At 40.9% G+C, this 275,189-nt stretch overlaps 32 protein-coding genes and 1 long non-coding RNA gene across 56 annotated transcripts in view; 20 read left to right on the top strand and 13 right to left on the bottom strand.

Moving 5' to 3' along the window:
* Positions 1–603: 603 nt before the first annotated feature.
* LOC136945293 (immunoglobulin-like and fibronectin type III domain-containing protein 1) lies at positions 604–20,152 on the top strand. The gene is made up of 28 exons (XM_067239051.1): positions 604–665; positions 6,229–6,313; positions 7,910–8,032; positions 8,149–8,288; positions 8,405–8,504; positions 8,625–8,666; positions 8,842–8,884; positions 9,021–9,207; positions 9,366–9,479; positions 9,755–9,917; positions 10,057–10,329; positions 10,430–10,846; positions 11,001–11,105; positions 12,328–12,435; positions 13,399–13,506; positions 14,800–14,919; positions 15,905–16,029; positions 16,151–16,292; positions 16,415–16,708; positions 16,931–17,227; positions 17,338–17,517; positions 17,610–17,738; positions 17,848–18,156; positions 18,264–18,349; positions 18,433–18,625; positions 18,769–19,065; positions 19,221–19,547; positions 19,639–20,152. The coding sequence occupies exons 2-28, from the start codon at positions 6,268–6,270 to the stop codon at positions 19,641–19,643; spliced, it is 4,473 nt and encodes a 1,490-aa protein (XP_067095152.1). The 5' UTR covers positions 604–665; positions 6,229–6,267; the 3' UTR covers positions 19,644–20,152.
* A 203-nt stretch (positions 20,153–20,355) lies between these two features.
* LOC136946561 (uncharacterized abhydrolase domain-containing protein DDB_G0269086-like) lies at positions 20,356–25,025 on the top strand. Of its 2 annotated transcripts, none has more exons than XM_067240936.1 (5): positions 20,356–20,858; positions 21,811–22,295; positions 22,480–22,579; positions 23,224–23,896; positions 24,055–25,025. In XM_067240936.1, the coding sequence occupies exons 1-5, from the start codon at positions 20,577–20,579 to the stop codon at positions 24,057–24,059; spliced, it is 1,545 nt and encodes a 514-aa protein (XP_067097037.1). In that variant the 5' UTR covers positions 20,356–20,576; the 3' UTR covers positions 24,060–25,025. The 2 variants fall into 2 exon arrangements, with proteins under 2 accessions (XP_067097037.1, XP_067097038.1); XM_067240937.1 differs by having other exon boundaries at positions 20,357–20,858; positions 22,480–22,546.
* A 7,674-nt stretch (positions 25,026–32,699) lies between these two features.
* Positions 32,700–42,381, top strand: LOC136945587 (protein phosphatase 1 regulatory subunit 12B-like). 3 transcript variants are annotated; one of them, XM_067239500.1, is made up of 8 exons: positions 32,700–33,423; positions 36,700–36,716; positions 36,845–36,977; positions 37,129–37,233; positions 37,368–37,418; positions 37,647–37,697; positions 38,374–38,463; positions 41,128–42,381. In XM_067239500.1, exons 1-7 carry the CDS (start codon positions 33,322–33,324, stop codon positions 38,413–38,415), a joined length of 501 nt encoding a protein of 166 aa, XP_067095601.1. In that variant the 5' UTR covers positions 32,700–33,321; the 3' UTR covers positions 38,416–38,463; positions 41,128–42,381. The 3 variants fall into 3 exon arrangements, with proteins under 3 accessions (XP_067095601.1, XP_067095602.1, XP_067095600.1); XM_067239501.1 differs by having other exon boundaries at positions 38,377–38,463; XM_067239499.1 differs by lacking the exon at positions 38,374–38,463.
* Positions 42,382–42,465: 84 nt separating this feature from the next.
* LOC136945586 (synaptotagmin-2-like) lies at positions 42,466–62,362 on the bottom strand. 2 transcript variants are annotated; one of them, XM_067239498.1, is made up of 9 exons: positions 62,219–62,362; positions 55,361–55,574; positions 54,753–54,913; positions 51,017–51,145; positions 50,520–50,687; positions 49,422–49,589; positions 49,075–49,192; positions 48,212–48,345; positions 42,466–48,071 (listed from the first exon to the last, which is right to left on the bottom strand). In XM_067239498.1, the coding sequence occupies exons 2-9, from the start codon at positions 55,554–55,556 to the stop codon at positions 47,856–47,858; spliced, it is 1,290 nt and encodes a 429-aa protein (XP_067095599.1). In that variant the 5' UTR covers positions 55,557–55,574; positions 62,219–62,362; the 3' UTR covers positions 42,466–47,855. The 2 variants fall into 2 exon arrangements, with proteins under 2 accessions (XP_067095599.1, XP_067095598.1); XM_067239497.1 differs by having other exon boundaries at positions 51,017–51,151.
* A 22,962-nt stretch (positions 62,363–85,324) lies between these two features.
* Positions 85,325–87,037, bottom strand: oard1 (O-acyl-ADP-ribose deacylase 1). Of its 2 annotated transcripts, XM_067240127.1 has the most exons (6): positions 86,898–87,037; positions 86,594–86,803; positions 86,240–86,405; positions 86,097–86,155; positions 85,910–86,022; positions 85,325–85,783 (listed from the first exon to the last, which is right to left on the bottom strand). In XM_067240127.1, exons 2-6 carry the CDS (start codon positions 86,633–86,635, stop codon positions 85,642–85,644), a joined length of 522 nt encoding a protein of 173 aa, XP_067096228.1. In that variant the 5' UTR covers positions 86,636–86,803; positions 86,898–87,037; the 3' UTR covers positions 85,325–85,641. The 2 variants fall into 2 exon arrangements, with proteins under 2 accessions (XP_067096228.1, XP_067096227.1); XM_067240126.1 differs by lacking the exon at positions 86,898–87,037 and having other exon boundaries at positions 86,097–86,405; positions 86,594–86,780.
* Positions 87,038–87,777: 740 nt separating this feature from the next.
* On the bottom strand, positions 87,778–88,798 carry guca1b (guanylate cyclase activator 1B). The gene is made up of 4 exons (XM_067239999.1): positions 88,595–88,798; positions 88,336–88,485; positions 87,980–88,094; positions 87,778–87,896 (listed from the first exon to the last, which is right to left on the bottom strand). The coding sequence occupies exons 1-4, from the start codon at positions 88,796–88,798 to the stop codon at positions 87,778–87,780; spliced, it is 588 nt and encodes a 195-aa protein (XP_067096100.1).
* A 1,526-nt stretch (positions 88,799–90,324) lies between these two features.
* LOC136945336 (serine/threonine-protein phosphatase 4 regulatory subunit 2-A-like) lies at positions 90,325–95,024 on the bottom strand. Its single transcript, XM_067239103.1, has 9 exons — positions 94,896–95,024; positions 94,576–94,657; positions 93,926–94,096; positions 93,592–93,685; positions 92,750–92,787; positions 92,539–92,613; positions 92,167–92,304; positions 91,797–92,059; positions 90,325–91,689 (listed from the first exon to the last, which is right to left on the bottom strand). The coding sequence occupies exons 1-9, from the start codon at positions 94,927–94,929 to the stop codon at positions 91,382–91,384; spliced, it is 1,203 nt and encodes a 400-aa protein (XP_067095204.1). The 5' UTR covers positions 94,930–95,024; the 3' UTR covers positions 90,325–91,381.
* A 607-nt stretch (positions 95,025–95,631) lies between these two features.
* Positions 95,632–99,429, top strand: LOC136945337 (eukaryotic translation initiation factor 4E type 3-like). The gene is made up of 7 exons (XM_067239104.1): positions 95,632–95,918; positions 96,548–96,620; positions 96,719–96,813; positions 96,905–96,965; positions 97,826–97,892; positions 98,081–98,236; positions 98,355–99,429. The coding sequence occupies exons 1-7, from the start codon at positions 95,743–95,745 to the stop codon at positions 98,399–98,401; spliced, it is 675 nt and encodes a 224-aa protein (XP_067095205.1). The 5' UTR covers positions 95,632–95,742; the 3' UTR covers positions 98,402–99,429.
* Positions 99,430–101,689: 2,260 nt separating this feature from the next.
* On the top strand, positions 101,690–106,921 carry LOC136945335 (forkhead box protein P1-B-like). Of its 4 annotated transcripts, none has more exons than XM_067239100.1 (15): positions 101,692–101,781; positions 103,079–103,204; positions 103,334–103,423; positions 103,558–103,681; positions 103,804–103,933; positions 104,065–104,169; positions 104,363–104,450; positions 104,533–104,610; positions 104,807–105,011; positions 105,118–105,194; positions 105,303–105,404; positions 105,521–105,648; positions 105,781–105,826; positions 105,973–106,124; positions 106,235–106,921. In XM_067239100.1, exons 2-15 carry the CDS (start codon positions 103,091–103,093, stop codon positions 106,395–106,397), a joined length of 1,602 nt encoding a protein of 533 aa, XP_067095201.1. In that variant the 5' UTR covers positions 101,692–101,781; positions 103,079–103,090; the 3' UTR covers positions 106,398–106,921. The 4 variants fall into 4 exon arrangements, with proteins under 4 accessions (XP_067095202.1, XP_067095200.1, XP_067095201.1 ...); XM_067239102.1 differs by having other exon boundaries at positions 101,735–101,781; positions 103,337–103,423; XM_067239101.1 differs by having other exon boundaries at positions 101,690–103,204; positions 103,561–103,681.
* Positions 106,922–107,836: 915 nt separating this feature from the next.
* On the top strand, positions 107,837–109,525 carry LOC136946430 (myoD family inhibitor domain-containing protein 2-like). The gene is made up of 3 exons (XM_067240761.1): positions 107,837–107,957; positions 108,710–108,943; positions 109,135–109,525. Exons 1-3 carry the CDS (start codon positions 107,879–107,881, stop codon positions 109,392–109,394), a joined length of 573 nt encoding a protein of 190 aa, XP_067096862.1. The 5' UTR covers positions 107,837–107,878; the 3' UTR covers positions 109,395–109,525.
* A 110-nt stretch (positions 109,526–109,635) lies between these two features.
* On the top strand, positions 109,636–112,364 carry LOC136945472 (2-epi-5-epi-valiolone synthase-like). Of its 2 annotated transcripts, none has more exons than XM_067239307.1 (5): positions 109,636–109,900; positions 110,441–111,074; positions 111,378–111,617; positions 111,762–112,014; positions 112,139–112,364. In XM_067239307.1, the coding sequence occupies exons 1-5, from the start codon at positions 109,794–109,796 to the stop codon at positions 112,276–112,278; spliced, it is 1,374 nt and encodes a 457-aa protein (XP_067095408.1). In that variant the 5' UTR covers positions 109,636–109,793; the 3' UTR covers positions 112,279–112,364. The 2 variants fall into 2 exon arrangements, with proteins under 2 accessions (XP_067095408.1, XP_067095409.1); XM_067239308.1 differs by having other exon boundaries at positions 111,765–112,014.
* Positions 112,365–112,447: 83 nt separating this feature from the next.
* LOC136945473 (microphthalmia-associated transcription factor-like) lies at positions 112,448–130,921 on the bottom strand. Of its 2 annotated transcripts, none has more exons than XM_067239310.1 (10): positions 130,818–130,921; positions 124,302–124,542; positions 118,153–118,368; positions 117,931–118,026; positions 117,673–117,790; positions 117,203–117,295; positions 117,035–117,091; positions 116,774–116,849; positions 115,563–115,710; positions 112,448–115,400 (listed from the first exon to the last, which is right to left on the bottom strand). In XM_067239310.1, the coding sequence occupies exons 1-10, from the start codon at positions 130,919–130,921 to the stop codon at positions 114,984–114,986; spliced, it is 1,566 nt and encodes a 521-aa protein (XP_067095411.1). In that variant the 3' UTR covers positions 112,448–114,983. The 2 variants fall into 2 exon arrangements, with proteins under 2 accessions (XP_067095411.1, XP_067095410.1); XM_067239309.1 differs by lacking the exon at positions 130,818–130,921 and adding an exon at positions 127,354–127,399.
* Positions 130,922–137,686: 6,765 nt separating this feature from the next.
* Positions 137,687–149,009, top strand: frmd4bb (FERM domain containing 4Bb). 2 transcript variants are annotated; one of them, XM_067239576.1, is made up of 23 exons: positions 137,687–137,695; positions 138,382–138,447; positions 138,597–138,691; positions 138,817–138,909; positions 139,069–139,153; positions 139,500–139,556; positions 139,646–139,668; positions 140,324–140,407; positions 140,601–140,666; positions 141,103–141,160; positions 141,317–141,403; positions 143,109–143,185; positions 143,362–143,500; positions 143,628–143,772; positions 143,876–144,009; positions 144,223–144,339; positions 144,569–144,797; positions 145,120–145,173; positions 145,299–145,440; positions 145,616–145,783; positions 146,037–146,815; positions 146,936–147,068; positions 148,186–149,009. In XM_067239576.1, the coding sequence occupies exons 2-23, from the start codon at positions 138,382–138,384 to the stop codon at positions 148,220–148,222; spliced, it is 2,868 nt and encodes a 955-aa protein (XP_067095677.1). In that variant the 5' UTR covers positions 137,687–137,695; the 3' UTR covers positions 148,223–149,009. The 2 variants fall into 2 exon arrangements, with proteins under 2 accessions (XP_067095677.1, XP_067095678.1); XM_067239577.1 differs by lacking the exons at positions 137,687–137,695; positions 148,186–149,009 and adding an exon at positions 147,630–148,159.
* Positions 149,010–149,506: 497 nt separating this feature from the next.
* lmod3 (leiomodin 3 (fetal)) lies at positions 149,507–152,453 on the top strand. Of its 2 annotated transcripts, XM_067239277.1 has the most exons (4): positions 149,507–149,875; positions 150,087–150,206; positions 150,325–151,950; positions 152,110–152,453. In XM_067239277.1, exons 1-4 carry the CDS (start codon positions 149,579–149,581, stop codon positions 152,155–152,157), a joined length of 2,091 nt encoding a protein of 696 aa, XP_067095378.1. In that variant the 5' UTR covers positions 149,507–149,578; the 3' UTR covers positions 152,158–152,453. The 2 variants fall into 2 exon arrangements, with proteins under 2 accessions (XP_067095378.1, XP_067095379.1); XM_067239278.1 differs by lacking the exon at positions 150,087–150,206.
* A 140-nt stretch (positions 152,454–152,593) lies between these two features.
* LOC136945458 (PRA1 family protein 3-like) lies at positions 152,594–155,927 on the bottom strand. Its single transcript, XM_067239283.1, has 3 exons — positions 155,720–155,927; positions 154,735–154,952; positions 152,594–154,218 (listed from the first exon to the last, which is right to left on the bottom strand). Exons 1-3 carry the CDS (start codon positions 155,896–155,898, stop codon positions 154,043–154,045), a joined length of 573 nt encoding a protein of 190 aa, XP_067095384.1. The 5' UTR covers positions 155,899–155,927; the 3' UTR covers positions 152,594–154,042.
* Positions 155,928–156,075: 148 nt separating this feature from the next.
* LOC136945457 (NEDD8-activating enzyme E1 catalytic subunit-like) lies at positions 156,076–160,735 on the top strand. Of its 4 annotated transcripts, none has more exons than XR_010876833.1 (19): positions 156,076–156,181; positions 156,280–156,318; positions 156,802–156,913; positions 157,047–157,127; positions 157,251–157,333; positions 157,537–157,617; positions 157,748–157,791; positions 157,910–157,974; positions 158,369–158,524; positions 158,603–158,705; positions 158,859–158,972; positions 159,064–159,117; positions 159,223–159,259; positions 159,363–159,444; positions 159,565–159,665; positions 159,768–159,831; positions 159,932–159,986; positions 160,112–160,174; positions 160,293–160,735. XR_010876833.1 is itself a non-coding variant. In XM_067239282.1 (19 exons), exons 1-18 carry the CDS (start codon positions 156,162–156,164, stop codon positions 160,157–160,159), a joined length of 1,296 nt encoding a protein of 431 aa, XP_067095383.1. In that variant the 5' UTR covers positions 156,076–156,161; the 3' UTR covers positions 160,160–160,174; positions 160,293–160,735. The 4 variants fall into 4 exon arrangements, 3 of the variants coding, with proteins under 3 accessions (XP_067095383.1, XP_067095381.1, XP_067095382.1); XM_067239282.1 differs by having other exon boundaries at positions 160,155–160,174; XM_067239280.1 differs by lacking the exon at positions 160,112–160,174.
* Positions 160,736–162,299: 1,564 nt separating this feature from the next.
* On the top strand, positions 162,300–168,651 carry LOC136945295 (chemokine-like protein TAFA-2). The gene is made up of 4 exons (XM_067239052.1): positions 162,300–162,417; positions 163,351–163,506; positions 163,740–163,864; positions 168,574–168,651. The coding sequence occupies exons 1-4, from the start codon at positions 162,300–162,302 to the stop codon at positions 168,649–168,651; spliced, it is 477 nt and encodes a 158-aa protein (XP_067095153.1).
* Positions 168,652–170,490: 1,839 nt separating this feature from the next.
* On the bottom strand, positions 170,491–185,570 carry LOC136946064 (chemokine-like protein TAFA-1). The gene is made up of 5 exons (XM_067240252.1): positions 185,439–185,570; positions 184,245–184,389; positions 171,974–172,114; positions 170,674–170,798; positions 170,491–170,520 (listed from the first exon to the last, which is right to left on the bottom strand). The coding sequence occupies exons 2-5, from the start codon at positions 184,384–184,386 to the stop codon at positions 170,491–170,493; spliced, it is 438 nt and encodes a 145-aa protein (XP_067096353.1). The 5' UTR covers positions 184,387–184,389; positions 185,439–185,570.
* Positions 185,571–200,705: 15,135 nt separating this feature from the next.
* On the bottom strand, positions 200,706–203,073 carry LOC136945861 (monocarboxylate transporter 2-like). The gene is made up of 4 exons (XM_067239950.1): positions 202,857–203,073; positions 202,574–202,717; positions 201,039–201,902; positions 200,706–200,929 (listed from the first exon to the last, which is right to left on the bottom strand). The coding sequence occupies exons 1-4, from the start codon at positions 203,071–203,073 to the stop codon at positions 200,706–200,708; spliced, it is 1,449 nt and encodes a 482-aa protein (XP_067096051.1).
* Positions 203,074–203,821: 748 nt separating this feature from the next.
* Positions 203,822–205,922, top strand: LOC136946228 (uncharacterized). The gene is made up of 3 exons (XM_067240506.1): positions 203,822–204,168; positions 204,506–204,694; positions 204,938–205,922. The coding sequence occupies exons 1-3, from the start codon at positions 204,028–204,030 to the stop codon at positions 205,127–205,129; spliced, it is 522 nt and encodes a 173-aa protein (XP_067096607.1). The 5' UTR covers positions 203,822–204,027; the 3' UTR covers positions 205,130–205,922.
* A 732-nt stretch (positions 205,923–206,654) lies between these two features.
* LOC136945835 (calcium-independent phospholipase A2-gamma-like) lies at positions 206,655–211,604 on the top strand. The gene is made up of 9 exons (XM_067239912.1): positions 206,655–206,731; positions 207,480–209,071; positions 209,234–209,386; positions 209,485–209,642; positions 209,758–209,852; positions 209,956–210,127; positions 210,257–210,314; positions 210,432–210,626; positions 210,742–211,604. Exons 2-9 carry the CDS (start codon positions 207,581–207,583, stop codon positions 211,198–211,200), a joined length of 2,781 nt encoding a protein of 926 aa, XP_067096013.1. The 5' UTR covers positions 206,655–206,731; positions 207,480–207,580; the 3' UTR covers positions 211,201–211,604.
* A 3,725-nt stretch (positions 211,605–215,329) lies between these two features.
* Positions 215,330–225,386, top strand: nfascb (neurofascin homolog (chicken) b). The gene is made up of 26 exons (XM_067240587.1): positions 215,330–215,434; positions 215,540–215,645; positions 215,919–216,109; positions 216,207–216,329; positions 216,541–216,759; positions 217,248–217,359; positions 217,455–217,639; positions 217,730–217,861; positions 218,013–218,156; positions 218,266–218,377; positions 218,484–218,647; positions 218,739–218,886; positions 218,981–219,105; positions 219,194–219,295; positions 219,399–219,596; positions 219,697–219,767; positions 219,891–220,113; positions 220,771–220,886; positions 221,026–221,236; positions 221,398–221,520; positions 221,743–221,916; positions 222,081–222,212; positions 222,308–222,377; positions 222,816–222,827; positions 223,085–223,120; positions 223,699–225,386. The coding sequence occupies exons 1-26, from the start codon at positions 215,359–215,361 to the stop codon at positions 223,925–223,927; spliced, it is 3,534 nt and encodes a 1,177-aa protein (XP_067096688.1). The 5' UTR covers positions 215,330–215,358; the 3' UTR covers positions 223,928–225,386.
* A 901-nt stretch (positions 225,387–226,287) lies between these two features.
* LOC136946296 (acidic mammalian chitinase-like) lies at positions 226,288–229,742 on the top strand. Its single transcript, XM_067240588.1, has 11 exons — positions 226,288–226,349; positions 226,466–226,495; positions 226,602–226,806; positions 226,955–227,011; positions 227,112–227,277; positions 227,354–227,478; positions 227,589–227,712; positions 227,825–228,007; positions 228,290–228,406; positions 228,511–228,643; positions 228,775–229,742. The coding sequence occupies exons 1-11, from the start codon at positions 226,325–226,327 to the stop codon at positions 229,047–229,049; spliced, it is 1,440 nt and encodes a 479-aa protein (XP_067096689.1). The 5' UTR covers positions 226,288–226,324; the 3' UTR covers positions 229,050–229,742.
* An 828-nt stretch (positions 229,743–230,570) lies between these two features.
* On the top strand, positions 230,571–233,880 carry LOC136945435 (acidic mammalian chitinase-like). 2 transcript variants are annotated; one of them, XM_067239246.1, is made up of 12 exons: positions 230,571–230,631; positions 230,726–230,752; positions 231,090–231,294; positions 231,454–231,510; positions 231,627–231,792; positions 231,883–232,007; positions 232,084–232,207; positions 232,315–232,497; positions 232,645–232,761; positions 232,878–233,010; positions 233,152–233,210; positions 233,463–233,782. In XM_067239246.1, exons 1-12 carry the CDS (start codon positions 230,610–230,612, stop codon positions 233,664–233,666), a joined length of 1,422 nt encoding a protein of 473 aa, XP_067095347.1. In that variant the 5' UTR covers positions 230,571–230,609; the 3' UTR covers positions 233,667–233,782. The 2 variants fall into 2 exon arrangements, with proteins under 2 accessions (XP_067095347.1, XP_067095346.1); XM_067239245.1 differs by having other exon boundaries at positions 233,152–233,880.
* Positions 233,881–233,931: 51 nt separating this feature from the next.
* LOC136945436 (N-fatty-acyl-amino acid synthase/hydrolase PM20D1.2-like) lies at positions 233,932–238,031 on the bottom strand. Its single transcript, XM_067239247.1, has 13 exons — positions 237,799–238,031; positions 237,561–237,647; positions 237,144–237,379; positions 236,969–237,055; positions 236,727–236,860; positions 236,511–236,630; positions 236,198–236,273; positions 236,037–236,098; positions 235,885–235,963; positions 235,727–235,798; positions 235,278–235,443; positions 235,078–235,177; positions 233,932–234,597 (listed from the first exon to the last, which is right to left on the bottom strand). Exons 1-13 carry the CDS (start codon positions 238,016–238,018, stop codon positions 234,468–234,470), a joined length of 1,569 nt encoding a protein of 522 aa, XP_067095348.1. The 5' UTR covers positions 238,019–238,031; the 3' UTR covers positions 233,932–234,467.
* Positions 238,032–238,253: 222 nt separating this feature from the next.
* On the bottom strand, positions 238,254–243,431 carry lemd1 (LEM domain containing 1). The gene is made up of 10 exons (XM_067240217.1): positions 243,107–243,431; positions 241,384–241,492; positions 241,130–241,255; positions 240,977–241,041; positions 240,582–240,647; positions 240,312–240,467; positions 239,931–240,029; positions 239,706–239,798; positions 239,156–239,220; positions 238,254–239,030 (listed from the first exon to the last, which is right to left on the bottom strand). Exons 1-10 carry the CDS (start codon positions 243,302–243,304, stop codon positions 238,682–238,684), a joined length of 1,326 nt encoding a protein of 441 aa, XP_067096318.1. The 5' UTR covers positions 243,305–243,431; the 3' UTR covers positions 238,254–238,681.
* Positions 243,432–252,629: 9,198 nt separating this feature from the next.
* On the top strand, positions 252,630–255,877 carry mfsd4ab (major facilitator superfamily domain containing 4Ab). The gene is made up of 11 exons (XM_067239535.1): positions 252,630–252,859; positions 253,192–253,390; positions 253,479–253,724; positions 253,843–253,967; positions 254,166–254,179; positions 254,226–254,335; positions 254,444–254,617; positions 254,763–254,910; positions 255,015–255,085; positions 255,182–255,302; positions 255,397–255,877. Exons 1-11 carry the CDS (start codon positions 252,630–252,632, stop codon positions 255,477–255,479), a joined length of 1,521 nt encoding a protein of 506 aa, XP_067095636.1. The 3' UTR covers positions 255,480–255,877.
* A 15-nt stretch (positions 255,878–255,892) lies between these two features.
* Positions 255,893–259,091, bottom strand: LOC136945609 (acidic mammalian chitinase-like). Of its 2 annotated transcripts, XM_067239534.1 has the most exons (11): positions 259,067–259,091; positions 258,930–258,959; positions 258,487–258,688; positions 258,320–258,376; positions 258,058–258,223; positions 257,848–257,972; positions 257,522–257,645; positions 257,193–257,378; positions 256,926–257,042; positions 256,561–256,702; positions 255,893–256,457 (listed from the first exon to the last, which is right to left on the bottom strand). In XM_067239534.1, exons 1-11 carry the CDS (start codon positions 259,089–259,091, stop codon positions 256,174–256,176), a joined length of 1,458 nt encoding a protein of 485 aa, XP_067095635.1. In that variant the 3' UTR covers positions 255,893–256,173. The 2 variants fall into 2 exon arrangements, with proteins under 2 accessions (XP_067095635.1, XP_067095634.1); XM_067239533.1 differs by lacking the exons at positions 258,930–258,959; positions 259,067–259,091 and having other exon boundaries at positions 255,893–256,383; positions 256,417–256,457; positions 258,487–258,725.
* A 1,401-nt stretch (positions 259,092–260,492) lies between these two features.
* On the top strand, positions 260,493–261,985 carry LOC136945611 (uncharacterized). Of its 2 annotated transcripts, none has more exons than XR_010876848.1 (4): positions 260,493–260,532; positions 261,166–261,269; positions 261,420–261,466; positions 261,605–261,985. It is a non-coding gene; the product is annotated as an uncharacterized lncRNA (long non-coding RNA). The 2 variants fall into 2 exon arrangements; XR_010876847.1 differs by lacking the exon at positions 260,493–260,532 and adding an exon at positions 260,766–260,898.
* A 1,802-nt stretch (positions 261,986–263,787) lies between these two features.
* On the top strand, positions 263,788–266,304 carry LOC136946248 (cell division control protein 42 homolog). Of its 3 annotated transcripts, XM_067240531.1 has the most exons (7): positions 263,789–263,878; positions 264,230–264,292; positions 264,451–264,595; positions 264,711–264,783; positions 264,865–264,974; positions 265,070–265,267; positions 265,476–266,304. In XM_067240531.1, the coding sequence occupies exons 3-7, from the start codon at positions 264,491–264,493 to the stop codon at positions 265,563–265,565; spliced, it is 576 nt and encodes a 191-aa protein (XP_067096632.1). In that variant the 5' UTR covers positions 263,789–263,878; positions 264,230–264,292; positions 264,451–264,490; the 3' UTR covers positions 265,566–266,304. The 3 variants fall into 3 exon arrangements, with proteins under 3 accessions (XP_067096634.1, XP_067096632.1, XP_067096633.1); XM_067240533.1 differs by lacking the exon at positions 264,230–264,292 and having other exon boundaries at positions 263,788–263,878; positions 265,476–266,280; XM_067240532.1 differs by lacking the exon at positions 263,789–263,878 and having other exon boundaries at positions 264,170–264,286; positions 265,476–266,280.
* A 1,023-nt stretch (positions 266,305–267,327) lies between these two features.
* Positions 267,328–270,041, top strand: LOC136946246 (cell division control protein 42 homolog). Of its 4 annotated transcripts, none has more exons than XM_067240526.1 (9): positions 267,328–267,359; positions 267,626–268,144; positions 268,291–268,489; positions 268,602–268,729; positions 268,851–268,923; positions 269,008–269,117; positions 269,406–269,492; positions 269,611–269,808; positions 269,904–270,041. In XM_067240526.1, exons 2-9 carry the CDS (start codon positions 268,013–268,015, stop codon positions 269,988–269,990), a joined length of 1,014 nt encoding a protein of 337 aa, XP_067096627.1. In that variant the 5' UTR covers positions 267,328–267,359; positions 267,626–268,012; the 3' UTR covers positions 269,991–270,041. The 4 variants fall into 4 exon arrangements, with proteins under 4 accessions (XP_067096627.1, XP_067096629.1, XP_067096630.1 ...); XM_067240528.1 differs by having other exon boundaries at positions 269,080–269,117; XM_067240529.1 differs by lacking the exon at positions 269,406–269,492.
* Positions 270,042–270,654: 613 nt separating this feature from the next.
* Positions 270,655–273,642, bottom strand: LOC136946247 (F-box only protein 44-like). The gene is made up of 6 exons (XM_067240530.1): positions 273,280–273,642; positions 271,869–272,130; positions 271,671–271,788; positions 271,410–271,505; positions 271,187–271,322; positions 270,655–271,080 (listed from the first exon to the last, which is right to left on the bottom strand). Exons 1-6 carry the CDS (start codon positions 273,337–273,339, stop codon positions 270,892–270,894), a joined length of 861 nt encoding a protein of 286 aa, XP_067096631.1. The 5' UTR covers positions 273,340–273,642; the 3' UTR covers positions 270,655–270,891.
* A 738-nt stretch (positions 273,643–274,380) lies between these two features.
* dnajc11a (DnaJ (Hsp40) homolog, subfamily C, member 11a) overlaps positions 274,381–275,189 on the bottom strand; it is a 5,208-nt gene continuing 4,399 nt past the window's right edge. Inside the window, exon 16 of the mRNA XM_067239876.1 lies at positions 274,381–274,819. Coding sequence (XP_067095977.1) covers positions 274,794–274,819 — 26 coding nt within the window. The 3' untranslated portion in view covers positions 274,381–274,793. The remainder of the gene's footprint in view (positions 274,820–275,189) is intronic.

Consider the following 275,189-nt stretch of genomic DNA (forward strand, 5'->3'; position numbering starts at 1 on the left):
CACATGGTAAGTACAAATTGTTGTCTTGCTTATTATTCTAGCATGATCTTACTTACAAGGCTTAAATTTTTTGAAATCTTTCAAGTTATTAAATAGAAGAAGACAGTAAGTGGAAACCAAATTGTCTTAATGTAAGTCTTAAATATCCAAGAACCCTCTATTGTTTTTGAGTTTGCATATTGAGTTAGGTTTAAGGGATTTAATATTTTTTTATCCATAGATTTTTAGGACATACTGTAAGTTGTGTGTGAAGATATAATACCTGTTGTTACTGTATGCCTGACAATTTTAAATTGAGAACACACCATTCATTTTCTTGTCAGCAAATGTTTTGGGAAAGATAGTTAGACTGTCATCAGTAATTACTACTGTGAGGAAAACTCACCGCCAACTGGCTGTTGGTGCCCCTCTCTTTCTCATGTCACCAACCCCTCCCCACCCCTCCTCTTCCTCTGCCTGTACAACCCTCCCCTTGTGTGGATCCATCTGCCTAAATAAAGGAGAGCCTCACCTCAATGTCACTGTGTCTCGTTACCAGCAGATTGGCAGCAAAATAAAACTAATTTCTCCAAAGGATTTACTATCCAACAAAACCTTGAGGACAGCAAATATCCAGAAAGCAGTCAGAAAAGGTTTGAGGGGTCCTAGCTCTACACAGGCAACAGGTAAGTCTATGGTACCTTGGGTACCGCCATGAAGATAAATAATGATCTTCTAAGTGAAAGAATAGGGTGGTATAAGGGCACTCCAACATTGTCTTTTTTCTGTGAGACCACTGCATGTTTATTCATAGTTATATTTTATTGTAGTTGTTGCTAGTTGTTGTTTACGCTTTAACCCACAGTTTTATTAACGACAAAAAATATTGCTGACTAGTCAACTTCTAACAATCCACAGCTTTGGTGCATCTATGGAAACTCATATTTAAATGAATGATTACACTTGCTTACAAGTCAACAATTAAAATAATACTTTTCACAAGTTTATTTTCTATTGACTAATGATGTGTACACCTGTTTCAACAAGGACATATGATTTCTTAGTTTCAGTTTAAGACTAATCCATGGTGCTGAACCACTTGTAGTCTGGCAATGGCATGCCTTATGAAGTCCTTGCAGTTGGGTAACAGCTAAGTATAGATGGAAAAGCGTGCCAGTGTCTTGATGTCCTGCTCTTATCATGACTATCATGAGGTAGAGAGGAGCATGACGAGAAGAGAATGCTTGGCCTCTCAATGGCTATGCCAGTCATACACAGTTCTTTGCTCTCTGGTTCAAAATGTCAAGGCGGCCCAATTTATACTGGACCCTGCTTTACAGGGAGACCGGGGAAAGGTGTCAAATGGTTTAGTACATTTTATTCTAAAACTATAAGGTTCAAAATAATAATACATTTATAATTAATTGTCTACGTAATTAGAAAGGCTGCGCCCAGATTTGTACTCGGAGAAGGACATTTCTTTAAGTCTGTTTGTGTACAGTTGTCAAACTGATTTCAATGTAAGATAATATACATTACATTGGTAATACAATACAGTATTGTAGTAGTAGCCTAGTACTATGTACTTTGTAAATTCCCAAAGGGAAATGGTGATGTTGCAGCAGGCAAGAGGAAAAAATAAGACTAGGAAAACATACCCAATATATACAGGGCTGTACAGAGGGTAAATCACAGGGTGAAACATATTTGTACAAAACAGTTTAACTCAGGTGCCACACAGGAAGACAGACGGGGAGACAGACGGGGAGACAGACAGGGAGACAGACAGGGAGACAGACAGGGAGACAGACAGGGAGACAGACAGGGAGACACACAGGGAGACACACAGGGAGACAGACAGGGAGACAGACAGGGAGACACACGGGGAGATACACGGGGAGATACACGGGGAGACAGACAGGGAGACACACGGGGAGACAGACAGGGAGACACACGGGGAGACACACGGGGAGACAGACAGGGAGACACACGGGGAGACAGACAGGGAGACACACGGGGAGACAGACAGGGAGACACAAGGGGAGACAGACAGGGAGACACACGGGGAGACAGACAGGGAGACACATGGGGAGACACACGGGGAGACAGACAGGGAGACACAAGGGGAGACAGACAGGGAGACACACGGGGAGACAGACAGGTGACGCAGGGAATACTGCTAACAGCGAATAGAAGTGAATAGCATGTGATGTGAATAGCATGAACCAGTAAATAGCATGAACCAGTGAAAAGCATGCACCAGCAAACAGATGAGATGAGTGTTGGTATATAAATAAACACAGAAGCCCTAATAAAGGGAGCAGTGTACCAAGCACTGTGAAATGTAACTAGCATTAAACAAATAAACAGTGCAAACAGAGCAGTGTAAACAATACAGTAGAATCACAGATAATAGAGAATAAGATTTGAATGAATCTAGATTTTTTGGACAAAGGTGCCAATGGACCAAAAATGACGTTAGACTATGTTATTTATATCAGGTTAATGTTTGAAGTTCAGCTCATGAGGTATTTGCAAGTCTGAGGTATGGTGTCCACAGTTTTATGACCCATGTGAAATGTCACACAGGGTTAGCTCTGGCTGTGAAAGGAATTGCAATAAATCCTTTAGATCCAGGGTATTTAAATGTTTATTGGCAGTTTGACAACATCGCAGAAAATTGAAACACATTGCATGATATTCTATTTTGATTACTCTTATAACATTGACAATTGGGAGGCTCATGGTCACATGAACACAAACATGTTCACCCCCCAAGTATAGAAAGAGGAGAGATACAGAGAAAGAGATGAAGAGGTCATTTGATCATATGCAAAACACATGCATATATGGTCAATATTTCAAACATACAAGCATGTCACTACAAAAAAAGAAACAGATGGATGTTTTTGCTCAACTTGAGTGAACGATGCATTTGATTTAACATTGAGTTACTGTTGCTCTTTCATTTTGAAAATAACATTTTGGACATACTGTTATGTAATTGGGTGTGCTCAAGCCTTCGGCGAGAGCACAACCTTTGTTCTCTCACGTATATATTTATTTATTGGGTGTGCTTTGCCTTCGGCAAGGGCACAACCTTTGTTCTCTCACATATATATTATTATTATTTTTATTATTCTTTTTGCCCCCCTAAAACTCAGTCAATATTTGGCCTACATAGACAACGTAGGTGTCAAAAGTTTCGTCTTGGTAGCGATTGAGTTGCTTCTATTGGAATTTACGTTCCGTTGCATGGTTTAAGTGGAAATTAAGTGTTTGTGGCGAAAAGTGAAGCTAACGGTGGCTAATTTGCTAGCCACAGTCAATGACGCTACTTACGTCACTAACGTCACGAAAACACGCGTGACTACCTTTGCCAGAACATTCGTTTCACATCTGTTAACTTGGGGGATAGCTAGGCTAACTATAGCTTTACTGCAAGGCAGCTGCAGAAACGCCACAAGAAAAGAGGCCAGGGTGATAACTATTTACTCATTTTACTTTGTGATATGACACACAATTGTGATGTGTAATGTACAATATAAGCTGCTATTATTAAGGAAGTACATCTACTTTCGGAAACAGTAGTCTACTATTTCACTGAAGTATTAGCATCATGACATTAGCCTGTGTTTCCCGGGCAACACATACTACAGTGGTCTATGATGTAGCGTTATCTGTTTTCAATCGTTAAAATAAACATTCCTCACATATACATTTTCGTTGTAGGATTTATTCTGACATTAGAAAACGATTTGTTGGTGAAATTACCATTACCTGTGGTTTCAAACCAGTGTAGCTCACTGCAACGCTGTAGCTTACGCGAGACACACTACAAAAACATCTAGCTACAGTACACAGCTGTTTAGGAAGTCAAACGGCGACAGAAAATGTTCGGTACTCCCCTTACTTAAATCAAAAGTCTATCTAACTACTAACCTGAACTTCATTGCCACAGCCTAAACGTTGTCAATCTGTTCATGAAAATAATTAATTTCAGCCCAAACCGTACAACGGAACGTTAAATCCAATTCAACCAACGCAATCGCTACTACTAGTACCAAGACGAACACAGCAGTAGTCTAGTACTGTACCGTAGTAGTACAATTTACCGGGGCAGCTTCTCCACACAGGGCTATATCGCATTTTGCGTTTTTACTGACAATGATCGCTACCAGTGAGCTTTTTATGAATGAGCGATTTTCCACTAAATAAATGTCAAGCTTATTTACGTTTTGGGGGGCATATTTTCAGTTAGCAGATGGTACTGTGAATCGCGATTCCATCTTCTACTGCCGGGTAACGTCGTAGAATAATCTTCAAAGGGGTTGTTTATTCATGAATGAATGCAATATGAGTAGGCTAAATGCCTGAAAATATCATGAGAAGGGAAAAACTTAAAATGACGTTTAAATCATAGAGATTAGGTCAATTTTTACACCGGTCTGCACTAATGTCACGAAAACACGCGTGACTACCTTTGGCAGAACATTCGTTTCGCATCTGTTAACTTGGGGGATAGCTAGGCTAACTATAGCTTTACTGCAAGGCAGCTGCAGAAACGCCACAAGAAAAGAGGCCAGGGTGATAACTATTTACTCATTTTACTTTGTGATATGACACACAATTGTGATGTGTAATGTACAATATAAGCTGATATTATTAAGGAAGTACATCTACTTTCGGAAACAGTAGTCTACTATTTCACTGAAGTATTAGCATCATGACATTAGCCTGTGTTGCCCGGGCAACACATACTACAGTGGTCTATGATGTATCTGTTTTCAATCGTTAAAATAAACATTCCTCACATATACATTTTCGTTATATGATTTATTCTGACATTAGTAAACGATTTGTTGGTGAAATTACCATTACCTGTGGTTTCAAACCAGTGTAGCTCACGGCAACGCTGTAGCCTACCCGAGACACTAGTGTGAGTAGCTAACAAAAACTCCTTAGCTGTTCAAGTCAAACGGTGACAGAACATGTTCGGCACTCCCCTTACTCAAAAGTCTTTCAATAGTTGAAACAATCTGACTACTAACCTGAACTTCATTGCCACAGCCTAAATTTTGTCAATCTGTTCATGAAAATAATTAATTTCTGCCTTAACCGTACAACGGAACGTTAAATCGAATTCAACCAACGCAATCGCTACCAAGACCAACACAGCAGTAGTCTAGTACTGTACTGTAGTAGTATAATTTACCGGGGCAGCTTCTCCACACAGGGCTATATCGCATTTTGCGTTGTTACTGACAATGATCGCTACCAGTGAGCTTTTTATGAATGAGCGATTTTCTACTAAATAAATGTCAAGCTTATTTACGTTTTTGGGGGCATATTTTCAGTTAGCAGATGGTACTGTTTGAATCGCGATTCTATCTTCTGCCGGTAAAGTCGTAGAATAATCTTCAAAGGGGGTTCTTTATTAATGAATGAATGCAATATGAGTAGGCTAAATGCCTGAAAATATCACGAGAAGGGACAACTTAAAAGGACGTTTAAATCATAGAGATTAGGTCAATTTTTACACCGGTCTGCCAAATGTATTCGTTTTGATTCAGCCTGTCAGCTGCCTCTTGCAGGGGAAATGAGAAGACATCATATTTCATTCGACACTTCACTCGTATTTTGAGTTGTAAATGAGCAGCAAAAAAAAGATGCTTTTAAATCTATGTAATCTTTATAAATAATAAGTAGGCCCGATGCATTTTTATATAAAATATACAGACCCCTGTGCAACCGACGCAAGCAAGCACACCCTACAATTTCCCCAGAAATTGTACCCTCTCTAGTTAGAAGTTGTTGTGTTTTTTGAGCGTTTAGTGAAATTACACAGAATGCTGTAAACCATGATAAGAGGTCTACTCAAAACTTTGGTGGAAACTAAATACAACTTATTTAAGTTATCTCATATCTGAAATAAATTACAAAAGAAACAAAAAATGTGATATATTAATTTATTGAATAAATGACTTTTCACTTGGTTCATATTACTTAAATAAATTGAAGTAATCAGTTTCCTTAACAGTTATGAGTATTCTGAATTTATGGGGTTTACAGTGGAGGGATCCTGTAATACATAGACATTTATATTCCAGCCGAGGGTAAACTTGAAAGTCAAATTTGGTTCTTGTTTGTCTCAGCATGATGTGATGCCTTGCAAATTAGCAAAATTATATTATTGGTAAATTATGTAAATTAATAGCTTGTTATACAATGGGTATATTTCCCTTGCAGCAGCCCCTCTGGACCTCTGGATTTTAGATACAGTCCAAGATGTGGAAGAAGTCGAAGATCACAGACCAGACGGCAAACGGCCAAGGTAGAGATGAGAGGAAACATCTGTCAATTCTGACCCCTGGCATACTTTATTCCCCCAACAGGTTTAGCATACTGTAAAAGTCAGAAGACTGGGCACATTGTGGATGGAACACTTGCATCTATCTACATTCAGCTGATTGCATATTCATGTAAATGAAAATTATGTAATAAGAGCCCACAAGATTTGGCTTGCATATACTGAAGCAGATAATACTACAATCTTCTTGAGGAAAGATCTGAAGAAAAATATGCTCATGACATAATAAATAACTGTACAGTACCATTAAGGATTCCACTCTTAAACTATGGAACAATTCTCATAAAAAACAGTTGTCAATTCAATTGAACTATGATCATCCAGCTTGTTTGTCATCATCATCAAGTCATCATCAATTTTAGAATCAAAGAAGTCCATGACAGAAAGCAAAGAAGAACACAGGATGAAGAGCAGGACACTGGAAAAAGTGGAAGAGAATTTTGAAATGCAATTCTAAATTTGTAAAATATGATATATATATATATATATATATATATATAATATACTGTTTTACAAATCTAATTCAATATCAGAACATGAATAACAACCTTGAGTAATTACAGTACATGAGCACAAGAAGCTACAAGTCTATCAAGGTCCACTGTGCACATTCTGTGTAACACATTCTGTGTAACAAATGTCTGTACATGTAAACAAAGATCTTCTAAAAACAGTTTAGTATGACATAAATGTGTGTACTGTCTTTTAATACTATATAATAATCCACATGTCTCTTACCATCCTGCCAAAGCAGTAGGCCTCCGCCATGCCTTTGCCAGGAAGGTGTTGTCCTCGTCATATCCACTTTCCTTTCCCTGTCATTTACCCGTCCATCCTGGGATTAACGTTGTTGCATCTCCTTCCATGTGACCCCCCTGTTTATGCACAACCAGGTCCTGAGCAGGACATGACCCACAAGAAAAGAGGTAGGCAGGGAATCAGAAATCAAGCCTTGCTTTTCATAAACATATGTTTTTTCCCTTTTTAATGAAAGAAAGTGTAATTTTATTAGTTTTTCCTCAACTATAACATTTTGTAGAGGTCAAATTATTATATACACTTTAGGAGGAAAAATACAATTCACCTTTACATTCATACAAATTACAGTGCTGCACTTTTTGGCCAAAGTTCAACATTTTAATCTCAAACTTCATTCTCTATGAAAAAAAGGCCTGTACTGTTCACCTGGAAGAATAATGAAGAAGAATTACTACAACTACTGCACATCCGATAAAAAAATTAACTTCTTCACATTTTTGAGACAGGCTGGAGTCAACAAAATGACCCCCTTAAAATATATCTTCAATGTGTAAGACAGGCTAAAATCTCTCAATCTAATGTTAAATGAAACTGAGATGAAGAACAATCTTACATTATGTGAGCTACTACAGTGAAATCATCATCTCTGTTAAAGAACATGACTGACATCTGCTGGTAAAGATGAAGAATGTATCCATGCATGTCACAAACCATACTGTCCATGTCCATAAAGAGAGCATATATACAGTATGATATGTTTTCTTGATTTGGTTTTTGATATTTCGTCTGTCTGTTGTACAGCTGGCATCAAAAGGAAATCCAAAGTTCCAGGAGTGATGATCACACAGTATGTAGAGGAACTACCAGAAGGGAAGAGCACCCCAGACTTCCTACGCAAACCCATAGCTTTAACCATCCAAGAGGGTAGGTATTCCTGTCAGGGTTCTGCCCCTAGCTTGCATTTCTTTATTGAAAAGGACTGAGTTTCCTACTACAGAACATTACATAAATATCTGGTAATGTTTGTTCATCGCATCTAGGGAAGTTAGCTGTTTTTAAAGCAAGGGTGAGTGGGGATCCCAAACCAGAGGTGACATGGAGACGAGCTCAGGGAGATATGTCAAACATGGAGAAATTTCAAAATAAATTTGATGAAGCTACTGGTGAATACCATTTAGAGGTAAGCATCACAGTGTGTGTGTGAGAGTGTTTTTTTGGTGAATATTTGCATGTGTGCCAACCTTTCCTGTTGTCCTTATATGTATATTTCCTGTTGCACTTCATTTATAATGCAAGATGCCGAAAGTAACCAGTGAGGAAACAGACACCTACAAATGCTATGCATCCAATGAATATGGGAAGGCTGTCTGCACTGTAATATTGAATGTCATAGAGGGTAAGATCAAGAAGGATGTTTGAATGTGGACTGGATGCCTGTTTCTTAACATTAGTACACATCACTTACTCGAATGGAGATTTTGTGCTAATCTTCATCGTCATCATCGTTTTTTGTTAGTCGGATTCAAGAAAAAGAAGGCTATGGAAGAGATGGATGCCTGTGAGTATTTAGGTTCTCTAATGACATGAGTTTCCCACCGTAGGATCTAAAAATACAGTTTGGATGTGAAAACACTCACAATAATCATCTGCATGTACAGTAATTATACAGTAATGAACAGTATATTACAGTCTTTCATTTATCCATTGACACACAGAATATGTTATATCTTTAGCATCAACAAACCCAACAGAGTTTAGAAAATTGCTGAGAAAAAGGTAAGATAAACTACAATATTTTTTACATTTATGAAAAAATGATGTAAGGAATGGTACAGTTGGTGGTGACTGTTTAGCATTCGTCATAACTTTAGTTTTTTCTGCATTTCTCATCTCTCTCATAATGTTCAAACAGGGCTAAGGGAGAGAAGAAAGAAGAAAAGCACGATGGAGAAATCGATGAGAGATTCTGGGAGGTCATCATGAGCGCAGATAGGAAGGATTATGAGCGCATTTGCGCCGAGTATGGCGTCAAAGACTTCCGTGTAATGCTCAAGAAACTCAACGAGAAGAAAGAAGAAAGAGAGGTGGAGCAGGCCAAGGTTTGAGAAGAGGGCCCTGTCAGTATATAGTTTGTCTAGTCCCCATCATGTCATCATCTTATTTCTAACTTTCATTTCTTTCCATTCCTCTCATGCTCTTATCCATTCCCCCCCATCCATCCCTTTGTTTCTGGCTCTGGGCATTGTTCTCCACTCAGTATGTTGAGTACCTCAGTAACTTGAAACATATTGACCTGAAAGGAGATGGCTCTGCCAGCTTTGAGTTTGAGATGGAGCTCAAAGATCCAACCAGTAGAGTTTTCCTCTACAAGGTGAGACGGCTTGAGGTTGACCTTAGATTTCCACATCATGCAAGTCTTACTTTCCAACAATGAAAACATTGTGAGACGTAATTCAATGTTTTACGGCAAGGAATTCTTAACATAGAATTCAGTTTACAATGTGAAACTATATTTCCATAATCATTCATTACCACACAAATCACATTATGAGTTTGATCAGGAGTTTGAGACCTAAAAATAAGGACAATGTGGTATTGAATCTTGCCGTTCTATTTGTTTTTATACACAAATGTGTACACCTCTAGGACGGTGTGATGTTACCTTTCAGCGATGAAATGGCAATGAAACACAACCTGAAGACTGTAGGAAAAAAGTTAATCTTCACTGTCAAAGACCTCTTGCCAGAAGATGCTGGACTGTATCAAGTGGATGTTGAGGAGGTCAATGTTTTCTCCACTGACTTCAAGAGTAAGATCACAAAAGAGCAGCTGATATGCTGGGTGATGTGTCAGATTGCCAATGCTACTCACAGTATGCTCAAAATTGTATGTCCTCTTGTGTCCTGATTACTTTGTCCTGTGGGCTTTTCTCTGCTTTTCTTTTCCAGTTCCCTGCGTTGACTTCATCGTCAAGATCCAAGAGGTGAAAGCCAAAGAGAGAGAGGATGCCCTCTTTGAGTGTGTCTTGTCCCATCCAATAGCCAGGATCAAGTGGACAGGCAAGAACAGCCCCCTGGAGCATGGTGACAAGTACAGCATCAGTGCATCAGAGGACAAACTGATTCACAGACTGCTGATCAAGGACTGCATGCAGTTGGATAAAGGCATCTACTCTGCTTCAGCTGGCATAAAGTCCTGCAGTGCTTGGCTGATGGTGGAAGGTAATGAACAGAATCCTTCGTACCAGTACACATTTTGCACCTTCAGTACCCATACTAACTAAGCTTACTGTTTTATGTGCTCCCACTGTAATTTCCCCAGCTGACACTGAACCTGCACCCACTGGTAAAAAGAAGGCCCGCAAAACAACCCAAGCAGGAGGGGCAGGGGTTGATTTGGAGAAGCTAGCTGAGGAGCAGCAGGGTAAACTGCAGAAGGAGAAGGAGGAGAGAATTGAAGCCATCATCAAGGCCAAAGAAGAACAGCAGGCAACAATTGCTGAAAATGTGGTTGAAGAGAAGGCTGCCGATGATAGTGCATTAGTTGAAGACCCCCCAGTGGGAAGGGACACATCTAAAGATAAACAAACAGAGATACCGCCCAAAAAACAAGAACCTCCCGTGGTGAAAAGTTCAATTAGTGATGGGGGCCAATTGAAACCTGTAAAGGAGGAGCCAAAAGTAGATGCAAGTCCTAAACCTGTTAAAACAAGTCCAGTTGTTCCTAACAAAGTCATAGGTAAGATGTTATCTTGTAATTTTGTTATTTCAGTTAACATATCATACAAATATACATATTTTGTGGTCAATGCCAGGAATATCGCATGGTTGATCACAATGTACAATGTACATATTGCTATTGTATTGATACTGTATTATATGATCACTGATAGCACCACCAAAAAGTGATGTACCTGAACCAGACACACAAGCAAGCGAGGGTGACAACTCTGGACGTAAGAGAAATACTGGTCCACCAGTTTCAGACAAGGTCATTGGTAAGATATACTGTACACTAAATTGGTCCCTTTGGCTACTGCATGGACGCACAGGTCTAAACTATAAGAAGGCAGTATAAGGAAGTTATTATAGGACTGAATATTATATTAACTGTATAAATTATAAACAAATGAATGTTGAATACTTTGAATTATTAACTAATTCTAGAATACTCACTAATCAATTTCCATCTCAATCATTTCACATATTCACTACATACTCACTACAGTACAGAACAATCAGCATTTCCATTAGATTCAATAATACTGTATGATCACGGCTTCCAGAGCACAAACAGAACAGACAAGTGTGTTACAGAGTATTACTTTATACCAACATACATAGTAATACTGTACTGTAAAAGTATATGGTTTGGTTTTGGGTGCCTTTTTTTTCTTTTTTTTTTGACTTTTTGACTTTTTTGACTAGTTAAATAGTAAAAACATATGCAAACAAAAAAAAAAAAATCTTGTTTGTAAAGTACTTTTACATATATAAAATCTAAGCAATACTCGCTGAGAGGATGTAACACATTTAGTCAATTTATATTTTTGCATTGCTTATATCAATGTTAGAGAAATCTAACAGGAGGCACAATAGAGTTGTTGCAGAGGTTAAAGCCAGGCACACTGTACTTTACACATGTTCAGCCTGGTTACATGGCCTACTCAACAGTTAGTCTATATGGTCATTCATATGTACTGGCGCTAAGATTTAAAAAAAGAAATGGTAAACAAGTTTCTATGTATTTACCTAGAATCTTTATCTATTTAGCAGCCTGTCAGAAGTTACTCCTCATATTTTGAGTTGTTTAGAAATTTGCAGCTAACTGAAAATTTTGTAAACATAACAATTAATTTACCAACAACATGTGTGTTAAAATAACTAGTCGCATGCAGGTGAATTTGAATGTTTCTCTTTTGAGAATTTTGTCAGCTTTCTTTGTGTCAAAGTTTGGTAGGTGGGTCATGATGACCTATATGTGATAAATGTTGTATTCATTTGTTTTTGTGGTGTTCTACACTGCAAGACTCACCGTGTCTCTTTTTTGTTCATCTTTATATATTGTATGTTCCAGTGTCAACATGTATGTCCTTTGTAACTTGTCTTTGTTTCTGTTTTCTTGGCGTTACTATGACCACAAAGCCTGACGTTTATTTTTCAAATTGAGCAAAAATGAAAAAACACCAAGCTTATTCTTATTCCACGGCCAAATCACAGATCCAAAAGAGGGTCAAAGTGGGCCAGAAGAGCCTGAGGAGTCACCTGAGTCTAACAAGAGCTCAGGACGTACAAGGCAGGGCCCACTACTGAAAGATACAGTGATTGGTAAGACAGCACACGTTCCGCATTGCATGGGAGAAGTTCGGATGCTTGGAAAATGACTGTCATTGGACGCTGACAGTTGAAACATTCCTCTAGAGGGAATGTTTGAGATTTTTTGAATAATCTACAAATGTGCGAAAACTTATGTTTTATAAGCAGTTAATTAGTAATAACTAAGTGAATACATAAGAACAATTATTTGCATGTATATATGTTTCCCTATAATGTCACAGTAATTGGGCTTTGCAAAAGTTTTGTGAAACGTATTGGATCTTGTTCGTTTATATTACGTTTCATTACACTTGAGAGCTTGCAAGGCCAAGAGACTTAAACAAGGCTGGTTTTGTACAGCCCAATACAGTGTACTATAATCTGCAACACCTAAAGCAAGGCAGAATAACAAAAACTTTGGTTTTTACTTTACAAGTATACTTTGTTACTATGTATTTACCTAGTGTTACTGTATAATTAACGGGCAGTAGACATTTTTTTAACCCTATGAGTTTTGTGCAATTACTGTTCCTAATTTGTATGAGCCTAACTCAGTTACCAAACTTCAAAAATTATTGTAAAAAAAACAACAACTCTAATAAACTCAGACTATAAACTATGATTAGAAAACCACCATGAACACTGAGACTACTTACTGAGGTGCATGTTATAAGGCTATTTGATCAATCTTTCTTTACTTTGTGTCTTTGACCTTGTCCCTGTTATGTGTTGTATGTGTTTGTGTTCTTCATGTTGGGTTGATGTTGTATTGTACAGTGTCTTTGTTACATCAATGTGCTATATTGTACATTACAGCCTATGCCGTCTTTGTTACAGTTTATGTCCTTTGGGACTTGTCTTTGTTTTGGTTTCCTTGGTGTTACCATCACGGTCATGAAGCCTGATTTTTCATTTTAAATCTAACCAAATGAAAGATTCCACCAAGCCTATTCTTATTCCACGGCCAAATCACAGATCCAAAAGAGGGTCAAAGTGGGCCAGAAGAGCCTGAGGAGTCACCTGAGTCTAACAAGAGCTCAGGACGTACAAGGCAGGGCCCACTACTGAAAGATACAGTGATTGGTAAGCACACACATTCTGCTATGACTGCATGGAGCAGATGAAGTTCTGAAGTTTGGAAATAACTGTCATTTCACACAGATAGTTCATTTGAAACAGACAACATTCCTGCAAGGAAAATTTTGAAGTTAATCCGATCAAGGACATCCATTAAGAATTTATGTCGGTAATGATTTTCTTTTAATTACAATTAATTACTGGATTAATTCATTGTATTCATCTGTAGTAACAATGTATTGGTTTCTACAATATATTGTCACTGTTATTAACTATTGTTAGACACAATTCTTGAGGACACAACTGAGAGTTGTTGGAACAGTAAACACAAATGAGCAATGAAAGATCACACAAATGGTAGGTGTTTAAAGGGATGTCTAAAGGATGTCCATATGGGGCCCATTCCATTTGCCCCAAAATAGACAAACTAAAAGACATTCTATCAGCAATTAAAGACGGAGAAACATTTGACAGAAAGTGGAAAAAACTAAATCACTTTCAGTGAGAGATAAGACAAGAGGTGTAGCCTTCATAGTGTAACATATCTTCTGTCTCCGAATGCACTGTCCTGGCAGGGCTTGAATACCAGCAGGTCATGCACAAGTGAACCACATCCTGACTAACAATCCAACCAGAGAGCAACACGCCTGGACAAAATCTAACCATAAATCCAATCTCAGCCGAAAAAGGCACAACAACAACAAAATATTGAACCCCCCGACCCGCCTCATCTATGTAGAGTACACTTTATTTACCTAGTATTACTATGTAATTAACAGACTAAAAAGAATTACCCTCATGTTCGATGCTGTGTAGAAAGGAAGTTGTGCCTAAACCAACATGAAGTACAACAACAACAAATCTGAAATGAGAAAACTGCCATGGATAATGTCTTATGCATGCAAATGTATCTTTGTATGTTATGGGCACTATTTGACTAGCAAGCATCTGCAGATGTTACGCTAAGGTTTTGGTATAGGAAAACAGAAATACCTTTATTCATTTTATTAAAAAGGTATTTCTTTTTAATTCTATGTTTATTGCCTTTTCTATTAGATTTCCCTACACCACAACCAAGAAAGAAGCAATGGTGTGCTTGTTATTCCTTTCTTTCTATTAACTGAGTCTGTTCGGTTCATCTCTATACACTGAACAGTACAGTGTTATTTTGTCACAGTGTGAGTTTTTTTTGTCACAACATATGTACTGGTTTGTCTTTGTTGTGTCTTGTTAATGTCATTTAGTCTGATATTTTACATCAAATCTAACTGCATCCACAAAAATACATGTTATCCCAAGGCCAAATCACAGATCCAAAAGAGGGTCAAAGTGGGCCAGAAGAGCCTGAGGAGTCACCTGAGTCTAACAAGCGCTCAGGACGTACAAGGCAGGGCCCACTACTGAAAGATACAGTGATTGGTAAGACAGCACACATTCTTTACTGACTGCATGGAAGAGAAGTTGTCATTTGACAATGTCAGTTGAAACATTCCTACATGGGGAATGTTGAGTTGAACCTCAATAAAGGACACCTTTATTACAAAATGAAGTACATAGTCTCACTAACCTAAGTAAAATCACCAGTATTTGTCTTGCAATATGTTTGTCCATGGGGTGATACAGAAGGAATGTGCAAACAGCAGGGCCATTCACATCCTCTACCTTTACTAAGCTGCATTTAAAGGTACAATAAGTGAGATTCTTTTAGTTTTGTCCCCTATAAACATGTTGTGTAAGCTAATCTAAAGCACTCTGAACATTATTTAGCAACACAGACAGCTCCGTACCAGTGGAGCAGCCAGATACTCTACAGCCAATTGTTTTCCAGAAATCCTGTTCCACCAGTCGCCTTTGGAAAGTGTCTTATTTTGTGAAACCCCTGTCAATCAACTCGAGCTTGAGGAAAGCAGAGAAGTTCAGACAAGAATTTGGGGCACTGTTTCTCACATTTAAATATATTTTTTATTGTTACTTATTGCAGCTTTAAGTACAAAGAATTATGAAAAATTATGACAATAAATTATGAAACTTTTCATAATTATGAAGAAACGAAATTGTACATATGATATAATATAATATCCATGTCCAAGAAAAGAAGAGCAAAAAGTTAACAGAAGAAGAGATGCAAAAACCTGAAGACTTGTGTGAAGAGCATGAAGACAAGAAGACAAGAAACAGAAACTAAACAGAAAACTAGGCATCCGAACAAGACAAACAATATTCTTATGGATTCATTTCTTTTTTTCTTTCTTTTTCTTCACTAAAAAGTATCGAAAAATTGATTACTTGATCATTTTAACTATCAGACCAAAGAGAAAAAATCTCCCACGTTTCTGGTAAGTATGCACTAGACCACTTGTGGATCCGTTAAGAGTCTCTGAGTTGTTGTTGTTGTGTATGTCAGATCCAGGAGTTCAGTTTGTCAGTGGGCTTTCTGACGTTACTGCCTTGATGGGCCAGCCTGCTGAGCTCCTCTGCAAGGTGAACAGTGAACAATGTGAGGGTGCCTGGTTCCGAGATGGCAAAAAGGTTAGTCCTCAGGGAATACAGTATGTATGTACAGTACATGTGCATGCGCATAATTATTTTTTACATGTCTTATGGTCCCATTACATTAATATGTATTGTACTCCCATGCCTCTCATTTCAGATATCTACAGAGGATGGCCTTACAATATCTAAGGATGGATCAACCCACAAGCTGCTCATCAACAGCTGCCAGGAGGAACACTCAGGGAAATACCGTTTTGAGGCAGATGGACGTAAAACTGAAGCAATGCTCAATGTTAAAGGTTTGAAAACTGTTTTGTAGACATTGTATTATTACTTCCCACTGCAAAAAAATGAAATCTTAGCAGTAAAATCCCATTAAAAAAATATTTTCTCATTAGAATGTAACTGTGTACTATTGAAGATCCCCCTAGGTTTGACCAAAATGACCTGGATGCATTCTCCAAGCCTGTGACAGTCAAAGTTGGTCAAAATGCAATTTTCAAGCTGCCTTTTGTTGGCTGTGAGCCCATGAAGATCCAGTGGTACAGAGATGGAGAGGAGCTTCTGGACGAGAGCAATGTTAAGATAGAGAAGGCAACAAGCCACAGCCGCCTGCTCCTTAGCAAATGCCAACGCAAAGAAACAGGAGAGATCAAGATAAGACTCAAGAATGAGCATGGAATCCTTGAAGCTGTGTCTAAACTCATTGTGCTTGGTGAGTTCAAAAGCAGACAAGGTTAAAAGGCTAAACAAAAAAGTTCAACTATTATCAGTCATTGTACAGATCACATACTTCATTGTCTAGGTTAGACAAACTGTTACTCTTTCATAGTCATACAATTACGTAATCTAGCTTCTATTGTTGATCAGTTTTCTAATCAGGCAAAGAGCCATGGATGTTGCATTTTGTGTGGTAATCATTCTCTCTGATTGTCAGACAAGCCTACCCCGCCCCAGGGCCCTGTGGAGGTGGTGGAGAGCTCTGCTGTCTGCATAGACATCAAATGGAGGTCACCAAAGGATAATGGTGGGCGCCCAGTGAAGAACTACCTGCTAGAACGCCAACAGGTGGGGCGTAACACCTGGAAAAAGATTGGGGAGATCCCTGGTGTACCCACCTACAAGGATACAGATGTGGACCATGGAAGGAAGTACTGTTATCGTATACGAGCTGTAACCGAGGAAGGCATCAGTGAGATGATGGAAACAGATGACATCCAAGCTGGAACTTTGGGTGAGGTTTTGTTTTGCGATGTGGCACACAATACAACACAGGGATTTTGAAATACCAGTCACCACACTATGCCCTAAAAATGTGTGTATGTCATGTCTCCAATATTTCAGCCTTCCCTGGAGTCCCTGCTCCACCAAAAGTGGTCAGTGCTTCAAACACCTGTATAAACCTAACATGGACTGCACCCTCCAACACTGGTGGCTCACGCATCGTAGGCTATACCCTTGAGAAGCGCAAGAAGGGGAGTAATCTTTGGAGTTACGTCAACCCAACTGAGGAGCCAATACAAGGTTTCTAGATATTTATTTCAGCTTAAAATGTAGAAAATATGGCGACATTTAGCATTTCAAAATGCCTAAATTTACTCTTATCTCAACTTCAGAAAAGAAGTATGTCGTAAAAGACATTGCAGTAGGGATGGAGTATGAGTTCAGAGTGACTGCAATCAATGTTTCTGGACCTGGCGAACCTAGCAACCCTTCAGAGTTTGTGTTTGCAAGAGATCCTAAAAGTGCGTATACTGTGTACAACATATGAGATTACAAATTGACAAATGTAACAAAATAATTAAACATGTTTGCTAATACAGAGCTTGTAATAACTCAAATGTAATGTTTTAGAGCCCCCAGGAAAGGTTGAAGATCTAAAGGTGACAGACACAAGCTACACCACCGTGTCTCTATCATGGACTAAACCAAGAGAGGAGAAGGGGGTCCAAGATGATCCCAAAGGCTATTATGTAGAAGTCCGTCAGGCTGAGAGCCTTGAATGGGCCCGATGTAATGTCACCCCCATCCTCCTGACCTCCTTCACTGTCAAAGGCTTGAAAGCATTGTCTATGTACTGGGTCAGGGTTATTGCCACCAATGAGGGAGGGGATGGTGTGCCCCAAGACTTGGACAACTACATTCTGGCTATGCCCCCACCTGGTAGTGGATGTTCCCATTGATGATTTTAAAGTAAAATCAATCCGTATAGTAAGCTATTTTGCATTATACACCATTAATTCCAAATATTATCTACCATTTCCTTTCAGTGAGACCACGCTTCACAAACAACAAGGTGAAGAGTTTTATGGTCGTGAGAGCAGGAAACACAGTCAGGATCACAATAAACTTTGAGGTAAGAAGTAAAATTGGTCAAACGTTAAGAGCTGAAATGTGTTGTGTCACAGAATCTTGTTAACTTTCTGAGCACCTTACTAGGCCTCTCCGTGGCCAGAAGTGGACTGGCTGAAGGACAATGTTCCTGTGACCAAGCGGGTAACCATCAGCAACTCTGATGGGTCATCACAGATGCTTATTCCTTCTTCTGAGCGCTCAGATTCTGGGGTCTACACTATTATGGTCAAAAACCTGGTGGGCCAGGAGACCTTCAGTGTGGAAGTCAGGGTTACAGGTACACAAACTAATGGAGGGACATCAATCTTTAGATATAGTAGCTTTACTTCTTGGTGTTGCATGGATCTAGGCATCTTCAGGTAAAGGATGTCTTCCTATAGAGTCATAGTCTATTGACAATGTCTCTGACCCTGGCCACAGATGATCCAAAGCCTCCTGGACCAGTGGAGCTGGAGGAGAACGTCCCTGGCACAGTGACAGTGATCTGGGAGTCGTCCCCTGATGAGAAGCGGGACGACCACCTCCACTACACAGTCTCTAAACTTGAATCAACCAAAAACACCTGGAGCTCGGTGGCCGATAGGGTTTTCAACAACAAGTACACCGTTTGCAACATCATGCCCGGAAGGGAGTACCACTTCCGTGTCTATGCCAAAAATGACATGGGCATGTCAGCACCGTCTGAGTCACCTACCTGGGGCATAGAAAGAAGGAAAGGTACCGTGAACCAGAAAAGAGATTCAGTTGCTTTGACTGTCCCCAACCCAAAATAAGTTTATTATTGTTCACTTTATACGAATATTATACTGTATACGGTAGGTTGAATAACCCCACGCATATAATCCTGACAGCTCTTTTCTATTCCTTTTCAGAAAAGTTTGTGGTGAACATGCCAATCTACAAGACCTGTGATTTGAGGAGCCCTCCAGCCTTCCTCGTTCCGCTAAAGCAGCACAATGCTCCAAAGGGCTATGAGTGTTATATCAGCTGTGCCGTGAAGGGTGATCCCAAGCCACGCATCACCTGGTACCGCAATAACGTCAGCCTCAACACAAACACCAACTACTACATCTCCAACATATGTGGTGTATGCTCCTTGTTGATCCTCCATGTGGGGCCCAAGGATGTGGGCGAGTACACCATCATAGCAGAGAATGCCATGGGCAGGGCTGAGTGTTCCACCAAGTTCTCTGTCAGAGGTGAGAGGCTAACTAATGTTATAGCATTAACCACGACTGATTAAATGAATTGTGAAAATATTCAAATTTTCTTTTTTCTTTTTATTCACAGAATGAAGAAAATGCCATTCTCATAGTTTTATATATTACATGTTTTGATGTTTCATCATGTTGGGTGTGATATTGAAATGAATGTCTTGGTTGAAAGAATTATCTTAATGCATGGCTATGCTGTGCAACATTGGAAACTGAAAGCGTGTCTTTAATACCCTATCTGACAATTACACAAACTAAATCCACATCCATGGAGGCATAATACCATTATAACGTATTGATTACATTTTAAAAACATGAGTTTCAACATTTATAAATTTGATTCAACATTCCTCTGGAAGCCCATTTGTGACTGAATAATAATAAGCATTGATGAAAACTGCTTCTCGTGAAGGTGAGAAACCCAATGCAAGTTAGGGTGAAAAGTAACCTGACAACAATGTAACAAGTAACAATGTAACAATGTTCAAGTAAACAAGTACACAAGTAGCAATGTTCATAGCTAAACTTTTGAGCTATGAACATTGCTCTATGCCTAAAAAACAAATAATAAACCATTGTCAAAAATATGATTTTGGATGTGAAATGTGTTCGTTATTATTTTCATATTTAGATGTATTTATCGTTTACGCATAAAACACCCATACATTTGCACGTGTGGGCTTTAAACTGCACACATGGTACAAAGAAACCAGCCACTCACGGTCCTGGAACGCCCCCTTACCCTGTGCTTCTCTTCCTGGAAAAGGGTACCACATCCACGCCTTTATCCTTTCTCCTCTGCACAGTCTGCAGCCCAACCCCCTTCCACATGAACTTGCTTTTTAGGCTACTTTTACAGTCGATTGAATGAGGACCCCTTAGCGCGGCGTATCAATTATTAGTGAGAAATTGAATAGGACTTCGTCATAGTAATTCACTGTATGCGTTCTTGCAAATATTTTTAACAATCGGTTTGCTAAATACCCCTCTGGCCTGTTGGAACATTGTGTGAAAATGACAGCAAAGCATCGGGGAAAAGGAAAAAACAACCATAAAAATGAAGAGAACTCTTTCAGACACGAAGTCCTGGAGTCGGAGTCGCGTGGTGGAGGCCATCACTACACACTTTTGTTCATTTTATTTCTAATGATTGTAATCGGGGGTGCTACCGCAACATGGTTCTGTGTCCAGCAGCACCAAACTATAACCTATTTAGCAGATAACCTCATGGGCATGCAGATGAAGATTGTGAAGTTACAGTCCTTCCAGGAAGAAATCCGACAGTCAAGTAACAAGGTATACATTTAGTCAGTTTAGCTTGATAATGTCCAATTCCTGAACAGAAACGATGCATGTTATAGTGCTATTATGAAGCAGTATGTTTCCATGCGTCAGCAAATATCTCCAAATTCCGTTGACTTATTTCTCTTCATCAAGGACACCCTGCCTTGTTTCGTATAATCAGCCATGGTCCTCTAATAATTGTATAGTATCGTGCAAATTATTACCCTGTATTTAAGCCTTTGGATTATAGAAATGTTACACAGTTGTGGTCCTATGTTGGACTGTTTTATTCAAGCTAAGACGGTCAGTTAAAGTGAATTTAAAATGATGCTATTTTAAACCACTTGACAAGGTAAAGCAGCTGTTGGCATTTGTAATGAGGATTATGCAGTACTTGTCCTTTAACACTGCGTCAAGAATTGTAGAACTGGATCCACTAAATGAAGAGTAGCCACATGAACACATGTATGAGAAAGATCTTTAAATGTTTTTTAAGTAAGGTTGTATTTCAGTTTATACTCTGGCAGTTTAGTGGCACGCCTGTTGGTGTTGCTAAATTTAAAAAGCCAGTTGTGTGCTGCAGTTTTAAATAGACTAACCATTTGATATTGTTGACCTCAGTTGTGAAGCCTTCCTATTCCCATAGTTTGGAATTCAGGTGAACGTTTATAGCTTAAACTTGTGTAACTCATTTTGAAAGTTGGAAAATGGATGCACTACCGCTACATTAGGTCACTGTTGGCAACTGTTCTTTGACTCATTCAGATTTTGGACAGGTCATTCTATATTTTACTGGCCCAAATAGGATTGGGGTTTTCTGTAATACAATCATACTTCAGACCCAGTCAGGACTGTACTTGACTGTAAATGTCACATCAAATGGGTGATGTTCGAGTCAAAGTTGTGATAGGCTTGATATTGTGGGATTACCACTCATTGTGAAACACTATTTTTCTTTCTTCAGCAAAGCTCTGAGGGCATTGAGCTCCGCCTAAATGTCCTGGAGGAGTCCTATGCATTGGCCCAGAAGCAAGTGGGCATGGCCATGGCCACGGCCGAGCAACTGAAGACCTCTGACCTCCCTGCCCAGGTTCTCTCCCTCCACACTGAGATGAAGGCACGTCTGTCTGAGATGCAGCAGGCCACAGTGTCTATGGAGCAGCTGACCCAGCTCCAGGACCTGCTCAAGGGGAAGAGTGAAGAGTTCCAGGCTGTCAGGCTGGATGTGGAGAGTCTGTCGGGGATGAGCGATGAGCTGGCCCAGAGTGTGGAGGCCCTGACAGGCAACCTGGCCTCTGCCGAGTCCAAGCTGGATGAGAGAGTTGAGCTGGTGGACACTCTGAGCTCCAGCCTGGACGGCCAGGCTTCTGAGCTCTTCCTACTGAAGGAGCAGCTGGCGAATCACCAGGCTCAGCTGGAGGCCAGTACACTGGAGATTGCAAACTTCAGGTTTGTGTTTTGAGATTTTCCCTTATGCATCACTTGTCTTGATGATGACGTTGTCCTGGCTTTAAACGTGTGTCCTTATAAAGATAAGAGACAGGTCGCATGCCACCTTGGTGTCTTTGTCTCTGCTGTCCTCTGTCCGTGACAGTATTTGTGTCATTGCTCCCGGCTGCTGCGTGTGTTTCAGAGAGCTTCTGGAGGTGCAGCACTCCCAGTGGGCCCAGCTGGCTGGTGTGCAGGAACAGCTCAGTACGGTACGTCCCAGTGTGCAGGAACAGCTCAGTACGGTACGTCCCAGTGTGCAGGAACAGCTCAGTACGGTACGTCCCAGTGTGCAGGAACAGAGCTTAGCTGCCTAAAGACTCCAGTCTGAACTCGGCTCAGCTGGAGAACATCCAGAAATGGGTTGCTCAGGTAACATCTCTTGAACTTGCTCACTCTGTTGTAATGTTTCAGTGGGAGCGACTGGGAAAAGAGCAAGCATAGAACTAATGTGGGTTAAAAAAAGATATATCAGAAACGGCCTACTGCAGGTCAGTTACCAAACTATTCCCTTCTGACATCATAAGTATTCCTGCTTTGTTTCGTAGTACATTAACTGTCAGTGTGAAGAGCCTACTTTTTATCCAGAACTATAATAGTGCAGCATGTGTCCATTGGGACCCTTCAATATATTTCTATCCCCTTAGTTTAAAAAAGGGCTAATTGGCTGGTGTGAATCCACAGATGTGTTCAAAGTAAATGATGTCGTTTTACAGTGCTGCATTTTTAGACCAAATGAAAACGTAATCATGAAAATGAAATTAACACATAGTTCCATAATCCCAATGGTGTTTCCCTCATGGTATAGTTATCAAGCTCCAGTCTTGAGGGCCCATAGCTCTGATATTATTATAGACCAGAAAGTCACATTGTGGTATTTCTTTTGCAGCCAAACCCTGAAGAGCAGGTAGAAGAAGAGACTGTTCCTGCAGCTGACACAGAGGAGTCCCAGCCAGAAGAAGCTGCTGGAGGACAGGAGGCGCCTCATTTGGATGGGTTGCCTGTAGAACTGGAGGCCCTGGTAGCCGAGGAACAGAGTGCTCCTGCTGAGAAAGAAGTGATGGAGGTAAGAGAACTGGAGGAGGATATTGCAGACGAGCAACCAGCTCCTGCAGAGGAAGAGGAGGTGGTGCAGGCAGAAGGAGAACTGGAGGAGGACGTTGAAAAGGAGGAGACTGCTCCTGCAGAGGAAGAGGAGGTGGTGCAGGCAGAAGGAGAACTGGAGGAGGACGTTGAAAAGGAGGAGACGGCTCCTGCAGAGGAAGAGGAGGAGGTGGAGGTGCAGGAAGAAGGAGAACTGAAGGAGGATGTGGAAGAAGAGCAGTTAGCCCCTGTGGAGGATGAGGAAAAGGTGGTAGAGGAACACATTGCTCCAATAAAAGAGGGGGACATGGCTGATCCGGCACCAGAGGAGGTATTTGAAGAGGAACCAATAGGAGAGGAGAGCCTGGATCTGGAGGAACAGGTGGTGTCTGAAGGGGAGGAAGAGCTAGAAGAGATCATTGAAGAAGAAGAGGAATTAGAGCAAACTGTTGAGGACGATGATCCTCTGGAAGAAGAATGTAAGTATTGAACATCACACACTATAGTAATGCCTTTCTGTGTACTATGGTCACTGTACAGACAGGTTACTAATACAGTAGTACCCAAATACTGAGCATGAATAAATGATCCCTCTACAGTAGTGTCCTGCCTAATGCCATGTTATTATATTTTGCAGATTGAATGTAATAGGAAAGGACATTCTTCCACAGTCACCAAACTCGGAAGAGAATGGACACGTTCAGTCTCCTACATGACAAATGTGAAGGCATTTTTCATGTTAAATGTGCAATACCATGTTTATCTCAGAGGGAAATCTGGTCACAAGAATTTAATCAATGTTTTAGAGTCAGAACTGTATTTTACCTCAATGTAGTGTCTGTATGAGAGGGCTATCAGGTTAGGCAATGACTACTGTATTCAGGGGTTAACTACCAATACTAACCTCTTAAGCCTTAATCTATTTTAAAAACATGACTTTCTAAACAACTTGTTCCATAAATTAAATTAGATCACTATTTTTCTGTAATTAGTCCCAGGAACAAAACTGACATGTTTTCAGACTAGATAACAGCCATAAATTGTGCCTGTCTTGATAACATGTGAATTGCTTTCCCTTTGTCATTGTCTGAAATGTGTCTGGGGTTTTTATTGGATTAAGGGACACAGCTATCTAAACTCTGTATCCTTTTTGTTTACACAGGCAAACAAGCCTAGAAAAAGTAGTGAAAGTGATACCTGTGAAAAAACTATTTCAAGTTTGACTTTAGTAGGCTGTATGAATAGTAGGGTCTAGTTGTTTCGTTTTCTTTTTTTACTGACTTTTTTCAAATTTTCTGTCTGCCAGACATGGGCATACATACTTCAAAGACTGAAGGTGTTACTGATTTGGCTTGCTAGGCTCATTGGATGGGCAGAGTTTGCACTTTTGATATGATTCCATTGACTCCACTGAGCACTGGCAAACTATGAATCAATCTCAATGCAAGCATTTAATTTAAGTATTTTACAGTATTTTAGGTCTGGTCTGTATTCTTACAACACGCACTGTTACTGCCAAGGATTGGGTATACTCCCAAAGTTCATCTCACTGAATTCTCTGATGTACGTTTTAGATAATAAACCGTTTCTTCTTTTTTTATCACTCAATTTAAAGTGTTGATTTCTGTCTCTGAGGGTTATGGTATTTTATTGGATTCGCTTCAATCTTTTGCATAATAGGTTTTATATTTATTGCCCTAGATTAAGAATAATTGTAGCCGTGCAGCTCTGAGAGATAGTGTAACTGTGTTGTGAAATGCTACTTATCCATACAGACAGCATTTCAGTCTGGGAATCATCTTCGCCAAGGTCAAAACGAGCCTGCCACTTAAGAAAAGATCTGACTTGATTGTTAAATTATTCATAACGATTCTTTGCTTCAAATTGTGGTCCCACAAGTCACACAGCAGCAAGGTAGCATACATTTACTGTGGGAGAGTGAAAACAGGTCATGTTCACAGTCACATCAGTGCACAACAATGTCAAGCATGCCTTTCATGTAAGTGTGAATTTGCATACATGTGTCTGCAGCCATTGTTGCATGAGGGAGGACTTTGTCCTCTGGTTTTGGAGAATGACAACTCAGGTTTTCCATTATTCTGATGAGCTGTTTTCTGATGAGCTACAGTATGGAATAGTAATACAATATTTGTACTGATGCAAGGACTGTCGAGTATAACAGCAACATTTACTTTATTGTAGGCTAATTATTTGTAAAAAAAAAAAAAAAAAAAGAATTGCCAGAAATATTGAAATTTAGGAATGACTGCTATTCAATACTGATTTCCATTTTGCACGCAAGCCTTATGCCTGGTATATTCACTTCCTCAAAGTTTGTGAGGAAAGCTTTCGATATGTCCAAGTGTCATGTTCTGTGTAAACTGCAGCGCTTGCATTAGTCTGCAAGACACAGGCAGTTAGGAGTGTCCTGCCCGAGAGTGCTGTGAACTGGCTGACTGCACAGTGCCTCGCCCTGCGCTGATGAGAAGGAAGCATTCTCTCTCTTTATCTCTCTTACAGAGTCATCCTACCCAGCGCCTCGTTACTGCTATCTCTGTGCTGGCTCAGTCTCCTACCTCCTACTGGGACCATGCAAGCTTGTCTGCCCAGGTATAGTACTGAACCTGACCCATTTATCCCCTGCATGTAAACCCTCCTAGTTACTGATGCTTCCTCATATTCTGGACTTGTTTTCTATACTGGGTTCTGACTGGGTGCTGAGAAGAAGTGGACTTCTGCTTATTTTGACCCGATGAGCATTTATTTTATAATGTTTGTATTGTATTTCCAGAAGTTTAATTTGTATTTGTGCTCCTGTGCCTCATAAGGGTCTATAATAACATTTTCTATAGAGGAAATATGGAAATCTAGACAAATGACACTTTTCCCACCAAACTGCGTGTGAGGAAGTGAAGATATGTTTTAACCGATTCCCAGTCTCTCAGGATCTACAGTATATTTAGGATATACCATAGTGGTTTAGGTATTGCAGTAGAAGTGATGTCTTGCCAATCTTGTCGACTTAAGCTTTCTTTCCGGATGTAGAGGCTAATCAATACACACTAAGAGCATGGCGGTGGAGGGTGGTCTCCCCGGGTATAACATGAAACTCTAGCTTGACTGCTTCCTCTGCATTTCTTCTGTGTCTATGGAGACAGCAGGGACTATGTCTGCTACTGAAATGTCATTAATTGCATACTGTCCACGCCCCAAGACATGGCTTTAGAAAGGAATATCACACTATTCAGGCCTGCAACGATGTTTTTGAACCTCAAAGTAGTTCAGTCAAGAGGGAGCAATAGAGATATAATCCCCCTGATGGATAGAACATACAGACAGCATGGGGGAGAAAGGGATGGTGGAGGGCGGCAGCAACATGATCATACAACAAATGGGCTGAGTGTGTGCGTGTGTGTGCGTATCCGTGCTGCCTTTTAATGCCGTCTTATCGGACGTGGCCCAATGGGCTTGTGCTGGCTAACACAGGTGTGGTAATAAGCGGATGACACGCGCTGCCCGATTGCCCTTCCTGAACTAGTTGCACTTATTTGTGGCAAACGTACTTGTTACTTGTATTATTTCCATTGCTTTATTATTATTAAGGCATCATTATTGTTTCAGTATGGACATGTCATCAGATACGGTGCAGTAAGTAGCTCTATAAATAGTTTTACCGTCATCTTGATTATGAGGACATACAGTCGTACAGTAGTCATATGTAATCTGTAGTCAGAGCATCACCTCCCTCAGGATTACATACTGTGTTGACACACATCAGATGGGGGTCCAGGTCTGTAATCATGCTATGGTAATCTGAGGCTAAGCCACCCTTCACTCTTCTCTCATGTCCTCTGTGGGAGCCCTCTCTAGTACTGAGTGTGTCAGGTGACTAGAAGTCTGCAGTCATGTCACTGGAACCTATTTATAGGGCACATCACTTATGCCATTCATATCTCTGTACTATAGCCTGTGGTGCACACTCTCTGCTCCAGGTCATATCGCACACCAGTCAGAGATGAAGAAGCAGAATCTCAAAGGAAGGCCAGGTCTCGCCAGGCCAGGCAGACACGCAGATCAACACAGGTAAACCTGTACAGTACTTGTGCCCTCATAAAACCTATAAAGTCCTCGTTGGTAAGTATATTCTGCTTCTTGAATCTTGATGTTATTGTGTTGTGCTTATGAATGTCTTAATCTGAGGGGATTTCTGTTATTCAGGGGGTTACTCTGGCCGAATTGAAGGAGGCTCAGATGACCTCTAGCCTGTCACCTCTGGATAGACAGACAGAAAATGGTGGCAGACTGTCTGAGAAGCTGTATTTGAGGAGAGGGGCTCCAGAAAACAGAGGAAGCCTGCCTACCCTGGCTCAGCCAAGGCAGTCAGAGGAGCAACATCCAACATGGAGCTGGGGCATCAGTGAGGTAAAGCAAATTCAGCCACTCATCCGCTCACCATGGATTAGATGTTAATATTGTCGCTGGTTGTTGTCAAGGAGGTTGTCAAACGGTAACTGTTCTTTCCCTGTGTCAAGCTGAGGAGCCATGGAGCCGGACTGGAGGCCCAGACAGAGTCTCCTACAGAAGACCTCATGTCTCCTTCTGCCAGTGCTTCCACTACGTCTCCACATCCCTCCAACCTCACTAACCACTTCTCCCCCAGAGGTCAGAAGCCTTGCTATATTTTTCATTGTGCATACAGTTGTCTTTATCCCAGTCCCTTTTTCGCTAATGCTAATCCAGTCCACTGCATGAGAACAAAGCACGTAGTGAATTTATCAACCATGTATGTGTTCTGTAGATAATGAACGAAGAGATGAAAACTTTAATCCCATTGAAGACTCCTGCAAACCTCTCCTCGCAACACAAGCTCCACACTGCCTTCACGTGGTTGGTTCTGTTTACAACACTGCAGAGGTATGTAGTACCCATGTCTGCAGAAATAAAGCGGACAAACAAATATATATGACTTATCTTAGATGTACCACTAGGTGGTGCCAACAGATATTCCTAGTATTATTTTCCTGAAACAAATCCCAAAACAGTTGAGCACATGCATGTCCCGTTGTGTATGCACTGTGTATTTTTATATTTACTTTATAAATCCACAATTATATAAAAGTGTCATGCAATACTGCCCGTTTTAGGTCTTAGTGTAAATGACTTGTACACTAGTGTAATGTCCACATCTTAGATAAGGGATCACAGATTCATGAATATTTTCACTGTGGACAAACCCATGATGCAATGTTGACAAATGCACTGCAACCTGTTTCATTGCGGATGGACTGTATATTAATGTAGTCTGTTTAGACAGTATTTGTAGATTGAATGTTGGTGCTCTCATACCGGGAGAGAATCCAGGACAGACAGGACCCAAACATCCCCTGTCTCCTCTCTCCCTCCACTACCACACATGGTTGTGGGATCTCAACATTCCATACCATATTGGGCAAAATGGGGAGCATGTCTCCTGCATCTTAGACTTGGATTTAAAAAGAGTCTTGCGCCGAATTGTACTGTGCCCTCGCTCCTTCTCTCTCTCCCTTTAGTGTTGTGCTCTCACCACCTATGGGTTACATATCTTTACCTCTTATAGACATCCCATAATATAAATATGGGCCTCAGAATCAGAGTGTCTATTCCCAAACAAATAATTTCTGCTTCAGGAAAAAAAAGGCATAACATGCATGTTTGTATGCCTGTGTGTTTGTGTGGAGTGGGGGGGGGGGACCATATAATTCCACTGAGATTGTGAACTGATACTGCAGGCAGTAGTAGTTGAAGTGAGTCTGAGGTCAGTGCCTCCATGCTCAGATGTCATATGGTGGGATCTGACACACGGGATGGTCGGTAACATGACTCCCTCACAGCATTACAAGGGACTAAATGTGTCTGCCATAATCATTCCAGAAAGCTTAGTTCCATCTGGTGGAGTCCACCCCTAAACAGTTGTGACCTGGGCTTGACTTGGTAATAGTCTAAGCAGATCCTTCTCCTCATAGCTTTTCAATAACAGTCAGGTGTGGTGATATTCTGCTAAAAACTTCTTACTGCTCATAAAACTGATTAGTGGTTGTGCTTCAGAGATGGACGTAGCTGACAGTCTTATTTCTTCTTGGGGATTGTAGAATAAAGTTCAGAAGATCAGAAAAAGCCTCCTGTTCAACTTATTTGTTTAAGATGAAGTGAAGTAGGAGCCATAGAGCTCAGCTATGTTGTATGGAGAGGTGATGGAGCAGCTGGATTGGACTGGTCCTAGTGTAGAAACTTTGAGCACACTGTGACATCACACAGACCACATCTCCCATCTGTGAGCCTCAGCTTGTCCCCCACAAAAAAGGTTATTGACAGCCCAGCGACTGAGACAACAGATGTTTTCTGTATCTCTATTATGTGTCCTGTATTTGTTTACAGCAGTGTATGTGCATATGTGTGTGTGTCTATTAATAACAAAAAACTATATTTGGGTGTGCTTTGCCTTCGGCCACGGCACAACCTTTGTTCTCTCACATATATTTATTTATTATTGTTTATTTTTGCCCCCCTAAGGATCAGTCAATATTTGGACTACATACACAACGGCGGTGTCAAAAGGTTCGTCTTGTTAGCGATTGCGTTGGTTGTATTTTTATTTACGTTCCGTTGCATGGTTTAAGTAGAAATTGCGTTTTTGTGGTGAAAAGTGAAGCTAACAGTGGCTAATTTGCTAGCCACAGTCACTGACGTTACTAACGTCACTACGTCACTAACTTCACGAAAACACGCGTGACTACCTGTAGCAGAACATTCGTTTCGCATCTGTTAACTTGGGGGATAGCTAGGCTAACTATAGCTTTACTGCAAGGCAGCTGCAGAAACGCCACAAGCAAAGAGGCCAGGGTGATAACTATTTACTCATTTTACTTTGTGATGTGAAACACAATTATGAAATGTAATGTACAATATTAGCTGATATTATTAAGGAAGTAGGCCCACATCTACTTTCGGAAACGGTAGTCTACTATTTCACTGAAGCGGTGACCTCTGCCCCAGTAGATGGGAAATAAGAACTCAGGAAAGCTGCAGGGCTGCAAACCTCTCTATACCCTCTCTAGTGTGAGTTATGATTTCTGAAAAGCCTTGAAAGCATGTTTTGCAAATTAATTCACCGCTCTGTCGATGGAGGAAAATGTAGAAATATGTAAAAGACAATAAAAAGTAACAAGTGGACAATGACAGACTTCTCCTTGCCAGTAACAATTTGGGAATAAGTCTAGGCTACTGATGTAGGCCTACTTTAAACCCCACCACCCCTGCTGCCCAGCCGTAGTACATTGTGTCACAGACAGACAGAGGTCTTGCACCTCCTGAACTTTGTAAGGTAACTAATGTCGTGCTTTTAGACATTATCTCGAGTTATGATTGGTTTTACTGTATGCAAGGTTGTGAAAAATCTGTTTGAATGTTAACACACTGGGGTTCCATACAGTTATGCAGAGATGTGTATGGGAAAGTTTGCAGCCTTTAGCCCATCACATCTGCCAGGAGAACACATGGCAGGACACCGATGACACCAACCAAAATACGTCATAAGAGTTCATTTCAAAGAGTGTGAAAGATGAGGGGAATTCAATGGAAGGGGAGTTAGAGCGGGAGAGGAGAGCCTGTCAGGAGATGTAGGAGAATGTTCCATATGGAAACTCATAAAATAGAGAGAGCAAGAGAAAGAGAGTCCAGTCATATAAGTTCGGCAAAAACTGCAGCTGAAATCCAGTCTTTATAGGCCTCCTAAGGCCAGTCTCCACAGCCAGGGCCAGTGCAGTTCACTGCCACAGGGAAGCCATTGGACTTCCCGATGAGCTCTCTGAAACTCAAACTCTCTACAGATGTTCTGTGAAGCTGGGTGAATTTGCACAAGAACAATACACACTGGCGCAGTGGAATCTCCTGTTTCAGGGCATGATGTATGTGAAACTTCTTCAGTGCTTATCTTAAACTATGGGTCATAAAGAACACATAATGTATCACTGATATCGATATGACATGGCACAAGGCAGAGCTCCTCAGCACACCATGACTTTAAATAAAAGAGGCTCAATGTGCAGGATGAAAAGACCACCATCGGCAGAATTAGGCTTTTGTTCTATGGCTTATGCCCAATGTGCCATTAGGAGAAATAATATTAATGGTTAAAAACAAAGTTGAACATAGTTAACATCATTATTCATAGTTCTCACGTTTAAGTTTTGTGTGTTTGTGTTATCCTACGTCTTCTGTACACAACAATATTTCCAATGCAGGTGAGTGCCTGCACTAGCCCAAAAAGAAGCAGTTACTGAGTTTACTCCACGACTACTAATGAGGAAGGAGAACAAGAGCCAGACCTCTATCCTCTGAGTGAGTCAGAGCTTGAGACTGGAGCATGAGAGCTCAGATCTGAAGTGCCAGCAGCACTCATCCTCTCTCTCTCTTTCTCTTTCTCTCTCTCTCTCTCTCTCTCTCTCTCTCTCTCTCTCTCTCTCTCTCTCTCTCTCTCTCTCTCTCTCTCTCTCTCTCTCACTCAAAGACACAGACACACTTTCTCTTTTTGTCACTTCTCTCACTCCTACTTCTCCCTCTCTTCCTCTCTGTCCCAGTAGATGGGAAATAAGAACTCAGGAAAGCTGCAGGGCTGCAAACCTCTCTATAAAAGGAAGGTACCAGCAAGCCTCTGGCCTGTGCTGACTCTGAGAAGCAGGGAGGGAGAATGGTAGGGGTTATGGTTGTGTAAGATGGAGAAGAATGCACACAGCAACTTCATATTTCACTGTTCCAAAACTCCACTGGTCTCTGATTCAGGGATTGTCGACGAGATTATGTGTTAGGTAACCTTTTCAGAGTGATAAAAAAGTTTCGCTTCTGATGTGTTGTCCTAAACTAGACAGTGATGTCAATGTCAAGGCTGCCCAGTGCAGCAATGCAAGTATAGATTAAATAGATCAGTCTGTGTTTACTGTAGATATCAATACTCACACTCTGCCAAACCTTCCTCTCCCTGAGCATGCTATGGAGGGCAGGGTTACTTGACCACTCAGTGGTTGGTCACGACTCTTCTGGTGGCAAATACGACCCTCTCTGGGACCTCTAATTCAGCTTCCAGTTCTGACTGCCTGCTCACAACCCCCCCCCCCCCCCCACTACCCATTCTTATCCTCGTCCACATCAGTGGACAGCTTTAGCCCTGAGCCCCAGAGCCCAGAGTGGAGGCCGTACACAGCAGAGCCTCTGGCACTGTGCCAGACAGCACTGCCAGAGCTAGAGTGAACAGGGAGAGAGAGGGGGTGAGAGGAGTGGACTGAGAGAGTTTGAGCAGGGGAGGAGAAAGAGTGAGAGGGGTAAGGGGAGAGAAGGAGATGGAGAGTGAGTTTGTATATTTAGAGGAAACATGGGAAGAGAGAGCATCGGGAACCAACCTTGCTCTGTGGAGATTTGAAAATTGCTCTTATCTTTAGGTGTGAGAATTCCTTTTTTTCTTTTACATAAGACAGAGAGTTTTGAGAGGGCGTGGCAAATTTTCAGTTTTATACATCTGTATCGGAGAACGATTGCTATTTTGTTTTCATAGTGATCTCATGATTGATTCGCAATTGGTGCTTTGGAGAAGGACAGAGCTCAAATCTGTGATCTTTCCAAACATAGCTGCTGTTTGCTTTCTGGACTGTGCGGCTTGACTCTCACTCACACACACACACACACACACACACACCTGTTGGTGAGGATCCCCTGTGAGTGCAGCCATGGGTGTCTGCACAGTTGTTGCCTGAGTGGATCAGAGGATCTGTGTGTCTGAACAGCAGCTTTCTGGACACCTCAGTGGATGGTACTGTAAAGGCACGACCTGCCCATCCTGTCCTGTCCCATCCTCATTCGGGTAGAGTCTGAAGAAATGTCATCCTTCTACCCACGCACCAAGGAACTGTCTCGCACTAGGAAGTCACTGTCCGAATCTCCACCCTCCTCTCCGTCACCCACCGCCAAGAACTTCAGAGTAAGATTTGGTCTTTTTCTTAACGTCCCAGAATTTTTAGCTCTTTGGGAAAGTTGTTTTGTTTGCTGCTGTGCACGTTTGTGTAAGTTGTAACCTGAACTTGAAGTTGATGTGGATAGCAGCAGCGTTTTAAATGACTTCTATTTGATTCAGAGCTCATTGAGCTAAATGCTAAGTTTTGCCTGTTGCTTTGAAAAAGTGGTTCAGATTGGAGCTCGAGAGGCTCCTAAACACATGACCGGACATGTAACCGTGCCAACCACCTGAGTGTTTGACGACCCTTGAAGGAGAGGAGATGAGGAGAGGAGGGGAGAACAGGGGAGGGGAGGTTCTGCCCCAGAGCATTGAGCTCTGGTGTGGCTGCGTAGTCTGGAAAAGACTTTTAGATTGAAACATTCCATCTGTGATTTCCTTTTGTTGTTTTTTTAGAGTGGCATTTTCACAGGGGTTGTGTTGAATAATTCTATAATATGTGTAAACTATTTTACACTTTTGTCACTGTGTAATGTGCACGGTTGAAACAGATACAGTGAAAGACTGATGACTATAATGATACTATTTTCAGACAGAAGTTTTAATCTGTCTGGAGACATACTAGAAGCAGGTGCATAGCTCATGCAATATCGTTGTTACCTAGAGTAGAGTTGTTGAGAAACTCTCCATATTACTGCCACACTTATGTTCATTTTATTTTCATTAACTGTCATTTATGTTTTTTTCTGCCTGCGGGGCTGAGGCATGAAGTTTCCATGATGTCAGCCTCCCCTCTCTGGCAGTATTCGCCTGGGACAAAAAGAAAGCTGTAGAAGGGCACATTGTTGGTGTGATATTTTTAGAAAGTTCCTCAATGTTTCTGATGAGTTCCTGGTATATTTCAGCACACAGCTGTGGACAAGCAACAGGCCGCACTATAAACAGACAAACACATCTGCCTCAGACACAATGCTAACAACATACAGTAGACAACCGGCCACATCTGGCCTGTCCTGCTAACCCTAACTCTGGAAAGTAAAATTGAATCAGATTAGATCATGTACTTGTTTACATTTAGCCTCTACACAGTATTACTCTGAGTAATGGAAAGATATGAAGAGAAAGAAAGGAAGAAGTTTGCATGATTGCAGGGAGGTTATCCCATTGGATGGAGAAGCCCTCACATTTTCCAGTGGGGTGATTCAAGAGGAAGTCCATTTAGCTCTGAGGGCATCAGGGTCTGAGAGGCTGTGAAGGAGAGTGAGGAGGAGGAGGCAGAGGAATACAGTGGGGTCCTAGCTCCCTCAGATTAAGTACAGAGACCGATAACAACTGAAGACACGAGGTGTTTAGGAGGGATGGAAGGTTTGTACTGGATACTCGGGAGTTTAAGGTGTTTCTCTGCACAGCAGCATAGTGAGGCCCCTTCACCCCCACATGCAGACCCCTGGAGTGAGCGTTGTTGATCCTGACGAGCCTCAAACCCATGGGCCTTGTTTACAGAGAGCCCACGGTCCAGGCACGCACACGTTAAGGGGCCGCTTCCATCAATCTGGGGCTCTGTTATTTTTACCCTGGTGGAATGTCTATGCAGGCATTTTCTATGCCTTCGATGGTTTAGTGAGCCTGAAATACAAATCCTGGTTCTCTCTCAATATATATAATCTCACAGCAACATTGGACCGAACTTGTGAAAGATGCCTTGATTTCCTCAGAAAGTATATACAGCTTACTGTTGTATTCGACAAATGTTGCATTGCATGTAGTTTTTTTTCTCAATAATTTCTGCAAGACTTACATTATCGAGCACTCGTTGTCCACAGTTAATGAAGCCAGATGCTTCTGTAGAAGGTGAGATCAAAGCAGAGCAGTCTCTGCCTATAACATTTCAGCATCCATAAACACTGTGAGACACTTGGCACTGGTTCAGGATTTCTCTTCTCAAGAAACACTGAGAAAATAAATGCCTTAATCTCACATGCTTTGTGACATAAATTCTTCATATTTGCTCACAGGGAGCTAGCGCCTCAGATCGAGTTCCAGGGTTTGACGCAGTATTAGTGTTCAGATCAGACCACCCAGTGTTGTTTTATGAGAAGCTCCTCCTGGCTCCATCCCTGGCCCAGCTCCCTTCAAGGTCGCTGGGGTCTTTATGTCTCTCCTGGATGGAGGCTGGCGTCTAAGACATGACCACATAAGGACAGGCAGCTCTGGCTGTGCTGCATAAACAATCACGAACGGGGAAGGGAAACAACACGTGCTATGCACCTAAATGTAGGTTTTTTAATGGAACTTTCAAAAGGTTTGTTGTCAGTTGATCCTCAGGAAACAGAAAATTGAGTTTCAGTGTTCTTTTTTGGTTTAATGTTTAGATTTAGACACAAGGTATACACACAGGCTTATTCATTTGTATAATGTAGTGTTATTGCAACCAGGATACGATCTCAGTGTCCATTTAACAATGCAATTCACAGCCCACCAGACCAAAAAACAGCTCATAATCTCCAAGAATGTAAAATGACATAAGATCTGAACAAAGATTAGAATCCATATTCTCCATGGTGTTTATTGGCCCTTAGCAGTCAGAGCTCTGTGTGCGCAGCAAAGACAGAAGGTCAGATAAGATGTGGGACTGCACAAAGCAAACACCTGGCTTCATCTAGTCTGGTGAGAAGTGTTGTGTGTGGGGTACAGAGAATACAAATCAGGATTTGTCCAGTAGTGTTTGGAACACTTATGTTCAACCAAATGAATGTCAGTAAAACACCTCCGGCATTGGCAGCCATGTAGACCCAATCAAAGCAAGAGCATGGCTCATGCCAGTTCACTATTATATCAGCAGCATGATCCCTGAGGTCATCTATTGGACTCTTTCACCCAGTAAATAGGATCTTATTGAGACTCAGCCTCTCAGCGACATTACGTCATCTCTGCGCTCCAGGCATTTGTGTGGCAAACACCCTCTAAAAGATTAACAGGGATATCCGGAGAAGGTTGGCCGATGTGAACCATGTCACAGCAGGGTCTGGTGAGGTATAATGCAGCTTACTTGTGTGTGCAATCCCTTTCTTTGGAACCTGGATACCTTAACACATATAGGTTTTAATTTTTTCTCCTTATGGAAAACTATACCCCTCTGTAGTCTCTGGTTGATACTCGTACGTATAATGCAATTTTATTCCAACCTCCTTGCTGGTTCCAAACTGTATTTCCTCTTTAATGTCATTCAAAAAGTTGTTTAAAACAATTCCTAAAATCCTTGTTTTTGTACCTTACTGATATGGCATGTATTTTATTTTTCAGCATGACAGGATATCAAGGTAAGCTCTCATTCATTATTTTTTGTCTTGCATTATTTTGAAGCTACAAACAAAAGAGTTCCTGTAATGAGATGTTGAGTCTAATACTGTATGGAATAGACATCGGTGGCCTGTGTTCCTTATCCAAGGTTGGACTCCAGTGGGGCAGACAGCAGCTCAGACCGACCGCTGGGCCGCACCAGCTCCTACACACGCAGGGAGACCAGGCTGGCAGCTCTCAACAAGCAGGAGGATGACACCAGTCCCAGAGACTACAAGAAGGTAGTGGACTTTCAATGTCTTATGTACTTAAGAATATATAGATGACCTAGAAGGGGGTGAATGGCAGAACCATTCACCACCCCATACATCTGGTCTGGAGAGAGTTTGTTGTCTCATGTAGAGCCATGGTGGATGATGGACTCATTTGCAGATGTACGAGGAGGCTTTGACAGAGAATGAGAAGCTCAAGTCCAGGCTGGACGACAGTAAACAGGAGCTGGCCAAGATCAGAACACAGCTGGAGAAAGTCACCCAGGTAGAAGAGAACTGTAGGGTGTCCCATTAACTGACAATACAGTAGTTCTACTGTAGACCCTCTCAGTACTGAACCTCTAATGTCCTGAATAATAGGTGTAACAAATGACTTCCTCTTAATGCCCTTTCTTGCAGAAACAGGACAGGATATCTGAAAGATCCAGTGTACTAGAATCAGAAAAAAGGGTATTTATGACTTTTTGCTTTTATCATCATGGTTGTGTTCTGGTCGATTTGATCTTTCATGGTCTCTATTAGTTTTGACACTTGACATCTACATTTTTCTAACTCTTCTCCCACATCTCCCTGTCCGTCTCCACATCCCCCGACTGTAACGTCTCGAGTCTGGAAATCTTGACATCATCGTCCTAATTCACTCTATGAACTGTTGTTAAAATTCTCTCATTTCCTCAGGAAAAACAGGTTCTTGAGAAGAGAGTGACAGACATGGAGGACGAGTTGAAGGTAAGGGCAGTTCATCTGCAGGAAGTGAGTGACAGATCTGATCTCAGCATCATTTTTGTCGTGCTTGACTTAGCTTGCCTGACAAACTGCTTAGATAAGAGCGGCTCCAAGAGTGCATACCAGTGCTTATCCAGTGTGTCTAGCAAGGTAAATCAAGTAAACCTAAAACCGTAGTTTTTTTTTAAAAACGGGGCTGTATTCTGGGCAGCAATGCAGGTGAGGGTGTAGGAGGGAGGGAGAGAGAGAGTAGGTATGTGCTTTGGGCTCATTACCCTTGTGTCCTACTGGGTCCACCACCGCCTGGCTCAAAGAGGGAGGCTGTTCCGAGTCTGCTGCTCCACTCAGCACGTTGTTCTGGTGATGGTGAACACAGTGACCTAGTTCCTGCTGAATACCCAGCTCCGGCCAAAAGCAGAGGACCTGCTTTTGTTAGACATTCTTGCACTAATTGTGTGTGTATTCTGCATCTCAAAGAGAGAGAAAACACAACTAGCAGAATATCTGGTTTAAATTGAGAGGAACTATGTTGCAAGGTTTAGATTATCGAGCACTGATGATCATTTTATCCAAAGCACCTTTAGCAAAACAAAAACGTTATGACTGCTCTGGTCAGCAGGCTTCCCTTACTAACAATGTGGGAGAGTTTTTTGACCCCATGTTGTCATGGTTACCTCAGCAGGAAGCCCCAATGAGGTTTCGCTGTGGCTACCAGCCTTGAAAGCAGCTCCTCCCCCAGGGCGGGGGCTCAGGGGAGGGGAGGGGGATGGTGAGTGGTCGTTATGGACAAGCGATTGACACCTGCCTGTCACCTCACGTAACTCTAAAGACTTGGGCATGCACACACGTGTGAGCATGCACAAAAAAACACACACACACACACACAGATTAACACAGGCAAACACACACACATGCAAAGTTAAGTACAGCATTCACGTGTCTCAAGACCATGGCCACAAAACAACATGCACTTTTTCCTTCTTTTTCCCTCTTCAGACATGTTTGACCATACATACTTTCTAGGTGCTCCTTCTGATAAGAATGAAGTCTGATATGGTTAAATATCCAAGAACATCATTAGAACATAATGAGAGCTTATTACTGTATGCCTCTCTCTGAGTTTCTCACTCTCCTGCCCTCCCTCCATTTTTTAGAACACATCTTTACATATGATTATGGTTCTTCTGAGGTTTACGTCGACAACACAGCCAACAGCTAAACCCATGCATTTTCCCAGAAAAAGACGACCACTAATGGTGTACAAAAAAATGCCTCAGGGTTGTAAGCAGCAGCTGGATCTCTTGATATCCTCCCTGAGTTCTTCATCTGGGTCCTCTTCTCCTCCTTCTTCTTGTTCTTCTTTTTCCTTTCTATCCATTCCATCAGAGCTGTGCTTCTGTATGAAGCCTCTGAGGCCTCCCTTCCAACCACGAGGGCTTTTGTGTGTTGTGGTTTTCTCCAAGGAATAGTGTCAAACCACAGACCTCTCCACAGATCCACAGAGGTCTACCACAAACCCTGCTAGGGAGAGAGGGAAACGAATCATTTCCATTCCTCTAACCTATAACTTATTGGGTGGTTTTACAGAATCAGAGGCAGGTTCTTGTGAACTTTCTTCTTCTTATTCTCTTTAGCTTGACGCAAACTATGTACTGTGTATGTTCTCAACCTACATTTGGACTGGCCTAGCCTTTTCTTCTGCTGTTTTCTATGTGTTTTTTTTCTATGATGTTTCTGTATGTGTTAATGTGTGTGTGTGTGTGTGTGTGTGTGTGTGTGTGTGTGTGTGTGTGTGTGTGTGTGTGTGTGTGTGTGTGTGTGTGTGTGTGTGTGTGTGTGTGTGTGTGTGTGTGTGTGTGTGTGTGTGTGTGTGTGATAGAGAGAAAGAGAATGTGAGTATGTTTGATTGAGTGTCTGTATGTGTGTTTGTAGGTGCTGTCATTAGATCATTGTGGACGTATGTTGTCTGTAACTGGTTCCGACTTTGCACTGGGCTCTACCCCTGCACTCTGCTTCTATCTGTGTGTGTATTCCTGTGTGCAGGCCTTTCCTGCTCTGGCTCAGCTTCAGACCCTGCGGAGGGGCAACGAGCGTCTCCTGGCTGAGAACAGGGCCATGCTGCGCGTCCTCGCCCGCCTCTCTGAGCTGGCTTCCCTGCCTGAGACAGAGGACCTGTAGTCCCCCAACCCCCCAGCTCCACCTTCCTCTGTTCTGCACCCAACTCTACCTTTTCTCCACCACACCGCCTCTGCTCTACTCTTCTCTTCCACTCGGTTCTCCTGCTGCTTTCTCCTTCCCCTGCTGTCCTCCTCTCAGGCAGGTCCCCTCCTCCCTCCCTCTCTCCTTCCATGTCCCACCATCGTGCCTCTCCCACTACCTCACCCTGACTCACTCTCATAAGGCCATAAGAGGGAACCCCCCTGCGCCCTCCCTCTCTCCCAACATCATCTCGTGACCATGTTCAGTCTATTTATAGAGACATCCATGCTGCATGGCTGAAACCACTAACATGACTGTGGCAAGGCCTGTGCAACTGTGACGCTTCACTGGTGGTGTCAATGCAGTGTAGGTTGTTGAAAAGTCATAAAGGTGTCCAATCTCAACACTTGTATACTATCCCCCTGGGAAGTTTGTATCATGCTGTAGCACTGAATGCAGCATTAGGGATCCTTAAGAAATGGGACATTCTGGACTCTTCTGTTTGTCAGAGTTCAGTGGGAGTGGAATGTCTGAGCTCATTGGCTCTCATTCAGCATTCAGTTAGTAAAAAAACACTTTCCTCTGTTCCAAACATGTGCATAATAGGGTGTGTGTGTGTCTATGTTTCTCTGTCGAAGCAGGGACAAACACTGCTTGTTTCTGAGAAGCATCACCACTATGCACTAAACATCATGCAGAATACAGTATTGCTAGTGAAACGCCAAACAAGTTTTAGAGAACAGTATTACATTCACTTTCTTCCAGGCATTTCAACGTCTATGGAGGATTGGGGACATTTTGAAAAATATTGTGGTTATTTTTAGTCATTACTCATGCTGTGGAAGAACTGACCTAGATTGAGGACATTTTCTTTCTCATCTTCCTTCCGTCATCATTCTCTTTCCCACTCTTCCCCATCCTCTCACTCTCTCTTTCTTTATCCTGCTGCCTCTGTTTGTCTTCCTTACATTCACTCACTCAGATCCACTCATCTCACTGTATGCTCACATCCAGCACTGTCCAGCTTCAATCATTTACTTCATTCTGGTGTCTGGTGTTCAATTAGTGGTCACATTCCAAAAGGAAAAAAGTGTTTGAAATTGGTTGTATAAATTATTATTGACAGTTAATATAATATTCATTATTGTTGAATATGTTTAACCATCAGTAAATGTTTTCAGTAGGCAACTACTGCTTTAACCTAATGGTATTCTGTCTGCTTCTGCACCCAAAGGTCCTGACAGAGCTGAAATCTGACAACCAGAGACTGAAGGATGAGAACGGGGCTCTGATCCGAGTCATCAGCAAACTGTCCAAGTGAAGAAGAGAAGAGATCACATCCAGAAGCTCACTCATCGCCTTGACATGTCACATTCATGTTCACAGTGTTACCCAGTGCTGCTCAGGTGTGTCGTGAGGAACCTTGCCCAGGTACAAACCCCAGTTCCTAGCCCCTCTCTTCTTATGGCAAAGTCATTCATTCACCCACCATGAACTTCAAAGGGTAATATGGAACTGGGGATTATTCCAGGCAGGGTTTTCAGGCCTCACTCCTAGAGAAGGTAATGAGTGAAGGGTTCTGTTATTTTATCATGGGGTACATAGATCAGTACTTAGATCAGTGTTTATCATGCCAACATCCCCTGGCTTCACATGTATTAGTTTCTCTATTGTGCACTGCAAATGCTTCTTCCTGTGGTATTTTTGTCAACAATGGAGTAGGGACATATAACTACTGATCAGTATTATGTTTATAAATATATAATCGTAAAAATATTTGCTGAAAGTCCATGACAGTATCATTACAGTTTGATCTAACTAGTATTATACCTCCCTACATTGTCAAAAAGGCACATGAATTGGAATGACACAAACATAAAATACCTGATCATTGGCATGTTAGTGATCACAGGTGTTGTTGAATGATTAGAATGTAACTAAGTTCAGACCAATGCTACAATGTCCTTTTATAGACACTGCTTGTCTAAGCTGCTCACCAGCTTTTTCCAGATTTAAGTGTGGTCGCCAGCGTAAGAATATAAAATCTCACACTTGTTGGATATGTTTTGGAATATTTTTGTATTTATTTGTGCATTTTGCTTATAATCTTTCTACATCCTTAGTCAGGTAAAATGTATTTTTACTTGTAATACTCTTATGTGTTTTTTTTCAATAGTGGCTTTGGAAACCAAATAGAGCTGCATGTGATTATACGAATGCTGTCTTTTATCATTGCCAGTAAAACAGGTCTGATGGCCCGGTGACCAACTCTCTAGGCCCATCTGTATGTACAATATATTACACGTGCCTTCCTCAAGGACCAATACAGCTATCTCTTTACATGATGTTGTAAATAATAAGGAAAGATGCAGCTTTGTGTCTATATCAAAGCAACTACAGTGGACAATGTATTTTAAGAGAGCGAAAAGCTGAGATGGTATTGCTGTTGTTTGATCACATGCTTGATAAACTATATTGGTGGAAAATGGTTGGATATGAGTACTGCCATATTTCTTAATTGTTTACTTGAATACATATGCTTGACAAGGCACAGACAACACACAAGTCATGGTAATTAAAAGGCCTTTATTTCCTATTTGTTTCGTACAGAACTGGTAACACATATGATAAATCTGTATTGAGTTGTTTGGTTCCCTTGATAACTTTACAAGGATCCCCGATGCTCATCCACATAAGGGCTGTGGGGCATTTGTGAGCAATGTTTTTGTGTCCAGTCAAGGGCTAAAGCATGCGATCCACAGTAGGCACAAGTACTGACATGAACACGCGCACCACGACACTAGACACGAAGAAACACAGCCAGAGGACACAACCTTAAGGTCCCCTGATGCTTAAAAAGATGAAGAGAAAGAGAAGAAAATGAAATGAAAAGAGTTTTTAGAATATTATTCTATCATGGGATATGAAATGCGGTGGACTAAAGTTGAAGAGGGAAGGGTGAAACAGTTCTGCTTGTTTGGCAGTATACATATCCATGTTGTAAACATGAAGGCCGGCATTCCACACACTTAAATTCAGTGTCATCATGGAGCTATGCGAGAATCCAGTCAGCTGGGTCCACATTAGCACAATAATGGTACAAAGACAAATAAGAGAATGGAAGAACAGTTGAATTTGTGTCTTCCATTGTTCCTAATGCAATCCTGTATTCTACAGTTACAGGATAGAGACAGAACACTAACAGTGATCACATAGAATACAGAGAAGAAACAAAGAGCCACACCAGAGACAGAAGAACAGCTGGCTAGGTGAAGACCTGGGCAAGGTCAGTTAGTACCAGATGTAGTTATGGAGTTTAGAAGATGGATGTACATATCGTTCCAAGGAACCTTTCATTAAACTATGTACCTTATTACAAAAAGCCTGCAAAAACAAAGAGCCAGTGCACCATAACCCTAATATGTGAGAATCGTGCTCTAAAACCTTTGTTGAAAATGAAAAATTCAGTTGAACATAAGGTATGTGTATCATACCTTATGTCAAAAAATAAGTAACAATTGTATAGAAAGAATTACTTTTCCTATTTATTATGATTAAAACGTATTTAGATTGTTCTCACACCCACATACATGTACAACCCGGAATATGTGTCCCACGCATGCAGACACTGTGTGGTATACAGTAGTAACAGAAAGTTATGGTGCTGCATTATTGCACTTTAACTGCTAACTTTATAAAGGGCCTATGCTTCATCTATTTAACACACAAACACACACAGTTCTCAGTCTCTGTCCCTCATGGAACCTATTGTCAAGTGGTCATGTGTGATTGTGGTGACCTGGGCAGTGTAAAAAGCATTGAAACAATCATTCTATGTGCTATACTTTGTTGGAATGCACCTTTATTCACAGTTGTCTCATCATCTAGCCTATTTTGCCACTGCATAAACTGGGTTAGCCTGGCTCTGAAATATATTCAGATTGCTGATGATTACCAGCAACTGTAATTAGAGATGACTATTGGCAGTATGTTTTTGAGATACTGAAATCTGTTGTGGATTACCACATTAGTCAGTGCATCCCTTGGTCACAGTTCAATGGGATTAATTGGGATATTGAATAAATAACATCAGTGGCTTGATTATAAAATGGCAGCTATTAGGGATGTTGTGGCAACATACATCACTGTATCTCTGGGTAATGTTTTTCATTTTATCCTTGATGCTTCCTATATAACTTAAATGCTTATCATGTAAGCAACAAAATGATCTAACAGTTGCTGAATCATGAGTTAAACATCAATTTCTCCCCCAAGTATTTTAAAAGATCAAGTCAGGAGTAGCTACTGTAAACAGCATGTAAACCCAGCTGCTTAGTGAAAGCATAGTTATATAGGAACTAGGAGGGATGTAGGTTTCAGCCATGGACACCACTTCACATCAAGGTGCTTTATACCTCTATAATGCTGCAATTACTCAGTCAACATTACATTGACATGGTTACAGAGTGCTTCACAAAGGAACTCTTTCACTCAATCTGTGTGTAACAAAATGGTAAAAATATAGTGTTGCTCTGGTAATTTCTGTGCCATTAAAGAGGTATAAGAGACACGCAAAGTGTGACATAATTTGGTCTTTGAGAACTTCCTGTTAGATAACATCCATTATCCATGATTCATACTATCAAAACAAGCGTACACATTACTAATCACCAAAAAATCAGCTTTCTCTATAAACGACATAAACAAGTAGAAAAAAGACACATTCGCTCTACTAAAATCACAACTGTTCTCATTGTTCACATGTAGAATGCATTCTGCCCTCACGATGGGTAAAAGACCACTGAACGGAATGTGTAAGAGTAACACTGGCCAAGGAAAATGAACAAGTGTTTTTGACAAAATCAACTCTAGCTACTCAATTGAGCTCTAAAGAGATAGTGCTTGAGTCTTATGGCTTAAGTTTTATCTTATTCATCTATTTGTATACACATATACATTTAGTGTTAATAAACATAGTAAAATATACATAATTGGAAAGGGTGTCAAGTGAAGAAACAAAAGGTTAAGTCAAATTTAGGACTGAAAAGTATGAGATTCCAAGCCTTTTGTACACAATGAGGAAGTGCTGAATTATTTCTTGTCGTAAATACTGCACTTTGATTGTTTTCAGTTTCAAATTCAGTAATTTCTTTCTTTAAATTGCTTGGATTCATTACTGAATGTCTGTATGTCTATGATTTAACTGACATATATTTATTATTTAACTTGGAGCCCCCCTTTGAAGTTTAATAGTTGGTAAGATGACAAGTATTGACCCAAAGATAAACAATTACAAAACAAGTTCCTAAATGTACATTTTCAAATTATAAAAGGATCACAAGGAGTTAGATAGCAAGCATGCTACTAAATGTTCATCCTACATGAACTCACGCACAGTACTTGACAACACACTTGCTTATGAATTTCAGACATGGAAAGGTTCTTAGTAGTAATAGGACTCTAATATACTGTAGTATGACATTCTCTCTAATGACCCATTCATGGAAAATAAATACACATTTGTTGCATTTAGAAAATATACAGTGCATCTTTTTTTCCTCCATTGTGTTATTAAAATGACAAATGACACCCACTTATACGTACACAAGATATTTTTGCGTTGTCTCTAAAACATGCCTTTTATGTACAATATTTTGTATAAACATGCAGTATCAACATGTATGAACTCTGTATATAGGCAAAACTACACATTAATGAGCTGTTTGATTGCTTGCATGTTGTCTTTTCTTTAGTGTTGCTTGATTAACATAGAAGAAAGCAAATTACAGTAAGTTCAATGAAAAACATAATTTGGAAAGAATATGACCTCTACTGGACAAATGGATAAAGAAATGGGAGTCTGGTAGATAAAATGATTCAACAGTCAACATTCATTGAATTCCAAAGTCTTTTAAAAGTTGTAAAACTGATCAAATATAACCTGCACGAATGTGCATTGACCTTGCATGTTCTTGAACACAATCATGTCTGGTGGTTTCCTTCTTTGATCACCTTATATGAGACCATAGAGAAAAGATTGTGCTCAGGTACAGTTAATGTATTTTTAGATAACCAATTAGCAATGTTGACAAAGCCACAACAATGTCCAGAATGTTATGGCTCAAATAGCTCATGCATTATGTAGGTTAGGTCTTCAATAGAATAACCACATTTAGTCTCAAGGAATTTGAGTCTCTGTCTGAGAACTCAAATCTACAACCCCATTCCTTTAATTATTTGAGTAGCAGCATTTGTTTGAAATGTGTATCCTTTCCAATTAGAGGACGTTCCACTATGAGGTGACTTGTCTGGCATGCATGTGCCACAAACAACTCAAGCTCACATTGACATCTCTTTACAAAAACTACATAGATCAAGGAACAACGCCAATTACTGTACCACATAACAGATGTATATCCAGTAGTGCAATTAGATTCAGTTTGGTCATCTGTGTATAAAACACACATTTAACAGTGCCACCTTTCAGACCATACCTTTGCAGTCAAGAATGTAAAAACTAAAAAGACCAATTAGTGTTTCCACAAAACAACAGGACAAAAAGGTGAGGTAACAAACCAAACATAAAGTGTGTTTCAGCTCTCATGCTCTTTCTGACCAGGAAATCTTCACAAAATAAATAGTTAAAGCTCTGGTTTCTGAGAGTAAAACAACATAACATTTTGATTTAAAGTGCTTGAGGAATCAAAAGTGTTTGAAGTTAAATTAAAGATGGAATAAAACAACACCGCTAATTGGAAGGCGTCCCTGGTAGTTGAGAATTGCTTATTTTTGTTACTTGGAAGGCTTGTCTCCTTTATGACTGTAAGACGGTTACAGGGATTTCTTTGAAGTGAAATCCTTGTTTTGAGTCCATGACTAATGGCAGTAGCACTGAACAAGTGAAATAGAATTGTAGGCATTGGAGGGATGATGGTAGACTGCAGGCAGTAAAAGAGACACTTTAAGAGCATCATGTTATGCAAGGTCTGATCCAGTCATTAAGTTCCCATCCAGGTTCTCAATTTGTATCAGTTGTCATGATGACAGACATAGCAGTCACAGCTCATTTCTCCTTGTCATTACAAGTTGACATAATTACTGTTGACATCCAGTCATGATCACTGACAGACACCTGCTTAGTCACATCACTCACTCATCCACTAAGACTAGCCAGGAATCTCTGATCATGGAAAACACCTGATCAACATTTTGAATCAAACTAATTCTCTGATCATGTGGAGCAATTGGAACAAGATTTCTTGGAAAACATAGGCATGAAGTTTTGTTTTCTCTCAGTTTACCTGAGAATATGGGTGAGAAGATGAGCTGATCAAAAAGGCAGTGTGTTTGTTGGTAACTAGGATATGTGTCTACCCCTAAGTGTTACCCATCTCTAGGAATGTACTTCAAACTAACGGAATCATATATAGACATGTTTACTGGCAGGTGTTGTACATGGTGCACAACACACCTAAGGAATGGACCTGCTTGTGTTATTCCTCTATTGTATGGCAGTATAAAGCATTTTAAGTATTAAGCAGTATTCTAAGCAAACTGTGTCTCTGAAGGGAGGGTGTGAAAGGTACATTATGAGGAATACTTCTCCTTGTCCCACATAGTACTCCCCTCTCCATACTGTACTCTGCCTTCATGACAATGAAACCACTACCCCGATACAAAAATATATCTAAATGAAATCAACTATAGTATCTGTCCATCCTGTAACATGTCTCCATATGGAAATGGCACTGCTGAGGGTCACATGATGTCATATCCCCTTTTATTCTTTATTTTCATCATGTTAGTTATGATCTATGTTTTGTTTTGTATGGGGGGGGGGGCAGATCTCTGGGTGTGTTGTTTTAGATATGTGGTGATATGCGGAACCTGGGGTTTAGGTAGGACGTGTGGTGTGGGGGACTGTAGGTAGGTGTAGTTGGGGTTGACATGGGTGGAGGAGGTTTACTTCTTGGCATTCAGGGCGGCGAGGGAAGCGTCTACCTCCTCCTCAGGCTGCAGTGGATGCCACTGGGCGATGGGTCGACGTGGGTTAGCCAGCATGTCAGACCAGTGCTTCAGCCCCAATCCTGTAGACTTGCTGCCCACCCAGATCTTCCCAATGGCATCGTTCTTGCCGATCTTATCATAATCCAGCACTGTGATCACAGCTTGGATTTTCTGAAGAAAAGTTGAAGAAAGGCATGTAGTACAGTACAAACCACATCTCATTTAAAGAGTCAACTGGTACTTTCATATCAAACATTAAATAGGTTCTAAGTGTAGTTATCCTTCTCTGCCCACACTTTCACCCAGTCTACCTGCATCTGCTCCAGAGGGATCTCAAAGCTGAAGGACTCGTTGTAGTAAGGGTTCAGAGTGTTTTTCTTCACTGTGGTCTTCTTCTTCTTCAGCCTCTTACCGTTTTGCAGCAAGTGAATCTTTACATAAGGATCTGCAAACAGATTGAGTGGCAAACCAACACTTCATCAACCATTCAGCTCCAACCAGGGGCGTAGCCAGAATAAACATTTTGAGTAGGCCTAGAAAAATATGGATAGGCATCTTTAAAAAAAATTGTTGTTATTTACTTTGCGATGTGCACCCGGTGCATAATTCTTCAGAGATATTTTTGTTTTTGGGTAGGCCTTAGAACAAATTGGGTAGGCCTGTGCCTACCCAGGCCTACCCGTGGCTATGCCTCTGGCTCCAACCATAGCCGTGGTGATCTTCCCTTCACAACTGAAGTAAAGGGGTCGCAATGCTGCAAATGGCCAACAGATGGGGCCAGTGCAATTTAGCTGAAGGCAGTTGAACCACTGCATGGAGAGTACTGCAGCGTCAGCACGTGAGCAAACACCAAAAAAAGATTGGCGTGCAACGTGCAGCAGTGTACCATGCAGATCCCACTGGCAGGTTTGTACTGGATCACACTTCACATTGCTTCCAAAGCATATTTTTGATAGCACGTTCCTTGCATACATTTGATTTAAAAAATTGATTGAACAGAGCTGCATGTGCTAAATTCGCAGTGTTCTCATAGAGAGACTGCATAAGGGCGTCAATGGAGTATTACATGAATACATGCAGCATTCGATGTGCTGCAGTATGGATGTACTGTATCTCTGTGTTTGTCTGAGAATAGATAGATATGTTGTGGGAAGCTGACTATCTGTCTATTTACCTGAGAGTCCACCCACGTCCATTTTCTTCAGGTTCTTAGCCTCCAGAATACAGATGGTGAGTTTGCCAGCAGTGGGCACATAACGCAGAGAGATGCAAATATCTCCCAGCTTTTCTGGCTGCATGAAGAAGAGAATATGCGAATAGGTTAAAGATAGGAACATAATCTACAGTCTACATTCGGACAGTATCCAAATATGTCATGTGTTATGACTAGTTGTGAAACACCAGTTTAGCAAAAACGCCTTTTTCACATCAAAAAGCATCTGTCTTTTAAATCAGCTGTCAATATCTGTCTTTGGCATCTTGACAAGATTAGAATAACAATTGAAGGTCCGTCACTCTCACCTCTTCCTGGTCAGCACTGTCCAATTCCCGCCACTCCTCAATAGGCTGAGCCAGGTCGAGGGCTTTCATTTGAAGTTTGATCTCCCCAATGACATCATGCTTAGAGAAGCGGTCAAAGTCATAAACTGACATCACCAAAGTCTTCCCACCCATCTCTTGGAATGGAAGCTGAAAGACATTAGAGAGAAAGAAGGTTCAGTGTCTCAGTTTGGATTTGAGGGTATTATTTCCATCTCTATTTTAAATAGCTTTATTTCATATGAAGATGATCAGAATTCTGGATAATTTTCATTGGACCTTTTTGGTCACACCAGTATTAGAATCCGTTCTCTTTTTCATCCTAACCAGATGTTGTATGTTCCCGAGGCATCACTTGCACGTGTGTGGGTGTGTGTGTGCATGGTTAGTGGTGGAGAACGAGGGGTTGGCGGTGCGAGTCCAGATCTAGCCATAATGGCGTGCCCACTCAGCAGAACAGCCTGTCCTTGAAGATGGAAAGCTGAGTGGTTTGATCCCTTCTCATTGAGAACTGTGTCAGCAGACAGGGAGTGGTGGAGGACAAAGGATGTATTGTCCCTTAACTAAATCCCTATCATCTACCCTTCAGCAGAAGGCTTCACAAGTTTGCTTTATCATTGTCCAAGGTCTAGTGATTCCCAATTGCATACCACCACCAGGTATTTTACTGGAGCTCAGTAATGACGGGTAATGAGTCAGGCACACATGCTACAGTAGCCCTCCCTCTATGGTTCTCTCTTGCACACTCTTGCAGTCTCTCTCTCTCATGCAAACATTCACACATACAAACACTCATATAGCCTTCACACACAAGGAAAGCATACGGCAGCTTTAATTAGGCTCAGACTTTATGGTACTTGAGACTATGCTGACACTAGTCTTCAAGTAAGCACCGTACCACATCTATAATGCACAATGGTGTTTGTGTAAAACGTATTATTCCTAAAGATTCTACGCAAACATAAAAATATACTGTATGATATACAGTATGTAGTGTAAAGAGCAGAGACTACCTTGGTCTCTCTGTCTATGGATGTTACTTTTCACTTCGACACAAGATCAATGCACTCCTCAATTTACCTTGAAGACAAAAGTCTCGTTGAAGACAGGGTTCAGGGTTTTCTTGTGCACCTTGGTGTCAAACTTCTTCTTCTTGTCTGGGAGGACAAAGACCTTGACGTAAGGGTCGGAGGTGCCACCGCTGTCCATTGAGAGAAGATCTGCTGCTTGGAGGATGCCCACGGTCAGCTGGGGTCAGGAGATACAACTCAGTCAATGTCTATCTCAGCTCATCCTGTTCGCACAGATGCAGCCCTTTTTAATGTTTGTACTGTTAGGATCTAACAGCAATAAAGGCTTGTATATGTGATGGTAGGCCCAGTAAACAACGACCCTCAACAATAAATTAAAAGACCAGAATATAATGCAACAACTTACTGTACAGCCTTCCAGCAGCATAGCTTACATAACTGGGAAACATTTATATTCTTGGCAGAAACGTTTGTTTGGTTCTAAAAAAAAATACATGATGATGTGTCTGGCTTGAATAAGTATAATAAGTGTCCCAGATAACCTACCTTGTTGTCTTGGAAGTCATAATCTATGGAGTACTGAAGCTTCCCAAGCTTCTCCTTCTCCTTCACCTCTTCCTCCTTCTCATCTCCAGTGAGCCCAGTCTCAGCATCATCCTCATCGTCGTCATCATCCTGTTTCTGTAAAGACAAGGAAGGGTGGGGGCAGAAGGGATGCATCAGACACCATGACAGGGGCTCTACATTGCACACCTAACTCAAGCTCTGTAAGCCGCCGACAGTCAGATTAGTCACAAAACCTACCTACCACTTACCCCTGTTAACCCTGCTGTTACTAGTGCAATCTTTACATCGATGGCCACAGTTGCAACATGACTTGATTTCACTATTCCTTGCATGACACCATTTGCTGTCTTTTTTGACCCATGTTCCTGTTGATAATCAGTGATAAGGAAGTTGGGCTTCCTTTTTGTTATAAAAACTAGAGTGCTCTACAAAATGAATAAACACAAGTTCTTTGTCAATATCCTCGGTGAAGATAGAAATTGAAAAAAGGGAAGAGAAAATAGCTGTAAATACTGTATGTAGACAGATATTTGAGACAAAAATGTCCCCAACCAGAATGAATACAGGGTAAGCATATGGCTCAGTGCATGTTGAAAAGACTAGGGGGCTCAGTCACAAACAGTTTCCATCACACGTGGATGAGGTCAGACCTCAGAACTAGCTCTACTGTGCTGAACCTGCTGGCCGACTGGTGAAGGCATGCTGATTCTGACGCAGTTAAGTACAAACCTAAGAAATAGCTGGAGAACTAAAACTACAATTTCTCATTCTCCTCCTCTACATTTCCTTAAAGGGGAATACTAATACTAACTCCACCTCAGTTATGTAACTGTTAGCAAAATGATACATTTCTTATTTTGATAATTAGCTCCATATTTCTACTCACCCTTTCTAAAATAATTTGAGAGTCCCTGTGAGACACATGAAGACCTGTAAAATGCACTACTGTAAGCAGAAAGATGCCTCAGAGAGAATGAAGCTGGTCCAGGCCTGGCAACCCACTATAACCCTCACCATTTACATCTTTTCAGAACCACCAGAATTGTCATTCTAGTGCTGGTGCACTGGCCAGATCAAAGAAAAATCATAAGAGAAGATTAATGGTGCTGGATGGTATGTCAGTGTGGCCTACTATGGCTGTCTTCTGTCCTAACACTGGTGGCTTCTCAAGACAGGAGGGGCCAGCTACAGTATTCATGGCTGGAAGAGGAACAGTATACTCATAATAAGGACACCAGTTCGACTCTCTCTCTCTCTCAAACACACACACACACACACACACAAGCAAATAATCCACTCACTGATACCCATTTACTGTAACATACAAATCACATTATGTAATACAGCATACTATACTTTATATACTCACCCTAACGACTCACACACTATATGGTACCTGATGCACAATCCTCGTCCCTAGCACACAATTGAAACACACCCACACAGGAACAAACTCTCTCTCTCTCTCTTTCACAAACACACACACATACAAACTAAGCATGCAGGTTGCCTTGCATGCAGACACACTCACTCCTAAACATCCTCAAACACTCCTCCCAGGTCATCTCCTTATACTTGCATTATATATGGTATTGATTGTGGTAAATTCTTTACTGTACATTCAAGCATGCCAGGCCACACAATGCAGGATTGTAGAAGAACACTCCTTATTGATTGCAAAATGTGACTGAAATTGCCTTAATTCTAAAGGACAAGACATCATGTGTCAATATCAGTGATAATCTTGGTGGTCAAGATTGGTTGTTTGGCAATGCTTATAAAAACTCTGTTTACTAAATGATGAACTCGCATAGGACCACCACTATCGGAGGTCATGCTTTGCAGAAGTTCTTCACCAAACTTGCAGTGGGGTTACAAGACAACAAGGTACATCTGAACGTGTGACATTATATATGTGAGCTTGAAAAAATATTTTTCAATACGATATCTGTGATGGTCACCAATTGAACCACATAGGTGGTTACTTGAATTGGGCATCAAAAGACAATTTAGCTATAGCTCATATGTACTCATGCACACTGTCAGGCCCACCAACTGTCTTCAGTAACAACCCACCGCTTTAGGAATAAAGGGCTTCATTGACTACCACCTCGTATGTCAGCAGCATGGGTCATCCAGGATAGTTACTCTCAAGTCAAGTTGTGGCCATTCAATGGTACCTACTGAAAGGGCAGGTGTTGGTCTTTGTCAAGAGATACACACCGCTTTATCTTACCTTGATCTCTGAGCATGTTTGCACTGGTCAATTGGGACGCAGTAATACCACTGCGGATTTTCGAAATGTCGAAATATGACTTATTTCAGTGACTTACTGTACTTTCATCTTTGTGATGCACATATGTTTATAACATATTGCATTATATATGGTACATATATTATGATAGAAACATGTACCAAGATCTCAATAAGGTAAAGTTGAACCCGTTATTTGACAAATAGCCAACCTCACCCTTTGCACATGCATGTTAGTGATCTCTAGTGAGTTGCTTCAGTGCACTCGTCATTCAAAGGCTCAACCATAGGATGAGATTCAAGTTCATTTACACCGACATGTAAAGGTTTACATTTGTTTTTCCATCTTTGGCCCCAATTGCGACCTCTGGATACTCAAGACATGGCAGTCAGTGCGGCATATCATTTCAGTGGATTTGCGAAGCAGCTTAATTGCTCCCATAGATCCTCAAGCACCCGCAGCACCTAAGCTTGCAAGACTAAGGAAGCCATAGCACTCATTGTCATCATTGCCATCCATCCAAACCCCTCCAAGCCCAGCCCACCCCACCTCTCCCCCCACCCTGGTCTGCGCTTACACAAAGCGGCCAGAGAGGGGCGCCGCGTGCCGTCAGACCTACCGTAGGCAAAGAAGTCCACCACAGTCAAGATACACGGAGCACACATAAGACACAAAGCAGGAAGAAGGAGAGCAGAGAGAAAGGAAGAGATTGAACTCACAGCAGACACCAGAGTAGGGAAATCAGATCATAATCAACAACACTAGGACACAAAGGAAAAATGACACACTGGAAGTCTACAGAATTGTTCTTTGATACAACTTTGTATTTGTATTCCGGCCCTTGAATTATAATTAACAATGAATTCATGTTTTTTTATTGAAACTTACATTTCCAAAACAAACTGTATTTCTAAAATTGCTACATGATTCCAAAGGCTACTATGAATCTGAATTGTGCCAAGGCCATTGTACCATTGGGTCATTTGAATTGCCATTAGAGGCTGCATGAACATCAGTTTCATTCAGTTGTGTCATTCTTCACCCAGATCCTGTAACTCAACAAACAACTTTTTGACAAAATACAATGCACAATGTATAACAACAAAGAAGGGAGGGAAAAAAATCTTGTTTTATCAAGATTTATGAGTTCAACAGTCAACCCTAGTGATATGGTCAGTTTATTGGTCATAAGCTTATTGACCAATATTCTACTAAGGCCATTTTACAGCTTCAACCAATATGCTATAACATGTCATTTCAAAGTAAGTTTCAGGCAATTAAGCACAGTGTTGGGATACCAGACGTTTTCTTTTCTTTTTAGTTTTCTTCTTGTCCTGAACACGGTCCTTTAAATCGTTATTGCTGTATTTAGAGCACTGAAATGAGCTTTGAGATAACCAAAGCAATCAGGAAGTGGTTTCCAGCAGCCTGACATGATGACCCCCCCAGGGTTGGACATACCTCTCCTCCCTTCATGTTGGTCATGCCCATCTCCCCCTTCCCTTTCTTCCCCTTCTTGTTCTTCTTCTTCTTGCAGCAGCATTTCTTGATGATGCAGAAGCAGCAGGTGAGGATCAGGAGGGCCGCTACCACGGCAATGGCAATGATGGCCCATGACGGCACTGAAGTGGACACGCACACAAACACAAACGCACACACAAACACAGACACACACGTCAACCAATACAGACACACACACACACACACGGTTGCACGCAAACACATGGACATAACAAAGGCAAGCAGATTGACATTTGACCATCCAGTGACTAAGCCTGCTCATTGATGTGAGGCCAAATACATTGGATAAGATGTGCTAAGATAACAATTAGATTGTGCGAAAATTTGATTTGAGTGCTATTAGCAGAGGCTTTGGTTGATCGATTCAGACTAAGCGGTATTGTGTGTCTGTCAATGCCTGCAGGGAGAGACAAGATCTAATTCCAAAGCCATTGTTCCAAAGCATATCAATAAATGTCCGGCAATCTAGACAGGTGTTTGTCCAGCTTTTCTCCCTCACCAAGCCTCACCCATACCTAACCCATGATCAGCTATGATCAGCCACTCACGTGGGATCTTGTCGATCTCATTGAGAAACTTGTTCTTGATCTCATCAAAGGGGTCGTTCTTGTTGACCTCCGTGGAGTTATCTGCTGAGGTTGAGGCCACAGGGGCCGGGGCAACAGTTAAGGCACTGGCCCCGGTGGGCTCGGGTGCTACCATGGCCTCTGGTTTCTTCTTCAAAATGTTCCACTTTCCCGACATCTAGGCCGCACACAGTCCCTGCAAACACGAAACAATGTAGTTTAGATCAAACAGTGAAGAGCAATCATTGTGCCCAAAACGGTGATGCACAATTTCATGTATTGTTCATAGTGTGGCATATCTCTGATCTGTGACAAAACAAAACGTTGCTGTAAACCCAGTAGAGTGTGTCTGGAATGGGAGTTACTGGGCTAAAGCAAAAAGAAACACAGCTATCACTCTCTAGTGATGTTTCCCCCGTCCAAACAATTGTTCAATCAGGGCTCTTATCAGCAGGAGTCAAACTGTGATGAGTGCAGCTGAGAGCAGTCTAGTGTCGAGGTGTGAGTGATTGAGCCAGAGCTGGATTCAGAGGGTTGCAGAGGACACCGGCAGAATAAAAGAAGTCAAATGTAATTAAAGCGAACAGATTTCTCATTTGTCAATGACAGAGATCCTGTCTCCAACAGTTGGTGAGCATCAATAATTCAAATTTAAGATGACTACAGACAGGATATACTTTGTATTATTCAGGCAAGAGGACTGTTTAAATGTATGGTGGTGGAATAACTTATGTGTCTGTTATGCAAGAAGAAGATGACTGGTTCATAGATACTGCTGCAAAACAACTGCTACCAAGAGGTAGTACAATAGTTACAATAGTACTTTGTGTTCTTTTGTGCAGTTCTGGTTATGTTTACATTAGAGGTTGACAAAATTGCATTGAATCACTGAGAAAGCACCCTAAGATTTATATAAAGTGAATTTGCAAAAAGTATAATTTGCTCACCTAAACACTTCACCCTACTTGCCTCGGGGGAATGTCCCTGTACTTACTGTAAGTCGCTCTGGATAAGAGCGTCTGCTAAATGGCTAAATGTAAATGTAAATGTAAATGACTAAATGTAAATGTAAATCTAGGTTCCACTCCTGAGCAAGATTGCTTGATTCTAGATCCAGTAATTCCATCCTATTTCCTTTCAGTTCACCCATGAAGCATCAAGGGCACTTTTAAATATATACTAACCTGAGATAAGTACACTTTACATAAATAACATGCAATTTCATCTTAACGCCTCCTTTAGGGTTGCACTGCAGTTACAGTGTATAAAGGGTGTGGACGACATTACATAGGGATGATCAGCATTCTCTTTGGCTGCAAGATTAATCTCCTGTTTGACCCTCACGACAAGCTAGGCCAGGCAGAATTGAATTAACATTCAGGGATATGGTGTGGTGAACCCTTTTATCTCCTCCTCTCTCCTGCGACCGTCCGGGACTCAGAGGACAGGGGCTGCATTGCTGTTTTATGACGGCCATTATCCCTGTTTCATCATCAGCTTTCACCACTCACTCCGGGCAAATTAACTCTCTACAATGTTTGTCCTTTAAGGGCTTCCATTCACAGAAATATACTGTAATCAGTGTCAGTTTTGGGTGCCTGTCCCCCAGTGTGCTTTTCATTTCAATAGTGATAGATTCTTTGGCTCATCACTATGAGTTTAAACAAAATGGCTGTGCTCCAGCACCCAGAGTTACACAGCTCTGGGCATGATCTGGCCCTTATCACTAAATACACTGGTTCAGAGTTGGAAGGGGATTGGCAGCTGTTAGTCTGTGTTCCTCTTCTGAACACGGGTGTTCTGACTCTAACACTGTTGTTGCTGCCATGCTATCAACAGGAGGAAAGAGTAAACTGAACCTCTCCGTTCTAAAATACTTCCTCAAGCTAGGGAGAGAAGTGCTCCCGACACACACAAAAACACACACACACTTGAATGCATGCACACATACACACACTTAACCTAGTTATTCTTAACTTACAGAGTTTGTTGTGTTTCAAATCAGTGTTTCTGATTGGTCATGGAAATCAATCTATATGACTAGCAAAATCAAGACCAGCCCCCCATCCTGCATACAGAAGGTGTTTCAGTGCAGGAGAGTCTCTCTAGGAGGGCTTATTAGCACTCTGGTCAGACCGGACACAAAACAACCTTAGGAGAGTGCGCAGTAGTACTGCAGCTGTTTCATTACACAACAACAAGTACCCTGACAAGAATTAATTAACACACTACAGCCAGACGGACAAGTTCTTTGTTTTCCCTTGGCCCTGACAACCTGCCTCCATTCCACTTTGAACAGCTGTCTGCCAGTGTGCAAACTTGTGTGTGTGAGTGTGTGTGTGTATGCGAGTGTGTATGTTTGTGTTACTACCTTGATGTGAGGTAACCTTCTGATCACTCCCACATATTCTATTCTTTGAAAGAAATACTTCAGTCTAAAGCATGGAAAATACATTTGACTCTTCAAAATGGCCACTTCATGTAGCCAAAGAGAAAATTGGTTACAGGAGCATGAGGCTGCGGCTTGAGGCAATGTTGCTGAGAGCATTCGGGCGGTAAATTAAGTATTGGACGTTAGGCATTGTGGAAAGGTTGTTGTATTCACAGGAATGTCACAGTTATCTATATAGTTGTGGTTGGTCACAGGGCCTTTGACAAACAAGACTTCACTTGGCCACAGTGAGCTTGTGTGTGTGTGTGTGCATGTTTGTATGTGTGTATGACCCCAATAAAAGTATTAGATCGCCACCAACGTTCCCTGACATCTGCAAATGTATGGGGTGTGTGTGGGTGGTGTGCATTCCCCCGAGCTGAACTGGCCTTTGGTCTCTGCAGCTTCACCACCCCTGCATCTCAATGTCGCCAGTAGTCGTCATTTTTTTAGCTCTTTCAGTTAAGGAACAGTCGAGAGTCTTCTTCAATCTTATGTTTTGACAAATAATCATGATTTTACTGTCTGTTGAATTCACCGACGGAGCTAAATACTAGATGGCAGTGGTGCATCCACTTAGTAAAGCTTTTGTCTATTGAATGTACCTCAAGGGAAACATTGTTGCTCTCTCAATTTCAACAAAGGGAGAAGGCGTATTCAGCCATATTGCACAGAGCTATTCTGGGTTAATTGGAAAAGGTTGTCAAAGAAAGGAATTAAAAAGTCATTGCTCCAAGACATGACACTGCACTGGAACTTCTCATAAATTTAAATTAGTGAATTGGTCCCTAATGAAAATAAAACAAATATTGTCTGAACTAGCAGTGAGTCACCACTGACCACTGGCCCTCCACAGAATCTATTTGAACTGATCATTTAGAAAAAATAACATCCCAAAAGCCACATTACTGTCCATCCAGCACCAGATAGGTTTAACAGAGCTTTTTTGGTAATTATGGTTTTACCTGTGCCTTTAGCTGTAGCCTGGCGACCAGGTTTTCTCCCTGCCTTTTCTCTATAATACAACGTGACATGATTTGTGACCATGTATTATTGAATCATAATGATAGCCAATGGGTATCTTGAGTCTCCATGCATCTCAGTTCTGCTGAAACGAGGCTTGTGGTGCATTTCAATTAGAGATAATGTGCAGATTTGTTCCAAAACTCTTAACTTCCCTTGGCATGGCAATTTACCCCTGCTGAAACGGACTGGGGGCTCCCTGAACCTTAATGGGCTCGTTTGTGCAAAGTTTTAATAGGATTACTGAGAAAACACTCAAAGGATTGCTGCATTCATGCTTATTTACCATCTGAGGGTGAGATGGAGAGGCTGATCGGAACAGACTAGCCCTGAAAGTCTGTTTAAATATACTTAAATATTTACGGTTTGTCTACAGTTCAAACCGCCACTGTGGTCTTCACGACTGCCACCATCTCTGGCATTTAACGAGAGCGCAGCTTTTGGGGTACTGAAGTTGAGCAAGATTCTCATTCTGTTTCAAGGTCACTATCTAGATGACCTCAACCTCTACAGTATCTCCACACTGTGTTCTGTCAGAAAGGGGCACCCTTTCTGACTGATTCACACAGCAATTGATTGACACTACCGTGTCATCAGCACTGCTTGAGTGGTACCCAAGGAGAGGACTTTAACACTGACTGACACACACACGCGCACGCACGTGCACACGCACACACGCATGCACACACGCACACACACACACAAACACACACACACACACACACAGAAGACACATGTAACTCCATTCACCTATCTGTATTTGTATTGTATTGAGGACCCATTTCCTTTCCACACTTACTTTTAAGTCTCACAATCTTAGAGGCCCCTGAAACTACAGACCCTATTAGAAGACACAGAGAGAACAGACTGGGACTGCAACAGCCGGATAAGGATGTCAAAGAAAAGCCTTATGGATAATGTCATCAACCTTAACAAATCAAGAGCTTTTCCAAATCGTGTCACATTGTGTCCAGACAGTCCCTGAGGCCTGATTTACACTCAGGCCTTGTGTCGATAAAACAATGGGGCCTCCTACCTGCAGCTGCTTGTGACTCAGCTATTATCAGAGGGGAACCTTCAAAAGGCTGGGGTGGCTGCTTGAATGTTGAATGAAGAGCTGGAAACATTTACAGCTATTCCCCATGTCACCTTCTGCCCCTCCTAGCTCAGCCCCTCTCCCCAGCCTTGCCCCTGATAGACTGATTAATCATCCTGCCATGGAGATAGTGACCTAATCTGCATGTGAGGCTGTGTGAGACCAGAGACAGAGCAGGGCGCTCCTGCAGCAACGCAGATAGGCCACATCTACTGGGAGCCAACAGCCTTAGGTTTTAAAATGGATGGCAGACCTATTGGTACAGTTCCGGCTCACGAATATACAGTATTTACATGTTGGAGACAAAACACGGTCATCCCACACGCAAATGATGCATCCATTTAAATGTGATTGTTACAGTGACACTGACCCCCTGCATTAAATTAACACCTCTTTAGTACATCAACACTAGGTTATTAAATCGGGACTTTTGGCACGACATCCGAAACTACACTCCAGGCATAGGATGGAAAAGGAGTTTAGGAGAGGCCCTGTGAAAGCAACAGACTTATCTCTCAGCTGGCCAGATTAAAGGGTGGTGAAAATGCACTGTCAGCACTCCGGGTCTGGGTGATCCACCCGGCAGCTCTGCCACCGTCTGCCAGCCAACACAACATCAAATGGACAAGGCCCCTCACCTGGAGCGAGAAGCTGACAGCTGAGTAGTCATACAATGAAAGTGCTGCGTTAAATGTTATGATGATGTATCAGCAAGATTGAATCCTTGCTCATTGTACGTATGTTGAGTAGTGGTGGTTTGTGTGAAAAATAATTTGAGCTGTGAGTTGAAAGTAGTGAGTAGATAGAATATGAATGGCTATCTTATTTTCTTGCTCAGTCTCTGTGGGCTAAAATATTCAAAGTTCAAAGACAAAACAAAAAATTAAGCTAGTCTTGGGGAAGGGCTTTGATTTGCTTTACCATGATCTTCCTGATAATGCTGTCATACATGTTCCATATGTGGTGGAGGAAAACACAATAACAGCCCTTATTATAGCAAAGGAATTCAGGAGTTGATCAACCAAATGTTGTTTTCTTTAGATGAATTAAGTGTATGTAGAAATGCAAAATCCTTCTCAGATACACCTTGTCCTCCTTATGAAGACTGAAACCATTATTGTAATGCAGTTCACGCCTGAAAGTAATTGTCTGAGGCTGAGTGATACAATAGCAGAAAGTGAGACAGGATCAATTGATTCTCATCTCAAGAAGCCCCTTAAGTGGCAAGGAGAAAATCTATAAAGGAATGAAGATTTACCTCAGATATTATTCAAGACTATACTATACTTTCATATTCAATTGAATAGGAAATTAGATCGGCAACAACTTTTACTCCTTCTTCGGAATGTGAATGTCACATTGTTCTGATGCAGAGCTCCATCAATACGATGTCCTGGGAACAAACTGAACAGCTCTGATGAGTCCAGCAAAGCAGAACCAAATAGTGAGGGCCATGAAGGGTCCAAGCACACCCAGATGTGTCCTTGAAACTGTCCTGCCTGCCTGAGCTAGGTCCCATGGGGAGAACCATAAGAGGGAGCATTTTGCACAAAAAACACATACAGTGTCTACACTATCCCACACATCTGTCAGCTCCTTTCATGTCACACACATACACCAAACCCATCTGAGAGCACGGGGAAAAAGCAGGGTGAAACCCAAGTCTCTATAGTAGAGAACCGTCTGCGATTTGGTAGGCAGGGTGCCGTGTTATTGAGCTCCACATCACTGTTTCTCAGGGGGAGGTGGTGAAAGGGGCTGGTGGGGTAAACACAGCAGCTATCAATGGGCCAGCCTCCTGGATGCTCTCCAGGAATAGGTGCTACACCCACCAGGGATAAATGAGCCATGATTACTGAGACCAACCTGAATTTACCATCAGCATGATCCTGCACAGACTCCTGGTGCTACACATGACCGGTTAACAAGTCTAACCTTACAAATTGAAATGTCGTTAAATCAAAACACATACACACCCATCCTAGAAAATACACACACAATTTAACTCGCCATTAAAGTTTGCTCTGCAGTCAGAAGGAAATAGCACGCTAAATAGACCAGGACATGTCCCACTTAAAACTGTCCAACGGTGCAACAAACGAGGAGACAAATCTGGTTACAGCACAACCTCTATCCTGCTCAAACTTAGTCTCCATAGACTGGTCTCCACTTCATCACTGGACAGCAACATTCAGTTACACCCCTCTAATCTCTTCAACCACAAAGCCCCCAATGTCCCTCGTGCAAAAAGTTCAAACCAGGCAGAGAAGACAGTGGTAAACACCCTTACCAGTTCAATCTCCTTAATCCTATTCTTTACGATGGGTTAACCCATTCACCGGAGAGGCACTTAGGGTTAATGTTACAGTGTCTTAGTATCGTCTCTCCACCGCTCTGCCATCAGCCCCAGAAACTGCAGTCCTCCTCTCACTGTTTCCACTGCAGCAGTACTCGCTCTGTCGTATACACACACATACATGCACACACACGCTCGCAGACACACACATTCTCTCTCACTACCCTCACCCCTCCCCCTCTCAGTCCCCTCCTCCTTCTATCCTCGTCTATCCACTCTCTCTCTTTCCCTCCCACTCTCTCTCTCTCTCTCTCTCTTCACTCCCCCACTGAGTGGATCCCCCCTCCTTTTTTCCTTTCCCTGCTCTTTCTCTGTCTTCCTCCCCCACCAAGCCTCCTCCACTCCATCGCTCCCCCCTCACTCACTCAGCCTGCTGCTGATTTGTGATTCTGCTCACATGGTGCTGTATGCAGCACTCCGCTCCCCGCTCCAACACACTGAAGGGTAATCTGGGAGAATCAATATGCAATACTATCAAAGCCACAGCCAGACCCTACTTCAAATAACCCCACCCAAGTCCAACTCCTCTGGGACTTCCTCTGAGCTGATACCTCAATATGTGTCAGGGCAAAGAGGAGGTAACAGACTAGAGGCACAGCACAGGAAGGAGGGGACAGTAAAGAGAACCAATACGGAGAGGAAGAGACAGTAGTGATGGAGAAAAGAAAGCGGAAGGGGTAAGGGAGGGGAGAGAGCTAATTCTGTCATTTTTACTGCAGTATGATGGACTGTCAGACAGTGAAGGGGAAACTGTTGAACGATTCTCTTTCTCTCAGACTCTTACCCTCTTTCTCTCTCCTTCTCTCACTCTCTATTACAAACTCTCTCAGTCTCACTCTGCTCTTTGAAGATGAAGATGTTAGGACATTTATGCCGCAGCACATGAGTTATATCCTGGTCCACTGTCCTAAACCACTCCCTCAGTAATGGCTCTGCAAATTCAATATCATAATCACGGATACTGTACATGGAGGACAAATGAGAAATTATTGTATAAAGAGTTCCATTTCTACTAGGGGCAGCTTCAGAGCTCAACACATTTTCCATTCAAAATATGACGGTTACTGCGGATGCAATGGATTTTTTCCTTTATTCTTTTATTCTTCTGTGCTTGATGTATTTGGTGCACGTGTTGGCTTCTTTGCTGTGGCAGATCATTTGGAGCTCTCTGGACGTTTATTGTGTGTCACAGAAAATTACCATCTTCCCTTAAGTGGAGCAGCCTCCTAAGCGACCAGCGATGAGCACTTGGAAATGAAATCAATAAGGCCTCAATCACTGAGAACGAAAAGGAGAGGTGAGGGATGGCCTTTGCAATTTCACAGCCAATGCCCGGAGAAACAAGAACAAGTATAATTTGTTCCTTGCTCCTGCCAATACAAATAGTTTGAATTGGTTTTGTGATAAATTATTACTGGCATGACTTTGGAAATGATCCAATACTTATACATGTCAATCCATTGAAGCAGTCCAAAGGATTTCCAAGTATTTAAAATATTGAAATTAAACAGATGCACAGAGACTTTGGTATGTTGCCCTCATTTATACACACGTAACTCAGAAGCAGCATTACAACATTTGCTGTAAAGCAGTACATTTAAGTCATTCTAGGTTTAAGATAGGGACAAAACAGCAGGTCTGATCCGACATCTCAAGAGGCAGCTGTAGGCTATTGATCTAACCTGATCCATGGCAAATGTGGTTAACCTCTGGTCACAGTAAACGACATCTGTCCTGCAAGACTGGAAACTGGAGAGGAGGAGCGTAAGGACTGGGAGAGATAGCAGCAGCAGTAAACCCTTTGTATCAGAACCATCGGCCACAAAACAGGCTACTTCTACTACGAAACGTATTCAGTCACAAACTGTACTTTAATTCTAAACACCACTATCAATGTTTTCATCAGTTCTTTTCTGTTTTAAAAACGTAATTTTCATTGTCTTGATAACCATCCTCATCATCAGCACTATCAATAGTAAGTAATTTAGCAGGAAAGGATCTTTACCAGATTGAACCTCTCTTTCAACTAAGCAGGCCGAGCCTCTGGAGAGATTCAACTGTAACTGAATATTTAATAGCGCTCAAGCAGACTGAGGACACCAGTCTAAAAAGGTTGGATATTATCTTGTACTCCTGTAGTACATGATGTCCAGCTCCCTCTAAATCAATCTAAGTCTTGTTTACATTGCCATTTGTATTACAGTGCTACAGGATCTGAAAGAAGGATGACATTTTGAGTTGATTGCTACACAAGAGGACAGACGGTGACTGCCTTCTTATTTAGGAAAACTGGTAAGCATCATAGTAAGTGTACACACTATCCAAATACACACACACATTCCCTTTACACAGTGTGCAACCGGCGCTGAATGTGTCTGCCAAGCAGTGTTTCAATTCTCCAGTCAGACAATCTCTGCCCAATCTCTCTAGGGAATACCCTACAAATGCACATCAAGCTAATAGCTTTCAGGGAGGGAGCTAGCTGCAGACAGACAGTAGACGGCTGGACGTGGGTCTAAGTGAGGACAGGGAAGTGGTAGGTCTGGAAGGGTAGGAGGATGGAAGCCTTTTAGCTAGAGCAGTGTTCCCCTAATGACAGTGGTGTTTAGGACAGTTCTAAACAAGAGGTTCTAGTGTGGTTCAGAGTGAATGGATATTATATTATCTGGTTGGAGATTGCTACATCACTGGACATAACAACAGAACAGAAGGTGTTTCTACAAACTTACTATGCTCATTTAATGACATCATCGACATCCAGTTGTGGAAACAGTAGAACCTAGAATTACGTGACTATGTTGTTTATTGTACTATTTTCAAAGAAAATTCATCAACAGTCGCTGGCTGCAGTATCATTATCCACTCAATAGATGTTAGGCTGATCAATGCTAATATTGATTAGGCGGCACACATTTACATTTAGTCATTTTAGCAGACGCTCTTATCCAGAGCGACTTACAGTGAGTACAGGGACATTCCCCCGAGGCAAGTAGGGTGAAGTGCCTTGCCCAAGGACACAACGTGATTTTGCACGGCCGGGAATCGAACTGGCAACCTTCTGATTACTAGCCCGACTCCCTCACCGCTCAGCCATCTGACTCCCCACACACACACAGGGCAGAGATTTTTTTGATGACAGATGCTCTGCGATTGGTCTGTTGTAAAAGCAGTGGACATTATTGCTTTGTTGTAAAGGCAGTGCCAGCCAGGCCTCTTTCCAAAGGGGTGTATTAGTCAGCTCTGGCCCCTCAGGCTGCAGGCTACAATCACTCAAGGGAATGACTCTGATTAATCAGGTGAGTGCTGGAGACAGTGGGACCTGCTGGAGACTTGCACATTAAGGGCCTGTCCTCTAGTTGACCAGGCTAGCTCACAGTGGGCCTCCTGACTCCACTGCAGAGACGTGTGGCCAATAGGGATGTTCTCTCTGATCATTATGGCTGATGACAGTGTCCAATTCATAGTGGGGCCACCATCTGAGCTATGGCAGAAATGTAGACTAGAAGGACTGAGGCAAGGGAGGCCGCTGTGGAGTGACCACAAATTACATTTATTTTCTCATTTAGAGGAAGGGTGGAGAACATGGCCATGTGACAGCGTGCAGTCAACTGTCTCTATGTGTCTCGAAGAGGCCAGGGATGAATCTGAGTGCTGTGTTGACATATGTGGGCAGCTGTTTTACTTTTGCTGCATGTAGCAGCCATGTCTCGTTCACATACAGACACATCAGTTTGGACTGGTTTTACATGGATCTTGTTCCACAGAGAAATATAGGTAAGAGAGTCGGTATTTCACAGCCATCATCCAAAGCAACACAGTCCTTAAGAAGTAAGTCACATAATTGATTTGCATGGGACTAAAATGACAGCCATGGTCTGATAGCCATTACATGGCCCTGACTGCCCCTGTCAAATGAATCCAGTTTGAAAAAGTGAAAGTATGTTATAAGCATAGTGTTGGCAAGTTGGTCATTGGTTTACAGATGTATTCATTAATACAAAGTAAGCAAGTTTACTATAATACTACTTTCTCTCTGAAAATAAGTAGATTGATTGGTGAGAAACAGTCCTTTAGTTTCCATGCAATCTGTAAATTTCAGTCCGGACAGCACCCATTTAGGAGTTGGAAAATGGTCCAGCTCTATTCAAATGTGTTGCTTTTATTACCACAATAATAAATTATAACAGAAATGGACTTGTAGGCACTAAGAGGTTTTGACAGTTGTCTTCCTCCCACACACAACATGCTGATGTTGGCTCAGAGGCCACTGTTGGGTTCACAAACTCTAGCTGTAATGAATCATTGCTGGGGGCTATTCCTTTCTCTGATTACAGCAACCCACATTTACTGAATTAATTCATAATTATTTCCTACCGGCATCTCAATTGAACATGTGATTTGCAGGAAGGTAAAGCCCAGTGTGACCAGTCCTGGTTGATCTCTCCTGTCCTCTCCCTAGAAACAATACATGCACCACCCAGCAGCCTTTCTGGTTTCCTGAGATATGACAAATTCCCCTTTCCCCTTTTATGCCTTCTTATGCCAAAACACCTAACCATTTCATTATTTTGGTCATTGTACAATTAAATACATTAGTCATGCTCCATATTTCGGCTGATTTAGTCAGCTTCAGAAACACACGAATAGAAGCAAGAATTCACATAAGACAGCATGCACTCTCATTCACATGGATATACATTGTATTGGCAGCATGTCTCCCCATGTCTTTGGTGTTTGGACAGAGGTAAGTGATTGTTTCATTAATCCACATCTATTTAAGACAACAAGCCTCTGGAAAGACTCTGGTAAACCCTATCCAGCTCTCAGGCTTGGATGAAGCCACTGACATTTAACTAATGACTTTTGGAGAAGCCCTCCAGAGCTGAAGAATGGGATAGATATTTGGCATTGAGTGCATATTTGAATGAACATGTTTGCAGGCTCTGACTTTAATTACCAAAACAAAATGATCCAATACCCCTGAGCCCCTCATAGGGACATTATCTATTATAGCTGTGAGGGACTCTGGAAGGGAAATTCCAGGAGCACTTGGAATGATTGATTAGTTTCTAAAGAGAAAACTCAACCTTGTCATACAGAAGTTGTAGTTTCATTTACTCATACGAGAGCAACAACATTCTGAAATTCCATGTCACTAATTTCGTTGAATCACCACCTCTTTCAAACTGCTTACAGAGGCCTTCACTATGTACACTCTTTGCCATAAGAGGCAAGCTAGTATTTCTTAAACCTTAGAGAGAATAACATATTCTCCAATTGATATTATTACAGTAATTAGCAAATCAATCTATTTCAGGAGTCATAGGACCAAAAATTCACTGTGTATCCCACAGAGATCCTATGGGTAATTTCATCTGAGACAGATTCAGTACACTTGTTTGGAAAATACTGTTTAAATATTTGCATAGTGATTAATCTGCTGTTTATCTTATTGTCTTGATAAAAAAAAACTATCTTCCAATTAAAAATAACAAAGGAAGCATCCAGAACAATGAGGGAACAGTCACTAAAGCCTATCACTTCCAGGACAAAACATCTACAAATAAAGGTGGATGCCAAAGGAGTGTAAGTAAAATCAATGTTTTTTTACGAGGAGTAATTTCACGGTGACAGGAGCGGCAGGGAGAGCAGTCTGCCCTGCGCCAACAGACAGGCTTTATGGGCCAGAGACTGCTCGGGTTCCAGCACATCGAGTTATGATTCAGAGAGTCCCCTTCCTGCCCCCTCACTGCAGCACCTGTGAAACTGTCAGAGCTGTTTGTGGCAGGCTAGAGGGCTAGGGTGACAAGGAGGTGAAAAACAATGCCTAGCATTAGCTCACTGCTCAGACCTCCTGAGGTAGAAAGGGCACATTCATTATTTCAGATCAAAGTTTTGCTGCAGAAATGCTGGTTAAGGGAATAGAAGTGCTGATCGTGCACAGTGACTTGCATTTAAACACAGGTATATACCTTTTGTCCACAGATGAACGGTAGCACATTTAAATATATTACCGTTAGCATTCTAGTGGAGAGATCATCCAAACAGATGTAGGAAAAACCAGTGCTGAGATTCTGATAGACAATCACTTTAAAAGCGAATTGCTTTCTTATTTTCTGCTGGAGGAGATAATTGGATGTTTCTGCAGCCTGTCTGGGCCCTCTGGGATCCAAATCAACAGAAAAACATGTCAGGGCTGTGGGAAAGTACTTTCAATTAGTGACCAGAACACTGACCAGACCGCTCTGGTCCAAGCTGCTAATGCACTTTCAACTTTTCAGAAAAGAAAAACTTGATGGACAGCTGTAATTGTTTTGTGAAAAGTATCAATCTTGTAACCTTCTGTCTGGTTGACCCTCCTCAGTACTGTATTATTCCAAAAGAAATGTAAGTGTTAGTTCTCACATGGATTCTATATGAATCTATATGAACCTCCTCCAATTCAACACTGAGTTAGAGAAGAGGGGATCCACACATTCACAAAAACTGGCTATGCCAATCAGCGCCAAACTACAGTTTATTCTTTAACAAGATTACTGTGCAGCTGCTGAGACAGCCCTGCTGAGCCCCTCAGGATCCTCCTTGCTCCTAACTATTCCCTCTCTCTCTCTCTCTCTCTCTCTCTCTCTCTCTCTCTCTCTCTCTCTCTCTCTCTCTCTCTCTCTCTCTCTCTCTCTCTCTCTCTCTCTCTCTCTCTCTCTCTCTCTCTCTCTCTCTCTCTCTCTCTGTCTCTCTCTCTCTCTCTCTGTCTCTGTCTCTCTCTCTCTCTCTCTCTCTGTGTGACACGTGTCTCTCCGCAATTGCACTGCTCACACGTAGACCGGAAAGGGAAATTCAAGTGGGACAGAGGGAGCTTAGGGGAGACTTTTAGGCCTGTCGGTTGCCCCAAGCTCTCTGGAGCGAAGCCTATGAACATTGGAAGATGTGTATGTTAGAGTGTGGAGCTCTGCACACTGGAGAGATCCGAACCAAATTTAATCCCTCTATTGTGAGGTTGTAAGGTTGGAGAAGAAAAGAATGTGCCGACTGAAATCCCAGTGGCAGTGCTGCAATGCAGGGGTTTAACATAGAGATAGGAGGCAAATGAACACATTGAAGAAACATGTTTTGCTACTACACGCACACACAAACACTTATTATTACACAGTATACTACAGTATTGTCAAACATTGCCCTGTGTATTACTGTAAAATCAATTTGGGGCAGGGCTAGTTGCTAGAGTGTTTGCCCAGTATTTCCACAGTGCCATCCCAACAACACCTCCTCATGATTGGGGCCATAGAGTTTCATTGAGCAGTATCTTTCCAAGGAGAAGAGTTTGTAAGAAGCCAGATAGAGAAGGGTAGGGCAATTAGCTGAGAAAGGAGCAGTAAACTAAAATATGAAATGTAGGGGTGACAATAAACATGCACAGGAGAAAATAGTAATTCTATCTGCCAGGGCCTTTGCTGGGATATCTTTTCTGTTATTTTATAACTGTGTCAAAATGTGATACTGTGTCAAATTGTAGTGGCAGTGATGAGAATTGTTGATCTACAGTCCAGGATGTGAGACAAAAAGATAGAATACAAAGAGAGAAAGAAAGGGGAGGGGGAGAAAGAGAGAGAGAGGGAGGGAGAGAGAGAGAGAGAGAGAGAGAGAGAGAGAGAGAGAGAGAGAGAGAGAGAGAGAGAGAGAGAGAGAGAGAGAGAGAGAGAGAAAGAGAGAAAGAGAGAAAGAGACAGAGAGATAGAGAGAGAGAGAGAGAGAGAGAGAGAGAGAGAGAGAGAGAGAGAGAGAGAGAGAGAGAGAGAGAGAGAGAGAGAGAGAGAGAGAGAGAGAGAGAGAGAGAGAGAGAGAGAGAGAGAGAGAGAGAGAGAGAGAGAGAGAGAGAGAGAGAGAGAGAGAGAGAGAGAGAAGAGAGTGAGAGAGAGAGAGAGAGAGAGAGAGAGAGGAGAGAGAGAGAGAGAGAGAGAGAGAGAGAGAGAGAGAGAGAGAGAGAGAGAGAGAGAGAGAGAGACAGCAAGGGGCATGGTTGTTTGTGTTCTGTACATGGCAGATTGCTGACAGTGGGTGTCTTTCACAGTCAGCAGAAACAACCCTTCATAATGACACTTCTGGCCTCTTTACTCAGCACATACAGGCAGCACAGATACAGGAAGCTAAACACCACACAGTTAATCATGTCAATCCACTGCTTAGATCAACCTTATTCTGAAATAAATATGATCTCAGATTGATCTCAGGCAATGATATCAGATAAAAAGGACATGATGTAATATAATGAAATAAATAGCAAGAACTGATTATAGTTTAAAAGGGGGTAACTGCTGTAAGTTGATTACTTCACTGAAAGGGACTGAGCTGTTTATGAATGTAGCCTCACATACTGTGCTCCCTCCTGTCTATTCAGCAGGAACTACTCCCCTGAGGAGAATCCCCTGGCCTTTAGCTAAGCCACTCTCCCTGCCCTGCTAAACTGTGCATGCTTCTAGTTTATCAGTAAGACCACAGAGACTCCACTGCCATCACAGGGATTGTGTGCATTAAAGTCTCAGAATTTAAAATGGCTTCTTTACAACGTTCAGCATGACTATTTGTGTATATCAAGTCCCCCACATTTCTCATATGCTTTTGGGCTGTTGCATTGAAATAAATCATCATTCTTGTTTATATCTTCAACAATAGCCATTTCTCACCAAGTACCAGGTCATAAATTCTTGAGGTTCGCTCTAGCCCTCCAGCTAGTTACCAGTTTCACTGTGTACAGCAGGGCTTTGTTTATCTAGATAAATAAGCCCATACATCACCCAGTGTCTGGGAACGATACAGATACATAAGAACACATTTTTTGATTAATTAATCTGCTTAATGGTTGCTAGCTAATGTTGCATAACAGAGAAAATCTGCACGTAAAAACAAAGGAACAATGGGAAGAAGAAAAAACATGTTGAGAATAACTTGATGACTGGATTACTGCTGCTCTTATTCTTTTAGAACCAGCACAATACTCACTAAACATGATGCACTTGTGATACATCAGTGTGTAATTGGCATAGGGAGCATTTACACTTTCCCTTTCCTTCTCCAATCACTTATTCTGAAATGTCTGAATGTGTGTTCTGTGGGAGCTTTTCAATAAGCCAGTGTCTCTTATCTGTGTGATGCAATGTAGTGACCTTGTGCATTGTATTAATTAACTGTGAGATCAATTGTAAAGTAGAAGGGAGTACATTTAAATTAATCTTTCATTAAAAACCAAATTAAGCACTGACCTTCCAAACATACCAGCACAGGGAAGACTAAAGAAAGGCAAGGACATGTACTTTAACGCACTTCTAATTAAAATGAGAAGTGTCTTTGGAGGGCCCCACCCTCTGCTACAAAGTGTTTCCTACTTGTTACCTCCACTGTGAATAAACGTCATCAGGTCATTATCATGAGTAACTTGTCATATCCATATCTGGTAGTCAAAACATGCATAGTTAGGCAATGTTGCATCATCTTACAGTGTAAGATACAGTGTGACATCCAAGTTTAATTTTATTTTAGGCATAATAAAAAAAAAATATGAGATGTGGGAGGCAGAGGTCTATGTATGCAAGCTGCCTAGTGATAGACATTCTATGGTGCCATTACAGTTCAGCTTAGTGGCATGGCATGGATGAATACCCCTGTGAGATTGGCTCAGGCCTGTGGCTCCACTGTGTCGGGATTCAATAATATCTTATAGCACAACATTCCCCAGGTGAAGAATAGAACTGGAATAGTGTTTCTGCTCGATTACTCATAAATACGATGGCTAGGATACGTCATTGTCATTGACAACACCACACGTCTTGCTAATGTTGTGAAAATTAGTAACAGGAAACACTGTATGGTTTGAATTTATCTCACCACATGTAAACAGGAGGATGTCTTTTGTTGTTTGCACCCTGTCAGGCGGTAGACTAGACATAGTAAGTTAGTGATTTTGCAGCAAGGCGGAGGAATATTATTGCCAGCCCTCACAAGGTATAGCTCACAATCTTAGAGCTACATCAACAATCAAGAAGACAAGACGAATCGATGACCAGTTAGGAGCTATGTGGTAATTGCACACTTATCTTTTTTGCCAGTAGCAAACCTCTATGAACTTTCAGATACACAAACTGCCTGACCCTTCAAAAGACATAACTGATATCTGTAAATGTCCAGATATCTAATTATTAGCTCCATGACATGGCTCATTGTCTAAATTGGCTGGCCACAGAGGTGTCACATTTGGTACTGGGCTCATCCATACCATGTGATAAGAACAATTAAATCCAAATAACCCTTTTTTTCTCAGATCAATACAGATGTTTGATGTTATTGTATTGGGATGTAATCTTACTACATTGAGCCTATATGCATTACATAGTAACATGTGTATAGGCACTACACTACTGTGATACTGCTACTGTGAGAAAGAGAGAGAGAAAAAAAGACTCAATGAAATAAATGAATTTAAGGGAAGAAGAGTGGTCCATGAAGGTTCAACTGATAAACAGCACTGCATTAATCCTTCAACCATGCTGGAATAGGCTATTTCTGATGGTTAATGTTTTACCATGAAACAAATAGACATCCAATAATTATCTGAGTTTTATTTTCATTCAAATTATTTGAGTCACTCATTCTGTTCTTTATGATAATTTATACCTTGTCAAAGTAATATCATAGTGTCAGAGGGAACAAGAGGGACAATTCTATATATACTACTAAAATCTCATTATGATGCCAACATTTGTCTTCAATTCAATTATTCAGGAGTAAAAGGGCTTACAAAAATACTGCATACAATACAATTCCAGAGCTATGCAGCTGTAAATCTGAGTATAGCACACCATCTGCTGCTTGTCAAACTTAACGGTTGCTGTGTGCACCATAACACAGGGGAAACATTGATCACAGAACTGGTGTTGATTTCCATTTTGGAACACAGCCAAGAAGCAAGTACGGTGAGAAAAGTTGAATTCTCACAACAAAGAAGAATCCCTTCAGAAACAGTGCTTTGCCAGACAGACCCACTGTCTTCCATTTGGAAGATGGAAGGAACAAAATGTCCTGCTATCAGACTTCAAGAATGCGTCCCCTTCGCTCCTTAGCCCTTTAGTTCTGCTTGTATTCAGCTCCAACTACACGTTGACAAACGCTTTGTTTAATATTAAGTTTGCAAATTGGTGTTATCTGTTTAGGCAACACATGCAACACTAGGTTTACCTAGAACTGGTGAATTGTGCATTTCATGCTGACCTGAGCAGTAAAGGTTTTTGCTTTGCTTTAATCTCTTCCAGCAAATTGAAAAAACATAGTCTCAGTCAAAGGCCAGTCATTCCTAAACCTCCTGAGGTGCAAAAATTATGATCTTTTTTAAACAGTAGATAAGAATACTCAAACTGTGTTTCAATTGATCCTCTAACATAATGGAATTGGGTGTCTCTAGGGTCTTCCACTTCTGATAGCTTTGATGAATTTGTTATCTTCTTTGAGCATTTGCATTTGGTAGCCTATATCTAATAGTAAAAAATAAAAATAAAGATGTTTTACGTGGTTATTGTTTGTCAAAATCCTCAATACTAAAGAAATTCAAATGACCACTACAACCCTAACTCAAACCAGGCTCAACTACTGGACTCATTTAACATATTCCAACATTACAGAAGCCCCTCCATCTGTATGGCTGAAGGCCAATAGTAGCTGTAGTGTTTGGGTCTGAGGATGATGTCACTAATGAGGAAGTCACTGAGGGTACTCATTATGTTGTTGATGATCTGCCATTCAGTCTGTCAAACTCAATCATGTGTGTTTTCATTAACTTGATAGGATAATGACTGGTCTAGTAATGTGAATAAAACAGTTGGCTTGACAATGTTACAGGACCATTGCGTGTATACAGTTTTTCTATTTTGCATTGGTTAATTGACACAGAATAGTGAACTGATTCAGATAGACCAGTAGGCTTCATCCACTATCATATTTATTTCATCCATATTTTGATGAAGGACAAGATGAAGAAGAGAGGGGATAGAATAGTCTTTAACCTTTGTGGAAATAGATAGAAAATGTTGATTCCCATGAGAATGCACTGAGACACAACTTTACAGTACATAGTCCTTTCTTCTCAAGGATTTTACATCCAGGGGGCGATATGGTCGATAAGTGGAGGAGGAAAGCACAAAGCATGTAAAATAACATGAATATGGTAAATGTAATAAAATATGGACTTGTTCTAGATGTGAAAACTTAAATACATAGAGACCTCTTGGAGAGGTTTTAGAGCATTGGCCAGTGTTAAGATGCCTAGTTTCAAAGCAGCAAGCATGGCTGTTCAGTGAATCTGGGTTACAGTAGCTTGACTAATCTTGACTGAATAAACACTCAGAAAGGAAAGGGGTGGGCGAATCAGAACTCATCGCCTAATCAAATTATATTCACACTCAGTAAGCTTACTTATTTCAGTAACCTTGATAAGAAATTAAAAATATATATTACATTGAGACAGCATGAAAGCTTGATATACAGTATATATAAGTTGTTCATAGCTTTGAACTAGCATTTCATCATGGGATAAAAAAAGGTGTTGTTTCAGAGGAAAGATATAAAAGGTTAGGATGCTTCACATACACATGAGCAGATAACACATCAAACGGAGAAAGGAATAAGAAAGAGTGGAAGGAGTGGCATGAATTACCAGGGAGGTATGAGTTGTTGCTCACTACCTTGTGAACACCAGAGGCATAGCCTCATTAGGACCACAAGGGTGCCTCTCTGTCCTGGCAGATACATTAATCTACAGAGTAAAAGTTTGTCTGGAATGAGTGTGGGCCATCCAATGAATTATTCACATTGCCATCGAAGCTAATGTCCACCACATCAATGAAGACTCTTTTCTTCAAAATCGCAGAGGCAGAAAGATCAAACAGTACTTCAAAGGCCTTTTGAAGAGTGTTTAAGATGGGGACATGCAGCTAGACACTGTACCTCTACAGATTCCAGTCCTGCAGCCAGAGCTGGGTGTGGCATTAATGCAATGAATCAAGTAATTTCACTGAGTACAAACATTAGCTGCTTATCCCAAACAAGAATCTTTCACCTTGGAGTGACAGGCGCATGATGGATCAAGTTAATTTGAGAGGAAACAATACTGCCATTCAGATGCCTGTTTTTCCAAGACACCAAACTTAAACCCTACAATAAGTACAATTTATGTTGTATACATATAAACAAAAGTTAATAAATCCAGCTCTAGTTTGTCTCCTTTTGTCTCTGTCCTAATAGCAGGAGTTTGACCTTGCTGATGGTCGAACAGGATCTTTTCTGTAAGCTGTGTCCTCCACATGCACAGTGGCCTCCAAAACTCATTGAATTCAACCAACCTTGTAGGCGAGCACAGACTCATAGTCATTAAGGAGCAATTTCTCTTCTTTCTCTCTTTCTTTCTCTCTTTCTCTGTCAGAACCTTTTCCACACAAACATGTTTCAGAGGCCTTGGCGTATTTCAGTCTTGGCCTTGGCGTATTTCAAATCAAGCAGATGTCCCAGAGGGCATTGACTCTATTCAACAGCCAACAGAATAGAAAGAACAGAGAGAGTGAGCGAATACAATCAAACCAGCAACCAATCATATGTCCCAGCTGCCAGCAAATACATATTTGCAGCAATAGAACAAAGACAAAGCATTTTCGAATTGAATATGTAACAGCGGGAAATATATACAGAATAAGTATGTAGCATTTCCTTTTGAACCGGGATACCTGGACCATAATAACACCTTTATATCTATGTGCATCTACAGTATATACATTTTTCTAGCTTCTGTAGGGAGACATTAGTGGTGGCTTGTCATACACATCTCCAAAAAGGAGTAGGGAACATATTGATCACTGAAACCTTGTAAGCTTGAGAGATACAAGGTCTGGTTTTCTTTCTAACATACAAAGCTACCTTTCTGGGGATTAATACTGCAGTGGTATTGTGTATATCATCTTTTCAACTTGTAGTTGGTAATACCGGAGTTGTAATTTAAACCTGCACACACTCTCAGGAGAGTAGAATAAGATTGCAAACACTACAAGCTTCCCAGCTGTGCTTGGGGATGCTCGGAGCAGATGCTGGGTGCATTTCAAATGCTTCTGTTCTCCCTCAGACCTCGTGGAGAACAGATACCCCAGCCGTTCAAGCTGCAGCTGGCAGACATCTTAAAGGAGGCTTAATCAGTGTTCATGTGTTTTCCTTTACAGTGGAGACCTTAGACTGTCACATATAGCAACAAAATGGTGGTGCGTCACTAAACTAAAGCCTCCATATCCCCTTTTAGTTTGATCTTATCTCCCCACACAGCGAGCAGTGCTCACTGAGGACTGGGAGGGCTGAGTTCGAATGGATGAGATGTGATGAGCCACAGTGATGGCTAGGTGAGGTGACAGAGGTGCAACAGAGCAGTATAATATGGAGGAGGATCCCGGCCAGCTTTCATAACCCTGGAGACAGGCAGGGCACACAGGCTCCTTCACAGGGCCGACCGAGGCGGGGGAATGACATGCTCCGAGTCACTCCACACGCCTCTACCACTTTCTGAGAAAGAATCTCACGCATCCACATACACTCACACACACCCACACACCAACAGACTTTTGTATGCATGTTCTGGTGTCAGACAGCATGCATGGCAGATGTGACAGAAGGTCTCTCCTGCAGGGAAACGGTGTGGTAAAAATAAAAATGAGGAGCACTTTGATTCTCCTGCGCTCACAGAGAGCTGGGTTTTAATAGAACAAAAAACGAACTCTGGTTCTCATGTGTAAACACATGACCACATTCCACTTACATAACATCGGATCCCATCACCACTTTAAGAGGCAGGAATGTGCAATGTCTTAAAATCTGCAAGGAGGAAGACAGAACATAACGTACCTAGCCTCTTTATCACTGCACCGTTCAGACAATTGGTTTGTGTTAAACCAGATGTGAAATATCCAAACGCATTTTCGAGTAAATTGGATGATTAACAGTGAGTCAGAGATGGCCAGCACTGGGGGCAGAGCGCTCAGGCAGGCATCTCAGTGGAGTGTGATTGGCTATGAGGGCCAAGGGAGCAGATGGGACAGGGAACACAGAGATGGACCAAACAGCTGAGTGGGCTTCTACTGAATATTCATCTTCCCTTGCTCCATGCTCTTCCAAGCCTTTCCCCATCCCTCTGATTGAACATGTCAGACGGAAACACACTGGCTCAGAGCCGTGCTTTCTGCAGCACACATGCCCTTGTATTCTGCTCAGCATGCTTCTTAACAGAGATTTCACACAAGAATGGACTGGCTCTGTTCCAGTTGAATCACTGTCCCTCGCTCTGCTGGCTCCCTCCCGTCCCGCTGGCCCCACCTCTAGTCACTCCCCTTCCTCCTCCCCCACTACATTAATTATGCAGCTCAATGCAGCAGTCTGGGTCCCTGCTGCAGCTTACTACCAAACCACACAGCGCTACGATGTTCACCGGATACGACACACACTCTCTGTCTCACACATCCGTTCGATCCTCCCAGTTTGCTATCCCTCCACGAGCTCACTTATTCTGCTGTGCACTCCCAGCGTCGCTCACACATTTTGTATTATGATGCCCTCTGTCTGTCTCCCTTTCTCTCTCTTTCTTTGTTTTTCTCTTTCTCCAATGTCCTTCGACATACAGAATCTCTTTCCGATCTCTGCCTTTTTTGTCTCACATTGAATTATTTGCAAAGTAAGCAACAAGACCCTTCCTCCCTCCCATAGCATGAATACAGAGTCACTGACTTCACATAAAATACACTCAAACTTCAGACATTGCTCATCATCACCATGTGGTCAGCGTGACACGCCACATTAAACAGATTATGCTAATTCTAGTATATTTCAGTTTTTTTTTACTCTTAAAAGTCTTCAAGAGTTCCACCACTGATGCTACTACATTGCTTTATAATAGAAAAAGTATTCAATAGTTGTTTAGAAGCACACAGAACTTAGATATATAACAATTATACACATGACCAACCAAACATAATAGGGTTAAGTCATATAATTATTTCTGTCCTCCAATTAATTTATACGATTCATTTATGTCTTTCTGGCTTTGTCAGGCAGAAAGCATATGGTATGTCACACCAAATGAATTGTTTGCCAAGATTAGATACAAATATGCAAAGCCCTTCTTATTTACTCTTAACAATGTAAATTTGAGACAAAAATTCAACTGAAATGAGAAGCTTAATCCAAAACAGACTTACACCTCTAAATGCTGGTCTAACTAGGCATACTAGCTGCCTCTTCAAACAATGGGTGTCTGAATATAGTGCCTGGGTCTGGGAAATCCAAACAACAGCTACTCAAGTGCAACCTAATCAGCAGTGAAGAGAAGAAGGAAACAGGAGATGCAGCCCTACCTCCCTCCCTCCCACGCCTCAGCCTCAGCCTCAGCCTCAGCCCCAGCCCCAGCCCACAGGGCAGCCAGTCGGACGTTAATGTAACAACTGTTTAAAGAGGCAGAAATGGCCTGATCCTTAGTTTCCTAGAATGGAGGTGTCACGTGACAAATACAATTAAATTCAATTCCCTGCGTGGGCAAATGGTTGGCCAGGGCAGCAGAACTACATGATGTGTCATCATCACAGACAAGCTGAGCACTTTCAAACAACTACACCAACACAAATCTGAGAGAAAAATGCACATAGGCCTTTTCAAAACCCATGTTTACACATCCATTGTGGTCATTTCACCATGTTCAGTGTGGAAAACAGTCTATGTTTGCTGAGACATGATACCACACTGGCATAGAAGCATGGCGTTGCATGGGGCAGGTGGTCCTAATTGGGCAGTGATGGACCAAGACAATGGGTCTATGGGATCCAGGAGGCAAGTTTGGAGTGAATGTGTGGTTTAGAGCATTTGACATCATTCAGAAAGGCTACACCACCTGCCCCAGGAAAAATAGACTCACTATTATGCATGATCATTAAACTCTACTCCTAGATCTTCCCTTTTTAAGCTCATCCAGCCAGTTCAATGCACCCAACCTAACTGATCAGAGGATGGCTAAAGAGTGGGAAAGGAGATGTGGGTTCTGTAATAATTCATTAACAGGCAGCTGTGTGTGTCTCTGCTGCTGCAGGGGTCTTCTCAGTGCATGGAAGGGGATGGTGTGCAGAGCGGAGAGGAGCAGAGCACAGCACACAGCGAGGGCTGGGCACTGCAATGTGCTGCAGTGCTCCCAGCTCTGCTCTGCACACCCACTCCCTCATACCCTCTCTATCTCTGCTCTCTCTAGCTCTTGTTCTTCTCTCTCTCTCTCTCTCTCTCTCTCTCTCTCTCTCTCTCTCTCTCTCTCTCTCTCTCTCTCTCTCTCTCTCTCTCTCTCTCTCTCTCTCTCTCTCTCTCTCTCTTGCCATCTCTGTTGCATCATCTCCATTTTTCTCATCCTCAGTATTCTCTTTCATTTTGCCCTACATCTCTACACATATGAATTCCCATCACTTTCCTTCTCTTCAACCCACCACCCCCCCAATTCATATTGTTTTCCTGTAAAATGTTAAATTCTGTTTTTATCTCGTATTTTTTATATATATTTTTTATATCTCTCTCTTTCTTTCTAACATTCTATTTAAACACGTGCAAAGACACACACATACGCCATGCACACAGACATAGACACACACACTGGACACCTTTCCTCCTATGTTGTGATGAAGTGCCCTGGTTCTGGTTGCAAGGCACATCTGCTCTGTTCCCCTTCTGCACACCAGGGTATTTATCAGGGTGTCACCTCATCCAGGAGGATATGTACTACCTTCACAACGTCCTCTATACTATTCCCCTCTGTACGATACACTCTCATGGTTGAATGACAGGACAGATATTGGCAACTGGATACTCTCCATGTCCACCAGCATGAATATTGATTTTCCAAAACTCGCTATTCGCCAGCCTGGTTGCTGTGACCCAGTACTGCTAAAACCTTTGAGTGTGTTTGGTGGGTTGCTCACACATTGTCTCTGTCCCTGACATGTGTAATTTGAGCACACTGCTAACTGCAGTGTGCCAGGGACAGACGCTGTGGCTCCGCTATGGCGCCTACGCCATCAGTTACAGGAGCGCTCTAAACGCCCTGTGTCACACAATCTGGGACAAGGGGTGTCACACAGAGAGGATGAGCGATGACAAGGCTCACATCTGCCCCTCCTTGGGCCAGCACATGATCACAGTCGAGTACCTGCAAGGAGCAAACCATGTACACCATGCATAAGAATCTCATTTGTTTCTAACAATAAGATTCAAATGTAATCGTTTTGGAATGAAAACAACTCCATAATCTAATATTCTTGACATGTATCATTCATTATCTGTCTCTTTCAAGATAACGATTACCCATGATGTTTTATTCTCTATTGTACAGTATCTTGTAGTTAAAACAACACAGGTATATAACCAGCTGTTAACCTAATTGCATTCTCTGATGACTAGACCAAGAGCAAGCTATCGTATACATTTACATTTACATTTACATTTATTCATTTAGCAGACGCTTTTATCCAAAGCGACTTCCAAGAGAGAGCTTTACAAAGTGCATAGGTCACTGATCATAACAACAAGATAGCCAAAAAACATCGCGAGTAGCCAAAACATGAAGCACACATTGTGAACAACCAAAGTAAGTGCCAAAGGGAAGAACCATAAGAGCATGTAGTTAAACAAGTCACAACCAAACAACATGAACAGCTATAAGTGCAAGTGTACCTGTGGGAAAAAGCAAGCAACAGTAATAAAACAATATATCACAGCGAGAACCAAAAATTTAAATCAGTTACCACTAACCACAAGAGCAACAAGTCTCTAAGCAAGAGTCATTGTGATCCTTGAGGAAACTAACATCGGGTCAAGCGAACCGTTCCTAAGTACCGTTGTACTCCCGGAACAAGTGCGTCTTGAGCCTTTTCTTGAAGGTGGAGAGACAGTCAGTGTCTCTGATGGAGGTGGGGAGTTGATTCCACCACTGGGGGGCCAGACAGGAGAAGAGCTTGTGTTGGGACCGGGCGGTCTTGAGCGGTGGGACCACCAGGCGGTTGTCTGAAGAAGACCGTAGGTGGCGGGTGGGGGTATAAATTAATTTGTCTCTCACGTACTCTAATTATCCGTTTCTCTTCCAATTTCTTTCTATCTCTCAGTCTCAGACCCCACCAGCACACTCCTGGGCACAGTGAGGGTTCTCACTGCAAGTATGACTAGATGAAGGAGATCTCATGTGTCCTATGAGTCCAACATGCTCACTGACCCTCACCATAGATGTTAAGATGTTAAGCTAAGTCCTGTTGTCAGGACTGTATTCGTGACTGGAAGTGTTTGTGGTTACAATTTAAAACAATTATTGATGAAAGAGAGCAGGCGGTGTTAGCTAAAATGTTAATTGTAAAGATTTGTCAGAAGAGGTGTGGCACAAATAAACACAGTTGAGAGTCCCCATATTCTAGAAAGGGAGTAGCACATAAATAATGAAAGGTGTTTTCTCTTCAGTCTTTAATGGTCCGAGAAGAGCAGAAGAGACTGCCAATCTGCTGCAGTTCTCTGTGAGGGACTACAGACACCCAGACTGCTATAGAAACAGGCTTTAGGATGGTTGCTAAGACGGTAGCGAGTGCGCTCTCTCCAAAAACCTTCCTATACTGTTATTTCCATGTGCGATTTGGGTCAGAGGCCTTTTCTAGGAGCTACACCACCTATCACACAGAAATGCTCAATACCATCTACTACTGTAATATACTGTACATAGTGTCAACATATTTGTACCTATGGTATGATGTCAACTTCACATTTCTTGAAAATGTGCCTTACATGATTTACAGTATAGATGTAGGACAGGACACGGTATCTTCTGCTCACCAGTGCCACTTGCCACAATAACTCCTTTACCATAATTATTTATAACTTGGAAACCTAAGCTATAACTTCAAAGGTTTAAAGTGTGTTGAAAATTGTCAGTCAACCCTTTCCATTTAATACAGTACTTTCCTTTTACCCATTTGACCTCATTCAATGATCTGTGGTTTACAGATGAAAACAGACACTGCCCACTGCTGGCCATAGTAAATTCTTGGATATGGGGGATGTGAAGGTCAGAGTACCACAAAAGGACATTGCTACCTTCCCCCACAAAGTATGAACACACTTGGTGTAAACCAAAATATCCAACAGAAAACAATATTGAGGAAATATACAACTAATGTCACAACATACTACAGTAAACCACAAGCCCTTTCCCACATAAAAAATATACTCAGCTTTAACTTAGTATACCCCTGCGATAATGAAGGATGTATGAATATCCCTCTTTTTACAACCCAGAGTAACTCCCCTGACCAGCAGAGGGTAACTGGTGCTACAGGCAAAGACTTGGGGAAGTCCTTCAACAGCAGATGACCCAATCCAGACTCAGCCCGCTCTACCTCATTCAGGCCTACTTTAAGTGTTATCTAAGCAACCCAAAATCACGCACCACTGAAGATCCCTTCACACGTTAGGATGATTATAACAAACCCCTGACACTGTACCACACTGAACCATGCGGATTGTGGTATGTTTCTTCAATCTGATCTACATCATATACACAACAACAACAAATATTATTTTGTAGGATGTGGCTCAGTCCACATCATTTGTTAAACTTGAAGTTTGTTCTGTCCCCAGTGTAAGAGGCTGAGATGCATGACTGTGCTCAGTGCATTGTGTGGGGTGGATGCTGAGGCAGCTCAGCGACAGGGCTGCGATGTAATGGGATACTGCAGCACTAGAGAACCGTGTGCAGAGAAACTTGCCTGGAAGCATCAGGGAGTCCCGCTCTAACCCCTTTCTCCCTCCCTCCCTCCCTTCCTTCCTCTTGCTATCACTGTCACTGACTATCACCAGCTATGCCTTCTCCCTGTCCTTATTCCATTCCTTTCCTGTCAACCATTAACAATACAAAAAGTGCAAAAATATTTTTTTTTAAGATAAAGAATGTAACATACATATACTGTACATTCACGATTCACAATTATAAAGAAAAAGGAAAACATATGTAATATAAGAAAAACTTCCAAACCTACTAGCCCAAAAGTAGATAAGACATCAGCTGCTTACCTTGTGTGCAGAGTGTTCCTCTCAGTTGTAGCTTCTCCAGTGGTTTCAGGACACTTTGAGATAAAGAGAAAAATAATGAATCCCTCAGAATTAATGCCTCTTATTTCCAGTCTTAGAATAAATTAGCCTGGACTACTGCATAGTCCACAAGACACACCTTTACACCTCAGTCCTTCTGTTCACTTTTCCACACAGAGATTCTCACACACACACATTCACATGCACCCCAAGACTGGAGTAGCAAATTGATAAGGATCTGCTCTGGGGAGGGATGAAAACTACACACACAGGCACGGTAGTTTTTTTCATGCCCACTCGTTGTGCTGCTTTTTCCCTGATAGCTTTTCCTGCACTGCATCCTCATTGGCTGAGATGCTTTTCAATAACATAAGCCCTCTTGTTTAATTGGAAGGGGGCAGTTATATGGTGCATGAGAACCCCTCCCGTTCAGCTTCGCTCTCCTCTTTTTTTCCCCACGTAGAGAAGTATGCTGAGCTCTGCAATTTCATACGCAGCGCGTAAAAAAAAGGGAGGGGGGATTGGGGTTGGAAGGGGAAGGAGGGAACATGTGAGAGAAAAAGGCAGTGTGAAGAATCGTCAGGGAGAGCTTAAGGGCAGAAATACAATGAGGTGCAGTAGATAGGACAAGCGGGACGACCGCATGGGACACAGACAGATGAAGCGGTGCTGTGGATGGAGAGATTTGAGGCACAGAATGGGGAATATAGTTTGTACAGTACCACGCCATAACAAGGTGTCATAGCAGGTCAGATTAAAGTAAGAGATCCTTGGGTTAGCTCTGCTGCAGTGTGCAGTTCTAATTTCTAGGCAAGGGGGGATGGGAAGAGGGGGTTGCATGAAGTGCTGCCGAAGCACAGTCTCAATACAGAGGGAGAAAAGCAGCCGCAGTGTGCGCAGCAGCTAATGCCTTTTCCTCATGAATTATTGAAGGTGCCCCAAGGGAGAGTGGGAGGGGGAAAGACTTCTCTCCTCCATACCAGTAGAACACTTCCATCACTGGACTGTCTAGATGTGTGTCCAATATTAATATAATTACTTGTGTGGTATATGATTGAACATTTTTCATTCTTTCTTCTTCTTCATGCAACCTAAAGTCAACCAGGGGCTTTAGAATCACAAGCTTCACAGGTATATAATGCCACAAAAGGGCTTTACCATCCCGCAGCAAATGGATGTGTGAGCTTGACTTTGTGGTGTCTGATTCCCTACCCCCATGCCCATCCCTCACAACTGCCGCTGCCTCTATTGTCTCAGCAGCTATGGAGTATAAAGCACAGATCAATATCACATAATATAATACCTTGAACAAATATGTATGCTTGAATTAGCAGGTTGTGGTAATAGAAACCATGACGGATGGCCTACTATGAACTTTTAATTGTCTAACAAAGAGCATAAAACCTGACCTGTCCCACTTAAGGCATCATGCATTCACACACCAGGCCAGATGGATTATATCTATACTATAATGCAAGGAATCTCGGTGTGTCTGTCTGTGTGGTTTTATAGTGGTATTTTAGAGCAAAAGAGAAGACAATTTAACAGAACATACAGTATGACATTTTATCAACATGTGCAATTGATAATGTAGGAAACAGCAGAAAATTGTTGGCCACATCATTTTCATGATTGTACCAGATCACTGACAATTTGTTTAAAAGAATGAGAAATAGCTTTTTGATGTGTCTAAGTGACTAGATTATGTGGAAGTTGAACATGTACTTTTGAGAATTTCAATTGTGATTAATATAGGTACCAAAACAAAGAAAAACTGTCATCACCTGCTGCATCACAGGCACTACACTATCATTCCAGAAATGTGTCAATATGTGTATAAAATATATATATTTATATCCTTGAAACAAAATAATTCTGTTTAAATAGAAGTATATTTATTTATTTAGTGGAAAACAAATGACAAAATATAGGACACATTAATTGAAAAAGAGTTTGCTAGTGTACATTGTGCAACTATTCTTAAGCAAAACCGTCAAAAGATATACCCCATTTTCAAATGTGGTCCTGAGATGCAATGCGTAGTGAGTTTGACACATCCTTGATTCAATGCCCATAACACAATTGCCTTTATTATAAAAAATAAAATTTGACTTTAAGACATAGACAAAATTAATATGGAAAACTAATCCAAAAGCCCCTGCAGATAGAAAGTTAATTCTTTTTGTTGACAAAGGTATCTATTGTAGAAGTGGTTTCTCCTTGGCTTCTGATTTCTCAGGAAGGGTGTACACAGTGATGCAGATGTCTGTGTGTTGGAAGACCTGATGCAGAATCTCAGACACTTTCTCCCATTTTAGTCGATCAAGGCCACAGCCAATTCTTTCCAGATAAAGATAAAAACCAAAACAGTTATTTAACCAAAAACGACTTAGTGGTTTTGTTATCCATGTTGTTACTTAACAGATATGTTAGCATGAAACCTTGTCTTTAAATGAGATTACTCACCGCGGCATAGATATCTTGGTTACCCCATGTTGAATACACTGAGACCTCATGTCCTTCAGGCTCATATTGAGGCTTTTGTATGAGGGCTTTTGGCTGGCCTTAGCCTTTGTAATCTGCAATAGCATACAACATTAAATTGCTTTTTGTCGGATCTACCATCAAGTTAATCTAACTATCAAGTCCTTACCAGGTAGTATACAAAACGTGTGTCTGTTTTTAATACAGCACAATGTCCAGGCTCCTTTTCTGTAAAAGATTGTTGTGACATTGTATGTATTTTAGACATCTCACACATGGTCTTTACAAGTCTCCATTCAGCCCCAAACTCACTTTGTTTCTTCAGTTCCTCTACTCCTCCAAATTTATCTTTGAACATGACAGCAATGCCAGCCCCCATGCGGCAATCCTTGCTGATACAGTGGGCCAGTGCCTCATCTTCCGGGGAGGAAAACAAGTCGCCCTCGACATGTAGTAGTTTCCAGCTGCTTTTTGCGACCTTACCAGGAGAGGGCAGCATTACACCATAACAGAATGAGTCAAACACTTTCTTCAGCATTAGACATGAATAAGCCTACTTCAGTAGAACTGTGTCAAGCACTTTCTGCCGTCAATTCTGCCACATGTTAAAACACTTATTTGGTATCAGCCTAGTAGAGGAACTCTATGCACACTTGGCGACCTTACCTCGTTTCCGGAGCTGGGTGGTTGCTCAGTTTCAGTTGACATTTAGCTAGCTAGAAGTCCTAACTCAACGGATAGGTGGCTCCAGGCAAGTGAAGTGTCATGTGCACCAGATGAAACAAATTAATCTGTATTTGCACGAGGTTTATCTAGCTTTGCTAACATTTCAAGATAGTTACCTCTAGCAAACAACCGGTGAAGTGTAGAAGTAACCTGCCAGTCACACAATTCATAAACACGTCATTAACGTTTACACGATAAAATAGCAGATATAATGATGATTAGATGAATTCCACAATACACTTACAGAATGGTAAGCGTAGCTGCAACGAGATTCATTTAATTTAAATAACTATTTGGGAGATTTTTTTTACAGTCACATAACGTTACATTCTATAACAACAGTCTTTCTTCACTGATATTTCTTTGCAATGTACAGTACAGTATAACTATTACTGCAGTATCGCCCCCTACTGGAAGGTGATTTGGTTTCGATTAAAATTCCCTTCTCATGTGTACCTTTACCGAGCTACACATTCACACATAGCCGAAAGTTATTACCACTCCCAAGTCATCCGTGTTTATTAAACTTCAAAAGTACACTTTACATTTAAAAAATGCACATTAAAGATACATTTTAGGATCAAAGCAAAAGTTTAGCAAGGGGTCAAAAATAGCCCACAGCATATGATTAGCTAGAGGCCTAGTATAACTTGTAAAACAACAGTAAAACATTTCAACATTTGCAACCATCAAATTACAGGGATACACAATTCCCTTGAGCTCATTAAACACAAGCTAAATGTCATTGCAAAAGGGACTTCACAATGTTTAGTTTGTCTCTGGTTATGGAGTAACAGCATACAGTACCATACAATATCACACTAAATAATATATACATTTTACAGTTTATACACTGAAAATACAGTAAATAAATGTAATGAAGAACACTAAAACACACCCAAACTCAATGCAAACAAAGTAGATATCAAATACTAATTCCAATAAGAAAAGTTGAATAGAAATAAGTTATAAAACACCTGCCTGGGTAACTATTACACAGATATGTTATGTGAATACAGATTAAAGGATGAAAAGAGGAGAGGTCCAGGGCTGATTAGGACAGACCTAGGTCGGCCAAGCAGTCGATTCGCCCTTGACATAACAGTCTATATTCCAGTAATTTCTTAGTCGCTCTTGCGTCTCTCACTGATCCAGTCACCAGGGTTCACATCCATTTGCAGCATCTTCATCACCCACTTGTCCCTCCGTGCCCCATCAATGAACTCATCCAGAGAGAGCTCCCCTGGGTGAGGAGACAGGGTTAGAATCATGATTTTTGCCCCGGAAGAGAAAAAAACTGCAATATGTGTCAAAGACAACTCTTACCATCACCGTTTTCATCCACAAGCTCAAATATCCGGTCAACCACCTGGTCTGGAGTTAGAAGATGGCATTCTTCATCTAGTTCTCCATGACAGGCTTTTTTCAGCCGGTAAATAGACTGAGAGGGGGTGGAGGTGAGAAGGTAGAACAAGAAATACAGACAAATCAGATTATTGACTGGCAAGAAACAGTCTGTAATTACTATGATTAATGTTTAAAAGTGTTCTCCGTACACAACAAGGATTAAGGGGGAGAAACTACATGTCAAATGGCAGTCAAGACACACCCATATCGTTGACAATTAATGAAAATTACAAATTGTTGCTAATTACACAAAACTGCAAAACTGCTGTCAGTACCTCTACAATCTCAAGAAGTTCAGTCTTGTCGATACAGCCACTTCCATCCTTGTCATACATTTTGAATGTCCATTTTAGCTTGTGTTCCAGTTTACCTCTCAAGACAAGGTTCAAGGCTGCAACATATTCAAGAAAATCTATTGTGTTGTCCTGTGCAAAAGAAAGGACACAGGAACAATTAAAAAAAGCTAAATTCTAAACAACGTATAATTCATTTTAAACCTTGATAAGTTGGCCCTCTCACAGCAATTACACTTACCCCATTCTTGTCAAAGGCGCGAAACATGTTCTCAATATAGTCTGCTGCTTCCTTGTTGTCAGTTACACCAAAGAAGCTCTTGAACTCATGCATGAAGAGAGTGCCACTTGGACATTCCACCACAAACTTCTTATACCATTCCTGCAACTCAGCAACTTTAATTTCTTGGTCCGAGTCACTTTCTTCACTCAGACGTTGACCCATCTTGGATATAGTTCCGGAACACTGCAATAATACTCGTCAGATATTGTCTCTCATCTTCAGTTACACACTTGAGGTGAAGAATTTGTCTCTCATGTTACAATGTTACACCAATTGCAATCATTAAGATAAAGAAACTCTATTCTTCAGGTGATCCACACATTTCTTTGCTCCAGTTATATCCCTATAAGTATCACAGCTTGATTTTGGTCCCCTGCTCAGTAAAATCACTGAATGTGATTGAATATTTTTCAGTACAGACAGGAACAAAAAACAAAGGCGTGTGTTCAGTTGATATTACCCTACTCTGTACACACTGTGGGTGTTAGATGAGACAAGGTTGTTATAAGTCACATGGTCTATGGATTATCAATAAACACCAATGTCTGATTCAATTAGTCTGACTGGGATCATATAGAGATTAGCCTCTGTGCAAGTCCTCAGTCTGTACTGTTTATTTCTTCAGTGCGAATGGAAGCAGCAGAACCTTACAAATTAGAATATTTGATGCCAGAACTTGCCAGACGGAGGATAAATAAAGTTAATTCAAACATTTCATGCAAAATGGTTGATAAACAGGTAGATAAATCACACATTGTGTTCAAGCATGAATATGTGTTGGAAGGAAGACAAGGACATGAGATCCGGTCCATGCAAACTGTTCCTTTGGTTTCAATTTGGTCATCATTGCTTTAATGAGTTGGCAAACCCACCTGTTGTATAGCTCTGTTTCAAAGACAATACCCAATGCACACAACACTGCAGTGTTAATCATCTGCATTCAGCTAAACATTTCACAACAATAGAACTTTCCTATCTTTTTACACATCTATGCCAGAATGTAGATATGCAATTATCAATGATCCTGGTCCTTGTGAGACTTAACCTCCTTTGTATGTCCGAAGCCCAGTCCCAGGTTACTTACAGCCATGACTAGATTAGTTATACAATGTCCCCATTATGGGATGCACCATGTTATTTGCAAAGCCGATGAATCATTCAAGCCAAGCATTTGGTAATCCCTCAAACCTTCTGTGCCCAAGGTGTCAAAGCTATTTATATTGACTCTCATGCCAACCGTTGATTTGCTTTCTTCAGTCACATCCCAAAATGTGACTAAAGTGTTCCACACAAAATGTATAACAAACTTGAAGATGTCTTTTTCACCACCAAATGCGTTTTACCTGCCACCTACTGCTGTCATAATTGTAATCAAAATATAATAATCCTCTCCCAACTCTTAAAATTAAATACTGGGATTCTTAATACTATATATCAGTGGGAAGTCAAACATCGGCCACTTTGTCCTTTAATAAATAAGTTTACAAGTGAATATGTGCCCTGGCCCAGTACCTTCTCAGCTCAGATAACCCGCTGACATCACGTTTTATAAGGATAAGTACCTTTGACCTCAGTCTTGTGAAGAGAAATTAAATAACATTTATTTGCTTTTCGTCCTTTCTTTTCTGCTTAAAGCTGAAATATTGTAAGGAGAACCTTTTCAATGTAAACTGAAGGGTCGCTTTAAAGTGATAAACCAGTATTACAAAACTTTATTCATAGTTGCCAAAAGATACATCTTTCTAGATACATAGTAAGCATGTACCACACTTAAAATGTTAGCATTTATTGCTGCATATGAAATTGTGTTGCAAGCCCAAGCATCCAAGAGATGTTTTACAAAGGCAGTGAACATATCAATCTACAAAATTGACTTTACAGAAATTGAAAAAATCCTACATATCAAAAAGGGGTTGCAGAAACATGGTAAATATATGATAGCCAACAAAGAACATCTTGGGTGAAAGAAATAGACCTACACCTCAATCACTTCAGCATTTTGTGCTGGGTTTTTGATGGTCAATAATGTTTTGAAAATTGCATGTTTTTTAATCATATTTATATATTTACTTTTAGAAGATATTTATAAACTTGCACTGAAAGCTGATGCTAATGCCTATCCAATTTACAAAGTAACAAAGAGAAACCATAAAGATGCCATGTCTTGGCTTGTCTTTCATATTTTAGTTTCAAAATACAGAAACAAAACTATAGCAAAATAGTCTATTACTGATAATCTTTGCATCATAATCTGATGGTAATAGACCCATGTCATACTACAGGCCCACAGGCCTAGTTTAGACTAAAGTGGGCCAAGATGACATTCACATCAGTGATAGCCAAAACAATAAATGTCTTAATGACACCATGCAAAACTGTCAACCAAGCATACATCTAAAAAAAATCTGCTAAAATGTCTGAAAAGGTTAAAGAGACAGTGACGAAAATAGTAAACTATTGGGAATCAAAAGGCCTTAAAACATAACTGTGTGAATTAATTCAAAGAGCATTCGAAGTCTTAGTATAAATGATAAACTTCCAGTTTTATAAAACAAAGTGATGGGTGGCTGCAAGAACGTTGGGTCATAGAACGCAAGAGGAGAGAGGTTGGAGCCAAAATCCTGTGAGGCCCTTGGTGAAACCCCCTCTACCCTTCACCTGTCCTGGGAGATGACGGGTCCACAGTGTTACAGGGATCTCCTGGTGGTATATAATACAGTGTCTAATCAGTCAGGTGGCCCAGGTTCAGTCCTGTTCCATGGCCTCCTCTCCTGCAGTCTCTGGGCTCTCTGAGCTGGCCTCTGTAGCGCCCTCTGCTGAGGACTCAGCAGTACTACTGGGAGAGGCGGGGAGAAGCTGGTCACTGGTCGTACTGTCCCCACAGCTGCTGCTTACTGGGTCTCCGCTTGGCCCATCTTCCTGCTCATTCAGGCTCAAATTCTTCCCCGACTGCTCTGAGGTGCAGTCACTCTTTTGGCTATGAGCTGCAACAGCCTCTCCATCTCCAGTCTCTTCCTCCTCATCTTGGGACTCAGTCTGCGTGCTGGTGGGCACTGAGAGAGGAAGAACAACATTCGGTTCTACTGAATAACACCCAAAATTGTTTACCCAATTATCATTGGGTAAGACACAGAATCACAATTACTGCAAAACCACTTACTATGATCCTCTCCAGTTACCACATTAGCAGGGTTACCCTGTTCCACTTCAGCATCTGTCGATGACTCTGGTGTGTCGGACGAGCTTTCTGGACGTGCAGGACAGGATGACTCCCTCTCTTCTTCCTCATTTTCCTCTTCATCATTGTCAAATTTCAGCCTCTTGACCTCGTGTCCATCTGCCTCCATGGCATCCTCGTCATCTGCATGCTTGTTCTTTACCAAACTGCTTTGGGGGCTTTCCCCTTCTGATAATGACGATACACTACAGAGACAATCAAAGCAACACATTCAATGCATAATCTCAATTGAATCATCTCTTTGCACCAACTAGTTTTTGTAACTATGAACACAAATGCTAGTTCCAGTTACCCAATGTGCTTCTCTCCCTGTCCTGAGCTTTTCCCTTTGTTATCCGAGCAGTCAGGGAGTCCATTAGTAGAGAGAGAGGAGGATATGGAAATCTTTGGTCGACTGAATGGCCTTGGGGTGCCTGGTCCATTTACATTTCTACATTATGGAGAGTACAATTGTTAAAAATGAGGTGAAATCCCATCCATTTCTTCTGATAGATCAGCATAGTGGCATGTGTCACTGAACCCACTCTGCCCTCCCTCTTTCTTTATCTCTTAGCTCCATGAAATAACACATGCACCAAGCCTTCATTGGAGTGTCCCATCCTCATTTAAAACAGCAACATTACATTTTTGAAATAAAATTATTTTATAGGTATGCGGCTCTCACCTGTCTGAATAAAGAGATGAGTTGCCAGGGAACATCACTCCATTCATTCTGTTTATACTGGTTGCCCCATTCTTTCTTTTAAAGGGTAGATATAAACAACATAAAGACTACTTTTGAAAGGTATCTGTTGATCAACAGTTAAAAAACGTACATCGCAACTAATGTACATTTCAAATGACTATGTATTTACCACGTGACAGTTGATACTTACTCAGAGGTAGGATACACACAGCTGACCACCAGAACATTCTGCAACACACAAAGTCAGATGGGTAAAAAAAAATATATATATACATATATTTTGACAATACCGTGAACATGTTACAGTGTGACATTCGGCATGTCATTTGTCTTTGTATTGCTTGTCAATGTTGCTTCCTTACACACCCTCTGCGGGATATGATCTTGTGTCCATTGAACCACACAACTGATCATAAACACCGCTTTATCCAGCTACACTGGCAAAAAGCGATGGCATGGTTGGGTGGCATTTATATTGAGGAGTGAGTTTAACCAATTCCCCTCGGTTACACACAAAAGGTAATATATTTGTCATATTTCATCACTAGTCTTGATTACTTTTAAAACTATGCTCCTTCAATACAAACTTGTCCATGTTTTTCAAGGGCGCTAAGGGAAAATGTTTGGGACTTCATGTAGGAATGCTTGGCTGGACCTGATGTTCCCTCCAGGATCACAATGACTCGTATTGAGAGACTTGTTGCTCTTGTTGGTTAGTTGTAACGGTTTCAAATTCTTGTACTCGCTGTGAAATATTTTACTGTTGATTGTTTTTTCTACAGGTGCACTCTTGTGGGGAGTTTCATGTTGTTCAATTGTAACTTGTTTAACTCCATGCACTTATGGTTCTTCCCTTTGGCACTTATTTGGTTTTCCACAATGTATGCTTCATGTTTTGGCTGCTCGTAATGTTTGGGGCCATCTCGTTGTTATGATCAGTGACCTATGCTCTTTTGTAAAGCTCTCTCTTGGAAGTCGCTTTGGAAAAAAGTGTCTGCTAAATGCATAAATGTAAATGTAAGAAGTATTCACCTTCTCAACCCCTCTGAGGAACTTGTCTGTTCCTGTGTAGTTCTTTTTGGGCTCAGTGAGAAGTTCACACAGACGTTGGATAGTAAATGGAATCCTGAAAAAGATTATAAAATAAATCAAGCCATTATGGGGGATAGACCGTGTTGATAGCTTGAGGAGTGGTGTGGATACTCTTTGGATTAACAGCTCACCCTATACATTTCCCAATGCATATATGATTAGTTTGCATTTGTATCTGTTGTGACACCTGTCTTGGTCACCTGAAACTAGATTTGCAGTTAAATGAACAATATTTCCATTGTAATGTGTCTACCATATTGCATGCCGTACTCACCCATTGTATCCATCCACAATTTTTAAAATCCTCTCCTTCATGTCTTTGAAGGGAATGTACTCTACATTGGGATTAGCAGGGCTTCGTTGATCTGGCGTTGATGCTTGAAAATCATCCATAACTCTTTCAAGTTTAAACAAGAAGTAACTTTTAAACTGTGTCCATGGAATCCTGCCAGAACACAAAAACGCGATCAATGTAAATTGACCGAAAAGATTGTGTTCCTCCAACCAATAATCAGCCTTTTGTATTCAATGGTGGTCTGTCATCAGTGCTGTCAAAACAACAAGTACCCCTGTAACTCTTAAGCCCAGTTTCCCAGACATGGATGGAGTCTAGTCCTAAAGTAAGAGAAATTTCTATGAAGATCTCTATTTAAAAAGTTTTTAGTCTAGCACTAGGCTTAATCCATTGTCTGGTAAACTAGGCCTTGGTGTGCAACAGGCATTTGTTTCAAGAGCACAGGGGACACAGTAATGGTTAGATATAGACAGCGACCTAGGCGTCTGCATACATCGCATGGGATCTAACTAACTAGTTGGCTTGGCTAACGTAAGACAGCTTGATAGCACGATATTGATAGGTATCATAGCTACTACTAGCTCAATTAACATACAGTAGCTTTTCTGTTGGTGTCTCGTGAGACTCACATAGTTTCTCCGGTTTTGGCGACATGGCACAATAATTGATCCAAGACAGGACATGTCTCTCTCTCCCCTTTCTTCTCGAAGTCTGTGCACAATCACATAAAATAATGTACAGTACATAACAAGTTAAGCAGGAAATGGCTAGCTACCGAGCCAGCTAGCTAACACAGTTGGAGCTAGCTAGCATTTCTAGCCGGGTTGCGTAGTCGATGATAGCAAGCTTGTGTTTATGAGACTAAAATGGGATGGAACGCTTCTGTACAATTTAACATTAAAGCAAAACAACATTATAATAATTATAACACATAATAACATCAACTGACCTTTAAAAGCCTCCAAAACTGTGTCGATCTCCATGGTGGTGGCTAGCTAACTGCAAATGTCCCCTGCTCCACCGTCAGCGACAGGAAGCGCACAAGACAACAGTAGCGTCAATGCGCTCTCGGTTTATGTCACGGGTGCGAGGAATTTCTAGAACGAACTCGTTCCATGCCACCGGACTTTCATAGCCAGGCAGCCACAATTAAAGTATAAAGTATCCGTTTTACGACAAAAATTGCGTATTTGATTTTCCTGTAATGTTGATACTGATGTTCTGGTATAAAAGCTGGTGCGACTCATCATGCCTTATGGCAGCTTTATTGATTCCAGAAATGTGTGTCCAGGCATTTTACAGACTTGAACTTGTTACACACAACGTATTTAGGTTAGTATATATTACAAATATACATATTTAAATGTATGATACATATGCATATGCTGCATCCGTCTGTAAAAGTTTCAAATAAATGAGACGTTCTGCTAGCCTCCACAGACAAAATAGACATCCACATAGACCTATGTGATGTGTTGCTGTTCGTCTTTTTCGCTGGTAGCTGTGGTACTTTCAGCCCTCTATTTACACGTATTTTGTTTTCTTACATACGAAACTGTTTGAATTGTTTTTGTATATTAAAGGAACATGCAGTCCACCAGCGACTGATTCAACGAGAGCGCTGAGGAGCCGTAGAACGTAAACGCAATTCATATGCTACGTCATCTGTTGTTGTGGCGGCGGCAGGCCGGTGAAGCGGCGAATGAGTCAGCAGCAGCAGAAGAACTAGACTTTCACAAAGGTGGAAGAGGTCTCTCCGGTAAAGAAACCAAATTGTGTGTTTTTTAATTACTGTTATGGCAGTCCCTGCTGCTGCTAACATGCATTTGAGAACATCAAGTCCAAACAGTTTGGTAAAGTCTAAGGACCTCAACATCCATATTGAAGAAAGAGAATTGGAAAACATAAACAGCGATGAAAACCACGGCACAACGCTTCCCTTGCATTCTCCATGGACTTTCTGGCTCGACAGGTAAGGTCCTAGCTCCGTCTGACATACGTTTGGGACTCAATTAGTGGGTTAATTGGTTCCTTAGTAAACAAAGGAGAGTCTGCCTAGTTCCTGTAAATCAGCGCGAGCGCATCATGTCTGCAGATAAGGAGTTGTTGATCCATTGTTTTGATTTTAAACTGGAGATACACTGTGTCATCCTTAATCGACAAAAACCTTCGTGACATTTTGAAGCCTGTTGCTAAGTTTATGTAACTGTCGCTAAAATGGAGGTCTTTAGTGTGTTTATAATAATCTGCTTTTGTGTACTGAGAGTTCACTTTACAGTCACGGACTTGACCTATTTGCAGCAGTGAGTAACAAAAACATGTCCTCTGTACCCTACATCTGTTTATAAGTTCAGAGGGGGTCAGTGTTGTTTACTAATAGATTGTCACCTGATCTCACTCCAAGCACTACTGTATGATGAGCACAACTTACAGTCAAACGTTAACCATCTCTGTCCAGGGGCCGCTGTATTACAGTCACACGTTTATGATCTATTATTTATTAGCTTTTAGTTCAAAACTCCAGTGCAAAAACGGATCCTGTAGAAACAGTTAACACTTGTATTTAAATGATTGATTCTTTCTGTTTGTATTGGCGTCCAGATCCCTACCAGGAACCACAGCAGCAGAATGTGAATCAAATTTAAAAAAAATCTACACAGTGCAAACTGTCCAGGTGAACATGGCAGGTTGCATCGCAGTAATAATTTTGTAACTGCAAATGCAATGTACCCATAAATGACACAATTGTTCTGCCACTTTCTATTTGTATAGTGCTTTTGGAGAGTGTACAACAACATACCTGGAGTGGCCAGCCTACCACTGAGATGCAGCTATCATTTAATGAGGGGAGAGAGAAGACCACTTTGGTGACAGAGCATAGATAATTAAACTGTTTCAATGCCCCCCCCCCTCTCCAAACTCTCTTACACTCTGCATATTTCCTTTCTCCCCATACAGGGAAGAAGAAAGCAATGCTAAAGGAGGAGTTTGGAAGATGAAAGTACCCAAAGACAGCACAGTCAGTGTGATAAAAAGATAACCCACAAAATATAAATCGACTCTGATTATGATATAAATAATATTTATATTTATAAATGTCTGTGTAAGAATGAAAGCAGCATTGTATTTTCCCCCCTCTTCTTTTCTTGTGTTGGTGAAGTGGCATTCATCTTATCTTATTGTAATGCTCATAGTCCAGATGTAAACTTTGGGTTTCACTTCAGTTTTTATCAGACTTGCTTGCACAATGGGCTTTAAATGTAAAAACGCATACACTACCGTTCAAAAGTTTGGGGTCACCCAGACAATTTTGTGTTTTCCATGAAAACTCACACTTTTATTATCAAATAACTTTCAAAATGAATAGAAAATATAGTCAAGACATTTACAAGGTTAATTATTATTATTAGAAATAATTATTTTTATTTTAAATATAAATTTTGTTCTTCAAACTTTTCTTTCGTCAAATAATGCTCCATTTGCAGCAATTACAACATTGCAGACCTTTGGCATTCTAATCCTTCTAATCATCCATTAGTCTTCTAAGGCAATTAACAAACACAATGTACCATTTGAACACATACAGTAATAGTTGCTGGAAATGGGCCTCTATACACCTATGTAGATATTTCATTAAAAACCAGACGTTTCCACCTAGAATAGTCATTTACCACATTAACAATGTATAGTGTTCTGATTAATTTAACGTTATCTTAATTGAAAAAAACTACTGTGCTTTTCTTTCAAAAATAAGGAAATTTTTTAGTGACCCCAAACTTTTGAACGGTAGTGTGTATGTATATATTTATATGTATTTTTTTTAAATGGTTGGTATGCGGTGTAAGTCACATTCAGTTATATCCCCCTCTTTGTATCCAGCCAGCTGTATGGAAAGAGTTACTATTGGCCACCATTGGGGAGCAATTTACAGATTACTGTGCTTCAGGTAAGTGTGGAGAAGCATAGTTTTCTTGTCAGTCTTCAGTCTGTTTTGGTTTGTTGCACCATAAGAAGACTGTACTTTGGAGCCTAAAGTACTGTATGGCAAAACACAAAATATACTAATGTAAATATGTCACTGTATGTTTCATTTTGGTCTATTTTCTGAAATGTGTCCCCTTGTTTATTTTGCAGAAGATGAAGTCGTTGGGGTTAGTGTCAGTGTACGTGACAGAGAGGATGTAGTTCAGGTCTGGAATGGAAATGCTTCTTTTGCCAATGAAGCAAATGTCTTAGGAAGGATTTATGAACTTCTTCCTCAAATTTCTTTTAAAGCAGTATTTTATAAGCGTGAGTAATTTCTTTGCAACTTTACATTGTAATGATTGTGAGTTTCTGTAATTGAATACCATTGTCATCAAGTGTAATCTGATCATTATCTGATCAGATCAATGTTTTTCTGTTCCAGCACACGAGGAGCATCATGCTTTTGAAGGAGGTCGCTCAAGACATTAGTATAATTTGCACGTTTGACACTTTATATTGATGTGGTGTTTTAAAAAGAAAGGGGAATACCTGTTTTCCTAGCCTGAGCACAGATTTCTTTTAAAAAAAAGAACTAAACTTATGTTATACAATAACTTAGTTTGGTTAGTACATGGTTGTATTTGTTTTATAAAGAGACATTTTGTGAAACATCATGTACAGCAAGATTTTTACACATTTTAGGGCAGTATCTAGTTCTAGATAAAGCAGTCTGAACTCAACTAATTATATAGTTTGACCATAAAATATTGCACATTATATATTTTTTTGTTTTTTTGATGCTGTTTGTTTGGGTTGGTGGACAGGCTGTAAATATGTCAGCTGTTACAAGTCGTCTTTTTAGTGAAGGGATTTCAGTTATCCTGAACATCTTTCTGTTTGTCTTGAGAAATTAATAGTATCACCTTGAATTTCTTGTGTAATATGACTAGCTATTGCACAAACACTGAGTTTTTGTTAATTAAATCTTAAGGTCCCTCTTTTTTATGACATATTTGAAGTTGAATGATATGCCAATTTATAAATGAAAGGTACAAAAGTTTTTTGTTTTGTTTTTTGTAAAAAGAGAAACGTTTGTCAGCTATAAATTATGTATGTGTGTTATGTAATCTTATGAAGTCCTCTGAGTAGTATAGCAAGCAACACAGCTCAGTGCCAGTGAATTTTTTTTTGGAGCTGTCGATTGTCCTGTCCCAGTCAATCACCTTCTGCGAGGTGGGCCTTTCGCCTTGTCTTATTTTGTGAAACCACTGTCAATCAAACTCTAGCTGAAGAAAAGTGTGGAAGTTAAGACAAGAATTACGAGTGCTGTTACTCATTTGAATAGCCTACATTTTTATAAAGTTACCATTGCAGCTTTAAGCTGTTGGTTATTTTACATGTTTTATTTTTTTTGCAGATTCGACCGTTTGGATTCGAATGGTTGTACAATGGTATTTTTGCCGACACAGTAGTTTTTGAAAAGCTTATAATACAAAATTAAAACATAATTTAACCGACTCAAGTTCATTATGGAGATGTTGCGATGAAGGTCTAACATTCACCCCGCCTAGTACAACGGGTTGCAAACTGGGTTACATTCAGGCTCAGTCAGACGCTAGCTGATCGTACAGCATCTTGTTGTTGGCTAGCTTGCTAGCTAGCAATTAGTCGGAAACTATTGTAGGTAGAGCTTGAGCTAGCCTAGCTAAGTCAGACAGCTAGCCACCACAGCCAAAGTAGAAGAACAATTTGCTTGTATTTACAACTAGCACAACTGTTTATCCGGTGAGCTAATGTAATATTCACGTGCGACCCGGGGCTTTTAAACGCAGTGATACAGTATTGTAGCGAAAGTTAACTACAGTAGTCTAGTACTGGACTAGTCTAGCTTAGGTAGGCTGTGTACTGTGCTAAGCTAAGTTAAGTAGGGATCTCTCACTCTTGTTTGTTGCACGGGCGGGGACAAGTCAGGTCTGTTGCGACTTCCAAAACTAAACGGTATGTTGGTAGGTAGGTAACGTTAGTTGAGTAGATTAATATGTGTGGAATGGAAAGTCATCATCCCGAAATATGAATATGATGTAAGCTTCGTCACCGTGGCTAGCATAAAAACAAAGCGTTGCTGCTGGGAATGAGAAACAGCCAGATAACTACTAAAGATAGCCTTGCAAATACTGTACTGTACCATTAGTTCCTACAGTAGCCTACTAGTAGACAGCTAGAGCTAGCGACAAGTACTAGTTACTGTACTCTACAAGTCGTTAGCTAAATCATGTAGTTACAGTTAGCCAGCTACAAACAATGCTTTCGTTCTCGGTATTACAAACACAGGTAGGCTACAGGTACAGGTCTACTTCAGGTACAGTACGGTAGCAGACAATTATAGCTAGAGCTAATATTTAAACACTTTTTTTTTTATTGTTGGGCCCTTTTTGAAATGTCATTAAAATATGATTGACAATCCCTGATCAAATACAGTACTCGCTTGGACGTGCGTTAGTCAGAAACAGACCTGTGTGTGTACTGGATTAGGTTCCAGTTGTCAGATGTTCAAATTTTACAGTGTTAGGAATGATGAAAACCCCAAGGCCTGTTACCAACAAATAGTGTAAGTGGCATTGGCGTTGTCTTTAAGGGCATCCAAAAATAATTATTTTGATTAAAGCTTAATTTGGATCAGGTCAGATGAACACAAACTATGTTGATGCATAAGTTAACTTGTATAATACAATTAAATTATTGTAGTGTTTGATCAAATTTCGTCCAGTTTCGCAATTATTTCGCAAATATCTAAATTCTCTTTACATTGTGCTAGCACTAGCAGAGACTGGGTGTGCCTATGTCTATTGGGTGTGCTACCTGCCAGAGCTGTTTATCACACCACCTGGTTATTAGTAAATGGCTCAAGGAGGAATATGTGTTTGCTCATAAACACCAGCGCAGAGCCTCTTTGTTTACTGTAGCCATGGCAGCAATCAGTTAGCCCAGAGGGACTGTTTACTCTGTAAACAAACCTTCAATAATTCAGTTAAAATTGTGAAAGCACTGCGACTGCACGAAGCTCTGTCGAAAATATTGTGTCATTTGATCTGCAACACATGGCTATCGAGATCAATGTAAGACCATTTTGCATCGCTGTATTGATTAAAAAAAGTTTTTGGATTGATTTCTTAACACTAGGAAAATGTAGGCCTCAGTCAAAATACTCCGCAATCCTAGTTTGTTTTATCTTGTCCAGCTGCTGAAGGATGTTGTTGGTCTGTTCCTCAGGTCAGCAAGTCCAGATGCATGAGTCTGGGTCAGATCAGACCACTAACAGAAGTCCAGTCAATCAGACGGAGAATGGGACCAGTGAGAATGATAATTGGATGAGCAGGCAAACTCTATCTCAACAGGAATCTGGGGCTGATTGCCCTCAGCAACACCAGGTTATCACTCTTATACTGTCACAATGCTTCAACTAGTTTGCAGAATATTTAATTTTAATAGAAACAATTGCTTGGGCTGTGCTAATGGATGAGAGTCTGATTTTATGTCACTGTTTTTCTAACACAGCAAACAGGTTAATTTACAACAAAAAATATAGTAGGCTGTTACTTTAACTTGTGTGTCTGTGTTTTTCTGGTGATGGAGAGAACACAGAGCTGGGGAAGGGGGGGGATGTAGCTAGCTAGCTGGCTCAGTGGGGGAGGGGTCCAGCTAGAGGAGGAATGTGTCTGATTGGTTGGATTTGTTTATGCATACAGCACAACAACACAAGTAGGCTACACGGTCAGATTGCTAGGCAGTGCGACGCTGTTCACAGATCTCTCGACTAGCCAGACCTCGCCTTTATTTTGCAGACAACCTCTATAAATGGACATTATCAGGTTTGTCACAATAATGGTTATGAAGCCTAATGTTTTAATGGAAATTATAGTATTAATTTGTTGATTTATACAACAGTGTTAATTTTGTTATTTTTATGTTTGTGACAGTAGTAGTGGGTTTGAATATAATAACCATCTTAATTAAATAGCTTTAGATGACACTGCATGCTTTTTTGAATTATGTTTTTGTTTCTCTTAGCCATAAGATATAAGGAGGCAGAAATGGCGGTTGTTGATCATTTAGATTTATTTAAAAAAACATAATTTCTTTGACTACGGTAGTAGGCTAGTTGTAGTCTTTTTTTATATCATCTTGGCATACACATCCTCCTTTGCCTAAAACATATCAGTGTTTAGGCTACTTCATGTATGTGGGTTCTTGTCGACAATAACAACAACAAGTGATGTTTAGACTTGTCTGCTGTCATGGTAACAGGGATTAGCTTTTTGTTGTGTTGGTGTTCATAACAAAAATACAGAAACCAACAGATAGAGCTGAAGGATAATTTCATTTCATTTGTGTAGTCCACTGTGTTTCTTCAAAATCTGTGTTTCAGTTGATCTTATACAGCATTTATGGTGGTGTGTAAAATAGGCCAAGAGCACAGTGATAAGCTTTATCTAAAATGCTTAGGAGGTAGTAAATGATTGTCCCTCATAAAATGCATTGTGGGGTGGCTCTGTTGTAAACAGAATCAATTATGGTTGTATTTCTTCTTAGAATTTTCAGATTCAATGACACACAATTTTTCTTGATATGAGTTATAACACCGGAGGCTTTATTCGAGCAGCCCCTCCTGTACTAGTGCATAGAAAGGACAAACTAACAAGGCAATACACTATTTTTGTTAGCTTTAAGCCTCTGTAACTTCTGCCAGCAGTTTGTTTGCCCCATCCAAAACAGACCCAGCCTTGAGAGGGAACTGTTTGTGTCTGGTTAAAGCTTAATTAAAATGCAATCCGGAGTTCTATTTTTGCCAACATGCCCAGTATCCCAGCTTATACATTATTTATATATCTATGTGACTTTGATTATTCTGTTTAAGTTCACTGTAAACATCCCCAGAGCTGGAAGTGTTTGACAGACAGGGAGATGGAGGGGCTAGTGCTTGGTGCCCAGTGGTGAATGTTTGTGCATTTCCGTGCAATTCCTTGTAAGGCATAATGTTTCCACTTTAGTTGTTTGACTGCAAGATATTTCAACAAGAACCCCAGTTCTGTCATCAGAAGTTGGACTCTCTACACTGCAGCTGTGTAGTACTATGCTTCTTGGGACTAATGTCCACCTGTGTTCTAGTTCCCAGTGTCGATGATGACCCCTCCAGTCGAGTCTCTCCAGCAGCAGATCCTCCAGCAGCAGCTCCTCAGCCCTCAGCAGCTCCAGATCCTGCTTCAGCAGCAGAAAGCACTCATGTTACACCAGGTAGGAATGATACCAGCAAAAAAGAACAGCAGTCTGACTATATTAAAAAGGCATCATTAGAATTGTCTTTGGTCAGATTTTCTATGTTGATACCTTTTATATGGAATGAAGATCATTCTTTTTTTGCAGCAGCAAATCCAAGAGCTCTTTAAGAAACAGCAGGATCAAGTCAGTGTCCAGCTTCTAGAACAGAAGCACTCTGGGATCTCCAGTCAAGAGGTAAACTGCTCTGGCATCCAGGGAAGCCAAGGCTTTTCTCTTGCTGGCACACTGGCTTTTAGGCGAACTGAGCATCTGTAGGTCTTTGTACATGACCAGAAATGTCTGTGTTTTTGTGCTCTGGTCCCCCACAGCAGCTGGCAGCCCAGCAGGTTGTTCTCCAGCAGCAGCTCCTCCAAGTCCAGCAGCAGCACCTGCTCAGTCTGCAGAGGCAGGGCCTGCTGTCCGTCCTGCCCATCAGCCCCTCCACAACCCAGGGTACATCACTCCTACTATCTGTCTCCTTTTGTCCAGGTTTGCTTTCTGCCTCACCTTTTACTGGCATTTTATCAGCAATTGGACTGAATGGTAAAACCTACTGCCTGCATCTGTGATTGCAGGGTGTGAAAATGGCACCAAGTTGTCTTCTGATGGAGAGATATCCTCCCTTCTTCAGAAGAGTCAGCCTCACAGCCAGCAGTCCACCACTAATGGACATCATGGGTTGAACACGCTAAAAAAGATTGACAGGTGTGTTCTGTTTTCATAGCTGATCTTGGTGGCTTGAACATTCGGTGTCAAATTATGGAATATCATCCACATTCTCTTGTTGAACTGACTCGCTGTGTGTGGGCATTGTTCTTGGTTGTGTGCGTCTACAGCTCTCTGGAAGAATTTGCCCAGAACACACATCCTCTCTATGGCCATGGCATGTGTAAATGGCCAGGCTGTGAAACTGTCTCTGGAGACTTTCAGGCATTTCTTAAGTAAGTTGCAATTCTTGTATTTTTTTTCCATGCATGATGATCCTTTTTAAAAGTTGGACCCTGTCCCCTAATTGTAACGACACCCTGTAACTATACTGCCCTCTTGTGTTCTTATCCATTAGCAAGTGTTCTGACAGCGGAATACATTTTTAAACCATCACCTTGTTCCATTCTCTGTAACGTCTGTTCCCAGACACCTGAACAGTGAGCATACACTGGATGACAAGAGCACCGCACAGTGTCGTGTGCAGATGCAGGTTGTCCAACAGCTGGAATTGCAGGTAAACCTGGGTATGTTGTTAGCCAATTTACATGTGTAGGCAAAGTTTCCTTTCACAATTGATGATGTTCTCCCTTTTGCAGTTAAAAAAAGACAAAGAGCGACTACAGGCAATGATGGCTCACCTGAAGTCCACTGAACCAAAACCAGCTGTGCAACCAGTAAGTCTGTGGACATGTTATGGCCTCCATAGCTTGGCTTTTAGTAAATAACCGCTTAATGCATTCCTCTGGGTTGAGGATTCCCTGAAGGAAGTACAACTTAATAAGTGCAACTGATATGAATCTATGAATCTGTGCACAGTAAAGTGATCGACAAACTACAAACATTATCCTGTTCCTGTTTTCACTGTTCCAGGTAAATATTGTGCCCAGTGTGTCCTTCCCCCAAGCCACATTTCCTACAGTCCCTCCTCTCATGAGCTTGTCTCAGAGTGCCACCACACCCTCCACACCCCTCACACCGCTGTCAGAGTCGTCTGTGGTCACCCCCAACAGCCCTTTTGGCGGTAGCCCGGGATGCAGACGATACTCAGACAAGCACAGCAAGCCTATAAGTCAAGGTGAGTTAGAAACCAACAAATTTGTTTGTTGTTTGCTACAGAGGAAAAGCAACAACATTGCTCATCAATCTTCATGGGTAAAACAATGAGGTTTGATCTCTTACAGATATTGTTCCAAATAAAGAGTTCTACCTTCGCACTGAGGTTAGACCTCCATATACATACGCTTCGCTCATAAGACAGGTAAAGGAACCATTCATTTCCTTGTCACTTAATTAAACTTTTGACTTGTTGTAAGTATCAGAGATACTTCAGTATTATTTACTGTTTTTTTTCCCTCTCATTTCCCAGGCAATATTTGAGTCACCGCACAAACAGCTAACACTAAATGAAATCTATAATTGGTTCACACGGACCTTTGCATACTTCAGACGCAATGCAGCTACTTGGAAGGTTAGCTTCTTATTATTGTAATTTTTTTATAATAATGAATTAACTATTGAATGTTCTTAACATGAACCCCTGTAGTTGACATGCCCTATTCCGTTTTTACCGCCCCGATCCTGCAGAATGCTGTGAGACACAATCTCAGCCTCCACAAGTGTTTTGTGCGTCTAGAGAACGTGAAGGGAGCTGTTTGGACCGTGGATGAAATTGAGTTTCATAGGAGACGGCCTCAGAAATCAACTGGCAGTGGGTAGGCAGAATATACCAGAGCCCTCCAGCCTAGCCTATTGATGTTCAGACTTCTTTTCGACACCTCAGACAGTGCTGATTGGTATCAGTGTGTTTGCGGCAGACATTAATGTGTATGTATTTGTTACTGTAGGTCTTCCTCCCTGAAGAACATTCACAACTCTGCGTCTACTGCTCAGGTAAGTGAAAATGATCAGTGCTTTCTCTGCTCCTTCATCTCCAGCCAAACAGTTACCTTTGGTGAACTTGATTTAACCTACCTCATGGGAAAAAGGGATTTCAATTGAGTGTGTATTATAAAACTAACGAACTGTGTACTGTTAAGGCTCCAGCTCATCTGTACGACCCAGCCTCTATGGGATGCATCCCTCTCAGTGCCTTGTCCCTGGTGCTGAAGGAGGAGATGAAAGAGGCTCTCTGCTACGGAGCTGGATCCCAGGGTGACAGCAGTGCAGAACACTCTCCTCTGCAAGCCACGTGAGGCTCCCATCTTATGTCGTCGTGGCCTATGAGAGATACTCTTTCATTTGACTGCCTGCAGTTGTTTCTTTTTTGTCTGATTTTGTCGTCCGTCTGTGTCTAACCAGTGTCAAAGCCGAGCAGGAAGAGGAAGAAATCTGTGAGAGCTTTCCGCCTGAATCTCCTGAGAGTATAGATGAGCACAGTCCCAGCCCTGGAGTGGACCACGGTGAAGAAGCTGGCAGTCCAGGGAAGCAAAGACTACAGCTGGACCACGTGCCTTCTCTCTGACCAACATCTCCACAGCTAAACTTCCACTCTGACAGCTAGAATATATTAAGCCTAATGGCCCACTAAACGACAACACAACACATTTCCTCTTGAGAAAAGACTTCATCACAGTTTAAGGATTTTTGTTTGTTTCAGTGTAGTATGTAATATCAGAAGACAGTAGCGCATGAAACAATAAAGAAACAATTTTCTCCTACGCAGAGATGGTAAGCTTAATGTTACAGCCTCAAGTAATATATATATATATATTTGTGTTATTTTGAAGCTTTACGATGTAGAAATTTTTTCGTAGAATAACCAAAGTAAAGGGAATATTCATGGTCGGCACTTTGTGTTGTCTGATATCCCTTTAAACTATTCACACTATGCTGCATCTCCAGTAGCAGGTAGGATTTTTTCCATGTGTGATGAAACTAATGACTGAATAAATGTACATGGTTAATTTACAAACAAAAATATATACACTGCCAGCAAATAAGATTGATGTGTATTTATTAAAGCTGAATCACAAAAAGACAACTTAACCTATCTGGTGAGATGGAATTATTTATGTACTATTTGTTTCCTTTCACTACCCCAAACATTGTTTAATGTGGGATTTTTGAATTTGTAACCTTCTTTGACATTTTATAAGACACATTATCATGATTGTACGCCTGTCTCAATGAATAAAACCCTATGATAAATTTGTAGGCATTTTGTGATGACTAAGAGGGACAAATACCCTCCATTATCCACCCAGTGTATAGGAGCAGGTATGAGGACTGACATGACTGTTATCAGTGGGATAACAGTCATGGATGGAGTGTAGAATCAAACGACCAGATCTGGCAGAACAAATATCTACGCTGTAATCTACAGTATCCCCAACTGTAGACCATACCTATAAAATAAACCAGGCAGAATAGTATGTGTTGACATTTTCCAGATGTCAGTGTATTGTGACGTGTGGATAAAATGTATTGACGAGTAGTTATTGAAGTAGTTAGCGGTCAAAGATAAGTCAAGATAAGATACTGCCTTATTAATCCCCAGGCCGGAAAATGGGTGTGCGACAGCAGCAGAGAGATAAGTGAAAAATAGAGATGTAAACATAAATAATAAAAATAAATGTTCTTCAAGAAGTGTCAGGGTGAAGTATAGAATCCAGTCCACAATAAAATGTGTAGTTCAGTATAGACCCTGTGTGGAAGGAAACGTGTATCACTGTCTAAAATGGTTACAATGGATGCAACTCAACTGATACATCTAATGTGCATATTGTTGATTCTCTAAATACATTCTTTGTGGATTGTATCATTACCATAATAATGTAGTTTTCATAAAACATTGTTATCTGTTACCCTATTGGTCAGGATCCATGTGGGGTGTGTTCATGTTAGCAGCAGTGGTCTATGAACATCTGGGCTTCAAACAGGATATCGTTTTCTAGTGTTGGATGCTTGTGCCTCTATGGACAGATACATCTTTACAGTTATCAGATGTCAACACAATCAAAAACCTCTCCAGAGGAATCGGATTATTTCAATGCCAGGAATGATAAGAGCCCTTTGATTGAAGGTAAGTTATTTCAATAGTCACGCTATTGTGTGCTGGAAAGCTTGTTGTTTTATTGAGGCAAGTCAATGAGTGATGCATGAAGGGCAACGAGGAGTCTATTTTATTTATATTGTCTGATAAGTGATCACAGATACCCATACGGATGCATAAATATACCAACAGATACAAAATACATACAATATTGACACATTTCACTGATGTACCTCTGTGCTTTTAAGAGCGTGTACTTTATCATGTTGATGTGCAACGGAGGAAACAGGATCTCAGTAAAAGGAGACAATCGATAAACACTTCTCATTAAACCTACAGGGGTCATTGTGCCTCCATTAAAGCCCTTTACTTTAGTCCATGCCTCTCTGACATTGTGTTTTACATTAACATTTAGTCATTTAGCAGACGCTCTTATCCAGAGCGACTTACAGTAAGTACAGGGACATTCTCCCCGAGGCAAGTGGGGTGAAGTGCCTTGCCCAAGGACACAACGTCATTTGGCAGGCCAGGAATCGAACTGGCAACCTTCAGATTACTAGCCCGATTTCCTCACCGCTCAGCCACCTGATTCCCCCCTGATTCCTGTTTTAAAAATCATTATGTTAGGAGATGACATGACATGATTACTTTGACATAATGATGATGGTGGCTAAGGATGGATAGTGTTTTAGTCACCATGAATTAGATGAATTGCTTGGGTACACTTAAACTTTAGCTAGTATGCTTTGGAAGTCAGAAGTTGTCTGTGTTTGTTTCTGAAGGAGACATATCTCCTCCGGTCCAACCCAGAGTGAAGAGCAAGGTCGTTGTCAGTGGAGTGCGCCGCCTGAGCACCATATCAGAACAGGATGCAGACAAGGTGGACACAGATCTCCATTACCAGGTTCCCCTGGGAGGCAATGGATGGGATGAATCCAGTTTTTCCCTGTGTTCTGACAAGTACAACATCAGCAGTGGCCTCTTCTCCTTGGATTCCCACCAGCCTGACTCAGGAGGTACCGTGTTTCCTCTGAGATAAACTAGTGAACACCATTTTAATTGCAATATTGTGTCTCTTATATGTCTGTTAACTATGCATTACATGTATTGAAGTTTCATGTAAACTCATATTGTTTTGGTTCCCGTATCCAACACTAGAATCTCCTAAGATACACGCATCATACATTTTCTTTGTTCATTTTCCCAGATGACTGTGCGGCCATCTTGCTGGAGTGCCTCTACTGTCGCTTCTGTGACTTGTTGGCCATGCTGCCAGACACCTGTGAGAGGGCCGTGGGCCGCTGTTTCCCCTCCCTCAAGTACAGGAATGCTGCCAGTGAGCAGGAGAAAGGAGGAGACTGCTGCAGCTGCAGCCTGAAGCTGGACTGTGGCTGCTGCAGTGCTTGTCAGGAGACCGCTGAGCTCCTGGAGCTGGCCATGGAGATCTCTGAAGTCTGCTTTCGCTGAGTTTGCTGTGTGTTATTCTTGTATTTTCTTGTATCATTACGTTTTAACGGTAGTTATGGGATGGTATGTAGTATCCAGAGCACTTAAAATTCCCAATTGCATTTCTTACTGACGTGATTAAATGATCATAAAAGAACTTTTACTGAATGTGAATTGTCATCTTTATTACACTATGGATAAAACCATGCTCAGATTTGAAGAGCCCAAGCATCTGAAAACTATATTTGGCTCCTCTCTCAACTAGTGTTGCCATCAGTCAGGCATCAAGACTCTCTCAAACCTTTCCATGATCCTTCTCTATATTCTTGTGGTGAAGTTCTTTGAAGGTCCAGGCCTGTTAAACTAATTTCTCAAGAAAGTACGGACAGCATACAGTCATCTATCAACGAAAGTCGTGATATGGCTGTGTATCCAGGAACAGAGTTCAGTTTACAACAAGTGAATGGGACATGGACTCGACAAGTGGGACAGTGTGAGAAGGCGGGCCGGGTTTCAGCTTCAAAAATGTAAGTAGCCAGTTACATTATATTATGTATATTAGTTGAAAAGTTGGAGATATTATACACTGTGTAACATCCCATTGGTAATATGACCAATGGGATGTTTTTTCAATATGTTTTTTTAATTTGGAACCTGTTTACACCAAAAACTATTGGTTTACTGAACATATTATTTTAAATTATCAATTTATTAGTTAAGATTTTGTACAAAAGCATTGAAGACTAAAATAAAAAAATATTTGTAATGAAATTATGTACAATAGTAAACATGAGTGACAGGCAGTTGCATGGGTTATATTTGTGTCTTGAAAAGGACAGGGTGGAATATCTTTCTATTTTTGGCCCAGCTGTCATTTGAGTTGTGCAGTGGTCATAGTAGAGCAATAAAAAAACTGTAAACCCATTCTGCAGGCCTTCTTTAAGTAATAATTCAAGTTGATCAAAATATATCCATTACTGCATCCTTGCCTATACATATATATACCATTTTTATTTAACAAAAATTCTATTATTCTCTGTTGTTTTATCTTTACAATGGATCCTCAGCTTGGAGAGCAAGTCAGAACACGGACACACCTGGACAGTGGTCAGCCCTATTGTGTTCACCTACAGGGTTATCCAGTGTCACAACCTTCTGGATGTGGGGAATGACACCCTGTTATGGGGTCATATAGGGGACCAAGAGGAGCTCAAGGCAATCAGGAGAAAATCCCAGCCTATAAGGCGCTTTGTTGCCATTGATGAGACTGTCAATCACCTTTATGGCTTGCAGATCACCCAATACTTTGAGGCCAGAAATGTTGTTTGCAGAATACTCTCTCTGCCAACCACGGAGGAGAATAAATCTATGGAACTGGTGACCAAGGTCCTGGAGGAGGTCCACAGGTTTGGGATTGACAGACGCTCTGAGCCTATCATAGCCATTGGTGGAGGGGTGTGCTTGGACGTGGTTGGTTTAGCAGCGTCTCTGTACCGCAGACGGACGCCCTACATTCGCATACCGACCACTCTGCTTGCTTACATTGACGCCAGCGTAGGGGCAAAAACCGGAGTGAACTTTGCCAATGGAAAGAACAAGATTGGGAGTTACATCCCTCCTATTGCCACATTTTTAGATCGTTCCTTTATCCAAACAATTCCACGCCGCCAGATCTCTAATGGGATGGCAGAAATGTTGAAGGTACACATCACTGCCTGAACATGCATGTGACAAGAGTAGAGTGTAGAGGACTAAAGCACTATATGCATGATGTAATATTCCTAAAATGACCTAAATCTGATGATTGCCAAACATAATCCTGAAACCATCGATAGAGTTGCTTTCCAGAAACACCACCTAGCATCTAGGTAATGGTACATGCAACCTTTCTAGGCTCTGCATCTACAGCAACCTAAAACCTACTCTCAGACAACTCACATTAAGATATAATTGCTATGTATAACTGCTGTGTAAAGTCTAACTGCAAGATCCTGTGTGACACAGATGGCCTTGATGAAACATCACGGTCTGTTTGAGATCCTGGAGAAGGAGGGCAGAAAGCTGCTGGACTCCAGGTTCCAGTCCTCTGATAGGACCAGCCTTGACGACCATGAGGATGATGCCTCCGTATCCACACGTATTGCCATAGAAACAATGCTGGAGGAGCTGGCTCCCAACCTGTGGGAGGATGACCTGGACAGGCTGGTGGATTTTGGTCACCTGATCAGTCCAGAGTTGGAGATGGTGAAGTCAATAACTAATGTCTTAGGAGTGTGTTGAAGGAAACACTTCACCTAGGATGTTATTTGTATACATATTCAAATGTATAAGAAAAAAGTATATCTATGCAACTGACACTAGTTGACACTATCTGTCCCTTTTTTGCAGAAGGTGTTGCCTGCATTGCTCCATGGGGAGGCTGTGAACATTGACATGTCCCTCATGGTGTACATAGCCCACCAGAGGGGGCTGCTGACAGTGGAGGAGAAGGCCAGAATAACTAAGTGTATGCTGGGCCTGGAGCTGCCTGTTTGGCACCAGGAATGTAGTCTGGCCCTGGTGCAGAGGGCTCTGGGGAACCGCCTAAAGCATTCAGCTGGCTGTCTGAGGATGCCCCTACCCACAGGGCTGGGGTGTGCAGGTCTGAACAGGAACACCTTTCAGTGGCAGACAACACACTCCTATCAAACAGAATGTTATACCTGTTTGTGGTTTGCTGTTTCAGTTGACACATTTGTATTCTTTCCGTTCTCTCGTATGAACAGAAATCTTCCACGATATCAGCGATGATGTCTTGTGCCAGGCTTTCCAGAGATGGAGTGATGAACTTGGTGTTAGACAACAAAACATAAACACCAATAATGCTGGCAAGGAGTTCCAGAGAGATGACCACAACAGGAGATGATAACTGAAAAGTTAAGATTAGTTTGCAGTGTTAATGTTATGTGCACTGGTCTATTGAATTATTACATAAAGCTAATCAAACTTCCATTCTGATAGAAACTAGTGATTTTATCTATATTCACTCATATACAAGTATTATAGCAACTAGACAAATAGAAGACAGCAACAAATACTCAGATATAACTTTAATGTCTTGCACAAAAGTTTCAACATTCAATTCCAATGAGTTTCAGTTGGGCTCACTGACTCATTCCAAACCAGTATATTTCCATCGCTACCTCCACTTCCCCTGGCAAGAGTTGTGCTCATAGGAAAATAATAATCTCAGCAGACACTGTATGTATCTACACCATTGAACAGGAATGCAGAACTTGTACATTAATTCATCATGGTTCCATTATGGGGCATGGTGTCACATGGTATGACTAAAACCAAAAACTGAATGAAGAGCTTCAGCACCATTGTGCTCCTTGTGGAGATTCTATGCATAACAATTATTTTGTCTAAAAAGACAAATCAATCCTAGTCCTGTTGTCACGTGTCCTGGGCTTGTCTAAGGGAAGAAAGTAGGAATAAGAACTCTGTTGGGATCATTATAAAGGCTAGACAAATACCTGGGAAACATCTGACCACAAGGGCTAGTCTGCAGTCCAACTCCTACAGAAAAACTCCTGTTACATCCATCACTTGAAAGTGTACTTTGTGCTTTACCGGCAGACTGATTGACACTACTCTGAAATTATTTCTCTATAATTACATAAAAAACACAAGTTCACAACTTTACGACATTAGCTAAGCTGTCAGAAAACACAACTTCTTTGCATACTTCACTTTGATTTTGGCAACAAATTTTGGCAGTCAACACTGTAAATTACATTCCAAGAAAACACTTATCTCTATAAAACCCCTTTTACATCACCCATCAACCCATTAAGTAAAACATGAGTAAGCAAAAGAGAAGTGGATATTCTGTAACAGTGGGAATATTGCTTTATAGCATCAAATGTTTCTCAGTAAAATGGCTGGCGTTTTCTGCAGTCCTGTTAGATGTCGGACTCGGGGTGCTGTGAAGTGGTCTTATCCACTCTGACAAAAAAACACATTTGCCACTGCCTCCCTTAGGGAGCTCACAGCTCAGCAGAGCTCTACTAAATACCAAACACTGGTGGGAGACAACTACAAGAACAACATCACACCAGTGTCCAACAGTCCTCTAGTGTGTATTTGAAAGAGAAAAGACTGTAAGGCACTTTAACGGTCTATCACTATTCTAGGCGCTTGACACATCATTACAACACCACAGAGCACCAACCTAATGTGTCTAATGACCTGTAAAACAAGCACAATACTGAGCTACTGCAACTGTTATCATTGCATAGTTCAAGGTTGCACTATAATCATGCTCTCAATACAGCAGAACATTGTATGGTAGATAGTTGTTATTATATAAAAGGCATATTGTAGTACTTTTTGTTAAATAGTAGAAATAATACATTAACAGTACAGCTTATTGTTACTTTTAACTACAATCAATCATACAATACATTTCTTGCATTTGAATACCCTAAACATAATCGTTAGCATATATATATATATATAAATTGGTTGTCAACCCACAATTCAATTTATGGACATCATTCCAGTGTTTTGACAATGTCATACATGACAAATCCCACAGCAATCTCCTTATATTCCTTGGCAATATAAATGTTCACATAGTTGAAAAAAATCCTGAATATCTCTCATCCCCAAAAATGGTTGGACAGGCAAATAATGACAAGTGTAACAAAACAATAATAATTTAGTAAATGGATGGAAAAAAGTACAAAATAAAACGTTCTTCCTAGGAGATACAATTCTTAGTGAGTGCTTGCAACAGAAAAAAAGTTTCATAAATATTGCATTTTACGCTGAAATAATAGTAGCGTTTCTACTTCTAGACTGACAGTACAGCACATGCTGTGCAGTATGACACAGTATTTAATTATATTGAACCACCAACAGACCACTTAAAGCAACATGGACTAAACAAAATAATCCTAGATTCAATCTTGCATTTTGGATTAGGCACATACAAATATTGTGAGAAAACAACTAGTGAAATAAATAAATCATGATCCATTAATCATGATCAATGGTGTCTCCATCTACATTAGTTTGTGTATGTGTGTGTTTGTGTGTGTGTGTGTGTGTGTGTGTGTGAGTGTGTATGTGTGCACAAGGTGTACAGTACTTTCCATGTTAGATTATTTGAATTGTAAATCTGAGTTCTGAAATATTTTTTCTAAGGCATTTGCACATTCAAGTTTATTCTAAGACACAGAGTGTAAGCACAAAATAAATAAATATGGTCTACACCTACACCTTTCAATTATCTACAGATTTGATTACAAAAATTGAGAGATTCTTTGGATTAATATAAACATGTCAATCAAACCTGAATAACTTACATACTGTAATTACTGTCTGGTGGATTTGGATATCAATACCATTCCTCAACTCTTTATCATCATAAAATCATCAATTCTTCAAATCTGTCCATGAAAATTTGTTTGAGGGCCAGCAGATAATAGCCAAAGAATAGGGATGAAAAACATGTAAACACCCGAAAACAACAACAGGCAGGTGTTTCCTCTCTGGCAGCTGGGAAGGTTGTCTGCAGAGGGATGTAGATAAATATTTACATTTCTTTACCAGTAGAGGGTGCTAACAGCTCTGATCGTTCTCCTCCATGCTTATACTGCTCTTGCGACTGCTGTCCTTAGAGGCTTCAGGGGATACAGAGGAGAGCAAAGGGTCTCGACCTCCCACCGGTGACAGGGTGTCCTCCATAAGGATGTCGCTGAGCTTTGTGGCCACCTTGGTGTGAACGATGTAGGTGCCTTGGTGGCCTGTGATAGACTGCTGGTTCTCTGTGTGAGTGGACGAGCCCTCAGTGAGCTCAAGAGGAGTGGGATGAGCTGGGTCTGAAGTGCAGGCTGGATGGTGCTGGTGTTGGCTGTGGAGGGGGTACAGGTCTCCCATAGCAGACTCCTGCTTGATGGTCTGGGTAGACATGACTGCCGAACAAAGAGCTGAGGCATTCATGCCTAAACCGTGAGCCCGCGCCTGCATCTCTAGTTCCTGATCCACATAATGACAGAGAGAAGGGAGAAAAAGTGAAAGAAAAGGACAAGGACAAAGGGGGGAGAAGTACATTGGGCAAGGGTTTAGCAATGTTTCATCTTGAGATGTTTTAAAAGTCCACTCATCCCCTTCTTCTCCTTCCAGTGCCCATGACAGTACCTGTATTCTGAGGATCAGGTGTCGGTTGGCATGTTCAAGCTTTTTCTGCCTGTTCTCTAGCTCCTTAGCCCTCTGCTGCTCCCTCTGTAGCTTCCGAATGTAGTCCACAGATGCCTTGAGAATGGTTCCTTTGTTCCAACGCATGTCCCTGAGCAAGATCATAGAAAAGATGACATTCTTAGATTCTATCATAATGACATTTTCACGACTGAACTGCAGAAGAGGTGGCTAGCAACAATGTTGGCAGCATGATTCTGAATGCAGAGCTATTAGGGATGGGACCAAATTGAATTATTTATCAATTATTGTTTATGAATTAATCATTAATTTTCTGCTGTATCTTTTCATACAAAAAAATGAAAATCTTTTCAGATATTCATGTATTATTTACTTGCAATTTGCATAAAGATCCTCTTAATTTGACCTTTTTAGAAACCTCACTGCCATACTCCACATCTTCCCATGGCTCCTCCCGCTTGTATCCTCCCATTGCCAATAAATATTCAAAAGTGTTCTTTCTGCTAATTGTCAACTGACAACCCCAAACCTCAAAGGTATGTGTACACTCAAAATAGTATGGCCTTTCCCATATAAAGCACTTCTCTCATAGCCTGGTCCTAACCAGACCCTCGTACATTTCATTTGTACAGAGGGTCTGGGATCGCTCCATTGACAAGCGTTAACTTCCTTGAAGGCGGGTACTCTGTTGAAGTTTAAAACTATTGGATCTTCCCAGAGCCACTCTGATCTACCATAACCCATCGCTAGCGTTCGCCTTAGCCAACTCCTTCACCACTACTGTAATGGAGCTAGCTGCCATAGCCGGAAAATCTTGGGGAGGAGTGCCACAGCATCATGGCCACCAACAAAACTTAGCAAAGATTGCTCCGGCTTTAACTATTGGATATTTGGCAGCGTTGCTACAACGGACCGAATAGCTTCGCTCGCATCTTTCTCCGCCGCCATTACTGAACTACAACTCAAACTAGCACACGACATCAACGTCATCGTTCTCAGCCACTCCCTCTGTTCGCTGAATGGCCCTACAAAAGAGAAAACTGACTTACGTGCCGAATTCCCAGACCTAGTACAGAAGCAAAATCAAAATTGAGCGGAAGTACGTAGGATGGCAGGGCCAGGCTACTTCTCTCACCCATGGACCAATATCTTACTCATGTTTGGTGAATATATAGTAAATATGTTTAACTTACGGATCATTCGATTTCGGAATTAGGGTTCCCAATTCTTTAATCCTGTCATTGATGTTAAACCTCCTTCTTCTCTCAACTACATATAAGGGGAAAATGGAGAGAAGGATAAGGAGACAGAAAGTAGTAGGACCAGGTAATATCACTGCATCAGGGTATTCAGCATTCTTGCACAATAACGCTGTTCGATAACACATATACTATGTGTTATGGAACCGCGTTGTCAAGGACAATGACAGTATTACATTGGTTCAGATAACTCACTCAGGTTATGGTTGTCCTTCTTCTGTCTCTCCTTTGCTTGTGCTCTAAACTCAGACTCTGAAATTAGATGTGAGTGTTACAAAAAGAGGACAGCTATGGCACAGCACAGTCTCTCATTAATGTGGATTGTTGGGATGTTCAGTAAACGATGGCTAAGCAGACACGTACCTACGGGAAACCCTTCAGGCCTTATATAGTTTTCAAACTTGCCACAGGATCCAGACTTGTCCATCATGTGCATGATGGCTGTAGATTGGGAAACTATTTAAAAGATTAAGGATAGAGTTACAATGTATTTTGTCATTTGTGTACGGCAAAAGATATTCAGCCAATAACAAAAATATACAATAAAATTCTTCATAAATCCAGTCCATATGTCACAGTTTTTATGCTAGAAATTACAAACTCCAACAACTTGACATTGAAAGGTTTGTGGTTAAATGTAAGTTAACCCTGGGCAATGGGTCTCTGAATCCATGTTGTCTACTCTACACAAAGGCTTGGAGAGGCTTTTGGATAGTGTTGTAGTGTATGTGTGTGTCAACACGTGTATTTCTGTGTGTTGTTGAGATAATAATATGTGTTAATAATGTTAGTGTGTTAGACGCTTAGCTAGGTGGTTGGGACCCACTGCTCACCAGATAATTCCCTTTTGATGTTGGGGAGGTTGGAAGGACAGGAGTTACTGATGGTCAGCCCTGGAGGGGGCATGCCCTGGTTCCCATACATGTCTAACAAGTTGGTATTCACAGGGATCTGAAGAGACAGTTTAGCCATGCATTAACTGTAGTGACAGTATAGGAATTTGAAGTTGGAAAATGTGTAGTGTAGGAAAATAGTTTACACATTTATGTGTAAACTATTTATGTGTAAACTTTAGGTGAGGATCTGCATACCGTGCTGGCCATCTGAAGCCCTGGGTCCATCAACCCCAGGATGTCATCATTGTAACTGCACTCCAAACTAATAATGTCATCAATGACATCATCCATCTGAAACGAGAACATTTCTGCTTACATGGAATAGGCAATAGTAAGTATGTTTAGGAAAAAGCATGAATGGCATATCAAGCTTGGCTGTGCATGTCAGTAAAAATACACATAAAGCAAACACATTACCTCTTTCTCACAGTTAGAGTTGAGGGTCAGTAAGGCCATAGGGCTGTTTGGGGCACTGTTGCCCGGCCCCGGAGGCATGCCCCCGTGGTCCGAGGGCTGGTTGTGGCAGGGCAAGCTTACCACTTGGGAGCCAAGCTTGCCCAGGTACCGCTTGACTTGCTGCTGCTGGGACTGCTGTATGTGGTACTTGGTTGGGTTCTCCAGGTGTGTCTGGACCTGTAAAAGATAAACATAGGGAAATAGAGAGATGGTGAGAGAAGGAAAGGAAAACATGCACAAAAAAGAAACACAAAAAAGAGAAGCAAGTGCCTGACAGAGAAGAGGGAATGAAGATTGATTTTATTTTGATGTAAAATATTCAGTCTATTTAGAAATAAAGTCCTCTATACAAATATAACTTTTTTACAATTTACCATCTAAAGAATTTATATAAAAAATTACAAAGGTTAATGACATTGACAGTTTTTTAAATATGCAATTATCTTGCATTAACTGACATAATACATGGAATCAGTTTAGAAAATAATAAACACATGCTCACATGGAATATTTAGTACCAACCTGATAATAATGGTAATCAAGCATCTCCAACATTTTGTAGGCCAAGTATATTCCAATATGATAAATACTAAATTGTATGTTTTTCAATGAATTATTTTCCTATTAAGTGTCTTAAATTGACTAATGACATTTGCTCTCCCTGACTCTTTCCAGAGACACTGAAGGAGAAAAACATCCGGTTCTGCTTTAAAAGGCAAAGCAAGTCATTAGTTATGCATGTTAGCAAATCCGAGTGGGATACAAGACCCTACAGTAGTGTTGGTTTATGCATCTGAATTTGTTATGGTCCCTTTATGGTCCTTTTATTGACGTCAGAATAGTTGTCTCACAAAGAGGCTCTTTCTACAGCCCAGCCCTCTAGTTTACTGACACTTGCCTTAAGGCCAGATAACTTTTCATCCCCTCTTCAACCCTATCATTGTTCAGTCTTCAGTTCGTAACCTATGTAGGGATGTGTTACAACAACTTGCAAAATGCTAAGATCACTAAAATCATGATTTCATTTACCATTTTTGTTCTGTTTCAATATTTTGGGATGCTCCTATATGTTATGAAACTAAATGATAAAAAATTCAAATTAATGATGATATCATGAATTACTACAATACTATAACAATATAAATGTTCATCTGTGTAGCTACTGTACCTACAGTACTGCGCAAAAGTATTAAAAATATTTTTTAAGTAAATCAAAAATGCACTCAAAGGTGCACTTTTAGGCTGCCTCACAAATGAGACAATATGTAAGACAATATTCCCAATATTTGAGACAATATTCATGAAAAACAAAATGTGGGTGCCTTAAGACTTTTGTACAACACTGTCTGTTATCACAGCATACCTAAGAACTAAAAAAGAGGTACAGTTTGATCCAGTTTACAATCAGTTATGCATGTGTGTCCAACATGTGTGGTAATTACAGCAGTCATGCTTAGTAATGCATGGAAACTGAGCACAAGTTGAAATAGGCAAGTCTATAACTTAATGTGAAAACATTTCTTGGATATGATTTTCATCTACCTAAATTATTACATGTAATGGGTTAATTAGGTAGGCGTGTTAGAGACTACACAAACCTAAAGGCAGTTACAAGGGTATTTACTACTGAGATTACACAAAATCAGTAAAAGTAAAGTAGACTTTCTATTGTTTGCGGTGAAGGGTCTTCAATGTGAACGTAATGAGAATTAGAACAGTTGTTGAACATAACAAATATTCAATCAATCAATGTAATGGATTTTTTAAAGACCATCATGGCAGCATAAAAGTACAATATGTGGTTTCACTGGGTATGTTAAATGGTGTAGATGACAGAGGCGTGCTGTTTCCAGTGGCCTGAGGCCATCCTTTAAACAACCCTGTTGACCTACCGGGTCTCATGGTTAAAAAATACATGACCCATACTAAACTCACTGTCCCTACTTGGCTGACCCATTCATCCATCTTCCAAAAATAGCTCTACATGAACCAATAAATTACGTCACACCTTTACCTATGAGGATGACCATGAGGTTAACAGCTCAATCAGCTGGTATAGCAAATAACACTTATTAACCAACCATGCCTAAAAAGCATGACCACTCACATCACCACCCCTTACTTCTAACCAGCTGAATACACTCTAAACAGAAATATACATTAATCCAGTATCTTTTTCTTCCATTAAATAGGTTTACCAATGACAGAAAGTCAAATACTTAAGATGAGAGTGAGATTGGGCTTTATCCTGACCCTGAAGAGCATTGAATAATAATAATATGTTAGGGTTAGCCAACACTTTTATCCAAAGCGACCAACAGTGGGGGGATGTGAACCTGCCACCTTTTGATCTGCAGTCAAATGTTCTACCTAACACCATTCAAAATAAAGTTTAAAATTCTATATTCCATATTAAAATGAGATGAAGGATAAGATACAAGAGGGCATCAATTGGAATATACATGAGCCCACATGCGCACACACATGCACACCAGAGAGAGAGAGAGAGACAGAGAGAGAGTGTGGAATTGCCTTTTTCCTGCTTGAAGAAAAACAAAGGGTTCATTAAGTCACCAGTGCAGCAGGGAAGCAACGAATAAGAAAAGGTGAGGATAAAACATCTTGTGAAAGACCCTTAAACATCCAGAAACAAAGCAAGGGCGCCTACATCATAGTGAGAAGGCAAATGTCCATGAAAAGAGAACAAATGCTGCCCACATGTTTCAAGATAGGTACCCTATGGTTTAAGAGTGATAAACTAATCTTTCCTATTTTATCGTCCCCATTCACCACCAGTCCTACATACTTTCCTTAAAGGGATTCAGTGTCCCACAGCATTTTCTAGAACCGTTCAAATTCCTTTCACTGTAATACTTATTGTGGTAAGGAATGCTTTTGTTATGATTCACTGGTTACATTCTGAAGAAACATAGCATTCTTGACAAACATTTATCCACATCATTAAGACCGCAAAAGATATCCCGCAAAAGATATCCCGCAAAAGATATCCCGCAAGCCACTGTTATCATAAGACTTGCCATTTCAATATATACAGTATTTTTCAAACACTATATAGGATTTAATTTATCATGTCAAACATGTACAAATATATGTTTGTTTCTTTAATATTCTTACATATTTTAACATATACAAATATATATTTGAGAGAATAAAATACTGTGTGGAGGGAGAAAGGGGTGGGATAGCTACTTCCATTAGTATAATATCCCTGAATATCCTCAAAAGACATCATATAGGTTGACCTATTCAACAGCTAAAAATATAAAATGTATAAAAAAAAAAAAAAGTGAAATTCTATGCAGATACAGATCTCTGCACACACACAACAGCTTTAAGACACTATGTGTAGCATTCAACACAGTCCCAAGGCCATGAAAAAACTCTCCCCACATACAGAGATGATAATGCATCTCCGTTTCGGGATGAAGGGGAGAGTTATGTGAAGAAAACAGATACAGATTAGTCTTTAGTTCCAGTGTTCTCTGGATGTTCCTCGATGCCCCTAGGTAGAAACATTAAGTGAACGTGTTCCTTTCCGTTTGCAGAGTAACAGAATAGAGGGGATTGTCTGAGTTTAAGACCCCTTGTATGCTTTGCACTTGCAAGCAAGCACACAGTTCTATGGTATAGGATGACCACATATTTTGTAATTTTATAATTTCTAGTAATTAAATCATGGCTGCAGTACAGAATACTCTACTCTAATAAAGATACTATTGCATGTCAATACCACTATTATATACAAAAGTAAATATCAATAGGATCAAGTACATTGTGGGACAACAAAAGATCAGAATTCTCTATGCTCACACACAGTAACAGCAATTACAACTGGTGTTATCCAAAAGCTAAACTATTCTTACATATTTTCTTTTGAGCATTATGTAGTACTTTGTTCTTTTCTTAGTACAGTTAATCCTTTTACAAAATCTAGAAAAATTATGTTGAACCCTTTAGGAAATGGTACTACATAAATTTCAAAGCAATGTTTTTTTTCTTAAATATGCCATGGAATGACAGCAGCGAGGGCCAATTACTAGCATTCTTTGCTGAATTAGCGTTGGGTGTGTGGTAAGACTGTGCTTGCTTTTGTCTTGATCCCCAAACTGATCCCTTACTTATTCTTCAGAAGGTCAGAGGTCACTTGGTTAACTAGAGGTCCAATCAGTCTTTAGACAAACTCATCTAAGCTTCAAGTTTGCAGCTCTGCCTGGTACCCCTGAGCTGGTTCTGTAGATGTGTGTGGATCCTGCTAATCTATTCGCAGACAGGCAAGCAGGCTCAACAGTGCCAAGAACAGGCCATTCATTTGGAAACTTCATTCAATGCAGAATGCCTCTTATACTCCTCCCATATCAGAGATATTTCTGTAGCTTGTCGTACTATGCTCTTTCATTGGGGATATCCTAATTCTCTCAAAGAGCTAAAGATTATGCTGACTATAAACAATGTTTATACTGCATGTGGAGGGTAATGGTTTCAGTGAATGTATTTGTCTTTCATGTCCAGAGCCGTGCCACACATGTTCAGAGTGATGACAAGAACACAGAGCAAGCTACAACAAAAACAACTTAAACCTCTGGAACGTTTCTCTTAGTTATTAGGTCTAAAATAATCTCTTCACGTGCAGCTACTTCTTAATTCTTTCAGTAATAGTACACTTTCAGTCAAATGTCAAAACTCTTAATCAATGCATATCCTTAATATGGTTATGTGATTTCTGTAATCTATTGATAGTCATAAATAAAGTTATGTTTACAGTATACGGCATGCCTAGGTTAATATACACTGGTACAAACAATAGTAAATTCCTTGTTTGTGTAAACTTACTTGGCGAATAAAGCTGATTCTGTTTTGTGTTTATACAATATAATTGTATTCTATTCTATTCATTTCCTAATTACTATATTATTATAAACTTGAATATAGTAATACATTCTCAATAAATACAATATGTTCAAACAGCTATACAGTACTTTTTGACAATTGCATGGCCATAATGTCAGTTTTTCACTACCATGTGTTTGAATAACAACAATAACATACTGTACATAGCAATGAGTAGTGCAGTGGCTGACTTAGCACTGGTTTGTCCAACTTTGAGTGATAAGTCTCAATGAATCATAAATGACACACTCTCAGCAGATGTCTTCTGAATGTGGCTTAATAATAAAAAATCTTGCTAATCATCATGCATGCCAACTAAAAGGCACCCTTTCTGTATAATGTTTCTGTCATACAATAAAACTGCTGTAACAGTGTAAAAAAAACTGTGTATATATTTCACACCTCTGTCATTCATCTTAAATCTGAAACAACATCTTGATTTGCAATTGTATAGAACTATTACTTCATAGTATGAACATGTTTAACAACATTAAATGGGAATGGTAAAAAGTTCTACAATAATTGTCAATTTTAAACTGAGGCAAGGGCCCCATTCCAAAGTCCTCTACATTCCAGCATTTTCTATCCTATCAATTCTATTAAAAAAAGAAATCTATAACATCAATGCAACTAAACCCAAGAAAACTTACCAAACTGTCTTTGCAAGGCGTACTCTCAAAGTATGGTGTATAGTGATAATTATCACACTGTCTCCAACAGCACAGAAAATCTGCAGCAGTCTCTGGTCACTCTGACTAACAAGGAATCAAAGCTATGAAAAGATGTGAATGTAGCTGAGCAAATAGGATTACAAATGGCTAAATCCAAATGGCTGGAAGCACAGCATGCATTAATGAGGAATTCTCTCAGGAAAGATAATCCCCATATGTATTTTAACACACTTCACTCAGCACCACGTTGTTTCCCTACTCTACTTTTACACCAATTACAACCATGCTTGCTAGACAGTAAATGATACTCATGCCAATACAAATTTGATCCAGTATAAGGGCTATAAGAATGAAACCTGACAGTATAAGGGCTATAAGAATGAAACCTGACAGTATAAGGGCTATAAGAATGCCTTAAACCTGACAGTGACATATTCAGAACAGAGAGTGCGGATGGTTGTCAGATCAGTCTGACCAGCCAGAGAAGGGGAGTGTCCCAGCTGTAAGTCAAGTACATGAAAAGAAGCCTACCTTGAGCACCTCCATGGGCAACTGGGCAGCAGGTGGTAGGCTGGGGGGTGCACTGACGTTGATGGCAGGGGTCTGGGCAGTGGTGGTCTGGGGGTACTGGGAGGCCTGCTGTCTCTGCTGCTCTCTGCGCTCCTGTTCCTGGAGCTGCTCCCGCATTAGCTGCTGGCGCAACAGGATCCTGGAGCTCATGGCTGAGGAGCTCAGCAGAGGCTTGGAGGAGCCATGCTGGTCGGAGGGGTTACTGGTAGGATGACACAAGACAACAGCATCAAACCCAGACAGAACCAGACCAGGAGGGCAAACAGATGGAGAGAGGTAAAGGGGTAAGGGAATGTGGTGAGAGCAGCAGAAGAAGCAAGGAGTGGGAGGGATAGAAAGACTTAAGGTGAGGTCAGATTAGAGGTGCACGCATGTCTGATGTTATACAGTATGTGAAATATCTGTCTATTTGCATTAGATAAATATAGTACAGCTGTTTATAGTTCAAAATGAGTAACATGTATAGAACAAAAAGAGGAAAAAGTTTATTAAATTTTGCTTCCCAAAACGTTTGCTCCCCAGACAGAGTGTTGCAAGCCCAACATAGAGAAGTTCTACTGAAGCAGAAGTATTTGAGATGAAGCCTTCCCCCGAGTGAGTGATCCTTTTGATAAACCTCAGTAAAATGTCTGACCAATCCAGCTGTGCAGTAATCGCACTAATTAGCCAGTCCAGTCAAACGCACCAAACAGTGCCTTGGTCTACAGCGCATTCAGTGGTGCTGTCCACATACCATAAATCTCCTTTAACTCATTTAATCTCATTGTTTAACCCCCTAATCCCTCCCATTATTGGTTTTTCTGTGTTCTGTGTATTTTTATGCAACTTAAATTCAGTCAAGATACTCATGTATTGATGACCATTTATTGATTACCGTAGACATGGAAATAGGTTTGACTTTGGCGGAGTCGATGTGAGAAGCACTGCCTGCCTCTAAGCATTAGCAAGCAACATACATACAATATAAGGAAGGGACAAAATCCCCCTGATGGACAGTAACATACAGACAACACGGGGAAGATGGAGATGATGGAGGGCGGCAGCAGAGAATCATACAAAAACCGGGGGTGAGTGTACATGTATCCATGCAGGTGAGTGTACGTGTATCCATGCAGCATTTATATTGCTACCTTTTCGGACATGGGCTTGAAGTAACACAGGTGTTGATGAGCGAGATGACACTCCTGAGTTCCATGCCTGAACTAGAGTTCGCTAATTTACACTTGGAAGAAACAAATCTTATTATAAAGAAGTAATGATGGAATGTCTGGAAACAGCGAATCATCTTTGACAAAGTCTGTATGTGGGGACTTATATAATTCCAGAAGCAAAATTAAAAATCTTATTAATAGGACACTATTATCTCCATCTGATGTTGCCCTTCAAGTCATCCTCAATCTCAAGCTTCATCACGTACATCTTCCCGGAAGTAAGGATGTTAAACAACAAACTGATTTAACATTTCTCAGTTGGGCATCATTCAAAATGCTGTATCACATAAATACTAGAAGGTGTTGTTGTTGTAGATAGAAATTAGCTGAAAACACACAGATTTAAACAGTTTCAAGTGGGTTTATTCTGTATGTGCCAAGTATTTTCATCCCAAATTGCCTGCAAAATGGCATTTTGCCAAGTGGGCCTTAGCAGAACACTGTAACCAATAAAAAGCCCTTTTGTTCAGTTTAACTTTCCACTTTTGTGTGTGTACACCTCCTTTGTGTGTGCGTGTTTGAGTACTAAAAAAACACAATGGTCACACAGTTTTCAGCTGCCACACCCCCCTGGCTAGAAGGCTGGCAGGGAAGTGTTCCTGACGTGGGGTTGATCTAGAACTGAGCCAGCCCTCCTCCTCACACCGTAGAGACCTGCTGGCTACAAAGCAGCTCTGTCTAGTGGGACAGCAACAAAACTGTACAAATAACTATAAATACTCCATAATATCCACTGGATGTCCAATACCCCCCCTCCCCTCTGGTGTAAATTGTACAGTACAGTGTTCCCCCTACCATTATATTAAGGGGGCGCCCCGCCCCCCCAACGGCACCCCCAGTCCCCCCTGGAAGGTCAAGTTAATTTTGTAAAAAAATATAAATAAAATTGATGTAGTGCCAGATCACAAAATAAGTCATTTAAGGTTTCCTATAAAACAGGTCTATAGCTTGCTCTTTTATTAAACAAACTAAATGGCCTTATGTTATTTATCTTATTTACACGATGGCATGTCATTTCTGTCTCTACATGGTCGCCCCCCTCCCCCCCCCCCCCAAGCTGTAAACCTAGGGGAAACACTGCAGTGTACACCATAGTACTGATGTTCTGTGCCCAAAGCATGTCTTTATTATTATTACATTATAGATAAATGGTTTTGTTTGTTCATTCATTTCCATCACCTAATACGAAAGTATGCTACTATCTCACCTTCATCAACACATGACTAACAACACTGGTTATTAGTCAGTGAACCCTAAAGCAGAGAACACTACAAATACGATAAACTTAATTGCCGAAAACTTTAATGTCCTGATATTTTGTGTTGCAACAGCAGTTGATTTAAAATTCAGACTTACCAGATTTTTTTAAACTTAAAATTACATATTTAAAATCACAAAAAAGGGGGAAAATGTTCACTGACAGAGTTGAAACTTCACCCACACACACACAAACACAAATACAACCTTTTTGTTTTACACACAAACATACCGAAACTGCACATACTTGTAATATCACAGCTGGGCAGCTGCCATACTCCCAGGTGGTTGGTGTAAAAAGAGCAAGGTCTGTACACTTGTACTCCTAAGGTTTCCATGTGTGTTTGTTTTGCCTGAAGGTGCAGCACCTGCCCTTGGAGAGCAGTGAAAGTCATGTTGGCTATGCAGCGCTTTAAGTGTGTCAGAAAAGGGGGAGGCTCTGTGGCCAGGCCTGGAAACTCCAATCGCTACATAGAATCAATGAGAGATGAACAACACAATCCTGGCAACCCCAATCCACACACAGATGCCCGGAAAGTCCTTACCAGAAATAAAGAGTCTTTGCATCATCACAATCAAGGTACAGGTGGCTCTGGCCCAAAAAGTGGGTTGTCACGAGTCCATCAGAAAATGTGAATTGTAGACATGCCTCCACTAGAGGGCACCCTTCCATCTCAGAGCTCACCTTCATAATCACCTTGTAAATCCCGACTGCATGTGGCGTGGTAGTAAGGTAAATCAGCTGTCTTAGAGAACTATAGTGCCCAGCCTCCCTGCTGGAGTGCACCCTGGAGCTGTGTTAATGACACACGAGCCACACGCACTCTGATCCTGTCTCAGACCCCTCCTGCTCACTACACTGCTGCCCACCTGCTGCCACAAGCCCCCTGCAAACTCCCTCACTGCTCAAGTCTGACATTCAACTGTATAAAATAGTAAAACAGTTTTAAATCATAGAAGTGGCTGAATATTGCAGTTTACAGCAACTGTTTTTCCGGCTGTGATTGTAGATTTTACAGAACTCCATTGCACAAAACAAGTATTACCTATTCATAAACTAAAACATCTTAATTTAGCAGGAAAACATAGAATAGCTAGCTGTTGAAGCCTCAGATAATATAATGGGGTTCTTTGTTATCATATTTACTGGAAGCTAAGGCTGGCTGGGATAATTTGAACTTGCCTGGTCCTATTTCTATAATTAGGTTTTATGCTTTTCAGTCTCTTCACTTGTTGACAGTATGGTGGCCTACACATGCTGACGCTGTTTGCTACAACACATTCTGGCACAAAACTCCTCAGGAAAATGGTGCTCTTTATACTCATGTCCTGAATGATATTTGGTGTGTGATGAGCCCTACAGAATACCTTTTTAAAGGACATTAAAATACATTTAATGACCCATGATTTACCATACATAGGCAGTAGTAGATAATTGACCTCATTCTGCGTCCTGCCACATACAGTTATAACCAAACACAACAACCTTTTTATAACAAATATAGACAATGAGGGTTAAAATATGTTGGTTTTCTTTCCACGATGATCATATGTCTTACAGATAGACCACATAGAAGCAATTTTCCTTGTCTAAACATACCGAAAGAAGTCCCAGTAAGAGTATGAGTAGGAATGCAGCGGTGGATTACACAACCACTGGGCAGAGTCTCCCAATCTAACACCTGTCTCTGTCACTTAGAAAGCTGATGTCCTTTCCCCATCCTAGATCAGCAGGAACACCACCACTCTGCCCTCTCTGGCATCTCTGGAAAGGACCCCCAGGACAGGAACAGCCTGCACCCTTCCTCTCAGGACACTGGGTGCCCCCCAGCTGAGGACCATCTCACACAAGGACAGACCAGTTATGCACTTGATCCGATTTCAACATTGGTCAACATTTCTGATGTTCTTCAAATTTGGTTTCAGTTGCCTGTGCTTGAATGCATGCCTAAACCTGGAATATCATTCCATATTCAACTCTGACGTTTGCATTGGTTACCCTGCAAAACAGCCCTACACCTACACCCTAGCCCTTCTCAGCACCAGAGTTGACACATCAACTCCTAAATATACACTGCTAATTTACACTGCATAGAAGACGAGGTTTGCTGTCTATCTCACGTCTATATTAGGCCCACAGTCTAGCACGCAGTCTGAAATCTGCTCTCTGCCAAAATACCCCTGAGACAACACAAAAACAAATGTGTCTCTAAATTGTCAACCCCATTATAATTTCAGATTTAGAAACATTACACTTGAAGGTAATTAGACCAGATCTTTCACCTCCAATAGTTCCTGTCCACCCTCACTATAGAAGGAAGGGACTTCAAGATCACTCAGACAGAAATTCAGCAGATTTATGTAAGCATCATCTGATATGTATTGTGGCACAATGGGGGTGCCAAAAAAGTAGGCTACTATGTTGGAGACTTGAAATACAAAATCTAATTCTGTAGGTGTGGACATGATCTTTCAGTGACAGCGAGAAAGTCTATATTGCTGCAATGGCAACGGCTCAAATCCAGGGCACAGATAAACCATTCAGTTTATAAATTTTTAACAATGTAATTACATTTTACTAATGGAGAAATTAAGTTAACAATTATGAATTAAGTTAAAGGATTGGCCAATCCAACATGGCCATTACTTGTTCTACCAATGTTTTGGCAGAATTTTAAACAGAAAAGTAAAAACTAACTGCAGACAGCAAAGACTGTAGGCCTACACTTTAACAAATTGTGGTGCACCATAAGTCCCCCACAAGAACTGTGCCTGGTCACAGATGATCACTGTCACTTTAAGGCAGCATTTAAAGACACAAACACACCCACCCACTCACACACACACACACACACCCACAACCTTTCTTATTCTGTGGAAATTCTGCTTTTTAATAAGGTCACATGTTTCTAACATTTAACACAATAATGAAGAGGTGGGCTAAAGCAGCCAAGGCCAGATGAGACAATATTACTTCAAATTACTCCCAGTCAGAATAGGCATGCCTACAATACCTCTACATGCTACAGCTCCACAAAATAAAAACACTAAACCACAGAGATGCTTTCCCTGTATATTGTGCACTGGGATCATATTCATACAACTTGCCTGAGCTCAGGTTTACAATTAGGGAAGGTGTCTATTTGCACTTCTTCTGAGCTAATACAAACTCCTAAATGCCATGTACATGCCTGCTAGCAACAACTGGGTGACTGGATGTTTAGATGTTTAAAACTAGTCTGGGGCAGCCTAGATCCCGGTAAAGAGGTGAAAGGTCATATCAGACTATGGACCTGACTCAGCTCCCCTGCTCTTTGTCTAGCAAGGCAGAGGCTACAATATAGCTAAGCATACTGTAGGGTTATACTGTAAGCCTAAAATCTAGTGGTTAGGGGAATATCAATGTTAGGACATTCAAAGTTATTTGTCACTTTTATATTTGAAGATATGGATATACTAAATAAACTTTTTATACTTCACAAACCATGCTGTGTTGTAATAAGGAATGGTCATTAGGCTGATCCACCTAAATAATGAATTAGCAACATAAAGTTAACTCATAACACTATTGGCACTTAATGCACACAAGGTGTAGGCCTACTAAGTAACTGTTTCAAGCAATCGCTTGTTCAATCAAATAATGTGACTTCATATTCACATAAATTAACTTAATGGAAATAGCTATTGAGAAAAATTCTAATGGTTCTAGATGTTCAAAATATTTCAACAAGTATAATTTATTACTGTCAATACTTGAAGTTAATATTGACAAGACAACACCCATGTGTTGCATAACTGCGGTGCAATAGATGAACCGTAAGGAATGAGAGGCAAACAGATCCCTCCTAGAAAGCTCGCAATGCCCAAATGGGACAACATCCTGACGGAGACGCGTTGGCCCTCTGTAAAATGTAATTATCAGCAAAATACTATACAAACTTTTAAAAACATGCAGTCTCAACCGTTATTAGCATAGGAGATAACAGTTCCCAGGAATTAAGGCACTGACCTGTTTTTGAGAGGCTGACTCTTCAATTCGTAATATGTTTTTGGTTCCTCTTGAAACTCTTCCCCAACCTCGAAGTCGGGTACTATTCCCGATTCTGCTTGCATACTTACGGCTGTCAACTCTTGACAATGTCAAATGTATTAGAAACCAACGATACAAGGGACCACTCTAGAACACACGCAGTACCAGCCACTGAAAAAGCAAACCTCCTTGCTCCAAGACCGAGATCGCAAACGCCGCACAAAATTTTGTAGTTCTTTAGCACGGAGAATAGCAATGAGAAAACGGCTTTTTTTATGATGAAGAACTACAAGCACCATTATACCCAAGGCAGAAGTTTGGCGAGTTGATGTGTCAGTGTCAGCTGCTCTTTCATTGGTCAAAAATGTTCGATGGGATTTTGCTTCTTAACTTATTTAAAAGTTTCGCAGGTTAATTTATATTGATGGACTGCACAACTTTCTCCAATGTAGGCCTAATGATTGCAGCCTAACACCAAAAGCTATCTGTCCAAATATATATTTGTAATTTATTCTGCGAAAGAATGGCATGTGATTTTAACATTATGGGTTTTACTTGAAAGTCGGCTGTATATTTGTATTTATTTATCTTGACACCAAAGCAGTATGAAAATACCAGTTGACAATAATCGTTCAATGTTGTTGCAAATATTCTCCCCAGTACATTTGTCCTTCTGATCCTGTCTACCGTGTGACAGACTTCTCATGACCACTAGAGAGCAGTGTGACTCAAGGGAAGACAGGGGATATTGACCCTAGGATGACACCTGTATAGATAATTGGCTAATATGTGCATTAGTCTCATCCTGTTAAACTGGCTATTTCACCATGGGAAATAGGTGCTCTTGGAAATACACGGGGCAATACTATCAATTCCATCAGAATTACAATTACATTTTCCTATGTTTCTTTTGACGAAATGTGAGATAGGCCTACAGCTAACAATAAAATGTTTGCCATTAAATGTTTAGCATTTACAATGTCTATCCTATCGAAAGGTCTGTAGGCCTACATATTCTATAAACAGATCATAAATTACTTGTCACGAAGGGATTGGACAGATTGTTTTGGGGAAGACTAATGAGATACCTATGTCTGATGACAGAAATCTTAGAGCCAGGGGGAAGGGGAGGCAAGTGCTGCATCGCCCGCCCTGGGAGACCCATTAACAGTAGGAATACAGTAACAAACCTCCATCTCGGTTCATCAATCTTCCTCTTGCCATGATTCATTTAATGCAATCAATTAAGACTTCATAAAACACATTTAGCAAAATAATACTTTCGTGCTGTTTCATATTTGGCTACCTCGTTTGGGTTATTCACTTGCTTGGATTAGGCTACAACAAAGCTAATAATAAATATTTCAGGAGCAGTGTCACCTAATCATGAATGAATATTAAAGTACCCTATACAATTACAATCTCCATAGTAGGCCTATCCCCAATGTGTTGGTCAATAGAATTAAGTCCGATTAGGCTTTTGTGCTACAGCTAGGCTATTATTCAGGATTTAGTGCAATCATTTTAGCCTATTCATCAACGCAAAAAAACGGTGCTTAGGCTACGGTACGACTTCAGTCAGCATTGTCAATGCTGTCACATCTGAATATATCACTTCATATCGTCAAAGGATTATCGAGTTGAGAAAGGGAACGTATTGTGACGAAGTTTCGTTAAAAAGCTACGGTTCCATAAGGTGGCAGCTGTAGCTGTAGGCCAGGACTGGGAGGGGCCTTGAGACCCCTTTCACTTAAATGCCGGAGGAGCGAAGGCGTGGTCAGCGTAGATGAATGCAAGCGTGTGCTCGTACGGGATCACGGACCAGAGACACAGAGACAGTTTACCAGCTCTCCTAAGAAGAATAAAAGACACGCAATACAAAAATATGAATGAATTACATGGGTTCTAATATGTTGGGGGAGACCAACCCTATAGATTGAAGAGCTGAGCCGAACAATAAGGAAACGCCCATATTAAAGGTAGGCTACCATATGCCGGTATTATGACAGTCGGCTAGAATAAATGTATGAATGGGGAAGAAGACAAAGTGGAACTCTGTCATTCACGTATCTGCAGTGTAAATTAAATACGAAACCGGTTTTCGTTTAGAGATTGACTGTTAGGCTGCTATGATGATTGGCACACTTGGTTGAATTCTGATTCAACAAAAGGATTGTGCCGGTTTCATAGGCTGTTGCCTAGTCGGATGCTGTAGGGTTCAGGTTAGTAACATGCAAGGATAAACACCCATACAGTAGTCATTGTTCTCTGGTTATTGTAGCTACAAAAGGTGCTTCCGATTGACATTAGTTCTCAGACATGTTATTAAATAGTAATTTAATAGTGAAATTAAATGATTTCTCATGTATTGGATCTGAAACATGAGTTGGACGAGTGTAGTACCCTGCGTGCATATGATAGTGCATATTGACACACCTAGGTTACCCATTCATTGCCAGCCTACTTTAAACAGAATATTTTATTTATGTTAGTGTAAAATCGCCATTGGCTCACCTGGACTCTGTGTGAACAGTATCTGTAAACAAAAGTCAGTGTGAAAGGGAGGGAGGCATCAGATATCTCTTACCCTGTTCAAAAAGAGCTACCCCCACTAGGTTTACAATACATTCTCAATGGCAAGAAATCTATTATTTTATGGGTGGTGTACTAGATTAGGTTTGGAGAAAAAATATGTAATTTCTCCTTGCAGAGTGCGAATTATACAATGACAATCGGGGGGGGGGGGGGGGTCAACTTCTTCTCCAAGGTGTGTATCGACCCCCCCGACCTGTTGTTTTGACCTCTTTTGGGGGGTCCAAGTATTAATTAGGGGGTCAGACCCCCCCAAACCCCCCCGTAATTCGCAACCTGTGTAGAACCCTTCTGTATTTTGCATGTGGTCAGTGACTAATGTAGCCAGCAGACACTTCTCAGTACTGTTAATACTCCCATTGAGGATTGTCAGTAGACGTAACAGAAGCAATTATAGTAGCATACTGTAGAAGTAGAGACTGTAGACCAAGTACAACAGCACACAATGGTCTGATCTTCAGGTTCACAATGTGTTAGGAAATAATCATTTCCTTGCTTCACCCAGCTTGGGTCTGAACTAAACATTTTCAATCAAACATTTTGATTAAGGAAGTTATTTCTTTCAACATGTGTATCAGGTAGCACATTTAGATAACAATTTAACAAATAATTTCTGTTTTGTATTTCCATGGTTACTGCTAAATTTGGAAGTGTAGACGCCGGATAACAAGCAGATGTTGTCAACATTTTTCTTCCCCAGATAGTCTCAGGAAACTACACGGGGCGTCTTGACGTAATTCCAGGCGGTCAGCATGATAAACAGGAGTTGTTAGTTTGATTGCTGTTTTTCAGATATGGTAGTGGAGGATCCTCTCACAAAGACCTGGCCTTCCACAAGAGCCTAGTGACTGTGCAGGATATCCTCTAAAATGTTGCTCTAGAAGACACAATCCATTGTTTCAGTCCCAAAGACTTACAGCTGACAGTTGACATTTTAAATCATTCAATTAGTAAACATAATCAATGGTAATTTAAACACGTTACACAATATATCCTTATCCTTGAAAGGTGCTAAGTAACTCCACATCTTTCAGCATGCCTTTCTTCCCCTACATGTCAACATGATAGGTGGTTAGACAAAGTTTCCCCATGCTTGTTTGATGCTGCTAACACCATAGCACTCAGTTGACATCCAGCCCTCCAGTAACCCTCTCCTGAAAATCTACATAAAACACACATCAGAAAGACACATTTATTTTTGGAAAGGCACGGCAAGTCGATCTCAGACGTATACTGCAACATGAAGACCAGTGTAATACCATTTTGGTGTTGTCAACACCAGCACTACAGTTTTTTTTAAACACAGAAAAGAAGGTCTGACATGCACTACAAGGGACAAACTATCCACGTTATCCTGTATAAAAATGTGTTAACAATCATGAATTTTGACTTTGTTACCATTCAGTTGATGTATTATGCCTTCTTAGTCCTTCCATTCACAGTTTAGATGAAGGACACTACTCCACTCCCAAGGGCTCTGCAGAAAGTCACTGCAGCCCAGATAATGAAACTCTGCATTCCACTTCAGTAGCCAGATCCCTCACCACAGCCCCTGACACCATGAGTGCAGAAGCTGCTTATAGTCAAGCAGCAGTGGTAGTGAAAGGAGGACAGCAGTGACTCCTGTTATTACTACCATACTTTTCACAATAAAACCTTTTTTTTTGCATAATCCTTTTCATAGAGGGAGACTTTCAATGCTGGATTAAAAAAATGGTGGCATGCATTGTGAAAGCAGAATTCATTTAAAAATAAGTTTATTTTCTCTAATATCCTGAACCTTGTTGCGTTGGAGATGATCATAATTCTCTCTTACAAGATCAACAGCCTGAAAGGTTTTCCGTTTCTTACCGATGAAGACTGTGTGTTGCAATTATGTTTGACCACAAACCAAATTAGTCTTGGTGTGAAATCAGATAAGGGAGACGGCTGGACATTGCACCCTCCATATTTCAGTACCCACAAGGATGAGGTTGCTAGCTATCAAGGTGTTCAGGGTCATGACCAAACAAATGTCAAATGTATACTTCAGTAGCAGTTACAGTAAATAATTCTCATTCAAAGTTTGTCTCAAAACAAAACGTTATAGACACAGGTCCTGTGACACAGGACAAAGGTCCTGGAAAAAACTACATCAATAGATTATAGAATCCTTTTGCAATCACTCTGTCTTGAAACCGGTATCCTGTTTAAGGACTTGACTACTGGCACTTGAACCCACAGGAAGACATTGTTGTGGCTACATAGAGAGCTTGTTTTTGGATTGGAAGGGAATCCTGATAATCCAGATGTTTGTGTTTCGAGTTTATGAAATGTTCATAGTACTCACCTATCTTCAGTCTACTAATGAAAACATCCAAACTTCCAGGATTATAAACATAACTATAATATAAGTTCAGATGGTATTTCCATATCTAACAATACAAGGGGAGCAAAAGCTCTTGTAACATTTGCTGTCATTTTTCAAAATACATGTCTGAGCTTCTATGAAGCAAACAAGGCTGGTGTAAGACCTGGTTTATCAATAATGCATGAGCACAGGAAACTGAGATAAGCTAGGGAGCAGAACACAAAATCTATCCAAAGTAAAGAGTTAAACACAACCAGACACAAAACACACAAAACAGCTTCTATGACCAAATAACAGATCTGTTAATATTTGCCATAATCTGTCCTCCATCACTTATACTGTTTTCCAGTGCCAAGTCTCTCTGTCGCTCTAACCCTAAACCTGTTTAACCCAAAAGGTACCAAGACAAATCTCTTTAGAATATCTACAGGCCATCCAAGCTAATGGCCTGTTAATTAAAACATGGTAGACATACTGTAGGTACACACTTTTCCTAAAGAAAATGGAAAACTACATGTTTATAATATGCCATCAAGAATGTCTCTCTCACATTGCTGTTATATTATAATCTTTCTTTGTTTGTTTGTTTACAGTAGGTTAGCTTCCCATTGATACCAGATCGTTGCAGTGTAACACATGCACTCAGGCCCTCAGGCCCAGGTCACAGACTGCCTCCCTGAGGCACACTCCTCAAAAAGGCAAAAGCATCTAGACCAGTATCTAGAGGATTCAAAGACTGAGATTTCTTTATCTTTTCCTGCTGCTTTTTTCCATTAGGTTTTGTGCCAGTCAGGGTTAGTTAGGGTGGCTAGACCCATAAGAACTGTTTATAAAATAACCAGTGTGAATAATAGTGTTCAGGTAACACAGAGGAGCAGATTCTGCAAACCGTTGGTCTCTGCTTAATATGTTTGTATTTCTGTGTGCTGTATGTTATGTTGAATTTAGTTGGTCGATTCAGGCCACGTTAAAGCCCAAGGGTGTATGCTCATGGGGTGATGGTGGTGGTAAAGAAAGGATATTCTGCTCTCATGAGAGATGTGTTGACCCCCTCAGAGAAGCTCCATCTAGTGGTCATCTTCATTTGGTGACATGCAAATACAAAACGTGAACAGTACTTTCCTAATGCAAACATCATATGCACCATGTCATAATAATGTCACAACTTTGTCAGTAGCAAAACTTATTGTCTTATTTTGATATAAGACAATATAACACACTATGTTAATACAATTAATGAAATTTGCACATAATTTATTACCTTGTCATTATTGCAAGTGGTATTTACCATAATTTGCAGAAGAGGATTAGTGGAAGTGAGTGTGCAAGTCCATGTCCCTTAAAAGACTAATTCACTTAAGACAAACATTCAGTTTGATGAGGTTGAACTGTATGTCACAACAAAATAAATCACATGACTGCATGGCATGAATTTAGAATGCTTTATATCCATATTGTATTACTGTTTACCACATTATTTAGCCTATGTAACATGGAAAAGGAGCTACATGACAAGTAGAATTCCCCATACCAGATGGCCAGCTTATTGCAAGACAATCAGGTTTAGATCAAAACAAATTTGGCATTTGGCATCAGTCACCTGTGTCTCCAGGCTGACCCATGGTTCCTTCCTGAAGCTACGCCAAACTTAATGTGCTGAAAGAGCTGCCTGTAGTCTAGAATTTATCCCAGACGGCCACAACAGGTCAGCGTTGATGTTACATAAATAGGCCAACCAGACTAGGGTACCAGGCTCCACAGGACGTGAGCCTGTGGCATGGACAAACTGCTGGTCACAGGAGTGATCTTAGTGCTAGGATTGACTGTGAGGAGGTTGGAGAAGAGGCTCATGCAGAAGATGAGGTCAGGCCAGGGATGCATCCAGATCTGTGTTCCCCCTGGGGAGCTCTACCAGGTACTACATCCACTCCCCAGTCAAAAACTACCTGATTCTTTCATGTTGAAGGGCTGTTGAATTTACCAGGTTTTCTTTGTGCTGTAGATTCAGTGGGTTGCCTGGTCAACCTCATTCTGTCACATAAAAGGCAGTTAGATTTATCTGGTGGAGTGTGCTTTCTGCACATCAGAAGTAAAACTTGCTAGGTCAACCTGATTCTATCACACAGTATAAAAAGCTGTTGGGGAATAGTGGTGACTGATTTGCCTGCTGTTTGTTACTAGCATGAGACTGAAATTCTGGATTTCTAACTTTTGCTGGGGTTGTCAATGTCAAAGATTCAATGCAATAACGAGAGATGTTTGAAAAGGGCTGTATATGGTAAATGTAGTAATTATTCAAAATCTATGTTGTGTTATCATAGCAATAAATCCCTGGAACAATGGTGTAATTGTAATTAGCAACGTCAATGATTACTACTTTAAAATTGTCATTTTCACGTCTGTGCATTTGCTCACTGTCGATGTTCATAGTAAAATATTATGTAACATTGAAACCTCTCATTCTTGTCCTCCTTATTTTTGTCCATTGACTTGAGAGACTGGAGAAACTATCATAAACTTAAAAAGTATTTCATTGTCTTAGTCATGACAGTACTGCATGCATTTTCAATATGTATATTGAAAATATATCTTTATCTGTAGATGACGGAGGGCAGACTGTGCCAGGTGCATCTCCTTGATGACAGGAAGTTGGAGCTGCTGGTTCAGGTACAGTAGATTCCATATTGTACTATCAGATATTATATGTCAACACCATTTGGTGTCCACTGAATATATTTCCATCAGTTTGATTTGACCTATTTTATGTTGTTAGACATTTTTGTGAAAATGTAACAAGCACACCTTTTCACCTGCAGCCCAAGCTGTTGTCACGAGAGCTCCTAGATTTGGTGTCCTCCCACTTTAACCTCAAAGAGAAGGAATACTTTGGCCTAACATTTACTGATGACACGTAAGTGTGTAAATAAGTGTGTGGACGTGTGTGTTTGAATGTGCACGTGTCATTATGGATTAAATGTTTTTGTGTCTTTGTGATACTTGATTTATTTATCTGCGTTTATTTATCTGACATTGCAGTGGTCAGTGTAAATGGTTGCAACTAGACCGTAGAGTTTTAGACCATGACTTCTCCAAGAAGAATGGACCTATCGCTCTCAACTTCCTGGTCAGGTACTGTCAGATCACCTCATGTACAACATTCCTACCAGCAGGGAGCACCACTGTATCATACTGAGTACAGAATTAAAGGAGACTTGTACGTATATGCATACTGCACAATTTCTTACAAGGAAGATAATATTATTCTGAATCTATTTTGTGGTCTTTCAGGTTTTATATCGAGACCATAACCCTACTAAAAGACATAACAACAGTGGAATTATTCTACCTCAATGCAAAATCTGCCATCTACAATGTAAGTACCCTGTATTCTATCCTGATCATTATTGATGGTGAGTCACCAAATTCATCCTGGCTTCTACAAGGTTTAATATGCTCTGATTCACTGTCTCATCTGCCCGCTTAATGAACCCTCCAAACTGAGACTCCCAGACTGTGGTCTGAGGGCCCTTTTCTGTCTCAGCAGGCTGGAATGAGACAGTCTGGGAGGGAATACACTGCAGAACTGCTCAAGACATTTATATGTCAATGTAGTTACAGGACTAAATCTGAATTAATTCTAGAACATCAAGAACATAGTACAAGAGTATGGTAAACTAAGATAAATAGGACTCTAAGATTGTTTATTTTGTTTTGTTCAGGGGGGCATAGAAGTGGAGAGCGAAAATGTCTTCAAACTAGCAGCAAATGCTTTGCAGGTTGGTTCCCTGTGTTTGTTAAAGCTTGTGGATTAATGGCATCGTGTCAGTTTGCATCTAATTACATTGTTTATTTTCAATCTATTCAGGAAGCAAAAGGAGACTACACAAGGTAAAGATCAGAGCACATAGCATTTCTAACAATAAAAAACATTTTACAAGGAGAAAGCAAAAAGCATAGGCCTCTAGTAGTGTAACTGTCTCCGCAGATTTCAAATCAATGACAGTAGAGAGAGAGAGAAAGAGCTGTGAGGCTCGTCTGCCAGTAGAATGCTGAAAAAATTACACTTGGTTTCTAATGAATCTCATAGCACTGACAAAAACCAAGGCTATTTCAGTATTCTGTTTTCACGTCCACGATCGACTCAAAACTTAACTACAGTATGTGTATACAAAGTACAGCCCCCCCTCCTCACCCCCCCTCCCCCCACCCACTCACTCTGCAACAGCCCTCTCTTGTACTGCTAGCAGCCAAACAGATGGAACACATGGTTCTTTGTTTATTTAGGCACCTGGTTTATACAAAATGAAGGAGTTGGCTAGGTGGAGGATGAAGTTAGTTACTTGTGTGTCAATAAGTTCTTTATCTGAAGCCTCTCTGACTGTGTATCTATCTCATCACCTGCTGTGCCTGTGCACCTGCAGCTTCCTTGCGCCTGTGGGCTCGTTTCTACTGACATGCGTGGCTTTATGATATAATAAATTTTAGTAATGAATGAAAAATTCGTGATTTTAAGATGTCATGTATACTGTATCCTACTTTATAGTGATGAAAACACCAGAACGGACCTAAAGAAACTTCCAACTCTTCCCACCAAAGTGCTAAAGGAGCACCCTTCTCTTGCATATTGGTATGATTTACATTGACATATATCTTGAAAGTATTTTAAAGTCAGACTTTTAGGTACTGGTCAGTCAGTTGAAGCACACTGTTAGAAACGTTGTCACACAATCACTTAAAATCAATTGTATTTATTGTAAGAGGACTGGAGTGCAAAGTGCATGTTTGTGAATTGAAGATGCCATCAATATTCCAATTTACAGTGAGGACCGAGTGATTGAGCTCTACAAACAGCTAAAAGGAGTCTCCCGAGGGCAGGCCATACTGCAGTGAGTATCATAAAACAATGAGTATACTTACAGAGGACTGTTTACCACAAGTCATCAGATAAGGGACACTACCTGGCCGACTTCATAAATCTTTCTTTCGCGCTCAGAGGCTATCTCTCCCTCACTGTCTCTTTTGTGTGTTACAAAGAAACACATTCTCGCTCTGTCTTTTACGTCATCTCTCTTTCTATCTATCTCTCTCTCTCTCCAGCTCTCTCTCTCTTTCTCTCTCACAACTATCTTGATATAAATCAATAACCCCACTCTGGTTGCTGGCTGCCCAGTAAATCATTTTGATTCACTGTGGGCAGCACAAACAGATAACACCCTCATTGTCCTCTTTAGAGTGCCATCTATTACATAAATCTGTGGTAAACCACCTTCACATGATTGAACAGAAAATCTGTAATGTTAATGACAATTTCTTTCATTTCAGGTACCTGACTTTAGTAGAATCCCTGCCCACATATGGTGTTCATTATTATGAAGTCAAGGTAAGAAATTGTATGCCTATAAATAGTTACAGCTACTGCACCCTCATCTGTTTCTATTACTAAAGAGTAATGTCAGCTCTGCTTTATCCTCTCCATAGCAGATGAAGCTCTTGGATGTGTACAGTGTAACCATTTATAAATGATTTTGCTTCACAGGACAAGCAGGGGATCCCTTGGTGGCTTGGAATCAGCTACAAGGGAATTGGCCAGTATGATTTACAGGACAAACTTAAACCAAGAAAGGTAAATCATGTTAAAGACAGTTCCTCTCCACAATTTTCTGTGTGTGTCTGTGTGATACTTTGTAGATTAGAGGCAATTTATGTTTGTAACAACAACAATAAGAAATGTTGTTGATAATCAGATATACTCATAGAACATCAAATGTGCAACTCCAGACAATACAAGGCAAGGGAAATTGCCTGCTGCCGCCTGTCTGGAACAGGGTCATGATTCAATGACAGGGCAGAGAGAAGGAGTCCTCCTGCACATAGCACAATGACTCACAGTGTGTTTTATTGTGAAGGGTTGGGTCCTAGCACAGCTGGAACAGACCAGGACAGACTAGTTCACATCGAGGAGACAGTCTATGACCTGATTCTGTAATCAATCCATGTGGTTAACAAGGCAAACTCTACTCAGAAGCATGTTGTTGCCACATCTAAGTCTGATAGGAAAATGGTTTGCCAGGTATGATTTATGAGTCTGCTTGACAATACTAGGAGTGTAACCTACTCCTTTGGTTCTGTTGATGTAGTTTCAGACTATGAGTTGACAAGAAAGACATCCACCAGCTTGGTTTGATTTGCTGTGCTGCTACGTAAATGTATGTGTTCATATGACTGAAGATATAGAAAGGGAGCCTGATTGTATTCAGAGAGGTGAAAAGGTCAGAGCTAATCATATACAGTATTTGTATGAGGTGTAGAACTGACCCAATAGACTAGTTCATTCGAAAGGCTTTTAATTTGTATCTATGTGCTCGTACCTCTATGAGTAACCCTTGGGTTGGACAGGGGATTGTTTTGGAGAGAAGGCAGGCTGGTATGTTTATGATGTCAAGGGGAGGGAGTTAGGGTCTGGGCGTCACCTACAAGACAGAGCATACCTGAGGAGACACGTTGGGAGCTGAGAGGAGCTTGCTCAGCCAAAGAATGTGTTGGCGCTAAGAGGAGTTGGCCAGAGAGGATTAGACACAGTAACCCGAGAATCAAGGTTGATTTACACACTGGAACTTTATTGGTAAGATGCAGCTACACTTTTCCGTAATTACATGTAGATTGTATACCTTTTTATAACATTTAGGTGATAAACTATGTTGGTTGTGATATGGTCAGGTGTCGGAATTCAATATTCAGCATAATACATTGTGCAATAAGTAATAACAGATTTAGGGACATAATACAGTTGCTACAGGTACCATTACATACTAAAATATAAGTGTTAGAAAATACCCTTAATAACATGTATCATAACATGTATCATAACAACAACGGTCTTAACTGTCTGTCTATCCATACCGAGGCAGTGTCCCTCTGAAAGATTTGAGTAAATAGAGTTGTTTGTGAGTCATGGACTCATCTAGTTAAAGGCAGTTAGCACCTGGTGAGGTTAGGAGTTCTGTACAGATTAATCATGGACAGGGTTGCACATGATCATGTATCTGTACCCCCAAGTAACAATTTCCTGTGTGCTAGAATTTGCGTTACACAATCGTAGACATTTTTCGACAACCCGTGTCTATTACATGACAGCTGAAGTTACAGTAAACTCTGGGTTTGATTTGATAACTGTGACATGACATTGGTTCTGGATTATTTGCTAACCCTAAGGTATACAGTTTTCATCATGTAATGGCAAGGGCATAGCAAGTTTATTATTATGATTATCCCAAATAGGTCATGACTTGATAACATTATCTTTAATATGACAACATTCTGCTTTTCAGCTGTACCAGTGGAAGCAGCTGGAGAACCTGTACTTTAGGGAGAAGAAGTTTGCTGTTGAGGTTAACGACCCACACAGGTGAGCTAACTGTGATTCTCCAGTGTGATTGAAAGGTTGCCTGATGTTCATGGGGCTGGTTCCTATGCCTAAAGGTGTTGCAGGTCTTAGTGGTATTGAAAATTAATCATCATATGTGGTCAGCTGCAGATTTATTACATTCTAATTCTCCTGGTTATGTCTGTGCCTGTGAACAGGAGAGCAGTAACCAAGCGCACTTTTGGCCAGACAGGCCTGGTCATTCACACATGGTATGCCAGCCACTCCCTAATCAAAACCATCTGGGTGATGGCTATTAGTCAGCATCAGTTTTACTTGGACAGAAAGCAAAGCAAAGTAAGTTCTACACATTAGATTGTGACATGCTATATGTTCTACAGTATGTATAATGTAGGCAAATAATTTGGAAGTATAGAATAGTAAAGTATAGAAATCTTTCATTTCTCTTCTGGCATTTTAATAGGTCAAAGTATCAGCAGCAAGGAGTTTAGAGGAAATTGCCATGGATTTAACTGACCAGCAAGGGGGGTCAAAGATAACCAGACTGGGAGATGCAGGGTTAAAGAACAACCTCATCATGGCCAGCAACGGTAGCCTTGTATCCACAGGTAGGTCAGCAGTGTTCCAACACATTATCATTATCTTGCTGTTAAAACCAGCAAACAGACACACTATTCTGTGGCGACCATGTCAATACTGTCCTTTCTATAGGGTCAGCTGACTCTGAGGTAAATGAAGAACTGAAGAGAGAGAAGATCTCTGAGCTTAGAAAGAAGGAACAAGAGATCCAGGATGTCCTAACCCAGAAAACAAAAGAACTGAAGAAAATCTGCCTGAGGGAAGCGGTAAGAAGCCTTTGGCACATTCTGGAATCTTACTTTCACCAACAGACAGTTAGTTTAACAGTCTGAGTCAGAATAATTCAGTTCAGTCACTTTAGTTTGGGAATGGAAGCTGCTTGAGTCTGCTCTGTTGAACCTTCATGGCCTTTAGGAAAATCTATTTTTGCAGAGTTTGCACCATAGATAAAGATCACAGAATTTTTGTTTGGTTTTAAGGAGATAACGGGCAAACTGCCAAAGGAGTATCCACTGACTGCAGGCGAGAGACCTCCTCAAATCAGACGACGAGTTGGCACGGCATTCAAACTGGATGAGCTCTTCCCCTATAATGAGGTGTGTATTGACCTGCTAATTGAATGAGACTCAAATGATCATGTCCTGTCCTGTTGATGCTATATCACCTTATGTATTACCCAATATACAAACACAGCACTCACTGTAAACACACAGTACGTTGCCTTGCAGATGCTTAATCATGTATCGCTAACAATTGCTTGTTGTAGCTAAAGAATGTTTGAAAGCTTTTTATCGAAGACAGTCTCTCGTGTCCTCTAACCTAAAGGACCCATACCTAAGAAACCTGGAGAGTAGGTTTGCACTACAGCGGAAGATCGTGGAGGCTGCTAAGAAGCTAGCCAATGAGGCAGAACTGTGTAAGACAGTGAAAAAAAAGAGGAGGAGGAACTGCCTTGATGCCATGCACACGCTCCAGCAGATCGAGGAAGAGATGAACCAGTACAGAGTAAAGAAAGGCAAGAAGCCCACTCAGAGAGCATCTGTGATCATAGCAGGTACTATGGTTGTTAGAATACATGTGTTATATTTCACTTCTCAAGAGAAATATCACCCAATCATCAAATTGTCAGCTTTTGTAAAACAAATCTGGCTAGGGTTGTTATTGTAGGATAGTCATCTGTATTTTTGCAATTAGAGGTAAGGAAGCAAGCCCCTTAATGTGCTCATGTCAACACTGACGTTGGTTAGAAATGTACACAAACAGGATATGAGATTGTAGGCTTAGTGTTACTGAGTCAAGATCTGTTTATTGTACCCACACTGTACGCATAACATATGTCCCATGAAAAAACTGGATGCGTCTTTCCCTGTCTACAGATGAGCTTCTTCGTTCAGAGTGTAACTCAGAGTGTAGTCTACCCCTAGATGATGGTGAGTGATTTTGTGACACTAAATTCAAGTTTCATAAGCACATTAACTCATTCAATTTGAATTCTGACAATTCAGCTTCCCTGCTCAATAACCTGAATATGGGTTTTTTCTCTCTGTCTCTCCAGATGACTCAGACAGTGTTCAGAGGCCACGGTCACGCTCTGTCCAGTGCTCCCCACAGCTGAGCCCTCCTCACTCCCTCAGGCCAGAGTATGATCTGGAGAGACACTGCTCCCCCAGGAACCACCAGCACAAGAACCACAGCAGGTGGGAAACAACTCAGACTGTGGCCCGAGGATAAGTAGACAGTAGAACCTGTTTTATTTAATGTGAAGGAAATGTGCATGTGTACAGTGCCTGAAGCCACCATCATTTTCCTCAGCTTTAATCAACATACATTCAGAGGTGACCATTTATTTTTATTTTTATCACACTTCTGCAGGCTAGCATTTGTTGGCCAGGAGTCTTCACAGTACTGCCAGCCGCCCAGAGAGGTCTCCTCAGCACACAGTAGTCCCTCTAAGACCTTACCAAGACCCCCCCGAGACCCCCGCAGCATGCCCCCCAGCCCCGCCATGACCCGCAACGCCTATAGCAGCAGCCAGCTCAGGTGAGACCCCACAGCACCTCTACCCTGTCCCATACCCTCTCACTCCAACCATGCACTCACTCTCTGACCTTTACAACCCAACCTACAGCCTACCCTTTTTACCTATTACTACAGCCTCCATCTAAACTTTGCTTTCTACTCACTTCTCTTACCTCAAAGCCACTGGACTCAAGTCAATTCCATGAATGCAATATGTAAGTTCTGAAATCCTATGCCTATTTTGGTTTAGTAACATTACCATTATGTGTTTCAGATTGGAAGGGAGCTCTCAGTGCTTCAGACATCGAAGTGGCAGTCTGGAGTCTCAGTCCCGGCTGCTGAAGGAGTCAGACCCAGAGAAGCCCATCTTCACCCTGTCACCAGCCCGCAGAAGCAACAGCAGTGAGGCTCTGGAGGACTGCTCCTCCTACACCAGCCAGTCCAGCCTGGATTACTTTGGAGCAGGCAACCCCCATTATTGCACCTTAGACTCCCGCAGCCGCAACCACCACCACCTACACAGGAAGGTGGAAGTGTATGGAAACACAGGCAGCATGCCTAATCTGGTCCCAAGCCATGGCGGGTGTAGCTACACATATGAGCCCCCAGCACACTATGCCCCCACAGCCTACTATGTGGCAGGCTATCCTTGCCCTGATCTGGAGCCTTATTCCAACGGTGCCTACGTCTATGAAAATGAGGTGGAGGGACACTACAATGTCAACCCCTCATACCAGGTGCACGGTTACCATGGACACGAAAGATACAGGCACTACAGCAGCGAGCGAACGGACAGTCTGTCTCAGAACCCCTACGCCACCATGAGGCACCCCCGCAGCAAGCAGGGGCCCAGGAACGAGCTGCTAGCCAAGAACATGCAGAAGGCCATGGTGGCTGAGCACCTGAGGGGCTGGTACCACCGCACCGGAGGTCCCAGGGAAGCAGGCCGGGGCCTGATGTATGACTGTGACAGTGGCTCGCAACTCAGCCTGGGCTACCAGACGATGCCGGCTCCATTCAGTCACTCCAGCAGGGCCACCTCCTTTTCCTCAGGTAGGCTCTCTCACACGCTACGATGAGTCCTGTATTTGCTGAAATTATTGTACCTGAGTGAGAAAGGAAGATGTTAATAGCAGCACTACTGTGGGTGACCACTCTGTCTCTGTGCTGTAGTCTCCTCAGCAGCCAGCACAGGGAACTGGCGCAGCCAGCTGGCTGTAGGTCTGACAGAGTTTGACATGGCAGACACACCTACTCACCCAGGAGCCCCCGGCGCTCACTACAGTCGCAGTCCGACACACAGCAGGTGAGGACCATTCCTCTTCCTCAGCCTATTTCACTTCATTGGTTGATGAAGGCAAACTGTTTCAAACATTGTTATATTTGATCATTCGAAATGACTGTGACCAGTAGAAGAATTCTAATGGTAGTAGTTGCAGAAGCAGTAGTTGATTTTGTTACTTCCCCATGCTCAACTGCAGATTCTTTTGTGGATGTTATCTCTGTCCACTCTGTATATGTGCCTATCATTGCACCATTCTTCAAGAACTTGGTAGCTTTTGCTACATCTGCTACTGTTCCTCCGCCTGCTCTTGTTCCTGCATCCTCTCCTCTTCTCCACCTTTCTACTCCTCCTCTCCTCATCACAACAGGTCTTTGTGACTTGCAGATGAACTCCTACATAGATTAGAATGACATACCAACCCTAATTCATGTGTCACAGAACAGGTATTATCATATACCAGCATGTGAGATTGTGAAATTAACCCTGCTATGGTGTTTTCTTTCCTTCTTTTTTCCTTCTGTCTGACATAACCATTTAACTCCTGTCTTTCACTAATCCTCCAATTAATGCTCACATATACAGATTTTCTCCAGAATGCAAAGTGTTGCGGTCTGACACAATGCCAAACAAATCTGATTCAGTAGAGATGGTTGGTGCTGAGGCCAGTTGTACTGAGGAAGACCATTAGACTTCTATTCAAACACACGAGGGTGAGACATAATAGGCTGGTGCTCATTGTAGTGGCAATCATCTGTGTTTTAAGATTCCATCTTGGTCACTCTTAGACTGCCAGACATGTTGTGTACTGTGGGGTCAGTATTTTAGGCCATTGCATCCACACATTTATTTTTGTTATAAACTAGGTCAGCCATCAATAGATTGAATCAGTGAGCATACACTGTTCCATGGATAAGTCCTCAGCCATATTCACTGCAGGCTTAGTCATTGTACATGCCACATGATTGCATGGCATGCTTGATAGTACACTGCATGTCGTGTCAAAACATGTTTCATAGTGTACTGTGTATAATTAGTTTGTTACCCATTCCTACCTACATAGATGTTATTTGTTAAACCAGTGGGGTCCCTCAGTAACTTACATTATGACACAGATTCTTATATTTGATCTCCATGACAGATTCTTCCTGGATGGAAACCACATGGGCCTCCACTGAAGATGACCAAACTCAGCTCTGGAACACTTACCCAACTGGAAGGACATGTAACGGTTAAGTTAGTACTGAGTGCAACACAGTTCTTAAGGCCAATAACATAAAACTCATGAATGACTTTCCCTCGTGCCTTGGATTGGATGGAGATTTATCCAGGAAGACAAGGATGTGACAAAGTTATAAAACACATGATATTGCTGATTGGGGAAATGGTTCCGTATAATTGTGAATATTGTGGATGATATTAAAATGGAATGAAAAAAGTGGTATCCCTGGAACCTTTAAGCTTTCAACTTAGTGTACTTTTACAAGCAGTACGTGTATTTCATGCCCTCATTGTCTTAAAAATAAATATTAGAGATTTAAACTAAGGACTCATTACATCTCCATGTTAAATGTAGTCATCTGCAGGATATTTCTTTAAAACATTAGGAATCCATTTTGAGTAATGATTATAATATTCAAAAATGTGACATCCTTTAAAACAGCATCCTGTGGACTTAAACTCCATCTTCACTCAGTTATCTGAATGTATGTCAATATTGAGTATTTTTTGTTGTTAGTGTTTTATGGTGTTGTAAATTGCATGTTGAGAAGCTCAACTTTTGATAATCAGGATTACATTTTTTGTATAAACGTAAGCATATGACTTTTAACAAGGATGATCCTTCAGTGTTCTTTTACATGTTTCTCTACATTTGTACAGTGTCTGTGTATTGTTACAGTATACTTTGTCATTTCTAATGTGATAGTAAAACCCATTTCTCATTTGAAACAGGAAAACAAATAAAAACCTGTGTCAGACACATAAGATGTGTTTTGAATTATGTTATTAGTTTAAATAACTGAATTGTTCACATGGCAGTACTAAAAGAAACAGTACTTGTTGCAACAGTAAGATCCACACAGTAAATGTTTCCTACTGACTTAATGTCAGCTGTTGGTTGTTGTGGACTACATCAGAGCTATATTATTACTTTTTCCAAGGAACTCTGGGAGAATATGCAGATCCATGTGCACATTAGACCCTCCTAGGCCTGTGAAAATAGTCCACCTGTCGCTGTCTGTCCTGCCTCTTCCTTTGCCCCAACCAACTGCCTTGCAGCACGATCATGCCAGCTGACCAAGGCTGCTGAAAAAAGAATATGTATAATATGTCTTCCCTCTGGTTGTGCCATAAATATCTTCCATGCAGACCTATGGGTTTAATTTTAGTCTTTGTGAGGCTTGAACAGCCACTTACCAGCTGTCATCCAAGGCAGTAGCACTGTCCATTCTGCTCCAGAACTGTATTGCAGACAGACAGAGCTTTGCCCTGTTATTTGACTTAGAATATAATTGTATAGACTACAAGGCAACATGTCTAATCATAGTGACCAGGATTCCTTCCCAGAGAATATCGATGAGGAGGACATTGATGAAGATGAGATTTTGGCCAACCTGTCTCCCGAGGAGCTCAAACAGCTCCAGAGTGAGATGGACGTGATCGCCCCAGATGAGAGGGTGCCGGTGGGACAGAGACAAAGGGACCAGACAGAGAAGACTCCCACTGGGGGTTTCGACCACAGATCCCTGGTGGATTACCTGTACTGGGATAAAGAGTCCAAACGCATGCTTGATGAGGAAAGGGTCCCTGCCACTCTACTACCCAGTGAGGTGAGAGGCCTCATGGTTATTTTGTGTACAGTATTGTGGATTATAATAGATATGTTTATGTGTATCTATAGTACAATGGCTGATGACCATGACCAATTTGTAAAGTATTTTCAAAGTCAACTTTTTAGGGGGAGAGCCAATTGACACTGTATTTCACAGATATTTCTCAAATATAAGTTGATTGGATAACTGCTGTAATTGTTTAAATCAGAAAAATATACATGAAGAATCTGAAAACAAAGAAGAAGAAAAGGATTGTCAGTACTGGGATAAAGAGTCCGTACGCATGTTGGAAGAGGAAAGGGTTCCTGCCACTCTGCCGCTCAGTGGGGTGAGAGGCATCATGTGCACTTCATGTAGATGTACATTATGTGTACAGTAAAAACAGCTGACTTTAAAATTCCTAAAACATATATTGATCTGATGACTGTTCTAATTGTCTCCATTAGAAAAACATGAAGGATGATGCTGAAAACAAAGAAAAAGGAGAAGATGACTGTGAAGATGTGGAATATGTTTACGAAGTGGTAGAAGAGATCATAGAGGAGGAGGCTGTAGAAGGGGTTGAAGAAGAGGAAGTGATTGAAGAAATAATAGAGGAAATTGTGGAGGTGGTGGAAGGAGATGAGGAGCAAGAGGTGGAGGAAGAACATGTGGTGGAGCTGAAAGACGAGGAGAAGGTCAAACCACTTGAGAAAGTAACTGAACCAGAACATCAAACCACTGACAATTCAAAATTATACCCATCAGAAGACAAAAGTACAAATACTGCAGATACTAACAGTAATGTCCCATTACCCCCTCTTAAGTTTGAAGAACTCACGGGAGAAAAAGATACTGAGAGATCAGAGAGCACATCAGAAACACCAGAAACAGAGGATACTAACACCACCACCCTATCCCCCAGCCTTACAGAGCAAGATCCAGAGGAGCAGAAGGCAGATGAGAGCTATAAACCCCAGAAAGAAGAAAGAAAAATAAACAAACTAAATATTCCAAAGCTGGCCCTTGGTGGCATTAAACTGACATCAAGGCCGTCAGGGAATGATACAAATCTGGAAAGCAGCTTGGATAAGATCCGTAACAACAACCCCACAATCACTGAAATAAACCTCAATAACATTGAAAACATTCCTAAAGAAATGCTGATAGACTATGTCAATGCCCTAAAGAAGAACAAATTTGTAAAAACCTTTTGTATAGCCAATACAGGTGCTGATGAGAACATAGCTTTCACCCTGGCCAACATGCTGCGAGAGAACCGTAGCATCACCACCATCAACATTGAGTCCAACTTCATAACAGGGAAGGGGATTGTAGCCATCATGCGCTGTCTCCAGTTCAACGAGACCCTGACTGAGCTGCGCTTCCATAATCAGAGGCACATGTTGGGCCACCATTCAGAGATGGAGGTGTCTCGTCTCCTCAAGGCCAACAACACCCTCCTGAAGTTGGGCTACCACTTTGAGCAGGCTGGGCCCAGGATGGTGGTGACCAACCTGCTGACCAGGAATCTGGACCGCCAGCGACAGCTGAGGAACGATGAGCAGAAGCATCAGCAGTTGAAGGAGCAGAAGGAGGTGATGCACATGTATGAGAGCAGTTTGAACTTGCCGCCAGGTCTGTTGGAGATGCTGGGTTATATCCCCCCTATTGAGCTTCTGCAACAGCAGGGGTTCCTAGCACCCCCTCCACAGGCCAGCACCCCTCCACAGGTAAACAAACATCTCAAACACACTGTACACAACCTTCTTCCACATTCGACCAGCACTGACCAGGCCAAGCCACTCCTGGATGTCCAACTCAAGAGGACTCCCAAACGCAGAGACCCTTTTCTGGAGCTGGACCCCAGGGAGGACAGGAGGCCAGACAGGGCCAGCTTTCATCTGAGGAAGACCACTCGGCCAAGAGAGACTGGCAGTGGGGTGATGGGAGATGAGAGAGCCAACCTTAAGGATGTGATTAAGACACTGAAGCCTGTCTCTCGCCAGAGGCAGCCCCCAAAGGTTGATCCCACCCCCAGAGATCAACTCCTGAGTGAGATCAAACAGAGCAATGTAGCCTATCTAAAAGCTGTGAGTATAGCTGGGAATTCTCAGATTTCAAAGACCCATGCCAGCAGAAAAATATCGTTTTTCTAAGCATCCTAGACTGCAGCAAGGGTACTTGAAAACCTGCATGCTATATGTTTCTTTACTATCCTGAATAAACAACACTGTTGTCTTTGTTCACAGACACCGCTCCCCAAACTCCTGGAATCAAGAGAAACCAGTCTCTTCTGAAGATTCAATCAACTGTATCTACAATATCTACATTAGCTGTGTTTCACAAAGTGTGATGTGTCTCTTCTTGTCCTCCACAAGCTAAAAAACGATATTGTGTATTAGCACTGCTGGTCAGACAGATCATCTTAAGCAAGTATTCCTATTGACATGTATTTTAATGTATTTTACTGTGTATGCCTAGTCTGTGGTGGTTACATCTTTGCGTGTAGTTTTCCATATCTGTCTACTGTGAAATGTTTAAAACCCATATGAATTAAACAAAGCCTTGTTTCATCAGGGCCACTGTATTGAAATGCTGCTGCATTTGCTCTTGTTCATTCAATTCATGAACATGACACATCTGATGTAGATTTTATACATTAAGTTTATTTTCTTTGTGAAATGTAGTGCTTTGCCTCTCGTTATGTGGTTACACGTAGTGACAACAAAAACATACAAAAAGTAGTTTTATTATGGCATTCTTTTTAACATTCCCAGTAATCCAATTATCACGTTAACATGCGCAAATTGGTTCTGTATAGTTGGAGGACTCCACAATGTCCACAGAAAGCATGATTCTGCTTGGAATGGCAACAGAAGCTTTGCATTCTGATAAACAGACACTTGCATCCATTTCCATTGTAAAAGGAAAATGGATCTCAAATGGACATCCTGACATTTCTTTCCATATACTACAGATTACAATGTTTTTAAATGCACTAAATATATTATTTTAACAAAGTGCTTTTTGCAACCAATAGGTTAATAATTTACATGCATAATAATGAAATTCAGCCATACATCAGAAATAATATTATATTTCAAGAATAAAGCTGTGATAGCAATTATCTTTTTCATACTGCATAGCTATGGTCAGAAGATATTTCTCTCAAACCCACAGGGTCTGAAATAACAAGGGCATTATTGCTACTCGTCAATGAGCAGTCACTTATTAATGGGTTCCATCAGCATAAGGGCAATCTTGTCCAGAGACTGTAGTTCAATAGGTAAAGGAGATAAAGAGATGTTTGTGCTGTGGTAGTGTAACCGTGTTGAATTGTAGAAACTCACTCCTCAGTATAAATACCACCCACCAGCACCATCAAAGGGCTAGCTTTTTGGTAGGGCAGCTGGTTAAGCAGTGTTTACATTTAGTCATTTAGCAGACACTTATCCAGAGCGACTTACAGTAATTACAGGGACATTCCCGAGGCAAGTAGGGTGAAGTGCCTTGCCCAAGGACACAACGTCATTTGGTACAGCCGGGAATCGAACTGGCAACCTTCTGATTACTATCCCAATTCCCTAACCGCTCAGCCACCTGACTCCCTGTTTAAAGAGGTGATCGTTGAAAGCCAGGTTCAAACCCCTGGTGTCGGCAAGATTGGGAGAAAAAAATACAGTTGAGGGACACGACTACACCTTTGAGAGTAGCAAAATGTTTGGTTCTGATTTGTTCATTTTAGCAACAATGTATTGTTAGCTCTATAAGTTTGAAACTGAACCTTAGACACAGCCTTCAGACACAGAACTATGTACTCACATTCAGAATTAGAATATGCAGTCAATATAGACAACACCACACGTGCACAGAAATAATTTAAACAACATTTTGGACAGGACAGACAAGGATGCTCATGACTCACTGAATCATGCCCAGTGTCTTTCAGAAACATATAATCTATATATGAGTGCACACCTCCCCCAAAATGAAGTAACCAAACCCAAAATATATAACAGTGTAATATAAAGCATGTAACAGATGTGTAACAAAAACCAAAAGCAAGACCGATTAATAGGAGGATTGCAAAACCTTATTTGGGGTCAAAAATATCTTAGGATTGTGCTAAAATAAATAGAACAGTATTGAAAGAGGATGCCAGTTTGACAAGCCTTCCTCCTCTCATTCCTTAAGCTTGCTCTCAATGAAGTCCTGGATCTTGTTCATCTTCTCCTCCTGCTGGTCCAGGAGGTCCATGATGACACCCATGGGAGACTTCTTTATGCCCACCCCCTCAATTTTGTTCTCCATCCTGTTCTTCATGTTGCGCAGTCTGAGAGAGGCATGGACAAGACTCACTGTAAAACAGAGGATAGGGGACTTGTTTTATTTGTCAACAAAATATTAGGGAACTGGGTAAATTTCACCTTACTCATATCGAGGGGTTCAATAGAGGTATCATCTTTATTCCCTTGTCAGCTGGATGCCAATCGGATGATGTCAACCAGTAAAAGTTGTTATGTTGCTACATAGCAACCAGTCAACAGGCAGGCCTCTTGGGAAGGGCTCTCACAGTGTTCCTTCTCAGCCTGCCTCCCAATTCCAACACAAAGCTGTTGCTTTTGCTCACTGACTCACAAACAATTAACTAACCTGTTTTGTTTTGTACTCTGAATGCACCAGTTATAATATAGTGTCATACATATAGGCCTGTAAATGAGTGAAACAGAGAGGTTGGAAAAACCTCAACTATAGATTCCACTATGACTCACCTCCCTCATAATAGAGCCCCATGTCCTTTTGGATCTAACCCGGGGAGCTAAAATGCCTTACTCCTACTCGGAGGCTAAAGTTTATAACAGGAAAAGACTCACATAGCAAAGGGAAAGTGATTCCAAAAATGAAGACCATCACGCCACCACACAGCGACAACAGGAAGTAGCTGGTACCCATAACCGCAAGGACAAACAGGGTGGGGTTCTTCTTCTTAAAGTTCTTGATGATGGTCTTGTTCTCCCCTGCCCACACAGAACCCATGAAGACCAGAGAGACCACTGCTCCTCCCAGGAACATACCAAGAGGGTTAAGGAATCTATAAAATATATGAGACATACAAATACATAAAGAATATCCAAAGCTACTATGGTTAATATGCTCAGTAGGTTGGGGCAGAAAGAACAGCACAGCCTGGTGGTTGGAATAATAGAAATCCTGCATCATGCAGCCAAGGACAGTTTCTATAACCATCAAGCTGCCTGAAAAAGAGGGCACGCCTAAAAGCCCATATTCCATTGTATCCATATTACAAGTGCTATTACACTTTTCCATTAACTCGTTGATCTTCAGTATACTATGCATTGCTTAACATCAGGATGACCACAGCCAAATTACACAAGCCTAGGATTTTTACTAGTATTCATGTTAACACAATTTTTTGGTTTGAGAAATAAATCATAGAAAAACGGCACACAAAACCAATCTAGCTGTTCATGTTAATTTATTCATTATTTGGTTTGAAGGCAGTATCAGCACAATCATACACACTAAAAGGACGCAGAAAATGTAGCTAGCTCTATGAATTTATGTAGGCCAGCTACTAGTTAGCTACTGTAGCTACTTAACTAAACAAACTCCACTCTATAAACGTAGCAGTTTTGCACAGATATACACATGTTAGAAAAGAAAAGGCAATATCTACAACCTGCTAATAAAATGGCATGGACTTAAAAAATGTGGCCATGGGTGCGGACCACATTGCCAACTAATCACATCACTGTGTAGTCAGTAGGCCTACAGTAGCTAATTAGCTAGCTGTTTGTAGCTGGGTGACTTGCTGTGAGGTAACAACCCTTGACTTACCCAACAATCAAGAAAACCACGATGGCTACGGCAAAATAATTTGTCTGATAGTACAGTAAATTGCTGATCACCCTATTGTTCCATTTCGTTAAATCTCTAAAATCAGGTTTAGCAAATCGATCAGCCCCTGGGAAGAAATCGTCCCAGGGTCTAAGTGGTGCAAGTTCCATCCTTGCCATTGCTTATTTTCTCTTAGCTGCTAGTTAGCTGCAAGTTCGTTGAGTAGTGTGAGGTCAGCTGATCAGCGAGCACGGAGGAGAATCAAGCTTTTTCACGCTCGCGAGAGTTGCGTGTGACTGACAGCTAGGGAATGAAGTGGATCAAAGCTGCGTCATATTTTCCTGAAATGGTTTCACATTTTGGCAAAGATCGAAATTTACTTACGACGCAATTTTGACACACCTGAATCAAATATTCGTCAAGGAAATGGAACCGTGAAAGTATGGCGGATGCTGAGGAGCCGTAAGTAAGAAATTATTAAAAGCAAGTGTAGTGCCGAATTTATCATCCTCTGCTAAAAACCCATCCTACGTGAACCTTCTTTTATTCTCTCCTTTTAGGGAGAAGAAAAGAAGGAGAATAGAGGACCTCACTGAAAAGTTAGTGACGAAAGCCATGTAAAAGGCTCTAAACTGCCTGGCACTGGCTGCAGGTTTGCCTAAATCCAGCTGCAAACGCAGCGCCAGTGTGAAAACGATGTGAAAAATCATTTTCTACATACACGTATTGATTTATTGGCCATTGAAACCTTAACTGAGAACACTTCTGAAGTGGGAATACAATCACTCGCATAGAAAATGTTACATTTTGAGCAGACTTGGCATTACAATAAAGTTTGACTGCATTGGTTAAAGGACAGTTAGTCTTATATTCTTATTAAAATACATTTTGTAAATCCAGTGTAAAACGTTTTAGTGACACACACACACACACATACTTCACCCAAATTACTGCCATTTGGGTATCTAGGAATAATGCATCGATATTTTCAGGATTATCCCTCATGGTATTTCTAAGAAATATTTGTGATTGATGTGCAGCAGAGCATCTGTGTGTGTTGACCTTTGTCTGTGTGTGTGCAGAATGGCTGTGGATGTCAGTGCTGGTGACTGGGATGGGCGGTGGAACCATGTAAAGAAGTTCCTAGAGAGATCTGGCCCATTTACTCATCCAGACTTTGAACCAAGCACTGAGGTTAGAACTGCAAAGCCAGTTATAACCTACCTTGTAGTTACAATTATCACCATATCATTTTAACTAGCATGCAGCAATACGTGTTCTTAATAAGAACTAATCATAAAGATGACCCAGGTAATGTTTCTTTCAGTCCCTCCAATTTTTGTTGGATACATGCAAGATATTGGTAATTGGAGCCGGTGGACTCGGCTGTGAACTGCTCAAAAATCTAGTATGTGAGATTATATTGTATACATTTAAAAAATAGTATAATTTATTTGACAAATAAAACATGCAACTCTGTTCACACGTTCACATTCACTAGTTTTAATATGTGGCTTTGCCTTTGGTCAAGGCCCTGTCTGGATTTCGGCACATTCATGTGGTTGATATGGACACCATTGATATCTCCAACCTTAATAGGCAGTTCCTTTTCAGGTTTGGGTCATATTGAGTGTTTTGTATATTTTTATTTGGCAAAACTTCCCCAATGCAAGTAGTTTCTCCAGCACCTGTGATAGGTTTGCTATATTATAATATATTTAGATATTACGTACTGTTCATTAAGTAAATCACTAACTACATTTATTTTTTCTGCTTTTTTACTTTGGTTTGGTTCTATTTTACACCCTCTCATAAAGACCCAAAGATGTGGGACGGCCAAAGGCAGAGGTTGCTGCTGATTTTGTTAACAATCGAATCCCTGGATGTAAAGTTGTCCCGTATCCTTTGCTGCTGAAGAAGCCTATGTGAATATGTTATACTCTTATGAGGGATAACATACATCATTTAAACCCTTCTGCACAGTCCTGAACAGCCTAATATTGTGTTTATGCTTATCAAATCTCTCAGATATTTCAAAAAGATTCAAGATTTTGATGAGTCTTTCTACAGACGTGAGTACATGCGTTGTAATTTAATCTATGTCATAGAAATGTTTGCTGGAAACAGCTGAAAAAATCTTTTTTTTGTAAATAATATATTTGTAATCATCTTTTTAATTATCCTCTTTAGAATTTCACATCATAGTTTGTGGTCTAGACTCCATCATTTCCAGGCGATGGATGAATGGAATGCTTGTAAGTATTTTTTATAACAAATATCTGTGCTTTGTTTTGAGCATATTGACTATTCCAATACAAATAACACATGAATGAATACCTTTATTGCACCGAGGGGGATTTGTTCTGCACCAAGAGCTTAAAAAAATTGATACATTCTACACTGCAGACAGGACAGTACAGTGGACATAACACAATTATTAAAAAGCACAGCGAGACAATAAATGCAAGAAAAAAATAAAATAAAAATACAATTGAAGGCATCGCAGGAATAACTTAAGAATGTCAGCAGGTCCAGTACAATGTAAAGTGCAGAGTGCCAGAAAGGATAAAAACATGATCTGATTTGATTGAGCAGCTGAATACTTCTTGGGAACATAGCTAGACTGCTAATAGAAATATGTGTTGTCAGCTGTCGCTTCTGAGCTATGAAGATGGAGTGCTGGACACCAGCTCCATCATACCACTCATAGACGGAGGGACAGAGGGCTTCAAAGGCAATGCCCGAGTCATTCTGCCAGGCATTAGTGCATGCATTGACTGCACGCTGGAATTCTATCCACCACAGGTACGTATCATCTAAAACCATGTGTCAATATTTTATCTGAATCTGTTTTTAGTTCATGCTGTATTTGTTTGGCTGTAGATTAACTTCCCCATGTGCACCATTGCGTCCATGCCTCGGTTACCAGAGCATTGTGTTGAGTATGCTAGAATGCTGCAATGGCCCAAAGATAAGCCTTTTGGAGGTATGTTCATAAAATCACACTACTCATTTCCTACACCTACAGGACAAAAATGGCACTGTAGTTCTCCATTGCACGTTTATTGTCTCAGTGCTTGCATAACACTGTTAAATACAATTGTTTTGAGAGGCCGGCTGCTCCTACTCTGTCTCCTAGATGGTGTGGCCTTGGATGGGGACAACCCAGAGCACATCCAGTGGGTGTTCCAGAGAGCGGAAGAGAGAGCTGCAGAGTTTAACATCACTGGAGTCACATACAGACTCACACAAGGTCAACCTTTTTTCATACAACATCAGTTACCGAAAAACTACACAGTTCAAATCAGAGTATGGATAAATTACATTAAAGGTTTGTGTTACAGGGGTTGTGAAGAGGATTATTCCTGCGGTGGCTTCCACAAATGCTGTAATTGCTGGTACATAAGGCCAATTATTTACATCTGCATTGGATTATTTTTTTACATATATAAAAAGTTTCAAAATTTGATTAAAAAAAATCCTAATGTTTCTAATTTTCTCAGCTTCCTGTGCCACTGAAGTTTTCAAAATAGCTTCAAGGTAAGTAATTACATCCATTCCCTCATTAGGCCTTTTCATCTTTTCTAGTGTTCTCGTGAGAGTGAGTACTTCTGGTAGAATTATTTTCTTGTGTTCTGTTTAGTGCATACATTCCTCTGAATAACTATCTGGTGTTCAATGATGTGGATGGATTGTACACCTACACATTTGAAGCTGAGCGAAAGGTGAGTTCTACCTCTACCATACATAGAAGATTTGAAAGAGTGGAGTATTTATTATATAAGTATCACTGTCAGTTAGTGTTCAGTTGAGGCTGTACGCTCAAGCATGCTCTTGTATGACAGGAGAACTGCTCGGCTTGTAGCCAGGTGCCCCAGGATCTCCAGTTCCCTCCCTCAGCCAAACTACAAGATGTTCTGGAGTACCTGACTGAGAATGCCTCCCTGTGAGTACTGTGTATGTATTTATGTATCACCTTTTTAATGTGAGTTCAGTGAGTGTATGGCAAATGAAAACACATGTCCTCAGTGACTCTTGTTTTCTTTAGACAAATGAAATCCCCAGCAATCACTACAACGTTGGAAGGCAAGAATAAGACACTATATTTACAGGTAAGGTAACTACCCAATATTAAAAAATGTAATATATTACAATATATGAGGCTATAACAATTCGATTCAATGTCTGTAAAACAGTTTCACTGTTTTACAGACAGTAGCATCCATTGAACAAAGAACCAGGCCCAACCTTTGCAAAACCTTGAAAGGTAAGTATATTTAGGTATATTTAGAGTATATAATGTATCTCAGTGTGGGTGCTACTGTCAAAGATGTCATTGTTTTGCTGACCTAAGCAAATCTTGGATCCTCTGCATACTGCCCCAAAATGAAGACCTCTCATGAACACTGCTTTAACTACTTTCTTCATTGCAAAGTTTGATATTCAATAGCACAGGTGGGCAATATTTATACTTAGGCATGAGTTCAATCAGTTGTGTTCGGTTACTCTGCCTTAACAGACCAATCCATGAAAATCCATTCCCCCAATTTAAAATGACTTCCTGTTATTGCAGAGCTGGGATTGGCTGATGGACAGGAACTGGCTGTGGCAGATGTCACCACACCACAGACAGTTCTCTTTAAGCTGAATTTCACCACATAAGGCACCCACAAACATACAATAATGAAATGTACTTGGTCTGCAACAAACTTTGTCAAACATTGTGGCAGAGGGGAAATGTTGCAGTGATATTACATTAATTTATTTGAGACTAATACTGTAAATATGATCAACCATATTTGTCTCTTTATCATTAAAACATACAATTATCCAGAATCTTTAAACAGTGAACAGTTTAGAATCAAAGTTGTGAACACCTTTTATCAGTGATGTTGCTCTACTATCTGCTATCAGGAGCTGTTGTTTCTCCCTCTTAATGATTATACTTGCTGTAGTTTCACTGTATGTGCATTAAAATGGATATGTACTGTGCTCCAATAAAGTATTTCCATTGTTGGTAATCAGTCATGTCTTTTTACTTTTTATAACTTGGTTCATTCCTCTCCAGAGGACTTTCAGTGAACTGTTGTTGTTAGTATAGGTTAGAGTACTGGTGACACTATTCATCTTCATAGATTAAGATCACTCTGATGCAGAAAATGTGGTTTTATTTGTTAGACAGATTTTCTAAATAATTGGTAATCCTATTAATTTCCAAGGTTAATTTCTGACACTAATTATAAAGTAAGCGATTTGTCAACTTCACTAAGATTTTAGACAACTTTATCAGTTCTTAGAAAAGTGAGAATGAATTAAACCGGTCTGCATTGGTCTCCTAGGTGCTGTCCATGGTGATAAGCCTGGTTGTCCTCTCGTGATTCAGCATGGGTGGGGGTTGGGGAGAGTACCCAGCTCTATTTAATCTTCTTAAACATATTATAATGAAAGGGGTTTATTGCACTCAGGGAAACAGATGGTTTCTTGATTACGTTCTTGTTTTTTATGATGGGAAAGCCGCCTGGCGTGTTAATTCACTAGTCACTAGAGTTTTCTACATGCGTAGACAGTTGGACATGTGAGGAAAGAACTGCTTCACGATATTCATGAATCCCTACACACCCTTGACATGGATACCGACAACACTGACACCTGTAGCATCGGATGAAAAAGAACTAGAAAGCATGAAGGCCTAATTAAAATTGCAGTAAGTATGGCGTTCGTATTCGTGTCTGGAGTACAGCCCACTGTATGTGTTGATTGGACGTCTCTTGGATTGAGTTGTATTTTAAGAAGTGAGATAAATTATGTCACGCTTTGGAGTGAAATGGAAGTATGCTGAAACCAAAAATGATCTGGCGCGAAATAAACCGTTATGAATACATTTCCCCTGGCATCCACACCAGATGTCAATCTAAAGTTTTAATACAAAAATAGTTTGAAGATGCTGCCTTCTCACGCGGGATAGATTTAATTGAACAACAAAGGTAGGTAATCTAGCATTTAATTGTAGTTTACGTCTCATAGACAACAGTGCATTAAATGTATTAGTGTAGACTTTGCATTTAGTTTGTTTAAGAAAACCCTGGAAGGATTATTGATATAGGCTTGTCCAGGATAAATAATTAAAGATAAGAAAATAAATCAAATTCTCATATCACAAATGTATTGATTTAAGCGAATCTATAGACGCATATTCGTTTTGAATAGTAGCCTAACATACCTTCTCATTGGTGGCTGAGCTTTTACAGGAAATGATAGATCACCAAATCAATGAATCAAGTTTAAGATCTTGTTCAGTCCATTAACCTGATGCTAGACAACAGTGACAACGCAATTATACCGGTCATTATATCAGGGGTTCAAAATGTAGCACAAATTATCATCTTACTTTATCTGACCTGCCATGAAGACTTTTTTTCTGAAATCGGAATACCTTGTAACCTGTTGTCTTGTATAAATCTCAATGTACAAGAGACAAATATACTGTAGCTGTTCAGTATGCCTTAATTTAATGCTCAACAATATGATCATCCAATATTTGATCCATGTGTCATCAGTCTATGCTTGCAAGGCAGGCAGGATGATGGTGAGCTGTGTGTTGGCATGGCGGCTGCACTGGGGTCTCCTGCTGCTTGGCACAGTCCTACTGTACAGCCACCCAGTGTCCACTGGCAACCAAAGCTCTGGGGCCCTGACAGGTAGGTGTCAGATCAGTCAGATCCAGTCTCCCCATTGCCCTCCCTCCCTGTGGACTCATTATGAAACCTGGCCACCAATATGGACTGGTCTCCAAGGAATTCACAATGGCCAGATTCAACAACATCAAAACAGGTGCTTGTGGTCTGCCTGGAGAAGATATACAATATTACAGCACCACTATTTCACTTCATAGGTCGTAGATGTATGTATGGATATCATTTTGACCACTGTGAAAAATGTCAGTTATGAATGATGTTGTCTGTTTACCTTCAACTCTGCTCGTGGGTTAAGGTCATGGGGATGATGCATGCATCCACATGGTGGTGCTGGTGCTCCAGAAACAGACTGCTGGCATGACTAGCTCGGTACAACTTACTTAGCTTCACCGAGCTTTGAAACCAAGAGATTTACCTTAAACTAACCTCTGTCACAAAGCATCTATTACACTACTGGTGCTATGCACATCTAATAGTATGTACCGTGTATAAGTATTTTACTGTGTGGGGTCAGATGGTTGAGCGGTTAGGGAATCCGGCTATTAATCAGAAGGTTGCCGGTTTGATTCCTGGCAGTGAAAAATAACGTTGTGTCCTTGGGCAAGGCACTTCACCCTACTGCCTCGGGGAGAATGTACCAGTACTTACCGTAAGTCACTCTGGATAAGAGTGTCTGCTAAATGACTAAGTGTAAATGTAATACAACGAAGAAAGTCAACAGTTTAGTTATGTTTACATGTCACACTCACTGTAATGATGTATGGGGGCAGACAATAGTGTGTTATTTTATTTCTCTTTTTTTCTTTCTTTACATTTTTTATGCATTCTAGACTTCTGAGGATTTCTGCGGACTAAACAGAGCATCGTCGATTAATCTTACATACAGCATCCCGTCTCACCTCAAACTGACACTCTTCTATCTGACAACCTCCTCAGGTTCAGCCCAGGAGAGAACTGGCACCTGTGAGGTGGTGGCTGCCCATCGCTGCTGCAACAGGAACAAGATTGAGGAGCGTTCTCAGACAGTCAAATGTTCCTGCTTCCCTGGCCAGGTTGCTGGTACAACCAGGGCTCAGCCCTCCTGTGTGGAAGGTAGGAATGACTAAAGAATCCTGGAGTTGTTCAGTTGATATTGTGGAACCTTCACTAAAACTTTTGACTGATTTAAATTGTTTTTCCCCACTCCTGTCTATGATGCTAAATTTAGCCTGGTTTTGAGTGAGAGATGCCAAAAAAAACACCTTAGTTTCCTGAAAAATAATAGACACTCTTCAGGTTAGACATGATTTAAGCAGAGGTGCTGTGTGTGATGTGTGCTTCTCCAGCATCCATAGTGCATCAGAAGTGGTGGTGTAGGATGGAGCCATGTTTGGAAGAAGAAGAGTGCAGGGTTCTTCCTGATCTCACTGGTTGGTCCTGCATCTCTGGGAACAAAGTAAAGACCACCAAGGTGAGGTCAAGGTCAGCTCAGATAGAGAGACAACAGACATGAAGCAATCTCATTGTCTTCAAAACACAGTTACCCTACTGAGGCAGTTAAAGCAACCACATTTATATTCACAGCGATGCAAGATTGCTGTGGATAATTTGCATTGCCCACGATATTGGAAGCAATGTATATTAGCAGTTGTCGTAGTGAAAACAAATATAAACAGAATTGACAATCTTCTTGTCCGTCCTCCCTCTCACCCCTTTCTTTTCTGATCTCATTCTATTATGTTCACTCATCTAATGCAAAGAGGGAATGACAGAATTTGTGTGTGCTCATCCCATGTTTGTACAGTGTTTGCTATAAGCCCAGCTTTGATGATCAAAGGTCCCACAATCACGCATAATCACAACTCCCAAAGGCACCATCAACATTACTGCTCTCCACTAGGCACAGGGAGCTAAGCTAGTTTAATTCTGTAATCTTGTGAACGATGGGGCCAAAAGGACAAACATGAAATTAGACTTTTTAAATAAATGTAAACCATCTAATGCAGAGACCTTGAAGTGATTGAATTAAATCTAGACAGCCTTACTTGTAAAGGGACACAAAGCTGTATTTAGAAAATGTTTAATTGTGGGGTTTCCTTCTTTTCTTTTGTAGTCTCAAATTGAACAGATTTTTGTATAGATATCTTGGTGTAGTCAATATTGTTCAGAAAACAGCTGGCTTGTGTGCAGCTTTTAAACATAAGTCAGCTATTTTCAATCCAGCTGCTTTTTGAATCACATAAAAATGTCCATTAACAAAACACAGTAAATGACCTTTTTTTTATCTACCTAAAGAAAGTATAATTCTGAAATCTTAGAATTCTTAATTCTGATATACTGTGCTTTTCAGGTTGCACGATAGCAATAGTCCATCTCAGCCTTCAGTCTGCTGTCCTCCCCTGACCCACAGCTGTCTTTGTCTTCCCTGAAGAGAACTGTCATCCCAGTGCTCATGGAAAACATAAGAACCTGGAGAAGCTTCGTCTGGTGACAGAAACAACTGAAGGGCAGGATTCACTAAAGGAATTCGTTCTTATTTCACACACACCACTGTGAATGGGATTTAGCTTTGCAGATATTTGTAATATTACGAAGTACTGTTTAAGATGTAGTTCATCTGAGTCATCTGAATGAAATAACGGACTGCCTATGAAAATCTTCCTACAAAAGACATGTCTTCGATGGAATGCAGGAAGTGTAGAAAGGACACGTGCGCCGGGACATAACAATACTTTTGGAAGAAACCAGATATACATGTATTACCCTAAAACACAAACAAACACACACACACACACAGCTTTCATCTCTACCGGTTAGACAAGCCACCACCTGCAAGGCTGCGATGGCATGCAAATAAACATGGAACTCAGATGCAAAACAAGGGCTGTTTGAAATGCTAATCACGAGATGAGGAGAAGAGGAGCCCCTTCACTGCTGAGAGTATTTATATTACGCTTTTGTTTGTCTTTCTAAACTGAAGTCTCCTGTGGAGAGGACCTCAGTAATAGTAATGATGGGAAATGGTGCAGAATTGTCTGTGCCTAGAAGCAAATTGTAGCTACAAGCAAAATGGTAAACTGTATTGTCATTCTTCCTCCTTTATTCCAATGACCACTTTGTGTGCAACCACAATATTTGTCACTCTTACACTTGGTCTATAAATATTGGCAGATTTAGTTTGTGACTTTATGATTGGATAGCTGAAATGTGTCAATGATAAAAGCACAAATACTGATGAAAGCCAATCACTGCCCATATCAGAAGGAACTTTAACATAACACATTGGCAACCACATTATAACAGTTGGTGGAAGCTGACTGAAAACCATTCTTGCTTACCATTGGCAATTATAATAGATTTTTAAGAACAGTACAGTGTTAATAAAGAGAGAAACAAACTCATGGATTTCAACTTTGATACTGAGTGATTTTCAGAATCATACTGCATCTTTACGTTAAAGATACTACCATACGTATGTATGCATGTCAAATACAAAGTGTATTTGTTCCTGTTGTCATGTTTCTATGCGTATATAAGGGAATTAAGAAAATAATATTTTATATTGCAGTCAGCTACTGCTGTAATAGGCTGAATGCAATTTGGTCATGGCTCAAAGGTTTGCTCAATTTGTTCCATTTGTTTTTGTCATTATGCATGATGTCTAGAATAGAAATTACATTTAACATGATTAAAAGCAGACTGAACAATTACTTTTTAATGAATAAACATTAATTGGACAAGAATGGATGTTATCTGCTGTGTATAGTGTATTTGTAAATCATATCGATCATAAAGTAGCTGTAGTCACAGGCAGAATGACTAGCTTATACAACTGAGTAAAAGCCAGGCAAATCATTGCCATCCCTACAGATAGACATAACACCCTATGACTGTAGGGCATCAGTGGGGAAAGATCTAAGAGGCATGGTAACTTCACATACATTGAGTGAATTAAATGATTTCCCTTTCCACTGTATTTGACTGAGACACTTCCAATGTCTGAAATAACAAAAATGATTTAGCATCTTAAATTGGAACTGAGAATTGATACATTGTCATTTGAAGCACATAAAAATACTTACAAAACAGTATGGCTGGGTCCATAGACTGTGGAAACTTCCTATCAGGACGGCCTGATTTCTCTAACTATGTTCAAAGAGTGCATATGGGTAATTGCGATTTACTGTCACTCTCCATTAAAGTCAAGCTTGGTGAGTTAGGCTGCAGTGTGCTGAAGAGAATATAACCCACAGCAAGACTCCACAGCTGGTGAGATCTGAGGACTGTTTGAGCAGACCAAGACACTGCTCACTTCATGTCACTCAACACAAGGACTGGTAGAAGCATACATGGTTAATAGGATGTATTACTGTGTTTCCTATGAGTTTCACAACTAATTTAGGTAAGTATGTAATGGTCACTAAGTTTGGCCCAAAGATATTGTAATGTTTCATAGACAGGATTACAGTCTTCTTAAAGTGCTCGATGTACATTCTTTAAAAAAGAGTGTCTTTCCAGTCATGCATTGTTTATTTTCACTTGCTTTATTATTTTTGACTGATAGTGTTGCTGTACACCATACAAGGTCAGAAAGACAAGGGTAGCACACACTTGTCACTATTAGTTTGAAATAATCATGCCTGGTTCACAGCAGGTAAGAAGTGAATTGTTTAGGACACCTGTGGATTACCTGTTAAAGTCTTTATTCTTTCATAGACTTCAAAATATAGGTGTCCTATGTGTATCCAGAGGAAATACATTTTTATGAACTCCACTATCAAGCTCATGACCATGTGTCTTCGTTTTAGAAATATGTTGAGACATTAACCTTCTATTACTGATTAATGGAATGGAATACAGCTGCAATTATTACACACATTCTATAATGATGTGTTTATTAAATTATGTTCTTTGTCAACATGTCTCAGCAAAGTCTAATTAATTTGCACATCAATGTAGTTAATTATTTGTCATTGTAATCCAGTGATTACGAAGCCATAAAAGTTAAGGGGTGTCAGTATTGTATTTGCTGTGTGATCAACCTATTAATCCTTCATAATGTCCAAATGGTGTGGTTGTTCCTGGTGTTCCCAGCTTGAATCATTCAGATGAAAGGTGGAGGAACGCCATGAGAAGAGATGCACCTGATGTCAGGTTTAATTAGAATCCAGTTTGGGCCGTGTTACCTTGACTTTGAAATCCCGACAGCCCACAGGGGAAGTGGAGACAGGGCTGGGCTGGAGAATGTGATTAGACTTGGTAATCACGCTGCCTGCTTGTTGTACAGGAAGAGAATGGCAAACATACCAATTCTCAAACATGAAACATCTTACTAGCTACAGTATATAAAGGAGTAACTTAAACCACGCCGTTTGTGTACAACTTTCTCAGAGTACTGTTCTCATGTACGGTACATTGTAGTCAGTGTATACATGTGAATATATAATGTATGTAATGTGTATATTATGTATACATACATGTATGTCTGTAGGGGTTTTGGTTTATTTCAGGGATGTTTTTTTGGGGGGGACGTGTCACTTGCTGATGGTATGTGAGAGCTGGAGCATGATGAACTGTGTCTGACATCTCCATTTACAGCTAAAACAGAGACATGTAGGGATGTGGTCCCGATCTAATCATGGTCTTCACACCTGATGTTCTCCTAAAGAAATCCTGAGTAGCTCCTGTAAAGTGACATTTGTGGAGAGATGTTGTCTTGCGCAAGTGTATTTTACATGGAACAGGAGTAGACAGTCAGCCAGTTTGAGTGAGTTTATAAATATGACATGTGCCACTGAAATGGACCATGGGGAACGTCACAGTTCCCATGACACCTCACACACGTCACAAAAGAAGTCAGGACGGATCAGCATCAGAGGTGTCATGGTTGTCATGGTTCTGCACCCCAATGTGAGGCAGCAGACCTTGAGGAAGAGCCCCAGGGACTGACTGAAGACTGGCTTAATAGAGGCTTGACCACAGAAGACAAACTAACATGTTGCAAATGTATTTAGAAAAGGTAAATGATTTCTTTTGGGTTGAATTTTGGGCTTCTTTCTGCATCATTTGTCGGGTGTCTGGTACCATCAGACTTGAGGAGGATGGTCAACATAGAAAGAACTGAGGTGTATTTTTATCCAGATAGTAACTCGCCTGTCTTTTTTTCTCTGTGTGCCTCAGGGGTACAATGTCCACCATGGTTTCACCTTCAACCACACACCTCTGTCCATCCCACATCCTCCCAGGAGTCAGGACTGACCAGCTGGCATCCTCTGTGAATAGAATTGTTTCATTCGTAATTTAACTGTCAAGGGAGCGTTTGAAGGAAGCACTGCTTTGGTATCTTATGTTAAATCTAGACCGTAGGCCTTTGCGGCACAGGCACAACACTGTCGGCAGTGTTGCTGTTCTGATTTCAATAGCCTTGGAACAGTCAAATAATCTTTGCATGTTTGTATATAAAAACAAGCATGTGATTTAGAGGCATGCTAATTGGTGCTCTGTGTGCCTCAACCTGCTGTCATGGCCTGGGAGTCGGCATGTGTTTGCACTGTTTGACCACCAGCACAGATGGTGACTGGCAACAACATGTGCCAGGGAGCCACACTCTGAACAAACCCTTCAGGATGATTTTAAATCAACTTCTTCCTACTGGCTGACTAACTCCCTGGTGCTTTGTAATGGGAAGTCTTTACACATCATCCCACAAGCCGGAACTTTCCCACTTCATTGGGAAAACGATGCAGGAATAATTTGACTCATTTTTTCATTGTTTCATTTTTCACACATCAACATATAGATACTGAAAGTAAAACTGTGAGACCAGTGGAAAATAGATATTTAATCACACACACCATACTGTTTTCCAAGATGAAAGACATATGTATCCATGATTACCGTATTATGTACAGTATTGTTGAATAAATTGACACAAATAAGGCATTTAAGGGAAAATACACACAAACTGTAATTTTTGGTGCACAATTAAAGGATTTCTAATGAGTAGAAGTTATTTTCTGTAAATGTTATAGAGTTGTGTATGAAGAAAGGCATACAAACACAGACAAACTGAAAATTTACAGAATGTAACAAGAAACACCATTTTGTATTTGGAAAAGATCCTTTTGGCAACCCTATGCGCCCAACAACAAAACCGGGACCTCAACCTAAAAAGACTTGAGATTAGCTTCAGATGGGTCATGTGCCCTCTTCAGACTTTTGTCTGACTCAATAGCCCAATAGCAAGATAACAGATAATATGTATTTCATCTGAACCAATTCAGAGACACTATGTGTACTGTAAGTGGACTGGGAGGTCAAGAACTATAAGTACATCATCATGTTCAAACCCTCAATATAGATTTCAATATTTTCAGTACAAACATTTGGCTTTGTATTTGATCACAAGTACACGAAGAGTAGAGCTGATGCTTTCAGGGACTTCAGTAAGAGACTTATGACCTTCATCGTCCTGTACACATAGAAAGACATGAACATTGTATGTACAAATGAGTACTCTAAGAAACCTGAGGGCTGTCAACCACCATTTTCTCAAACCAACCCTAACACCGCAAGTGTCTCTACGTGAGAGCTTCAGAATCAACATCAGTTTATAGATGCCAGAGGAGGAATATCAGACACAGTCTTTATCCAAAGGCAGTAGTGTTCATGTTCCTCTCCAAAGGATGAAAGTTAATTCATCACCAAGTTATACCATGCTCCCCATGGGAATACTTTTGAACTGTGTCATTTGTCAGCAGCCCGCAGCAGTGGTTGTAGTATATGCACATGTAGTCATGTCTTTTATCCAGGATTTTCAGGCTTGTTGAGTATATGCGAAGGTTTTTGTTAGGTGTAACTCATCTGAAACAAAAAATTCAGATTGCAAATTTATTGTCAAAGAGTGTGTCTTCAGTATAAAGGTAATTCTGTAGTGCAGTACTTAATCATTCATTCAATTTTCTTTAAATGAATTCAGATACTTCAGAAAAAATGTATTGTGCAAGGGAGAGCAGAGGACATACAGCATGATGCTAATGATGTGGCACAATTATGACGAGGCCAACCTGTTAAGTAACTCTGCTCTGCTGCCAGGTTTTAATATATCGATGTGTATGGCTGGGTGTTCTGAGGGAAAAAAAGGGGTTTCATGGAATGTTACCGTTCAATCAATTCCCAGAATCATCATATGCTTTGTAAAGCAACGTTGTTTTTATAGTTAATTCTACTTCTACCATGGTACCTAGTCTCCAATCAGATGGTCAGCTGAGGTTATCTTACCCTGGTGGTTTTGATCTTGTTGCCAGCGTAGCACATCCAGCCGGAGTTGTCAGGGAGCGTCTTGCACTCCTCTCCCTCCAGGCACGGCTCCATCTCACACCACCACTTCCCAATTACTATGGATGCTACAGGCACAGAAAACATAGGAGAGATACAGTGACCTGGGTGTCTCTTACCCAGCAGGAGGTATAATCAGACAGCTGCACTGTAGGGCTTGGAGATTAACTCCTACATCACATGGAAACAATACTTGCTTAATAAATAGAGAGGTTTTGAAGCTATCTTTTTTTCCTTCACTGAACACTGTTAGCTCCAATTAATAAATGTATTTTAAAAAGCTTTTGTCCTCTTGACTGTTGAATAATTTGAGGATCCTTTGTTCCTGTTATTGATCCCTTTGTTTACTTTGATTGAAATGGAAGGGTTTTCTGTTTCCGAGTTAAGAGCAGTGAACCAGCATCTTCTCAGATGGTTGTGTAAGTGTGCTTAGAAGGAGCTGTGACATGACTTTAATGCAGGCAATTTTTCAGCCATCAGAAAAGGTAAATGGCCTTAAATACAGGGTATGTACAGGGTAAATGGGTAGCACATTTCAGACAACTGTCAGAAGAAAATACCCTGTCTGAGACCTCAAATTCTTTCACTGCTCAGTAATTGTGGCAATATTTCTAAATGGATCGAGATGAAATACATTTACAGGCAGATGGGAGTTTTTTGCAAACGAAAGTAATGCATTTTGCACTAATTCTCTTTATTTTCTTTATAATCTTTATGAGATGCTTACATTTTTACTACAAAGATAAGAATGAGTCAAAACATATCTATGTGACCAGAGATTGTATTCTTTACCTTTCTGGTTTAAGTGGATTTTAAAAAGGCTACCCCCCCCCCCCCCCCCCCCCCCCGTGGCTTTAACAAGATCATACAATACCTAATACCAGCAGGCAGCACAAGTCCAACATGGCCTCTAATAAAACATGCATAAATATATAAATATTCTGCCTGTGTATAGGGTGCACTGTGCACACCAAAGGTTACCCTACATATTCTTAGACTATCAACCATTGCACATCTCTGGATGTGACAGGGCATTAATAATATGCTTATCTGGGACAAAGCAAGGGCTGGGGTGACTTTGCACCGGCTGGGTTAAAACTGAACTGTAACAATATCTGTACTTTCCAGGTTGACGGCCTGAACTGTATGTCTTAGTATCCCTGGAATCTAGTGTATACTGAATCTTAAGTTGAACCTTCTGTGAGATTGAAAGAATGTGCCTTTGAAGTTTCAGCAAACTTACCATCCACACAGGAGGGCCTGTTCCGGGTGGTCCCTGCCACCTTCCCTGGTAGACAGGAGCACTTGACTGTCTGGGAGCGCTCCTCTATGCGGTTCTTGTTACAGCATCGGTGAGCAGCAATCACCTCACATGTGCCTCCTTCTAATGACAGAAAAGTTAAGAACAACACACTGAGAAATGAAATCTGGTAATAAACAGCATTAATCCTGTTCTTTGTGTCTTGTTGGATTACGATTTGAGTTTCTCTTTTTTAAATAAATTCTATGTTCCTTGACCGGTCTTTCTCATCTAGATCTTGGCTTGCACACAGTATCCACATAGATGGATTCTCTTCACGTGAGTAATCACAAGTTTATTACACACGACAGCTATAAAAATGTCAGGCAGGTTTACCATAAACGGGAGCAATGGATGTTGTGCTTTGAGTAAATTATCCCACCGTGAACCATGTTGTGTGAAGGCATGATGAAGATGCCAAAGAGAGGGAGTGTACGGTAGATAAAGACAGATCTATTAGTAGGCGAAGAGGCCTGCCGGGGCCCTTGCCTGAATATGAACACTGGCCCTTCATGTAGCGTAATTATCACAAGCCTGGCTGCCTCTGCCTGAAGGACCAGAGAGCCCCTGTCAGGTCCTCCTCCACAGCTCTCCTCCGAGTCCTTGACATCCAGTATCACACAGCTCTACGCCCATTCACATGACACAAGTACAGGTTAGTCAGTAAATTAAGTGAACTACTATAGGAACTGCCAAATTAGTCTTTTAATTGGTGATTGATGTGTTTATTTACATCACTGATTCACAGACAATGTGCTCAAATGTAAATTATGTTTAATACCTACTCTACTGATTACAGACTTAACCACTATTGAATTATATCATTTCAAACTGTAGAAATGTGGGCATTTCTAAATGTTTGCCATTTCTAGTTCTGAGTCTGAGCCAATCTCAGTATCAGAGGAGCATAAGTTCAGGTATGAGGAGTATGAGTCACACGAGATAATTGAGCTATCATGTTAGAGCCTGCAAAGATTAGCCAACATAACCTCTCTTGACCCCAGGATGAAAGGAGGACTCACCTCCACCCTCCCTCATCCTCACTCCTTTTAACTCACTTTTCTGTACCAACTCTTCATTAGCGGTAGAGGTCAGAAGCAATATTTGTAACCAAGCGGCAGATAAACAGTAAGCTTTCATGCATCTGACATTAGGTGCTGGGATTTATGATGAAGGCAGCTGGAGTCTTTTTTTTTTTTTTTTACAGAGCCTCATAATGTCAAAGTCATACTGTATGATACATATGCTCCACTTCTACTTTTCAAGGTGTTGTGGAGCCTTGGTCAACAGAGAATTAACTGCAAATAATAACAACAAAGCCAAATCTGAGTTGGAGAATGCCGGGGAAGGGGGTAATGGGTGGAAATAATTGTCATAGAGTGATTAAACACAGCCGTGATTGCTAAGGTTTAATAGAGGGAGTGGAAATAACTGAAATACCTTTTTTTCAATGGCCTCACTTGGTTTCTCTGCAACAAAGTGTAGTTACTTGGGGTTATCCAGGCTCCAGGGTATGTGTTTCTGAAAACATCAACAGCCTTTGGTTGGTGCAGATGATGGATGTATCCTGATCTTGTATCAGAGAGAGTGCTGTCTGCTGCCTGATGTTGGGGCTGCCACAACAGGGCATGTTTGCCCAAAGTTAATCATGATGTACCAGTTAAAGCAGTAGGGCATTCGTTAGAAAACAACAGCCCACAGGGGTTTGCTCTCTTTAATGCATCTTCTTAATTGCATAAGACAGACCCAGATTTCTCCTTTGATCTATTAAAAACACACTACTCAACAGAATTAACTCTCACTGCTTGCTGAGAAGAAACAGGAAAACTGTATCGAGAAAATATATTTGGAAATCATCACCTCAGAATAATTTATTAAAATCAAATAAAAATGCTAATAAGTTTAGTGTTTCCAGCTGGCAGGTGTGATGGGTGCCTTTAGACAAAGTAATGCAACACTGATGAGTGCCTTTTAAGCTCAGCCATGGCTTCAGTTTGTGACTGCAAAACACTGCATGCTCCAACAGCCGGTCTCTGGGTTATGAATATTTCAGAGGAAGACGGAGAATAACATGAGTGGAGATGAATACTCTCATCAGGTGGAGGATGGAGCCATGCAAGGATATAATTGTTTTATCTATTTCAGTTCCCCTTCTATTGTGAACAGTCATCAACCCACATGGCATATGTGTTTGCGTGTGTGTGTGTGTGTGTGGGTGGGGATGTGATAGCAGGTGAGCAGGTGTGTGCTTTTGTGTGCGTTTATGTACTTGCTTTTGACACAGGTTGAGACAGGTGTTAAAATAACAAAAGAATTATAGCTTTTCTAGCTACCCATTTGAGACATTTTAATTAAAAGTGTATGTACTTTAGTAAATTACGTTTTTTGGTCTCTGGGATGTGAAGGCATATCTCACTAGGAGGTATATTAGTCGGTTCCTCCTCACTAGGTTCACAGACCCACCTGGTGCCATTTTGAATGACAGAAATAGGGATCCCAGTGAGATAGCCATCCCAGGGGGTCAAGGGGGAGACAGAGCAGAGGGGTATCCTGCTGGAGCTGTTTTATTTCTGTGGTCGGGCTCGGTGGTCACCTCCTGCCTCTCGCTCTGTGGATCACTGGGCCTGTCAGGATAGGAGTGTCCAAACATGACCTGCACAACACAAGTCACAGACTCCTTTTTTTGTTTTTTGTTTTTTTTATTGGAGAGGCACTGACCTTTTTTGGAAGTGAACGTGTATAAGCGGAGATTCCATAAAACACATGGTTCACAGGTTTGACTGGGATCTTTTCATGAAAGGTACTGGAAGCTATAGTACAGCTCTGGAATTAGAAATGTGAGTTCTGATCAAGTAAAAAAAGCCCATATGTTAGATTACCTCTCCGAAGATACTGGAGCTGTCAGATTACTCACCAACTCAGGACCAAGATTGTTTTTACCATTAGCAGTTCACCTCAGCTATATCATTTCATGAGGTAGAAGCAATATTTAAGGTGTGCCGTCATCTTCTCAGGAGATATCGAAATATATCCCTATCCAAATATATCCCTTTATTTCAAGGGACAGGAAATAACTGGAATTATTGTGGAGCTGGTCTGAAAATGCATTGAAGCACCCTAATTTGTGCATGTCGTAAATCCTGGTGCAAGTCAACCACCTGCTAACTGGAGAACAAACGCAAATGGGTGCTTTCTGTTCCAAACAAATAGCCCCCATAAAGCATGCCTGTGAGACTCCCAGAAGGTGTATGAAAATGAATTTGGAGCTCTGATACAGGGAAATGACACAGACACTGAACATTGCCTTTCAAAAATTACGTGGATCTGAAGTTATGTCTGCTTAATTACTGTGAAAAGAGCCCAAAAGGGACCAATAAGCACTTGTTCACAGGTGATAAAACAACTATGGCACAGAGGAAGATGGTCTGTACATCTCAATAGAAACGTCATGATGCTAAAAGTATGCCATGACTTACTGTCTACAGTAATAAGCCCAGAGTGTGATCCAGTCTCAGAAGGATTCTGATTGCAGGTATTATTTTATTACGATGGGCATACTAGTCTAATACCATCTGTGCAGTGCATGTGTGTGTGTTTGTGTGAATGTGTGATTTTTGTGTGATTCTAAAAGCATTCATGCATGCCGTTAAAATTGAAAATCTTTTTGCAGACCTTTATTGCATTGAATTGCATGCATGGGTTTTTTGCCTATCAAGAAATAATTTGAAATGTAACATATTCCCTTGCCAGTGCAGAATGTTATCTCCTCCTATAGCTTGATTGTAAAGCAATATATTGATTCTCCTCGAGCTCTCAGGAAAAAGTGCATATGGCTGAAAGACTGAAATTGAATGTTCTAACTGTTATACTTCACAATGCCATCCACTTGGAAAGCCTGGGGGACTCAATTTAGCAGGTAACCTGACTTACTCCAGGGGTTGTGTGGATGCACGCATACATCTTCTGATTGACAGCCTGTGACACCATCTTCTGTATAGTCCCCCTGACAAACATTCACAACACTACACTTTCCATCTCTCTCTCTCTTGTCTCTCTCTCCCTCTCTTTCTCTTGCATTTTCTCTCTCTCTCGTTGTCTGTCACGTACACACACATATTTATAAAAAAAGATTGAATGCAGCTAAGATACAGTCTGTCATCACAAACATGACTCCACCACAGCTCTAGTGGTCAATATCAGACCTACGTATGTCTTGCCAGTAACAACCTCAGGTTAGAACATCTAACTCCAGTTGAACAGCAAGGCACCTGATCTCCAAAAGTTCTGGAAAATCACATCCCGTATTGGCCAACATCAAGCCTGTCACTTTCAAATGGGAGATACATTCAAGGTGACCCATTATAGGCTGCTCTCCCTGGCCTTTCTCAATGTAGACATGTGTGCCAGCAGGCTACGGCAGCCCTGTCACTGATGGCTAATGGGACAGCCAGATTAGAGAATGTCAAATTAAACTAGATGGAAGAGAGTGAGAGGCAGTGAGAGGAGAGGTGTCTATGTGGTGTCAAATCTACAGCCTTTTTTTCCTCTGAAAGCATGTAAAGTCCCTGAAGGGCTTTTGTTATTCTAGTCTGAAATGCTTTGGGAAAAGGCAGAGACGTTAATACAATATACGATAAAATGTGCACTGTTCGTGACTATTTTGTTTTTGGGTTGAATTGAATTTGTGGAGAAAAAAAAAGATATGTTTTCCAATCTGAATTTTGTGTACTACAATTTGGAAGATCACAATAAATCAGTAAAGAATATCAGTGGGAATCACTGAATAGATAAGTTGGTGGATTTAAAGTAGCTCGTGAACAGTGACAGAACAAGAAGTGTACCCTGTATCTTTGATTAATCAGTTGTGATTCTTCTACCTATCCTTTTATGTCCCCCATTGAATTACATGACCTGCAACAGCAACTGTCACTTCAAGAGAGTTTTAAATCTATTCTTTGTGCACGTTTGGCTGTGTATCTGTGTTCACCTTTCCTCTCAAAGAGGATGATTTCCCCCTCCTTTAGATTGAATTTAGCCATGTCTTTTTCGCAGCATGCACAATTTACACTTGGCTGAGAAAGAATATCAATTGCTCCTCTGAAAAGTATGGTCCATGACAAATAAAAGCAGGGAAATTCATGAAATATGGCTGCCAGCCAGTGCTGTCACTGTAACACAGCGGGGCCTTAAGATTGGCCCTGCCCAGTGGGCCACTGAAGATGGGTGATGCTTTATTGAAATGCAAAATAGCTACTGAGAAAACTGAGCTGCTGTTGTTTTAAGATGCATGAAAACTGCATGGTAGAGAGGAACCAGAGAGAGAGAGAGAGAAAAAGAGAGGAACAGCGAGAAAAAGGAAAAGAAAGGAATGGTTTTTTTCACATTTGCATGTGAGCCTCAAAGCCTGTCGTTTCAGCTGTCACATGCAACAGAGTCCCAGGCTGCTGTTGGACTGCTGCTGATCAAGCCCATGAAATCATATTCTGAAACAGGAGTAGGACCCTTATGCAAGCAATGTCTGTAGTGATTTAGTTATTTGTTGGGGATATGTATTGTGTGTTGCATGACAGAAAAAACACAGAAATTACAAAAATTTCTATAATAAACATACAAAGTCTTTAAAGTGACCAAAGGCACTAGAGCATCCTGGTCATCGACAAAGTGTTATGAATGAGAGCCATAAAAGAGAGATAGAAATGTCCAAAATGAGTTTTGTTCTGTGCATATGCTGTCATAGTTAAATGTCAAACTCTGCCTGTCTGTCTATCTAGACCTTTCTCTCACTGATAAGTGTCCAGGGCTGGTATTTCATATTTGTAGATAGCCTGCCTAGATGGAAAAAGAGGCTACATTCAATGAGAAGAAAGGGTAATGATAGGCTGAAGTCAAAGTCAGAGAAGAGCTGCTCTGCCCACTGACTGTAACCCAAACCCTGTGCATTTCAGGGCTGGGTTGTACAATGCAGGCAGGATGCTAATGTGCCTGAAACATGTGCAATGTGTAATATTCTTTTGCACAATCCAGAAATGACCCCTCATACAATATGACAAGTACTCTCCTCAGCAAAGAGCAATGATTATGTAAGATTCAGCTGGCAACAATGCTTGTAATTGGAGTTGAAGGAAATTCATCACTAATTCAATATGCTATCAGTGGTGGCAGAGAGTCTCTCATAATCAAACTTTTCAATCATCTAATTGTGGGTTAGTGTTGATAATATGTGCTTCTTGGTTTTACACCACTGGAACTAAGACTTGCTTTTAGAATGGGTTTGATAAAAGAGCAGCATCAGTCATTTTTAAAATGTTGTATCAGGCATTCATCTAGCACTGCTTCTGAAACAAGAACAAAAAACGATTCTCTCTATCTTTAAGGTTGCTTTTGCCACACCATCAATCTTCCAGTGATGGGTAGTGTATATTGTCAATGCAACAGAGAAGCCACAGAGTCTACCAAACTTGTCTGCAAGCATGCTACCAAACCTCTGAACCTGCTGTAATTGGATTTGGGGTTTAAGTATGCGAGAAGACTGATGACACACCAAGGAGATATAACAGGCATAAAAAGTTAATCTGCAATTGAGACTGATACACAGTATAAATTACCTTGCTAGGATGTCCTACCTCCCTCCCCCTTGGAACCAATTAGCATCTTGAGATGTTCTTTTTTCCCTGCAGGTCTCAGTAATGATAATGAATTTCATATTCCTGCAAAGCATTTCAAACTATCGATGCAGGGTGAAGACAGAGAAACACACAGTTTAATAGTGTTGTGATGGCATATAACACAAAAGGCATCCACAAGATCGAAATTAGGAAAGAAGTTGAAAAGTCCAAGAAAATCCCAAATATTCCAAAGTATATTGTTGGCAATATCAGCCAGTGCTCTGCATCTTATCCAATTCTGTAGATTATTTTTTCAGGATGCCTACGGGTCCTGACCTTGTCTCGCTGTGAAATACAAACTCACAAGACTAAATGTTTAATTCTAATTACAGCTGACGGGGCCATCATGACAAGTTAATGTAACCCACAAACTCGATCAAGGACTTATTTTATGTCTCAGACATCAAAATATTGTCAGAGTATGTAAAAGATGCTGTGGCTGATATGCTAATTTAGTGGAGCTTTATTTAAGAGTATGTTTCCCAGCCTATTTCCTATTTCACTCTTGTCACCCCATTATATCAGCACTTCAAACGATTGCTACTTATTGTTTCTAACGCCAAATGAGAAATTTAAATATTTTGTTGACGTCTTTGTCGGGTGGTTTATGTCTTCATATGTCTGGCAGGTAGGACAAGAAAATGGGTGGAACTAAGTAAGAACAGTATGTTATCTATATGACCACATATGAATATTATACTGGATGTCGTGTAACAGTACACGTTTGTGAAATACAATGGTTAAGCTACCAAGCTGATACTAAACCAACACTCAAAATAGAACCTTCCAACAGCACAAGACCCCTAACTGCTGAAAAGAATGTGCTCCGGTGATCTTAAAAAGTGTGTGCAAACTGTCATGAGCATAATCAGACAAACTGCAACAGTATTTGTCTACGTAATAACAGACAAGATCATTTTACCTAGGATGATGGATGCAACATAAACAATTCCATTGGACTTCTGGACAGTGTATACAACGAACATCAACACATTTGAGCTCAGGCATTATGCAAAGTAAGGCCTTGCTATCCTCTTCCATCTTTAAACATATGGACAAATATTATTCCATATTAACAAAAACATGTGGATGACGAGCATCCATTCTCTGAGCTGTTTGACAGCAGGATGATGGATGACATGGCTGTTGCTGGTGACTGGGTCCTTGTCCTCTATGTTGAACCCTTGAAGAAGCTCTCCGTCTGTGACCACCGTGACCAGTAGGAGTGATGCACTATGGTTATTAATGCATGAACATTCAGACTGGGGAGGGAAACAGCTGGCACAGCCAGGGACGAGAGATGCTGGGTAATTAATTAAGCTGTGGGCCACAGAAATCCATTTTCCACATAAGCATTGTGACCGCAAAACCATAGCCCCTCCACAGGGCTAGTTGTAGATCTTCAATTAAACATGCTGTTTAAACAAATATCCACAAGCTCACACTAGTCTAGTGCAATGAATAATTCATAGAAAAATGTAAGCTGTGTGTACCACCAAGTATTTTTGTTACACTAAATGTTGTGTTGAGGATTACTTGACTAGTTAGTCCACATATTTAAATTTTAGGTATATGTTTATTGTATGCACCTTCCTGCCAAAGCAAATTCCTTGTCTGTGCAAACTTTCATGGCGAATAAATCCCTTTCTGATTTCTGATTCTGAATATGTTACGTCTCAAGCCAAGTGACAGAATACTGTAGAGTACAAGTAGGAAGTGACAGACATGCATCTTCAAATGGGTGCATCATTAATCTATGAGTGTTATTCCCTGACTGAACAATAGCAGAAGACAGGGGATACCATCTGTGGGGAAGGAGATATGGAATGTTTTACAAAGTGACCAGCAGTCAGGACACCCCGCTAGCTGGTGAAACAGTGAGATGGTCCTCTGGGGTCACTGTGGCATGTACAGTATAGGAATATTCAAACTAAGTGAACCTGGCAGTCTCCAGATGTGCTGGGGCCTTGGGCCCCAGCTGGATGCCACTTCCCATTGGCACTAGCGTAGCACCAATGAGACTGGTGGGAGCCAGGCAGAGATGAGGTCTGAGGAAGGGAGGAAAAGATGGAGAGAGGGATGGAGGAATGGAGGAGGGGGAAATGTAAGTCAAAATAATGTGCCTCCAGGATGCATTATATAAGGCTATTAAACTGTCAGTGTCTAGAACTGTGCATGGAGGGATACAACCTTTGTTTGTGACAGCTGAAAATCCATTTTTCATGTTATTTTGTACCGTAGCAGTTGGTATACGGAGGCTTTGTCAGAGAGCATAGGGTTCTCCTTCTCTGTCTCTCAGTCCCTTTTCTAAAAAGAGACACTCATATAGAATTCAATATACAGACTGAAATAGGATATCTTTGATAATAGCCCCTTTCATTCTGAAGAATCCAATACAATTTACAAGGAATAGACAAACGGTGATTACACAAAGTATTAACTGTTCTGTGTTGCTGTAGCTTTGATATCATATCACTGTCTATGAATTAGACCTTGCTGAAAAGAAATACTGACAATACTGAGACTGAATGTCTTGTTTACAGTGTAGATAATTGAAGTCCTGACAGGGCTAAGATGACAGGTGACAGGCAGATGTTCTTGATAATGATGCCAAAAGCAGAAAAGGACATCATTCTAGCATCTTTGATCGTTGCTCCTCAATTAATTCTGCTATAGGACAACAGATACTAATAGACAAGTGGTGATATATAAACTGACAAATGTAAAAATCAGAATCTCAGATTGTAATGATGTCCTGGTTAGAGTTGGTTCAGCTAAAGCATAGAGTGTCCCTTCTTTAGTAGACCTTGCTCTGTATCACGCCACACCCTTCCATTGTTGTAGATTATTCAGGCACTCACAAGTTTCTGATGTCTACATCGTTTTAGAAAATCTAAAACTATTACAGGTGCATGCTGTAAATTAGGAGGGAGGGGAAGAAGAGAGGGTGGGTGTGAAATCTAAAACCATCAAGGCTCTTCCCTTCACAAGAAACACTTTCAGACATTTGTATTCAAAACATGGATATTTCTCCTCCTTGTAAAACAAACACACTCACCAGAGCTTCAAATACTCTGCACACATTGATTTAAGATGGCTTTTTATCCTGACTGCTTTTAAGTTCGTTTTTAGTTTTTAATTTGAAGGTGGCTACAAAAGCTTTGACAAAATGTGTGTTTTGTATTAAAAGTCTTTTGAGGTATGCTGTGGACATGGCTGAGGGTGGATTCAAGCCCATGACCCTAAAACAACAACATCTCGGTACGTCCCGTTACGCATGCATGACAAACACAATCTGTCCTCTTTTGTGCGCTGTTCACGCTCCTTGCACCGCATAAATACGCCACCTTATGAATCATCCGACCCATAGCACAGAGAGTTGTGTCTCTTTCTGAGGTTAGCGAACAGCCCACAGCACGGCACAGAGACAGCGCAGAAAAGCAATCTGTAAGTAGGGCTGCAGGGTAGAGAACAGAGACAGACAGACGAATCCCCGGACATCCATTATAATCTATTCAGGAACTCTTCCTGCCATGGTGGGGTTGTCAGCTCGGGGACAAACTTTCACGCACGTAAAGCAGAGAACTGTTGGGGAAAACATGGCTAGTAACCCGAAAGAAAGCAGGGTGCCTCCCTGTCCTGACCATGCAGGTGGGTGGAGTGTCAGTTATTGAGTTGTGGTATTTCAGACATATCCTGGAACACATTTACAACAAATGGTTTGCAGGCAGGACCTTTTTCCAATTAAGGGTATGTGTGGTCAAAAGCTTGGTCATGAAATAAAGAAATAAACCTTTGATTTGGGATTATAGTTGATCAAAGTTTTGCACTATAGTTACACTTACTCTAAACATTGTTCACCTTTACATTGTTATAAAACTGTTACTATTGGCAAGGAAACTGATCTCTAGCCCCTTGTGATCTCAATTTTCTTCGGTAATACCAACTTGTGATCCTAAGGCATGTCACTGGCTTCAGTGATTGGCCCAATGGTCTACAACCGATGGCCTTCCTGCCACCAATTCATGACCCGTCAACCCCAATACTGCTACCAATCCAACTGCTTCACAACACAACACACAGAACAAATGTCCACCTGTCACAGTCTATCCAGGCATCCATCCTGTTCCCATCTCATAAAACTGGCATCTCCTTTATCCTAGAATGAGGACAATCCAAACTATGGTGTTTAGGGAATGACAGTATATTTTCACTGAACTGCAGAAGAAAGCCAGAGAAGAAGTCAAATAATGTATTATTTAAGTGTTGTGTCATTTCGTTTGTAGTAATTGAGATATTTTACAATGAATGTGTGTTTGTTGAGTGTATCGTCTAATTTGTATGCCTAAATCCCCAATGATTAATTATTTCGGTAAAGAAGGCAATTTGATATGTAATATCACAAAGCTCCCAACCCAGCAATAAGTGTTGACGTCGTAAAGGAATTTCATTGCTTCATTACTTGGAAGGGCCATTCAACCTTGTTGATTATGCTATGTTTATTCATTGCAAGTAATGCCACTAAAATACCAAAAATCTCAGTTTTTAAGCTGCACAAAATTGCATGTTTCCATTCACATGCATTTAAAAAGTACTGGGAATTTCCTCCAAAACTCGTATTGCCATTTCACACTATAGAAGTTTAGACAAAGAAAATGACTGAAACCTGTTTACTACAGCCCCAATAGGCATCATACTGTGTATTTTATAGATGTCTTTCCTGTTTGTATTTGACAGCACATTTGAAGCTTGTCTAAGAATTTGAGCAATAAAACAAAGATAGTGGTACAGGAATTGCAATGACATTTATAGTAGATCTACAAGCAGCAGCTGACAGAGTTTCTGCAGGTACTGCAAATGTGATTCACAGGCAGGCACAGCTTCCTGTATCTAACCAAACCAGTCTGGTTGTACCCCTACCTGCTCTTACATCTTAGAGCCACACTTATTCACAATACTGGAGAAGTAACTGAAAGTTGTGGATCTTTTCTATTTTTATTTTTAAGTGATTTCACAGAGGAATTATAGAAGCCAAGTGAAAATTGCAATTTCTTTTGAATAATACATACATCAGAGTGTACATTGAACAACAGCCCTGCATTAGACAGCGCTGTGTCTCTCCAAAGCCTTGACCGAATAGTAAATCTCACTTGCTAAGAGCTTCTTTGTACAACCCAACACTGGGATGTGCTCTCTAGCTAATGGGTAAGAGCTTATTAGCCAGTCATCCATTAACATGTAATGATCTCATCAAAGCAAGATGCGCCCAAAACCAACCACACCCACCACTTCAAGAAAAGATCTGGGCTCATTTTCCTACAAGTTCATGACTCACCCATGACTATCTATCATGGTTATATAAAACACAAAACCTTCCAAAACAAAGAGAAAAAACTTGAAATGCATTTATTGTCCTCAAGCTAACACAGATTGAGTGAAAAAATGATTTACCATACATCGGCAAGATTCTAGTTCCCTTCCTACCGGAAAAAAACAAACCTCCCCTTGCAGTCCAGAGCAGAGACCCACAGAGGTGTGGAGGGACTCACCTATCATGTGGATGGAGACGCGTCCGGGCCGTGTCACATGGTGCTGCTGGATGGTGTCATAGAAGGTGGCCTGGCACAGCTGAATGGTCGTCACACTGACCCAGAGACACAGGCAGAGCAGCCAGGACATGACAGGGCACATCTGCTGTGGACCAGAGAGGGCACAGTCCCACTCAGTGTGGTCTCAACCTTCAACAACATGGACTTAACCTGTGACCACAGACCCTCCCTATGTCTATGTTTTGCTCTCTCTCTCTGTCGCTCTCTCTCTCTCTTTCATCTCTCTCTCTTTCACAAACAAACATAAACATTTCGTATGAAGTGTTTCGTTTCTATACATCTCTGGTTCTGTCACAAAAGTATTTCATCTAGGAAAACTGACCTCACTGACCCCATGTCAGCTGAATCTATCAGGCTATAGGATTGTATAATTATCAACTGTTCACTGCTCATGTTGTTCTTCCAGCCCTGTCTTGTCCCCGAGCCACAACAAAGTAAATGTGGAGTGATCCCTGGGGACGCTTTCCATGCAGCAGAGATTTCCCCTGACAGGCTGACTCCCATCAACTCCTGAGCCCTGCTCTTGCCTTAAAACCAAAATTAGAAATAAAGAAAGATAAGATTTGTGTCCTTCTCTCAGGCAGCTGCCTGCCGTGCCTTTCTGCCTGTGCCTGACTGCATCTGTCGCTATCAGGAATGGGGTGCTGGGACAGTGACAGAGCAGTCATGGAAATCAAAAGCCTTGTAATGTCTCACCAAGCTGTATAGATAAGAGAATAGCTGCAGCATAAACATGGAATCTTTGGCAAGAAAGATACAGGTCAGTTAATATAAGATCTATACGATTCAATAAATTAGTTTGACACACCTATGCTATGATTGACAATTAGAATCGAACAAGAAAAATGCTATTTATGAATCAAAGTATTTTGGTTTTGGACATAAAACATCACCATGCCAATTTTTGGCAAATTGGGAATAAATATTATGTACAGTACACAATAACACAGAACAGTTTATCAAATAAATAAGCTTCTAATCATTACTTTCTCTTCATAGTATAAATTCACATTTAGCAATACACACTTATTTCATCTTTATCTATAAAACATTAAACCTGAGGTATCTGAAATTCTGTCTATGAAGGACAACCCTTCCTGGATGAGTTGTGTTCTTCCTCAGAGAGTGCCTTACCTGAACAATCCAGGCAGGAGTATAGGTGTGTCTTAACACATGTTACATCCATCCATGCTGTAGCTCATGTGGATCTAACCCAACTCCTTTGATGGTTTTGAGGAGTGAACTCCTCTCACACTCTCTTCGTCGACTTCACTTTGACGAAAACACAGCAGCAGGCTCACTGAAACTGACACTCAAGCCAGACTCTGGAAACAGACTTAGAGCACTGTCATTTCCACCTTTGAAAATATCACTGTTATCCCTCGAGGGCACCCTGCCACTGACACAGAATAGATTTGCCTCCTCGCATTTACAGGCACATGCAGAGTGGTCCTTAATTAACTGTAGTTGAATCTCTCCTCTTTCTCCGTCTGCATCCCTCCATTGAGAAGCAGCCTCTGAGCACTGCACGCTCTGCCTCTGTCCCCCTCAGCAAGCACCAAGTAATGAATGTCCCTTTTCCAGCCTAGCTCACTGTTCACACTGTACCACGTCTTAAAGCTAGACTACCTTTAGTACAACACAGTGACCACATGGTGAGAAACCATTCCTTCTGATGATCAACCTCTCAACACGGCTAATTAACCCATCTGGTGTAAAGATTTACAGTATGAGTGTCTCTGTTTATTTTTAGGAGCATCATGAATATTCGACTATACTCCTTCCCCCACACAGATAAAGATAAGATCATGAAGCTGATGCCATGGATCGTAGTAATAATTGTAATCATGTTTTAGAGTGTTCTTCATCAATTGTAGAAACCTATAGATTAACTGAATGCAGGTCATTTCTACATTATAATTGGCTAACATTTTTGATGACTTGAAACAATGTTTTGTGTGTTTTTCTTCCCCATACATTTTCTAAACTGAAAATCTTGAACAACGCATATAAATACTCAATTTCACATAATTTTACAACAGCATCCCCATGCTCTTCGGAATACAGTACGTGTCTACATCAAGTTGGGAAAAAAAGCAGAAACGAGCTGGAACACTTTTCTGGTCAAGAATCGTTAAACTTAAGGTCATTCATGAACAGCTAAAGGGGATATTCAAATACAGTTGTGGAGTTCATCAGTCAGCGATGGAGTTTTAATGGCCACCTAAGGAAATAAGAGGGAGGTAGATGTCATTAAATCAGCCCTGATCAGTATGTCTGAGAAGCTGGCCATCCATCCTCATCCCACATTATGACTGAGAGCCAGCTCCACTTCACCATTGTGAAGGGCTTTATCTCCAGCATACAGAACACGCCCGAGGCCTGGAACTCATCCTGCTATGACAGCCGTGCACAAACTCTCCTGTTTATTTTAGGTTGCTTGATTGGGAAGGTGGGGCACACTCCCATGGCAGACTGTGGGGAGGAAAACATGAAGTGAGAATAAAGGTAAGACACTAGTAGTCTCATGAGGAACAATGTAGCATTGCATCAATATCTGTGGTCTGAGACTGATTCATTCTGTGTGTGACCAGCAAGACATAGAGGATGCCAGAATGGTCTTATTGGGTGTTTAAAACACTCGAGAATCAGGCAACTATCTCAACCATTAAATACTGAGAGATTGCTTAAAAAAAAAAAAAAAGATTTTGGTATTTTTTTCACAAATACACCACATCCTTTAATTTGGCCACCCTTTAAGTTGTTAGGTCTGTCTGTTAGGTTAACCTCTATTATGTTTGGTAAAAATAAATCGATATAAAATATTTATATTTTGCAACTTGTCACTAACCTCACCTTGTGTTGTGGAAAAATTCTAGTGGCACTGTGTAGATTTGAATAGTCAAGAGATGGCGGTTTCAAGAAATTTATTTTGCTTGTACAAATTAATAATTAACAAAGTACTTTGTGATCAGTCATAACGAAGGAGGTGCTAGCCACAGATCGTTCGCAAGAGTGATGAAGAACAACCCTCAAACCCTGCCTTATATAAACTTTGGATCAAATGGTTCTTCTGATGGTCAATCCATCAATGTAGCAAACTCTGTGATTGGTCAGCACTGCTCAGTGACAGTTTGACTCCATACCAAGTGTCCCACAGTTCTTTGATGTGGCATCTCTCCCCAAACCAGTAGATACTAAAGCCACAGAAGTTGATCAGTCAAATGGTCAACTGTCCTTTGTGTGGGCATCTTCAAACAAGTATTTAATTAACACCACCCATGCAACAGGAAGGGCCAGAGCAGCTTGATCAGTTCCCAGCTGTCTCTTCCTCCCCAGGTGACAAGAACTCTCCCAGGTCACCCAGACTTCCCGTCCCTAGACTTCACGTCTCATAGTTAGGTGTTATAAAACTACAGGTGGCATCTCTACCAAATGAGTTGAATCAACTTTCACTGTATCAAGCTTCTTAACCAACTTTAGACTTCCATTAAAACACATTCCTCATATATAAAACACACACATTATAACTGTATTCCAAATTTCCACCACACCTTGTTGAAGGTTAAATGTGGCCTAACACCTTTTATGTTTATTTGGTCCCTTGTTTTTGTTGTTTCTCTGCTACAGTATATGGGCATCCTCACCCGGTCAAAAAACATGTACATCACTTTGATTCCCTTACCTTCTGGCTAACAGGTAATGTCTGGACAGGCATCATTCACTGCTGCTTTTATGGTTTCTTCCCTGAGTGTTATTGACAGCTATGCTCAGAAAACAGAAGTCCTGTTGTTGGCCCTGTCGGTTGTGTACAGGGAGGGCTCCTTAATCTACTGTGGTCACTATAGTTGAAGCCACAAAACTGTCTGTCCTCCCCATGACCCCTAACTGGCGTCTGGCAAGATGGCAAGTCACAGCCCTCTACTGAGGGGGCTCTTTAAATACTTGTGTTGCTGCTGACTATCGTACTGCTCAGGGGTTCTGTCAGCGGGGCTGGCATGTTTGGGCCATTGATTGGAGGTGAGGTGTGTAAACATCGTTGTGATTACTTGTGCTGGGTCAGACATGGTATTCTGTGCAAGTGAAACTTACATTGTGTGAGAACTTAACATGCAGGAAGCTCAAGAAACATATATTTTTTCTTTCCCTAAGCTACTGCATGTTTACTACTGTCGTGACTGACAAAAAACATGAAAGGTTTCGATGCCCCAAAAACAACATGACATTTGAAATAATATCAATGCATTGACGTTTCCTACCAGGGGCTTATTGTTAGCAGACATGGACCTCATGGTGTATGTCAAAATTCACTATTCAAGTCTCTGTTGAGGTATGTGAATTGCAGTCAGGATGTTGTTGTCAGTATTCTCCATATACAAATTATACATGGGTTGTATTACATGGTAAGACATGTATTACAGAATTATTGAATAAAAAGCTACTGAAAACGGTTCTGAATAAAAATGTATATTTCCTTGTGTTCCTGGAAAAATTATATGCATGTGTTTTTTCTCATTTTTATAATTGACACTAGTTCAGTGTATTATAAAAACCCAATGAGCAGCATGGCTTATTTTAAAGATTGCCATGGCTGGTACTGCTGTTTTTAAATCATTGCTTTGTAGTTTGTTTTCCTGACCAATAGTCTTTTCTCAGGGGCTAATAAATCATATTGTTCACAAATGACATTCCAGGGAGACAGCAGATGACTTTGAGGGAGGCCTTTCAAGTTGCCTATTTACATTTTCATTGAGTGTTTCTGTTTTTTGCAGCTTTCTTGGCTCCATTATTGTAAAGGTCAATGGAAAAATAGTTAGTGTTTAGTTTATCTGCATGAACCACCTCTCAAGTTCAGCCAAGTAAGAAATTAAATTATCTTTATGGAGGACCAACTGTAGTCAGAGAATCTGAAAACGGACCTTTGAATCTTATTTGGTGGAGCGTTTATATCTTGGGTGGAATTCCATCAAACCACTATTAGAATAACTGAAGTCCCGACTAGGTATTTTAAATTTGGATCCTCTGATGTTTGATAGAAATGGAATGCTTCTGCACCTGATGATCTTAACATTTAATATATATTTTTAGGGATATGGATCTTTTCCATTACATATTTGTTGTGTATAAGTGAGACAGTGCTTCTCTCAGCAGACTCTCCCCATTAACTCTCCAGACACAAACATTACAGCCCAAAGACTGATGGAGGGAGATCAAATGCAAATCGAGCTCCAACATAAAACCATTAAAAAGTTTAAATATTAAAACTATGCTCTAGTTTCTGTTTACTTTGAGGTCAATGATTAGAAACCTTGGGGAGGTGTACTCTGCAAATGTCTTAATGTTTGGTTAATTGTTCACAATAACAGAATTCTTACATTTACATTTATTCATTTAGCAGACGCTTTTATCCAAAGCGACTTCCAAGAGAGAGCTTTACAAAGTGCATAGGTCACTGATCATAACAACAAGATAGCCACAAAAACATTGCGAGTAGACAAAACATGAAGCACACATTGTGAACAACCAAAGTAAGTGCCAAAGGGAAGAACCATAAGAGCATGTAGTTAAACAAGTTACAATTAAACAACATGAACCGCTATAAGTGCAAGTGTACCTGTGAAAAAAAAAAAAATCTTGTGTTTCATGATTTCACAGCTAAGTCCATGTATGCATGTGCAATTTAAAAAGCAAAGACAACTGAAGAGCACTGCAGTCTTAGACAGAAAATGAGTCCCATACAGATGCATTTCAACATAAGTAGCCATTCTTTTAGCTCAAACTGCTGATGACAGTCTCTGGAGAGAGCAGATGCTCTGCCTTCTGGCTCTCTGCCTCGTATTTCCATTCCAGTTACTTCCTCTGCTTCTCCTGAGATCTGTTGCAACAACTCTGGAGTCTCCCACTGCCAGGTGTGTCAAAGATTTAACTAAATGATATTTTTTTATCGACTGTTAACAATATAAATAAAAGATAGCACTTCAAAAATTAGGTGCTAAGTATTTTGTCTGTTGTGATTTTCCTTTTGCAAGGCAAATAAAGAATCCATATGCACCTCTTCCTTGTCTGCTGCATTCTGCTTTTTCTCAGGCCTTTGTTGCAGGATGAAGGGCAAAGGTGAGAAGGTGTTTACTGTTGATGGGTACACCTAAGTTCAATGTGTTTTTTCCCCATTAAAAACTGTGATTCTTTATACTTCAAGCAGATCTCTCTCCATGCAACATCTTTATTTAGTTGTGGCTTTCAATATGCATATATCTGTCTTCTAAGATGGCTTGAGGAAAATATAATGCCCTTAACATTGCTGTTCAGTTCAGCATCTGTATGGGAGTCAGGTGGCTGAGCGGTTAGGGAATCGGGCTAGTAATCAGAAGGTTGATGATTCGATTCCCCGCCAGGCCAATGACGTTGTGTCCTTGGGCAAGGCACTTCACCCTACTTGCCTCGGGGGGAATGTCCCTGTACTTACTGTAAGTCGCTCTGGATAAGAGTGTCTGCTAAATGTAAATGTATGGTGGACAAAATCATAATGCTTATCTACCAACACATCATCTCAGGGACAGACCCCAAATGATATTCCTGTTAATTACTTTTTCCTTTGAATCAGCAGTTGTGTGCGTCCAGTGTATGTAAACACAGTACCCTGAAAAACAGCTATAATGTCAGTGAATGCTGGGTGATGTGGTAGTGGGGTGCTATGTAATGTCAGTGAATGCTGGGTGATGTGGTAGTGGGGTACTATGTAATGTCAGTGAATGCTGGGTGATGTGGTAGTGGGGTGCTATGTAATGTCAGTGAATGCTGGGTGATGTGGTAGTGGGGTACTATGTAATGTCAGTGAATGCTGGGTGATGTGGTAGTGGGGTGCTATGTAATGTCAGTGAATGCTGGGTGATGTGGTAGTGGGGTACTATGTAATGTCAGTGAATGCTGGGTGATGTGGTAGTGGGGTGCTATGTAATGTCAGTGAATGCTGGGTGATGTGGTAGTGGGGTACTATGTAATGTCAGTGAATGCTGGGTGATGTGGTAGTGGGGTGCTATGTAATGTCAGTGAATGCTGGGTGATGTGGTAGTGGGGTGCTATGTAATGTCAGTGAATCCTGGGTGATGTGGTAGTGGGGTGCTATGTAATGTCAGTGAATGTTGGGTGATGTGGTAGTGGGGTGCTACGTAATGTCAGTAAATGCTGGGTGATGTGGTAGTGGGGTGCTATGTATGTGTCAATAGAATCATTTATTTACTTAATCTTTTCAAACGTGATAAGGCTCCTCTGCATTTTAAAACCTAGGTCAGACTCTCTAACACCCCTGTCTGATAGAAAGTAGAACAAAGAAGTCTAAAGTGATACCTGCTACAACACAAACGTCTCAGTCTTTCAGTACAGCTCCTCAGACCTTGTTATGCAGTCTCACCCATTAAACTACAGAGTCAGTAATGGGATGACTGCTGAGTGAATATGACGGTTGCAGCTGGGAGAGGTTCACTAAAAGGAGCACCAGAGGACTCTGGAGACACTCTGAGTGATGATGGTATTACTTTCTTACTGAATGTTACATCATCTTGTCAGAGATGACAGGGCAGTGGACACTGAGGAGGAAGATGGAGGTTGACATCATTACTATGGAGACCACGCAGGCTCTAGAAGCAGCTAAGTGAGCTCATGCTAGGAGGTAAAAGTGATATAACACAATGATAATAGAACTCTAGTCATGGCAGTAATGCCTCAGAAAGCCTTGAGCAGTTTATATCTTATGTGTTGATTGAGCATTGAGTTGCCTTTATCTGAATCCATTTAAAGTCATTTCTAAATATTTAAACTACATTTCTTGGAATGTAGTTATTAGGATCTATTTAGTATACAAAGAGGGTTGGGATATTTAAAGAAAGAGTAATCAACACAATTGTTTGAGATTAGAAATTCAATAGTCACAGCAGAGCTTGCGCCAGGTATCCAACTGAGCAGAGAGATCATGCTGAAAATGGAAGAATGAAAGACAGAACATCCACCAAAATCACCTTTCTCCTCAACCTCTGCAGACTCTAATACAAAAATAGGGAATATAAAATCTCAAATGGTATTCTTTCCCCTTTAAAAAAGAAAATTGCATATGAAGTTGGCTGCTTGAAGTACCTGCTGCGTATGACTCCTGTGTGGTTGGAGAGGAAGCATTTTTCTTCCCACCAATGGAAGCGTGAGTCAGGTTTATGACTGTAGGGAGCACAGGGTGGCCTTTATTTCCCTGAGAAGAATCATTATTATTACCCTGCAAATTTATGGCTATGCGTCTAGAAAGAACCTACGAGCAGAGTGACTGTCATTTCCTGCCCTATCTTATGCATTATTGATAGGTCTATAGCCCCATCATCTACTGTCTACCATTCCGATATATCACTGGTAACAAACAGCTAGACATACTCCAGTGAGTTGGTTTCTGGTCCTCTCTTCAACTGAGAAATTCAATCTTTTTAATGAAATTATTTTTTTATATAGTTAAGACAGCAAGCAATCTGATGGATGATATCCTTTTTTCATGTTATTTCATAGGTATGCAGTTACGTTTCAATGAATAAACATATTTTCATTCACTAATTGAAAAAAGCATTGTTTCCATAATCTACTGGGATAGAGTAATTATACAGCAGACCAGCTGGGTCTGAGGACCAGTGAGAGTACTAATCCATGGTATAACTATGTACTATGTCCAGACTAATGAGTAAACTTGGTTGAAGTATGGGAATTTGAGGAATTGTTTTATTCATTACAGTAATACTTACAGGATCCACAAACAGAATCTATAATATAATGCAAGGAATCTGTATGTGTGTCCATGTGTGTGTCTGTCTGTCTGTGTATATACAAGTTTTATAGTGAGATTTTAGGTTGACTTTAGTGGAATGATTAGCCCGAGAACCGGGGACTGTGCAAAGTCGTAATTTTGCCGGTGTCAATATCAGGACCCAAGGACGTGCCGTGGTTGAAGTTGTTTGGATGAGCGCTTTGAGATGAAAAAAAGAAAATGCCGCCATGTTTCGCAATGCATCCCTTTCATAATATCACAGCGCTGAGCTGAATTCCACTAAACACTTGAGCCACTGATCTCGCAAGCCAAAAACTGACATGAATACAGCAAACATATGACATTATTTATGTCAATGCAATACAAAAAAATACTATTTTACAGCACTTCTGTAACAAGAATAGTGAGTCAGGTGGCTGAGCGGTGAGGGAGTCGGACTAGTAATCCGAAGGTTGCCAGTTCGATTCCCGGTCATGCCAACTGACGTTGTGTCCTTGGGCAAGGCACTTCACCCTACTTGCCTCGGGGGAATGTCCCTGTACTTACTGTAAGTCGCTCTGGATAAGAGCGTCTGCTAAATGACTAAATGTAAATGTAAGAATAGACTCAGAGTGATCCAAGCACAGAGGGGTCGTTAAATCACAGGGCAATCAAGGTGTCTACAAGCAGAGATCCGGAACCAGGCAGACAGGGCAATATAGATCATCCAGAACCGTAGTCAAAAGTTCAGGCAAGGGCATATACGTATAGAGGGTTTTCACCGACGTCACGTTCTTGGCTGTAACCCGGATGCGTGGCCATTGTGGAGGCACTCGGTGTAAAAAACTGACAGAGTACAATGGAGTATTGTGCGCTTTGGATACTTTATGTGAATGTAGCCATGTCTAAACAACCTAAAAGCTCATCAAAACACGTCCAAGACTTAAAGGCATATAGGGAAGGACTTGGACCACAAGAAAAGGCGCGATATTTCGAGAAATTACGATTTATTTGGCGGTGCAGATCCCTACGAGTTAGATCCCTCTTCTTGGATCCGTGACGACCCGGTGATTCTTCCTTCAGTTGCATATCCCGATATAGTCAACTACCATGTTTTCTCGCCGAGCCCATACACAGCGGAAGACCTTAAATCCTACAAAGGTTTGGAGGCCTATAACCAGATAGTGTGTGGATGGTGAGGGAGACGCAGTACCAAGTTATCAACGATAACTGCAATAACGTCTTTAATCAACCTAACCTTAACTGTATGATATCATTGCGATACTCAAGTTGTAGCCAAGCGCCTCCTTTCCTCTGATAAACTCAGGCATTCCTCTCCCTGGTTTTTAATAGCTTTTGGAAGTCGATAATATTCCACATGTTTTTCTCGATCTGTCCTATTGGTACAACCTGAAACACGGCAACAATTAACCATTTTCCTTGACGACGTTCGGATATACTTCAGTGGCTGTGCTTTGTTGTGATGCGGAGTGCCTCCAATATGACGACTTCCGGTCTGATGACGCGTCGTGAAAACCCTCTATTCACAAATTATGGCATACTTTGGCATAGGTTTTTTGCGTATTTAGAAGCAAATTTTCGTATCGCCTTTACAACGCCGATACAGCAGGTGGGCACCGGCAAGAATTTTGGGCCCCGTAAAAGAATTGTGTCAATTAAAGGGGTCATTTACTCCAAAACCGAGTTTACCTTGTCATTGACCTGTCCTATGCAAATCTTACAATTTGAATCTGCTGCTGTAAAAAAAGGCTACACCTTTTTTGGCTCTGATCTGTACCTTTGTCACGCCCAAAATTTGCTGCGAGCTGCTCTGTGGACTTTCACTGAATTACAAAGAAGAATGTTTTTCAAGGAGGAAATTGATTTTACGATGTGGTTGGAAAAGTACTTTTGATAATTTAAATTGTGATCTGACAAATGTAGGTACCAAAGCCACTGAGAAACTGTCTTCACCAGCTGCATCACGGGGCACTGTGCCCTATCTATAATTTCAGGAATCTGTGTGTGTCACCAACATCACTGGCACTGTGCACTAGGACCTATAATGCTAATACCCTTAGAAGAGCTGTCACAAATTGTAATACATTTCACACGCAAACAAACTGTAACAAATGTTGACATGAGCAAACAGCTGTACCATTGAAATATAAAGCAAATGGCCTGCTATGCTCCTGGGCATTTCTTGAGAATAAGAAAAAGCACCCGAGCATTTGTATAACTCTGTAAGGGTGCCTCAATTATCTTGTGAAGCTATTACCAGATTAATGGTGGTCATTAGATCCTAACTAGCCAATTATAAAAGGGGATAATTAGATTGTCAGATTGCTGAAAGCCCAATAAAGACCAGCATGTCCTTACAAAACAACTGGACCCCATTTTACACTGACACTGCTGTTCTCATAGCAGTCTATCTCTATTTTGCTTGCTTTCTGCTTTCTGTCTTTCTGTCTGTCTCTCTCTCTCCATCTAATTTTCTCTATTTAGAGGATATAATGGACTAAGATGTCTGATGTGAGTATGAGTCAGTTCAGGATGTTCAGAAATGTTTAAAATGAAGTTCAGAACCTCCTACATGTGTTTGTGATAATCTGGTCTCTTTCCCAATGCCTCTCATTCTGAAGGACCCTTCAGATCAGCGGCAATCATCCTATTTAGACAGTGGAGGAGGGGGCCTTCTCTCTTTTTTTTTCCTCTCTAGTGTTTATCAGGTTTCCCACAATGATATGCTTCATTGTGGCCATTTGGAGGGCTCTTCGTCTGTACAACAAATTTGTAATTGAACTAAAATAATTGGACTGTAGCCTGATTTACTGTGACAAAAACAGCAAAATATCCACTGACTCTAACGGTGTTTCCACTGTTTTTTGGTCAGGGGTGTATATCAATAAGATTTACAGACCAAAGGAAAAGAGAACTCACATGAAAAAACAGATGCTCCTTTTCTGCTTCATTAGCTTCCAAGATAATATCCTTCTCGGAGTCAGAATCAATTCTGTTCTACTGACCCACCTTGTGAATGCATTACAATACATTAACGCTGATTGTCTTTGTACAACCTGGCTATGAAAAGGTGTAGTTTATATTCAGTGCCAGTTTGTTGCATGACGTCCCTGAGGTGATTATGCTATTCTATGTTAATAAGAATGTTGGCCCTTTTCAAAATATGTATATAATGCAAAATGCTTCGTTGAAACCATGGGTTTAAGAAACAATAATTACAATATTCCAATCTCAATACAATAAATATAATGCATAGTTGTTCATCAGACATTTTGGCCTTAAATTTCACACAACAACACTCATTATTTATCAACATTACCTACATCCATATGTAATTTTTTTAATACATTTTACCTATGTATAATAAATGTTTTACTTCACTTAGTTGAATGATTGAGAACAGTCTCTGAATTGAGACAGTATTTGCAAACAAACACTAAAGCATTTAGCAGCCAATTGCACATTCAAAGATAACAGTGAGGGTGAGTTGAATGAGAAGGAAAACTGAAGTTGTGAACTAAGGACTCAATGGTGTGTTTTTCTCCAGGGCATTCTCTCCCCGCCAGACATTAGAGATAATGACATCCACAGTCAAAGCTTTAGCCAAGCCACCAGCCTTGATGAATGCTTTATGATGAGGAATGATGGCTTCTCAAGTCGAGAAACTAATACCTTTTCATTCATATGTGGGAGGTAAAGTCGCTTGAAGTCACTTCATCATTACTGGATTGTCTCATTCCATTTACATTTAGTCATTTAGCAGACGCTCTTATCCAGAGCGACTTACAGTAAGTACAGGGACATCTCCCCGAGGCAAATAGGGTGAAGTGCCTTGCCCAAGGACACAACGTCAGTTTGCATGACCGGGAATCGAACTGGCAACCTTCGGATTACTAGCCCGATTCCCTCACCACTAAGCCACCTGACTCCCTCATTCCTCTCTCTTTTATTAACACAAAGATTTGCTCCACAATACTATTGGTGGTTCTCCCAGACCTCCATTCTGTGACAGACATTTGCTCATGGGAGATCAGTATCAGAATGGTGGCATCTTTCCAAGATCATAAAGACTTTATAATTGTCCCATATGGTTTCCCTTTGCTTTAAGTGTTGCTTCACTATTGGACAAGGAATGGAAGTTAATGACCTACCAATGGCTGCAAGAGGCAGCCATCAGAGTTAACAACCCCATCCTTTCACTTACAAGAGAGACTGTCCTTGAAATGTTAAGTATTGATTCGGCCACTTGACAAGATTGCTGGCAGCACACAAACAAACCCTCTTATGAACAATAAATGCTTGATCAAATGCTCCTCATTCTATACCTGACATTGAAAAAGTGAGACAAATCAGCCTTCTTCAGAAAGTGTGCATCTTAGCTCGTCCTTTTGATAAATTAAACACATTAGAGTTTGCTTTCTAATCCAAAGTGTACAGTATGTACAGTAAATGTCAGAACAAACTAGCATAGATTCAATGTGACATGGTCCCTGATATGGGAAGACACAGCTGTTAAGACAGAGACGGGTGTGTGGACTGGCAGTTGATTTGTCATCATGCCTCATCCTGCTTTTCACTTTGGGGCAAGGGCAAGCTGACACGCCTCAGTGCTTCCTGTAATTATTTCTGCTCCTCTCCCTTTTCTATGCCCCAGCCCATCTCAGTCTTGGCCAATGTTGGAGTCTCTGTCCCAAAGGACATGCCACTGGAATAGCTGTCTCAGGAGACTTCAAATGAGGATTGGGATCTTAGATTTGATGCAATGTTTCAAATTAAGAAGAAAGAAAATTAAATCTCGCAATTTTATCTCTAAAGTCGAATTGGCCCTTCAAATGTGGTCTGCTAAACTGACAACGCAACCTCATACTTAACTATGGTTGGGGTTTTTTCTCAGCTACAAATTTAATTTGTTTGTGTCTGTGTGTAAGCAGGATTGTGATTCTAAAACTCAGTCTTTATCTGTCTATGCTGAATCAAATTTCTGTACATATCAAATTTTACACAATTATACAGTGAACCAATCTCAATCCCAGACACTTCCAAAGCATTATCCCAAAACCATGCACATCACAGCTCCCAGAACATCCCTAAACACAAAAGCTTTCAGAACTGCCTGCATTGAATTGATAAAGTACAACAATGACTTTAATAGGCCACAGAGAGACTTTAAATCCTATGTTTTTCAGACAAGTAGTTGTTCTCACAAAGGCTAAATGTATTTTGAGTGGCAGATTAAGGATGTTGGTCAGGGGCACTGCTTTGTCAACTCTGAAAAGTAGGGTAAATGTGTGTTTGGATGATAATGCACACTGACTTAGTCTGAACATGAAAATGAAACAAACCCACTAAGTATGGTTGGAAGATTATATGTATTCCACAATTCATTAATTATGGGGTAGCATTTTCTCTCATTGTCTTTTTGCTTTGCTTCTCAGTTTCTCTAACAAGTATTTCTCATAATTGAGTTGTTAGTGTATGGACGTTAGAGGTTTGAGTTCCTCTTCTGGCCTCTTCTCGTCTGGGTTTACACAATGGACCATATTGCCTTCATGATGATTCTGTTTGTATTTCTCGATAGTCAAAAACACTAACAACATGAAAATTCACCCCACAGTACATGGCCATGAAGCTGTGGAACATATAAGAGACAAAAATTAATTCATAACCAAAAGTTGTATTGACAAAACATCTGAATAGTCATGTTTTTTGCCTCTGCAGCACTCTCTGCCCTCTAGGGTTTGTCTCATTTAAAGCTGAATGTTCTCAGTTTATATGTATACATTCAAAACAGCCTGTCACCAAATCCATTATATTTTCTTTGATTGTATACTGAACATGGTTAACATGTTGAGAAAGCCAGTTCCATGTTTACCAAATGGAGAACTGGAGGGTAGTGAACTATGATAGAGGAAAGCAGGACATGCTGTGTCTAGAGACAACATAGCAAATGAATCTTTCAAGGAATAATGGCTTGACTGAAAGTGACATGTCAGTACTCTTCTATTTGGTGGCATGTCTCAAGAAGGTGTCTGTGTTTCATCAATGGTTGGCCAAGCCTTGCCTTATGTTCCAGTCTTGCATTATGACCTACAAAGCTGCAGAATGGGTGGTATTCCCTCAGAGTCTAAACATTGTGAAGGCAGATTAGTTCTGCTGCAGTGGTTAAAGATTAGCAGAGATTAAGAATCATGCTGGATGAAGGAAACAGTATCACTTCCTGCTTTAGATACATCTAAATCATGTGTGCAGTAGTTGGGGTACACTTTCTGTCAAAATCAATACTCTTCGTTTCTCCTGTTGTGAAATTGCTGAAACGTATGATGTTGGCCCAAAGACAAACAGTTTTCCAATCCAGACAGGTTAGTCCTCCTTTTTCAAAATGTGGCTGCTGCTGCATTTTAACAGATTTATCAGAATTTCACGTATGTGAAATTCATGTATTTCTTAGAATTTACCCTCCATCCTGAAAATTGAATAGTGTTCAACACAAAGTGGATGTGTCTGTCTAACAGGCACCCATCCCCAGGATTGATCAAACTGCCAGGATTCAATCTGCTGGGTCTCAATTAAAGTCAGATTTACTGACATCAGTCCTAGTTCAGTACATGTGATTACATTCAAGCTGTTCAAAAAAGAGATAATACAGGGCTTATGTGGACTGCTACTAATTGGAGGCCTTCACTTTCTCAGTTTTTGCCCGCAAGTTAAACTTGTCTGAGGATGTCCTCAGGGTTTAGATGCTGAGGTGGTCCACACGTCCATTAGTGATTTATTTATCACAACAAATACTTTTTCTCCTTATTCTAGGTAATGGAATTATGTTACAATTCCCTGGGTCTATGTATTCACCCAACTGTATCTTATATTTTAAACATCACAAACCAAGATTTTCTAGCTACAACTCTTGTTTAAAAGATTTTTAGATTATTATTTCCAAGTATTTGTTCTTCTTTTTAAAGCTATTCCACGGTCATTTGAGGTGTAAATAACGTCTGCATTACAGGACAACTATATGGAATCATGTACTGTATCATTTTTACAATAATAATAAATGGAGCATTGATCTGAATAACACGTTAATTTGTTTCTCTTATTGCAGTTTTATGGGTCCAGGCACAATATTATCATCACATCACTCAACACTTGGTGCCTGCAGGCTACGGAAGCCTACCTTATGGGAGTCTTTTACACACAGTGAGGTTGTTTTATATGTCTGTAGAGATGCAAAGAAGTGTTTCTAGTTATCGTTGGAGGATCAATCTCTAACAACCTCTAGCACCACCTATTGGTAATAAATATACAATACATTTGTTTGCCTTTATACAACAACCTGCTTGTACTATCAAATGATCTGGTTTCATTTCATGGATGATCACATTTTATCGTTTCATTCTTTTTGACATGTGAAAAGTAGTATCTCAAATGTATTAACACATCAGTACATTTTTCAAAAACACACATCCTGTACAGCTTTAGGAGATATTTTGATAATATAGCCAAACCTTTGCTATTGAGCAATATGTTAAATTCTTCCCAGACAGGCAAAAATGTATTAACCTGTACAGTGTTTAGTCCCAGGAAATTCAGCACTCCACACAAGCCATTCAGACTTCTTGGCTCATTTGACTTTCCCCTTCTCCCTCCTCCACAACAGACATCTTTGGAGCCCCCATGTCCACAGCCTGGCTCTGCCTCAGCTTCTCCTCCTGGTCCAGGCGTTGGTAGTTGAAGTAGTTCATGATGAAAAGGAAAATACCTGGCAGGAGCATCATGACACCACATGCATAGTACATGTATTTGTAGTCCATGAAGATGTCCACCAGTGCTCCTGCAGTCAAAACAGACATTCTTACAGTAGCTCATTGATTCTTCTGGTAAGAGTGAATCTACATAGCTCATATGTTTCAACAAGCATGTTGTTTTTTTCATTCACTCACCTGCAATTGGAGGGCCAAGAAGAACAGGGCCACACTCAATAATGGTGACAAGTCCTACTGCACTGGAGAATCTCTGTGCTCCAACTAGATCCATCAGCACCTCAAACAGCAAGGCACACACCATGCCAAATGCCACACCAAAGAAGACAGCATAGACAACCAGACCAGTGTAGCCAGGTAACAGAGGACACATAAGGTGGCACAAACCATTGTACACTACAGCAAAGCTGAAAAAGTACTGGATCCTGGGCCTAATCCACTTGGTATTGGCTATCAGACCAGTACCTGGCCTTGCAAACATGTCTACTAGGGCAAAAATGGAGAGCAGTAAGGCTGCTGAGTACTCATCAATCCCTCTGTGTTTGGCATATGGGGCCAGGAAAACCACTGGCGCAAAGAAGCCAAAAAACATGAACACATTACCCACTAGGTAGATGAGGAAACCTCTGTGTTTGAAGAGAGAGAGATCTATAAATGAGCTCATTTGATCAGCACAGGCACTCTTCTGTGGCTCTCCTTGTTCACCAAGAAGGCTAGTGGATGGTGTGTTGGGGTTGTCTTCAGAACTCTTCTCAGGTGATGCTCCATTAGAGATAGCTGAGGTTGTTGTACTTTGTTGTTTCTTTGCGTTGACTGGTCTCATCAGAGCACCAGCGACACAACAGTTAAGGACAATGGCTCCAAGAATGAGGAAACTTCCCCTCCAGCCAAAACTGTCAAACAGGAACTGGTTGAGTGGAGCCAGAGTGGAGAGGAAAACTGGGCTACCTGCCATGGCTAGGCCATTTGCCATTGGCCTTTTAATCAAGAAGTACTTTCCTATGATAGTAAGGGAGGGCTGTAGGTTGAAAGCAAGGCCAAATCCTGAGAAGAGATAGAATTACATTATCGACCAATCATCAGTGTTCTCACTGGCTGATTTAGTAGATTGTGCCTAAACCTATTAACAACTGATCAACCGATTTTTGCCAATGGTGTGAGAATGGAGCTTGTTAAATTATGAGCAAACTCTTATTTTATTTTATTCCTTTCAACACGCTATTGCTTAGTTGCCGTGCCGAGAGCCACTCTTCCGTGTGTCTGGCATAGCCATTTACAAAATTGACAGTGACACTTCAATCAATGCTGAATCTGATAAAAACTATCTGTTTTTTATGTGGGAAAGCCACGCATATCTCAAAGCATAGCATCAAAGCCTAGCATCAAAGACCCAAAATGACCTTTTGTAATTTTACATGGAAACAGCAAGCCCCTGCAGTCTGTCCTTGACTTGTTTCCTGAGACCACACACAGAGAGGGAAAAGCCCCCTAGTGCATTGACCTCCCCACCACGAAAAGATACAACCCTTCTGACGTACAAAAAAAGCACAGAACTTTACAAATGGCCAACCTTGTCCAGGCCCCACCCATACAAAACTAGAAAGAACTCTCTAAAAAAACAAGTGCCTGATTATTAAAACATAAAATCCCCATTGCAAGAAAACCATGTTTCAGTGTGTGAACATTTCAAAAAAACAATTGAACAAAATACATACCTCCGATTACTCCAACACACAAATACAGATGCATTATAGAATGGCCAAAGGAAGCAGCTATCATTGCAATCCCGACCATAAGGCCACCAACCATGACCACAGGTCTGCTGCCATAGCGGTTCACCAGTATACTGCTCACAGGACCTTCAGAAGAGATAAGTGGGTTATTACATGTATGTCCAATTACCAGAATAAAGCATATTCAACTTCAAGAAGAATACGCATCTATAGGATTGATAGTCATTCAGCGATTTTATAAAGCTGTATCACATTTGGAACTTACCTCCAGCGTACATAGCAGCGAGCATAATTGAGGACACCCATGCTATCTCACTGTAGGACACAGAAAAATACTCCTGAATCTCCTTAAAGTAGATGGTGAGGGACTTCGGGAAAGCATATGAAAATCCAATAGAGATGAAAGCACCTAAGACTACAGCCCAGCCCCAGCCTCCATCTGGAGGGGTGTATTCCAGGTTGGTGGTTGCCGCAGGAGGCATGATGCCTCCAAAGGTTTAGCTGTGGAACCAGTAGGCTAGATATGAAAGTCAGGTTGACTCACTGGTATTTCATGAATGTCAAGTAATTGTTTACACAAGTTGTCATGAAAAAACTCAAGGAATAATAAATGTAAGTATCTTACCTTTGTCAGTGCCTGAAACAGTACAGTCTGATGCCTGATCCACCTTGCATTCAGAGATCGTCTGAAATGTTCATGGGAACTCAGCACGTGGGCTCTGACTGTGACCTCTGAAGCAGACGTGATCTCCCTACATTCTCTTTTACTTGTAGGATTGGTTGTCAGACTTAGCTCAAATAGTATAGCAACAGCTATCCCAACCAATATTTCCCATGGGTCATCTTGAATTATCTAGAGAAACTTAAGATCAGTTAATTGCCTTTTAATTGTTTAATTGTGCCTTTAAGTGGCCCAGCTAAATTTTATCCTTTAAAATATTACTCACGAAAAATGGTTAGGTGGTTAAAAAGACTGGTTAGGTGTTCAATACATAAGGTTCACTCTAAAGATCCAACATGATTGAAACCGGGAATAACCGAGGAGATTGCCTAAAATAAAGATTATTAATAGAGCTTCACTTTCCTTTTTTCCACCTGCCGTTTACTTCGTAACTTAATGAAATAATTCATGATCCTCATTCTCGTCTTGTAGTTCATGTTACAGGCAACAAATTGGTATTGGACTACAAATCCCAGTATGAGTGGCCTGTAAACCAAAGGGCTGTGTAGCCCTTTGGTTAATGTAAAATACTAGTTTTAACCACAGTCTATGGTATTATACCCATTAGCATTAGCTAGCTCTTGAAAAAGAATCAGTACAGTGTAGTTTTGCCTGCTTGTGTTCTAATGTGGATCATTTCACGTAGCTGACGTTACTAACCAGTTTTGTAACGCTTGTGTTTAGCCGTTCAATGTCGGGCTAGTCTACAGACAAAATGCTCCTACTCTCCAACGTGAGGAGGTCTTTGGCTTTGGTGAGAATTGCCAGGCATCAATTTAATTTCAGGGTAACGGTTGGTAATGCGCGAATACCCTGTTTTCATGGGACTTTCTCCACTGACTCTGCTGGTGTCAAGGTAAGCAATGCACCAAAACCTGTATCTCCTTTGTTTCCCAAATTTGCTAAATCCTGCATACCGTCATAGGCTACATAATTTCCATAAAAGCTGTGGACGTTCTATAAGATAACATAACATTTCTACAAAGTACTATCTAGGCCTACATATTAAATCTGTTTGATGTTTGCGTGTTAGCAAACCTACTGTTTTGGTACGTCATTGGTTTACAAATCACTGGTTAATGTAGTATCCCTGGTGGACTATCATGTGGGGAAACACGGGTACTTTTTCAAGGTTAAGTAGTCCAGTAATGTTTTTAACAATTTGCCCATATTGTTTTGATTCTGTATGACAGGTGTTGTATGATGGAGAGTGCCCCATATGTGTGAAAGAGATCAGATTCCTACAGTATCTACAGAGGAACAGGCCAAGCAAAGTTGATTTTGTGGACATCTCGCTTCCAGGTTATGATCAAGTGAAGTATCAAGGAATCAGCTATGAGATGGCAATGAAAGAAATGACAGTAATTGATGGAAACAATAAGGTATCTCAAAATGCCCCTTTACGGACTACTATTCTGTTACTAGCATCTTATTAACTTGTGAATAATGTAGGTATATTATTGACACATTAGTTGATACATTTCCCACTGCAGTCTTTAATACAGGTCTACAGCAATGTCTTAAAGAGCTTCTGACAGCAATGATGTACAGACAATATTAGACTTAATGTGCTCTATTTCTCTGGATGGCACTATTACTCAGGTGGTCCCATAATCCTCTTGCAGGTTCAACATGGAGTCCCAGCTTTCAAAGTGATGTACACTGCTGTGGGTCTAGGCTGGCTGGGGCGCATCCTGATGTGGCCACTTGTCAAACCGTTCATGGACAAAAGCTATGCCATCTTTGCCAGAAATCGTCTGAAGTGGACTGGACGTGACGAATGCTCCTCAGGACGCTGTGTAAAGAAAGAGCCTTGAAACCTTAACAGGAAGTGAATATGAAAAAATGGTCCCATGGAGGAAAGCCTCCCTTGTGTTATCTTCGGGTCATTCTGACCCATCAGTCTTTGTGACCCACCGTCGTATTGCGACAACTTTATCGCATACAAAAACAAAGTGAAGCATTTTCTTTTAACCGTTGGGCTGTCTCAGACCCCCCACATTGCGAAGGTTAAAATAAAATAATTTTTATTTGTTTATGTATTGGGTAAAATTGGGTAAACACAACGATGGTTCGTTATGAACCTTTGGGTCATGTGACCCGAAGGCAGCACAAGGGTTAAAAGCCTTAAGACTTTATGGTCAAGTTACCACTAAATAGAACTGAGTGTTACAGCTTGTCAGAAACACATCCAATTCTAGTCTATCTGAACACTGTGAAACCTGAAGTTGCCACTAGATGTCACTGTACAGACATGGATTTGCACAGGGAACGTGCTACAATATGGCAGACTTTAAATTGTAAGTGAGGAGATTCACTTCAGGAAAGTTTGTGGGATAAGACCCAATGGCCATGTAAATGTGGCCTTTCCCCAATTTTTTTTTTGCAAATGTGTTATTTGGAGAGCTAAAGGTGACGTTGTAATATTACAACAAGGTGTCTTACAGGGTTAAGAATGTTCCTTCAGACTCTTTAGATTGGATGTTGTTTGAGACGGTTGACATCAAATGCAATAATATATCTTAAGAAAATGTGCAGACCTTTGTTGGTGTTTTGTGCGTTCAGTTGCTTATTCATAGTATTTCATCTAGTAAACATTATTTAAATCTCCATGAAGTATGTGCTTTGTGTTGTGTAATTCAATTTATAATCTCTTACCGTCCCCATGTTTATACAACAAATTATCTCAGTACTGTACTAAGGACAGGACGTGCCTAACCTTAGGCACGAGGCAAGACTTGCTGAGTGATTTGTGTTGTTTACCAAACACGGATCATTGTGGCATGGGGCACGTCTATTTTAAAGTATATTTTGTTGACACAAAAACAAGCGTCAAAGTTAAAAGCTTAATATGTTTCAGGCTGTTGTCGGTGTGGTTGGACATGTATATTTACAAATGTAGTGAATATATTTAACATAATGCTAAGGCCATAAACCATTAACTGATGGGGGATGCCACAGTGAAATATACACATTTCCTTCTAGGAAACTCAATGAAATGTATTCACCTGACACCATAGTCTGTCTAGAACATTTTGTAGAATGAAGTCAGCCTGGATGTGGTCTATGTACGTCAATGACATTTCTACCTTATTTGAAGCCCTCCAGTTATCTTCCCCGGGCCTAATTTTAGATTTACTTTGCGTTTAGCGGAAAGAGGTGACAGCAGATGACCTTAAGCAGTGATCTTAGCCAGAGGATTGGTCAGTTGGAGGGCTGACATGCCCGGCCCACAGTTCAAGACAGCCAATAGGATTAAGATCCTGCAGGAAGGTTGTATAGGATTAGGTATCAAAACAGTGTCTGCACTGTACTTTGGAAGTGGTTTAATAGATATCAAACCAGGACCTGAATTTGTTACAAGAATCAAAGAGAAGAATAACGACGGACAGACAGCACGGGAGGATTTTGTGTTTAAGGTAAATCTTTTTCTTATGGTTCACTCAGGAAATGTTTCCCAAGTTTCCATGAACAAGCTATGACCTTCCAGAGGTGGTCTACTATTTGTGTTTTTATTGACAAATGTTTTACAGTTACAGTGCATTTCACAGTAACTAAAATGTAGTAGGAACATGTACATTTCCATAATCGATGCAGATTTTTTGTCTACTTTGTGGATTGTTATTATCATTTCATGTTGAATTAGAGTCGTTAGAGGTTGAGTAATTATGTTATCTCTTTCTCTCAAAAGTAGTGTAGACAATCCTAAAGTCAGAGCAATCTGCTCTACTCAGATTCCAGCTTCAAATGATGGGTATATCTTCTGTATAAAGTATGTTGAGTAAGGGCTGTTTTGTTGCCCATTACAATACTCGCCAGACTAGATTGATTACTAGCATTTAACATGGCATCATGTCACAGGATTGTGATGAGATTTGATTCACATAAATCAAGGATACATTGTAGATCTTTGTAAACAATGTGACTAACTCCTCCTCCTAAAGCCATCCCTTAAAGGGAGTTGTTGTGGCAGGTAAATGTGCTTGTGTTCCAGTCAGGCATGGGCTTGGGAGGAATTGTTTTGCTGTCCTGGTGGAGGGACATGTATCGGACAGGTTGTTTTTCCTGCTTTTTAGAGATTGATATATCTGTGCTATTGTTCTGTTGACCAGTGAATATGTTTTTTTATTATTATGTGTAACTAGTTTGTATTCTTGTATTTCCTAGGTGCCAGATGAATGTAATACTGTGGCCTAAGCCAGTACAGCCCCAGTTCCTATCCCCGTTTCAGTTGCTTTTGTTTACAGCCTTTTACACCAAGGCCAAAGATGGGTCGCTACCTCAACCCAAGCCTGTGTGTGAGTCCCCTGGGAGGGCGGACGATAAGACTGTACTGCAAGCTCAGGTACATTATCACCATCCTTAGAACCCTTCCCCACCTGGCTAAGACCCCCCTCTCCCAGGATATCAGTGCCAACTCCCTGCTGTCCTCCCCTCTCCATATTAGTGCTATTAGAAGAGGCCCTGCTAAGACTTCCAGGTTAAAACCTAGATATCTGGGCATCGCCCCTGGCCACCTTCTCAGGAATGGCTCAAGAGGAATACAGCATACCCAGGCTCTCCGATACTGTTCAACCTCTGGGAGGGGTGCTGTCAAAGCTGAGGCACCTATCGGAGTGTACGAGGAAAGCCAAACAGCATTCCAGCTGAGTATGTTGGGAGTCCGTCTGGGAGAATCTTTTATCCGCCTCTCCAGTCATATAAATAGTTATTTCAAGGAAAAGAATGTCTCGGTTTCTCCTGGTGCTGTGAATGCTTGCCTTGCCTCCCCAACTCCAGAGCGTGTGAGCAGGGCTCAGAGACGTGTTCCTAGTAACCGGTTAGCCAGAGAGAGAAGCCAAATGGAGGACAGGGACTCAACACAGACTATAATGTGTGAAGAGAGCCAGAGACCCTCAGAGAGTTCGACTGAGATAGGCACAAAGGGCCAGATATATTCTGGGCTGCAGTTGTTTCACCCAAGCTCCCTGGCCACCAGGTTTGGGGAGAGCTACAATTATGTAGCTCATCACATTAACTCAGTGTTCTCCAAGGCTCCTGCTCTGGCTGTCCAGATGCAGGACACGCAGAATAATCTGGCTTCACACAGGGGATCAACCCGGAGACAGAGGATGAGAATATTAATGAGAAGTCATGATGAGAATATGAAGGGAACTGAACATGCCCAGTTGGAGACCAGTGCAGCACCAGTCCTGAGCTCCACTATCGACAGTGATGATGTCCCCTGTAACTGGGACGAGGGCTACCTTCACTTTTCCAAACATATCAACAGGTACTTTGGAGCTAAAGTCTCAGACGAAACTGAACCTAAGCCTCAACAGAGAGAACATACTGGCATCAATCGTGTGCAAAGCAGGCTGACTTACCAACAGCAATTTTCTGCACATGCTGACCTCGGGAATAAAACTCTCCCGTTAGAACCGAAGCAGGAGGAACACATACTCCGTCCTCAATCTCCAGGCTTGTTCCATACCAGCAGCATATCAACCAGCTTTGGAGAGAGCTATGCACAAATGGCCAATCATGTGAACCGGTATTTTAAAGGTCAAGGTGCCTTGAAGGAGGAACAAGAAGAAGAATACAGGCAGCAGGACGAAGAAATGGAGACCAAATCTGCTGCCTCTCAGAAACAAAAGGCTGTGTCCTTCATGGACTGCTTCCGCCAACCAAGTACTGCCATCCCTAACCTGCTAGGGGGATACCTCAATAAAACTGCCAAAACTACTACTGCACACTCAGAAGCGTCAATAAATAGAAGGGTGAGTCACCCTTAACACAGTCAGTGTTAAATAACAACTACCATCCAAGCTACTCAGATGCCAGTGTGTGTGTGTCATTGGATTAATAAGATAATGATGTCCGTGGCAGAAATGTGTCATTGCCTCTGATTGTGACTGTCAAGAGGTGTCTTCTGTCCACAGGTGGTGATGAGCAGGAACCAGGCAGAGGAGCAGACACGAGCCCTGGTGGGGAGTCTGGGACATTCATTATCTCCAGACGCCTTCACCACCTGCGTCAAGGAGCTCAACAGACACCTCATCAAACACCCTGCTTGCAAACTGGTAGTGTGGCAGGTACCCCGGAGCTTTCATGCAGTCACTCAGACACCTCACAATGTCAGCTTTATACAATGTGATTATGGGCCATCTAATACACCTCATTGTATTTTCAGGAGAAAACTGCTGTTAAGCTGTTAAGACAAAGACGTAGCCACAGAGACAACCAGGATCTTCAGAGCGTCATAAGAGAAAGCCTGGCTCTGATTGGCTATATAGATCCGGTCAAAGGTCGTGGAATAAGAGTGCTGTCAATTGATGGTGGTGGCACAAGGTAACAGAAGCCTGACTGTCTTTCCAATCTGGAAACTTTATTTGTCCTGTTTCTGTACCTATAAATGCCATTTAGGCTTGTCCTCTCAAATATTCTTCCTGTGTGCCTCATCCAGAGGGGTGGTGCCCTTGCAGGTTCTGAAGCAGCTGGAGGCAGAGACAGGCAAGCAGGTGCACCAGCTGTTTGACTACATCTGTGGAGTGAGCACAGGTGAGGACATACATGTGACAGTAGATCAAGATTTATATAATTTTGTAAGTGTAAGTTTGAAACTGGATGAATATGTTCTGTGTGTGTGTGTGCGTGTGTACAGGGGCGGTTCTGGCCTTCATGTTGGGCCTGGCTCGTTTCTCTCTGGAGGAGTGTGAAGAAATGTACCGTCGCTTCGGGTCAGATGTATTCCGTCAGAACCCCCTGGTGGGTACCATGAAGATGGGCTGGAGTCACTCCTACTACAGCACCGAGACCTGGGAGATGATACTCCGGTAGGACTACAGATCAGTCCAGCCTTGCATGGGCTCTGATGACATTTCAGGTAGAATTTGACTGAGAGCGCTGTAGTCAGCCTGGACATTTATTTTCTAAAGGTATACTTTGTCTCTGACCTTCCCCAGTGAGAAGATGGGAGAGAAAGTCCTGATTAAAACAGCCAGGGATGAGTTAAGCCCAAAGGTGAATATATTGTTAGCACCCTCTAGCGGACACACAAGGGATTTCATGCATGATGAAATCAATGGGAGCCATGCTCTATATGCACTAAAAGTGTCCCCATTGTCTGTGCGTATCCAGGTGTCAGCTGTCAGTGCCGTGGTGAACTGGGGAACCAGTCCCAAGCCGTTCATCTTCCGGAACTACAATCATTCCCCGGGACGTCTCAGCCGCTACGCAGGGGGTTCTGGGTACCGGATGTGGCAGGCAGTCCGGGCATCCTCAGCCGCCCCAGGGTACTTCCAGGAGTTCCCCCTACACAGTGACATCCACCAGGTAGGAGGACTGGCTTGTACTCTTCACTTCCAATAGCTCGTTTTGGTTGAGTCTGCAGTGGTTCAGGGCCAAAGACACCCTTGGATTGGATCTCAGATTGTGGTCTTTTTTTAAGGATGGGGGGATCATCCTTAACAACCCATGTGCCCTGGCTGTCCACGAGAGCCGTCTGCTGTGGCCCAACCAGCCTTTCCAGTGTGTGTTGTCACTGGGCACCGGCCGCTTTGACAACGCCAAGAGGGGCCCCACCACATCCACCAGCCTCCGAGCCAAGATCAGCACCCTGATCTACAGCGCCACAGACACCGAGGGGGTCCACACCCTGCTGGATGACCTGCTGGCCCCAGACGTCTACTTTCGCTTCAACCCCATGCTGAGTGCTGAGGTCTCCCTGGATGAGAGCCGACCGGGGGCCCTGGACCAGCTGCAGGCAGACACTCAGCTGTACCTGGGGAGGAACAAACCCAAGCTGGCCAGACTGTGCTTGGTGCTAGGGGCTGAGCGCACAGCCATGGCCCAAACCAAGGACTGGCTCAGTGAGCGGGCCTGGGAGATGAAGCAGAGCTGGGTGTGAGTTAACAAATACTGTACACATGTATGCTCAATCTTACTCACATATAAACTCACAAATTCTCATTTAGTCTTATATTAGTTTTTTATGAAGTTACTAGTGCCTGTTTGAAACATGTATACTGGAACCACACAGACCTTTACTCTTTGCATGTGTCATTGACACATTTGAAAGAATATCAGAGGGTTGTAGTTCCATCTGAATCATATTGTCATAATGTAATATTGTGGTAAAAGTGACTGTATGCCCTCCTTTTTGCAATGCAAGGCTAATGAATTTACTGTAAATATAAGTGCTTGACCTGGCACTTGTGGCCATTCTCCATAATGGTGGATTTTATGAACTCATTAAATATTATGTATTTGTGACTGTAGAAATGTTCTAAATAAACTGTATTTATTTTCACACTCTGTGCTGAAGTTTGCTGTGTCTTTCGTCATGAGGACCCCATCTTTCCATAGTTAGATTCAGTTTATTTATTATTTGGAGCCGTGCTATACACACTCAATGTGAAATCACAGACGACCTCTGTTAAGATCATTTCACAGTTAAGTCCTCAGTTAAGTTTAATTCTCTTACATTTCAGTTACTACAAATAAATGGTCAGACCTGTGCTGGTGATGTAATTGCTGATCAGCTGAAAAGGAGTGAATAAGCCCTAAGTTGTGTTTTTCCACTACTCCAGTGTTAGGGGTTAACATCAGCCTGAGTCCTGGGGCAATGGCCTGCCTGGACACTGTCAAAGACACTCTGTGTTGGAGACAGAGCAGCTTTGTGAGAGGGTGAGTGTGTCTGTGCCAGCCAGAGAGAAGACACAAGGTCCGTAGCCTGTCCAACCCCCCCGCCTACCACTCCAGAACAACAGCAAGGATAACAAAAGTCAAAATTACATAGACGTTTCTGAAATATACTTTACTTCCAAAGTTTGGTTTGATTGCTGTACAATTAGATGTGTTATTTATCACTATTCAGTCAAAGTTGTTTATTCAAGTCCTATTGGCGTTGGACAGTGGAGATGACGTTATGTTTAGGTTTCACAAAGGACGTATTATTGTGGGCACTCGAGCCCCAGTTCACGAGTCGTGTGATCAGTGCTCGGAAGGTTATCGTAACACCCTCATGAGATACTGATATCACCTGTCACTGTTTCTGAGGCTCCCGTTCACCTGCAGCAGCATGATGGAGTGAGGGCACACACAGAGCATCCATCCACAGGCAAGAGCAGTGGCTGTTACAGTGTGAGAGCCACACAGCTTAAACTCCCGGAGAAAGACTACAAATCTAAACATATCTGCAACCAGAAATCAGGTATGAACTCATTCTCTTTCACTTCTGTCCTTGTAGAATCATCCTTGACAACATTCGGTATGTGGTCGGTAGGAACTTCAATGGATGCACTGCAAGAACTCTGTGTGTATGACATGACGCTGTAACTATCACCACGTGAAGATGTCTTGTAACTGTGGGAGCTCTCTGGCAGAATAAGGAGGGCACAGGATGAGTCAACCTTTTGCTGATCTCACACTCCATTGAGAAAAGGGTGGGTTTCTCTCTGAATGAGCAGTTTTCTGAGTGAATACTCAGTATTGTTTGGTTTTGTTTCCAAGACTCCCCTTTCAGATTTTAGATGCATGTATTGTTAGATGTTGGTGCTTCGGTGAAACATTTCTAACATGTACTGTACATCATAGTTTTTCAATTTAGATGGAATTACATGCTACAGGAAAGTTTTTTTAATAATTATATATTTTTGGTTAATTAATAATGATGTAAGTTAATTTTACATCACTGCAATCAAGTGACATGGTATCAGTTGAGAATTTGCATACACCAGATGATATCTTCAAAGAAGACCTTTGTGTCCAGTGGATGCTGTTGACCCTGCTCTAGGGGAATGCTGCAGTGCTCACCACCCCTGTCCTCCCTGACGCAGTGTCCCTACAGGGGAGTGACTGCTCCTGTCTGAGCCTGAACAGTTAGCCAGTGTGGAGGAGCCCTCCCACATGCAATCTGCTCCTGCCCAGGCCTGGGCACACGTTCCAGGGGGGACCTGCAGGCATAGAGACCTTCTTGTCCTCCAGGAGCTGCCTCTGTCTGCCAGTCATCTACTGTGCAGTCTGGTGCATGGCACTGCTCCCTGCTCCCTGCCCCCTGCCAAGCCGAGCTGCCCCAGTATAATACGGCCCTGAGAAAGACCATGCCAGGACCCAAGTGGTTGAACATACTGCCCTGCTTTTGTTTCCTGTGTGAGGCAACTCGAGGTCTCTGTGTCAGTCATATTGAGGATGATGCTCTGTTGGGGGGAGGGGGGGGGGGGGGAGAGAGGCTAGCTGGCTGGCAAGTATGAGTGGTTGATTAAACTCTAGCTGTGTTCTGATCGACAGGACTCTCGTGTGTGATAGCAGCAGGGTCTGAATGGACTACATCTCTGTAGGCTACTTATGGAGGCTGGTCTGGGTGTCCACTGCACCTTTGGAATCCCTCTCTGCAGAGTTAATGTGTGCTGTGTGACTGGTACACAGTACATTGACTCTACCTGACAGAGGCCAGTTTGGAATTGAAGTCTAACCTTTAGTTTACATAGCTACCATACATAGTTTTAATTTTAAACAGCACATGTGGGAAAACCTACATTTTTGCTGTTCTCTGTGTGTCTGTGTGGCATAACGTCTTTATGCAGCATTGTGAGGGTAGAGTACATGAATGCTTATACATGCAGGTCGGGTGCTGCTATGCTGCAGTTGTGTGTATGGATTCCTGGACGCCCACACAGTTCAGAGCTATGTGGAGTGGTTTGAGACAGCTTTTGTCTCCCACGGCTACACCCTCTCATGGGTCTTGGGTGCTGTTTCTAGAAAAGAAAGCTTTTCTTTTTTCTTCAGGATTCTCAGCTGTATGGCAATGACCTCTGCCCTTTCAGCAGGCCTAGGTCTGACTGATGTTACATTCTAGGATTTCCTGTAACACACACTGTGAACAGGACATGAAAAAGTATCAACATCAGTGTTACATGTTCTCTGTAGTTCTTCCTTTCTCGGAACAGCCATTGTTAGAATGTCACATGACAGTTGTGGGGCATGAAAATTAATACAAGAGAGACAAACATTGCATTCATACTCTGTTCTCTAATTTACAGCAGCCAACAATAAGGCCCACAACATTGATGTCATCATAACCATCAGAAGGCAGAACATGGGCGGAATGGTGTTTCCTCATGGACTGATTTGTTTCGTTTATTGTAATAATGAATGAATTCAGTGTGGGACTCAAGCAAACAAGGAAACTTGTTTTGCTCAGCTTTAATGTATAAACTGTCTGGGTTACCCAGCAATCAGACTGAATCAGAACACAAGAATATGACCAGTGTTCTAATGTCAGATCCCTGATGTTACTGTCAAGTAATTTCTGCTTCCGTTTTGGAAATCCTATTCTGAAAACTGAAAATGAACTTGTAGACTAAATTTAATTGCCTGCTTGAAGAGAGAGGCTGTTAGCAAACACGGAATTATGGTGAGGAGGGGGGTGTGAGTAGCTCATTAATTATTCATGAGATGGGTGGACAGAGTCTGAGGGGCGATGAGAGACAGAAACTCTATTACTGAAGTCTATCCACTCTCCTCCCTCTCTATCTCAAGATTCCTGCTATGTGACTTGCATCTGTTCCCTGACTGGACCGCGACATTCAAGTGACAAATTTCATTATTGGAAGTTATCAATGCACTGAACAGTCATGGAGATGGAGTGCAGGGGTTCCTGATTTGATGTTACTGGACATTTTGTACATATGAAACAAGGTAATAATATTGAACTTTTAATGCTCATTTTCAAGAAGAACGTTTTACAATGATTTAGTAACTGGTTTTAATCTAACGTAATATTTGCGTTTGTAAAAACAGACAAATTCAAAATATTAATATAGCACTGTAATGAAATTCCTTTTTGTAGCCATCCTACAGTGATCCTACAGCCCTGGCGTTTGGTCTGGTGTTGGGCAAATCTGTTTATTGTTATAACAGCATGTATGTCAGTATGGAGGTCTAGGCGGGCTATTAAACATTGCTGCTTGTATCATTTTTGTTGGCCCCATGAAAGGGGCTGATTTTCATTATTGTGTACTGTAGTTAAGGACAACTTGAGAAACAAAAGTCATTCAATGTGAAGATGGGAACACTGATTACACCAGTCCTTCTACTGCTTCTATGGCGAAGTCTGTCTGCCATCGACATCCCTGTAGAAGGTGAGCCAAGAAATCGTCTGTGTCCTAGTTAGACTGTGGTGTGTGTTCATCCTCCTGATGTGAAATGTATGTGCCATGATCATGACGGTGCTTCTCCTCCTGCAGTTCGCCAGCCCCCCACCATCATAAAGCAGTCATTGAAAGACCACATTGTGGACCCCAAAGACAATATGGTCATAGAATGTGAGGCCAAAGGGAACCCCCAGCCCATGTAAGAGCTGACACATCCTTCTCACACACAATACAGTTTCAAGGCCAAGTAAAAAAAATACCAAGAGCGGTGATATGGCATTGTAGTCAGTGTGACTGGGAATCACATTAACGAAGAACGTTTGTTGATGTAAATCTCTGGTGATACGCCAGGATCCTTTGACAATTTGAGAATGTACAAGTACCTAGTGAGAACACGTTACACTCATTCAAAATCCACAGTTTGCTGCCCATCAAGATGTCAAGCTTTTCTGTCTTGTCTTTATTGCCGTAGTTTTTCGTGGAGGCGTAATGGTAAGTATTTCAACGTGGCACGGGACCAGCAGACATCGATGCGGAGACGCTCAGGCACACTAGATATCAATGCTTGGAACAACCCAGAGGACTATGAAGGGGAGTACCAGTGCATCGCCTCCAACGAGTATGGTTCAGCATATTCCAACAAGATAGTACTGCGGCTCTCAAGTAAGTTACAAATGAACCTTATACACAACTTAGGTATTCTAAGAGGAATATACAGTAGAAAGGTTAGCTATCTTGTACCCTCCTATGTCCCTGTCAGGGGCTCCCCTGTGGCCCAGAGAGGTGCTGGAGCCTGTGGTGGTCAGTGTGGGTCTTCCTCTGGTGCTGTCCTGTAATCCTCCCCCCGGGCCACCTAAACCTGTAACCTTCTGGATGACCAGCTGTGAGTGCCTCTCTATGAACCAACTCTTATGCTTGTTAAAAGACTGATGTTGTCCCGGACATTACAATTATTAGTTTCCCGTCCTGATGAACCATGTGGAATAACAAGAGTCTCATGGAACTATTAGCCATAAAGTATTTTAACTCCCAAACAGGTCACCCGTAAACCAGGACTTGCATGCATGAAGTCACCCAAAACTCTTGTATTTCAGGTTCCTATGCCAGGCCATTCACCTGGCCCGTTCAGACTCCAGTTCCCACAATGCAGGCTGTGCGGCAGGACCGCAGGGTGTCCATGGGCGTGAATGGAGATCTCTACTTCTCCAATGTTCTCATTAACGACTCGGCCACCGACTATTGCTGCAACGCTCGTTTCCCCTACAAAAACATCATCCAGCAGAAGATGCCTGTCGTGGTCAAAGTCCTAACAAGTGAGCTGTGCTGGTGTTGACACAAACTGACATGCATATGAATAGGATCAACAGGACAAAATGAACCAGTCGTAGAGAGCAAATACAATTTCATCAAAGTACAGCTTAGCAACAGTGTGAACTTAACAATACTAACTGACTCTCACTGTGGCTCAACTTGATTTTCCCATGCTGTATTTTTAAATCAATTTACATCTTACAGACTCCATATTGTTTTATTTCAGACAACCCCTAAAATGACTCATCTTGTTCTCTCCAATCTAATGGCCATAGTGTCTCGGTGAGTGTGTGGTCTGCTTCTCTGGTTGTTTTTATTTGATTTTCTATTAACTACTAACCCACCTGGCCCCACTGATCTGCCTCAAGACAGATAGTTCCTGAAGTCACCACATTGTTCCGGTCTCAGATTGTGACAACACTCACATAAGTGAGAGCTCCTTCCTTTGGTGTCATGGTGTGCGTTCTGCTCTGCTCACTTCTCTTCTCAGCTCGTATGGTGGCAGAGGCTGGCCCCACCCTGCTGTCTCCCACGGGGACCTCCAGTACCGTCATCGTCCTGCAGGGGGAGGAGCTGCTGCTGGAGTGCGTTGCTGCAGGAGTGTGCGTAGGCTCAGCTTTACCTTCGGCTCAAAACAAGACTGACGAAGAAGCAAACAGATGCTCAGCTGTTGTTAACTTGTGTTCCGTTCACACAGTCCTACCCCTCACATCAGGTGGACCAAAGATGGAGATGCACTATCCATGACTAACATGAAGGTGAAGAACTTCAACAAGCTCATCCAAATATCTAAAGCTTCATTTGAGGACCAGGGTGAATATGTGTGCACGGCCACCAACAAGATTGGATATGTGGAACACACCATAACTGTCCGAGTTAAAGGTTAGATTCATCCCAAGTTGGCATCCCAACAACGTCTGACAACATTCAGTATTACTCAGTAAGGTATGTCCATGGTTATGTATTTAACAGCGGCTCCATTCTGGTTGGAGAAGCCCACTGATCTGGTGTTGGCTCCTGAGGAGAATGGAGAGATGGTGTGCCGAGCTGATGGTGTCCCCCGGCCTACTACAAGCTGGTTTATCAATGGAGAGCCAATCGAAAGTAAGCAGCTGCAAAAACACTTGACACAATATGCCTCTCATCTTGCTGACTACAATATTTAAGGGTCATAGTCAGAATCTACCTCAGCTAAAGAAGATTATCATTATGATGATTGAAGTCCTTTAGTTTTTTTTCTGTATCTTTTCTCTAGCTGCCACTCCCAACCCCAGCAGGCAGTTATCAGGGGATACGTTGATCTTCCGCTCAGTAAATGTAATGAACACTGCTGTCTACCAGTGCAACACCTCCAACCAGTATGGCTACCTGCTGGCCAATGCATTTGTCAACGTATTGCGTAAGATACCATATTATTTAGTTTACCCATTCATAGAATGTCAGTGTACTGTAGATTACAGGATCAAAGTCTTCACAAAGAAAGATTCTGCTCTGTGTCTTATCTGTAGATGCCACCCCTCGTATCCTGACACCCAGGAACGAGCTGATGATGGTGGTGGAGGGCACTCGTACCGCCCTGCACTGTCGTTATTTTGGCTCACCTGTACCTGACTTGAGATGGTGAAAACAAGCCCTTTGTCTTCAGAATCTCCTATATTACTAAAGTAGCCCATACTGTGTGCACATGTGTGTAATGTGTGTTATGTGTGTGTGTGTGTGTTCACAGGTCAAAATATGGTCAGGGTAACCTGGAGGGAAACCGTTTCAAAGTTCTAAACAACGGGACCTTGGAGATAAGACGCACTCATGTGGAGGACCAGGGAACGTACCTGTGTGTGGTGAGCAACCTCGCAGGGAGAGAGGAAATCCAGGTCCGACTGGAGGTCAAAGGTGATTTCCCATGAAGGCCACATACTGTATATGAGACACGTACTGTATGCACAGCAGTTTGGTCATGTTTACATTGCTATCGTTTGCTTAGAACCCACTAAGATCGTTCAGCGGCCAGAAAACATGAGAGTGTTGCGTGGCAGTGACGTTCGGCTGGAATGCAAGGAAAAACATGACGTCTCTCTCTCCATCACCACTACCTGGATGAAAAACAAAGCGTTGCTCACACTAAGCTGGAGGCAAGAACTTCCATCTAGTGCTTTATTGTATGTTCATGAAACTCTTCCGAAACGCCAGGCATCACCTGAGTCATTTCCTGTTTGTGCTCCTCAGAGTGACACTGGATGAATCCTCGCTGGTGATAGCAGGCGTGAACAGAGCAGATGAGGGCACCTACACCTGCATAATAAAGACAGACATAGATGAGAGCTCGGCCTCTGCCCAGCTCTTGGTTATGGGTAGGATGTATACAATTAACTCTTGCACAGTATTTATCCACTCAATCTGAACAAGTGTGTATCAGAAGTGTTTTACCCTCTCTCACAGACCGCCCAGATCCACCCACCAACCTGGAGTTGTCTGACCCTTATGAGCGCAGTGTGAGACTGTCCTGGATTCCTGGAGATAGCAATCACAGCCCTGTCAAAGGTAACAGCCATTACCTATTATCTTACTCAATGTGTTTTTGTACCGTGACTGTTAACTGGACATATGTAAGTGACTAGCGTCTTCTTTTTGGCTACCCCCTCAGAGTACCTTGTTCAGTATGATGAAGATGATTGGTTGCCAGGAAAGTGGAGAAACCTCTCAACCTACCCTGGAAACCTTAACTCTGTCATCCTGCAGCTCTCACCTTTCACCAACTATGAATTCCGGGTCATTGCAATCAACGAAATCGGCTCCAGTAGGCCCAGTCGCTCTTCCATGCGTTTCCAGACCAGTGGTGCACGTGGGTCAAATGTTTCTGTGGCTGAATGATGCATATTGGTTAATAGTTTAGACTCAATTAGTAATAAATGAGAGGATTTCATGCCTCTCCACTGTTTTAGCTCCTGATGCCATCCCCAAGAATATCAAAGGAGTGGGTACATGGAGAAACAACATGGAGATCAGTTGGGAGGTGATGAGTCTTCCCTTATTCAATTTACAAGAGTGTGAAGATTTATTTATTGTGATTCAGACATCCAGAAATAATGAGTCACATCTTTACTGACAAGAGGCTTCTGTCTGTTCTGTGGTACAGCCTTTGAACAGCAGAGACTGGAACGGCCCCTACCTGAAATATCTGGTTTGGTGGAGAAGGAGAGACTCCAGAGAGGAGTGGAAGAATGCCACAACAAAGTGGCTGAGATACTACATATATGACACAGACACCTTCACCCCATATGAGATCAAGGTCCAGGCTTTCAATGACTTTGGCCTTGGCCCAGAGTCTCCGGTTATCATTGGCTACTCAGGAGAAGACCGTAAGTACCCTTAAAGCCATAGTTTGAACAAGAATATCTTCACATTTAAGAGTGTAGCTGCAGTTATCTGGGTTTTGAGTTGGGTTGATGACAGCATAGGCGAAAATCCCGGGGGGGACAGGGGACACCCCCCCCCCCCCCCCTCCATCCTGGGAAAAATATGATTTGTCCTCCCCAGTAAATCACTGTAAACATTTAAATTATATAAATAATATACATTTAACGTATTAAAATGTAGGCTATGTGTTCTACAGTAATTTTGGTGTCCCCTTCAGGAATTGCTCTTGAGAAAATGTCATATAATTGTCCACACCAAAATTGATAGCAGATTTTCGCCACTGGATGAGAGAGAACAGAGAAGCCTAAAACAGAGTAGATTAAAGCAGAGCAGAGTACAAAAGAGTACATTAGAGTATAGTAGAGTAAACTTTTGGGGGATTTATTATTTATTGGTTGACGTTTTTTTTCAACCTTTCTAAACATATTTTTTTATATTTTTTTCAACAATTATTTTTTAAACCTTTCAATAATTTTTTTAAACCTTTTTTTCACACTGTTTACAGTTAAAGGAGAGGAGAGGAGAGAGGATTTGGAAAATCTAGTGATAGTGACTCATACTGTGCTCAGTTTGTTCCTGTACCTCTTTGTGTTTCCCAGGCCCTCTGGCTGCTCCCCTCAACCTGCGTGTGTCCAACATAGAGAGCGACCAAGTAGAGGTTCACTGGGACCCAGTGTCTCGAAACTCTATCATGGGAGAACCAAAGGAGTACAAGGTCAGAGAACTGCACTTCATGGCTTGGGAAAGAGTCTCATAAAAACTTCATTTAAACTGGCCTTTCATATTGTTATTGTAGAGGATTAAAACAGACATTACTGACATGGGCCTGCATGTATTTTGTCTGTATACCTCAGGTGTACTTCTGGAGAGACAGTAGTCAGCTACGGTGGCTAAGTGTCAGCAGGGCTATGAAGTCTAAAACCTTCCCAGTCGGTGACCAAGAATACTCTGGGATCCTGTCTGACTTATTTGCCTACAGCAACTATAAGATGTACATAGTGGTGGCCAACAACCGCTATGAAGGCCCGCCCAGCAACACTATACAGTTCTCCACACCTGAGGGAGGTAAGATAAACAGTGTTACTGGGGCCTGGAGGTTTCCCTGATCAAGAAACCCAAAATAGATTTAAAAACTCATTGTCCTACTATCTCTTTTACCAAGGCAAGTTGTGTTTTTTGAGCCGCAGTGTTTCGGTTCCATCTGTTCTCCTGTTCTACATCTGTAGTTCCATCAGCACCAACGTCCTTCAGGATTCAGCAGAGACATCTGGACACCATATATGTGGACTGGGACCTGCCTGCAGAGCCCAATGGCATCATCACTGGATACAGCCTCAAGTACCAGACATGTAGGCACTTAAATGCACTCATATTACAGGTAGGTAGGCAAAATAGCATCAGGAAGGTCCACAAGTACACACAAGTAGCACACAAGTAGGGCGGTAAGTGTACTCATGTACCAGACAGCTGGGTCGGAATTGTAATTTCTTGGGAAAGTAAAGTGGCGACATTGAGTGGTAAAACTAGATGAGCCTTGAGTTTTCTAACTGTTCTAAGTGTACCCTCGACAGTGAATGCCACCAGAGGAGAGCCTTTGCGCACTGAAGAATTCCCTCCAAACGTGACCAGTTTTTCAGTGAGGCGGTACGACCGCTACACTCGCTACACTTTCTCCCTGGCGGCCCACACTCAGGTGGGGATAGGAGAATGGTACACTGAGGAATCACCTCATTACACCACCGAAGGTAGAGTACAATGTACACAAGTCTACTATAGTGAATGATAAAGAATGATTTCCTCAATGACTCGATGATAGTGTGGAGATGTATCCATGAATGCCTGTGCTTTCTTACTTGTGTGTGTGTTTGTGTGTGCGTGCTTGTTTGTGTGTGTGTATGAATATATGCAGCTTACGCTCGGGACCAGGTGGACTTGTCGACTAAGGGCTGGTTTATTGGTGTGATGTGTGCTGTGGCTTTAATCGTACTCATCCTCCTGGTGGTATGCTTTATCAAGAGGAGTCGTGGAGGAAAATACCCAGGTACTTCATCAGGAGCATCTCTGAGATAAACACTGGCTCCCTACTTAGTGAATAATAGTGTGCTGAGTCATGTAACAAAATGGTTTACTTCTCAGTACGGGACAAGAAAGATGTTCCACTTGAAACAGTGGATGACAAAGATCAGGAGGGATCATTTGACTATCGGTAAGTATTATAGCAGAAGGCTACCTGAATACAGTGGACTAGCATGAGCACAGAAATGCTAAAGTTTAGTGTGTTTCACACAGTACCAGAAAACGTTCGCTGTGTTCTGCAGACACAGTATACATGGAAGTGCCTTGAATGAAAAAATTTCATCATCTTCTAACAACATGCACAGCATTATCATTGTGACGATATAATTACAGTGGTGAACTCCTTACCTTAATTTGCTCTTTACTGTATATGTTATTGTACACGTAGTTGTATCATAGGAAATGTTTTAAAATAAAAAGGAGCAACTTAATGTTAGACGTTACCCAATAATGTCCTTGTTCCTGATAACCTCCTGATATTTCATCCCCATGTGTTCTATCTATTCTGGAAACGTACATTTTCTTTCCAAATGTTCATCCCTCCTCCTTTCGCATTGGACCATACAAGGTCTCTGGAAAGGTATGAAATTACTAAACCGTGACATATTGACACCATTGACACCACTTCAACTGTTAGGTTAAGACTGTTTTCAACTCATATTTTTTGTAATACATATGGTCCACCTTAATGGATCTGCTGTCTGAACATTGAACTGTTTCTCACAGACAAAGTTTGTTGTGACTTATTTAGCAAAGTGTATTCAATTTTGATAGATTTCTGAACTACCTAAGTCAGTGTACGTCATCACTCTCACATTACTCTTATGAATGTTACAGGATAGCTCGCGTCTCCACCCTTCCCTACTCTAGACGGTAGGTACCACTCTATCAAAACAACGAAACAGCTAAATAAATACTCTAATCACAGTAGATGGGAATTAATAGACCAACATGGAAATACAAAAATGGATAGTAAAACAGGAAGCCAATAGAGTAGCTCAGCAACATAATCTGGACAATACGTTTCAGTATGTTGGGCTGGATGTTGGGCAGAGTGTTGAGCCGTTCTGCTCTGATGTCCTCTGATACTCGTACTCTGATGTCCTCTTATACTCGTACTCTGATGTCCTCTTATACTCGTACTCTGATGTCCTCTTATACTCGTACTCTGATGTCCTCTGATACTCGTACTCTGATGTCCTCTTATACTCGTACTCTGATGTCCTCTTATACTCGTACTCTGATGTCCTCTGATACTCATACTCTGATGTCCTCTTATACTCGTACTCTGATGTCCTCTGATACTCGTACTCTGATGTCCTCTTATACTCATACTCTGATGTCCTCTTATACTCGTACTCTGATGTCCTCTGATACTCGTACTCTGATGTCCTCTTATACTCGTACTCTGATGTCCTCTGATACTTGTACTCTGATGTTGTGTCTCCCAGAGAGGAAGAGAGGCAGAGGGGCCAGGCAACTGTGGACTCCATGATGAAACACACGGAGAGTGACGACAGTCTTGTGGACTATGGGGATGGAGGGGAGATTGAGTTCAATGAGGATGGTTCCTTTATTGGCCAGTACACAGGAAGCAGAAAGGATGTCAGGGAGGAAATGGATTACAGTGAGAGCCTGGAGATTCACTCACCTATGAACGCCATCTACTCACTGGCGTAATCTGCAGCAACACAACAAGCCTTTTCAAGCCATGACTGGCTGACTGGCTTTGGACACAAGGTAACCCATGTGAACGGCCTCTGGCAGAACATTACACCATGGAGAAGGGATCATGGTGGGACCATCTGCTTACAGCCAGAAGTCTCATAGACACAAATCATCTGTCTTCTGATTGGCCTAAGCTCAGAGAACAGTAATGCCTGAGCCCCAAGTTTTCCCTTGGTCCCTTTTCACCTTGGTCTGCATTGACACTGGGTTTTGGGATACGATACTGCAGCCATTTAACAAGGGTGTGAGGTGGAACTGCAGGCAAGGTGACACATATCTGGATTGTGCATTATACATTGGGAGCTTTTCTTCAAAATATTGATCTGTAGTTAGTCACTTTTTGTAGTTGTGTGTGTGCGTGTGTGTGTGCATGAGTAAATGAGTGTGTGTGTGTGCTTGTGGATGAATGTCTGTTTGTTATGAGCTACGGTTTGCATCGTGTTGTGCTTTGAAACCACTAATGAAAATATATTCTGTATATCAAGGGCATTAAAGTGGACAGGTTTATCATGTTGATAAAAGCATTTTCATTGTTTAGGACCATTGTGCATATATTTTATCTCTCAATTACCACATTCTCTTAAAACCTGTAATTGTTTAACATTAATTTAGGAAGCAGAAATCTTGCAGATGTTGTCATTATCATGATACTTTGGCAATAGGTAATCAGGATCAAATATGCCTGATGTTACATCAGCATTACACAGCATTGTGCATTTGCAGTATGAACATCTTCTAGGTGTGCTGACGGTTTCTCAATACAATGTTAATATGCGAAGGGAGCTGAGAGCGCTTCATGCACTAACACCACTAGAGAATTTGGTTTACTTAAATCACATCAACACATTTAATCAATACAGACTTAACTTTTTTAGTTTTAGGCTGATTGTAATTCATGTACTTTCCCTTCTAAGACCATAAACACTGCTCTTACATGATGATTAGTTTTCCTTGGTTGCAACAGGGACAGTGTTAACACATATCATCACTCTGGCAATAAATGAATTACTTCATTGATTACATAATGTTTTCATCTTTATAAAGTACAGTCTAAGGATCATCTTCAAAGCATTGACTAATTGGGCCTAATTATCCAACTCCAGAAGATGCTGTAGTGTGAAAAATGAGGGTAACATAATGTACTTGGTGATATGGTAAAGAATGATAAAGCTCTAATCTGGGACAATTGGTCCAGCCTGATACAGCCTGTCGGACTAAAGGCATATCAGTAGTACAGGAGAGATTGGAGAGTTTAACATACTATAAAGCAGTCATAAAGCCAATTTTATCTCACTGTAAAACAATCCTGTATCCTACTACTCAGAAACATTTAAATATCATCCTTCTAAACCTTTTATTTGGACGTCTAAATACACTTTTGTGTCATGTTTGCTAATAAAGAGCTTGTTTTGATGGCATCTCCTTAACTGTGTACTTTTTGTATTTTGAGCAGGACAAAGACAACAAATATTCAGTGGTATTTGTCACATTTGGAATCATTTGATTGAAGTTGGTGGAAATGTTTAACTTGTTTTAATTTGTCATGTGATCAGAATCCATTCCTATTTTTGAGACAAAGAATAATGCGTTCACCCAATTGAAGCAAACCTTTGCTGCTAAACTCTGGAACACTAGAAAAACAGGGTAGTATATTTTGAGTTGTTGATCCTATCATATGGTTTGTGTAGGATATCTGAGCCTGCCCAACCCACTGAAAGATAACCCTTTTTTTTCAGCCAAAAAAAACTGATCAGGTAAGGAAAAATAAGAATAAAAAATCTTATCTAACAACCAATACCAATGTTTTTATGACCAGTTGACCAGGTTATACATTGGACTGGGTCTTACATAATGCTAATGCAAAGAAAATAGAAGGATGTTCTATGTTACCTTGCTACCTTAAGTGTCATCTTTCACTTATCTGTCCATAAAGATTTTTATCTAGTACCATTCTTAGTATTAACACCTTGTGAAGCTGACTAACTGAACTATGAGAAAGATAGTGTGCTGATTATTAATAATGTGAAACAAAAAAGCAAATTGTGTCCTACTAGACTGGGTATCACCATGTAGCCTTTGTCCCCCTCTTATCATCACTCTATATAATGAGGGACATATTAGAGGGAGAGAGCCACGTGCATTCTCTGAGGACCAGGTAAGAACATTGCACCATATTATTATTTCTTACAGCTAAAATTGTATTGTAAATATAGTTAACAATGTCACTACTTTTCAATTGGACAAATATGTGTAGTGTCAGTGTAGGCCATCTTTATGGGTTACAATATATACAACAATCTCTCCTGTTTGACAGTTAAGGCACTGTGAACCAAGGACTACAATCTCACCATGGCCAGATTATCACTTCTGTCTGGTAATTCTACTTGTGACAGTCACATAGGTTACAATATGTTGTCAGTGATCATTAATATCAGACTATAACAGGACAATACATATGCAACATATTAACTGTACATTTTTCTCTCCAAGGATTGTCCCTGTTGATGTGCTTTCAACTAGGTATGTCATATTATAACACTACTCGATAATATTTTTTCCGTAACATAGTACATTATTCTAAAACCAACTATTCTGATGTGAAGCCTAAAACTTTGTTTTTGTCTAGTGTCCTCTACCAAACTGGTTTGTTACTTCACAAACTGGTCACAATACAGACAAGGTAGTGGGAGATACCTTCCTTCCAACGTGGACCCACATCTTTGCACCCACCTGATCTATGCCTTTTCAATCATCAACCATGCTAACGAGCTAGTCACCTATGAGTGGAATGATGAGACCCTCTACAGGTCCTTCAATGACCTGAAGAAAGTGTGAGTCTATCACACTAACCTACATCATTGGAAAACTAGATAAAAGATCTAAAAAAAACTAAATGTTGTCCCGCTGTCAACAAAACACGTTATCCTTCTGTCATAAATCATAGCCATAATCTGCTGTGGAATGTACTTTGTTTGTCAGAAACCCTGCACTGAAGACTCTGTTGGCTGTTGGAGGATGGAACTTTGGAACCACTCAGTGAGTTGGCTCACATTTATTTCATAATGATGATAAAGAAAAAACCACATCCTTAGTAATGAATATAATGAAAACATTTGACTAAACACTATGCCCCCAGGTTTACCATCACGGTATCATCAAAAGCCAACAGACAGAAGTTCATCCAGTCTTCCATCAGCTTCCTGAGGACACATGGTTTTGATGGTTTGGATCTGGACTGGGAGTACCCTGGAGCTCGAGGGAGCCCCCCAGAAGACAAGCAAAGATTCACACTGCTGTGTCAGGTCAGTTTGAGACATTTTGTACACCTTCTTTGGGTGGTCCACTATGTGCTGAACTCTCATTTGTCTGTGGTTTTAGGAAATACTTGAGGCATTTGAGAAGGAGGCAACTGACACAAGGAGACCAAGGCTATTGGTAACTGCTGCAGTGGCTGCTGGGAAAGGAAACATTGACAATGGTTATCAGATTGCTGAGATTGCCAAGTGAGGTTCAGCTTCTATTGGAGTATCCACATAATACTATTGGTTTCTTTTTATAACAGATTTGAAGCTGTCTGACCGTCTGTCCATCTGTCTGTATGTTTGTGTGACAGATACCTGGACTTCATCAATGTGATGAGCTATGATCTCCATGGGGCTTGGGACCCAGTCACAGGCCATAACAGTCCCCTGTACACTAGCTCCTCAGATACAGGAGAACTGGCCTACTTCAATGTTGTGAGTAAAACTATTCAGACATGATAGAAGCTAATGGTAAACTTATCAGTAGTATTATATACTTGTTCTTTTTACAAGTGGTTAATGTATTATCCTTTGTCTTTTCCCTCAGGACTTTGCTATGAAGTACTGGAGAGATCAGGGGGCCCCTGTGGAAAAGCTCATGATGGGCTTTGCCACCTATGGGCGCACATTCCGCACAACATCTGCAGCCAGTGATGTTGGAGCCCCAGCAAGCGGACCCGCTTCTGCTGGAACATACACGATTGAAGCTGGCTTCTGGTCGTATTATGAGGTCAGTGGTTAAGCTCAACGTGAGTTCTAAGAAATAAAATAAAATGACTGCCTAATGCACTGGGATTTTAGATTTTGTATTTGGTCATATTTTTGGAATTGTTGTAATCATCTTCTTGTCCAACTGGTGTGATCACTCTTCTGAGGATGTGGGTTGTACCGTATAATCAAGGCCATTTATTTACCTATTCAAACAGAATAAGGAACTCTCCTCCCTTATCATGTGGTTAAAGTAAAAAAGGTACCTCCTCATTCAGCCCTACAATACATAATCTTTTTCCAGATCTGCACTTTCCTCAAAGGAACCACCATTCAGTGGATTAAGGAGCAAAAGGTCCCATATGCTACTAAAGGAAATGAGTGGGTTGGATTTGACAACAGGGAGAGTTTTGAGATCAAGGTAATGACAGACTGATCTAATGGCTTTCCCAAAAACATTATGGTGATGTCACATCTTCAGAAGCAAATAATAGTGCATTTATGTTCTAAAATTACTTTTCAAAGGCTCACTTTTTGAAAGACAACAAGTTTGGTGGAGCTTTTATCTGGGCTCTGGATCTTGATGACTTTTCCGGACAGTTCTGTGGACAGGGGAACTATCCCCTCATTAGTCATCTGCGCTCTCTTCTGTCCTCGGGTATGCAAACCTTTCAGAACACACACTTTTACAAGAGCAGCAGAGTGTACCCAAAATTGATTTTCTATACAGTATACAGTACTGTATAGACAGCCTACTATGTTCTCTCATTATCCCTTTGTACTTGACAGACTTGCCACCCCTACCATCAACGACTGTTCGTCCACCAGTTGTGACAACAACTGGAAGTGTGGGCCCCAACACCTCCAACCCTGCCTCCTCAACTGCCACCCCCACAACCCCAAACATCAGTGGTTTCTGTGGGGGGAAGGACGACGGTCTCTACAGCAACAATGATGATGCAAATTCCTTCTACCAGTGCTTCAATGGAAACACCTATGTTCAAAAGTGCCATATTGGCCTAGTTTTCAATGACAAATGCAACTGCTGTGATTGGCCAATGTAAAGTGCAGTCCTTCTAAGCAACTTCATTCTAACAATGTTCTGTTTACCATAGCTTTAGGATGCCTATATATATATATATATATATATATATAATTATATAATTTTAAATTGTAACATGCCCTTTACTTCCTTTGAAATTACTTGTGTAAAAATTATGCAGTAAAACCAAAACTGGAGACCTGTGCCTTCAATGGACATTAAAACTAAATGATTGAATAATCAATGACAAACAAACACATGTAAACTGTTCTAAGTTTTCATTTCTTATCTGGCTCTCTATATTTGTCTTGTGATTATTACAATATCTGTAGGGACAAAGGAAGTTGCATGTCGGATGCTTGAGCAATGTTGGAATCCCCAACCAACTGACAGTCTTGTACAGTGGGAGTTTTTTTTTTTGTGACCCAGTCTGTAATTACTAGCAGTCCAATTGCTCGATCTTTTAGTGTTAAATAGTTATTATGAATGGAATCTATTGTAGCACTAGAATTACAGAGGTGTGTAGATGCACGTAATCTCTTAAACAAAATGTATACAACATGTACACAAATGTTGAGTGACTATTTTTGGTTTTAACCTGTCAAGCATGGTCAGTTATAACACTAAGTCTACACCTTACTTTATTTACGTGTCATTGAAACAAATGAAGGTGACTAGATATTTCAATTGAATTTAACGCTATTTGTTTTACATGACATGCATTCTTAAATACAATTTAAAAAGTTGAAGTAACAGTTGTCAATCTGCATTTGTTTCACAGTTCCTGTACTACTTTGTGTTACCTTTTAATTGATGGCCTGTTGTTGTGGTAGTGCTGATGAGTGGTACACCTGCACTGTGATATTCGCTTTTGTGTTATCTTAGATGTTATATTTTATAAGTTACATTTATTCATTTAGCAGATGCTTTTATGAGTTATGCATGGTTTACATTACGCTGCATTTGTACGGATTTGTCTGCAGAGGGTGGGCGTGGTATGCTCCGAACAGCACTGGGTCCGTGCGGATGCTATTTACCAATCCGAACACGGGGTTCCAGTCTGGTTCCGCCACTGCTTACAGGAGCCTAAAACATGACTTCCGAAAAAAAAGAATTTGTGACCACGAAATCCTAATTCGTGCCCACGAAATCCTAATCCGTGGCCACGAAATCCTAATCTGTGGCCACGAAATGCTAATGCAAACCATGAAAAAAATATTCATGACAGTTTGCGTTTGCAGATTACTTGGAGGACCCCCCCACCCAAAAAAAAAATATATATATATATATTGCAGATCTACACGAAACACACAAAATACCTATTTTGGATCAAAAACGGCGAATTTTGCCGAAAGGTGACGAGTTTGCACCCCTGTATAAATGTAAACAATTTTTATCTTGTTGACAGATTTGGTGACGAAGTTCCTATTGTTGGTGACCCCCTCCCTTGCAGACCAGCGTCCTATCAATTGTCGCTGTTTGTGGGTGGGGTTGTGACAGCAGAAAGCATCCTATTTCCCTTTTTTTCTTATTTATAAGCGATGTTCCCCTCACGCCTCCATAATGTTCGAACCCACACATCATGAGATTTCTCACTCTAGCAGGTAGGCTATCTATAATTATTTTGATTGACATATTTTATGTTTTGTTTGCTTAATTATTTAGCAAAACGAATGACTTTTGACCTTGTTTTCGAAGGTTTGTTCCTGACCTTGTGCCACATAGGTAGGTTTACTCTCTTGCCAAATTATTTCTGGCTAGACCTAAATCTGTAGTTTTTAACTTGGTGTTGTGTTAATCGAATAAGTGTCACAGTCACTCCTTTTGAGTGATGTTTTGAATAGTTGAGCGGTGCAACTAAATCCTGACAATAGTATGTTACAAATGTATTTGTAAGCTATCATATACTGTTGCTATGGCAAATACATTTATTAGGCAGCATCTTGAATTGAGGCCTATTTTAGGATGATTTTTTTTTTCTTATGATATTGTAAAACTGGATTTACAGGTTGTTGCTAAAAATAGCTGTCCCGGAATGTTAAGACATTCTTTCTGTGTCTAGGTACTTCCTCTCAACTTGTGTGCTACTTCACCAACTGGTCCCAGTACAGACCTGGTGCAGGAAAGTACACGCCTGATAATGTTGACCCACACCTGTGCACACACCTGATTTATGCTTTTTCTGTCATCAACCCGGCTAACGAACTTGTCACTTACGAATGGAACGATGAGACTCTCTACAAGTCCTTCAATGCACTCAAAGACAGGTTGGCATCTTCTTTCACATACAGAGAAGTTGAATTAGGCTCATAATAAGCTGCATTGTGTGGAGTTAAAGTTGTTTGTTTTCTTATGACTTATTTGGTTTAGCAAACCAAATGTAACCAGACCCAAATCAAAACAATTGTAATTGTGTGGTCCAACAGAAATGCTGGTCTCAAAACACTTCTGGCAGTTGGTGGATGGAACTTCGGCACTCAACAGTAGGACATTTCACTTTCTCATTTACATAAATAACAAATAACAATAGGTTTAACTGTTCTACTCCTTTTTAACGTGATTCATACTTTTCTATTTTTATGATCACTTTTCCAATTAGGTTCAGTATGATGGTGTCGACCCCAGCCAACAGACAGAAGTTCATCCAGTCCTCCATCAGCTTCCTGAGGAAACATGGTTTTGATGGTTTGGATCTGGACTGGGAGTACCCTGGAGCTCGAGGGAGCCCCCCAGGAGACAAGCAGAGATTCACACTGCTGTGTCAGGTCTGAAATACAGCAGAATAGAATAGATTAACAAATTAACTATACATGGTACATAGTAATACAATGTGGCCACTCCACTTGGTTGTTTAGGAGCTCCTAAAGGCCTATGAGGCAGAGGGCACTATGACAGGACAGCCCAGACTGATGGTCACCGCAGCGGTGGCTGCTGGAAAAGGAACCATTGATGCTGGTTATGAAATAGCAGAAATTGCAAAGTAAGTGTGATTAACTAAAAAAATACACATTTGACTTGAAAAGGCCAGTGAAAAGTGTGACATCTTTTTAAAACAGGTATTTAGACTTCATTAGTGTGATGACCTATGATTTTCACGGCAACTGGGAGAGTGTAACAGGACACAACAGCCCCCTTTACCAGGGTTCCCATGACACAGGAGATCTAATCTTCTTTAACACAGTGAGAACCAAGATTTATGTTAACATCTTTTCATGAATGCTTGTTTAATGAAAAAGACTATCATATATATTTTTTTTACACTTACTATTTCTTTTTATCTCTCTCAGGATTTTGCCATGAAGTACTGGCGAGACCAAGGAGTCCCTGTGGAAAAGCTGAGAATGGGCTTTGCTACCTACGGGCGGACATTTAGCCTTGCGTCTGGGGCCAGTGGTGTTGGAGTCCCAACCAGCGGTCCTGCTGCAGCTGGAATGTTCACCAGGGAGGCTGGCTTCTGGTCCTACTATGAGGTTCACATCAATAACATGTTTTAAGTCACTGGCTCTGGAAATATTTACTACCCACAGATACACTTCACATTAAAACAACTCTAACTGAAAGGGTGACCCTTGTTGGTGAAATATAATACAAGGTGACCTGACTTCTTTGTGTTTCAGATCTGCACGTTCCTTCCGGGAAGCACTATCCATTGGATTGATAGCCAGAAGGTTCCCTATGCTACTAAAAGAAATGAGTGGGTGGGATTTGACAACAAAGAGAGCTTTGAGACCAAGGTACTATATGTTGTCCCGTAACAGCAGTATGAAGGGTAAAGTGATACTACAATTAACCAGAGCTGTACAGTACATTAATCAGTCTTCCCTCCTGTTTTTGCTCATTTTCTCTGAAGGTTCGTTACATGAAAGACAACCAGTTTGGAGGAGCTTTTGTCTGGGCTCTGGACCTTGATGACTTTACTGGACAGTTCTGTGGACAGGGGAACTATCCCCTCATCAGGCATCTCAAGGGACTCCTTGATACTGGTAAAGCACATTCTGTAGAACATTCATATCTTGAACATCTTATGGTTCTTCAGTCATGAAGATTCATGATACTCTTGGTATCTTGAATAATTATTATTTAATTACACTTATAAGTACAACTTTTTACAAATGTTTTCCTAGGAGTCCCTCCACTGCAATCTACAACCACCCTAAAGCCAGGGGCACAGACTCCAGACAAGGCAACTGCTACCAGTAAGCCAGGGGCACAGACTCCAGACAAGGCAACTGCTACCAGTAAGCCAGGGGCACAGACTCCAGACAAGACAACTGCTACCAGTAAGCCAGGGGCACAGACTCCAGACAAGGCAACTGCTACCAGTAAGCCAGGGGCACAGACTCCAGACAAGGCAACTGCTACCAGTAAGCCAGGGGCACAGACTCCAGACAAGGCAACTGCTACCAGTAAGCCAGGGGCACAGACTCCAGACAAGGCAACTGCTACCAGTAAGCCAGGGGCACAGACTCCAGACAAGGCATTAAGCGGGGAATTCTGTGTGGGCCGGCCTGGTGGGCTGTATCCAAAGCCTGATGCTCCAGGGTCTTTCTACCAATGTGCCAACGACATCACCTGGGTTCAAAACTGCCCGGCTGGCCTTGTCTTTGATGACAGCTGTAAGTGTTGCAATTGGCCTTAAACTTGAACACAATTTCTTTTACAACATGGAGCCTAAGCCGCAATAGTCAGCATTGTTACACCTATCTGTATTTGTCCTATGCTCTTTAAAATTGTTACTTTTGCTATTATTGACAACAGCTTTATTTTTACTTTTTAAGCTTCATATTACTCCTGAATTACGTATTTGTATTTGATTGGCATGTGAATACAATAAAAACATAGTTCTTTGCTTCAAAATGGTCAATGGTCAATACCGTTTCTACAACCATGAATTCAACCAAATTCAAGATCATTTTTATTTGATTGTCCAGCATTTCCACTTCAATACAACTGATTGCAAAGGCAGTCTTATCACAATTCAAGTGATTCCTTTAAAACCAAATCATCCATTATTACATAGCAAGTCATATCTGTGATACTTATTAAGAAGAACTATTAACAAAAATTACAACTATTTGTAATCCTCGAAATACAATAGATTGAATAATTAAGCACTTTCATGTTTATCTCAACTTTGAAATTGCTGTAGTACAATTCCGCAGCAGGATGCTCATCTAAAAATACAATACAGTTCTCTTTCTCAAACACTAAATTATTAAATAGTCAAATGTAAACATCAATTCGCCCCTCGATTTCAAGTTTTATATTCAAAATGATATTGTGCCAATTAACAAAGCTGCCAATTGCTAAATCAAAATCCACATACAAAGAATCTGATTAGGAGAAATGCAGGCAAACCTAATTATTAGATTGACACAATTCATCCATGGTGCAGGCTAGGCCTGCAGACCTACTCTCTGAACCCATAATGCTATCCCCTTTACAACTCATGACTAGTGCTATGAGGAGGAGGTAGCTTCCTAATGTCACAGTTCTGGATCAGGTTGAAGAAAAACATTACCAGCTCCTCATAGTTCTTTTTGGAAATCCTCTCATTGATACCATGAAACCTGGAAATGTAAATAAAGATAAACAGACACATACTTAATAGATACTTAATAGTTCACTCAGAATTACAATGTCTGCATTGCAGAACCAGGGCATACTACTCAGGGTGATCGACAAGTTAACAGCTGAGTGGGACCTGACCAGGAACCAGTCAGGGCCCAGCTACAGTCCCTCCAGTATGCAGTGTGTTGAAGGGTGACAAAGTCTGTATGGCGCAACAAAGTCACATGGTTTGGTCGTAAGACCGAGGTAGTCTCATGATCAACTAACGAGAATGGCCTTTTGTACTACAAACACCGCCTTCATCATGCAATTGACAGATATTGTATTGTATCTCTTGAGATTACATTGGTGAACATTGTAACTACAGCTATGTTTTCTGCAGAAATGTGAAATGCTTTCTGTGTCTGCCTCATGCAGAAACAGCATCTTCTATACGATAAGCAGTAATGAACTTATATGTTAATAATCAATTGGCCTACCTCTGAGCATCACCTGGTTTGAACCAGGTAGGTGAAAAGCGATATATGTCCTTGGTCAGCTCAGTGTAGTGACGACTGTCTGTGTTCCCAATACAGATACCTGCACATAGACAAAACTAAGATGAGCCACATGAACCTGCCATAATGTAAACAACCAGTCTATTCAACTATTAAAAGCACAAGATAAATAACTTTCTTACCAGGGGCAACGGTGACTTGGGGAAACATGTCCATCACAGTTTTCTTGAGGATTTGAAACCCAAAGGAGGTTTCATCAGAGGAGCTGACACGCACAGGGTCAAAGCCATGCACAAGCTCCATCTTCACCCTCGCATCCCCCACTGTCCACTGAATCAGCTCCAAAATCTGGAAAGGCAGGGAATGACAATGGCACATTACCCTTCATGTTAGAATAACAGAAAGGTTTACCTAAATTGAACATCATAGAAACTTGCTGATGAAAATGTTCATTACATTGACGTAGAAGTCTGACATACAAATACAAACCATAACGGTATAATAAGGAAGATCAATTCCACAATTTGCACATAAAAGAAAAATACAGTGACACATTATTTATACAGCACCTTTACAGATATGGAAAGTGATAAAAAGAAGTCCTTTACTGTAGAGCTGGTAACATCCATACCTCTTGTAAGGACTGTGAGGAATGGATGCGCAGATTTACGTAGGCTTCAGCTTGGGAGGGTAGAACATTCACCTGAAGATTTTAGAATATTCAGGCTGTAAAATAACTGCTCTATCCAGGAAAACATACTTACGTGATCCTTAATTCTCGTATCACACCTTAACCCCTGAGTTGAACATGGTGACAGCAGTGGTTGTCCTGACAAAAGCATTGGTGTCTGGTCTTCTCTCCATAAATCTGCAAGATCAATTAACACTTGTATAATGATGAACATGTTGATGAAACAAGCAGGATAAATTGAAGTTATTACCTGCCGATGATGGGAGAAAACAGCCACATATTTGACATGATAAATTTCAGCGGGAAGTCAAACTGTCAAAAACAAAGAGTAAGGAATGATAAAATATGCCGTCGAGACCTAATCGTTGAACTCCTCCTATCTACTCTAGCTAATCTACTTATCAGTCTCACCTTGTGGGCCAGTTGTTCAAAAGTGTCACGCTCAGGGCCGAGACCAAACATCCTGGGCATGGGGTTTTCCTCCAATCTTAGGACACATCACAGGATTTAAATAAAAGAACTGGATTTATGGTAAATACAGCAACATCTTATTACAAAGCAATGGCATTTAACTGTTGCCTTGCCAGCGGGACAAAATGGTATGTTGAGGATGAGGTAGTGAGAGGACAGAAGCCATGTACAAAATATTGTTTAGGGTTGGCAGGTAATGTTTTGCTTCTCTTAACTGAGGCCTGTGAGCAGTGTTATACGCTCTCTCACTAACCTTCTGATGGCTGCAGCCAAGATGCCAATGCTGCTCTCCCTGGGGGGCATGGAGGAATGTCCCGGGACTGTGAACACACTCAGCTTCACTGTAGCCTGTCCCTTCTCACTGATGCCAATCCTGCAACACACCAACACACCCATCATTATACATTCTGCTTTGAAGCCCAATGTGTACATATTTTGTCAACGTTTTTTTCTATTACTAGATCCTCACAGAGCAGCAGGCCCCCTCAGACCACTAATGACCCCATCCAACACAGCCAGGCCCTCATCCAGGACAAACGCCAGCTGCACCCCACGCTTCTTTAGCACACGCACTATGTTCATAGCACCCTGGTATCCATAAACCTACAAAGGTGTTGAATGGAAAAACTATTATAACATAAAACGATCAAGTTGACAGATGACTGTATGTCTACAGTATACAGTAGTAGGCCTGATTGATAGACTACATACCTCTTCATCATGACCCAGACCAATGTAGAAACCCCTACGTGGTGCATAACCTTTCATCAACAGGTATTCCAGTGCCTGGAGAATCGCCTGAGAAAAGGGAACTCGTGGTTAGATTGAAGGCTTTCATGATGGCCCTGTACATAGTGCAAAACATTGTCATGCAGAAATATGTTACCATGACAGCTTGCTTGTTGTCAATAGTTCCTCTACCATAGATAAACCCATCTATCTCCTTGGCAGAGAATGGCGGAGCTTCCCAGCCATCGCTTTCAAAGGCTGGCACCACATCTATGTGAGCCAGGAGCATGTAGGGCATCAATGCAGGGTTGGAGCCTGGCACCCAGAATAGGTGACTGTAGTTTGCCACTATCTCATGATGAACCAATTTGGAAGAAAACACTGTAGGAAAGACTACATGAGAGATACAACATACTTTAGTAATTCCATTAAACTAACCATAAAGCAAACTACATTGTGTACGCTGTATGAATGACACCTTTAATAGTCACATAACCTACAACTGATGTAACTTGGGTTACCGATAATACAAATCTGGGTTCGTGAAAAAGGAGATGCATTCGATCAGCCCTACCTCTCCTGAGGAGATGGTCGAACTCGCGCAAAGCGCTGGTGTTCAATTGCGTTTCCGTTGTTGACACAGTGGGAATCCTTACCGCCTCTGAAATGAATCGCGTGTGAGCAACAGCTGCTAAATGTGACACTAACTTGCAACATGCAAAAAAGAAAAACTGGCACCCTGCATGTCGCGTTTTGCATCAAACTTCCAAGTCATTCCAAGAACCTGTCAGTGACAAAATCAAATTGTTCACCTTTAAAATGATCAAGAAGCTCCTCTCGATGTTCGCTTATTAAATCCGACGCAATGTTGTTTGTCTTCTCCCAGTGAGCGAGCTGTAGATCTGCATTAACATCCAGCGTCAGTGTCCTTACAGTGGCTATAACGAACAATACTAGTAGAACAAATGACAAGCTAAAAGACACAATCTTTACAAATTTGACAACCCTGAACTTTGTATAATGGTCGGTCATCTTTATCCTGTTCGAGTTCACCCCCAAACAGTAGACAGTAACATAGGCCTAGTATTTCCTATTTCACGCTGCTTTGCAGATAAATTGATACATTATTATTTCAGCGCCACCTGCTGGAGGACGAAAGTTGCAGGAAACACTTGCTCATGTTTTAATTGTTACATCTATTCCCCTGAATCACCCATCCTTTTCCAATTCCATCCCATCCATACAACATATGCGATCCAAGCCCATATGAAACCAACATCTTTATTGAAATACAAACACAACAAACTATTCTTTAAAAAAGACACCAAGTACAAACAAGTAGGTTAAGATAACTCATAAATGTCCTCGGTTCAAATACACCGAAGACATCGTCCCAGTCTTAAACATATTGACATAAAAACATTCAATGCATAAATACCTTCATCACATGAGAATACATTTTGAAGCTCAACCAGTAACATAACTCATGGGATTATGATAAATACATCACAGTACATATTGTTTATTCAAAAACACTGCTGCACTGAACTCTCACTGAACTCTCCAGTACGTTCCCTTCTACATTTCCAGTAACAACGGTGAGGTACTGAGGCAAGGTGAGGTATTTTTGGCTTGCTGTGAGCTGTGACTTGAAGATGATGAAGAGAAGGCTAAACAGGCCAACAGAGTACGGGCCTACTCCTGCCCAGTAAGGGGGTCTAGGACCTGTGTGTCCGCAGGCTCGGCTTTCAGCAACAGTCTCTCCTCAACTCCAGTCTCCAGGCTCACCTCAACATCTCCTGTCTTCAGGCTAAGGTTTTCCAGGAAGGCCCCAAAGGGATTGTCTATACTGTCCTCCCCACAAGCATAGATTAAGTAGAGGAGGCAGACAATGCTGAGGAAGACCACCACTTGGACCCAGCGAGGAACGAGGAAACGCTCCAGCTCCTGTCTCTCCATGGTGGTGGGACTGAGAGGGGTGTCCGGGTACTTGAAGTGGACCGGACGTCCTGCTGCACCCTTTATAGGTCTCCGCCGGGTTGCACTGCAGCAGGGCAGTACAGTTTATAAACATGCCATTAAACCCCTTAGACTTATAAATTGAAGGACAATACAAATGTATTGTAAACAGTAGCCATTTAGTGTAGTCTCATGGGGGAGTGTACTTACACTATACCAGTGGGCGTGGGCTCTGTATCGGGGAATATCTCCATGAGGACATCTGTGACTGGCTCCTGGGGATGACAGAAAAGCGCAGATCAGACACGGAGGGAACAGTGAGAGGACAGACAGCCCTTCCACATCTGAGGTTCTCCAGAGGCAAGCCACGAAATAGAGAGGAGAAGTAAACAACTAAACCAGACACCAGATTCACACCTACACCAGATTCACACCTACAATGTGAAAGAAAGCCAGGTTCATGTTGACCTGACATATGCCCCAGGAGAGTGAAGTGATTAAAAGCATGACAAGAGACAATGGCTAGGCTAATTGAGTGAGTTCATGTGCCTTGATTGGCTGTACGTAAGTGAAGTTTTTGATAGTCATCGACCAGTCCTGGTAAGAGAAGAGAGACACAATAAATCCATATGTAGCTCCCTTCCCAGCCGTGTAACCCACCATCACACTCAACCAGCCCAGGAAATCTCTGCAGTGAATCACCACCAGGTCCTAAGTTTGTTCTGACTAATGGATGACTGATCTGTCTGTGCATACTGACCCTGTGCGACCTTGGCCAAGCTCTCTCCATATCACTCCCACTGTTCCCCCTCTCTCTTTCTGCTCTAGTGGAGAGAGGGCACCGACTCTCAATCTGTGGTTACAGTGAGTAAAAACATTAAGATATTATTCTTAGTCACCGCAGCGGTGAAGATTTACAACCCTCATTCACATTTAGTAGCAATATCTTATGTTACCACCAGGACCAGATAACAGCAGAAAACACACTTCCCTCCTCTACCATCTGAGTGATGCTGAAGGTCTGAGAGGAGGAAGAGGAGGGGTCCTCACGGTTACCAATCAAAACACCACACTGAGGCAATACCTGCAAGGTCCAATGTTAGAGCCGAGACAATAGCCACTACAACTTAGGTACTTCAAAACAAAGTGTCCCACTGCTTGCTCAACCTTTATGCCTCAAGAGAATGGTTTTGCAGCAGTGTAGAGAAGAGGAGAGGACGAAAGAAGGACAGAAAAAGAGAATGCTTCGTCCAGATCTTTTGGAGACAACTAAATACACCCCAGATTAAACTGAGATGTCTACTCTATTGACTAAGAGGAGCACTGAGTAAATAAGCCAGTAAAGAGGATTTAGAGTGTATTCTACCCCTGGTCGTGCTCCTTTAGGCTGGCCCACTGAGGTCTTACTCAGCACCAGGGGCGACAAGGGGGGAGCCCGACCCCACTCCGCACACCACTCCACCACATTTCTTGCATTCCTCCTGGGATTGGATTTCCAGCGTCCCGGCTGCTTCCTAGCTCGCTGGGGTAGCCCCACGTGAATTTCATCAAAGAAGAGAACATCGGTTCCATCATACAATCCCACCATCCTTGTGCATAGTATTAAAAGGTCATGGTCCAAGGAAGTCAAATTTACCAGTCTCGATGACGGTATAAAACACTGGGGGTAAAAAGTGTCACCATTCTGAGAGTTCAACCCTGTCTGGGGAAAATGGGATAACAGAGAACATCATTAAGCACCCCCTCCAAAATCCATAAATGTCTCAAGACAAAAGAGACTGCATTTTTGGCTGCAACCATTATCTTCAGTTCCCATCTATGTTCACCAGATGGCACTGAAAGCAACATTTTGTAGAGAACACTGACGGAAGAGAAAATAAGAAAATTTGATTTACCAGGAAACTACATCCAAAACTAGTGGGTTAACTCATTTGAACCTATTTCGTAATTATACAATAGGTATAAAATAGTAAATCATTCAACACTCATTCAAGATAGTTCATGATAAGCCTTCATAGCTGTCTTTCTTACTTGTCTGTCTTCTTGCTGGTTTTGATCCAAGTGTGATGCTGTCTCTAGTCCTGCTTGTTCTGAAACTGTAAGCCAGAGTAAACAGCCTATGTTAACAAAGCTATACAAGGTATAAGGATGACAGCAGAAATCTGCCATGAATCTTTACCATACCTGATATTTCCTCTTCCTCTTCGCTGTCAGAGTACTGGCCAGTGTCTCCTGTGCCATTCAGCTTTGGTTGACTAGCAGGTTGGAGTAAGCCTTCCAGCTTCCTTTCATACACGGCCCTGGTGGAGGCTATCATTACAGACACAAACATCTGTAAGGCTACTGGAGGAACATGCATGAACAGATACCCTTTCATGACACCAACTCGTACATTTTCAAATAGGGCATCACAGAGTACTATCAATGGATGGGCTCACCAACTATAGGTCCAGCTCTGACTCCATGTTTGAGCAGTGAGGCCTTGAGCTCATCATCGGTCAATCCCTTAGAGTCCAACATTTCTGGGTCTTTTGTCTTTTCCTCTTCCTGGGAGGACAGGAGCTGAACTGGTTATTATGACAAAAGTATTCTAACATGACAAACATAAGGCTATGTATACATATACGTTTATTCTACCATTTAGTTGTCGGCAGGCTTGACTAGTGGATAGCTCAACACGACTTTCTCTGGGCAGCAAAATGGGGTTGACGTTAAGGTTAGGGTTATGCAACAACTGTGAAAAAAGGCAGGCACTTTCCCAAATAAATATGTAGTTGCATGAACCATCTGTCTATCATTGTCCTCATACAACAACGACTGGCCCAAATAATAATTAGTTTGGCAAAATGGATTCTAGTGTGGTTGTGATCTTGCTAATCCAGCCATTTTGCAAGGTTAGGAGGGAAGTGCTGAACTAAACACACAGGAAACTGAAGCCCCCAACTCCAGATTTTCAAGACCACAATGGAGCTTGGTGGTATTGCATTTCCGTTCCGGTCATTTTATTCTATTGAATCCAGTCAACATATTTAAATGTGTTTTTCCCTGTTCTCGAACCTGGCTCAAAGTAATAGCTTTTTCATAGAAGACTTTTTGCTGAAGACCAATTTGTTTTCAACAAACCCGGAATGGGGAAACAAGCATACCATTTTGTTACTTTCTTCAAGGACGGCATAGACAAATTATTACCCAGAAAAAATGTGTGCCACTCAAAATTCTGCACACTATCTACCACGTTCATTCTTTCATTAGAATATATATTGATATTGATGATCTATGCTGCTTTTTTAACAATGAGAAAGAGTTATTGACTCATTTGGTTTTTGAATGTAAAATTGTTAAGAAATATTGGGTGATCTAGCAGACTTTTAAGTCGGTTGGTTTCACATTAAAATATAGCATTTTATTTTATGAAAACTGGACTTTATTTTAAATGTATTGTTAATCTTTTTTTATGGCAAAGTTTTAAATACATATGATTTATATATTTATTAACCCCCTATTGTTTAATGTTTAACGGTTGAATTTGATCGCTTTATATCTTCAAGCCAATATCTGTATTGTACATTATGATTATGATCTTCAATTCCCGTCTCAGTGTAATTTTGTTTGATTATGCGTTTCAATAAAAAAAATAATAATTGCGAGCACCTCTACTGCGCAAGACCGGACGAGTTGCAAGTTATGGCGCTGACCATATTTCGTTTTTAATAGAGCTTTAGGTTGTTATTATTAGTAACAAACTATCTCGGTTTTGAGAGATCCAAGTGACACATAAATGTCCCACTCGCACGTTTTCCATAGAAACATAACGGACGCCATCTTTAATGCTTGGTCTACTTAATTTTAGGTCTATGGCTAGAACCTTCCCTGCCCTCTGCTGTCCACTGCTTTCCAAGATAACTTTAGAGCTGACCTAGCAGTTTGCAAGGGTATCAGTTTGTCTCCAGCAGCTGTTAGTATCCCATGTTGTGCTTGTGCATTAGGCTACCAAATGTGAATACAAATAAAATGTAGACGGATGTATAGTATGTGGCATAGTTGTACTACCATTGTAAATAAACTGCGAGAAAACTAGTCTGCAGCACGAGTCTTTGACTTGACTCAAAACAATCTCAAATCCGGGTCAAACAAACTGGCCAAGAAACTCCAGCAACTCACTCCCACGTCTTGCACCTGGTCGTCGTCCTCATCGCTAGAGAAATCCGCTGCTCTTTTTTGACCAATGTGTGTCAAATAAAGATCCAAATAAACTTGCTTTTTGCTCTCTGCATCAGGCAGCGTAATGTTATTGGCAACTAACTCTGACTTAAGTCTCTGCTTGGAGAACTGAGCGGGGTCCTCCACAAACACTGGCATGACAAGCGCTTTTTAGGACTAAAACGAATCTCGACTGACTTCAAAATGCCAGTTGTCTTTTCCTAAAACTATCTGTCTAGCCACCAAGAAACGGTAGGTGAGCAGCAAGCAGACTACAGTATGCTGTCCTTCCTAGCAAGTAGCAAAGTCTGAATGAAGAACAGCTGCTGCTTACCAGCCGGGGGGCACGCAACATGATCTGACTCAAAATAAATACCCCCCGCCAAATGTAGCTAGTCAGTTGAGTCACTGTAGCTAACAAACAGTTGTTAGCTAGCTAGAGTTACTTATTTAGCACGCAAAACTTAAATACTAATATTGTAACTACCTTACATCATTAGTTAAACTATCGACACAGTTAATTTAGTATACTTAGAATAGACAGCCAATTTGTTGCTCACGATTGATGCTATCTGGCAGCCAGAGGTCTAATTTGCACGTTTAGCTGGCTGGAAAGGTGAGCGAAGGAACAAGACGAGAGGTTACTTTCTCCGTTATTTGTTTTTTGAATGAAGTTGTATGCGTATACGTAGCTACAGTTGGTTTCGTGACAATACATTATTTGATTTGATACAGTAGATAGCAAGTTGGCTACTAATTTTGAAATGAAACCTACCTTGCAATTTTCTGCAGCCTGATTGTCTCGCACAGACTCTCGCGCGCACTGACTCCATCATGATGCATTGTTTGAGTGCTTTTTCACGTTCAATCTTTCATAAGAAAAAAAAGAACATATTATTAGTGGAATATGAACAATATTTGTATAAATAGTTGAATGTTTATTCAGAGGGTAAACCTAGACATCCAACTCCTGCACATCTACACATAATCAATCAGTAGAATACTCCAAAAACACGTAATTCCACGCATAATTCCAACATGCTTTACAGCACATCTTCAAAGATGAACTTCAGTCTAGTGTAGACTCGTGTAGACTCTATACATTCTATAAAATATACCATTGGCTTATGTTGCATTGCCACCCTGTATCCAATGGCTTTAAACCCTACATGACATGTTAGTAAGAAATCACATAGGAATAGAAAGCCATAAAACACAGCAGTAGTTGAAGAGAAAATACCTCACTCAATCAAAATTTATTTTTTGGGATTGTTAGAAAGGCAGCAACATGGTATGCAGTTTGAGAACCAATGATTTCAATAGCAGGAGCTGGAGTGAAGATGAATAACAAGGGCAGGTTGGAAGCAGTGCTCAGGATTTTAAACTCACATCAACATGAATAATTCACCAAAGGAACTGATAGTATTCAACTCAGGTCTGGAAGGAATGAAATGATAGTATCTCATTATACTTCTCTAACTGATTCCTTGGATGAAAAGATTTGTGCTTTTAGCAGAGCAGACTCAAAAACAAGGATTGCTGTTCATCTGATATTCTATCTGTAGTGTATTTCACAAGTCAAATAGAAATAGCATAGTTTTTGATAAAGAAAATGCCTCCATCAATCAGTGTCTTTTAAAAAATATGTAAAATCATTAGTGATGCAATTGAAGTGAGGCAGTTAATGAAAAAGAGATTACGTGCACATTGATATGGATTCAGAAACTGACTTCCTCCTGACTAGGAATCATAGACAAAGGCTTTGAGAGTGAACATAGGCAATAGTCCTTTATCAGTAGTTTTTTATAAGTGTTTTATAACTTGCATGGGCATAATGCTGAATTCAAGCATTTAATATTTACCATGTGCCCAAGGCCTATGCAATCAAATCTGATAAAACAGTTTCAACAACAGTCCTGAAAAACCTTTACTATTTATTTTCTTATGGGCGCAATGTAGACTTTTTATTTTGTCATACCCGCAATTGTGATTCACTGTCAAATGTATGAGGCTAAAACATTGATAACAATGCGGTGTATATTGTACTGGATATTGAAAACACTAGACAAGGCCCTTTTGTTATACCTACATCCTAATAATGGGTAAGATCTTTATAAGTATTTGAACTGTGTTAATCAACTTTTAGGGACAACTGGACCAACCTCAGCCTTACTTTAGTGAGGTGATGTTCTCGTTTATTCTTTTAATTTCAAATAAACATATGAACATCTACTTACTCGTAAGGAACAGGTGCTTAGATCTCTCTAGTGATCTGTACCACTAACACATTTTCACCAGCATGCAGGTCAAAGTTTGTCATCCAGCTGTCTCTGCATAGAAAAGTAGGCTACAAAAGATGAAATAGCAGGATGCTTGGGCACAGGGGTAAAAGGGCAGCTATGGAGGACAGAGGCAGTATTTGTTGACATTGTATCGAGTGCAAAGCTGAGGTATTTGAGGCACGGTGAGGGGAGACCAGGTATTTGTCAGTCAGCGTTCAGAGTTTCATGCTCTTGCTGTGTCTCCAAATCAAACAACAAAAGCCCCATTGAGACAACCTGTTTTTTTCCCCCTCTGAACTAGAGTACAAAGCTTCCTGTAGGGCTGTAACTGTCCATTGCTGATCAGGCCTCCTGTGTCTGCATGAGCCTGCCTCAAATCATTCAGACAAGCACCAAAAGGCTACAAACATATAGGCCTAATATACAACTATGCCAGATCACTTTGAATACATACATTCTGTATTCTTTTGTCTTAAATTGTCTTTTGTTAAAAAAAATTTGCAACTGTTGCATAAGGGTAAAAGGTATATTGTGGTCTATGTGAATGCAAATGAGTTCAGTCTAAATATGTAACTGTCCAGGTCAGGATGGTGGGGTGTTAATGTAACATGAGCACTTCATTTTACCATTTGAACAGTTCACATGAAAAGGAGACATGATAGCATACTGCAGCATACAAAATAATTATTTATTTATAAGATATACCTTCATTGCAATTACAAAATACTGTAAAAAAAAAAGAAGAATTATGTTGCTTCCAGCCTAATACTCATTACTGGTTAGAATATTCCTACTCAGTGAAATAAAAGGCAGAAAACAGACTAACATTTATTAGCACAGCCTAATAAGTCTCCTTTTTCTAGCCACCGTCTTCAAACCCCAGGTTGACAAGCCTCCTCCTATTGAACTCCAGGGAGGCTGCTCTCATGCATAAATTAGCCCAGCCCCTGTGTCAGACACGGGCCAGACGAAAAGGTGAATCTCAGCCACAGGGAGGATTATCTCTAATCCCAAACATCCTACATGCTCTGTCTCTACTGGGAGCCAATTTGAGCCACTTGTCACTCTCCAGATGTGTGTGTGTCACTGAGTTATTTTTTATGTAATCAAATACCAGTGTGGGTATATGTGTGTTAATTATATGAAGCATCATCAAAATTCTATGTGAGACTGTAAATACAGTAGATATTTTATAGACCTCTCTGCGACTACATTGCAGTAATTAATCAACATTCCAGTCGTTGCATTTCAAACTGTGTGTGACCAAATAACCCTACAGTGAGGAAAGACGTATGGCACCAATTTTTTCATCCAATTACATTACATTGTGGTATTAATTTATCAAACCAGCAGCCACCACTGTCAGATAATACATCAGCTCACTGCATAAAAAAGCAGCAAAGCAGCAACAGAACCCCTTGTTTGTCTCTTACTAGATTTCTGTTACTCTGCCAGAAAACATTTACCAATATCTATTTCCTAAACGTTTTGGCAATTACACTACACTGTTAGCAGTACCTAATTTACCCACAAGTAGTGATGAGCAGGCAACGTTCACACTGTAAATGTGACACTTACCTCCTTTTCCCCCTGTTCTGTGTCCTTGCTGGAGCGACTATGGCATCCTCTCAGTCCAATACTGTATAGAGAGACAATGGGTAGTGGAGGGGAGGAGTTAATGTGTGAGCAGAAGGGAGAGAGGGAAGATCGAGTGAGTTTAAGCAGAATGAAAACTGAGAGAGAGGAAGAGACGGCTCCGGCAGATCAGTCCGTGGCTCACAACAATACATACAAAATCACAAATCTGACGAAACGTTACAGGAATGGCAATCTCAGAAACTCCCAGACGCAGTGTTGGAGAATAAGCGACCAGAAATCCCTCTTCACATGGGAAATGAAAGGGAAAAACAAGGACAGAGGGAAAGAATGGGCCCTGGCTTTAAACTAGTCCCTTTCTTAGATTTTCTTTGAATGAGAGTTCTTAAGATTCCTTGTTGGCAGAGTGCCCATGAGTCCTGGATGGAAAGGATAAAAGAGGGGTTGAGGTAGGGGGGCGTCTATTGTGTGATTCTCCTTCTTTTCAACCCTGGCTCTAGTAGGTCTCTGCAGGCAGTTGCTAAATATTCCAGTTAGTTATTTTTTGTATTTTAATGCAGTGTAACCTCTTGATTGGAAGACTTTAGTTTTTTCATCGAAGTGAAATCTTTTGGAAAACAACTCCCTGTGTTGACATAAACTTCAATTCCTCTTTCCTGAACTTACTGAACAAAATCACAAAAAAAGAAACTGGAATCAAACCCCTCCTGGTACATCTTGGTATAGAGAACTGTTTGCAGAATTCTTTGTTCAGGCCTCCTTCTTTCCCTTTGTCTTCTAAACAGTCCCTCACTGGCAGAGGAAGAATGCTGCTTGCCTGGCTGGCAATACAGAACTGCAGACAGCAGGTGTTGTTGCCCCTCTCTGAGCCACATTCACTCTCAGCTTTCTCCTCGTCCATCCGTTTCCTCTGCTCATACATTCCCCTCTGTGCTCCGAGAGAACTGGCGCAAGGGGAGAGAGAAACCGAGCTACTGTTTGAACAAGAACAAAGGATCAGAAAGCTTAACTAAGATACAGTATGCTGTTTAAAGATGTAATGAATGAAAAGGGATGCAATGACCAATGAGGAAAAGAAGAAGAGAGAATGTTTAATTATAATAGAAGTTAGATGTAGGATTTAACTGGGTCCCTCCTCTCCACAATCCATGTATCTCACAGCTTTCATTGCTTCATTGCCTCAAGAAAAGCCCCCCCCCCCCCCCCCCCCCCGGTCTCTCCCTTTCGCTTTCCCTCAAATAAAATAGACACACAGGCTCAGTTCATTACTATTCACCAGGTCTCACTAAGACACGCATCGCTGCTCTACTCTATGGTTGGGTGGAGGGGAGTGGGGGAGAGGATGGAGAGAGGAGGCACAGTGAGAGGTATCTTCTAAAAGAGGAAAATAAAAAGCAGTACTGTTATCTATTTTCAAATGTGTGTGTATTATCATGCCCCAGTTGTTCTCTTGTTACATTCTGTGTTTAGGCAAATGCTGCAAGTTTATTCCCATTGACACCAAACATCCAATGCTATCTTTGGGTTGAAACCGACAGAGCTGTATCTAAGCCTTGTACAGGTTATCACTACTTCTTCTGCATGAGGTCCCAATAGATAACATTTTAAAATCATCCTTGAGTAGACAAATGGAAATGGACAAAATGCTATGCTGTACCTTTCGTGCTTTGCACAATTATTCTCCACACATTAGTTGGAGAAGGTTTATCACATCAATTTCGAGAAGATTCCCCTCAACATTTAAACACACATTTAATTTGACTCTTCAACCCTTGTTTAATGTTACACAGCTTTGTATCACAGGGAGGGAAAACAGCAGAGGACAGCCTGAGCTTTTGGCTTTTTCAACATGGAATCCCACAACTTAAAACTGAGTTCACAAGAGCTAACCAACTGAAACAACAGTGGTTTCAGCCACACAAAACATCTGGGATTTCAGCCATGATGTAACCTTTTCGGATAAGCTCTAAACATCGCTGTAATGAGAAAGGTGTACTTGGTCTGAAGTAATGGGGGACTTGGGGTGTTATTCTGCCTGGTAATGTCTTCTGTGTGGAAGCCTGGCCATCTTAAAATAGCGTTTTTGTAATGTGGGTCCTAAAAAGAATCTATCTTTCTTCACTGTTGGTAATGCTAGGGAAAATGCCCTCTATCAAATGATGTTACGATTATTACGAGGTTCATTTTTTCTGATTGCATTAGCACCATATAACACCCAGTCACATCTTCTTATCTGTTAGATTCATTTGGATTACAGTCTTTATGGAGAGTGTCTGACAGATACTATTATGTTCAGAAGGGTTCTGTTGTGATTGGCTAGTGAGCATTTAGGAACCAGGGTGGTCATCTGGTTGACTGCAGTGGTTGGATGAACTGCGCTGCTTGACTGAACTTTAATTTCAGTCCACAGGATGAGGACATAGGGGGTGAACTTTTGAGCAATGATGCTTCATGTTCATTTGATCACCGCCATTATCTGGTGTCATTGAAACTTGTTACAGTTGACCACCCTGTAACCACTAAATCTCTGACATGATACATGCTAGGTGCAAAGAACAAAAAACTAAAACACATGCTTTTCTTTATATCCCCTCACAATCAATTTGTCACTGTTAAATGTTGTACCATACTTTATACTAACACATTTTAAATTATCCCAAGGCTTTACCTTGTTTATCCTTTGGGTGGTTCTTCATTGAGATTTTCTCAGTAGTCACTTGGCTTATGCTGTATAAGTGTTAAAAGTCAGTGCCACTCTTAGAGTCTCTATTTTTGGCCCTGGGGGTGAGTGGTGGACATCTCCGTCCTGGGGAGTAGTAACACATTGACCCCTGTCATGTGTCTGTGCCTTGCAAAGAAGACGGGGCTGGGGGTGGGGGTGGGGTGGTGGTTTGGGTGACAAATGTATTCTCCATTCCTCTGAGTCCATGTTTCAGCAGAAACGATTTTGTGCATGTCTGCATGACCACAAAAAAGGCTATTATGATATTTACTCATGCAACTTGTCTTTGTTTACCTTCTTTACTTCTTTTACAACCTGTAAGCGTAAACAATTGCCCCTCAAAGTTTAGACATTTACAGCCACAATCTTTGTCCCTCTCTCTGTCTGCACTGGAGCCTGGACAAAAACCATTTAGAAGCCTCTGAGCAGAAAGAGAGTTGTGAGGACTAGGGGGCCATGCACGAGAGAAAAGTAAAGCTAGAAGATTAAGATTCCTATCACAGTGTGACCTGGCACTGTCTCAGACCTCTGATTGAGAGTGTTGGCTAAATGTCAGACTATGGAGATGAGATAGAGGACAGAGGGGAGGCTCCTTTTCACCACTTCATGCCCAGCCTTGCAGTCGATGTGACCAGCATACTTAATGTCTTAACGTCCATGAAAATTATTTTTTAAGGTTGGGCATTGCTCCAAAGAAGAAATTAAACATTGTGTGCCAGCACTGGCAGTTTGTTTTCATTTAATTTGATCAATAGCATAGATTGTGTATCAGGATTTATGTGACTCATTTGGGCTGCTGTTCAGTGCAAAACAGATTCATTCCGTTCATGAGCAGTTCATGAACACACCTAGCTATTAAATCCAGATATGTAAATGTTTTTATTTAAAAACATTTTTTTATGTTTTTAAATATTTTTTGCATATTAACATCAATCACACGTTGAAGCTTTGAATGTAAAAACAAGAGTAAAGGCTGAATAAGTGCCCCCTCTAGTGTACAAACACAGCAATATCAACAGTAGTCAGGTTGTCTTGTGCTTGAAATCGTAGCAATCCCTCAACAAATTTTTCTCTGGGTCGATTGGGTACTCAAGAACAACTGTTTGAATTGGAATCACAAGGGCTGAGAAGCAAAATGACTTAGCTTGAGCAAGTTTGCCACACTAAATGTTATCCACATTCAAACACCAAACTAACAATGCAAGTTGATTTTTAACAACCCTTTGACAAACCACAGAGAAGCATGTTCGTTGACAATTACCTCAATAATAAGTCACTTTTATGTTGGTGTAACTCAGGATAGGAAGTGAGCAGGGTTGATAGATGTTAATCAATGTCTTTTATAAAAACACATGCAGTATTTCTTAAGGTTCAAGTTTTGAAATGCGTTTCCGCTTAGGAGGATGGTTAGGCAAATCAGTTACACAATCAGAACAGATTTTGGCACATTTAGTTCACTTGTACCTCTAGAAATTAACAGTGACACATATACAAGTTGTCTACTTTTCTAATATTGACTATATCAATAAACACATTTATTCTTTTTTTTTTTTGCTATGCTTAGCTATTCATGATGTATCTTCGTCCTGATTATTTGTCTGCTGCTTGAAATAAAACAAAGGTTACACCCTGAGACTTGTACTTTAACTGAGACAAAGATCTCTTGCCCTTCTTGTGACCCGGAAACCCATAACTTCCGATTCAGTAGCTATACATTTCAGACAATGATTGGAGGACAGAGGCAATGTAGGGTTTACCATCTTTAATTCATGACCTGTTTGGATTTGACGAACTCAAACTGGGTCAGAATCAAAGTTTGATCATACTGTGCTGATTTGTTGATTATAATATACAATTACAAATATTTCAGGCGCTTTTGCATGCATTAAAATATGTTCAGAACAATGCTAGTGTAAGATTAATTTTGTAAAGCATTTGTAAAATAAATATATTTTATAAATAATAAAAACTGTATTGGAATGTAACTACAACAATTACAAAATTATTTTGTAAGGTGTCATGGTAGTATTGAAAGGTAGTATTGCTTCAATTAAGAATTTGCATTTGAATTACTCAGTTACATGAATTGTAAAAAACAATTTTTTAATAAACATATACATTTCTTTTAAAATAGGTATGTTCTAACAATTTACCAGAAAAGTAGTTTATTTGGTGGTTATTTAATAATTTTCAATAACAAGACAATTATAATTAAATTATTTCAAAATACAATAGATTAAGTTTTACAGTTTTTAAAATATTAAGTTTTACAGTTTGTCTGTTCGGGATAGACACACCAAACAAGTAGCAAATCAGGCACTCCTAGTGAATCTTAACACATTGTTACTTCAGCTTTGTTGAATTAGATACACGATAAGGAACACCTTGTCCTGGGTCCTTTCTTGACTTAAACTTTAAATTGAATAATAATTGGAAGAATATCCCTCAAGGTATCTCACAATGGGATCACACATACGTGTGCAGGAAAGGAGCGAAGTGCCATGACACATATTTTCATAAATATTTAGCTTTTAGATTGCATCTCAATACACTTTTTTCATAGCAAATTATTGACATTCTTCATAAAGAAGAATCTCCGCTTTATCCATTAACTACAAAGGACATCCTTGTCAGTTAGGCAATTCAAAGAGGAGGGAACTTTTGGCTTGAAGAGATTTAAAAGGATGTGTGCAGGTAAAATGGAAACACTGTATTCTACTACTATTCTATATAACTTTCAAGACAAGAGAAGACAGAGATAGAGTCAACTACTGTTGTGTAACTTCAGTCCTTTCTCCTGGTCGTTTCTTTCATCTCTAAACAAAGATTGAACATTTGGATCTACTTTTGGCCAGTAGTTCACTGACGTGAAGGTTGGACCAGGATGTTTGTAGAGGAGCGCATTCTATCATTATTCAAAAGAAATTTACATCACACCTTAACCTACTGGAGTGTGTTCTTCAGTTTTGGACTCTGCATTGCCTTTCTTGGACCCACTATATTGGATCTGCGATGTCAAACACAGTCGACTCTCAGTCAGATTACCTGGGTGTTCTTTGCCCAGCAGTTCTGCTTGCTCATTGGCAGCTCTATAGCTGGTGTTTTCAAGAAAACGTAAGCAGTTTGTAAACTCTTTACGTACATATGTGGATTAGGACACAGCCATGCTCATTACTATCAGTGTCCTTGGCATTGTTTATAATTCCCGAGGATGATTGAGTTCTTGTCAGATCTGTTAAACCTTCCAATTCATGATTATTCAATTTTGTCTGCAGATGTTTTGTTTTCAATGAGCGTATTGCATACCTTCTTAATATGAATTTGTAGAAATATTGAATATATATATTATATTATATATATTATAATATGAATATATTGAAATATTAGTGACATGTCTGTGTATGTGTCTTTCTTTCTCTAATCCCCCCCCCCCCCCCCCCTCCAAGGTTGTTCAGGGCCTTGTCAGCCCTATTTGTCTCTGCACTGATCATATCAGTGATATTTGCCATCATTCCCCTCTGCCATAATGTGCTCCTGCTGGCCATTGCTATGGCTGTGTCTGGTCTGGCCATGGGCATAATCGACACCATTGCCAACATCCAGCTGGTCACCATATACCAGAAGGACTCTGCTGTATTCTTACAGGTAACGGAGTTCAGACTTCCCTCATAATTAGTTGAAAGTGTCAAAAACTCATTATCATCAATGTGCCCTTCTTCTCCAACCATTGCAGGCTCTTCATTTCTTCATTGGGTTTGGAGCTCTAGTGAGTCCACTCATAGCAGACCCTTTCCTGTCAGAGAAGGGTTGTACTGTGGGGAACGTGACCGAAAATGTGACAGAGATCATGCACCACCTCCGGTACTCACTGAGAAACATCCCCATGAACATGCATAACATGACCGAGGACCATGAGCTCCATGTGGAGGAGGAAGAGTCCAGCGTGTCATATGCCTTCTGGATCATGGCTTTCATCAATGTAAGATATTACACTATTACACTATACTAAATAAAACAAATTCTGACCTCTGATTAAGTATACAATATTACACAATACAATGACAATTACACATCATTGTGTGTGTTGTCCCACCTAGCTCCCAGTACCTATTGCAGTTCTGTATCTGATGTACCGGGAACGGCTAATCCCCTGCTGTCCCAGTGGGACCCCTCAGCTACTGGACAAAGATGAGCTGGCCATGGAAAACCAGGCAAATGAGGGGCCCGATACAGAGCCTAAAGATCACGAGGCTGGAGGTTAGGAGCTAAACCCTTTTTTAGAATCAAAATCAGAATCAGCTTTATTGCCAAGTAGTAGTACGCGTACTGGGAAAAGGGTTTCAGCTCTGATGAGATAAGGTCTAGGGCAGCTACATTTTGATGGTTCAGAGTGTCAATGAGTACTAGAACCTGGAAATAGGGACAGAGGGAGATCAGCTTCAGATGCTTCATGATGGGTCTGTTGGGGTCACAGGTCATGGGGATATCTTCAGCTGCTGTCAGAATGACAACCTGCGTGGCTTGCCTGTGTCCTTCTTCATGATTCACATATTGGGTGGAATGGTCCTCTTCATGACTGATGGCATTGTGGTGAGTTAGCAGTGTTACAGGTTATTTAATAACACTGCAAACTATATGTACTGAAAGTCAAAACCACTGTAATAAAAACAATTTAGGATATGTGTTTTCTATTCCCAGGGAGCCTATGCTGGTTTTGTGTACACATATGCTGTGAGTCCACCCATGGCGTTATCCCATAAGACAGCTGGTTACCTAGCAAGCATCTTTTGGGCTGCCATTACTGCTGGACGCTTGTTGTCCATACCCCTCTCCTACCGCTTCCAGCCTGTCCGACTGCTTATGGTCAACCTGGTAATGCTGCCATTGTGGAAGGCCATGAGAGCACTGTGGTCTTATCGTTGCATATTATCACACTGATATTTAAGTACATGGGGTCTTACAGTCTGTGTAATGCCAGTCTTACAGTCTGTGTACTTCTTCATGTTTGCTCCCTCAGGCTGGAGTCATAGTCACAGTGTTGCTGCTGCTCATCTTCTACACCAGCAGTGTGTTTCTGTTTGTGGGGACATGTCTCTGTGGGTTGTTCCTCAGCAGCGTCTTCCCTTGTATGTTGGCCTACACTGAGGACATCCTGGACTACCAAGGTAGTGCAACCCAGTTGAGATACTACTGTTAAGATAATGATTCAAGTGTTCTTCCTGGTTGTTTTCTATGTTGTTGAGTCCCCTTGTTTGTTTTTCATGGACAGGATGTGCCACCTCCGTGCTTGTAACAAGTGCTGGAATGGGTGAGATGGTCATGCAGGTTCTGGTGGGATCGGTAAGATACCACATTATCTTGATGCATTACATTACAATATGCTTTAAAGAGATATTGTCTCGCAAAATGTCTCAAATATTGTCTAATGTGCTCCAGATAATCCAGAGTGAGGGCAGTTACAGCTTTCTGCTCTGTGGTATGATCATCGGATGTATCGGCTTCGTCCTTTTCTTCGGGCTTCTGTTCTTTGAACGCTTACACAGGAACTACCTCACTGGTATGTTGAGAAACAACCATAACAGCAACATTACAGAATACATGTGGTTAAAGTAATTCTCCTTCCTGTGTATCTTCACATTTTTCACCAACAGGAACGTCTAAAAAGTCTGCCATGGTAGAGGAGCCAGCCACAGAGGTCAGGCCAGAGCACAAAGAGGAGACAGAGAGCAGCTGAGAGGAGCGGCAGCTGCAGGTTCACTGCTCTGAGCTGTCATCCACCAACTAGTGAGCAGCTGGAAATATATGCTGAGAATTGCTGTGCAGAGAAGCACAAAAAAAGGACCTACAGTTAATTTGTTGACCATCTTGAGAACCTCAAAGAATTTGATACACATTCGTTGAATGTGTATCAAGTTAAGAATATCAAAAAAATCTCTACAAAATGAAGGAAGAACTAAATGTGTCTTGTGAATCGTATGAATGCTTTTTTAATGTGTCCTAGATAAAACATGGAAGGAAATTGTTATAAATAAAATGTCAACATGTATACAGGCAAGGTGATGTACTGTATGTGTCCTTACATTGATTTCATGCAGTGTGCTGCTCACTGACTAAAGTGGAAAAAAAACACATTGAGAAGATGGTGAACTTTTTTATTTCTATATTCATTGACTAGTTTGATCAGGTGAGGGATTAACATGTTAAACAATTTATTGAATAAATGGGTTGCTGCAGACAATGGGCCACCTTATCAAGAAGAATGGGGCTTCTGTTCTAGAATGCTTTACCTATTTCCTGAGAGTGAGAGGAGGGGCCCTAAACCAGGTTGAGAATGGCATTTTAATGTAATTATGCTTATTTTTCTAACAATTCTGAAGTTGAACCCTACTGCTCTTGAATAGTTCCCCTGTCATGGTGTCAATCTGGATTTAAGACCAGTTACAGCAGGAGCAGGAGGTGTCAAAGACCAGACCTGCAGCACAGTTTTGGAAGTAGGTCTTTCCTTGGCTGCAGTTATAGAACTGATTCTTGTTGTTGGCGTTGGGGTACATTCCGTTTGCCTTGCCAGCGCAGAACCCGCTGTTCATGCCACCGGTGCCTCCTCCCGTGGAGCTGCTTCCACTAGAGCTGCCACCGCTCTGTCCAGAGCTTCCTCCATCATCACTGGTCACTCCCTTAATAGGAGGCAAGGGGGTGGCAGGAGGGGCACAAGCTGCAATATATACACAATAGGTTACATTGCATTGAATGTAGAGTTAAATGACTGACTGACCATGTGAATCAGTTATCAAGTTTAGTTCAGCTGGATTACTTACTTGCTTGGTCCAGATTGAAGGCTTTGTGAAGGACATTGATAAGCGGGTATTTGCCCTGGTTACAGTAGTTGCCCTTGTAGTCGTCCATGTCAAGGGTCCACACCATGGCACCCCCAAAGTTGTTATTTTTCAACCACTCAACCTACAGAAAAGGGAATATTGTGAATAAGCAGTCAAACATAAACCTGATTTAACACATTGGATGAGGGCTTGACTTGCAGTTGAACAGTTAGTAATACAACCACAAGAGTGTACTTTTGCAAGATTGATTTACGTAGGTATTGAGTGTACATGTGGATATTAATAAATCAAATAATCTTATAACATTAACAGCTCAATGGAATTACAACTGTTTAGCACCTTACCTTCATCTCAAAGCTTTTGGGATCATCATAACCCACCCACTGGTTTCCTTTGTAGGCATATGGCACATCCTGTGGCTGATTCCAAACCACGGTGGCTCCTTTTAAGAATCCACAGATCTGTGGCATGTTGAAACATGATTAGTAAGATTAACAAACAGCCAACACCTTGGTTGCCTTGGTTCTGTATTAAGTAGGATTCCTTGTAACAATTCAACCTGTTTTTAAGACAACATGGCAACCCAGTTACATACACAAGTAGTAAACTACCTCAAAGTAAGCCAGCTCTCCAGCCTCCTGGGTGTACGGCCCTGGGGTTCCAGCGCCAGAGATTGCGGCTCCGACCCCATGGTTGGCAGGATTTCTCAGAGTAAATGAGGCGCCATAGGTTGGGAAACCAACCAACAGCTTCTCAGCCGGAGCTCCCTGGTTCTTCCAGTAGTTCATTGCAGAGGCCTAGAACGTACAGATTTGTGTTAGTCATGTCTTTTGATCATGCTTGATCTGGTATTACGGTGGTGTACATCTTCACAAGGATTATCCATGTGAATGCAAATGAGAGTTACAGCGTAGATATAAAACATCTTAGTCCTACTCACCACATTGAAGTCGATGAAACCTCCTTTGTCAGCAGGGCCCTTGTACAGAGGGCTGCATTCTCCTGTGAAGGGGTCCCAAGAACCGTGGAAGTCGTAGCTCATGACGTTGATCATATCCAGGGCCCTAGGAGTAGAAGACACAGAAGATGAGGTACAGGTGTCAAACTGTTTCCCATAAAAAGCACCAGCCATGTTGATGAAATGACCTGCTAGGACTAATATATATACTGTATATTTATTTCAATTTTTTTGGTATGTTCCAGTATACATTTTTCCAACCCAATTAATATATGCAATAATTGAGTAAAATATGGCAGGCTACATACTGTCCAACCTTGGGGATCTCGTAAGCAGATTCGATGGTGTCCATTCCAGCAGAAACAGCAGCTGACAGCAGGAGGCGAGCCTTGTTAGTCTGCTTGGCATCATTCTCAAAAGCAGCTCTCATTTCCTGAATGATAAAAACAAATGATGACCCTACGGTCTAAAATGTCTGATCAGATCAGTTTAGGTAATTCAACAACCATATAACTTGCCTGCAGAAGGACAGAGTAATATTGCCTGTCTTCAGGAGGGCTCCCCCTGTTGGCTGGATACTCCCAGTCAATGTCCAGCCCATCAAACTCATACTTCCTCAGGAACACAATGACTGACTGGATGAAGGTCTGACGGTTTGTGGGGCTGGCCACCATTGCAGAGAACCTGGTAGGGTAACACAAATAGAAAAACATCAACATTACTGACTCCTGTTTGGAGGAGCTGCCCCAACTCAGACTCACACAAACTATTTGACAGTACCCTGCAGAGCCGAAGTTCCACCCACCGACAGACAGCAGAGTCTTTAGGTTTCCATTCCTGTGAAAAGGTACAAAAGGCCCATATCATTTTACATAGCAGAGAATGCATTACAGTACACTAAACATGTAACACATTTGTGACCTTACGTTACTCTTTCAATAACTCACTGATTTTTAAGGCCGTTGAACTGGCTGTAGAGCTCCACGTCATTCCACTCATAAGTGGCCAGCATGTTGTTCTTCATGGTGGCAAAAGCATAGAGAAGGTGGGTACACAGGCATGGGTCAATGTCGTTGGGCATGTAGATGGTGGGGGGTGGCCTGTACTGCGCCCAGTTTGTGAAGTAGCATGACAAGATAAAGGAGGATCCTGACCAATGACATATTAAGAGAACACTTAGAAACATATTAGACCATGTGATAAGTCCTAACCCTACATCACATGATTAATTGTGTGAAAATACGTACATCTATTTAGTAATCGTCTGATATACTGTAGTTTTTTTCAATTGAATACAGTATGCTACAGTTACTCACTGTATTTATGAAAAAGTTTGAAATATCATCTAAATCCTCAGAAAGGCTGTATCTGTATATTCAGGCAAACTTACCCAGCTGTGCCTGCAGCAGCAGGGCCAGAGCTGTGAATTAGATTAAATAGATCAGGCAGTGTTCATACCACAAGTATAACTTAAAAAGCAATAATAGTTAGTATACAATTGTTAGGATTTCAATCATAACTTCTTACCCGTCACAAACAGTACTTTGCCCATGTTCACCTTGTGAAGTAGGTGAGTTACCACCTTTATATACTCAACCCTTTGCCCAGAAAAAGGTTTATTTACTAAAGATTGTTCCATTACAAAAGATTTGCTAGCATATGATATAAAGTGTGATTACCTATCACGTGGTCTAACACACTCTCCACAATCAAACATCCTATTGTCAGATTTGACCTTGTGAAGGACTAAACTTCACTGGCATTGAGTGTTAGTCTATACTATAATTTAAAGGTACCATTTTTCCAAGAATTCAACATTGCTAAATGCAGTTGTAGGAACGCTGTGATTGGTAGGTCAGAAGAGATGATATGGTAGACTGAGGTCCTGACATTTAAAATCAGGAGGCACTGACTCAAGACCGTTGGCCAATATTTTGACATACTGTTGATGATTTCAGTATCCATCCTACGTAGATGTCAACATATGACAAGAGAACACGTGGCTGTGAAGTTTGCAATAAAGTATGCTTTATGTCTTTTTTTTAAGGTTTTGGCTCATCGGTGCCTTGCACCCACCAATTTCAGGATAGTTCAACAACACCATACTATTTGACCAACTAAGTGGTGGCTCAGTTTTGATTTTATCTGATAGATTATTTAAACAGGGTTTGATACAAATCCTTGGACTGTTGATAGGGCAGTGTTGAGGGGTGATAAGAGAACAGAAATATGACAAAGCCATTGTTCAGGAACTTGAGGATATACAGTATATGCTATAATAATGGTCAACTTGTGGTGTACTCATCAAATTACCCCCATTAGTATGTACGGTTGCTAAGGGAATCAGATTGTGTAATACCAGTGTCAGATAAGCACAAACTGAAGTTATTGTGTGCAGTGGGGGAGAAGCAGAAGTGGTTATTTCTAGTTAGATCATATATGGGTTAACTGGAAGTAGCAGACTGTGTTGAATAACAAGTTTGGGCAAATCATGTTAGTCAAGACTCACCATTATATTGTACATGCAAATGATAAAGAAAAAAAAATAAGCTTTATGAATATTAACATTGCAACCAGGTGGATATAATTTTTTTATCTGTCAATGAATGTGATATTTCACCAATAAAAAAAATCTCTTTCATTATTTCATGAATGAAACAGTGTGTGTTAATGTGTTCCCCATGTCCTAACTTCCTTCATGAGAGATATCCAGTTAGTACAAACAAAGAAGTGTTTTACTGTGAACAGAAAGAGTGAGCAGACGCTTTTGAAGACTGATGTCAAAGGTAACAATGGTTTGCCTTCAATGTTGGATTTTTCATTATCTCCTTTGAAGATTCTAGTTTTCGAAATTGTCTTATTGTTCAACAAAGTATTATTCAACTGTTCTACATCTTATTGTACGTCTACACTTCTCTTTACTTTTACGTAGCCAATAATAATGTCATTTTTACACAGTGAAACAGTGAATGAAATGGGATCACAGCCATCAAGTAAGTAACTTTTGCGCTAAACGTGAAAGATGACCTAATGGTACACTTCCCGTACTTTAGTCAACCTTTATTTAATGAAGAGTGAAAGTAGGATAATCATTTTAGAATGTTGTTTAAGATCCTTATAAAATGTTTGTTGTGTGCTATATCCGGCACATAAAACAACAACTGATCAACCTTAATTTTGACATTTGAAGAAACAACAACAGCCACACCAACCACTGTAGCAACAACTACAACAACAGCCACACCAACCACTGTAGCAACAACTACAACAACAGCCACACCAACAACTTTAGTAACAACTATAACAACAGCCACACCAACAACGTTCGTAACAGCAGCAACAACCGCTCTGTTGGAAAGGTATGCCGTAGCCTAAACTAAACCTCTAAAAAGCAAAATCCCAACCTATACTGCTAATCAGTTCTTACTCGCACTGCAAGCTACATCTACATGTACAAATACTGTCATCGGAGAGTAAAAGGATGTACAACTTTATTTATTTATCACGATGTGGCTATTACAGACTGTTCTTTGACAAGGACAATCAACTAACCTATACATGCACCATCGCTTTGGAGAAAAGTGTCAGTTAAAATAATTGTTACTATTTTACTATTTTGTTCTAAGGTCAACACTATCTGAGGTCATCATTATTACCTCCTTGTGTTCCTTCCTGATTCTGGGTCTCTCAGTTATCATTTTGTCAATATGGTGGAGAAGAAAGGCTTTGAGTAAGTTAAATATCAGACATCTAATTACTTTGGGGTTCTCTAATAATACAATATGGAGTAAAAAGGGCACCATAGCCAAGACTAAAGTAAACTAAAGAAAGTTTATCCAACTTTAATATTAGGCTAATCCAGTTTATTGTGCCTTTCTAGCTGTTGGATCAAAAGTCAATCAGTTGGGAGATGGAGACAATATACAGGTGCTGTGTATAGTGCTCAAACTCATTATTAGACCACAATCTCCTTTTATCCCATAAATGGTAATTATTTGACCATACCAATTAATTTATTTAATCTATTCTGGTTTCTAATTTGATGAAATGTGTATCTCTTTTCAGATTGATGTGATTGAAAGTGAGCACACATATGGCAATTTTGACAAACCAGTAACAAACCTGGAGGAGAATGCAGATACTGTTATTTACAATGACATCACCATGTTTAATGCCAGCTCTAAACCATCAACAGTTGTGGAGGAAACTGAATATGCTATTGTCAAAATAAGACCATTGCTACTTTCATAAGACCCTTGATCAAGTCTATTGTTGATCAAATATTTCAAAGTAATACTTGTAATTGCACAGCTTTCAATAGTAATGTATCAAAATTGTAAAGACTAAACTTGCAATTAGCTAAAAAAATCTTCTGATTTTTATGTTTGTAGTAACTGAAAAAAGTATATATTGCTCTGTATCACCGTATGAGATTTTACAATGATGTTTCAATGGTTTGACTGTAATTCAAAGATCTCCGATGATGTGCTTCTTTATACTAGATAAGTAAATTATATATATTTACATTTCAATATTGTGTCAGTAATTTTTGACACCATGGTTAAGCTAAACTTCTTTATCAGTAAATACAATTACTCAGTAGTCATTTTGATAGACATGTGCTCTGAGTAGACTAACTTTGTAAAAATGCCTGTGAAAAAGGATGATTGCTAAAACACATTGCTCAATCTTGGAAAGGGGAAGGAAAATAATCGAAACACTGGTTGAGATTCATTCTCTCACTATGAAGACTGTGCTGTACGTCCTATTTCTAAATGGTAAGGAATGCAATGTGTATCTTAATATCACCTTATAATTAGGCAATATTTACTGAATTTAAGTAAAAACCATATAACATTTAAACAAATAAGGAAAATGTACCTTTTTTCTTTTTGTCCACATGCTCTGAATCCTAACCAAATGTATTTGCAGCTCTGTTCCCTGAAGTAATTTCTCTGAAACGACAAAGAGGGGCCTCAATGCGGTTGTCTGGTCCTACACTGGAGCAAGCAGAAGAAGACAAACGTGTGATGATTAGTTGTGAGTACGGTTCAGGCTATAGGGACGACACAAAGTACTGGTGTAGGGGACATATTTATGAGCTGTGTAAGATTGTGGTTAAAACCAGCGGTCCCAGAGTGAGGGGTAGAAGCGCTATCACTGAGGATAAGGATGCTGGAGTCTTTAATGTGATTATAAGCTCACTGAGGCAAAGTGATGAGGGCCAGTACTGGTGTGTGATCGCCAAACCTGGGAGGAATGCCTACACAGGAGTAAATCTCTACATCCACCAGACAGGTAATGGCACACCCAATTCTGGCACTTCACCCAAAAAAAGGGTCACAAAACCTGAACAACAATTTCTGGGAGGATAATACTTACAGGCAATGTCTAAAAAAAGAAATGCAATGTAATTGTTATGTTTGGTATTCTGTGTATTACAGGAGTAACCAGTGCTACCACCACACTAATCACTTCGTCTGTCAATTCAACAGTGAAACTGACAATAGAAAAAGAAACATGGTAAACTCCGAAAACAGATAGATTGAAAAAATAATCTATTATCCATATAAACATCATCATTCACAATTAATATTGCCAAACAACACTATGCACAAGAGTCAAATCCATGTGATTACTCAACATAATAATTTAATAAAGCACATTCTTGTATTTTTATTCTATTTTAGTTGGTGGGGTATTCTTCGTTGGATATTCTTTATTTTGCTACTCGGTTATTTGATGACAACACATTTTTGGACGGAAATATTGGCACGGGCATGGTGTCTATAAAGTAATAATTTAAATCAACGCTCTTTCTATTTCTCTCCCTCTCTTTCTCTCCCTCACACTATACCCACACAAATCCAAAACACACTAACACACCTCCTCTTCTATCTTACTTCTCCCCCTCTTCCCTCTTTCATCCGTGAACACTTTGAAATGTGTTGGTCACAAATAATTCATTTAGCTAATGTTTTTTAATAAAAAAACAAAAAAACATTTGTTATCTCTTTTTTTTTTTTTTTTTTGAAAAGTTTATGAACAGCTCACAATAAGGGGTTGTAGCCTTAATTTGCCTCCCTGTGCTTGGTTCATGTTATTTTACCTGTTTTCAAAATCCACATTTCCACATCCAAATTTGCATAAAGAATATTGTCTGACTTGAAGGTCAAGTTTAGTCTATTGAGATGCCCCGTTGCGGTTGAAATTTACGGCACTTCAGTAGCTCTACAGTAGGACAGTGACAGTGTTGAAGTGAAAACTGGACTTGGACCAAACCTCGCTGCCAACGCCCCCGGCTTAAGTAGCGAAACAAGCGGATGCGTTGAGGAAGAGGTAGGAAATTCATAATTGTAAACGTGGGCGTTAGTTATTATTATCATCAATATATCGTAGGCTACTTGTAGCCTAAACCTGAATTTTAAGTAAACAGGAAACATAATATTTTAGATCTGTGACTGTACGTGGCCGGGTAGCGGTACGTTGGCTAGATAGCCTTCTCAAGACAAGTGAATGGCTTGCGTCACGTTTTTTCATTGAAAAGTGGGCATAGCATAGCTAGCTAGCTAGTTAAACGGGTTAGGCTAAATGTTATTGGAGCTACTGTTTAGCCAACTGGCTAAGGATTTTGCTAATAATTTAACTACCTGCTTGTTCGCTAATGTTACAATCCCAACGTTTGGCCAGTCTCTGCCCGGGCAGGGGGATGGAGAGTTGCTTCTGACTGTTTCAGCGGCCCAGAAGGTTATGGTTAGCTACCTTTTACTACCTAGCAGCCTTGCTTAGTTGCTATAGTGGTCATCATGAATGGCTTGTCTGGCCTGCATTGCAGGGCTTTTTCCTGTAGGTAAAAAATTGCATTGCGTTTGTATTAATCGCAGTGTCCGTTGTCGTGTTTCCACTCACAGTTGCTACTACAGTAACACAGAGAGACTTCCGAAATCCAGGATGCAGACCATTAAATGTGTGGTGGTCGGTGATGGAGCCGTGGGAAAAACCTGCCTGTTAATTTCCTACACAACCAACAAATTCCCCTCAGAATATGTACCTACTGTAAGTATTAGTTTCACAATTTATCCTATGTAACCCACACCCTTTCATAAAAAATAAAATAAAAGAAGCAATATCCACCTTTTTAGTTCTCCATCTATGTTTTCTTTTGACACAGGTGTTTGACAACTATGCAGTGACTGTTATGATTGGTGGTGAGCCATATACCCTAGGATTATTTGACACTGCAGGTAAGAAAAGTGTGTCTTAGAAATACTATTAAGAATGCAACTAAAATTCTTTAGTTTTTTAATAATATATCATCTTTACAGGACAAGAGGACTATGATAGGTTACGGCCTTTAAGTTACCCTCAAACAGATGTATTCCTAGTCTGTTTCTCAGTAGTTTCACCCTCTTCATTTGAGAATGTTAAAGAAAAGGTGAGTCAGTTGTCAAGGCAATCAAATGGCACTGAAGATAATGTGTGTATTTTTTATTTGTGTCAATGGCTATATCGTCTTTCTCGCTCTCTCAGTGGGTACCTGAAATCACTCACCACTGTCCCAAGACACCATTTCTGTTGGTTGGAACCCAGATTGACTTGAGAGATGACCCCTCTACGGTGGAGAAGCTTGCCAAGAACAAGCAGAAGCCAATTACCCCAGAGACAGCTGAGAAGCTGACCCGTGATCTTAAGGCTGTCAAATATGTCGAGTGTTCTGCCCTTACACAGGTGAGACAAAAGAAACCTGAATTTGCATAAACTTCTCGAGAACAGATACCTGGTTGTAAACCTAGTAGTTTAAATTGCTTTGTTATTTGTGTGCCTAGTTTATCTTGTTGTCTCTCTGCCTCCTACTTATAGATGTCAGTGTGTCTGTTACTTTACAAATAACTCTGGTGATATTTGCTACTTTATTCCCTCCTCTTACTCTCTGTAGCGAGGTCTGAAGAATGTATTTGATGAAGCTATACTAGCAGCTTTAGAGCCACCTGAAACCCAGCGGAAGAGGAAGTGCTGTCTGTTCTGATGTCGTTTTCACTCTGGCCTATGTGCTGCTCATGAAATGTAAAAAATAAAATAGATATATTTGTCACTTAAATAACCAAGATGTTCTTTTGAAATGTTAGGTCATTAACGCTTTATTTCCATGTTTATATTTGCTTTGACGTGACCTTTTTGCCAATCAATTTTTTGAATTTGAGAGACCACCTCCATTAATAAATTTTGTGTGCTGGTTTAAATTAAGTTATACGTGTACATTTTAGCTTCATGATCTATAATAGCAAATGATAACCCTGACGTTATTTACAGGGTTGTGAAGTGAAAACCTGTCAAAGTATCTCTTTAACACATGCTGCTATTGGTGGTGAAATTGTGTGTTTAGATACTCAGGCAATGTTACTGTGGGAGAACTTTGTTTTTATTTTTTTGGAATGCAGCTTTTTTAGTTGTAAACCGTTTAGTATCATTGCAATTACAACATATGGGGTAAGGTGATAAACATATTTTCTTCACCAACCTAATTGCACATTTAATCCTGTAAATTTGCTAATATAGATACAATATAAAAATAGAAAATACATTTAGCACTTTTTGAGTTTGTTTAAACTTTTACATTAGTATTTATTCTATTTTAGTTTAAATTCTCTTTACATTTTGTTTTGCCTATGACAGTATGACGTGACTTTTTAATGTCCTTTTTTGTACTACTAGATCAAAGTAATTAAGTTATTTAATAAAGCATCCATGTGTGATATCTTCATGCCATTTTTGTTTGCTCTCTGTGATATGGTTTATTTGCACACTACATAATAAATGTAGGTTCGTTTGCGATAATGTCCATATTTTGAAATGGAAAAAACAGATTACAGTTTTGTCTCCTAGGCTCCCTGTCACCGCTAACACATTGGACATGTTCTGACATTCTCCTGAGTATTGAATGGTTAGAAATAATCTTGCAAAAAAGTGAGATGGTCAGCAGCTGCCTCATCAATAGCTTATACAGATAACAGCTGTCTTTCAAATACTAAAGCATAATATGTAGGTCTGTACCTGATGAGTGCCAAATGTTGGAGATATGTTTAACTGTAAATTACTAACATAAAATTAACACATTTTACTTTATTTATTTTAATACATTCTTACCTTGACTTAACCTTTCAAGTAAAAGTTCACCAATGTAAAATGTGTGTATTTTTAAGGGATTGAAAACTGTTGATCTTTTTTGTTGTTCTTTTGGATTTAATTTATTTGATTTCAGTGTTGGGTATGCACTGTATTCTCAGTCAACTAAATAACAGTCAATTTGAAGCAACCTGTGGTTACTGTAAAAAGTGTATTGTAATACAAGCATAAGCACACAAGGGGGCAGGTTTGGACAAATGTTGCTTTTGGAGGCAAAAGTGAAATTGTTTATTCGCAAACATACAGTACATTGTGCCTTTATATATGATGTTCTACAATCTAAACAAAAGTATGCAGCATCAAAGGCACTTCTAATGAAGTGTGAGTGAATATGAATATCTGCTTTAACAATAAATATTTTCTGTGGCAGAACAACACAGTATTACAGTAATAGTGAAGTAAATTCACAGTATCACACATGTCTTATTAATAAGCATTTGAAATATAGTTTGTATAATCGTTTTTATAATTTTTACTTAAGCACACAAGTTATAGTTCCTCTTTGAATACAGGAAAATGTTTGGACGTTCGGTCAAAGTTCCCTTTTTGTAAGGAGTGTCCTCATCTTGCACAAGTTGTCTGTGAGCTCTTAACTGCCAACATCCAGCTAAGAAATGACGTTCATTATTAATAAAAGGTAAGAAAACTATCCTGAAATGTGCTGTATGGATTATGAGTAAGATATTGAGTAGAAGAGGGGGTTATTGTTTCAATAGATGGAGACTACAACTTGGCCCCACTGTGTCTGTAACTAACTTTTGATATGCATTCACTAACCAACCCCTTAATTTGAACGTCTGCCACCACCATAAATGAAAACTGAACTTCCATCAATAAGTTATTGAAAAACCTTGCCAGTTTGTCTCATATACTAAGAGTTTTGTATATCTTTACAATAATTAGTCCTTGAAGATCAATGTCTGTGAATGACTTGAAATGGCTAACCGTGAGCCAAAGCTGCTATTGGCTGTACTGAAGGAGTTGACAGCTAAAGAACTGAAGGAGTTTCAATGGCATCTAAGTCAGGAAAACTGGCTAGATGGCTTTCAACATATTCCAAAGGGCGACCTGGAGAATGCTGACAGGCAGGACACTGTGGATATAATGATACGGACCTACCGCAATGCACCTGCTGTGGAGATCACACTCAAGACTCTAAAGGATATCAACCAAAACAATCTCGCAGATAGGTTGTCAAGACACTACAACCCAACTGAAAGCCCTTGCAATCATGGAAAGTATTTAGCTTACAATTGATTTAGCCTTTAGTCAAATACCGTGCACAATGTAATGGTAGTTTTCCCCCCTACTCTTTCAGGCTCGCTCTCACTAGTTGCTCCTCTAACTGTCCTGCATACTACACCAGGACTTACAATGCTCCCAGCACTCACATTCAGAGCAGAGGTTAGGTTGTTGCCAATGGTAAGCCATCTTTTTGAGCATTTAATAAGAAATATTGGAAAAAGTGAATGGGAATGCAAGTGAGCCATGTCCTTTCTCTCTCTCTCTCTCTCTCTCTCTCTCTCTCTCTCTCTCTCTCTCTCTCTCTCTCTCTCTCTCTCCCCTAGGAGGGGAATAAGGTTAGGGTTGAAGTGATTCCAGAAAGCATGACAACTCCCTCCATAGCTCATGCTGGCTCCTCCGTGACTCCTGGTGGTTTTTCTATGGCTCTTCAGTCTAGCTCTAACACTGAAGATAGAAGAAATATTGTCTGCAACAATGCTCAAGATCATAATCAGACACCAAATGAGCACATTAAATCTAACAGTAACTATATTTCTGTAACAGTTGGCATGTACAGTAATACTTGAGTTAATTTGGCTATATCAGCATATCATGTGACTATATGTTTCTATACATTTTGATTGGCATTTTTCAGACATGTTGACCAAGCTTAATGAGTACAATAAGATAAGGATAAATATGCTTGGCAGTGGATCTGTGGGAAAGTCCTGCATGGTTTCAACATTCCTAACCAACAGATTTCCCTCTGAATATGTACCATCAGTAAGTATAGGCCACTGAATATTAAGTGACTTCAAATGATTTTCTTCAGTAGGCATACTGTACTGTGTCTGCTGTCCACTGTCAAACAGACAACACTTCTCTTTTCATTCTCTAACAACAGGTTTTTGACAAATACGTAAAAGACATTGGTGATGAAGGTTGTTTTGGCTCCCTTGAAATACAGGATATAACAGGTATACATAGACTCGTGACATAATTCTTCTGAAAATGACAAGTTACTGTGTTATTGTTTTTAACTTTGTACTTTACTTTTACAGGTTTGTCTGACTATGACGATCTACGAAGAATAAGTTACCCTCTGACAGATGTTTTCCTAGTCTGTTTTTCAGTGGTTTATCCTGGTTCATTTAAGGACGTGGACATGAAAGTAAGGCCTACTCCCAAACCCTATCACCCAGTTACACACACAGAGAACTGGCTTGCAGAAAATACTGCCTTAATGCTGGATAATTCCGCCAAAGCTCTCACAGATGATTGATGGGAATCATTAAAACACCTCAAAGAACCCACTTGTGTGATAGCACATGCATTCTGTTCTAAATTAAAAATGTCTTCAAAGACCACACCAATCCCAGAATAGAATGTTGTAGTTTGACTTAAAGCAGTAACAAGTGTGAACATATGAATGAATTAGTAAAATAATGATTGTGTCCAGGCAGGATACTCTCTGTGCGGTGCCATTGTTGCAGTAAAAGGAGCTGCCAGCAGGGGACAAGAGTACAATTATCTAGTTGTATTTATGGTCAGCATTTGACTGGTCTCATATAATTTAACTTAATTGAGAGGAGCGTATACTGAAGCATGGTGGCAATGTAACTATTTGGGATCCATTTGGAAATATTACATCCCTTCTCTTGCAGTGGGTACCTGAAATCAATCACTATTGTCCTGGGACACCTTTCCTACTTGTCGGAACTCAGATTGACCTAAGAAAAGACCCCCACACATTGGAGAGGCTGGCCAAGAACAAACAAAAGCCAATCAATTCAGAAATTGCTAAGAAACTAGCCAGTGACCTGAAGGCATTCAAATATGTCGAGTGCTCTGCCCTTACACAGGTGGGATGCTCTCAAGTATTCTACAAGTAAGTTACAGTACATTACCACTGAAACCCCAAAGATTTGACTAATGACATACATATTTGTGTTTGCAGGAAGGTTTGAAAAATGTGTTTGATGAGGTGATACAAGCTGTACTGAGGAGTCAGCAGTTCAAGAAGAACAAATGTGTGCTGTCCTAGGCTTATCCTGTTGTTACCAGACTCCTGTTAAACTAGTTTGATTCATACAGGAAATTATACTTTGCAGGGAATACATACACTATTTCTTTGATGTAACTTTGCCTTCTGAAAGAAATGGAACCTGTACATTTCATTCACATTCTACATATTTCATACATATTCATGTAGCCTGTTGGGAAATGTAGCCATTTATATTGACCTAAATAGTTTAACTATAAAGTTTGTAAATGCAATTAAGAAAAAAAGTGTTGAAAATAACTTGTGAAAATATAACAGAAGGTTATTTGCATATCAGCTCTAAAACCTTTACAACTTCTTTCTTGTGCTACCTCATTCCATGGACTACATCCACAAAAATGTATTAATCTAAATCAAATATGTTTACTATGTTTCTCAAGTTGCTCATTGAGGCATGAGGACATGCATAGAGTAAAATTAGTGTTCTAGGTGAGAAGGGGTTTAAGGGACCCCAATAGAAAGACAGATGCAAACTGGAGGGTCATGCTCGTAATGACACAATTTGAACAGTAAAACTCAACTAAAACCAATACCAAGTAATAGTTCAGCAATCCATTATCTGTCACACTCAGTTAAACTACATATTTTAACATTTTTCTAACTGTAAATGTACATTAACAGTTTACAAATCAGTCAATACACATCACTGTATGATTCATCGTCTGTATTCCTTTGGTATAACAGTCCTTTTTCTCACAAACTTCTCCCACATATTATATAAAATATATAATACTTAAACAGACACATTAATTTGTTTAGATGCAGTATTAGCTAGAATGTTTCCAAAGTGATTAGACGAAAGGGTGTTTCTTAAGGCAGAAATTAGCTAACAAGCCTAAAGTGACATTCAGGTTGTCTTTGGGGAATAACTGTGTGGAAGTAGTCAAAGATGATTGGCGACATGGGATGGGAGTTCCAGTGGAAGCTCTCTGTCCACTGAATGGCATATCTCCACACTACTGTTGGTGACACGAATTCCATACGATCCCGCCCAGAACTGAGTGTCTCTGCCCCCATGTGTGAAGCGGATGAATCGAGCTCCTGGTCCATAGTCCTTAAACACATGAGTCATCTGAAACACGAATATCACAATATTACAGATGTCATATGTTAACCTAAACCTCTCAAATATATCATAGATTTTTAAAGTGGTGTGAAGTCTATATTCTGTCAACTACCTGATTCCATGTCTGATCATTCCATTGCTGAAAATAGACAGTATCTGGGGAGAATGTCTGTATTGGAACCTTCTTCTTATCCAGCACTTGAACACAGATCTCATACAGACTGCCACAGTCAAAGCGTGGAGCATACCTAATCACACACACACACACATAAACATTTATTTAGTTGACAGTGCATTGTACCAGCAATGGAAAATGTTTGTTTGAGTATTCTTACCAATCAGATATAACAATATCTGGCTGGACCTCATCCATCAAAGATGGTTTGTAACCCTCCTTGGCCAAGTCAATCAGCTGACACTTCTTGCAGGTGCTGAGCCCAGAAGAACACACACACTAAATATGACCATGACAGAGCCTTCTGAGGAAGTGGGAAGTAGTGCAAGTATCTTTACAATATAGCTGAGGGGCTAGACCTTACCAACAGCCTTCTTGTATACAGTGAACAAAAAGTAGGTAGCTAGTATAGGCTACTCACTGGTAAGATGTCACAAAGTATTTCTGGACTGTGTCATCAGGAAGAGGTGGACTTCCCACTGTCTCAATCTTCCATTTATCTCCGCCATTCTCCAAAATCTGCCAGCCATTAAAACTTTCTAGAGGGCAAGAAAGGACAGTGTGAATTCAAATGGTAAATCATAAATTATGGTAGCTTATACCTTTTCTGGTCTCTCACCATCTGCTCTGGAATTTTTCAGAAGGTTGCGTCTCTTCCTACGTAAGAAGTAGAAGAATCGCCAGTCTTTGGGTAGTCTTTTGGTATCACACAAATTATATCCCTCTCTCCGACACCTTTCTCTCCATAGAGAATCACTGTCGACAACATCTTTCCACTCACGGCAAACTAAGCGGCATACATATACCACCTGTTGTGGTGGAAGATTCAGGAAGATCTCTTCCAGAATCTCGAAAGGGACTGCAGGAACCGGACCTGTGTACTAACCGAGAAAAAGATAAGTTAAACAAAGCACTGTCACCAGAGCCTGTTTAAAGAGAGCCTGTCCACTCCCTATTAAGCCCCATTGTACCGAATTTGGTTGCAGTTCCACAAGAGTTCCACTGGGGGTGATCGCGAGCGAGTGCATGCTGAATGGGAGTCTATGAGCTAAACGGCTAAATGTGTCTCTTTCGCCTGATTGTCGTTGAGAAACCTCAGATTTGATAGTAGTTTTTGCATGTTCAACATGGATTATAGGTCTAAAGTTGAATGAACGAGTACATGTCCTTTCGATTTCTTACAGGGTGAGTCGTTGTTGCCCATAACACGCTAGCATTCTGCTAATGAATGCTGATTGGTTAGTGAAGGACTGAATACGACCAGAGATCCCGCTTGATGGCATCCGAAGCGGAATCAGAATGTCAGAGCATTAGCACCATTAGCAACAACATTAGCAAGCCAAAACTCTTTCTAGCATGTGTATTGACAGGGAGAGCCTAACCTGTCAGCTGTGTTGTCAATGCCTCGAGAGAAAAAAGGAAGTGACCAGAGCTTACCGTAAAGTAGTATCACTGGTCGTACGATGTGTATGACGTCATTGACATTTTAAAAGGCTTTTTAGAACAGAAAGGCGACTTCAAAAATCTAACACCCAGCAGATAAGTCGTAAGTATGTTTTTTTTTCCCCTCCCCTTTCGAATTCAAATTACTAGACAAAAAATGATATCCTGAGAAAAGTGCATTTTGAGGGGTATAGCTCCATAGACCTCCATTCATTCTGCACTCGCTCGTTAGTGCCCTCATATGGAACTAGAGTGGAACTGCAACCAGTTCAGAACCCGGAGGTTTCCCGAGAGTGGCAGTTCTCAGACATTCTCTGCTGTCACCATTGTGTCGACGAATTCAAAGGCCACGCCCACGCGTCGTCTCAAACGCCAGCACTATCGCTTCAGTATTTTTTATTCGTACATCACAACTAATAACAATTGAAGCAAATGTATCATATCGATGACCACAAATCATGAGGTGAGCTAAACCAATATATCAAACAATCACAACTGGGACGTCACCAACATTATGATGACTACGATTAGACTAGACACAAACTCAATTCGAACATTTCATATGCTTTAAGTCTAAGCTTACTTACTTTTCCCGGGAGACATGGCACCTCAGACAAATTGCACTGCGCACTGTAAGACTGGCCCATTGCTCTTGTATTAACCAAAATATTTGATTTTGGTCAAATAACGTATGATAGAACCGTCTTGAGAAATCCCCACAATGCATTAAGCATTAGCTTATGCGGAAGTGATGTTAAATTGAAAGTAATATCGATTTATTCGAGAGAAAAAAAAAACCCTCGTGCACTTCACCACGAGAGGCTTCCTCTTGTAAATTCAAGTATCAACTGTCAAAACACACTAGCTGAATCACATACCTAATAACGCTGGAACGTCAAGCACTTCAATTCAACTACTGTGGGACATCTTCATGACGTACTGAGAATGTTTCAGGAACTGATGACTGCGTGCGCATTAAGTCTCGCGGCGCTAAACTAGACACCACAAGCACCTGACGTATGGGATCAGCAGCACTTTACCGTTGGTCTAAGATTAGTCTCATCTGACCAAATGCAAGTAAAGCTTCCAGAATGCATCAGTACAAATCAAAATGTAGCCTAATCGCTCACTTTCTAAATATCTTGAGCACTGAACTTTGCATGCAATAACAAAACAAACAGATGCTGCGATTGGCAAAAACACAAGCTATTTGCTTGTTGGCAAACTAAACATTGCCGCTGGATGAAAGGTGATGGTCCAAAACGTTGATCGTTTTTTAAGATAAACTAATCAGTCTTTAATATATGGCTGCACTTTGGATATTTCGTTTTATCTCCATGGCTTCTCACTTGTCAAAGTTATCATACCATATAGGTCATGCTCAGGTTGGTTCACTCAGCAGCAGCAGAGCCTAATACACTAACTAAAACTAGGTGTTTCATATTAAATTGTTCCTTTTTATTGTAGTAATATTTTTCATATGATTCAAGAATAAAATGAACATTTTCCAAAGATCAACTCCAATTAATCCCTAGAGCATTCATATAATGGGTCTACAGCAAGGACAGATAAGCCACAAAGCACAAACAAATTTGAAGAGTTGCAAATTGTTTAGAAAAAGTGGGCATAAACAAAAGCAACATGAGAATCCCTGTTTCCAGTGCAGATACCAAATTGGTTACGCAACATGGAAAATATTGATTTAATAATATGGCAAATATACAGAGGAGCATTCTTCAATCACATAGGCACTGTTCAGTACAATACAGTACAGAACTTAAATCTTTCATAACAAGCCATACCAGAAAAGAGGGGAGTACTGTAAAGATATATAGAAATGAGAAAAGGCCTGAAACCAAATCTGAGCCAATTCAATTTTGGTGTCAACTGAAAAATAAAATAAGATTCTATCATAAAAAGGGCATTCCCTGATAATCCACATTGACACTTCAATCATGTCTGCATTTCTAAATGGACAACATGGTTTGGGGTGGGGCAGAAAAGGGTTTATCAATGTTCAATGTTGTCTCTAAAATACAAGTCTGTCCATCCTCAGTCAAACTGTCAGATCATGTCCCTTCCAGTCCCAGTGACGTGGCTTCTAAGTGTCTGCATCAATCCTGTGAGCTGCAATGATAAAAGTAAAAATGTCAAAACATCTGACTGAATTCTACACAATACTTACAATAATGAACCTTTAGAGGAATCACAGTGGAAACATCTCAATCATGTACAGAAAAAGTCTAACTGCAAGTTTACGTGCACGCACGCACACACGCACATTCCAAAACTCCATTGTATTGGAGTTGAGGGGCTGGTTTTTAGCCAATTTCACATTGTATTCTCACACTGAATTTATATTTCTGGCAAATGTTAAATCAAATGGATACATTTCCATTCCATGAAACATGATCAGAAAAGCAGTGTCTGATTTGGATATTTTCAGACAAATCTTAAAGCTTCTCATGTTTTGCACATTCCATAATAATATGCATAT

The sequence above is a fragment of the Osmerus mordax genome, chromosome 7, assembly GCF_038355195.1.
Source record: "Osmerus mordax isolate fOsmMor3 chromosome 7, fOsmMor3.pri, whole genome shotgun sequence".
Classification (NCBI taxonomy): Eukaryota; Metazoa; Chordata; class Actinopteri; order Osmeriformes; family Osmeridae; genus Osmerus; species Osmerus mordax.

Excerpts from the sequence above, each read along its gene's own strand:
- LOC136946247 (XM_067240530.1), bottom strand. The coding sequence starts at position 273,339 with ATGGGCCAGTCTTACAGTGCGCAGTGCAATTTGTCTGAGGTGCCATGT. Across the intron at positions 271,323-271,409 it reads GATATTGTTATATCTGATTG|GTATGCTCCACGCTTTGACT; the intron begins GTAAGAATACTC and ends GTGTGTGATTAG. Across the intron at positions 271,081-271,186 it reads ATGATCAGACATGGAATCAG|ATGACTCATGTGTTTAAGGA; the intron begins GTAGTTGACAGA and ends TTCGTGTTTCAG.
- LOC136945472 (XM_067239307.1), top strand. The coding sequence starts at position 109,794 with ATGGCTGTGTATCCAGGAACAGAGTTCAGTTTACAACAAGTGAATGGG. Across the intron at positions 111,075-111,377 it reads GGATGGCAGAAATGTTGAAG|ATGGCCTTGATGAAACATCA; the intron begins GTACACATCACT and ends TGTGTGACACAG. Across the intron at positions 111,618-111,761 it reads TCAGTCCAGAGTTGGAGATG|AAGGTGTTGCCTGCATTGCT; the intron begins GTGAAGTCAATA and ends CCTTTTTTGCAG.
- LOC136945835 (XM_067239912.1), top strand. The coding sequence starts at position 207,581 with ATGGGTCGCTACCTCAACCCAAGCCTGTGTGTGAGTCCCCTGGGAGGG. Across the intron at positions 210,128-210,256 it reads ACCTGGGAGATGATACTCCG|TGAGAAGATGGGAGAGAAAG; the intron begins GTAGGACTACAG and ends GACCTTCCCCAG. Across the intron at positions 210,315-210,431 it reads GGGATGAGTTAAGCCCAAAG|GTGTCAGCTGTCAGTGCCGT; the intron begins GTGAATATATTG and ends GTGCGTATCCAG.
- mfsd4ab (XM_067239535.1), top strand. The coding sequence starts at position 252,630 with ATGTTTGTAGAGGAGCGCATTCTATCATTATTCAAAAGAAATTTACAT. Across the intron at positions 254,618-254,762 it reads GACTGCTTATGGTCAACCTG|GCTGGAGTCATAGTCACAGT; the intron begins GTAATGCTGCCA and ends TTGCTCCCTCAG. Across the intron at positions 255,303-255,396 it reads ACACAGGAACTACCTCACTG|GAACGTCTAAAAAGTCTGCC; the intron begins GTATGTTGAGAA and ends TTTCACCAACAG.
- lmod3 (XM_067239277.1), top strand. The coding sequence starts at position 149,579 with ATGTCTAATCATAGTGACCAGGATTCCTTCCCAGAGAATATCGATGAG. Across the intron at positions 149,876-150,086 it reads CCACTCTACTACCCAGTGAG|AAAAATATACATGAAGAATC; the intron begins GTGAGAGGCCTC and ends TGTTTAAATCAG. Across the intron at positions 150,207-150,324 it reads CCACTCTGCCGCTCAGTGGG|AAAAACATGAAGGATGATGC; the intron begins GTGAGAGGCATC and ends TGTCTCCATTAG.
- LOC136945335 (XM_067239099.1), top strand. The coding sequence starts at position 103,091 with ATGATGACCCCTCCAGTCGAGTCTCTCCAGCAGCAGATCCTCCAGCAG. Across the intron at positions 105,405-105,520 it reads GCAATGCAGCTACTTGGAAG|AATGCTGTGAGACACAATCT; the intron begins GTTAGCTTCTTA and ends CCGATCCTGCAG. Across the intron at positions 106,125-106,234 it reads CACTCTCCTCTGCAAGCCAC|TGTCAAAGCCGAGCAGGAAG; the intron begins GTGAGGCTCCCA and ends GTGTCTAACCAG.
- LOC136945435 (XM_067239245.1), top strand. The coding sequence starts at position 230,610 with ATGAGATTTCTCACTCTAGCAG. Across the intron at positions 230,753-231,089 it reads CCTGACCTTGTGCCACATAG|GTACTTCCTCTCAACTTGTG; the intron begins GTAGGTTTACTC and ends TTCTGTGTCTAG. Across the intron at positions 232,208-232,314 it reads ATCTAATCTTCTTTAACACA|GATTTTGCCATGAAGTACTG; the intron begins GTGAGAACCAAG and ends TATCTCTCTCAG.
- LOC136946248 (XM_067240533.1), top strand. The coding sequence starts at position 264,491 with ATGCAGACCATTAAATGTGTGGTGGTCGGTGATGGAGCCGTGGGAAAA. Across the intron at positions 264,784-264,864 it reads AGGATTATTTGACACTGCAG|GACAAGAGGACTATGATAGG; the intron begins GTAAGAAAAGTG and ends TCATCTTTACAG. Across the intron at positions 264,975-265,069 it reads TTGAGAATGTTAAAGAAAAG|TGGGTACCTGAAATCACTCA; the intron begins GTGAGTCAGTTG and ends TCGCTCTCTCAG.
- frmd4bb (XM_067239577.1), top strand. The coding sequence starts at position 138,382 with ATGACGGAGGGCAGACTGTGCCAGGTGCATCTCCTTGATGACAGGAAG. Across the intron at positions 139,669-140,323 it reads GCAAAAGGAGACTACACAAG|TGATGAAAACACCAGAACGG; the intron begins GTAAAGATCAGA and ends CCTACTTTATAG. Across the intron at positions 145,784-146,036 it reads TATAGCAGCAGCCAGCTCAG|ATTGGAAGGGAGCTCTCAGT; the intron begins GTGAGACCCCAC and ends TATGTGTTTCAG.
- oard1 (XM_067240126.1), bottom strand. The coding sequence starts at position 86,635 with ATGTCAACTGAAACTGAGCAACCACCCAGCTCCGGAAACGAG. Across the intron at positions 86,406-86,593 it reads CACCCAGCTCCGGAAACGAG|GTCGCAAAAAGCAGCTGGAA; the intron begins GTAAGGTCGCCA and ends TCTCCTGGTAAG. Across the intron at positions 85,784-85,909 it reads ACCAAGATATCTATGCCGCG|AATTGGCTGTGGCCTTGATC; the intron begins GTGAGTAATCTC and ends TTATCTGGAAAG.
- LOC136945587 (XM_067239499.1), top strand. The coding sequence starts at position 33,322 with ATGTCATCCTTCTACCCACGCACCAAGGAACTGTCTCGCACTAGGAAG. Across the intron at positions 36,978-37,128 it reads GTCCCAGAGACTACAAGAAG|ATGTACGAGGAGGCTTTGAC; the intron begins GTAGTGGACTTT and ends ACTCATTTGCAG. Across the intron at positions 37,419-37,646 it reads TACTAGAATCAGAAAAAAGG|GAAAAACAGGTTCTTGAGAA; the intron begins GTATTTATGACT and ends TCATTTCCTCAG.
- LOC136945293 (XM_067239051.1), top strand. The coding sequence starts at position 6,268 with ATGTGGAAGAAGTCGAAGATCACAGACCAGACGGCAAACGGCCAAG. Across the intron at positions 17,228-17,337 it reads CATCCAAGCTGGAACTTTGG|CCTTCCCTGGAGTCCCTGCT; the intron begins GTGAGGTTTTGT and ends CCAATATTTCAG. Across the intron at positions 18,157-18,263 it reads TCTGGCTATGCCCCCACCTG|TGAGACCACGCTTCACAAAC; the intron begins GTAGTGGATGTT and ends ATTTCCTTTCAG.
- guca1b (XM_067239999.1), bottom strand. The coding sequence starts at position 88,798 with ATGGGTCAACGTCTGAGTGAAGAAAGTGACTCGGACCAAGAAATTAAA. Across the intron at positions 88,486-88,594 it reads GCGCCTTTGACAAGAATGGG|GACAACACAATAGATTTTCT; the intron begins GTAAGTGTAATT and ends TCTTTTGCACAG. Across the intron at positions 87,897-87,979 it reads TGTGGATGAAAACGGTGATG|GGGAGCTCTCTCTGGATGAG; the intron begins GTAAGAGTTGTC and ends CTCCTCACCCAG.
- LOC136945458 (XM_067239283.1), bottom strand. The coding sequence starts at position 155,898 with ATGGCAAGGATGGAACTTGCACCACTTAGACCCTGGGACGATTTCTTC. Across the intron at positions 154,953-155,719 it reads GTGGTTTTCTTGATTGTTGG|ATTCCTTAACCCTCTTGGTA; the intron begins GTAAGTCAAGGG and ends TATATTTTATAG. Across the intron at positions 154,219-154,734 it reads AATCACTTTCCCTTTGCTAT|TGAGTCTTGTCCATGCCTCT; the intron begins GTGAGTCTTTTC and ends TCTGTTTTACAG.
- LOC136945295 (XM_067239052.1), top strand. The coding sequence starts at position 162,300 with ATGATGGTGAGCTGTGTGTTGGCATGGCGGCTGCACTGGGGTCTCCTG. Across the intron at positions 162,418-163,350 it reads AAGCTCTGGGGCCCTGACAG|GTTCAGCCCAGGAGAGAACT; the intron begins GTAGGTGTCAGA and ends CAACCTCCTCAG. Across the intron at positions 163,507-163,739 it reads TCAGCCCTCCTGTGTGGAAG|CATCCATAGTGCATCAGAAG; the intron begins GTAGGAATGACT and ends GTGCTTCTCCAG.
- LOC136945436 (XM_067239247.1), bottom strand. The coding sequence starts at position 238,018 with ATGACCGACCATTATACAAAGTTCAGGGTTGTCAAATTTGTAAAGATT. Across the intron at positions 237,648-237,798 it reads GCTTCTTGATCATTTTAAAG|AGGCGGTAAGGATTCCCACT; the intron begins GTGAACAATTTG and ends GATTCATTTCAG. Across the intron at positions 235,178-235,277 it reads CCAAGTCACCGTTGCCCCTG|GTATCTGTATTGGGAACACA; the intron begins GTAAGAAAGTTA and ends GTCTATGTGCAG.
- LOC136945586 (XM_067239497.1), bottom strand. The coding sequence starts at position 55,556 with ATGTCGGGAAAGTGGAACATTTTGAAGAAGAAACCAGAGGCCATGGTA. Across the intron at positions 54,914-55,360 it reads TGAGATCGACAAGATCCCAC|TGCCGTCATGGGCCATCATT; the intron begins GTGAGTGGCTGA and ends TGTCCACTTCAG. Across the intron at positions 50,688-51,016 it reads ATGACTTCCAAGACAACAAG|CTGACCGTGGGCATCCTCCA; the intron begins GTAGGTTATCTG and ends TCCTGACCCCAG.
- LOC136946296 (XM_067240588.1), top strand. The coding sequence starts at position 226,325 with ATGGCCAGATTATCACTTCTGTCTG. Across the intron at positions 226,807-226,954 it reads TTCAATGACCTGAAGAAAGT|AAACCCTGCACTGAAGACTC; the intron begins GTGAGTCTATCA and ends TTTGTTTGTCAG. Across the intron at positions 228,008-228,289 it reads GCTTCTGGTCGTATTATGAG|ATCTGCACTTTCCTCAAAGG; the intron begins GTCAGTGGTTAA and ends ATCTTTTTCCAG.
- LOC136945336 (XM_067239103.1), bottom strand. The coding sequence starts at position 94,929 with ATGGAGATCGACACAGTTTTGGAGGCTTTTAAAG. Across the intron at positions 94,658-94,895 it reads AGTTTTGGAGGCTTTTAAAG|ACTTCGAGAAGAAAGGGGAG; the intron begins GTCAGTTGATGT and ends GATTGTGCACAG. Across the intron at positions 94,097-94,575 it reads GCCAAAACCGGAGAAACTAT|GATTCCATGGACACAGTTTA; the intron begins GTGAGTCTCACG and ends GTGTTCTGGCAG.
- lemd1 (XM_067240217.1), bottom strand. The coding sequence starts at position 243,304 with ATGCCAGTGTTTGTGGAGGACCCCGCTCAGTTCTCCAAGCAGAGACTT. Across the intron at positions 241,493-243,106 it reads ACCAGGTGCAAGACGTGGGA|GAAGAGGAAAAGACAAAAGA; the intron begins GTGAGTTGCTGG and ends CTGTCCTCCCAG. Across the intron at positions 240,648-240,976 it reads ACCAGCAAGAAGACAGACAA|ACAGGGTTGAACTCTCAGAA; the intron begins GTAAGAAAGACA and ends CATTTTCCCCAG.
- LOC136946064 (XM_067240252.1), bottom strand. The coding sequence starts at position 184,386 with ATGTGCCCTGTCATGTCCTGGCTGCTCTGCCTGTGTCTCTGGGTCAGT. Across the intron at positions 170,799-171,973 it reads CAGGCCCTCCTGTGTGGATG|CATCCATAGTAATTGGGAAG; the intron begins GTAAGTTTGCTG and ends CTGTGCCTGTAG. Across the intron at positions 170,521-170,673 it reads ACAAGATCAAAACCACCAGG|AACACCCAGCCATACACATC; the intron begins GTAAGATAACCT and ends TTTTTCCCTCAG.
- LOC136946430 (XM_067240761.1), top strand. The coding sequence starts at position 107,879 with ATGTCAACACAATCAAAAACCTCTCCAGAGGAATCGGATTATTTCAAT. Across the intron at positions 107,958-108,709 it reads TAAGAGCCCTTTGATTGAAG|GAGACATATCTCCTCCGGTC; the intron begins GTAAGTTATTTC and ends TTGTTTCTGAAG. Across the intron at positions 108,944-109,134 it reads CCACCAGCCTGACTCAGGAG|ATGACTGTGCGGCCATCTTG; the intron begins GTACCGTGTTTC and ends TCATTTTCCCAG.
- LOC136945609 (XM_067239534.1), bottom strand. The coding sequence starts at position 259,091 with ATGGGCAAAGTACTGTTTGTGACGG. Across the intron at positions 258,377-258,486 it reads TTCAACGGCCTTAAAAATCA|GAATGGAAACCTAAAGACTC; the intron begins GTGAGTTATTGA and ends ACCTTTTCACAG. Across the intron at positions 258,224-258,319 it reads TGGAACTTCGGCTCTGCAGG|GTTCTCTGCAATGGTGGCCA; the intron begins GTACTGTCAAAT and ends TTACCCTACCAG.
- LOC136945457 (XM_067239280.1), top strand. The coding sequence starts at position 156,162 with ATGGCGGATGCTGAGGAGCC. Across the intron at positions 157,618-157,747 it reads CCTGGATGTAAAGTTGTCCC|ATATTTCAAAAAGATTCAAG; the intron begins GTATCCTTTGCT and ends CAAATCTCTCAG. Across the intron at positions 158,973-159,063 it reads CACATACAGACTCACACAAG|GGGTTGTGAAGAGGATTATT; the intron begins GTCAACCTTTTT and ends TTTGTGTTACAG.
- LOC136945473 (XM_067239310.1), bottom strand. The coding sequence starts at position 130,921 with ATGCAAGCAGAATCGGGAATAGTACCCGACTTCGAGGTTGGGGAAGAG. Across the intron at positions 124,543-130,817 it reads AGTCAGCCTCTCAAAAACAG|TAACCCCTCCGACCAGCATG; the intron begins GTCAGTGCCTTA and ends TCATCCTACCAG. Across the intron at positions 115,711-116,773 it reads ATTCCGAAATCGAATGATCC|GGACATGCGTTGGAACAAAG; the intron begins GTAAGTTAAACA and ends GATCTTGCTCAG.
- LOC136945861 (XM_067239950.1), bottom strand. The coding sequence starts at position 203,073 with ATGCCTCCTGCGGCAACCACCAACCTGGAATACACCCCTCCAGATGGA. Across the intron at positions 202,718-202,856 it reads CGCTGCTATGTACGCTGGAG|GTCCTGTGAGCAGTATACTG; the intron begins GTAAGTTCCAAA and ends TCTCTTCTGAAG. Across the intron at positions 201,903-202,573 it reads GTGTGTTGGAGTAATCGGAG|GATTTGGCCTTGCTTTCAAC; the intron begins GTATGTATTTTG and ends ATCTCTTCTCAG.
- LOC136946246 (XM_067240526.1), top strand. The coding sequence starts at position 268,013 with ATGGTAGTTTTCCCCCCTACTCTTTCAGGCTCGCTCTCACTAGTTGCT. Across the intron at positions 268,730-268,850 it reads CCTCTGAATATGTACCATCA|GTTTTTGACAAATACGTAAA; the intron begins GTAAGTATAGGC and ends CTCTAACAACAG. Across the intron at positions 268,924-269,007 it reads TGAAATACAGGATATAACAG|GTTTGTCTGACTATGACGAT; the intron begins GTATACATAGAC and ends TTACTTTTACAG.
- LOC136946228 (XM_067240506.1), top strand. The coding sequence starts at position 204,028 with ATGCTCCTACTCTCCAACGTGAGGAGGTCTTTGGCTTTGGTGAGAATT. Across the intron at positions 204,169-204,505 it reads CTGACTCTGCTGGTGTCAAG|GTGTTGTATGATGGAGAGTG; the intron begins GTAAGCAATGCA and ends TCTGTATGACAG. Across the intron at positions 204,695-204,937 it reads TAATTGATGGAAACAATAAG|GTTCAACATGGAGTCCCAGC; the intron begins GTATCTCAAAAT and ends ATCCTCTTGCAG.
- LOC136945337 (XM_067239104.1), top strand. The coding sequence starts at position 95,743 with ATGGCAGTCCCTGCTGCTGCTAACATGCATTTGAGAACATCAAGTCCA. Across the intron at positions 95,919-96,547 it reads TGGACTTTCTGGCTCGACAG|ATCCCTACCAGGAACCACAG; the intron begins GTAAGGTCCTAG and ends ATTGGCGTCCAG. Across the intron at positions 96,966-97,825 it reads AAGTACCCAAAGACAGCACA|CCAGCTGTATGGAAAGAGTT; the intron begins GTCAGTGTGATA and ends CTTTGTATCCAG.
- LOC136946561 (XM_067240936.1), top strand. The coding sequence starts at position 20,577 with ATGACAGCAAAGCATCGGGGAAAAGGAAAAAACAACCATAAAAATGAA. Across the intron at positions 20,859-21,810 it reads TCCGACAGTCAAGTAACAAG|CAAAGCTCTGAGGGCATTGA; the intron begins GTATACATTTAG and ends TTCTTTCTTCAG. Across the intron at positions 22,296-22,479 it reads CTGGAGATTGCAAACTTCAG|AGAGCTTCTGGAGGTGCAGC; the intron begins GTTTGTGTTTTG and ends CGTGTGTTTCAG.
- nfascb (XM_067240587.1), top strand. The coding sequence starts at position 215,359 with ATGGGAACACTGATTACACCAGTCCTTCTACTGCTTCTATGGCGAAGT. Across the intron at positions 215,435-215,539 it reads CATCGACATCCCTGTAGAAG|TTCGCCAGCCCCCCACCATC; the intron begins GTGAGCCAAGAA and ends CTCCTCCTGCAG. Across the intron at positions 219,296-219,398 it reads CAATCACAGCCCTGTCAAAG|AGTACCTTGTTCAGTATGAT; the intron begins GTAACAGCCATT and ends CTACCCCCTCAG.